This window comes from Paramormyrops kingsleyae, chromosome 1, assembly GCF_048594095.1.
Source record: "Paramormyrops kingsleyae isolate MSU_618 chromosome 1, PKINGS_0.4, whole genome shotgun sequence".
Classification (NCBI taxonomy): domain Eukaryota; kingdom Metazoa; phylum Chordata; class Actinopteri; order Osteoglossiformes; family Mormyridae; genus Paramormyrops; species Paramormyrops kingsleyae.
This window is the reverse complement of record NC_132797.1, coordinates 14,986,096-15,199,635: the sequence shown is the minus strand read 5'-3', so window position 1 is coordinate 15,199,635 and position 213,540 is coordinate 14,986,096. Positions and strand designations below refer to the sequence as shown.

Below are 213,540 nucleotides of genomic sequence, written 5' to 3'. Positions count from 1 at the left end.
GGGGGAGGGGGGCGCACTGGAATGCAGTCTTATGCTGCGAGATGGGTCTCCACTACACCAGGAATTTATCGTTAGAATAGGCATGCTATTGGTGCGTGTAAATTGTCGATGGTGTAATCTTGAATGTGAACATGTGTAGGAGTGTCCTGTTATGGACTGGCGTCCCGTCCGCGGTGTTCCACTGCCGGCGATCGGTTCTGGCCTGGCAGGGACCCACTGAGCATGCTCAGCTTCAGCCATATTGATATGGAGGTTCTTCGCTCTCCTGTAGGGGATATTAAGTCGAGACTTTTTAAACAACCAGCTTCACGTTCAGTTGACCTCAAATATCTTGCATAAACAAGCGGGTGAAAGTACGAACATCTTGAGATGGGGATAATTTTGGTTTATGTATTAGCTGCGATTCATTCTTAGACAGTAGATGACTAAACTTTGAGTTGAAGCTGATGCGAATGGTTTGAAGCATCCTGGAACCTGAGTGAAGCCATCCTGTATTCTGGCAGGTGTTTTATAACCTTACTGGAAACCACGTCACAGTTTGAGTTGCAAACCACACATTTCTGGCTAAAATATTGACAGTATTTCATGGTATGTAAATACTGTATGATCCTATAGTATATTCTGTAAATACGGGAGTCCAGCCCTTATTTCCATTGCAAATTGTTACCCTTTTGTTCAGTTATTAGGGTGTATTGATTATAGGTTTTAGGTTAGCAGATTATTGAACAGTGATGTTTAAAACAAGTCTCCTTTGTTTATATGATGACATGCTCTGGATTGTTCTGCATGCTGAGCTGTTCTCTTTTGAAGGATAAATTCAGACACTCTCTGACTGCAAGTCTACATTGCAGTACTTCTATATTTATCTTCCCAGTCTGCTTTTACTGATAGGTTCTTGGTCATTTTATTTATAACTATCATTGTCTGCTCATTTTATTTTCACTTCCTTTTTTATATCTTGTGGATCTCAAAATTCAAAAGGATGAGTGAAACAGATGGTCAGATAGCTTGTTATGTGTGTGGAGAAAAGATTGTTGCTATTTCATAGGCAGTAATGGAATAAAAATCTCACAATCCAGTTTTGATTTGTCAACTGTAATGTTTAGCAAAACGAAACACTTTAGTTCACATATACATCATTCTAATGGACTGTGTCTAGGTCTTTTTTTTAGTAACTTTTTCCATGTTTGACTTAGAGATACCTCAGTGTCGCTCTCCGTTCCCCAGTCACACAGTTGATAGACTGTCAGCTGAACATTCCGTGGCCAGGAATGGTGTGGAATGTAGTCTGAGGCTTCCTCCTGCGATGACCCCTGACCTTTGACCTCTGAACATCTGGTTGGGGGGGGGAAAAGGAGCAACCCATGAATTACGAGCTTTACTGGCACAGCTCAGCATGTGTGTCAGCAGACTGACATGCCCTTTGATATTTCCAAGAAACAGGCTGCGATCGCAAGGCTCCTCCAAGTAACGGCTGCCTACTGAGGTCTTAAGAAGAAAACGGCTGAAAGAGGAATACGCTTGTACCGCTGGGAATATTATTGTGTGCATATAACTATTGTCTTCATTTGATTTAATTGCTAGTTAAAGACTGACTTTCAGCAGCTTTTATTGTAAAGGGGTCTGGCAGGAATTCCTGTTTTCTTTGGAAAGACGTTACACACAGGTTACACACAGGATACACACAGGGCTATTAATGACTCGGACATTTTCACAGGTGTGCTTTTTTTTCTTTCTTTTTTTCTAATGTTGCCATTTGTAATTTTAAACATTCAGCGTACTGCGGATCAAGCCACATTTGTGTAACCTTTTCATTATACACGATCAGCCATAACATTAAAACTGCTGAAAGGTGAAGTAATTAACATTGCAACAACACCTTTTAAGGGTGCCATTACATATTAGGCAAGAGAAGAGTCAGTTCTTGAAACTGATGTGTTGGTAGCAGGAAAAATAGGCAAGTGTAAGGATCTGAGTGACTTCGACTAGGGCCAAATTGTGATGACTGGGTCACTGTCTCTTGTGGGGTTTGCCTGGTATGCAGTGGTCAGTACCTACCAAAAGTAGTCCAAGGAAGACCAAGCAGTGAACTGGTGATGGGGTCATGGGCGCCCAAAGCTCATTGATGCGAGTGGGGAGTGAAGGCTGGCCCATCTGGTCCTGTCTTACAGGAGAGTGATTGTAGCACAAATTGCTGAAAAAGGTTAATAATGGCTATGATAGAAAGGTGTCAGAACACACAGTACATTGCAGCTTGCTGTGTATGGGGCTGCATAGCTGCAGAGCGGTCAGACTGCCCATGCTGACCCCTGTCCACCACCAGAAACACCTACAATGGGTACATGAGTGTCGAAACTGGACCATGGAGCAATAGAAGAAGGTGGCCTGGTCTGATGAGTGATGTTTTCTGTTACGACATGTGAATGGCCAGGTGCGTGTGTCATTCACCTGGGGAAGAGATGGCACCAGGATGCACTATGGGAAGAAGGCAAGCCGGCGGAGGCAGTGTGATGTTCTGGGCAATGTTCTGCTGGGACACCATGGGTGCTGGCATTTATGTGGATGTTTCTGTGACATGTACCACCCGCCTAAATATTGTTGCAGACCAAGGACCCACCTTCATGGCAACGGTATTCCGTGATAGCAGTGGCCTCTTTCAGCAGGATAATATACTCAGCCACACCACAAACATTGCTGAGGAATGGTTTGAGGAACGTGAAATATAATATAGTGTTGATTTAGCCTCCAGATTCCCAGGATCTCAATCCAATTGAGCACCTGTGGGATGTGCTGGACAATCAAGTCCGATCCATAGAGGCCCTACCTCACGACTAACACAACTTAAAGGATCTGCTGCTAACGTCTTGGCGCCAGATACCACCTGACACCTCCGGAGGTCTTGTGGAGTCCAAGTCTCGATGGGCCAGAGCTGTTTTAGCAGCACGAGTGGGACCTACACAATATTACGCAGGTGGTTTTAATGCTATGGCTGATAGGTGTATGTATACAAAGAGTGGAAAGTCTGCAAAGATGGGAGGATGTTCTTCAAACATGGGGACAATGTCCATGCAAACTCACCTTGTTAACCATTGTGTCAATGTGGGTTTAAAAAAGGCTGGGAAAGTATGAAAAGATCAGTAATGACATCATAAACTCTGCCCTTTCTGGCTGACTGAAATGATACAGAGAATGGAACTACTTTATCTTCATATAGTGTGAGGTTGTTGTGGGCCTGAAGCCTCACTGTGGGCACACAGCAGGGGATGCCTGGGATGGGGGTGCCAATTCCACGCAGGGGCAGGCCGAGGCTAGAACACCCGCCCAGGCCCACAAACACAACCCTGGAGGTGTGAAGCACTGAGCCAGCATGCCCCCACCCCCCCATGACAGTTCAGGGTTCATGGTTCGATAAACTCACAGTATATTCAACAAAATAAGACTGAAAACAATGATCTCGCAGTTCTTATTTATTCTATTTTAGGCAGGTACTTTTACCAATAGATTTTCAAACCATTTTTTGCAGTTTTTTCCTTATTCTGTGGACTGTAGTGCAAAATAAAATTCAAAGCAAAACTGAGATCATGCCTATTGCGCCATCTTGCATTAATATGAATAAATGATTTCATGCCACGGTGCATTGTTGCTCCCCTAGTACATTTGCACACTCATGCAAACTTGTCGTTTCCACATGACTGAGACACACCTTCTACCATTACCTGTGTGTACATGTACAGATACTCTTGACGACCAGTTTAACGACCACGTGGACTTAGGACCAGCACTTAGTATTGTGCCCTTTACAGTATGCAAACCTCAGTATTGTATATTCTGATTTCCTCTATTCTGTTTATTACAGTATACAATACACTACTGTATAACCATTTATAAATAAACTAAAAATGTTATAAAGGGTGCAAAGGTGACATTAAAATGGTATCTAAAGATGGTTGACCCAAACCACTACCAGTACAGTATACTTGCAACAGCTCCTCGCTTATGGACCAGTTCGCTTAACGACCTGGTCATAGGAACGGATCTTGGTCGTTAAGTGATTAGTGACTCCATATAAACTACACACTCACATCTCCTTAAGAATGTTTTACAGGAAAGTGTTCTGCTGCTGGTCAGTGGTAATACTTTTGCTTTACTCCATTTGCTAATTTTCCTTCATCCGGACTTTTCTCCAAGGAAGTCATATTTACAGCAGGTTCCAGGGGGACATCTTACCATCAGACGTGTTCATCTGCTCGCGTCTCTGTAAATACTGCACACTGTTTTAGCTCAAGGTCACATGGATAATGAATGAGTGATTTATTCACAAGATGAGAATGTGGGTGGTTATCTTGAGTCTTTGCCAAAAAGACAGACAGTGTGTTGTAGGTGTGTGTCATTTCTGCCCCCCCCCCCCCCCCCCCCCCCCCCCCACCCATGCCACGGGCACAGTGATTCATGACTTTCCTTGTTCCTCTTCATAGAAAAAGAAATTCTACATAATTTAAAACCCGACTGAGCTGAACAAATTGTGGAATAAGAAGGATTTTTCATAAAATATTCAGGGTAGCTGTGCAGCAAATGAAATATGAAATAAAAATTAGGTTTTACAATTAGATTTAAAAGACATTATCTTAACATAATCTTATCTTTGTACTTTATGAGAATGTTGTCTCACGCCTAACTGTCACTGAAATCTCAAATGCATGGCTGTCTTGGACATATTTCACAGAGACTTTGAAAAACTCTTTGCTAGGTGTTAAGGCACTGGAGAGAGCAACTGAAAGAGTGGCAAACTCAGGGCCAGATTGACCTTTTTAGGGAGCCTCAGCAAAGCCTTTTTGGCATGTATGTATATATACAATACCAGTCAAAAGTTCGGACACACCAAGCTGCCTACAAATGAGAGTGAGAGTGATGGATCACATGACCTGGCCATCTGACCTAAACACAGTAGAAATGGTTTTGGAGGAGTTTGACCGGAGAGTGAAGGAAAAGTGGCCAATGAGAGCTCAGCATATATGTGGGACCTCAGGACAGCTGGAAAACCATCCCAGGAGGCCACCTCATGAAACTGGCATAGAGGAGACAGTAGAGTCAGCCAGTCTTGGGGTTTACTCAAGGGCCCAATGGTGGCATCACTCTACTGACCACAGGATTTGAACCAACAACCTTCTGAGTCCCAACCCACAGAGCTGTCCCCACTGGAACAAACTTTTTTTTTTTTAATCCTTTTTTTGCTCAGTATAATTCCATATATGTTATTTTATAATGCTCATGTCTTTATAATTATTCTACAATGTAGAGAATAGAACAAACAAACCTTTCTGTGGGTGGGCGTGTGACTGTATGGGTGCCTTTGTGCTGATTGGGCCCCAGACAGCTGCCCAGTTGGCCTGCGCCTGGACACAGCTCTGCACAAGCAGTGTGGGGGGCAGCATCAGTTACCCCAAAGATTTCAAAATTCCTCCACGGCATTTTCAGCTGTATTAATGGGCTACAGACGTATGTTGATTTGCAAACCAAGGATATAGCTCATTTTATTCAGCATTGCCATTTAAGCTTGAAGAAAGGTAAGAGAAATTTTAAAAATAATGCATTATGTATATATACACCACCAGCCAGCAGTTTTGCACACCACAGGTTTTTACCGTTTTTCCATTCATTTCATAAACTGTAGATTTTTCATTCTTGTTAAGCACTGGAAACTTGAGTGAACTACCATAAAATGAAAATATATGTCAAAAAAGTTTCCTTCATAACAGGACAGAATATGTAACAGTGCACATCTGACATCCTATTAACTGGTTGTGTGCTGATAGCATAGTCAAATTCTAGGCTGTCCTTTAACTTTAAATGCACTAGTTAACTGTTTCATCACATGAAGCAATTTAATGCCCCATGTAGAAAGAATGCCTTGAATTTTCTCTGTTGTTATAACTGCTAGAGCAGGTTACTTTGATGAATCAAAGATATGCATTGTTAATAAGATATGACTTTCTTGTTAATGAATGTACTCAAATGGTGAACATACTGTAAATTTATTTGTTAGCAAAGACTAATGAGTGCAATTTTAGTATGTTAAGTGAGTAACACGCAAATGTAGAAAATGTCAGTGTGCTCAAAAACTTTTGGCTGGTGGTGTATATTGTAATTATAAAATAATTTTAGTTTAGAACTGCCATGCTGTTTTTCCACTAGGTGGCAGTATAGTAACAGATTGTGCAAAAGCCTCTAATGAAACAAAGGAAATGAAATGCTGGTTTCTTATTAGTCGTAATTATTAAACCCAGCAGTCATAAATATTGTTGTTAGGGGAATGAAATATTATTTCCCTTACTCTGCCATCACCAGCATAATTGTGTCTAATAGCAAACCACATTTAAATGATGATACTATTAGTATGATTCACAATTGACAATCAAAAGAGGTTATATATGATATTTTCTCAGTAAAAGCTTTGTTTTTAATATTGATTGTGCAATGAGCATTCCTATTTTTCTATTTCATTAAAAATAATGAAGCAAAATCTGTGAATAATGAGAGTTTTGGGGTCTAAATATGTGTCAACTGATGGAAAAGCTGTTTGAGCCAAATATACTGACATTTAAGTGAAGGACTTTCAAACCTATTAATTAATAATTGCCATTCTGTACATCTAATACAAGAGAAGATGTGGGATTGACTTCCGGGACACTTTACTACAGTCAAATTAGGAGCAATTTTCCTTGTCTGCATGAAGAACAGAGCAGTTGATTGGGCTGTTGTATTCACCCATCTGCAGACTAACATAAGGAATCTTCTGGAAGGTTTCTATCATAGAAAATAAAGACATTAACCTTAAGATGAGATCTGCATGCAGTTTTATACTTTATGACCCAGGATATCCAAGAATTTTCGTGGCAGGTTTATGCCACAGACTTGGCTTATTCATTTTTAAATACTTGTTACCTCGATGCTGGAGTTCTAACCCACAGAAAAATGCGTCACTGACAGTGATAAGATGGTTCTGCGAAGGTCTTCCATGAAATGGGGGACTGTCTGAATTTCAGGTCTCACACAATGTGTAGATCGGAAACTGTACAATTACAATGCAATCAGAAAATGCAAGGCGGAATCATCAATATGAAATGTAATCTGGGACACCATTTAGGTCCTGAACGTGGGTCATTGCTTCTTGATCTAACAGTTTACTGTAGCCAATAAAATAGGAGGTAGCTGCAAAGGGTTGGTGGTCAGTAATGACCCACTGGCTGACATTGCACTGCAGATAGTGAGCGTGTCTACAGGACGTCAGATGCAGGGAATCTGGTCCTGCAGCACCTCCTGCTGGCTGTCACTCCCCAACAGCAGAGTCACTGTCCGGTATCTACTCTTTTTTATAATAATAATCGATCGATCCTTTATTCTTCTAAATTCATTTTTACGCCCCCCTCAACTTGCTCTTTGCAGAGTAAGTTGTCTGTGAAGGGCGACCACCCATAGCGGCGCCCACGGAGCTGGGGGTTAAGGAGCAAGGAGCAAGCAGACGTGCTGAGGCTGGGTTTGAACCGGCAACCTTGTGATTACTGAGCCACACGCTGCCCCATTTATACGTAAAGGACTTTTAATTTGGAAATCAGATGTAGTACAAAACTATGGTAAATCATTATCCTTTGTAAAACACCCCTGTCCTCTCGACTGTTTGTATCATTCTGTATATAAAAACACTTTGCTTTGATTTTTAAATTAAAGAAATAAATGGCTGCATGTTCTGTGGCCACCCTGGGGCGCTATTCCCTGTTAGCCTGATGAATTTCCACCGGCCTCTGAGGATGCTGCCGTGGCTGCCTGCCTTGCCTCATGGCTTTACAGACACTGTCTTTTAGTGCATTTTGGCAGAACTTTGGATTTGTACTCATCACGTTAGCGGCACGCTGTGCGCTGTGTCACTGGCGTTAACTGGAATCAGCACCACGTATTGCTCCACTGAGCGTAGAATCCAGCAACTGCTCTTTCCTGCAGTGGCATTACCACAGGGCAGGCCTGCTACACGACATGCCCACAGTGGGGACGTCTTTTGGTCTGTCAGTGTGGGCAGTCGAATCCTTCTGGAGGGAATCGTTTGCTCTGTGCTCTCCAGGTAAGTTTGCAATTGCTCTCATTGTGTATTTATAATTAACAATGTAATTCTGAATGATTTCGCTAATGCAAACTATGCACATGTTTGATGGTATTCTGTTGTGTGCGTGCCCTGTGATGGGTTGGCGCTCCATCTTGGGTTGTTCCCTGCCTTGTGCCCTGTGATGGGTTGGCGCTCCATCTTGGGTTGTTCCCTGCCTTGTGCCCTGTGATGGGTTGGCGCTCCATCTTGGGTTGTTCCCTGCCTTGTGCCCTGTGATGGGTTGGCGCTCCATCTTGGGTTGTTCCCTGCCTTGTGCCCTGTGATGGGTTGGCGCTCCATCTTGGGTTGTTCCCTGCCTTGTGCCCTGTGATGGGTTGGCGCTCCATCTTGGGTTGTTCCCTGCCTTGTGCCCTGTGATGGGTTGGCGCTCCATCTTGGGTTGTTCCCTGCCTTGTGCCCTGTGATGGGTTGGCGCTCCATCTTGGGTTGTTCCCTGCCTTGTGCCCTGTGATGGGTTGGCGCTCCATCTTGGGTTGTTCCCTGCCTTGTGCCCTGTGATGGGTTGGCGCTCCATCTTGGGTTGTTCCCTGCCTTGTGCCCTGTGATGGGTTGGCGCTCCATCTTGGGTTGTTCCCTGCCTTGCTCCTGTAGCTTTCAGGACGGGCACTGACCCTGCGATCCTGCATAGACTGTGGAAAATGCACGGATGGAGGGATCATTGCATTCACTGATTTTACCAGGACTCCTTTGGTAAATAAGTTACAGGTACTTATACGTTATAATCATTCCCTAGCAAAATCTACTGAACTCAACAATGCCTTAGATAATGTGTCAATGCAAACTTCCTATTTTTGGAACGCTTTTTTGTTTTTTTAGATAATTCATCAGCCAGCCATCTACTAACTTTGCCATTTACACTTACATGCACACTCACTAATTGACTCTGCCCCATTTGTCCCACTTGGTCCATGCTTACACATCACCAAACTTCTTGTGTGCATTCACGCACTTAGCGCAAGTATTCAAGGGTGTCCCATTCCTCAAATAAGCTAAGTGCAGCATGATTGATATGAACCTTATCCACACTTTTGCAAATACCACATGAAAGTTTCAACTGAAGTGTGCACTGTTGTATAATGAAAGTTTTCATAGCATGGGCTACAGAGAAGTACAACCTCAAACACAACCAACACAAATGACAGCATAGTTTTAGCATGTCACTTGTTTACCTCTTCAGATGTCAAGTGTGGCCCATTGGTTTCAAGAAATCCCTGCACTTGGGCTCTTTACATACACTTATGCACTTTATGACGCACATCAAAATATGTCAGCACAGTGTAAAGTATCTCAGTGCCTTTGGTCTTAAGTGTGCTGAATGAGATGCAGCCACTGACTCAAACACTGACTCACTCATTCAAACACTGACTCAAACACTCACCCACTCAGTCACACACTCACTGTCACACACAGTAAACAAACGGCTGTTTGAAGAGCCAAACCTGTCACCTCTCTCAGCCTCTGTCTCACTCACTTTCTCTCAGTCTTTTTCTAACCCTCTCTTTCTCTCAATGTTGCACGTGATTCATGAACATTCTGGACCAACGTCTTTTGGCAAAACGCCAGTTTTGTTCTTGGGTTGCGGGATACATTTCTCTTGTGGTTCACATGCAAACCCATGGCTGCTGTTAAGCATGGAAGCGATGGATCCTTAAGATAAAGCAGCAAGGTCATCCCTCATGTTTATGATTCAGTTCAGCCATAATTCATGGGATGAAATGTGTTACGAAATTTACTGTAACCATGTAGTAATAAGCCACTGGAATGCATTGTAGTGTGCATAATCTTGTGTAAAGTTACTGACCTTATTTAGAAGGATACTTTATGGTGAGATGGATCCATTTGCCTTATTCACTCAGGGGTCAGACTGCCCAACAATTAAACAGTCCATGTTCCACATTTTGCTCACTGGCAAAGACTTTCAGGACATAACCCCGTTTTCCTGCTTGATAAATTAACTCTACTTCATGCACAGTGATGCCTACTGGTTAAGTGCAATGGGTGACTTAAGTATTCAATGGGAGAATTGACCCCTAAGCCATCTATGTGATGACTGCGTACATCCCCAATGCTGGGTGGTGTTAGTGCCACGACTGCGGGGGGCTGACAGAACGTGTGACCTTCCATTCATCACTGCATGCATCAGAGAGTGACGTGGCAGCTGCTGCAGCTACCAAGACTGTTAAAAAATGGGCTTTAGGAAAAAGATGGTTTTTTTTTGCTGGAAGAAACAGCTTTTTTTCTGGATGTTGGCACTGATATTCATATATCCAACGCAGCCCTGTATACATCCACCCATCCATATGTTCCTTTATCTTCACCGGTGCTCTGCATACATTTACTGCTATAAGAAGTACTGATACCTCTAAAGCAAATTAAGTCTGATGGTTAAATGACAGTGTACCCATCTCTCGAAACGCAATGTTTATTTCATGCAGTGGACATCTGTTCCCGTAATCCACCGTCGTACCGTCTTTATTGTGCAGCTCAAATTTGTGCATGGAGTGGTTTGTATACGTTCAGTTTCCACATATTGCATTGGTTGTGGATATAGCATGTTTCATTTAAATTAAAAGATCACATTAAATGTTTAATTTTCATGCAGAGTAATTGTTCTGTTTTGGACAGAATCCCAGGTGGCACAGGGGCACAAGGCTGGTTGCACCTTAGGTGGGATGCCAATCCTTTCGGGTGCCTGGGCACAATCAGAGTCTACGGGCAATTTAGAGATGCTGACTGCATTTCTTTGCTCTCTGGGTGGAAACAGAAGTACCAGGAGGAAGCTGGTGACAAAGTGAAGGCATTACTCCTGCCACCTCCTTCCAGGTCGGGTTATAGACCTACAGAGGAGGCTCTGCATCCATCTAACATGCTCTGTGGGGACCTGCTCTGGCGTCCTTCCCGTTTCTTTGGTAAATGTACGTTTGGGAATTAATCAGACACTTCTAGTTTTGGAAGTCAAAGTAATTTGTGTGTCTGCCTTGGTGTTTCACCTCTGGCTTTTTTTAATGGTGCGGTATAGTTTTAGGAAGAGCTATTTAGAGAGTGAGACTTCTCCCTAAACCTGGTGGCTCTGGGGTCTCTTTTTTCATGAAGACAGCATTTTGGCCGGCCTTTGAGGGGCGTTTTACCGAAAGCCGCTGACAGCTAAGGCAGCGTTAGCGTTTCCTGTGCTGTGAGACCTGCACTTCATTTTAACAGGGCTTTTTCGTGCAGCCGGATGTTTACAGAGGCATTTCAGGCCAAGTATTTTTCTCAAGGTACCTCAGGCTGCTTTTTGTTCTTCTGCCCAGCATGCATGGTCGGCTTATCACGGTTGAGCTGCGGCAGTTATAATTGGCTGAGGCTGGCCCGGCCACTTTACAATATGCTGTGCACAAACTGCGTAGAGTGTACCTGATGGGTGTTTATTCATCAATCCCGTTGCTCACATTTCCTGCTGATGTTCAGCTTCCAAAAATGGCCAAACAAAACTCTCATGCTGTTTTAATTTCCTGGGGTGTTTATTACCATCTAAGTCTTGGGCGTGTTTAGTTGGTCCAGAATTCAACCACCACCTCAAAGATCTGATTCTGCCTGCTATGGATTAGTGTTTTGTAATTAAATCATAGGAGAAGATTTGGTTCTTCCAGCAGGATCAGCTCGCTACACATTTACAGGCCTCTTCCTTGCAGTCTTAACTACCGGGGAAGGATTTTTGGTAATCAATAAAAAAAAAGTTGCTACACTGGACCTGCCAGATTGTAGTTTATTTATGATGTCTGTCTGAGTATTACACTCATCTTTTTGCTCCAGGACTTTTTCCAGTGCTGACGTGCATCGTCGGCACCAGATGAAAACTTTTATTCTTTCTTCCATCTTAATTATTAGTGGGTAAAGCAGCCATAGCCCAGCAAACGCTGGATGTATCTCACAAGGACATTTTCAATATCAGCTTTCGGGATTAAAAACATGGGAAGTTCAGCACCGCTGAGCATTTGGACACGTCTTTGTGATAATTAGCGTGCCCTAGTCATCCAGTTATTGTACAAAATCGATGTCATTGAGTTTTTAAGTACTTTCAAATGATATTCCGTTAGTTGTTCCAGTCTTCTGGGGCCTCAGTTATTGATCTACCTACCCTGGTGTGGGACCCCTCACCTCTTAAAAAACCCCACAACCATAGGGCTTCAACTCAGTGGTGGAGAAGTCCCAGCTTTCTGTAGTCAGGTAAGAATACTTAAATCTAGCACCCACACAGTACAATAAAAGATTATTTTGAGCAAATGTGAAAGTCATTTGGATGATTACCCTGGTGTTTGGAAAAATGAGGAAAATTAGATAAATAAAGAGATCAGCATTTTCAAAAGTGGCAGCAGCATACTTGGGGGTCAAAGGTCATTTTGCTGATGATTCTCATTGGTTGGTGGGGTAAGAATTTTTTGGATTGGTTTCCTCCTGGGCTTATGCTCAAAAACTCCTCCAAAGCTTGACACTCTAGCACTTAGCACAAATTCCATTTTTTTTTAACCTTTTTTCGTTTCCTCTGCAACATCTGATCACACAAACCAAAAATAACACATTTTCTTAGGCTGGGAGGGGAAAAATGTAGCAAGAACAGATTACATTTTTGGCCCTGTCATAATTTGCAAAGTCCTGCATATTAGGAGGCATTAGTATGAGCTGAAAAATGTTAGACCATCTGCCGTTTGAGAGCCGGTCCAGAGCAGGCGTGTAGGTGAGAGGAGGCTGGTCTTCCTGTAATCCTGTGGCATCTGTGTCCCTCGGTGGGCTTCGGGAGGACATTATGGGGGCAGCACCTGGCTAATTGATCCCAGGGAAGACTAATTGCCTCAGAGTCTTTAGATGGAGTCAACTGCCGCACATCTGTACCACCATGTGTCCAGGACGCCCTGGATGCTGGGAATGTCAGATGGAGGCCAGCCTCTTTATCTGCGCGTTACACAGGATGCTTAGTTGGAAATGTTTCTGCCTTTTGTTAGGAAATGGCCGTAAAATCCTGTACTTGTACACTTACTACTTCCAGAATTCCTATTTTCTGGACCGATGCATTCTGTGCCGGAGTTCACCTGCTGTGAGATAAATCTCCAGCCTTCCTGTCAAGCTCAGTCAGCTGTTTATAGGCTCGACACATGACTGTGTGCCACCCAGGACCGGACATATTGCCGTTTGTCCTGAGGGGGAATCATTAGAAGTATGTGTGTGGGGATTTTATTTCTTAACAGTATTTTGTTCCCTGAGATGATGTGATCAGTCAGATGACAGTAGCAGAAGAACATGTAGATGCAATGGCTCTTATGGGTAGCAGAGAGGTTAGCAGGCTCCCTGCTTGGGTGCCCATAGCTTCCGGGGTAGGCTCCAGACCTATCGATAATGGATTGGTGGGTTCTTTTGGGTGGTGGCTCAGCAGTTAGTACTGTGGTCTTACACACGTAGGGGTTGTGGGTTCAGTTCCCACCACGGCACTGTGCATGGACTGTGTAAATTTCCCCTGCATTGACGTGAATTTCCTCCAAAAACGTGGGTCAGTGAATTATTGTCTATAAACCACTCCGTAGTGGCTCCCCTGTGCTTCCTGGGATGGGATCTAGGTGGTGCTGTTTATAGATACACAGGTACTCATTTTGGGTCCAAAATTAATTACACCTTTAAAGGATGTGGCACATGTGTTTTTTCTGTTTATAAACTCTGGTTAAATTAATCTTAACATTTTACCCTGTGCTTTCCTCCATTTTACCCTGTGCTTTCCTCCATTTTACCCTGTGCTGTCTTCCATTTTACTCTGTTCTGTCCTCCATTTTACCCTGTGCTGTCCCTGTCACAGGTCTGTCCAACCACACAGGTGAATGCAGTGTGCATTTCACTGCACACAGTGGTCCTGGCAGGCAGGGATGACACGTGCTGCTCTCTCAGTCTGTGGTCCCACCCTTGTCACACAACCCCACTGCCCCCATTCTGCATGCCAGCAGATTAGTGCAGTTTGGTAAATATGGTTTGATATGTGGTCTGTACACCTCAGTCAGACACAGCCTCTTAGGGAGCGTACTCAAAGGTCCGTGCAGCCAATGTGTGTATAAATCCCACCAGAATAACGGGCGTCTGTGTATGGTTACCACGCGCTGGGCAGCACGAGGGCTGCTGAGTTCTATTAGCAGAGGTCTGTGTGGCTATACATTATGTGGGTGTGATTTGGGCCTCCAGATATTTTCACAGGGGAAGAGTAGGCAGTCAAAATCTGGCTGGAGAACTGTATGCTGTCTTTTTAAATCATTAACAAAACCATGACGCATATATCTGGCTGAAAAATGCACAGCTTAGTTATATGCCTGTTTACTGCTGTATTAAAAATGTACAGCATGGGATGGGGTAAATGAAGAATAAAGCAATGCTGTTCATATCCAGTAGAGGGCACATCTGGACAGCAGTTGAATTGTGGGTTGCTTCTGATCCCAATATAAAGATTATCTTGAATCCAGCCTTTCCGGTGTGATTTAAAATGTATTGCATGCACATTATAGAAGATACAAAAATTATTCATCTCCAGCGGTATGAACGAAGTAGCGTAGCTGAATCACAGGTGCAGTGATACCTTGGTGAGGCTCACCAGAACACCGCATTAGTAATTAGAGCAGAAGTACAGATGCTCAGGCTGCCGATCGCCCCGGAGAGCCGGCCGCATTGTATCTTTGTTGCTGGCGTGAAGGGAGTCGTCTTTTTAGCCATTACAGGGTGAATCGAGGCTGTATTTCTGCGGGCAGGCATCGATAACTGGGGACGAGGCAGATGTGTGTTTCCGGGCGAAGACCGTAAGTGGTTTACAGGCCTTGTGGTGATACTATGTTTATCTGGGCGGGGGGAGGGGGGGTTAAATGCTCCTGGGTAATGATGCAGGGCTGATTTCCGAGCACCTGGGGAGCGGCGGCGAATCAGCATCCGTCTCACCGTCATCCTGCGCGGCCAACGGAGATTGAATGAATTCCTCTGGCACCCTTGGGGAGGTGGTTGGGTTTGTCCGGGTTGATATTGCCTGTCTGAGCGGGGTCCGGGTTGATATTGCCTGTCTGAGCGGGGTGGGTGGTTGTCTGTGTTGGGTTAGTTTCTGGGCCTAAATTAGCAGTGATAACCAGCAAGATCACATAACCACCAAGAGAATCAATCGGCAGCAGAGTAACATGTCGTCCGAGGCGTCCCCCATGATGCCCGACCACTCTGACCCTCCCCAGATAAATGCGTATCAAATTGGGGAGTTGTGCTCCTCACAGAATAATTTTTTTTTTTGTAATTTGCGACAACACCATATTTACCCCATCCTCTTTAGGTTAATTAGAGAGCAAAAGAATCCAAAAGTTGTACAAATATTAGTGTAACCTATCTCACTGCCACCTGTCCTGCTGGTCTTTTTCCCAGCTGGGAAATGCATCCTGTGTCTGTATGTCAGTGTGGCATTATCTGTATGCTAATGCCGGGGGGGGGGGCAGTGTCCTTTCCTCCACATAAATGACCCCCCCCCCCACCTCTCCTAGCCCACAGTTAGGGGAGGGATGTGAATATCCATAAGCTGCTGGCTTTTTGAAGCGGCACTGCTTTTTTCTGGAGCAAAATATTACAGCCGATTATTTCCCCCCTGGGCTCCCCCGAGCTCTTACTGCCCCGTCATCTCCAGCAGCAGATAGCGCTTATTAAAGTTCTTATCTGTCGCCGCCATAATGAAAGCCCCGGGATTAAGTGCCGGGTGGCATGGATCTCACCCGCTCTCGTAGTTGTTGGACATGGGCGGGGTATCTGATCACATCCCGCTCTTTTGCTGTGTCTCCGCGGCTCAGCGGCCATTAAAAAGCATCCTGTCGAAGTTATTAACCTTGGAGTCGGCATCAATCGCACGGGTAAATGGCACCGACCCGTCTCTGCTTCGGATGTGTGAGGTGTGCCGTAAACATCCTCCTTTTGATGATTCCGCAGCCCAGAAACTCCAGGAACTTTCTGTTGCAGAAACACAAGGTAATGAAATGCGTGAAGGGAACCGGCATAATGACTCAGAACATCTCAGGGTCCTCGTCGTTTCAGGCCGATTAGACTCAATTATGCGCTTATTGCTGGTGGCCGTTACGAATGCCGGACTAGGAGCACATTAAACACGGCCCACGGACAGCTAATTTAGTCAACTTTGCTGTAGATTAACTTAACCTGGGAGCAGTTAATGTAGCCGGGGAGCTGCTAATTTGAGTAAGTCAGGCATAGTTTTTTAATGAGTTAATTCAGCTACCTGTATTTGGGGTTGTTGTCAGCTTGACTTCAAGATTCAAGATCTTTATTGCAGACGAGCAACTGTTGCGTCAGAATGCTTAATCGCTCAGCCACACCGGTTACAAAGAGTCTGAAAACAGTTCAAATAATAGACAGTGGCAAGTGCAAAGCCACACAATATGTAGTCAATGGCTGATAAAGTGCAGTGACAATGTTAGGAAGTACACGTGCTATTTGTAACACTTGATTATATTTCATGGGAAATGCGATGGGTTTTGGGGAAAGAAGCTGTTTTTCTAGTAGTCAGTGTTCTGATTCTGCGAAACCTCCTACCAGCCTGTAGGGGGGTGAAGAGTTTGGGTCCTTTAAGGTTCTTGGTGAATAAAAGTGTCAGTAAAAGCCTGCAGTATGATGTGGTTTTGGAATAGGACAGCAGGGGGAGTAATCGCCAAGGGGGCCCCGCCCCCTGGCTTACATCCTCTGAATCTCATTGGCTTTCGCAGGAAGCCCTGGGATGGCATAGGGAAGAAGGAGGCCCAGTAAGGAGGCCCAATGGACCTTGTCCAGGAAGTGGGGAGAAAAGGGAATGAACAGGAGAGGTCTAGCCATCTCCCCCCCCCCACCACCAACACCATTTTCCCATGATGCCGCACTCCCTAAACTTACCTGAGATTCTTATATTTTCTTTCATTGTCTAAGTGAGCTTGTCCTGTTATTCTGAGACATTTTCTAATACAAGATAACATTTTGCCCCCCTCTCCCCCATTTTGATCATCGTTTTTGTCACAAACACCTGTACTGGTTGTCAGTGCAGATCTCTCAGGTGCACCTTTCAGCTTCTGATGTCTGTCTTCCTGGGCCCGCAGCGCCCAGCGTCGTGCCTCATGCTTTTCCTGCTTTTCCTGTCGTCTCCGTGCGGGTCTCCAAGCAACGACTCGTCTCTCATCATGAGCAGCCACAGTGAAACAATCTCTCCGTCTTCAAAACATGGCGTATGGCATGTTTCTTGGCGCAGAAGCCCTCCTTCTGCCTGACTGAGCTATTTAATGACCAAAGACAGTTGTTATCAAGTTAAGGGAAAGTTTGCAGGTGAATGGGGAGACCAACAGGCTGACTAGAATGGCATAAGCTGTTTAAAAGGGATTATGGGAGATGTTTTTTAAAAAGAAAATTCTGTCAGTGGATGATAAGGCTGTATTGTGCAGTTATCAGATTTGATCAGAATTTTTTTATGAGTAAGGATTTGTGTAGGCCAGACTGCTGTATAACAAATTCTTAACTCCGAATATCTGCACTGTTTTTAATCATGAGGATTCATGGTTCAATCAAAGCTTGGCCCTTTGCTAATTATAGATAAAAAAAGAACTTACTGTAAAATTACATTTACATTTTAGATGGGAAAGTTAGACTCCTAAACTACAAATCTTCACAAAACTATAGCAAATGAATGTGGCATTTTTTTTTCATTTTAAACAGGAAGTGATATCTCAAAATGTGTGTGTGCGATGACTCCTGGTGTCTATTAAGAATTCATATCCTAAAGCTTGTCGTAAAATTGGATTTAGTTAGTTGCTTGAATCTGTTATGGAGCAGCTTCTGCTCAGGCCTGCAGGTGTCCTCTAACTACAGACGCCATTTAGTAATGGACGAAGAGCAGGAGAAATTAATGGGCCTTGACTTCCTTATAACAAGGCTCTTCGGCCGACCTGCCGTGTTAGAGGTCAGTGCTTCCAGAATATTTTTTTTTAATAGGAGCAGAAATCCATCCGTGGAGATGGATGACCGTCCCGGGCACGCGGTGGAGAATGAGCGGAACGGGGAAGCAGACAGGTGTGGATGGGCTGACTTTGTAATACCGCCACATTCGCGAGGCTGAGCGATTTACTGCAACAGGGAGGCTCGATTCACTGGGGTGCGGATGAGCTGCGGTCAGACAGGGACACACTGGCTCTTCTCCCTTTGTGTGAACTCCCCCCTTCCCCACTTTTTTGTTTTAACTTCACTTTTGTAATATTAATATAATAGTTTTTTTCTTCTTTCAGGAGGCTTCTATTTTCATAGGTTTATATTTTTTATTTGCTTCCACAAAGACCTTAAAAGATGTGCAGAGACATGCAGGATAGCATGCCTCTGAACTTTTGTTGAACTTTGACCCCTAGTGTTGTGCCAGGCGACCTCTCCTAGGCCAAGAGGCCACACTTCCAATACTGTCTGTTGCCTGCAGGTTCCAGCACAGACGGCGCCCGGCGGACCAGATGGCCGACGTCCTGGGAGGCGTCTTCCTGGGACTCCAGATGAGCCAGAAGGTGCAGCGTGGGGCCAAGGTCATCGCCAGGGGTCAGAGTAAGGTGGACACTCCTGGGCAATGCCTGCATATCACGAATGCTTTTATTCAGTCCTATCTGCAGATTTACACAGCAGGATGACTCCGTCCAACCAGTTCGAACTTGCAACACATGGGTTCAAAGATTACATAACCTTAAACCCCATTCAGCTTGCTGCTTTGTTATAAATGCTCTGTCCTGGTTAAATATACATGGTGTCTTCATATATGCATGACAGCGTAACCCTACCCCTTCACCAAGATGTCTGGCTCAATACGTTAAAATGCTGTGCCTCTGATCAGAAGGTTGATTGCCAGATGTCACCACTGGGCCCCTGAGCGAGGCCCTCAACCCCCCCCCATTTGCTCCAGAGACTGGTTGACCCTGCTTTCTTGGCTCGTACCAAAAGTGGGCTCCATATTGCTCAAGCTGCTTTTGTGGAAGCTCCCCTTCCACAGGGGACAATACAAACTGCAAAATCTCTCATCATTAGGAACCAGCATGTGGAACCTTTCACCTGGAGAAGATGCGAGGTGCGGTGTAGCACAGCACTGTGGGGTCTGTTTGAAGGCAGGGTAGCCAATTAGGTTACATCTTCTGAGGGGATGCTGACATAACAATCCACCCCCCCCCCCACCATCCAAGGCAAAGGGGGCTAATGACAGTGAAGCCTGCCAGGGGTACATCACTGGCTTTGACCAGCACTGGGTCGAAGGGCAGCAGACCTTTGCTCTGTACCACCAGTTAGCCCTGCAATGTCTTTGCACTGCGATCCCACCTCAAACTATTAATCGTTAGCCGCTTTACCTATTAAGAGGCACACCAGGATCTCCCATTTACATTCCATTCAGTCGTTATTTCTAATTAAGCTGAGTGGCAACAAATATTGCCACCTAATTGTCCTGTTAAAGACCTGATCGTGAAGGATGGTGCATGAAAAATGGGGTAATTATGCATTTAATAGCAAGGTGCGCTACGTAAAGTTAATGTTTCAAAAATGTTGCATTTGTATGCAAATTGTACTGAAAATAATATCCAGCAACATCTGCTCAGAATCTATTCTGGGCCTGAAATTGGCAGGTCTGTGACAGAAGTCAAGGTGGGTGGGTGGCACCTTGGTTAATAAATGTCACTGTTTTAATTAGCTCTATTTAAGTTAACATTGCCAGCGTTTAGTTTTATTACGGTTACTGCAATTCCATCAATGAGCTGAATGGTATTTACATGTAGCAAAGGCACTGCTGGGTATTTAATCAAGTCGATATGTTGGTAGATAAGCAGCCCCAGATGAGATTTGTGCATTCGCTGTAGATTATTCCGTATGTTTAATCAGCGGTAGAGCGCCATCTGGGGGAACTCTTGTGCACTAAGATATTCACAAGCCTAACACCTCTCTCAGCAGGCAATGTTGTTGATATGTTCCCTCCCCCCGGAGGTGTTGGTGGGGTTGTTACATGCCGCATGTCTTGCAACGGCGCCGCCCTAGCTGCCTTCCTTGGCGCCGGACTATGGGGAATCCTTTGAGTAATTTATGCTTGTCTCCGTAAGCAGCGCTCCCCTGCATTCTCGTCCCCATGGAAACAGCCCCCTGCCCCAATTCTGGGCTCCAGGGTAGTGTTCCGGATTATGCAGGACATACATTCAATTGGGAGGCTCATGGGGGGGGGGGGGGGATGGAGACAACAGGGCCAAGAGAGGTATAATAAATAAATAAAAAGTGACCTTGGTTTGTAGGGACGGACAACGTGCACACAGGACTGCACGTACCGTGTGGCCACGCACGTCTGACCCCTCCTCACTGAAGACACACGTCACGCCAATGACAGGAGGTGCTGATGCAATCGCATGTGACCTATTCTTGGCCGTGAAAATCAAAACCCTTAAAAAGATGAATGTAGGCTGATGAATAGAATAGAGACCATCAGAGTTGGCATCTCCAAACCAGCAGCATTCGTGGAGGCAAGCTGTGGTTGATGTCATTGATGTCAACAGCGGTGCCATCCATCCATCCATCCATCCATCCATCCTCTAACCGATTATCCTGCTCAAGGTTACAGGTTGTTAAGAACATAATTATAGCATTATTATTGCGGTGTTTTATAATCTATTGGGGACTTTGTTCAGCAGTTGTCTCATGCTATATCTGAATTGTACATGTGTTTCAAGGCAAATCAGCTTCTAAATCTTCTGTGTGGTATCTGGTATTTTTCACTGATGCTCCTGAGCGTGGATAAGACAGAAAGGCCCCAGGAGGAAGGTCAGCTCATTTCTTAGTCTTCTTCACCTCTGCATACACATCCTAAGCTGGGGGATGGGTCACATCCGAGTTTCACACACAAGGTTTCCCAGAAGTGTCATAACCCTCCTGAGATCTTGCCTTTTGTTTGACTTCCACAGACTCTTCGCGTCCCTTCCTTCTTATGCTGGTATGTTCCGGACTTTCCCACCTTGGGAATGTGGCCGTTTATTGGCAGGACAGAAGCAGCACCGGAGGAGGCTGGGAATCCACTCGTCATGACCCCCCCTCATCATAACCCCCTTCGTCATGACCCTCCTCATCATAACCCCCCTCGTCATCACCCCCCTCATCATGACCCCCCTCATCATGACCCCCTTCGTCATAACCCCCCTCGTCATCACCCCCCTCATCATGATCCCCCCCATCATAACCCCCTTCGTCATGACCCCCCTCATCATAACCTCCTTCGTCATGACCCCCCTCATCATAACCTCCTTCGTCATGACCCCCCTCATCATAACCCCCTTCGTCATGACCCCCCTCATCATAACCTCCTTCGTCATGACCCCCCTCATCATAACCCCCTTCGTCATGACCCCCTTCGTCATGACCCCCCTCGTCATGACCCCCCTCATCATAACCCCCTTCGTCATGACCCTCCTCATCATAACCCCCCTCGTCATCACCCCCCTCATCATGACCCCCCTCATCATAACCTCCTTCGTCATGACCCCCCTCATCATGACCCCCTTCGTCATGACCCCCCTCATCATAACCCCCTTCGTCATGACCCCCTTCGTCATGACCCCACACACTGGCCCAAATTTAAATTGCATGCAGACATGCGTGAGTAATCATACCGAAACAATACAAATGAAAAGGTGAGCAAAAGCAGGACGTCAAGCCTGATTTATTCAACATGCTTATACTGCGGGCAGGAGCAGTACTCTGACACTGAACTCTTAATGGTCAAACTAAACAAGGCTGAAATGTGGAATGTGCCTTCTAAAGAAATGCATGCTGTGGTATCTCACTAAATTTGATCCTTTGTATACTGTTACTGAGCTTTTAATGTATTAATAACTATGTTCACTTTTGTAAAAGCTCTATATAATAATATCATCCAATACTTAACAGCATAAAAATGTGCTATCAGTCAGCTTGGCCCATCCAGGGATTGCCCCCCCCCCATAGTGTTCTGTTGTCATGGCAACCTCAGTGAGCCTGTTCTTTGGAATTTCTATGGTGACGTTACTCAATCTACAAAGAGGCATTATGTTGAATTCTCTCTAGCCTGAATTGGGATTAAACTAAAGTTCATTGCAAGTGACAGTAAACCTTGAAATCATTATAAAGGTTTGAATAAGACTCTGGTTTTGTCCTGCAGTCAAAATGCATGCAGTTAGGTGTGTTGTGCGTGTGTATACATTTATATTACATTGTGGGGACCAAATGTGTCGCACAACATGATAAAGACCTGTTACTTTGATGTTGTTGTGACCATTTTTGAGGTCCCCACAAAGATCTGTGAATGCAATAAAAAAAAAAAACTAAAAATGCCAAAAGTCTTGTATTTTGTTTGGGTACTTATGGGTAAGGTCAGGGCAGGGTAGGGGTTAAGGTTGTCATGTTAGGATTAGAGTTTTCCTCCAGAATTCAATGGTGGATCCCCACAAAGATTTAATTACAAACCTGTGTATGTGTGTGTGTGTTTGTGATCCAAGGTCACCACAACCCTGTACTAGATAAGTGGTTATGGATGGATGGTCTGACTAAGGATCCTGCTTTATTCCTCCCTACTTACTGATCTCAACAACACAACAAACAAATTTATTTTTGTATAGTGCATTATCACAACATTACATTGTCTCAAAGCGCTTTACAGCATCCCCTGAGTTATGCTGCCCTCTGCTAGGTCTGTACTTTCAATCCACGCTAAAATGAGCAAAAATGTACATGATGTAGCTATTAGCCCACATTGGGCATGCGTGCATCGACACATCCATCCATCCATCCATCCATCCATTTTCTCCCGCTTGATCTGAGGTTGGGTCGCAGGGGCAGCAGTCTCAGCAGGGAAACCCAGACTTCCCTCTCCCCGGCCACTTCATCCAGCTCCTCCGGGGGAATCCTGAGGCGTTCCCTGGCCAGCCAAGAGACATAGTCCCTCCAGCGTGTCCTGGGTCTTCCCCGGAGCCTCCTCCCAGTGGGACATGCCCGGAACACCTCACCAGGGAGGCGTCCAGGAGGCATCCTAAGCAGATGCCCGAGCCACCTCATCTGACTCCTCTCAATGCGGAGGAGCAGCGGCTCTACTCTGAGTCCCTCCCGAATGACCGAGCTCCTCACCCTATCTCTAAGGGAGAGCCCAGCCACCCTGCGGAGGAAACTCATTTCGGCCGCTTGCACTCGCGATCTCGTTCTTTCGGTCACTACCCACAGCTCGTGACCATAGGTAAGGGTAGGAACGTAGATCGACTGGTAAATCGAGAGCTTTGCCTTTTGGCTCAGCTCCTTCTTCACCACGACAGACCGATGCAGCGCCCGCATCACTGCGGACGCCAGGGGCGTGTCTAGGATTTTCATTTAAGGGGGGCTCAGCCCCCATAGATGTTTAACACATATTTGGCTTGTTCAGAATCAGTACTCAAATGAGTCTTCCTGATTCCTCATAAATAAGACAGTAGGTTCTATATTCAACCCCTTAAAACTTTATATCTACTACGCTATTTATTCTAATTCATTAATATAGACAAACATTGTTTTAATGTAATTAAACAAAACATCTTTTTTATATCATTCTTTTTTTGTTTCTATTCATTAAAAAAGTAACTTTTTCTAAATCAAAGTGACAAAAAACCCTACTCATATTTTTCTATCTCTGTAAATCACACTGCTATGCAGTTAAACGAGTGCATTGAATGCTGTCTGTCATTGTTTTTAATCATTTATGTGCATAACTCTATGGCAGTTAATGCCATGCACTGTGTAATGTTTTATATAGACAGTTAGGTTTTCCAATTAAAACAGCAACAGCATCATTGTTTTATAAAGTAGACTATAGGTTAATAGGGTTTGTATTAAGGGCTTCATTTTCGCTAGAGGAAACAGCTGGTCTGATGACGTAACACAGTGAAAATTTTGACATTTTTGTAAACTGTATTTATGAAAAAGGACTGCACTGATGCAGATATAACAATTTATCGAAAAACAGACACCTTGGCTTAATCCTCGCTCTGTGATGCCGCAGACTGTGATGCTTCAGTTGAAGACGGCGCTGAAAGACGGGGCGGAGCCGAAGTCTGCCGCCGTTTTCATATGAAATTTAAAGGGGACGTGGCCGATCACCAATTTGTGTAAAGTTTATGGAGAATTTTTAGGGGGGCTGAGTACAAATGTTAGTGGGGCTAAAGCCCCCCTAAAAATGGCCTAGCGACGCCCATGGCTGACGCCGCACTGATCTGCCTGTCGATCTCCCGTTCCATCGTTCCCTCACTCGTGAACAAGACGCCGAGATACTTAAACTCCTCCACTTGGGGGAGGACCCCATCCCCGACCCCGAGAGAGCATTTTACCCTTTTTCGGCTGAGGACCATGGTCTCGGATTTGGAGGTGCTGATTCTCATCCTAGCTGCTTCACACTCAGCTGAAAACTGTCCCAGTGAAAGCCGAAGGTCACGGTCCGATGAAGCCAACAGAACCACATCATCTACAAAAATCAGAGACCTAATCCTGAGGTCACCAAAATGGACACCTTCAACTGCCCTGGCTGCGCCTAGAAATTCAGTCCATAAAAACTATGAACAGAATCAGTGACAAAAGGCAGCCCTGACGGAGTCCAACCCTCACCGGAAACGAGTCCGACTTATTACCGCCCATGCGGACCAGACTCTGGCACCAGTCATACAGGGACTGAACCACCCTTAAAAGGAAGCCCGGCACCCCATACTCCCGGAGCACTCCCCGAGGGACAATGTCGAGTGCCTTCTCCAAGTCCACAAAACACATGTAGACTGGTTGGGCAAACTCCCACACACCCTCCAGGACCCTGCCGAGAGTATAGAGCTGGTCCACTGTTCCACGGCCAGGGCGAAAACCACACTGCTCCTCCTGAATCTGAGGTTCGACAATCCGGCAGACCCACCTCTCCAGAACCCCTGAATAGACTTTACCAGGGAGGCTGAGGAGTGTGATCCACCTATAGTTGAAGCACACCCTCTGGTCCCCTTTCTTAAAGAGGTGGACCACCACCCCGGTCTGCCAGTCCAGAGGCATTGCCCCCAATGTCCACGTGATGCTGCAGATGCATGTCAACCAGGACAGCCCCATAGCATTCAGAGTCTTAAGGAACTCCGGGCGAATCTCATCCACCCCTGGGGCCCGGTCACCGAGGAGCTCAGCGACCTCTGCCCCAGAGATAGGGGAGTCCACACCCAAGTGGACTCCAAGTGGAAGGCGTGTTGGTGGGATTGAGGAGGTCTTCGAAGTACTCCCCCTACCGACCTAAAACATCCCAAGTTGAGGTCAGCAGCACCCCATCCCCACCATAAACAGTGTTGATGTTGCACTGCTTTCTCGCCCTGAGTTGCCGGATGGTGGACCAGAATCTCCTCAAAGCCGTCCGGAAGTCGTTTTCCATGACCTCGCCAAACTCTTCCCACACCTGAGTTTTTGCCTCAGTAACCGCCGAAGCCACATCCCGCTTGGCCTGCCGGTAGCTGGCAGCTGCCTCTGGAGTCCCACAGGCTAAAAAGGCCTGATAGGACTCCTTCTTCAGCTTGACGGCATCCCTCACCACTGGTGTCCACCAGCGGGTTTGGGGATTGCCACCGTGACAGGCACCGACCACCTTACGGCCACAGCTCCGGTCAGCCGCCTCCACAAGAGGCGCAGAACATGGCCCATTCGGACTCAATGTCCCCCGCCTCCCCCGGGACATGGGAAAAGTTCTGCTGGAGGTAGTAGTTGAAGCTCCTTCTGACAGGGGATTCAGCCAGACGTTCCCAGCAGACCGTCACTATACGCTTGGGGCTGCTAGGCCTGGCCGGCTTCCTCCCCCACCAGCGGAGCCAACCCACCACCAGGTAGTGATCAGTTGACAGCTCTGCTCCTCTGTTTACCCGAGTGTCCAAGACATGCGGCCGCAAGGATCAGACCTCCAAGGTCCCCGCTTTTGGCCACTGCCCAACTCACATTGCACCCGTCCCCTATGGCCCCTCCTATAGCTGGTGAGCCCATAGGAGGGGGGCCCATGTGCCTTGTTCGGGCTGTGCCCAACCAGGCCCCATGGGTACAGGCCTGGCCACCAGGCGCTCGCCATCGAGCCCCACCCCCAGGCCTGGCTCCCCGGACCTGCGTCCGGGCAAGAGAAACCGTGGATCCAATATTTTTCTCTTCATTAGGGGTCTTGTGAGCCGCACTTCGTCTGGTTCCTCACCCAGGACCTGTTTGCCTTGGGTGACCCTATGATCCTGGGATCATTGGAACACGCAAACCCCTCCACCACCATAAGGTGTCGACTCCAGGAGAGCGCATCGACACAGTGACTGGTAAATAATTTTCTTTTTCTGGAAATTTGCAGCAGTCACACTGTGTAACACAATATTTTGCTGCATACAAGTCAGCAACAGAAAAAGTGTCATTGAAAGCAGCTCCATGTTGGAATGCAGTTTACTTTTGTGTAGGGTGACCAGGTGATGAATCAGACAATGAGAGAGCATCTCTGTTTTCACTCATCCACACTGCAACTCCCTGTGAGGAAGGAGACAAGAGAGATCCTCTGGTTCCTCACCTGGTACAGGAGATGGAAGGTGTGAGTAGGGCCAGCAAGCCTTTGGCCTCTTGCGTTGACACCAAGAGGATGGGTGCAGTTGACGAATGGCACAAATCATGTTCAGTCAAGTTCCTCACCTAAAGGCCTTGCTTTATTATTCCAAGAATGTCAACGGAGCCTTGGAGCCCTGCAGTGATGTGACGTTTGGCTTGGGTGTCGGCTGTGGGTGCGTCACAGATTCGGGCTGGGAGTTGTGTACCTGTATTCTTTATCCCTCGGTTTAAAAATGTGCACTTCTTCCACACCCTGCAAGTGATTGACTTTCTCTCCAGCTCCCCTCCCCTCCTATGTCCCCAAGAAATGGAAATACATCTTCTCTGTTGTGCCAAGAAACATGATAGGGAAGTCGAGCTGCCAAATAACTGCCTCTCGTCATCCTGAAATAACCAGCATGTGTATATCTGAAGGGTAACACTTCATTCTCCTCTGATGAAACCTTCATGGCCAAGGAAGGAGATTTAAGTTTAGACCATCCAAGCAGAGAATTATCACTCCATCACCAGCGTGGTTGTTAAATCAGAGCGAGGGTGAAGGTGAATTTGCACAAATCGTTAGAGCTTTATAAAGGAAATGGCTTAGCAGTAATAACGTCATAGGAAGTTCTTATTAAAACATTACTTAGTCATCACTGAAAATCGGTATTTGCTTCAGCGCAGTGGTGGGTTTTCTATAGGCTAACCTGGGCTATAGTCTGAGACCCTGACAAACCTCTGGGCTGCGCCCCGCCTTGAAAAAAAGGCCTCTTCTGCTGTTTACGATTTCCAGATTCGTGTGGCACCTACCCACTCATCGCTGTCGGATCACCCGAGAAGTCGAGATATTTATTTTACACATCACATCTAGACCTCCGACCTATCGCTCGGTCAGTGTTATCGGTTATGAATTTTCCGGCCACGTGCCTTCGTGCAGTCAGAGTGGGCAGGGTGCAGACAGCTAGGCAGCTGCTATCACGTCTGCATCCCTTTGCCGGGCTTCCATCTGCCACTACCTGCTTTCGTAGCTCAGCTGGTAGCATGAAGACCGTGGAAGTGTAACGATGGACTCCCTTAGGTTACTGGTTCACGACCAACTTGAGGAGTATCGATTTTCTTCTCTGACATCCTCTGCACTGTTTCTTATTCTCTTTTTACTCTCTGAATGTGAGTTGTGGTGCTACTGTAAACCTACAATTTCATTTGTGGTTAATGAATTATCCATCTGGTTGCCTTGCCTTTCTGTCTGCCTGTCCCTCTAATCTGGCATTTCATCCTCAACTTATAAACTTTTTTCTAGCTTAAAATGATCTGTTTATAATTTCCTCCTTCCTGTTTTAACCAAAAATGAAGGCTTCAGGGTGACGCTGCAGGGGAATGGGTCAGCGAGGAACTAGAGAGGAGAACTCACTTATTAAGAAGGGGAGACTCTTCTTCATAAAAACGCGCTACGGTTTATTACATTCAGCCATGTTATGAAAACAGGCATCGTTCCCCAGCAGGGCCTCACGGGCAGGTGCCGCCTGGCCGTGCCCATTCTGTACCAAAGAATTTAAAATCAATCTGCCTTCCATTGCGCCATCTTTTATTCATTTTATTCCCTTTTCTCCTGCTTTTGGCTGTGGGTCCGTCGGCCTCTAACAGGCCTATCGGCATACGGAGACGTGCGCCAATCAACACTCGGGCCAGGTCACCTGGTGTCAAGTAGCCTTGACATTTTCCTCTTTACATTGTGGACTGTGGAAATCCCCAGTCAAGCGTTATCGTAAGCTTTTTTTTCTGTCTGAAAATGCCACCAGACTAGAACAGAAGTATTGAATTTAGCTCTTTGATCGTTGTTATTTCCTGTGATATATAACAGTTTAAAATTAGTAGATCTTAAGTGCGGTACTAATAAGAGAATGTCCCCTCTCAGTATGTTTTGTTAATTTTTATGTGTGGTGTGGACATTCATATATGAATAACGGTTTAATTTGATATTTTCTAGTTTAAATTTTTAATGCTTTTGCAATTCATCATTAAAAGCCCCTTTCTTTTTAATTTTACAGAAAAAGACATCAGCTGAATGAACTGCACCAATAAGTTTTATGAAGTACCGGGAAATCCAAGCCTAATCCCGTTACATGGCATATTGATGGCATGCAGCATCTACAGCCAGGCGGTTACATGTTGAATTTATGATTTCGCTTGCTTTAATAAAAGATTATTAAACTATTAAACGGTGCTGTTCCTGTAATCAGTATTCCAATTAAAAATCAGATTATTATGCTTTATTCCCATAGAATGGTCCAACAAATTTTACGGTTACAATCAGCAGAAAAGTATAAATATTAATGATATTAAAATTATTAATATTAATTATTAAGCCGTGGGTTAAAATACATACAGATCCACACTTGATCCTCCATGCTTTGTGCCCTGTAGAAGTTAAATTAGCATCATCTGTGCTTTGTGTTCTACAGGAGTTATCTTAACATCACGTCTGGCTTGTGTTCTGCAGTGAATCATTTATGGGTTGCCACAACATTCACTGTGCTTTTATGTCCTTCCTGGGTTACCATAACATCACCAGCATATAAGGATATATATATATATATATATATATATATATATATATTCTACATGCACAGAATGAGTGATCTGCTTTTCCCTGTGCTGTACATGACGGAATAGGATGCTGGCACCTCCCGGCTCTCTGTGTCCTTCATGGGCCGAGAGGTAAAGGTTAGAACACTCATATTCCGTAGCCGGGGCTTTCAGAGGAGCATAGGCGTGCCATTTTCCGATAGATTGAGAGGCACTGTAGGTGCTCTGAAAATGGCATGAGTCTATGGGTTCCGCTCCGCCCACCCACTGGAGCAATAAGTCACCTCAGCAGCTGATGGTTGAAGCGTGGATCAGGGTGGCGTTTTCATCAGGGATTTTTTGGACATCCTGAAAAGCCTGTAGAAACATGCGTAAAAAATATATATAATTAAAAGAAACACTTTCAAAACATGCATTCGATAATTAGATTTTTTTTCCATGACATTGGGTTCTTTAGCTGCTTCATTTGTGCTTCATGTTTCACTGATGTCGCTCTGATTAAGTGTCCAGCTTAATAGCACCAACGCAGGGCTGTGTTGGGGACTTAAGTCAGTGATCTTTGGAGTATAAGTGCTTAATCACATACTCCAAAAATTGAGTTCTAATTTTGTTCATTATCGGCCATAACAGTCACGCCCCATTATTGTTCTGTGCAGAATGTTAGTGCTTCCTTTTTGCATGGACTTGAACTTTGAGGAACATGTGCGAGACGCGAAGCTATGAAGACCTCGCTGATCCAGCTGCACTGTCCTTACTCAGAGTGACCCCACCCACCACGCAACGGCGGGGACCGTTAAGTTCTAAATTATGAACTTTTCACCTTATTTACATAGCGAGGATGGCCTATCACACAAAGGGAGACCCAGCGAGGATGATGGGGAGACCATGCAAACATCACACGCATGACAATCCTCAACCCTGGTGGTGTGAGCGTACAGTGCTACCCACTGCAACACTGTGGCGTCCACTGTTTGGCTACAGCAGGTATCCATTTTTGCATCCAGGGTGTAAAAATGCTGCCTTTTGCCCTCTGCTCTCTGGGTCAGATCTAGACCCCTTTTCTGACCATGAAAAGCGGGAGGAAGTAGCTTATATTTGCATATTTACACCCGGTGGGCACTTTCTTAGGTACATCTGCTTGTTAGTGCAAACAGGCGGTTCCTTCAGACAGAGCTCCTGTGGCTGCAGCTGAATATAAACAGCATGCAAACTGCGTCAAGAGCTTCGCTTACAGTGTGGTTAAGCATTAGAACAGCGAAGATGCCTGATGCAAGTGATTTCGAAGCGTCGTGCCAGATGTGATGGTTCCATCCTGGAATTTTTATGTACTACGGTGCCTCGAGTTTACAAAGAATTGTGTGGTAAACAAAAAAACCATCCAGTCAGCAGCAGTGCTGTTTCTAAGAAACTTTAAAGACATTGTTAGAGGAGCATGTCCAGACTCGTTAGAACAGGAAGCAAGTACAAAAATAACAGCTCAAAATAGCGGCGGTGTGCAAGAGCGCTTCGCTGACACCCCCCCAAATGGTTCTGGAAACAAAAGGGGGTCCAACCTGCTACTGTGTAGAGTGCCCAATAAAAAGGTCACTGAGTGTTGTTAACAAAGATATATGATATTATGTAAATGAAGTTGTATTGTTTATGGTTCTGTAGAGATGTTTTTATATGAAAAGAGAAGGTAATGAACATAATTGTGATTTATGGTAGTAGTTGTCAGTGATAACAGACCTGTGTACTGAAGGTGCCTGAGTAGTACATTATCATACAGCTTTTAGTGACCTCTGCCATGCTTTCATTGTCAGATATGATTTTCCTGGTGGATGAAACTGCCATACTTTAAAAATGGTATTTATCAAAATTTCTGGAGGTCCTGACCTGACTAGTTAGTATTTTTGCTTCTCCCGTTACTTTTTGGCAGTGACGATGTGCTTATTGCCTTGTTTCGCCCTCTCGGGTGAGAATGCACTCGGTTTCGTTTCCCTGATGCCATGACCTCCTCTCGCATTTCGAAAGTCATCACCACGGCGCCCCCAGATTCCCAGGGCTCGGGTCACCTGCACTCCGGGGTCCGGTGGCTTTTGATTGGCTGAAAAAGCTCAGCTCCTTGTATGTGTTTGGCTCGTGGGAGAAGAGTGCCTTCATGCAATCAGCGAGCCCACATCTTTTCATGCCAAAACTGAACCACAGTAGAATGGTGGTTTCTCATTTGGGGGAGGGGGATAAATACTCTTTTTGTCAAATGTGGCCAGTTTGCTGAAGAGCTTGTAAATGCACTCTTCAGAATGCTGTGCTCTTTCTTCCCACGAGTTTGGAGACATTTCTTCATTCCTTGAGTATTTCTCCCAAAGCCCCAATTCTGTATATTTGCTCCTAAAGTCTTTCATGTTTCCCATTGATTTTGTCCTGCCATTGGTTGCTTTTCCTTTTTCCCATTGAACAGCACTTGTGAAAATAAAGAAGGTTACCCCCCCCATTTCAAGGCAAATATATATATATATATATATATATATATATTGAATGCAACTGAAGTACAATTTAATTACAGCTTGAGGAAACTGTTCCATTAATTAAAAATCTGAAGTGATCCATCAGCAAATCTGCTCCTCCTTTGGGTTTTACAGACCCGGTTGCTATTACAGAACTTTCTGGTGCTTTCTGTATAAGCAGAAAACCACAGATGACTACCACTGCGTTAACAGAGTCCAAATGAAAGCCATCCTGTCTGTGTCCGAGCCCCCTCCTTCAAAGTGTCTCCTCCTCATCCAATCGCAATTTTGTGCCATTTATTAACGAAATATCCTGGGGGGCCGGGGGGGTATGGTCTTCTGGTCTTTCTGAGATAATGGTCCTCAGAGGGATTAAGTTCAGATTCAACACTAACTGAAAGGCTAAGTTATTCCATTTCATTTTAAAAAAATGCAGTGTCACAGCAGCACAGAAGCCGTTCACGTACATTACAGTTTCTTTTGAAAATTTTCCACTCAACTTTCAAGTCCAGATAATTATTTGTGCTGAGGTTTTGGTTCAGTCACCATTGTTAATTACCGTAGCAGTGATAGAACATGAATTACGCTATTCATTTTAATGGCATTTTCATTTGACTAATTGACTTTTTCAAAAAAAAAACAAAAAAAAAACACTTACTTGGACTTCCAATGAAGCTGGGAATGGAAGAATTTTTCCATGAAATAGATACCGTTAGCATGCAGATTGAGAATCGCAGGTTAAAAGGGAAATGCCTCTTTCAGAAGTGCGCCACATTTCAATAGCAGCAGCACGTCATTATTCTGAATGATTTTGATTGACAAATGGCTCTTTTTCCTTTTTTCTACATCCTCTTAAGCTGTGACCCTCTGCTGTCCAATTCCATGCAGTCATCGAGATCCAGTCACAGGTGGGATGCAGCAGATGTAATCCCCAGCAACAGAAAAACATTTGGGTCACATGCTCCATGGTCTTAACAAATTAACCTCCTTGCCATAATGCAGTAAAGTCTCAAATGAACACTTTCATGATAAATATTACTGTCCTACATTTTAAAAGCAATAATTTATCGGCATTTTAATTGGGGGGCATCTTATATAACTTTTATCAGAGGGATTGTTTTGGTGTGTGATCATGCTCTTTCATTTAGAAATTTTATCATCTTTCTCATGAAGACTCGCAGTAATAGCATTGATTAACTCTATGTCCTTCAGATGTGTCAAATTGATGTGTAACATGTAGTTATTGAAATGACTGACAGAAGTGTGTGTGATTTCTTTTTTATGACAATGGATTGTTTTTGCTCAAAAATGGAAAGACTTTCCCATCCTTTCCTCATGGAACCCTTACCTTACATTGATGATTTATCACCCTCCTCTATTATCAGGTGAAGTCTGTTGTTTCTTCATCTGTGTGTAGAGCAGCAGTCCTCTGACTCAACTCTCACAGGTATCTACTGCGGATTGGTGAAAGTAAACAATATACAGTTATATAAATAAATAATCATATGAATAAACAAACAGTCTTTAGTGCATCTCTCGCTTGGCACCTCCTACTGCTTCAGTCAGAATAACCCAACCTGATGGTGCAATTTATTACGATCTGCACTGAGAAGCAATATTGCACTTTGGGGAAAAAAGTTGCCATGGAATCATATAGATCATAGACACGTAGACGAGGATCTAAAGTGTATAGACATGCTTAACCTCTTGTGAAAATTCCAGGGCAGTCACTGGAACAGCCTTGTGTTGTTATCACACTGTATCATTGGTTATTCAGTACATGCACAAATATGATGGAATTAGAATTATGGAACTCAAATTCTATACGCTCTGTTTACCTAACCCGGCACATAATATCTAGATATTCCGCAGGAACATGCGATTTTGCTGCATGATTTTTATTTTCACAAAGAAAATATTCCAAAAAATAACTTTAACAGTTTTTCATCATGCCGCTGTAAAGTTTATAAAACTGTTTAAGATGGATGCCAGTAAGCTGTTTTGGATTATATCAGTCTAAAGTTGCTCATATTGTTGTATTTTTTTCAGTGTAAGTTCTGCAGATCTGGCAGGTCAGTGTTCAGCACCTAAAAATCGCTGTATCGTCCCGGAGCCAAAAGTAAGTTCCGGAATGGAAAATGGGTCCTCTGCTGCTTCTGGCTGTAGTGACCACTCAACCCTACAAGTACTGAATTTCATACAAGCAGGCTTTGGGCTGTGTGTTTGCACTGAAGAGGTTCAGCTTAAGCACCTGCTTGAAGGAAGGAGAGAACTGCTCCAGGGAGTTGGGCAGGGGCCCCTCTTGTCTTTAACCCCCTGACTTACAGATTGTATCAGCTGAATGCATAATGCATTCAAATCAGCGACCAATGCTAATGCTAAGCGCTAATTATGCGCTGAGGCCCAATTTCCTCTGCTATGCAACCCAGCGGCCGCCACTGTTAAAGGACCCGTATAGGAGCCAGAAGACATTCCCCGAATCTCTATCTGCAGTGACAGCTTCTCTGCCTTCGCCAGAGGACACGCGGGGTCCTTGTAGCAGAGGAAGCCAACACGTTAGCTTGTTGACAAAAATATCTTTAATCTGTTCATAAGGTGACGTCACATTGGTAACAAAGCGTCGCCTTCTCGCTCGTGTCTCTGCCCTCTTTCATTTCCTGTCCTGCAGGAAATTGCCTCCCAGTTGGCTGATAGCTTTCTGCACAGACGCAACTTATCTCCCCCTTGTTTTATTAAAGGGAGGTTTGTTTTAGGGCGCAGTCATGTGGAATGTTATTTAGACAAATGTAAATCAGGTGTCAGTTTCATAGTAATATATCTGACTTATAAGTACAACTCAACAAGATTTCCACGAGCATGGTTACAATTAAAAACACTGGCACCGATCCTATGAAAATGTGAATGAATTGTACACTGATTCATTTTACAGGCTTGGAAATTAACAACATTATTGCCGGTGATGACTTCTTTGACTCTGGATGTACACAGAGAACCCCATCGTACAAAGATACACAATACCCACAAAAGTAATGGAATGTGTATATATCATCAGATTTATAACTAGCTATTTTAGTCTTTTATGTATGTTAAATGTAATATTGTCTTTGCCTTGTTGGAGGAGAAGGATAATACAGAAACAAATCTCAAAGGGAAGTAGATGGGCTGGAATTATGTAACGCTGCATTGGATGTCTATGCTAATTTTAAGGATTTCTTCACTGTGAAATGTAGGAATTGAAAGCATCTGTTTTTGAAAATTGTTAATATAACCAGAATCATGGTGACACAGAGGCTATCCCAGAAGTCATGTTGTGAAGCATAGAGTGTCGTCTGGGTGGGATGCCAGGCAGCAGGTGTCACTGGAGCGTGGTTGGGGGTGGGAACTGGAGCGCAGTGGGAATGTCAGCAGGAAATAACCAAGAGCAGGTAGGATGGGGGAGAACGGGGCCTGCAGTGGCTGCCGTAGCAGCTGCCTCCTAACACTTTGGTGACAGGTGTCCAGTCCCCCCCCCCGAGCTCCTCGAGCTGCTTAATTTCCAGCGGATCGATGTGGCCTCTCATCCACAGGAGGTGCCGTGGCTGCGAGGGTACGGCGGATTAACACGGTGGGGGGGGGGGGGTTATCTGAACGAGACGCGCACCATTCAAAAGAGGCGCGTCAGCCCTTATCTGCCTGTGTGCGTCTTTCAACGGGAGTATAATTGGCGGGGGGGGGGGGGGGTGGTTGTCGCCCTGGGCCTTATCAGCATCTGTGGGACGCTATATAAAACGAGTCTGCTCCTGACAGGCACGTGCAGAGGGAGCGGGGTCCTTCTCGCCGGATGATCAGATAGAACTTCATCCGAGCTTCATCAGAAGGAGCGCCTACACAGAGCAGCCAGCATGCAGCCGGCCATGATGATGTTTTCCAGTAAGTACTGGGCCAGGAGGGGGCTGTCGCTGGACTCGGCCATGTTTGACCAGCAGCACCTGCAAGAGCAAACCGTGAGTGTCTGCTTTTGCTGCCCGTTATTTCAAAGTCGCAGTTTGATTGGCTGTTTCTATCGCCCGGTGGACCAGTCATTAAGTGTGATGCTGTTCGAGACTTTTTTGAAGCAAGTATTCGATGTGAAATAAAGTCGTATTAATGACTTTTTCATGGAATAGCTGTTTTCACAATTTGTGCGGTATAGTAGAGTATTTTATTGTGGGCCACTGAGGGGGCAGGCCGCTGAGGGGGCAGGCCGCTGCGTTCGTGTCTAAGCAGGAGTCCCAGAGCAGAGATCCACATGTGATCTTTGCATAGTCTGGGCGGCTTCTTTAGGATGAGCTGCGGGGTTGACCATCTCAAAAATGCACAGATACTGAACATCTCCACGGGTCAATCTGACCCTAACCTGGAAGCAGTTTCCTGAAGAAATGCTATCCCTTTCAAAAAGTAGCTGACTATGACACTCTTGGGAGGGGGGGGGGGGAGTTAAATATGCAGAGGATGGGGTGGAACTTGAGATTCACTCAGATGTTTCAGGTGCGAGGACAGAGAGACTTGACTTGAAAACGCGGCATTTTCTTGGTCGGAAGCTGAGATGTACGAGCTCCGTAGCGGCAGTGACAGTTAGCGCTGCCTCTTTCTTTACAGTGTCAGTAAGAGTGCGGGGGGGTGGGGGGGGGGGTGGTCCCACCTGTGTGTGGGGTTTCTGAATTGCCTATAGTGCGCAACTGGATTCAAGGATTATTGTCATTCATACAGTACAAGTACAGTGAAATACTTTGCTTGTGTACCTCCCTGCAGTAAATGTATATTTGCTCAGCCAAAAAATAATACATGCAAATGAACAGTAACAATAAAAATAAGAATTTCTGTTCTCTGAAAAGTTATTGATATCATGTTGGATGGCTAGATGAACACCGCTTCAGTTCCCAAACCTCTCCTCAGGGGCACCCAAGCCAAATGTCACCACCTGCTCAATTAATTAAAGAACTTAATTAGTTAAATGACTCAATGAGATACTGATTAGCCAAACATGGGATAGTGTTTGAGTCAAAAAATACATGGATGTTTTGGATGGTAAGTCTATATACTGGGGTGACTTTAGGAGAGGTTTGGAAATGGCTAAGCTGACACCCTTTGGCAAGCAGAATATTGTAGTTTTACACCAACATCAGGATAATTTAAACCTCATTTTCTTTGACTGCCTAAGACTTGTGCACAGTACTTTATAATATGCTAAGAGTATACAATTACATACAAATAAAACAACAAGGTGCTGAGGTTTAAAGTGGCACTGCTTGCTCAACAGATGATTGCTGTTGGGAATGTGCGTGTGAGTGTGTGTGAGAGTGTGTGACCGCCGGCCCATCCAGGGTGCTGCCAGCATTGCAGCAGTGAGCTCTGGGATCTGGCACCGCTGCTGGAAGTCGCTGTGGTCTGCGTGTTTGTCCGGGGGCTCAGGCTGTCGTCTGTCGCTCAGACCCGCAGACCCTCCTTCTCCCGCATCGAGGAGAAGCCCAGTGGGGTGGGTGAGCCGCAGGCTGAAGACGCGGGCAAGACCGCCGTGGTGTTCGCCCTCAAGAACGAGGTGGGCTGCCTGGTGCGGGCCCTGCGGCTCTTTCAGGTGGGTGCCCCGTACAGGACGTGCGCATGGACACACGATCGGACTTGAGCGGCACACAGAAAGAGGAGCTACTTCACACTTGGGTCTTCATCATATTCTGGGAAAATGATAGACCAGTGTTTCTCCAACCAGTCCCTGGGGACCCCAAGATGGTCCATGTTTCTGCTTGAGAGGGGATCCCCAAGGACTGGTGTGAGAAACACTGTGATAGACAATATTACACATCCCTTTCTCAAGGAAATCTGTTCAGTTCTCCAGCAGGAGAACACAGAGTCCCTGCTGGACAGTTGGAGGGGGACAAGCTAAAACAGGGGGTCAGCCAGTTACATGAGACAGTCTATAGTTGTCAGCAACCTAAAATGTTATGCATATAATTACTATATTATGGGTGTGTATTTTAAAGCCTGTCTTGCCCTTGCCGAGCTGCCCTTATGTTTTAATTTACGTTTTATTTTGTTTTTCCACAGGGATTTTGATGGCACCTTTACATGGCAAGTTTATGTTACTGTGCCTTTAAAAAGGTACCTTAGTGGGGTTTAGTGACAACAGTTTGGGAGAAGCAACGCAAAAAGCAGCTCCCTTTCCCAAGTCCAGCTCCTTAACCATCGGGCCCCCTGATGCACGGGTTCATTATGACAAGAAGCGAAAAGCTTAAATCATTTGTGCAGCATGAGAACGAAAGTCCAATAACTGAACATTATCAACAGCGTGTTTTTGAAAGAAAACTCTGAGTGCTTCAATCATTGTGCCATTGTGCCCAGAAAACAGCCCCTTGAATTGAGGACAAGCTTTCTTCAGTGTCTTACTTCTGAAGTGCCTGTAAGGGGATGATTACGAGTGTGATTGTGTGTAATTTGCGAGAGCTATGGAAACACATAAGCCTCCTTCTGGAAAATCATAAAAATCTCATTGTCTCATCAGCTGAAATGCTTTTATACTTTGTGCGCACTTGAAATCAAATAGTGTTTGTTGTGAAGTAGCTATATATAATCACCGTGTTAGATTAGGGTATGAAGGCTATTTCTACAAGTGAAAGCTCGGTTCGGCATTAATGTGGGATAAAACCTCCTCTCTGGAGGGTTAAAAAACATTTACTAGATGCACATGTAGCAAACTCGAGCTTGCAGACAGCAGCAGATCGGCGAGATACCGGGGGGGGGGGGGGGTATATTACTGGCACATGTGGGGGCTGATGGGCAGGTAACCTGAGCAGCATACAAAATAGACACTTTCACTACAACCAAAAACGAACGAAACAGAAGCTGCAGTCTGTCGCTCTCACACGTATAATGAGCTCTAAACGATCACTAACTGTAAACTGAACCTGGAGCTGTAATTCTCTTGTGTGGTACCTTGATGGTTTCCCCTACAGGGGGACATGTGTGCCGTTTGCATGTCCTTACAATGTGCGTGTGAATGTCCTTCATGTTTCTCTGAACTTCCCGTAGTGTGCGATTGTATTTGTGAGTCTGTGTGGGTGTCTGCCCTGCGATGGATTGGTGTCTCCTGTCTTCCTGGGATAGACTCCACCCCCCCAATCCTGCACTGCATAAATGGTTATGAAAGATGGACAGATGTATGGATGGATGATACCTTCCTTCATAAATACCCAAAAAAAAAGATTATAATGTCTTTTAGTTTATCATCAACTTACTCAATTCTCAAAACTCAAGTTAGTCTCAGCTGAAATGTGAATTACGGTAGCTGTATGTGTTGGTTCCCACAAATCAATCTTGTTTTCTGCACTTCCTGTTTTTGAAACTGATGATAAAAATCCAGTTTAACAGTGCAATGAAAATAAATCACACAGCCTGTAAAATTGAGTTTCTGGATTGTTACAATGTTTGAAATGTTTCAGAGATAATGTTGCAGTTCACTAAGAAACCACAGGTGGCAGTGTAGTCCATGTCTTTGTGTCCTTAAGGTATTTGAAACACATAAGTCAAAGATTAAGCATAAAGATAATAATATTATTTAAAATTCATTTAAAACTTGTCTGTCCTGCGGCTTTGAGTGCTTTAAATAATGAACTTGCATAGGATTAGTTGTAACAGGATTGGCTAAGATGCCATGTTTTGTTGACTCCAGGAGAAGCATGTGAACCTGGTCCACATTGAGTCGCGCAGGTCCAAGCGCAGGCCATCCGAGGTGGAGATCTATGCTGACTGCAGCTGCAGCAGGCGTGAGTTTGGGGAGCTGGTGCAGCACCTGAAGCAGCACATCAGCATCATTTCTTTGGACCCCCCAGAGCAGATCTGGCTGGAGGAGGAAGGTGGGTCTTGGGGGCACCCCCCCCCCCCCCCACCATCACATAGAGACCTCGCTGCCATCGTAATGTTCTCTCTATATCTAGCTGTCATGTACAGACCTCACGCTGTCCTCACTGTCATGTACAGACCTCACATTGTCCTCACTGTCACCACACTGTCCTCATGATGTCCTCACTGTGACAGTGTCTTCCTCACATAGTCCTTGGGTCTGTAAAAGCTACACACAGCCTTCAGTCTGTCCCCACTGTCCTCAGTGTCACACACAGCCTTCAGTCTGTCCCCACTGTCCTCAGTGTCACACACAGCCTTCAGTCTGTCCCCACTGTCCTCAGTGTCACACACAGCCTTCAGTCTGTCCCCACTGTCCTCAGTGTCATACACAGCCTTCATTCTGTCCCCACTGTCCTCAATGTCACACAAAGTATTCATGCTATCCTTTGCCATTACAATCTGTCTACTGACCATATCACATTACACATCAGTGGGGCCTGTGAGATCCTCATCTGTTAATTTAATTATCTTTTATGAAATTAAAAGGCTACTTCAATATCTCACATAATTGACATGATGTTACTTTCCCAGGCATATTCCTCATAAGGAGGTTATTTTATGCACTTGGATTGCTAGCAGGATTCATTATAACACTGTCTTCCTTTTTACATCCTGGGGTCCGAATCACCTTGTGATCTCATCATCTCCATTGGAGTCGTGTGGTGTCTGGTTTAATTTGCTCTTTTATATGATTCCTGAAAGTGAGCAGGGAAAAAAGCAAACTTTGAACGGCGAGCTGGATGGGGGGGCCTTCTTCTGCATCTTGTGTTCAGCTACGGGGGTGTCTGGGAGGCTCATTGAATCAAGGAGGCTCATTTTTAAGCATTTGTTTTCAGTTTTTGGCATGATACAAAGGAGAAACAGACCCCTTTGGGTATAACGAAGAACCTTTAAGGTTAATCGACTTTGCACAAACAAATCCAGCACTTCCCGTTTCCTCTTCTCTCTCCTCCAGCTCAGCAGAGCTCTTCCAACGATCTCATGTTATTTCTGCAAGACATAAAGTAATTCATAATACAGCACTTTGTATATGCAAACGTATATAAAAATAAATAATTGTATGACCGATATAGAATCTACTTCCATTCCATCCAGAATTTCTTGTGTCTTGTGCCCTGTGTTTCCTGTATTAGATTCCAGGCTCAATGAGTCCTCTTACTGGATAACTGGTTATTAAGGAACATTGGTGGATGGATAGATGGATGGATGGATGGATGGGTGGCTGGATGGATACAACATATGCATAGTGCTAAACAGTGTTTCTACTAATAAACATAACCCACATTTTTGCCTTTATATACTGTTAAAATGTTTCATACAACTGTGTCCCATGAAGCAGGGAGGTTGGGGCTATGAAGATGCCTCACACACTGCGTCTTATCCTCTCGTGGCAGCAGAACTGGATGGAGTTCCGTGGTTCCCCAGGAAGATCTCCGAGCTGGACCAGTGCTCCCACAGGGTGCTAATGTACGGCTCGGAACTGGATGCTGACCACCCGGTAAGGGAGCATGGGGGCGTCTCCTTTGTCATTTTGTTGTTCTTCACAGCCAGTGTGAACCTCCAATACCCTGTTAGACTGCACATTACCTGAACTCATTCCCCTTGCACTGGGAGGGGCTGGATGTTGACTTTGTCAGACATGTTTCCTGATACACGTGTGCAAAATAATGGTAATCAAAGATGGAGAATTAGAGTGTCAATCTGTACGGTGATTGTAATGTGAAAAACTGAACCATTATTTAAAAACAAGTACAGTCATCCATCAACTTACGCCCAAGTCATGTTCGATTCTATGTCTCACAGGAGCCTTAATAAAATTTATCAAGAAACATTTGAAGCAGACATAGTGGACATGAGTCAACATATTATACCCGGCGTGCGGCATGTGGCAAGAACCGCAATAAACTGATTGCGCCGCCACTACAGAAGTTTAGATAAATGTATGTTACATTGTATCTTATGTCATGACCGCTCCCCTATAATGGTCAGCATACGTCCAGACTCACCTACATCCTCAGTTCCGGGCAAAACCGAGACAAAAGTCGATGGATACCTGTGTATAGCAATAACTGAACAATGTGGTCCAGGAAAACCTTATTACACTTATGCAGTGTTGTCAACTGAAATACCTTAAATGTGTCTTTGGACTGACTCTCAATGATCCTTGTGTTTTGTCTGTTTCCTGTCTTTAACACGAGAAACTTCATCACTCATCTGCTGTCTCCGATGAGCTCATTTGCTGAAAATAACGAAGTGCCGTTTACCTTTTGGGTAGCTAGAGAGATACTTAAACTCTGACAAAATGTGATGAGGCATGTCAAATAAATTATCTGACTATGGGTGAAAAATATCCTTTTTCTAGTTTTGCAGAAACCAAAAGCAAAACCAAAAAGAAAACAAAACTTGATGAATTTTTGCATTTGACATATAAAGAATAAACCATCTCTCTTATATATAATATTTTGCTGTTATATAATATATAATTTTTGGCTGGATACATGACGTTTTGAGGGAAATGTACCTTGTGAGGATTAATGAGGAGAGTCAGCTGAATAGGCCACTTTTTGTTGTGGTCTTTGGGGTGTGGAGGCTGTACACTCCTCACCCAGGTGCTAAAAGGAGTCGCGAGGCTTCAGTCTGTGTTTACAGGGCTCTCATGAAGAGCTGCGCTGAGAGCAGCCGATTATCCGCCTGGCGGTGGGCTGCCTTACATCACCCCTCGGCACACAGGTGAAAGCGAACCATCGCTGAAGGCGGAACGGGATTTCACACACTTGTGTGATCCGTAATCTGAATTGTGTTTGCATCGTGAGTGTGGAAAAGCAGAGGATTTTCTCGCCAAAGCGTGTACAGACATACGGATGCAGAAAGATCAGAATAAACAGTGTCTTGTGTCCTGAACATTGTTGTCTTCTCTAATTGATCAGTTGTGGACATTGGATAATGAATAATGTCCAGCTATGGCCTGGGACTGGTTGGCCACTCAGCCTGTAATTTGTCTCCAGCAAACCTGCACACCTCCTTTGGCCTGGATGAGACTCGGAACTCCGGGAGCTGTCTATGCTCATGCTGGGGCGCGTGACGACCCTCTTTCCTCTGTTTCAGGGCTTTAAGGACACTGTTTACCGCCAACGGAGGAAATATTTTGTGGAGGTGGCCATGAACTACAAGTTGTAAGTAGGACATCTGCTTCACTAAGCGTATGTTCCCGCTTTCTCCCGACACGACATGCCACTCACTGCAGGTCTTCACAAGATGCCTAAATTCGCCGTAGACTCTTTCGTCAAAACGCCAGGAGAGTCATGTCGGAAATGCAATAAACTCGAAAATGCTAGCATCTCCCGCTCGGTGCTTTACTCCAGCCCAGGTGTTGTACTCAGTGTGGGACTGTTTGGATGGATAAGGTTATCAGCAGAGTGTCGTCTCACACGGCTCCCCGTTCAGTATTCAGGATTCGGCCTAAGGCTGTTGGGCTGCCAAGATGGACGCCCACTGCAGTGTGGCAGGACACGGGCCCGACTTGTTAGCTTCATTGCTAACATGTGGTTATTTTTTGCTTCAGTGCCTCTCAACAGTTTTAAACAGTTGATAAGAAAGTTATAAACCTGCCCTAAATCTAGCCTTTAATCTTATATCCAGTGTCTTAAATCCAGTGCAGTTTAATAAAAAAAAGACATCCCTCAGTAGCCTGAATAACATGCAAAGAATATGAAAATGTAGAATACTCACTCAAAATCATTTCAGTAACTGCTTTTATATTAATTAGACATTTTTCCTGGGATAAATTTTATGAAATTGCAGAGAATGTTTCTATTGTTCAGATTTACTAAGCAATTAACATACTTTCAGCAACAAATTCCACTAATTATACAGTGCTAATTACTGGTCGATAACGGATCCAAAGACTGCTTTAACTCATATTGGGCAGCCACCTCCACTCCCATGACCCTGTCTTTGAAAAAGTGGAAAAAAATGCGTAACCACAGAGACCTGTTGCATCCATCTGAATCTTGGAAGCTTGTAGTTTTGCCTGTGTTGTTGTTGTTGTTGTTGTTGTTGTTGTTGTTGTTGTTGTGTGTGTGTGTGTGTGTGTGTGTTCCTGCCAGCTGGCCATAGCAAAGCACACACATTTGAAAGATGAACACATGAATATCTCTGCTAACACAGCAAATGGTTCTTCTCTTTCCCTCTACCATTATGTCTTTATTAATTCATTTATATAAGTACAATTTTTGAGAGATTTAGCAGGTCTCTTGAGTGTTTATGAAAGTTATCAATGAAGATTATGTTTTCACATTTTACATAAGGAATCCAGAAATGATATGCAAGTGTTAAATAAGGTAGTTAACTGGAGAGTCCATTTTCTAATTATCTAATTAAGTATAATTAAATTGTCATTTGGCTGGAGAGCGCATAATTAAAACCTCTTAGATCAGTGATTAAAAAGACCAAACTCATATAGCTTATGCAAAGATGTGATCCTACCGATATGTCTGCACTCCCATCATTGTAGAAGATTCAAAGTGGGGGAGGTTTCTGGGCTGAGAAGCATCCAGAGCCTCCAGAGGACATTTTCACACAGCCTAGATCATAGAAAATGAGCTCCGTTTTGGGCTTGCTTTGATTTGTGCATTGTAGGGATGGTGTAATTTAAAACACGGCAGTGAAGAGTGAAACTGATACGGTACCACGACTGCAAGCTGACTCTGTGTTGATGTGTGGTACTGTCACAATGTTCACTGACAAAGGGCCCTTAGGCTTTGAAAGTATTCAAACATTATTCACCGCAAGTGTGGCCTGCAATCGGAAGCAGGTCAGAGACGTGGAATGGTGCTCTAGGAAGAGAGTCTGCAGATGCTGCAGTTTCCTGGCTTTGTAATTAACGTTTAATGATGAATCCCTCTGGAAAGAAGAGCGAACAGGAAGATCCACACGCAGATACAAGTGGCGTGGTGGATGGTGGCTACGTTGTCACTCGATTCCGCTGCCGAGGCGAAATATCGCGCCTTGAATGAAGCATGTGTGCTGATTTTTGGATGCCCGCGGCACATACGATACCGAACAGAACAGACGTCAAACTCATTTAGTGGAATGTGGAGCTATATGCTTTGTAAACAGGAAATACTGTGTTTCAGCTAGTTATAGTGTAATAAGCCGTCAGCCTTCCTACACGACATCTTTGTAACGCTCTATGGTGACATGCAAGTATAACGATAAAATAATGATAAAGAGTGTTAATCTAAAAGATACTGAAAAAAATTTGTCATTTAAACACCAAAATGTCTGAATACTCATGAATGAAAATTGCATTTAAAAATATGTTGCCCTGCAATCAAAAGCATTTGTCTGTCTAGCTATTTTTATTTTACATGGTGGCCAGATGGTTTTGGTCTTGTAGACCAGTTGGTGTGTAGACATCAATGAGCAGATTTTTAGTTATATAGGCAAAGGGGGTAATCAATACCTATGATGAGTGTATACTTCATCTGGTGGTCCTGAGTGTTTATCACAGGGAGGGTTCTTGAGGCCCATGTTCTAGGTGTAACAGGCCTCCCACCATCTGGAAGAAATTACTTCTAGGCTCTGACTATGTCAGAGAAAAAAAAAGGAAAAGTGAACATGCCTTGAAGGAATTACAAAGAGCCTGCTTTGCAGAGCGATTTATTCATTGCTGTTTTCTGTTTTCCTTCGCAGTCATGAGATTAGGTTAGGGGCAGGAAAAGAAAAAAAAACCGCAGACCGAGGTGGCTCGAGGGGATAAAGCCAGCCAATGCCTTTGCTCCACAGGAGGGGAAAACATCTCGGTCTGTGGAGAATAAACTCCAGCAGGGAGCTGAACTCACAGGATGCGACGACTGGCCCCCCAGGGAGAGCGGAGTCAGTGGGCGCCTACTTGTGCGTGTCCCTTATGTTGTTGTCCCTCTCGTCTCCCCACGCAACAGCGGACAGCCGATTCCCCGTGTCGAATACTCGTCTGACGAGGTGAAGACGTGGGGGGTTGTGTTTCGTGAACTGACCAAGCTCTACCCCACCCACGCCTGCCGGGAGTACCTGAAGAACCTTCCACTTCTCACAAAGCATTGTGGGTATCGGGAGGACAATATCCCCCAGTTGGAGGACGTGTCACTCTTCCTTAGAGGTAAATTCCAACATGCTACCTGTGTCGTCCATGTCAACGTCAACCTCAGCTTCTGAATTTATGACATGCAGGGATTTCTTTGACTGATCTTAGGTCTCTTACCCTTACCTTATCTTCGGTGTCTAACCAAAGGTTTTGACAAGAGACAAGAGAAATGTCTCAAGATTACTTGAGTTCTTGTCCTTGTTGCTATTATATCCTGTGTGTATATTTCATGTAAAACTCGGCCTGTGTGAGTGAAATTTATGCCACAGTCTATCAGAGGAGAAACAGTCATCAAACGGTGCCTTAGATTTTAATAAACAGCATCCTCTTTTCTGTTCAAAGAGGAAACAGGGGTAGCCGTCAATGAGTGGGGGCCCATCAAAATGAAGCCACACCGTTGCTGAAAGACCCCCCCCCCCCCCCCCAGATCGGACCAGAGCAAAATCCCCAAATGTGGGTGCCATTCATTCAAGAGAAACCTTAGTGTTATCTGGCTATCCTCTGTGGGGGGCACCGTGGTTAATGAGGCCGATTCAGAGCCATCTGGGTCGGCAGAGAGACATTGCCGTCTACAGAATTCATTCTCATTTTTTTGCAGCATGTCTCAGGGTAGTACAGAGGACAATGGAGCCCTTAAAAACAATCTAGAAGGTAGAAGCTTCTGTCCCCATATCCCCCACAGACCGAGGGAACTCTTATTCTCCTAGTACCTCAGCTGCCAAATTTATCTGAATCAGTTAGGGTTCTATCAGTTCCTACTGACTGACGCAGCGGTTCACTTTGAGTTCTCGCTGGCAGCTTCTGGATTACGAGTCTGTATCCATAATCACTCTGCAGCACAGTGCCCCTAAAACACAGGGCTGTCCGAATGGAGTCTGAGCCTGGATTTAGAGCAGTAGGATAAAGCCCTGGAAATAGCAGCTGGGAAAATTACCACAAGCCTGGAATCCCCTGACGGGAAACCGGGGAAGTAACCAACCAGGAGTGGATTAAGCCTGTCAGTTACTGACAGCGTAGGATCCCGTAGAAGCCGGTCCTTTTCTGACCCCTAAGACTGCGAGTGTATAGCCTGGTCTGCTACTTTCTATACCCAGATGTCTTCTCATGATCCCAGTGTACCTTCCCTTTAATATTTATGAGAACCTTTTCTGTAGCAGTGAAGTGTGAGTCAAATAATGCAATTAAAAGCATCATAGCCACACATGTGCCACACCAGGAAGCTCCAGCACTGCCGTCCCCCCAAAGTTCACCGCCCAGTTTCACCCTGAATTAAGGGGGATAATGGTAAAAACCGTCAATCTAGGTGATGGTGGCCAGAAGATGCCACTTGACCTTGCCAGAATCCACCACTGATGGCTGAACGTTTAACAGAATTGCAGTTGATGCCAACAGCCTTTGGAAAAATAACTTGCTTCAGCAGAGTGGTGAGCATGTTCACAGCTGCGGCTGAGCAGAGAGAATGCTGCATGCTCCATGAATTGCTCTCTTTTGACCTCTGGATGTGCCTCCAGGATCCGCGGCTAAAAACACATCCTGCGGACTTCCGTCCATGGAATGTTGCCTTGGCGTTAAGCGTATCTATTACGGAATAATTAACCTAACGAGCCAGAGCCGCTCGTACAGGCAGCGTTGATGACGGCCACCTGGCACAGGATGAGACTCGATTGTTCCTGTGGGCTGCGGGAACAGACAGGGCAAGCTTGCTTTAGCCGTCGCGCTTAGATAAAGTCGTATTCCTGTCATGGGGCTGTGGTTATGCCGTGGAGCTTTTGTGCGGAGAATAAACTTGCATTTTTGAAGCTGTAATAAGCCTGGAAATGTAGAAAAACAACTTTTACACAAATGTGAGTTTAAAGTGGCTGCGTCTTTTTTAGTTCTTACAACATTTTAAGAACAAGCACTACAACTGCAGCTGATTGACATTTGATGGTTTCAGAGTCGCTTTCTGGGAAATTTGCAGAGCTAAACTGGTGGGCCATCGAAGCCTCCAGACTATCCACAGCAGCACTTATCAATTTGGCATCACGCCTCTGCTTTCGGTGACCGTCGGGTTACACAGAAGTGCTGTTTACATCCCCCGTAACAAAGAATGATTGTTTTGCAGTTCACAAAGAATATAGTATGTTGGCTGGGAGGGCAGCAGGGTGGTTCAGTGCGTGGTGTAGTGGCCTCTCTCCTCCTGGGTTACAGGTTTGATTGCAGCCCACAGTGTCGTGTGTGTGGGGCTCACGTCCTCCCTGTTGCGTGGGTTTCCTCCCACTGTCCAAAGACATGCAGTGAGGTGAAATGTTCTCTCTGAATCGCCTATAGTGAGTGTGTCCTGTGATGGACCCACAGCCCGTCCAGAGCGTGTCCTGTGATGGACCTGCATCCTGTCCAGAGTGTGTCCTGGGATGGACCCGCAGCCCGTCCAGAGTGTGTCCTGTGATGGACCTGCATCCCGTCCAGAGTGTGTCCTGTGATGGACCCGCAGCCCGTCTAGAGTGTGTCCTGTGATGGACCTGCATCCCGTCCAGAGTGTGTCCTGTGATGGACCTGCATCCTGTCCAGAGTGTGTCCTTTTTCATTAGTTCCTGGGGTATCTCCAGACTCTCCTAGACTGGAGACAGGTGTGTCCAAGGTAGTACATTTGGACATGCATGGTGGGGACGTGTCCTTACCAATATTTTGGAAGTACAGCGTGTGTTTTAGGGGGCAAACGGTTCAGGGGCGATTTGGTCCCAACCAAAGTATAACCAAAACTACGCCCTTGGGTATGCAAAGCGTAACCAAGACAAATATGACTGTGCAACGAGTTGATACATTTTGCTTAATGGAACCGGTGCTGGCGGCATGTGGTGAGGACGACTACAAATGCAGGAATAAGTGAGATGGCTGCCGGACCCAGTGGGGCTGGGAAGACAAGAGGAGCCAGATCGCTTCTGCCAATTGGGGGGGGGAAATCTGCAGGAGAAATGCCGATGGCGACCCGAATTCACAGGGCCATGCATTTGTGCAGTGGATGCACCTTTCCTGGTGTGGGGGAGGTGTGCACTGTGCAGTGGATGCACCTTTCCTGGTGTGGGGGAGGTGTGCACTGTGCAGTGGATGCACCTTTCCTGGTGTGGGGGAGGTGTGCACTGTGCAGTGGATGCACCTTTCCTGGTGTGGGGGAGGTGTGCACTGTGCAGTGGATGCACCTTTCCTGGTGTGGGGGAGGTGTGCACTGTGCAGTGGATGCACCTTTCCTGGTTTTGGGGAGGTGTGCACTGTGCAGTGGATGCACCTTTCCTGGTGTGGGGGAGGTGTGCACTGTGCAGTGGATGCACCTTTCCTGGTGTGGGGGAGGTGTGCACTGTGCAGTGAATGCACCTTTCCTGGTGTGGGGGAGGTGTGCACTGTGCAGTGGATGCACCTTTCCTGGTATGGGGGAGGTGTGCACTGTGCAGTGCTTTAATGTTACAGAACCTTGTGCTCCTGTGAGGCGTCACTCCCAGCTGCAGGCAGATGTGCAAACTGAGCATGAACATTTTGGCTCCACCCATTGGCAGACCTCGCCTCGCATGTCGAGAGCCTCCTCCGTCACTCTTCTGCATATTCAGGGGGGAGGGTTCCAGGTTGAGATTGGGGGGGTGGCCACAGTGCTTCCATTCATGACCTATAGTAAAATGGGGTGTGAGATCTCCCTGATATTAAAACAATATTTCATTGGAAGGATCCACATTTAGCAGGTCAGGAGGGGCTTTCTAATTAAGGCCGTGCAGCGAGTTCCGTCACGCCACATTCTGCACCGGTCCTCCTCCGGGGGATGAATTCAGCCGTTGTCGCGGTGGCAGGCGGGAGACGGACTCTTTAAGAGACTGATCAGCCGCCTTCCCTCTGATGAATTGAGCGGCGCCAAGAGAATCATTTAAATGAGACTGCTGGCACTCGAGGCACTCGCGGGTCCCTGTGAATCATCACGGGACGCGGGGAGCAGCTGTGCAGAGTCCGCTGCTCCTGTATTATCTTAACGACGTGATTTCCTTTTGTTCCACTGAGTTGACAACTTGGCCCAACTTCCTCTCCTCCTATTTAGTCTTTCCTACAATAGCCATTCCCCCCCACCACCAGGGGTGTATACAGGGGCAGGGTCACAGGGTTGCCAGCACCAGCTGAAAGCTGATTGGCCCCTGGAAAGCCCCTCCCCTGTCACTCAGTGATTCAAAGCATATCATTGGTTAATAATAAGGTTGGCCCTTTGTATGAACTATGGCTCATCTTATGCCCCCCACCTTAAAAAAATTGTAGAATTGCCCCTGCCCGTGGGTATAGTTCAGCATACATGTGGCTTACAGTCCCTCACTGAGGCACAAGGTCCCATCTGTGATCTGCCCCTGTCCCCCCCCCCCATGACTCACCATGCCTTCCCCCAGAGCTGGCTGCTGCCCCCCATGCCGTGTTTGCGGTGGCGCTCACTGGGAAACTCTCCTTTGCTTTACTCAAATGTGTTGTTTTTTTGAGAGATATTTGTGATGGAAACACCCAGATGAATACAAAACCCAGTTTGATCTGGATTGCTTACTGGTCATCACAAGTCCTGTTACCATCATTCATAACAAATTATATAACCACATTTATATAACTGCATTGAAATTTATGCATTATAATTAGTATCTTTGAATCTGGTTATCAAAATAAATGTATACTATTTGTTGGTTGAGTGATTCTGTGAATTGAACATGTAGAATTTGAATGTGAATGGCAATAAATATAGAATTCAGGTGGGTCAGATGAAAATTATTTAATCCTGGTCCGAACTCTTCTTGTTTTTTAAGGTTGGAAACAGACTCTTGTACTCAGACATGCCCTTCTATGGTAAAAGTCCATATGCAATTGGCTGGGCGTTATGACTAAAATGAAACGATTGGCTCATATATGAAGCATGCTGGGTTCCCATTGGCTGAGGCCCAAGGGCTGACCCTCACTTCTAAAGCCAAGCATAATTTTCCATTAAGAAAGCACTAAAGTTGTGCTGACTGGCGCCCCCTGCAGGTCAATTTCCTTGTTTCTATTGCAGAACGTTCGGGTTTCACCGTGCGGCCCGTGGCGGGGTACCTGTCGCCCCGGGACTTCTTGGCTGGCCTGGCGTACCGTGTCTTCAACTGCACCCAGTATGTGCGGCACAGCAAAGACCCTCTGTACACGCCTGAACCGTAAGTGCTGACTGCGGAGAGATGGGCCGCATTTCATCTTACCGCCGCTGTAACTAAGCCCAACCAGCCGACTGTGATAGCGGGAGGATTGTGTTTCTGCCTCACATACTCGTGTTTTAGTTTAAATCGTGGGTTTAATAGGGGTTTCCAGCTGCCCAACATTATCAGAACTATCTGTTATCTGAAGATTTTTATTCGCCAAGCGCGTATCTGAATGTCCAATGAATTCTCCCTGTAGGTGGTGTTACACATGAAAACCTAAATACATACAATTGTATATAAACATGGCATTTATCGTTCTGCAAACAAACAGAAAAATAGGAAGTGAACACAGAGACAAGGTAATTTCAGAAGGTTACATGAGGTTATGGAAACATCTGAGGGGGGAGTGTGGTATGGAGGAGAAGGTAAGCGGCCAGTACAGCAGGAGGCGTTGTTTGAGCAGTAATGTTAGGCAGGTCCTCGTGTGCGAAGCCTGTTATGTTAACACATAACTGGATGGACGCCTGGCTTATTTTCATCATGTTTACACTGCAAAACTCCAGAGGATCCCAAAGCCTGGTTTCTGAAACTGATTCTCGGGACCCTGCAGACAATCCACATTTTTGCTACTGGGAGTTGGCAGGGAGCAAACATGTGGACAGTCTGTCAGGGAGCTGGAAGGGAGCAAAAATGTGGACAGTCTGTCAGGAAGCTGGAAGGGAGCAAAAATGTGGACAGTCTGTCAGGGAGCTGGGAGGGAGCAAAAATGTGGACAGTCTGTCAGGGAGCTGGGAGGGAGCAGAAATGTGGACAGTCTGTCAGGAAGCTGGGAGGGAGCAAACATGTGGACTGGCCAAGGGACTGTGGTGGGCAACACTGTTCTAAAGGACAAACTGTCCCTGTCTCTGCACTGGAATCACAATGCTGTAGCAAAAATTCCGTAATTGCACACTCAGGATACGGTAACCAACATGTATTATTGCACATTTGCACAGCTCTGTGTGTGTGTATATATATTTTTAAGCTTTTTCTTTTTTTTTTTAACTTTTTTCTGTCTATGGTTCTTGTCCCTGTCTTAGTATATTGTTCACATTGTTATATTATCACTATTTAAATGTCTGTTATATTCATATTTATATTCTATTTATCACTGTTTCTTACACAATGACCAATGAGATCGAAATTTCATCTCAGTGTGTGACCCATGGATCTTACAGCTGAAGATGACAATAAAGATACTTTGACTTAATACTGACGTAATCAAACTGAGGTCACACCACCCAGCTCTGAAGGGCAGAAACGGAACCACACCGACCTGCATCTGGAGAGATACAATAATATTCTGAGGTAATATTTTGCATGGAACCAGGTCAGACGGCGGTATATGAATCCGGACTGCTCTGCGGGCTCTGAGATTTCACATTAGCTGTGGTGTGTGATGTAAATCAACAGGCAATGGGGAGTGACTGAAAACAGAAGCGTTTGGTTTCCATGGAGAAGCACATTTTTCAACAGAGATGGGAAATACATCTGGAAAACTGAATGACCATGGAGACTGAGGAATAATATAAATTCTATATGTGTACTACTGTACACCCAGGTCAAGCGCCTTGGGGTGACTCTGTTGTGAAAGGCGCTATATAAAAATAAATTGAAATGAATTCAATTTATGGGTTCACCATGACTCAGTAGGCTCACGCCTCCGGAGTTATGGGGTCAATTCCCTTCTGCGCTCTTTGTGCATGGAATTGTGTGTGTGTATGTTCTCTGCTACTCAGTCTAAGTCCTCTGCTCCAAAGACATACGATCAGGAGATTTGGCATCTATAAATCGCCCATCTTGTGTGGGTGTATGTCCCCTGCTCAGTTCTAGACTCCAGGCTCACTGAGACCCTGTACTGGATGAGCATTTATGGAATCTGGACAAGTAGTTAACTTTATACATAGAGTTAGCTGTCAGAAGCTGCTTTATGCATCATCAGTGTGGGACACGCAAAACAGCGATGCAGTGCTACATGTTTGCGATTAAATCTTCAGAGCTACAGCTACGTGTAAAATATCACCTCTCTGGGAAACTGAAAATGTTTATTTACGCAGGAGGCAGAGCAGTGTCAGGAATAATCGTTCCAAATAATGTTTGTCGACCCTGAATTTGTGTGCTTTGCTGCGTAGGTTTGGAGAATTTAGATGAAGTGAACTAGCTCTTACGCTGTTGACATTTCATACATAATTTATTCGATTAACAAGAGATCCAGAGGAGAAGACAATTTAATTTTAAGTTTGTCGCTCAGATGAGAGGTTTCAAAATGAAATTTAAAAGGAAGTGTTAGATGGGCTAGAAAGCACACAGTGTGGTGAAGCGCAGTGATAGTGCAGGAAGTGAGACACACAGTGGGGTGAAGCGCGGTGATAGTGCAGGAAGTGAGACACACAGTGGGGTGAAGCGCGGTGATAGTGGAGGAAGTGAGACACACAGTGGGGTGAAGTGCGGTGATAGTGGAGGAAGTGAGACACAGTGGGGTGAAGCGCGGTGATAGTGGAGGAAGTGAGACACACAGTGGGGTGAAGCGCAGTGATAGTGGCGGAAGTGAGACACACAGTGGGGTGAAGCGCGGTGATAGTGCAGGAAGTGAGACACACAGTGGAGTGAAGCGCGGTGATAGTGCAGGAAGTGAGACACAGTGGGGTGAAGCGCGGTGATAGTGGAGGAAGTGAGACATACAGTGGGGTGAAGCGCGGTGATAGTGCAGGAAGTGAGACACTCTCGATCACTGTGGTGAAAAGGAGCAGCTTGCTGAGCCGAGCAGACGGACGTCTCACTTGTCTCAGATTGCAGCCGTTTAATGCTGATTAATGAGAAATTAATCTCGCCATGACCCAGCTTTTACAATTACGTTCCCATTAAGCTCTGACAATTCGGGTTATTGATTTTTAAACAGTCATTTCGTCACTGGCGCAGACATATGGAATGGCGGCGGACGCGAGATGAGGCCTTGCTGGTCCATCAGCCATCCGTGGACGGCTCATCTTCAGCTCTGCTGCTCTTACGGATGCCCTCTCAATGCTCATGTTGCCTCCACTGCCTACTTACATTTAAAAAACCCATTTACTGAGTTTAAATCAGTTAGAAGCAGCCCTCAGGTTAACATGTGATCATTTTCCTTACATCTGTCATCCTGTGCATGTTCTGTGCAATGGGAAAAACCATCAGTATGCTTGTTCTTTATTATGTAAATAAAATCACATAAAATGGTAGGTACAAGTAATGGATTCTTCTCTAATGAATGCAGCCTGTGGCCTGAAAGCAGGACAGCACCTGTTAGGCTAATCTGATTAGTCCGTTATGGCACGTTCATCCCCAGAATGGCTTTCGTTATTATGTCTCTGTTCTCTCCATTTGCAAATCCCGTGGACGGCATCATTAATTGAGATAAATATCTATGCTCTGATTAAATTCGAAGCCTTGGAGCGGGGGGTGGGGGGGCATGCGTGTTCAGTAAATGGACGTGCTCCCCACGACGACTTTTCACGAGGCAATGGGATCGTTTTAAGAGAACAGACATCTCTCCAGGCTTGAATGTCAATGGAGTGTTTTGAATGGTTTCGGAATCCTGTAAAGAAGCAAAATCGCCAGCTGGCTGTAGGCTCTGTGTGGAGATAAAGTCCCTGTTCTGTCGTAACATAGAGGTGCTGTTTTATGAGGGCAGGAAGGCAAGTGGACAATTCCAGGTGACTTCATTTAAGGATCCATGCATTTCCAGCTCAGCAGGCACTGCCCATTGTGTGTGACGTGATGTGCATCCCCATCCCACACCGTCTTACGGCCCATCATGTGACACCCCCTGGTGGCTCTGTCTTCTTCCAGGGACACGTGCCACGAGCTACTGGGACACGTCCCTCTGCTGGCGGATCCCAAGTTCGCCCAGTTCTCCCAGGAGATCGGCCTGGCCTCGCTGGGGGCGTCGGACGAGGACGTACAGAAGCTGGCCACGGTGAGCCCCCCCACACGCCTTCACACCGGCCATTAAGTCACCAGCAGGGGGCATGGCACTTAAGGGCACTGAATGCTAACCACATTGCTGGCAATTCTGGATGTATGTATCCGCTGTTGTACCTTTGAACTAGGTATTTAATCTTCTACAAAGTTTTGCTGCTGGAAACATCTAATTGCTTACCTCAAATACCTAACATGATAAGTAATATCTGATATTTACGTGGCGGTAGCCATGATATCATCATAAGATCAGGGGTAAATTATATAAATGATTATACAGTTCAGTGTGAGCCAACGTTTGGAAAATAAAAATAGAAAAACATAAAAGCAATGTAAGACTTAAGTATTAGAATAATCATAGCCATATAGTAATACAATAAGATGTTAGTTGTGAGTGTAGTTGTTAATTAACAATAAATTCAGAATATCTTACCCACAGTCATGTCTTAAAAGCCATTCAATCCCCATTGCTGATCTCCCACATACACTCTATATAATGCCATCATGAACATATCGTCTGGCTGGAGATAGCGCCCAGTCATTGTGTACTATCTGCATTGCTGGACGCCGTGGCGATTTCACTGTGAGTCAGCCATAATTAGTGCACGTTAACTTCTCTCACAGTAATTACTATTAACAGGCCAGCGGCCGAGTTCAGGCACAATTTCATCTGGGGGTTTAATTAACAGCGCTTCAGTAAATCAATTTCCTCTAAATGTGTTTGTTTCCCGAGAGGATTTCATAGGGGCGGATGAGCCGGGCGTGAGATCAGCCGGTGCGTGTGAGGCGCGTGTGAGGCGCCGTGTGGCTTCCTGCGACGGAGGAGCCGTAACAGGCCGTGGTGCTGTCTGGGCCAGCCGACAGGGCGATTAGCACTGTGCAGGGGCGTCTAGTAGCCTTAAATAGGACACCTCATTTTCCTTAATGACTGCCGCGCTCACTGGTGCACAGGTGCGGCTGCCTCAGGTGTGTTGGGGGACGGGGAGGGGGGGCAGCGTGGTTCAGCTCAGCCTCCTGCCCTCAAGATCTTTCCGGCACAGAGCAGAATAATTGCATCTTCTCCCATGTTCCCGGCTGTTTGAAAGATTCCCGAATAAATCCGCAAGCATTAACGGAGCTCGCGGTGATGCGGACACAGCGTGGTGGATGTTTTGTCCGCCGCGTTGTTCTTCTTCGGTGTATTGATGGTGCAGGATTAATATTCGCCTCCTGAATGTCCACCTGTTTCCGGGCGAAGACGCTGCACCGCTGTGCATTTCACAGATGTTCTGAGGGGCTGTAAACAGACTCACACAACGGGAAGGTCGACAGGCACAGATTGTTCTTGTGGAGCCCCCCCCCCAATATCCAAATCCGGTTCAGCTGTGTGGATTCGGTTATGCACCGTGATAATTTCATTACGATTCAGGCTTAATCCCCTGTCTCTGAACAACACTTTCATCCTCTAGCTTGCGTTTAAACCCTTTGCCCCCCCACCCCCACATTAATGGAAATTAAGCAGACAGTGTCTCAGCGGCGGGTGTCACGGATTGAGTGACAAAGCTGACCGCGTGAGGCGAAGCAGCGGTAGAGGTCTCTGCGACTTCAGAGAGCGAGCTGGAAAGATTGGACAATCTACGGGTGAGCGAGACGTTATGGATTGGGGGTCCTGAGGCAGTGATTTGGCCACAGTGGGGCCCACCTGAGAGAGGCCAGCTCCAAAGGCTGCATGAGACAATGCTTTGCTTCCCTTAACTCGTATCAGAGTGCAGAGGAGCTACGCAGTGCTTAAGAACAGGCTGGCTGGGTGTGGGACGCAGTGTTGCCGTGGGTAAATAGATTTCACTGTCTACAGTGATGGCGTGCTGCACAGTGGGGGCTTTTTAGAGCGACAGAGCACTAAAAACACATCTATGCAATAGAACCTTCCTCTGCTTTTGCTGACTGCAAAAATTCGAGGGTCAAATTTTATGTTGCGATAAGCAGGATTTTTCCGTTGCCACTGCACCGAATTAGCAACGGATAACAGGGAAGCAGAATTGTGTGGAAGATGGGGCAATAGCACTGACCCCAAGTGAAGCTCTTCACGTCTGCTTTTTGACACGGCAGGCTGTTTGAACCTTTGTGCGGCTTCCAGTACAATTTGAAGCTGCGGAATTCGAAACCAATGTTTCTCAGCGCTGTCCTTGGCGACCCCGAGACAGTACATGGTTTTGCTCCTTCCCAGCTCCCAGCCAGTGAAGAACACCGAATACCTGATAAAAGTGTATTAGCAGCTGAGAGGGAGCAAAAATGTGGGCTGTCTCGGGGTCCCTGAGGAAGGGGTTGTGAAACTCTGGATTAGACAATTATACTTTATACTGATAATAAATAAATTAATTTAATTTTTTAATTTAAAAGAAGCAAATAACGAAGAAAGCATAATGATGCTATATTTATCTATCATCAGTTCATTATCCATGTAAAGCAGGTATACATAAACCTCAGCCATCGCAGACACAAATGTAACTCAGGAAAACGAGCTGGAGAAGCACATTAGCATGTCTGAAACTGCAGCAGAATGAAGTGCCCCACAGCTATGAGGGGGCCACCACCAGGGGGCAGCAGAGGGGCAGGTGGAGAAAGGGTTGCTTCATAGCTGGGGGAAATTAATTTAAGCCTGACAGGAGATGGGGGCTCTGCTCTCCCGCGGCACTCACGCTTCCGAGTTTCCACACGAGAACGTTGCCGGGAGCGGGCCACACGCTTGCCTTCCCTGCCTCTCTCTTCCCTGTCATTTTTGACGGTATTCCCGCGAGTGATGGTTGTGTTTTCTGCGTCTAAATACCCCCCCCCCCCCCCAAGAATAGCTTTGTGTATGGGGGAGGGGTACTCCTGGGTTCAATAGCCAAGTGCCAATTATTCCACTTTCTACGGGCACAGCTGTAGGAGCCAGATAAGGTTGCTGAGAGGTGCGATGCTTTTAAGGAACAGCAGTCATGTGACCACTGCACACTGCATCCCCATACTGGCAGCTCTTCAGGCCCTCAGTCGGCATGGACACCAGGGAAATATGGAATATTCCAGAACACATAAGTATGAATACTAAGGGCATAGCTAGCTATTCATGTTGCATATTTGTGTTGAATTTCTTAATTACTTGTCAGTGCTAATCAGACCTGCACAGCTTATCCTAATGCAGAGTAACCAGTCAGTGCTTGAGATAGACCCATGTCATAACGGAGCTGTTTCATGGTATGGTTTTGATGGGCAGGGTTATGATTTTTCATTACCGCCTGCCTGAGCCTGAATTTTACACCGTTTACACCGGTCTGCCAATTGAAAGGAAACTAGTTTGTGGTACTTTTTCTTCCTGTGCTTTATCATCTATACTATTTTAGCATTCATGACAGTTTGTAAGCATTTCAAACATAACTCTAGCTCTGACTATGTTAGTCCAAGTTATTTTGTGCCAAATCAGTGTGTTAACTGAATAGATAATGTGACATTGTGTTATTAACACCCTTTGTCAAATGGTGTTATTCTGCTACAAAATTATGTGAAAATTTTTTTTCCTACTGTGGTCATTCTTTTTACTTTACAAATTATTATCACCCAGTGTGTAGTATAATGAGAAACGGACTGACCCGAAATGTGTTTCGAAGATGCTGTAATAGTGTCGTACCTTAGGCGAGTTCCATGAATCTGGATATTACGGAACGACGAAGACACGAAAACATTACATGATAAGGGCCCCTTAATGGGGGGGGGAGGGAGGAAATGGACTCAACTTATAGGGGGGGAACCCAACTTATAGGGGGGGAACCCAACTTATAGGGGGGGAACCCAACTTATAGGTCCTCTTTGGTACATCTTGCTGAACGGGGACCAAACCCGTGATTTTACTACCTGGCTAATCGAGAGCAAATAAATTTTGTGGGTGGGATGGGTGAGTGAGGGGGTGTTTAAACTGTTTTACTACATGGCTACATGCCTGATATGATGGCTTTTTCAATGAGCAGCAGGGTGAAGCAGATGGGGGGGTTTAGTGGGTTGCCCCAATCTTTGATGACTGGCACGTAACGGCGTTAAAGTAAAATCCCAAACTCGCTCGGCAAGTACCTTGGGGACAGCGCCCTGGGTGACTGGGGCAAGGACGCGCGCAGGGCTGTAACTCAGGCTGCGCTCTCGGTGACTAATGCCGGCCTGTCAGACTGGGGTACGTTTAAGGAACACTGAAATATGGCCAGGAAGCCACCGTAAAGCAAAATACTTTATGCCTCCTGTTAAGTTCGGGGAAGCGTTGGAGACGAGAAGGCCTGAGGCCTTCTTTAATGAAGCCGTATTGCCTCTCGGAAAGCTGCCTGCCCTTGTCATGTGAGATATAGGATGCGAGAGTCAAGACATTTTAGCTATATGGTTTGAATTAAATCTTTAACCATCTGCAAATGAAAAATTTTAAATGAGCCCGGAATTGCACAAAAAATGATGCTCCATGTTATGGAGTAGGCACTGAGCAGTGGGCTGCAGGGTTTCCGGCTAAGACACAAAAGCGGGGATTAATGGAGCTTGAGGAAACGGTAAGGAAGCCGACCTCACGGGGCGCCGCGAAATCCGAACGGTACGGTTTGGATCACAGCTTCCCTCTACTCTGGCCACTCTGCTGTAGACTCACGACATTTATTCTGGGGAGAGAGACGGAGAAAGAAGGAGTAACTTGGGATCAGAGTGTCAAAAAGGCAAAACTGAGTGATTAAATCACCAAATGCATGCAATTCCAGAGACTGAAAGTACTCAAGTGGTGAGTGATCTGCTTATGCAACTAACACCGATTATAACTGAAGTATGTGACAAGGAGGTTAATAAGGATGAGCTGCTTTTCTTGTGTTTTTTTCTGTGATCAGACGTTTACAACACAGCTCTTATAGACCTGCACCCAAACGCATTTCCACAACATATTTTGTTTTTTGAAAGGCGTTGCGTCTGCCAGTTCTGGCATTTTAGCTGCATGACAATGGAATTGCTGATGCAAGAGCGTGCTGCTCTCCAATCCCTCTGGTGGGATACTTTAGGGTGGCAGGGGCTTGGGAAAGTGCTTCCAAATGTACTGTCACATCCCTGCAAGCCTCTGCCTGGAACAGAAGCATCGCTCACCTTCAGAAAATCACAGAACACCATCCTGTCACAATAATGATAGTCAACGCTAACAGGCAGTCGGCGACACATTCTGTTCACGCTATTTATATTTTAAATAGCGTAACTGAATATATAATTAAAGCCAACAGACAACACACATGAAATAATACAACGTTAAAGCTAAGCGTTAGAATATAATATTATATAAACCTAAACAATAAACCTTATGTCTTACACTTGCAGAAAAAGCATGCAGCCCTGGTACAGATTTGTTCCCCAAGATACAAAAAACAATAAAGTTTCCCCAATGGTACAACAATGTTCCTCAGGGTCCATTTCTGTACCTTAAAAGTTACATTTAACTACAGCTAGGGTACAATTGGCAGACCCTTGAGGGTACAGCCCCAGTGATAAGTAATTGTTACTTTTTTGTGTCCTAGTGCATTGGAGCTCCATTCTTATGGCTCTGTGGTTGGTTTAAACTAAAGGAGATACAGGGAAGAAGATGCAATATCAGTAGTTTCCTGTTGTACTTGTGTACTTGGCCAGAAGGTGAATGTGACTCAAAGCAGGGCGCTTAAGCGCTGATTCACGGAACCTTCTTCTATCTTTCCGGGCAGATCTGGTATGGAGGCTTCGAGGGAGGGACCCCAGACTGCTGATGGCTCGTTCACTAAGGGGCGGGTCTTACCTATCTCCCTCCTACAGGGATATGTCGGCCCCTGGGTGTTACGGATAAAGGCTATTAGCAGGATGGACTCGCTTTCTCGCGGCGGATGGGGCTTTTGTTTGGCAATGTCTGCAGGGAGCACCTTTCTTCCTGAATGAAAGTAACTGAGATGTTACATGAATCGCAGCTTCTCCTGTGGGAGCCGATACCGTGACGCGGAAGCTAAACTCAGGCTGGGGCTAATTGTTCTCTTTGCCTCCTGCCTGATAGCGAGGTCGTTCCTCGGAATTATTCTTTTCTATTGGCAGCAAACATACCTGGGTGGCATCCCAGTTCAGCTAGGAGGGAGAGGCTGACCTATGGAGGTGAGGGGATAAGCTTCCTGAGCTGGGTGATATTTCCCGCGTGTGATGTTCTGCATGTGCATGTCCACATGTCACATGACTGCGGGAAGGCAGTCAACGCCAAACGAAGGCTACGAGGCGCAGGGGGAGGAGTGACAACAATATGTCTCCCCCATCAGTAGACCGGATTCTCTCAGGCTGCGCAGGTGCTTGTAAAATCGTCTCAGAGAAATTCATGATTGAACCTTTGAGACTCGGCAGTTGTGCCAAAACTGATGTGCAAGATGGCGGCAAGATGGTCTCGCTAGTTCCTTTGTGGGATTTTTCAATGACGATCCATCTTGATCAGCAATGAACAAAAGTAAGATAATACATGCAAAAGCATGTTTTAATCATTCAGAGAATAAGACAGTAACTTAAACAGAGTTTAATTGTGAAACATCTACATGACAGAATTACATAATAAATATTAATGTTAATAATATTTATGGTAACTCCTGCCCTGGAGACGGCTGCAGTTTCATATGTACGCAACCTTTTGACCTTTGGAGTGACAGCAATTTAATGTCAGTTATGAGGTCAAGAGAAACAGTATGGATACTACAGTATGGATACTACAGTATGGATACTAGTTTTCCCAGCATCTGGGTAGCTTGGCAGCACATCTGCTGCCTTTGGTGATCCGTCTGTCACCGGAGGCCCATGTAGACCCCCCAGGTGGGGTCTGTTTCATTGGCATCTTGCTGGATTCACATACAGATGTGGTTGGACAGTTTTCCATGCTCAATAAGGATTCTCGAATCTCTGACTTGCCTTGTCGGAATTTAACGTTCCCTAAGCTTGCTGTCTTAAAGGCACATACACAGAAGGATGAATATCAGCTCTTAATTTTTTTAAATTCTGTTTGAGCCCTCTCCCTTCACCATTTGATCTCCTTTCACACAGTGTTACTTCTTCACCATCGAGTTTGGCCTGTGTAAGCAGGACGGACAGCTGAGAGCCTATGGGGCGGGACTACTGTCTTCTATTGGAGAATTGAAGGTACCGCCCCTCTCACTGACCTGGGTCACTCCCCTGTCTCCCTATTGGTCCGGCATGTGGCTCGGGGGAGGGCCCTGTCTCCCTGTTGATTCCCACTCTGTCTCCACAGCACGCGCTTTCAGACAAGGCTGCAGTAAAGCCATTTGACCCTAGGACCACATGCTTTCAAGAATGCCTCATTACCACCTTCCAGGATGTGTACTTTGTCTCTGAAAGCTTTGAAGAAGCCAAAGAAAAGATGAGGTACCACGGATAATATACATAATATAGCACTGACATGAGTAATGACCAGTGAGTAAGTTTCCCTTGCTTTAATGATGTAAGTGAAAAGCCTGTAGTGCTTCAGAATCTCATTGCTGTATTTATGTATTGAGTACAATGGAATCATTATCTAGTCATGCATGCATTCATGAGGTTTTTGCTATATGTAAGTAAATGTTTCTCCTGAACTGTTACCTTAGCAACCGCCATGCTAAATGAAACAGATTGACTTCTGGGAGCTCTTTAAGTGACGTTATAATTGGAAACTTGGGACATTAGTTATGCAGTGTGAGGACACTGTATATATTAGCAGTGCAAACACAACAGCAAGAACAATGAGTTTTTTTCCCTCCATATTTTCTCTGTATTGTTATGGAAACTGGTGTTGGTGGCACAAAATATCTTTCACTGTTTATAATGATAGGATGATAGAACTTTATTGATCCCGGGAGTGTGTGTGGGGGTAGTTTTCTGCTTGTTAAGCAAATGATTTGGTCATGGAAATACCATTCAAATTGGAGTGAATATGTCAGACTAATACCTGTGCTCTCCCTTCTACAGGGAATTTGCCAAAACGATTCAGCGACCCTTCTCAGTTTACTACAACCCATACACGCAGAGTGTCGACTTGCTTAAGGATACCAGGAGCATAGAGAACGTGGTGAACGACCTGCGGAGTGACCTGAACACGGTCTGCGATGCCCTGGGTAAAATGAACAGATACCTGGGGATTTAGGACCCAGCTAGCTTCGGGAACGTGTACCTTATAGCAGATCCGAAACGTCAACGCGCTATACCATCATCGCAAAAGTCACGGAATGTGTGGAGGCGTCAAGATGCACGAATGGCGCGATAGCCCCTGTTTAGCATTTAGCGAGCCCAACTGCTCGTGATGACTGTCTTTGCATCACCTGTGTTCTGCGTTTCCAGTTGATCCCAGAGTCGTCCTGTCAGGAGAGGATCTGGGTTTGCTGTCGGCTTAAATATATGCATATTCACCCGTGTTTTCTGGAAAATCAGTCCCATGATGTTCGGTATGATCATGTATGTAATGCTAATTCAACATATAGTATATATCACTTGATATGTAAGTATTAAAGTGTTACATAGATTTGCTACACGGGTCTGTAATAGATTGGAATTGCTTTGATCTTTTCCTTTCGAATGCTGTTTTAACTTTTCATTTTGGTCTCAGATTCATGCATTTTTCCTCAGGCAAAATATCATCACTGTCCAATGAGAAACACGTATCTCCAAAAATGCATTATTTCTGGAGTGTGAAACACATTTTCGCAGAAACCACTTTGTAAAAATAAACATAAAACAACACAATGAAACACCCTCAAGACCACAAATAGAACCTCATCACTACACAGCTGTCAGTGAGCAGTTTAATGTTTTAAATGGATTTATTGTTGTTAGCAAACGCAGACTTAAGTACTTTTCTCATCATGTGTTCCAATGACGCATTGTTAGTTCGAGCCTTGTCTCCTGTTCGCTATATTCCAAGAACTCAGCAGATTATTGACAGCCAGTCTAAATGTTTGGACATAATCAGTGCCCTATTGTACTGTATATTTGCCATCACACAAAGCTCTTCTAATGAGATAGATGGATGACTTCATAAAACATCTTTTTATTGGTCAAATAAATGGCAAACATCAGTAGACAGAGGCCGATGGGCATATTTAAGTATAAAATATCTATAGTAAAAAGTCACAATCATCAAAAAGTGGGACATATGCAGTTTTCATTGTTCAGCAACAATATATAACCAAAGTTTTATAACTATAATGTTAGTCCATGCGGGTGTTGAATTACTACTATACCACGAAAAAGATTTCATGAAGGTTCCCCTTATCCATGCGGCCTGGCTAACAGGAAGTGACATTCCGGCTTGCCCTCACTACTTCCTGTTTGTGTGGCACAGCACCGCCCTCACTATTTCCTGTTTGTGTGGCACAGCGCCGCCGTCGCTACTTCCTGTTTGTGTGGCACAGCGCTGCCCTCGCTACTTCCTGTTTGTGTGGCACAGCGCTGCCCTCGTTACTTCCTGTTTGTGTGGCACAGCACCGCCCCCGCTACTTCCTTTTTGTGTGGCACAGCGCTGCCCTCGTTACTTCCTGTTTGTGTGGCACAGCACCGCCCTCGCTATTTCCTGTTTGTGTGGCACAGCGCCGCCGTCGCTACTTCCTGTTTGTGTGGCACAGCGCTGCCCTCGCTACTTCCTGTTTGTGTGGCACAGCGCTGCCCTCGCTATTTCCTGTTTGTGTGGCACAGCGTTACCCTCGTTACTTCCTGTTTGTGTGGTACAGCACCGCCCCCGCTACTTCCTTTTTGTGTGGCACAGCACCGCCCTCGCTATTTCCTGTTTGTGTGGCACAGCGTTACCCTCGTTACTTCCTGTTTGTGTGGCACAGCGCTGCCCTCGCTACTTCCTGTTTGTGTGGCACAGCGTTACCCTCGTTACTTCCTGTTTGTGTGGCACAGCGTTACCCTCGTTACTTCCTGTTTGTGTGGCACAGCGCTGCCCTCACTACTTCCTGTTTGTGTGGCACAGCGCTGCCCTCGCACCGCATACTTGCTCGTATGCTTTGTTTGCTCTCGCGTCTCCTACACTCGCAGTGGCTGCATTCTGTTAGGGGGAGCGTGGCGGTCACCTTCCATGATGTTCCATGAAACACAACATCCACTCCGGGTCCTCGAGGCTGCCAGATTCCCAGGCTGCCAAACCTGATATCCCTGGAGCTGTAAAGTGAGGTGCATCTTCCATCGCAGCATAACAAAATAATCATTTAAAACCTGAAAGGTATTTATGAGTGTTTATGAAGAACAGCACTTGTCACCACTGAGACCTCATGGTGAACATCTCCCACTAAAACCCTGCTCTCCAGCAGACAGCCTGCACCTCTTACCTTGTTGTCCTATTTCATTTGCTGTTTGCGCTAAACAAACATTTCGCAAATGTTAGCTCTACAACCCATGTGTATGTAAAGCGATGTAATAAACATAGCCTATCCTGCTGTGTTGTTCCTCGTAACTCAAAATGAATTTGATTAATTTGGAGGTTGAGGTGACCTTAGAATGTTCTGGAAAGCACGTGAGGCTATAACATTAACAATGTTATCTTTACAGTGTACTGACCCTATATGACGTCTTAGACACATGTACATGTATACATGCATACATTAATTTTAGGAAGAATCTCACCACTGCGCTGTTCCAAGTTGCTGACTCACTGGAAAGAATTCTTGAGTTTTAGCCCATAAGGAAAGTCCATTTAAATTCAGAAGTGTCTGCCTGCTCTCCTCCCAAATTCTGTAATTCGGGGAGCTGTGCTTTGAGGCTATCCTGCGGGAAAATTATACAGCTCAGAGCTGCCTTTCCGTTTCCCGAGAGAAAGGCTGGATATCTCATTTTTCACTTAGCAAGGAATGTTGTCGTCTGAAATATTTCTCCGAGATTTGCTGTTGCAGAACACAGCATGAAAAGAGATTTAAAGAAGGAGATATCAGAGTCACGAGAGGAAGAAGTCAGATTTCAGACGGAGACATGCAATGAATGGTAAGCAGGAGAGGAAGCAAGTGGGATCTTCCAGTAAACTCATGACAAGACATCATGGAGTGCAGTAAAGATAACCTGCAACTCCTCCAAGTCCCTGCAGAGGTATATTATATTTTCCTATGCCTGCACTTTCCAGTCTGATTTCTCATTAGGAAGAAGTGAGATGAGTGAGTTGGAGACGTTTGGGCAGAGGAACAGAAAACCCTGAGATATCACTACAGATTTTCCTCTCTTCTGAACAGTGGCACTATGATCTCCAGCACAGTTGTCGTTGCTTCTCCTCAAGGGGCAGGAGGGAATTTTCATTTGCTAGATGTCTCATGTGGACGACATCATTGCATTATTAAGACCATGCAGGATTCTCAGCTGACTACAGTGTTAGCTATTCCCGTAGACCAATCAGGAGCCTTCAGTTATCTTGGTTGGCTGTAATGATAGTCATTATCATAAACTAATCAAGAGTCTGCAGATGTCTTAGCTGGCTATAGTGTTAACCGTTCCCATAGACCAATCAGACGCCTGCAGGTATCTTAGCTGGCTATAGTGTTAACCGTTCCCATAGACCAATCAGAAGCCTGCAGATATCTTAGCTGGCTACAGTGTTAACCGTTCCCATAGATCAATCAGACGCCTGCAGGTATCTTAGCTAGCTATACTGCTATCCCTTTCCATAGACTAATAAGGAGTTTGCAGGTATTCCCATAGACCAGTCAGAAGCCTGCAGATATCTTAGCTGGCTATAGTGTTAACCGTTCCCATAGACCAATCAGACGCCTGCAGGTATCTTAGCTGGCTATAGTGCTAGCCCTTTCCGCAGACTAATCAGGAGTTTGCAGGTATTCCCATAGACCAGTCAGAAACCTGCAGGTATCTTAGCTGGTTAAAATGTTAACCGTTCCCATAGACCAATCAGACGCTTGCAGGTATCTAAGCTGGCTATAGTGATAGCCCTTTCCACAGACTAATCAGGAGTTTGCTGGTTTTCCCATAGACCAGTCAGAAGCCTGCAGGTATCTTAGCTGGTTAAAGTGTTAACCGTTCCCATAGACCAATCAGACGCCTGCAGGTATCTTAGCTGGCTATAGTGCTAGCCCTTTCAACAGACTAATCAGGAGTTTGCAGGTATTCCCATAGACCAGTCAGAAGCCTGCAGGTATCTTAGCTGGCTATAGTGTTAACTGTTCCCATAGACCAATCAGACGCTTGCAGGTATCTTAGCTGGCTATAGTGATAGCCCTTTCCGCAGACTAATCAGGAGTTTGCAGGTATTCCCATAGACCAGTCAGAAGCCTGCAGGTATCTTAGCTGGCTATAGTGTTAACTGTTCCCATAGACCAATCAGACGCTTGCAGGTATCTTAGCTGGCTATAGTGCTAGCCCTTTCCACAGACTAATCAGGAGTTTGCTGGTATTCCCATAGACCAGTCAGAAGCCTGCAGGTATCTTAGCTGGCTAAAGTGTTAACCGTTCCCATAGACCAATCAGATGCTTGCAGGTACAGTATCTTAGCTGGTTATAGTGATAGCCCTTTCCACAGACTAATCAGGAGTTTGCTGGTATTCCCATAGACCAGTCAGAAGCCTGCAGGTATCTTAGCTGGCTATAGCGTTAACCGTTCCCATAGACCAATCAGACGCTTGCAGGTATCTTAGCTGGCTATAGTGATAGCCCTTTCCACAGACCAATCAGGAGCCTGTAGGTGCCTTAGGTGCCTGTCATCTTAACTGTTCCCATAGATCGATCAAAACCCTGCAGGTATCTCAGTTGCAAGTTTTTCCTGGGTAGTGCTAGACTGCTAGTAGGCAGTGCTTTGACACCCATAGTGTCCTGCAGCATTTCAGTTTAAATGAGTCAGTTACCAGCTGTTAGAATATTTTTGCTGCATTCTGGAGCGGAAACCAGTCCAGTGGCAACGGGAGACCCCACGGTGAGGCTCAGAGCTCAGTCTGTGTTACTGGAGATGTGTTCTGCCCTGCCGAAGGTGTACTCTGCTCAGTCATTGGAAAAACATTGTTCTGACATGCCGGATTCCCAAATCGTAACGGGCCATCTGGCATTCCTTTTGTGATGCCAGTGTGGGAAGGAAGCCAATTCAGAAACATTTCAATGTGAACTTTTTCCACATATCTCATATTTTATGCTGCGGAACTGAAAGGATTATGACAAATGCAGAATGGAGAGTCAAATGAACTTACTGTCTAATAAGACGCTGTATCAGACTGCGGGGAAAAGAATTGGATTCGCTGGGAGCAACTTGGCATTTTTTTATATTTCGAACCCAGCCAGTCAAACAATCCAGCTCGTCACTGCAGGGGCGTTGTGCTGGCTTTCAAAAGAATTGAAGGGGAAAAAAAACAGTAACACAGCACATGTAAAAGTGTCAATAGCCCAGAAACCGCAGCGCGCTCCAAATACACGCCTGCCGTGGGACTGCGGCAGTGAGTGTGGCACAAGAGACTGGGTCCATTTAAATCAGCACTAGCACTTCGGCACAAGCTCGGCCTTTTGTTGCAGGGAAACTAACATAATGGATGAATACAGCACATTTACCATAGAGGGGCAACGACAGAAAGCAAAGAAACAGACCAGCTGCTTTTTACAAGTACTTAGAAAAATTCCAGTCAGGTTCATTAGAGCGAGCACAGGGTGTAATAAGGGGCAGATCCTACAGGGGGTGCCAATCCAGTTTCGGGGCACTGCCACATGCAGACATACTGAAAGGAGACATTTAGATTCACTTATTCAGTCGAACAACTATTTCAAAATACTAATTTAATATTTTGCATGTAACAAAACATGCATGTTATACTGTACTGTATAGATCAAGCAAATTCACACTGAGCACCATATCAAAGTGGCAGGCTGCTTGGTGAGATATTAACTTAATTTGTCCATATATTTATTGATACTAATTAGTGTATTAATTAAACTTTAGGGCCTTCTGAAGTCTTGTTATAGGACATATTTCTTGTTATGTTATATATAGTTTCATTTCTAAAAGAACAACAGAGTGCTCTTTCCAGTGAAAGGCGAGGATATAGATACTCTGTATATTTCCCCGAAGTGCACTTTGCACAGGAAAGCTGGAGTGACCTGAAGCAGGCTTTATGAAAGCAAGGCTCGGACACTTTCGGAAAATAGCCGCAAAAGCAGAGGAGCCGTTTTTCTTTCCTTTATGAAAAAAACTGTGAGCTTCACCGCATGGATATTATCGTTAATGACCCCTTAACCCATGTCATGATCATTAGTATCAAAGAGCTACAATGTTAGCGATAACTGACGATGTTCCAGTAATTATATTTGGTAAAGTACATGCTCTTAAAGCCCTAAACAATCAGATTCAGTTTATTAGATTTTTGCTCACCGACATAATTAAAATGAAATGTAAATGTCCGACTCGGGTGACTGACTAGGGCTGGTACAGGAGGAATGTGTGTTGTGAGTCAACAATTGGTTATATAACTCTGAGAAGAAATTATTTATATGCTAATCAAAGAAGTTGGAGGCAGGGAAAAAAAAGTGTTATCTGATGTTTGTGAGAGAGCTGGCAGGAGAAGCCGACGCATTAATTACCTGAGGCGGATGCATCTGCCGCTTGACTACTGCTCAGTTTGCATGGGAGAAGGTCTACAGAGGGAGCAGCAGCAAGGCACGAGGAATTATGGGTAAATTGTTTGTGTGTGTTGGGGGGGGAGGGTCGGTTGTCACATGATCAAAGCGAGGGGGTGTCTAGGGTTTCGTCAAAGTGTTTAACCTGGCTTGTGTGAAGCTGGCAGTCTTGGTGGGGTTTTGTCATTTAACATCCAGACGATGATGACAAGCATCCTGGTTGGTGAGTTTTAGTCCATACACCAGACAAGGCTGGAAAAGTGCCATCAGTTATGGCAGCATGGTTATAAATGATCATATTATTCACCTAAGTAATGGATACTAACCTGGACATCAAATACCAACGTGGATTCCATCGATAACAACATGGACGACATCACAGAGGGTGTGAACAACACATGGAGTGCAGCAAATGCTGCGCGAATAGCCTCACGCTTCAGAAATGGGGCAGGAAATGAAGAATTAGGGAGCAGACATCCGAGGCGAAGCTGTCGGAACACCAGCTAACGGGAAGCAGCACGGCGGGCGGGGGCGGGGGCTAGTGATGAGGCGTGGCGGGGGTCCGTCGTCGTGCCAGATCATCCTGTGCCCACCCCGCCACGTCTGGCAGCTGCCTCCTCGACCGGCATGCAGCAGGGCAGATCTGCAAGGGACAGGGCGGTCGGAGGTGCCACTTCAAATTACACAAGCGTGTGGAATGAGAGTCCGGTGCCAATCAGGCATTCTCGCTGGCACACGCTGGCACGCCCTGCTACCGCTCTCCTCTGCCAGGCCGTGGTGGGAATCTGCCACCCCGTGACACTGAAACCGCATTTCACTTGTCCTTGCGCGGCGCTCATTTTCTCATTACGGCTTTCCATTAATGCGGAGCTCTGTCTCTATGCCAATCAGCAGCATCAGCTTCAACCTCGACGTGGGCAGCATGGTTTGAAGCAGGTGTGTTACGTCCGTATCAGGAGAACGCTTCCATGCTACCATCTTTATTGCAAGGGTGTATCATCACCCTGGTAACACGTATGCCAATGAGCAGAGGACAGTATTTGCTACTGCTTTCTCAGAATAACCAACGATTGCATTTATAAGGACCTTACAGTGGATTGTGTCATATGTTGAACTGTCTGGGTATGTCTAACCTTCATTTATTTTATTTAAGGCAGCATCGTTAGAAAAATATATGTAATATACCCCACCATATATCTGAGTGTGCATGGGGGATTTGGCGAGATAGCTGTCCTAAGATCCTGTTGAAGCCGCTTTCAATGAGGAATGGTGCAGGAACAGCTGGGTGAATCCAATCCAGCATCCCGGCTGGTCTTTAGCTGCAGTGAGATACATCCAGGGACAGACGTCTCCTTTCAGGAGGTAGATCGCACGGCCCTGATCTTACAGAACAAGCGCTCCTTGCATACCTGAGTTATCGCTCACCCCTGACCCGTACCATCTGGAGCCAGGAAGACGGTGACGACCATCGTGCTCAAAGCAGTCTGGCGAGGCCTTGGTTTCTCCTGACAGACTAATAGCTGCAGAAAGAAGCGGGATACGAACGAGAGTAATATGGGGGAGCGTTAATTTGCTGTCACGTACCAGATCCACTCTTTTACCCTGTCCTCCTCCGTTGGAATTCCCTTGTAATTGATTCTGGCGGCAGAGAGGGGCTGTGATTTCACCGCTGCATCGCCATGGCGACCTCGCCTCCGTTCTGTGAGGGCCACGGACCGTGGAACACATCTGAAGATAGGGGCGTAACCTCGTGTTCACTTGTCTGCTTTCGAAAAATTCGGATTTGGCCTTTTGTGCAAAAAAAACAAACAAAAAAAAACCAACGGATATAATTCAGACTTTTATTAAAGCTTTATCGGTTTGCGTTGCATTATTTATAGGTAGTTTTTCATGATTGATCATTACTGTAGCGCAGGGGCGTAGTTAGAGATGAATGGATAGGGGGGGTGAATCTTTACTTGGGGGGGACTGATGGCAAACTATTCATGACTTAAGCCAATAAATACATATTTATTTGGGGGAGCTGACAAACATTTATTTGGGGGAGGTAAAACAGGCCTAATGACACCCCTGCTGTAGGGCTGGCACAATGGTTCGTACCATTGCCTCATACGTCAGGAGACCAAAAACAGGCGAGGTTGCCAAACTGTCTATGTAGGTAAATGTATGGAAAATGAATGGATCTTCATCACTGCATTCCAAAGCGCTGTGGATCTTCATCACTGCATTCCAAAGCGCTGTGGATCTTCATCACTGCATTCCAAAGCGCTGTGGATCTTCATCACTGCATTCCAAAGTGCTGTGGATCTTCATCACTGCATTCCAAAGCGCTGTGGATCTTCATCACTGCCTTCCAAAGCGCTGTGGATCTTCATCACTGCATTCTTAATGATGCTCCAAAGCGCAGACCCAGGTGGCCCCACTGGTTTCATGACAAGGGCAATTATACCAGTATGACAGCACTGTGGAATTTGGCCCCTTCCTGCTTCCCTTTGAGCCTGTGTGAGTCACAGCTGGCGCTGTCCGCGGTCCTGAAGCGGCGCGTTTTACTTGATGAGGGTACGGTCCAGGGGAGGGTATCCAGGCCATCCTGCCCCGGAATTACCATCCATTAAGCGAGAGCAACAAGATGGATTAAAGCTTTCCCACGTAATCTAAATGTAAATGAATGTGTGAAAAGAAGCAGCCAGTCTGTCATCCCCAGGAACAAAGCAGGCATTGCACTGTAGTGTAGCAGCTGCTGGATTTGTTCACCAGGTCCTCGCGCACATATATCTGAGGATAGGGGGGCGGTTTCCGCAGAAGCGGCACGTTTGAAAGCCGTCCTGCATGACTGAGACGGCACGCGCTCGTCTGAATATTTCATGAATATCTGAAACAGACTCAGCTTATCGTTTATTTACCCGAGACCCTTGAAATTTACACAGTTTGAAAGAGGGTGGTGTGACTGCACAGAAAAGCATAAGGCTTGAAATGTCTGAGGTTAGAAATGATACATTTCAAATGTGCCAGAACTTCACGGCTTGCAGGGATTGTGTGTGTGTATCAATCACTCCTATAATGGAAAGGCAGCTTTTAAATCAAAGAAATGAAACAGTAATTTAACCTGTAGGTGGCTTAGTGGGTGGCACTGCATTCTTTGACTTATTATTATTTAGCTATTTATTGGTGATCAGTTCACTGTATTTATGCCACCCATTCATGAATTATTTACTGTTTACATACACATTGCACTATGTACGTAACCCTTGTGTCTAGCCCCCATTTCACACTGTCTTGTGTTTTTGCACTGTAAGTACAGTGAAACCTTTCCAGTCACTCGTTGTTTTTGTATGTCATACCATGTTTTTTTTTGGGGGGGTGGGATGTTATTCCATGCCACTGTGTACCTGAATATTGATGCTTTGACAGTAAAGCCCACTCGACTCGACTCGACTTGATACTTAACTCCAGGGTTGGGGGTTGAATTCCCGGCACTGGGCCGGATTTCCATGCTCTCCCTGTGTGTATGGATAAGATGGATAAACTGAACTGCTTTTTGAATGAATAAAAGTCAGTGTCACATCACGCGGTCCTCTGTAAGGATGTCATGTAAAGCCATAGAATGGGCAGAATGGTGAGTTTCCTGAAGGTGCAGATGTCTGTCTTGTGATGCCAGTGTTGCTATCATCATGGTACCACCCTAACCCTAAACCTAAACCTAACCCTAACCCTCACTGGACAAAGGAAACCCCACTACTTGTCATCAGTGCTCAGAGCCTTTGCTTTAGTGCTCATTAAAGTGTAGTAAACCCTGTGTCGGTCTTACACTCAGTGTTGCTGACATACTCTGCGCTCTTTATATCGCTTGTCTATTCCATATCAGTCACACATCCTCTGTTAATATAGCCCATGTCGAGGTTGCTTCCCGTTTTTAATGCACCCTTAATCGTTCATGCATCACATGTGGTCAACTTTTCCTCTCACATCTCCCTCTTTCTCCCTTGTGACTAAGGCGGACTCACATTTAACTCCGGTTAGCACGGTGCCCTTTCAGCAGGACCACCGGAGGAGGGGAGTGGGGGATTGAACAAACACCTCTCACAGGATGTTCCCTGGGGAACACAGGTACCTACAGCAGGAAAATGGCATCACCGATTCTCTGGGATCTGTTTGTGGTTCAACATAAATGATACATCCAAGTGCAAAGACAGTCACTGTATCGGCATGCTTTATGTTCTCTTTTATGATTTGTATAAATATGACAATAATTGACAGCATTCTTGCGCCAGCCCACTAATTATTAAACCGTTGGTGAGGTTAGGATGCTGCGCGCGTGAACGAACGGAAGGTCGCTGGTTCGAATAATCTGGTCGGCAGAATCCAGCCTGGATTCAGAGTATTAAGTGCCCCTGGGCAGCAGCACATGTGATATCATGTCAGGATGAACGCAGAGTTAATTGGGGGCTCATGAAATTCAGAAGAATTAGGTGATCAGTGGTCACTGTTGACACACCACAATAATATTGCATTCATTTTTATAATACATTAATGAATGGGCCCGGGGGGGTGGCTTATGCAGGGGTTGTTCTGCTTGGTGCCCCCCGAGGACATGAACCCAAATGCCCATGCGGTTAATCCGAGCCAGAGCAGAGTGATTTCACCGCTGAGCCTTTCAGAGAGACCCTAACCCTCAACTGCGCCTGGGGCACTGTCTGAGCCTGCTCTCTCCATACATCGCTTCGATTGACAATTTCTGATAAATAAAATGTATATGAGGCCTTATTCCTGGGGGAGGAAATGAACAGGCAGACGATGGATGATGGGAACTCGGTCCAGGGTCGTGTTTGCACTTTACTGAACAGGCAGTAATGAGTTTGACCTGGTGTGTCCCCGAGCTTCATTTAGAAGCTACAAGTGGGCTGGGCGGTTTGCCCTGGTGGGGGGGCAGCAGAATTCTGGAATGCCTGTCATCTCCACCACCTCGAATACCATCTCCAGACACATCCCAACAGAAGCTCTTAAAGCCCTCCCCTTTTTATCTCACCTCATCGGCTGCATGTTACGTTTCACCGTAAACCCCTGGGATTGTCACCGTGTCCCATAAAGGTGTGACCAACGCCGCCGACGACCTTTCCTGACGTTCGATGCAGCCCGAGACGGTCACTCCCCTTCCTTTTGTGACTAGCGGAAGCAAACTCTTCTTTTTCCAAATAGCGAGCTTCCCCCATCAGTCAAACGGTCTGATTGGCTGACATGAAAATGTAACAGCTTTGGGAGCTCACTTATCCCGAAGCCAGTCAGCCAATTATCAGCTTGGCAGCAGCTTTCTAAATGGATTTCTTGGGATTTCTAAAAGGGGAAGGGGTCTGAACAGCTGACTCATTGCCAGTAGACTGACTCCAGCCCCCGAAGGACAGATTCCTCTACAGTTAGAATTAACAGGCACCACTTAGGGTGTCGAGAGCAAGGAAACCTGCTGATTTTAAACTCAGCCATGAGCTTAGTAATTAAAGCACAGAAAAAAAAGCCCCCTTAGTTCCTTCAAATGCTTGCAACGAAAGCAAGTGAACAAAGAAAAGCTTCTAAATTTAGCTGAGCTGTCATATTTGTTGTGAACCAGCATGAAAGATGCTGACATGAAAGACGAGTTCCTTCTGTTAAGTGACCGCCCTTCTCAATGACACGACCCATGCTGGAAGTAAGAATCGCCCCATGATTCTTCCAGCAATGACATTCTTTCCCTCTTCTCCTGCGTAACAAACTCCCTCCTTGCCCCCCCCCCAAGTTATCCATCACAGTAAAAATACAGAACCAGCACATGTACAACCTGCTTCATTTATTTGAGTGGATTTACGGAAATCGGAATGCAGAAAACCATCGGGGTGCATCGGAGGGGGCTGCATCTCCAGACATAACAGATTGAACTCCATTAATCAGAGTGATGTTTGCCACGTTTGAAGAGGTGCCCGTCCTTGGGCTTGGGTTTGAAAATACGCTTAGCTCTACAAAATGGGATCTTGGCAGAGTTGGCCTACGTCACCCTGTCAGAAGCTAATCGATGAAGCGGTCATCGGCCTCTGTCCTGCTGATTGGCAGATAGCGGAGTCATTGCTTCTGTTGGCTAACGCCCAGCATTGCAGTATGTTAATAAAATGCTAATTCTTCTGTATGTTTATAGATGTCTTTAGTCTTTGGGGAGGTCTGCTGGGTGACAGTCTGGCCGTGACCTAAAAATTGTTAACTGGGGATGTGGGTGACAACAGTATTAGGTGTAAAATGGGGGGGGGGGGTTAATTCGAACACTGAAAAGCCTAGGAGAAAGATTGTACTCCACTGAGCTCAGGCCTTGCAGAGGCATCAGGGCGATATAAGCTGGTTGGTCCTGTCCTCGCTCCATCGCCGATGGACGCTCCATCGCCGAAGCCTGCTGCATGAGCTGCATTCCATTTCAATCCCACGCTGAGGAGGCGCCGTCACGCTAACATCTCACGGCCAATTGTTCGTGAAAACATCCCACCTTTGCCTGGCTGTCATGGATAAAGAGAGTAAATAAACTGCAGTCATAGAGCGGATCGATACGCTGAGAGGCTGATCAACACTGTAGTCAGAAGCTCAATTGAATAAATGTCTTTTTCTCGGCAGCTCGTTGCTGTCTCCTTAAATATCCATCCATCAATTTTGCTTTGACTGTTTGTACAGTATAGGGCTTCCGGGAAAACAGAGTGCAGGGGGTGTGCTTTAAACCACATGGGAACGCCACAAGAAAGACCCAAGATTTAGGCTAATGCTTATTGGTCCCACTCTATAACAAAAATAGTGTATTTAGATCATAAACTGTGCTGGCTGTTACAGTAATGTCAACTTGGAGCTGTGTTAGCAGGGAACTACTGCCCACGTACTTCACAGGGGTAAAGAAGACCTTTAAAGTCAGTAGCGAACTGCAGGAACGCCCACGAACAACAGAGAGCCACTTCCTCTGCCCCCAACATGCATGCCGTATCCAACTATAATTAGCAGCAGCTCGTTAGCGCGCAGATGGAGGAAGGCAGCTACACTGCAGATGCATCGCCGCTCGTCCTTCAACTTTCTCCTGGCGAGCTCAAGCTCTCCATTTTTTTTAAGGAATGTCTGGGCAACAAGTCTTGCTGCTTGCATCTGTGCGAAATGAGAGGGCCGACGGCTGTGCCGAGTAAACCATCGATTAACAGGCTTCATCATCCTGTCTTTCGATTTTTTTAAAAGACCTGTCGCTGAACAACCTCCACCTGCCCGCAGAAATACCTTCAGCATCGGCCTTTTGTTTTGTCTGTGTGTTTATGATATATCCATGTATTTTCTATACCTCTTATCTAGTATAGGGCTGTAGAGATCCTGGAACCTATCCCAGGGCAGAAGATTCTGGATGGGATGCCAGTCCACCACAGGGCACACACTCACATATTCTGCAATAGAGGCAATTTAGTGTCATGAATCAACTAAACCACGATCTTGGACCTTAGAAGGACACTCACAAGAACATGAGGAGAGCAAACAAAATCCACACTTAACCCACAACCTTAGATGGTATGAGGTTGCAGTGCTACCCATTGGTGCTCTCTGCAGCCTGTTTACGATCCACCGTGCACGTCATTGGCTGCTCTGTCCCATGTCATTGTGGCGAACAGCTCAGCAGTGGTTTCCTGTGGTCATAAACACACAACTGATGAAATGCACGGGAAGTGTGATACCCAAACGGATCCCACATTTGAGCAAATAAAAATGAATGGCAGGCCGTGAAGCCTACGGCAGGCACATGTAATTACTGCATATGTTTTCCTTGCAGTTATAGCACTAAATGCAATAGCCTATCTTAAATAAAATGCTTATTAATGGTATATAGTGTTCCAATATAAAAACTTCAGTTAAGCAAATTAACGACTATCAATGTATTTATCCTCCTGAGACCCAAGGAAAAAAGTGTCCTTCAACTTTAGGTTATTTATCTTTGGAGGAAATAAGACATCTTACAATTTAGATTTTTTCAAATTTATTTTTATTTTTAATTTCACAGCATGTTCTCTTTAGTGCACAACAGGAATAAATACGTTTCCTTACATGAGTGAAAAGATAGATGCAAAAACAAAATGTCCACTACAATGGGTGGGGTCTCAGGAGGTTAAAGTTCATTGTAAACCTAAGTAAGATGTCTTAGTAATGCTATTTGCTTGTGCATATTTTCTACATTATCTTTTATTTAATGCATATTTTCTACTTCTAATAGTTTTCTTGTGGTATGATAACGATTCAAGTATATGTCACCTGTAGAACCAACAGCCTCACTTGGTTCTTACTTCATGGTTAATTTTGTCGATCTTCAATAACCTTTACTTTAATTAAATCATTAGTACATTTAACAAGCTTGCCTGTTCAGAGGGTTCATCGACTGGGTAGTAATTTCCACGAAACGCCTGCTAATGTCAGATTAGGCCGACTGAAAATCAAAAAAAAAAAAAAAAAGTCTATTGAAATATCACTATATTTGCTCTTTTCTCGCTGAAAATCCGGCGTTTGTTTGCTGGAATTAGGCATTTACAGCTATTGTATTTAATGGTAATTAATGGCAGTCTACATTGTGGTTTGCATTTTAATTATCCTTGCTAGAAAGTGAGGGGTGTAGGGCTAAAAGTTTCAGGGGCAAGTTGTCACACAGAAATGTATGTGTGTTTATTACTGATGGAAAATACTATTACAGTAAATCACATCACACCCCTTTTGATATATTCAAGCAACTGGTTTTCACAATCAACCAACAGTCTGAGGTAACTGCTTGTTTTCACATTTTGACCAAATATATGAAGAAACTGTTAGTTTTTATGTTTTAAAAACCCTTCTGTTTGGTTAATTGTCAAACTGGTTCATATTTATAACAGAGAAAATTGTTTGGCTTTAATATGTAAATAACTCATCAAATTCATATAAATCATAATATCATGCAAGCATAAATACTAATGTGCAATTATTGTGTAATTAAATCTATATGAAATTAGGAATGAATATACAATGCATATTAAACTGTGCATTAAACCCTTGACTTTATTTTGGTATGATTGTAACTATTCAACAAGGCTGCTTTTTCTACTAATTTTGGGAAAACCTAGACAAAATTAAATGTGTGACAACATGCCCCAGTCTCCCCTACAGGATACTGATGTTGCATTACATAATGCATAACATAACAAAATACATTGTCATAATAAAAAGATACACTAAATGGCTTAACTGCAAAAGTGGTAAAGAAAGTGGTACTGATTCGCCAAACAAAAATGCAGTGAAAATTACAGAGAGGAGTCATTGCCAGCGATAACTGGTTATATTGACTGCACGGCTCTGCCTATTCGGGGGCCCAAGGCAAAGCTTTATTAGATGTACTACCCTGCCAAGATAAATGACGATCGTGCTACATCCTCTGCAATCCGCGTAATTCTGGGATCTAGGCAACTGCATGTTTGCCTGTGGCTAAAGCCGGCCCCGGCACGGTTCCACTATTTTAAAGTAGGCCTAATTAATTAATTCGTTAATTAGACGTGAAATCGTTTTTTCGCCTTTTTTAAATCTAAATCTCTTGACCGCTGCACAAAATCAACAGAAAAACAAACTGATAAGTAGCTGTTGTGGACAGATAGGAAATTCAGTGGGCATGAGGTCGTGGATGCATGATTTTACCAGCTATGGTGACAGATCTGGACAGTTTTCCTTTAGGCTCTTAATCCACCATACTGTACATTTGTCAAAACGTCAGTCAAAGTCAGTCAAACGTTCACATTAGAAAAAGGGGCCGGGTCAGTGTTACTGACTGTTATGTTCTATTCTGTAACATTCGCATATGATTTATTTGTATTGCTTTTTAATGAACACTGAAAGAATGATATGGATCTATACAGGTTATTATTTCCGTTTGCGCGTGCAATATATAAAAATAAAATTACGGACATCTTGCAACTGGCATGGGCTATGTTTAAAAATTAATTCCGAAAAAAAAAAAACAATCGCTCTTTTGATTATCGCAAACGCATAAAACCACCAGAAATATAATCGTCTCCACCAACCGAACAGGTGACCCATGTCTCCCTGCACGTGGAGTACTGGGGTTCAGAACAATTTATTCAAAATATTCATAATTACACCCTACGGACGTTTTAATCAGAGTCCCTGATCCGTTGTACAAGCCCCCCAATTAACACACCTATGTGTAACGCGTGTTAACATGTGCTACATCGCACGCTGATTTGAAATCAATAAAGCATGATGACCCGGGTTGCTGGAAATAACTTTCCATCGCATTCGATATACAATCTCATCATTGACGGCAAACTATTACATGGGGAATTTAATACCAGCTGCAAAAATACTAATTGCGTTGTTCATGGTATTAGCGTCATATTCTTTTTAGTCAGGAGAGACTGTGTAATGGAATTCTGAATTCGCGTCCCTTTATATGCTTTAGATTTTGCCAATTTTTCATCAGCAGTACCTAAATATTTCCGCGGGGTGGCGTAGTTCAGACTAACACGGTCAAATAGCAGTAGCCTAACACCTACTGTACATCTCCACTGCCCTAATTGAACACGTAAGTAATAAGCCGTTTGGGACAACTATTCTCTTTCGAAATATTAATACTCACATTCACTGGATATAATTCTCAAGAGAATTATTTTAATAGGTTGCACATTCTTTATATAATAATAAAACTGTGTGACAAATTGTACGTATCCTTCATTCTAAAACAACGTTTAAATCAGCAAACATCACGCTGTTCTTAGTTAACGCGCAATTTGGAAGGCGCCTGTCTTTTCATGCGATGCGTATCTCTATACGTGGCTTTAGCCGTATAAGAGGGGGCGTGACATCGGTATGTGCAGGTGCTCCCATCAATCTGAGATCATTGGTTGTAAGCCCACACAGCCCGTCAGTATGCTGCTTAAAGTGTATTTAGGCAGGGCAAACACAGACACGTTCACCGTAAGCAGTGCTTCGTGAGGATCCGTCTGAGGATATAAATGTTTCATTGTGGTCCGCAGCTAGAGAAAACCCCAGACCCGCTCGGCTGGGCATCACTACGCTCCTCATTCTACTCATCATCCGATCACGCAGCTGCAAAGTTCTCCTTCCGTTGTTTCTCGTGTTACAAAACATTCAAGGATATAGGAGTGGAAGAAGACGGCTAATATTTGTTGCTCCAGTGATTCATACATTGCTCACATCGGATCGGGCTGGGATTTCGCGAACCCCCGTATCTGGGAGCGCAGCTGTTGGCCGGGGCGAAGTTTGCTCAATATGCGGGAAGCGCGCGAGGACGCCGGGAGCCCAGCTGCATCAGCACCGGAGCCCAGGATAGATGGATGCACTTCCAGGAGCCCCCTTACCCTCCAAGGACCGGGACTGTGATACAGACATGATATGATACCGAATAATATGCACGCCGTCGTTTCTTCGCGCTGCCACTGACACGGATATATCCTGTCATTGAAGTTAAAGCAACACTTCAGTTGTTCCTTTTTTGTGCGCCCATCGCATCGAGCCACTTTTGAAGTGTTTGCAGGACTGCATGCATGACTGCTGTCGGCTGCTGACACCGGAGCTAGGACTCTGGTAACCGATTCACTTTCTCGCCGCCGTGCTGCAACTTAAGGTCATATTCAGTGGAGTATGGCTTTGGAAGACAAGCGTGGCAAAGGCTTATCTTTCACGCAGATGGGCATCGAAGACAACTCTATGAGCAACGGGAGAGGCCTCCCGGATCAATGGGCCGACACCGTTGTGGTGCGACCCAGGACGACCGAGCGACACATCACGGTGCACAAGAGGCTTGTGCTGGGGTTTGCCGTCTCCATCCTGACGCTGATAGCGGTAACGGCGGTCGCCGTGCTGCTCGGGGTGCGCTTTGATGAGTGTTCCACCGAGAGCGTCCACCGGGCTGCCAACGGCACCTCCACAAAGTCCAACCAGTCCCGGGATTCCCAGTCCAACCACAGGGAGGAGGACACTCAACCATGGAGGCACGTGCGACTGCCAGCATCCCTGCGACCGCGCCACTATGACCTGAAGCTGTCAGTCTACATGGATAACTTCACCTTCTCCGGGGAGGTAAACATCGAAGTGGAGTGCATCACCTCCACCAGGTTCATCGTCCTGCATGCCGACCGGCTGGAGCTGGAAAAGGCGGTGGTCTACTCGGACAGCAAGAAACCCGGCGTCATGCGAATCAATCGCCGCTTCAGTTATCCGGCCAACCAGGTTTATGTCATTGCTTTGCACAGGGAGCTAAAGCCCCTCCGGACATACAAAATAAATATCACGTTTGAAGCACAAATTGAAAACGAACTTCTGGGATTTTTTCGCAGCTCCTATGTTTTGAACGGAGAAAAAAGGTAATCCATATACCATCTGTGTTTATCTGTGTAAAACCGTAACACATGTTCTATAAAGTAATGTAGACTATATATATTCTATAACCACATAGTAATCGAAGATTTACTTCATAATTTGACTATCTATAATTTAATCGAATTTTGATATCCTCCGAATTAAATCGTAAAATTATAAAGAGAATTATAAAAATCCATTTTATAATTGTCGCGCAAGCTGGGGTTAAGTCATATTTTAAGCATTATGAGTAGCCTAAACACGTGGCTTTGTTTACTCCTCGCCATTCCCATCGATCGCATTTGCCATTAATCATTTACAATGAGAAAACATTTTTTTCGGTTCCTACCAACTGCATCCGTGCCTTAAACTATTATCTTATTTACAAATAAATCATTTGCACTTTAAAGTTGACTTTGCAGCTGTAGGTTTCATAAGGACTCAAGATATTAAATTGTGTCTTTTAAAATGTATCGTAAATGATGTACATCCATGTTAAGTCATAATTGGTCATTTATTGGCTTCTTGTGAACCTGCTTAAAGTTACCTAGAGCAGAGCATAACCTGATACAGGTCAGTTACGTGAACGGTTTTTTTGTGAATAATATCCTTGGCTTTAGGTTCCTATTTCCTTTCTTGCTCTTATATCTTCCTGTAGATTGGTTAGCTCTTAAGGGTCTAAGCTGTTTCAAAGTTCCTGCACATGTAACATGCCTGTGTCCCTTGGATCAAGTGACCCGCAAACATGCTGTCAGTCATACCACATGATACGCCGCTGTCCCAGCATGCATTGCTCAGTGTGTCCTGGTGGCTGTAGCTCCACTGGCTGGGCCAACGTGTTTGTCGCCATGGCATGGCACCTGCTGAAAAGAGACCCAGCCATCACAGATTTTCAGCCTCTGATCCAAATGCTGGCATATTTAAGATCCTGATTTTGCCTTGAGCTGACGTCAGCAATTATGGGCGGATACTGCTGACACTGCAGGTTCCTTATTTAAACAGACCTGTTATGTTTTAAAAGTTAATTTAATTAGCACTATAAAAATAAGTGGATTGATTTGTAATTTAAGTATACAATTTTGGAAGAGCTGCATTATTTATCAGGCGGCTAATAACAGAAACCACCTGGGTCCGCGACGGCTTGCTGAGTTTTTTTTTCTTTTCTTTTAACTTTGCGCAGCAAATTTATCAGTAGCGATTTGGGCGCAGTGCGATCGGGTACATCGATTTCCACTGCGGCAGCCGGTCTGGGAAGATGTATTTACTTTTTTAAAATTTAATTTTGACTATATAAAATATGCAAACTATACCAAAGTTGGACTAGGGAACGAAGCCAAAAACAAAGCAAAGTTGACACGTGTAGAGACGCAAGCATAACTGAAGGCGAGAAAAACTATCGCTATTGGTTACATTTAAGCTTTTTACGTTTGTGTGCAATTACCATATTACACTGATATTTAGAGGTTCCAGCTGCGTAGGACCCGTATTGTTTAATTATCATTAGTGTTGTTCTTGCGCATTATAGTAATTAAAGTAGCAGTAGAAGAAGAAGAAGAACACAATGTTTTTTTCATAGCTGAAAGTCTTGGATCTTGTATTCAGCATTAAGGGCGGTGTGTGACGTCACGCCCTTTGCCAGACAGACCCTCCTTGGAGCTCTAACGGTGACACTCCCGCTGCTGGCTGGTCTTTCAGCTTTCATTCACACCCATGAATGAGTTTCTGTCCTTCCTGTCAGGGGCGCCCTTCATCTTCCCTGTCCAATAGACGATCCCGATTCCAGCTGTGCCTTTTCTCCTTGCGCTCACTGCATGCGGCTGGCAGAGCTCAGCGCTACTAAATTTCCAGGCTCCGTATCTCACTCACCGTTTTCCTTGTGACGTGACGTCTGTTGTCGGGTCACTCTGCGCCAACATGTTACCTGTAATACAATGAGAAGACGGTCGGGTTTTAGGAAGAAGGCTAGAACCGTCAGATTCAAGAAATCATGACGTTATGAGGTGCTTAAGTCACGTGTCATAAAATGTGTTCTACGCAATATATGCGTACATTTTGACGATATAACCAGGTTTCACGCTTATAACCAGTAATTCACGCATCTCCCACAACTGCACACTTACATATTACAGGGGTGTGGTAAGCCTGTAGCTTATACTGGGAACTGCAGCATACAAAGCAGTGGTCACGCTGGATGGGATGCCAGTTCATAGGAGAGCACACGCAAACATTTTAGGCAGTTTAGAAAAAATAGTCCTTCAAACCTGGTTTTTGGCCGGGAGGAGGAAATTGCAGTAGCTCAAGGGAATTCACCTAAACACAGGGGGAATATGCAAGTAGAGCATAGAGTGAGGGGCAGGAACTGAATCCAAAACGCCCATGGTGTGAGGCAATACCCCAGTACTACCCACTGAGCCACTAAAGCCACAACATTGTGAGCAACTTTTATTAATATCACGGTTATTAAAATAGGCCTGATTATAAATTTAAACTATGCGCCGTAAACACACTAAGGTCTAGTTAAGTACGCGGTTCCCTCACAGTGTTGCAGGATCTGTGGTCCTTAAAAGCTGGCGTTTCTTCATAAACATTTCAAAATACTTTTTAACTTTTAATAACAGTCTCTTCTTTCACAAGCAGAGATTCATAAAGCGGTATACTCGCACTAAGCAGGAGTGTCGGGCTACGGGGACTGAGCTCATGAAGCGTGAAGCGGTAAACAGGCTCCGCGCAGCGCTGGTATCAAACACCGGAGCCCCCGTGCGCCGCGGCGGGTCACTCTCAAAGTATGTGTGCGGGCTCTCTTTCTTCCCAGCGAGTGAAAGTCACTTTTATGGCTGTTTGTCTAGCTGCAGGCGGATAAAGTGATACTGCTGTTCCCGAGATTATGTTTTTTTCTAAGGAGACCCGCTATTAGTGCCGTTCTTGCTGGATTTTGTTTTCCAGAAAATGCCCCCAGCTCCCAGCTTTGGGAAGAGAAAAACCCCTGAGCATTTTAATTTTAACATAAACAGTTTGTATTTATATTAACAAAAAGTGCAGTACAATAACAGCCTTTAGGGATGCTGCTGAGATTGGTAATTTGAGGAGAAAAACATCTTTAAAGAAGTGTAGTGAGGACGAATAGGGCGCAGGAACGGAGGGTGACGGGGGGGGGACGTGTACCCCCCTAAATTATCATTTATCTTCATTTTTACTACCTATAAATAGACCTTTGCCCTTATATTATTAAGCTGCCCCCTGTCCAATATCAAACTTTCTCCTACACCACTGGGACGAATGTAGCCTATTACATTTCTGGCTGACGATATGGTTACGTCCATTACTCATGTTTTTGGAGGGAAACTGGCATGAGATCAGCTGGATCGTGGATATCGATTTACAGCAAAATCATTTTATTGGCCTAGATATGTGAAGTAACGTGTTTATCATCTGAAAACCAATATAGTTAGTGTGTAAGTGTAAGTATGTCATAAAATCAACAGTGATTTAATTAAAATTATATTGGAGTATATCCAAAAATAGGGATTGAAATGTAACTTAGAAAAGCAATCTCTTAATTGGTTTGAAATGTATACATATCATTAAGTAGGCGATTAATGCAGGTTAATGAATCCAGACATTCAAGAAGAAAGTGGTACATTAAAAATGTAGAATATTACTAAAATGGCTGAAGAATTGAGGTGAAGTGATTTATTTCACCTATCCTTACACTTCAGCAATCAAAGCTAGCTATATAGCCAAGCTCCTGTAAGTGCTTCCTTCTGTAGCATAAACTGACCCCGTGACCTTCTCTCCCCGCTGGCAGGTTCCTTGCTGTAACGCAGTTCTCCCCCACACACGCCCGGAAAGCCTTCCCGTGCTTCGACGAGCCCATCTACAAAGCCACGTTTAAGATCAGCCTGAAGCACGACAGCACCTATCTGTCACTGTCCAACATGCCGGTGGAAACGTCCTTAATGGACGAAGACGGATGGGTGACCAACCACTTTGCCCGAACTCCACGCATGTCCACGTACTATCTAGCCTGGGCGGTGTGTAACTTCACGTACAAGGAGACCTTCACCGAGAGCGGCGTGGTGGTAGGTCATTTCACACTTCTCACCGATATCCCTCTTTATTGAGCGTCTCATATGCTAATACTGAAAGAATCTCATAAACTAACAAAAATTAAAAAAATATAAATGTTTTGTTGTACTGTGGAGAGCCTTGATGTTCTCAGCAAGAGTGTTGAAAAGTCTTGAGGTGAGAAACAGCCACACTTTTTAAAGGCATATTTTACCTGTCATTTTATTGATCTGTGGACCTCTGTTTTTTTACTGTCTTTATTTTATTACAATCTTCCATCTCGCTATAGTTACTTCCGGCTATTTGGGAAGTGTTGCACGATCTCAAACGATGTTAATTTTAATGGCGGTTATTTCTCACTGCATGAATGATTTAATCGCACCGCGTATCACGTTGACCAAAAACCCTTCCTGTTAAGAGCATCCAACAGCATTTCCCGCCTCCTCTCTCAAAGAGGGACAAATGAGGTCACAACCCAGGGTCCTATGTTAGGGTTAGGGACCCCAAAGGTCCTGTAATTACCAGATGTGGTGTCAGTCTGAGGTAATTATACCCGTGCAGCTTCTCCTCCCATAATCCCAGCAAACCTCATTGATCACAGTGGTGAGACCGTAGTGTCCATTAGCATTATTGGCAGCCCATGGGACCCTCCTGGTGCATAGCTTCTGGAGAAGGAATGAGAAAACCGAACTTGTGTTTCAGCTTCGTGGATATTTGTAACCTGCATGTAGTGATTAATTATGCTGCTGGTTTGTGCTTTTCAGCCTGAATTGCTTCTTTGCACTCTGAAATTCACCTGGAAAGGCGTTTGATTAATCTGTATATAGGGTTACCACCTAATCCATGTCAGGTGGGACACTATGAGCTGCAACAGGGTTTGTAAACTACCATTTCAACCATTTCAATTAAATGGGCCCGGATTTCACTTAAATTCTTGCTGTGTGGTGATTGGTCAGTCGCCTATAATCATGCATATATGTCACTAATGTTAATGTGAAACAGGAAATAAACCAGTAAAGGTACAAGACGAACTAAACAATTTATCTGAGCATGGGAGCCTTTCACTTTTAAATTAGTTTGTAAAAGCTGGAGTAGCTCACGGTGTCCTTCTCGACATGGATTAGGTGATAACCCTATATCTGTATACATGAAATGACACATGAATTCTAATGCTTCTGCTTTGGGTACTGGTAGCAAGCATGATCCAGCACTAAATTAGGTGTTTCCCTTCTTGCACTACATTTCCTTTTGTTTTGAAACAGAGCAGTGTGTATCAAGAAGCGAGGAAAGCAACACCCTCGTAAACCATCTAATTTGGTTCCAGACCAGGCTGGAAAAATAGTGGCTGGGAGTTGTTTTTCAGTTCCATTAAACGCTGGCTGAAAGGTCTCAGATCAACACACAATAGGCAGAATTAGAGCTACAGAGCTGAGCTGGCAGGGCATCTGGGGTGGGTTTATAGTGGCATTTGATAGCCTGCCTCGCTTATTCAAATGATCTTCCCCAATAGGCAATCTGCAGCTATTTTAAAAACCGCAGATGGAGATAAAAAAGTTGTCCAACACTGCAAGAGCAGCAAGGAATCTGGCTTAAACCTTGTGAGTCGGGATCCATCCCACAGTCTCATGAACACACAAAAAACTTTCTTCTTCCCCTGAACAATTACCTGGCTCTTTGAAGTAGCAGCTTCTCCCGCTATCTCTCTTCCTGAAAGCTTGGGGCAACTCTTGGCAGTGTTCTCTTATGTAAATTGCCTGGCAAAGTTGCTAAAACATTTACCTGTCACCACAAGTGTCCCAGTGGCACAGAAGCGGCAGACTCGCAAACTCACCTAGAGCCGAACGTGCATGTGGGAAATGAAACGCAATCGTCTGATAGCCCAAGTGGATCCATTCGTGTGGATCTGAAGAGGAATTGCAGCTCTGGTGCTGTTCTCATGCAGTTTAATATCTCTTTATTGATTGGTCAGTCAATCTTTTGCCTCTAGTGGTTGGTGCTCATCTTGTGCTGATGCATTTCGGACAGTGAGCTCCAGTGGTCAGCCGCTTTTAAATTCATTAGTTGTCATCCTTTCCTGGCCTGTTGCCGGTGTGTTTGCAGAGCTACACGTTATGACACCGGGGCTGAGTTAGAGAATATATAACTTTAATAACGAGGTCATGCCCCATGGCTGGCTATTCTGCCGGTCAATCCTTTCTTCCTTGGCAGGTGAATACTCAGAATTCAGTACAGCACTCGCCACTGACAGGACTGGGGATGCATCTGAGGTAGTGAAGCAGGACTCATGTCTGGTTGATAAGAGTATCACCAAAGACGACTCTGTGGAACTAAAAGATTGGGTGATCAGCAACAAGGGGCCACGACTCAGAGCAAAGCCAGAAAGCAGAGAATGAACCAAAAGTTAGAACCAATCAAAGAAACCCAAATCATACAATCAAACCAAACCAGATATTCAATCAAAAACAGATTCAAAAGCCCGAAAAGCCAGAACAACAGAACAGCCTGTAATAATGAGTAGGAAAACCAAACCTTGAGACTGATAAATGATACATTTACCCAGACTCCGTTTAAATACACTCAATGCGTTTGTGGATGATCATACATAAGGGTCATCTGGAGGTGTGTGCGGCCATGGAGAATGACCACGCTTGTGACAAGTAACTGGATTTTGGACTTGATGCTACACTACATATATGATGTTCCATTTGTGTCTTGTTGTTCTGTGAGTGCCTGTCCACTAAAAAGCTTTGATGTCATGCATACTTACCCTAGGCTACTACTTCTGCTTCAGGCGCACACGTGTTTTTCTCTACGGATATTCAGTGCCAGATTCTTCAGTGGGAACTTGGCACGAGTGCAGAAAACCTCACATCAGTGGAGAACACACAGGACATTGCCTCCTCTGGACATCACTAATGAGCATGTCTGTCAGTACAGACACCCAATTAAAGTTCTAAAAACCAAGAGACAGAAAATATCATTCACTGATCACTGCCATACACTCTGTTGTACTGTGCTTATAAAATGATCAAATTTGGATAATAATGTATTGACCTCCCGGGTTACATTGCACCCAAACAGGATGACAGTGTTGCTTCTGTATTCGTACCTGAGGTGAATATTCTACCCTGTGACCTTTTTGTGGCTGAAAACTTGTAATAGTTTCAACCATCAGCATAATCAGTACAGAAGAATTGGCAAAATAAGGGGATAGCAGAGACTTAAAGCTCAGTGGAGCCACAGTGTATTATTACTGTACAAGTGTCTCATCAAAATTGTGCATTTTTCAGCACTTCAGACTCCAACAGAGTTGTGTGAATCTTACGTGAAACTCGGAATGACAAACACTTTGAAGTATGTACACAGTTCCTACAAACACCTCAAGTCTATCATATGTCATTAAGAATCTAACGAGTTGACACGGCATCATATTTGCAGTATGATTTCATATCACCCAGGTACTTTGGCTTCAGAGTGTTGTCAGTGCAGTTCAGGATTTTTTGAAGCGCTTAATCTTATCACTGGTTTTCGAAACATTTCAGTGACCTTGAGTAAGTGAAAATCCCCACGTTGTTCTGTTAAGGATAAGGAGTCTTTTTCATGTTGGTGCTTTGCATATACTGTCATTAAGTGCCTGATATTTTCCGGGGAACCCATTCAAATTAGATTAGCAGAGTTTAAAATTCCAGTCAGGCTTTGTTAAGATACCACGAGTACTTAAAATATCCCCTTTCACTCTCAATAGCTCTTAAATGTTGTTGATATCCATATCATAGTGCGTGTTTCTCTTTGACTGATTAACATGCATTAACGTGGGCAAACTGTTAATTTACTCCCCTTAGTAAAACAATTCTATCTTTTAATTTAGCACATATTTTTTGTGCCGAGGCAGCAAATGGAGGGAAAATGATAACTCGTGACTTAATGCGCGTGGCTTGTGTGTTGAGATGCACTTCAAACTATGGAACAGGGCTGCCTTAAGGGAGTTCAGATCAACCTTGGTGGGAACACGTCTCACTTACCACTCACTGCATTATAGTTATACAAAATTATGTACATTTTAGTGACTATAGGTAATGAATGTGGCAAGCAGCGATACTTCAAGGTACTTAATAAACAGTAACATATTTATTGCGCCCTCTTTCTTTCCCCATTTTGTCTTTGAAGATACGACTCTATGGCAGACCCAATGCCATCCAGAGAGGATCAGGAGACTACGCACTTCAGATCACCAAGAGGCTGCTGCAGTTTTATGAAGAGTACTTCAAAGTAAAATACTCACTCCCCAAATTAGGTAAGAGTCAACAGGACCATACCTTCATACACAGAGGTGTTTGAAGGTTCTTGGCGGCTGGGGGAATTTGGGGACTGGAATTGTCTACTCTGAGGGTGGTCAGCTTCCAGTAGGTACTTAGTACCGTTGCCTGCTGAGATGACCTACACTGCTTCTGGCCTTTCAGGTTGAGGGTTTCATGAGCCTTGGGATCACCTGTAACTCCGTCTTGTCAAAAGTCTACCATGGAGATGAGGAGGTTTTGCATGCTCAGGGAGATTGTTCCCCATTGTTTTTCAAATGGCTTGTGGCCAATTCCTGGCCAACTGCCGTCTAGTCCATGCCTTTCTTGGTCCATTAATGCATGAAGCCATGAGCCCCCCTGACACCGCCCTCCCCCCAGTTACTCATGCTTTATTCATGCCATCAGAAGAGGGATGTACCAGTCAGGGAATCTCTTGGTACTGACAGTAGGCCTCATGCTCGGGTCAAGACTTGCTCACTCTGAGAAGACAAAACACAGTCTGTCAGTAGGAGCTTCCTCCACCTTGTGGCAGACCTTGTTTGTGGACTGACAGAGCTCTGCTGGCCTGCAGTTTTTGACTACTGTGGGAGTCCCAGGAGCATGGCGATGGTTTGCTGTATTGTACCTCGGCATCAGTGAAGGCAGAGAGCTGGGGAACAGAGGGAGGTTAACCCAGGGCCGGGATTTTGTTGGATTAACTTGAGCTGGCCTGGTGCTGTGGCTAATCCCTCGACAAGCACGTTTGATTTAACTGAACCTGTACTTCAAACCATGCAGTTCTGGCTCCTCTCTTTTCCTTCCGTTTTTCTATCCTACCAAGCACACGGCATGCATGTGAACCTTTGGCATGTCATATCCACTTAATGCCGCTCTAAGATGTCCAATAGCGGTATAAAAAACCCACAGCAGCAAGCTACCTCATGCTAGCGAGTCAACACTAAGTTGCTTGCACTAGCTTTTGTTGTCTACGGCCTCTCCAGACCTAGCTTCAGTGTGCTCGATGAAGTCAATAAGTCTGGTTGATTGATACAAGTTGGACCACAGTAAAGTCAGTGAAGTTTTGTTGAACCCAGCCGACATCACAGAGGACTGTGAAGCCGACGAGGTTACTTTGGAGGGAAAAGAAATGATGAGGAGGTGAGATCCTGAGAAGAGGAAGTTCAAGTAAGTAAAAAAAGATCATTCCTCGAATGAATGAAAACTGGCCACGCCTGGGAGCCGGCTGTGCATAGATGCTTTTAACTTTAACAGAAGGCCGAGCCTCATCCAGCGATGTCACAGGGGGTCTATGATCATTTGGAGTCATTTTCAGTTCTTATGGAAAAATAAATTTGTGCTCTATTGTGGTTCCCGACAAGACGAGGCAACCACATGGCGGGTGGCAGTACCACGTGAGGCACCATTTGCACAGAGGGCAGAGGCAACGGTCTCTTGGCCCAAAGGCTCATTACAGTGCCCCCCTGCCCTGCCATCCTGATTGAGGAAAATTAAATGTAAATATGGCACCGTGTTCCAGCAGCAACACCTAATGGATACATAGCCTGCCGACCGCGTCCTTGAAGAGAGCAGGGCTGTTTCATCTGCTGTTCCTCTCCTTCCACCTCTAAAAAAGTGTTGGCTGGTTTATGCCTCTTTATCTTCTGGTGTCCACCAATGCACCTCTGCTAAAAGGTGTTACCGTCTTATTTCGTGCCATTATGCTGTAGAGGAGGACACTTATGGCACTCTGCTTCGGACTTTCACGCTGCCACCTTCATAGGTGACTGTCCTTCGTAATTTTTACTTTCACCTGCTGTTAGCTGGAGCATCTTCACTGACTTTATTCAGTTTGTTACCGAGTTTCTCCGAACTTTCTACTGGGAGCAGGAAGTTAGTCGAAGGATCTGTTTCGTCTTTTTTTTTGGTCCTCTTGTGGTGACGTGAGCAAGGTTTCCCCAATTTGAAATGATGCGGAACAGGCCGCTGTGCTTGTTAGTCAGCACATTCCCTTCTCTGAAGTGGTTTTCTTCTGAATCAATGCCCCAGGAAAGACTCAGATGCAAATACACGTGTGGAAGGCAATACAATGTGGTGTCTTCAAAATTATATACAGCAGTGTTTCCCAATCTGATCCTCGGGGGCCCACAGACGGTCCACGTTTTTGCTCCCAAATGTGGACTGTCTGGCAGGGAGCTAAGAGGGAGCAAAAATGTGGAGCAGTTGTGGGTCCTCGAGAACTGGATTGGGAAACACTGATATGCAGAGCTTAAGGTTTTCATTGTAGTTATTATTATGCATACAATTTCCTTAAATACAGTGCTGTGGTTAGTCTGGAGCCTCTTCCAGGAAGCACTGGGTACAGGGTAGCAGAAACTCTGGATGCCGATCTGTTGTAGGACTCACACAAAAGTACTTACTACAAAAACCAAACCACATGACTTTGGACTGCAGGAGAAAGCTGCAGTGACTGGAGGCTCCCCAAGCAAACACACAGAGAACATAAAATCAACTACATGCAACTGGGATCTGGAATCAAACCTGCAGCCTTAGTGGGGCAAGGCCACCGTACTGACCACTGAGCCATCATTCATTGGTGCTGCTACTGCATAGATGCCTTTAATGATATCGCATTTTCCATCATCGTTCCTTGATCACAAACACCCTTGTCAGGGGCAATGGAATGCCCCTCCCCCCCCCGGTTTAACCCCCCTGAGGAATGTCTTTCCAAAAACTGCACGACTTTGTTTGCCTCTCCTGAATCACCCGGTCCGGGGTGTATGAAGCTCCCCACGCCTGTCACTTTATTTTGTCAAGGATGCACATTTGTCGCTTGCGAGATGGCGGCAGAGGCCGCAAAAATAACATCAATGAAGAGAGAGCGAGGAAAAGAGAGAGAGGAGGAGATGGGGGGGGGGCAGCGGGAAAAGACTGAATTAGATTGCAGTGGCTGTCCCGTTAGACCCCCAGGTGATTGCTGTTGCTTCTGATGTGCATCCCACCGCCTCTCGCATGCCTCCTCTGAGCAGCCACCCCGAACTTCAACATGTCAAGATCCTACCACCCGGGACCGCACCCTCAGAAAAAAAAGCTCTCCGCCGACCACGCTACGCGCAAAGGCTTGTCTCCCACGTCCGATTCATCCCCCGCTTCGCTATGCCGATGAAGAACGGGAGGCGTAGAGAGAGAGAGAGAGAGAGTGCACCGATCTACTGTTTTAATCCACAACGCCCTGCATTAAGGTGTTGTTTGTAATTATATTCAGGCTGGGCTCTCCTGGACTGCCAGTAATGGAAGTCATTCAGGTATTAAAACCCATTTCATGTGGGCGAAAGAATATGAATCACTTTGACAGATGTAATGTATCTGCGAGGAAATATTATATCTTGTCTATTGATTCGTGCTAAATGCTGAGAGAGAGATAGATGGACAGTCGCAGAGACCTGACCTGCCACTGACTGCGGCTCTTAGAGGGAACAGTAGGAGGTGTTGGATTAAAGTAGTGCATGGAAAGATGTAGATGAAGGAGATGGACGTGGCTGAGGGTGTTCAGTGCAAGAAAGTTGGGCCCACCGCAAAAAAATGAAAAAGGGACAGTGAGGTTTTGTGTTGCTAGAAAGCTGATTGCTTGGGAAGTATAATTGCTCCAGATTAGACTATCTTCTGGTGACATTGATTTGATGCGATGACACTTTCACCTTTCATCATCACCTTTCATCATGGATTTTTTTAAAAATGTGTGATATTTAATATGTAAATTTAGCTCCTTAATGATTAGATCACAGGTGTTTAACTAGCCAACCACCTGCAGGTTGCCAGAACAACAAATTTACACCAAAGGTCAGAATTAATTCAACTCCGGGGATCAGCAGTGGCTCAGATGTCGGCGTTGAGTATCTGTTAGACAGCGAGGAAACAGAAACCAGACCTAGAAAAACTCCACTTTTCTGCAGACTGGCTGAAACTCTCTTGTTGGTATTGGATCTGCATCTTTGGGGCTGTGGGTTTGGCTCTGCTCATCATGGCAGCCGCAGACTCAAAACATGAGCTATCGACTGTAACGCGGAGCGAGAAGCACCGTCCTAGCGGGACGGGCGCCGTGGTGGGGAGTGGCGCCGCGGCTGCCTAGCTGGAGCCCCAGGGAGAGACCCCGAATTCCAAAAGTGGGGGCCAAAGCCACAAATCCTTTAGCCCTGGTTGATGTGCAGTGCAGGCTGAAGCAGCATTAGCTGCATATTGATTAGCTTGGTGGAGCTTGTAGACCCATGGATCAAGCAACAAAGGTAGGATGAGGTAATTGGGGAGAAATGGAAGGGGGGGGGTTTAGTGAGGTCGGGGGGCATTAAGGGGATAAAAGCTGAGAAGGTGGTCTCAGTGATGGCAGACATGTTGGGAATAAGATCAGGCTAAGAGGGGCCATGTGCAGAGATTTACTATACCAGTGTTTCTCATCCCAGTCCTCAGGGATCCAAAGACAGTCCCATTTGGCTCCCTCCCAGCTCCCAGTAGGAATGAGAAAAAATGTGGAGTGTCTGGCAGGGTACCAAAGGACTGGGTTGGGAAATGCTGCTCTATACGATGCGTTATAGTCAATATCCTCCTGAGACCCAAGGAAAAAAGTGTCCTTCAATTATAGGTTATTTGTGTTTGGAGGAAATAAGACATCTTACAATTTATTTTTATTTTTAATTTCACAGCATGTCCTCTTTAGTGTACAACAAGAATAAATATGTTTCCTTACATCAGTGAAAAGATAGATGCAAAAACAAAATGTCCACTACAATGGACATAAATGAATGGGTCGGGTCTCAGGAGGATATAGATTGGAAAAAAATACAGCAGAAATTGTTGAGGTCATAGGGGTTAAAGGGAGGTAGAGGAGGCCTCAGTGAGGGACCCTGCCTCGGATTTCTACAAACACATGGCATCAGAAAGCAGACAGGTCCCATATGAGGGGTGGGGAGGGGGGGGCATACCACTTGTAACTCCTGAATCTGCCATGCAGTGACATCGTACATGGCAGATTGGGAAAGAGAGCTGGATAAGGGACATAAAATGACATTGTGGCCATTTGGAAGAAAATAGCACGGTGGATAGGCTGATCAGCCAGTGGGAGGACATTAGGATTTGACTGAAAAGAGCTTACTAATAAATCCCACACACAAAACAGAGTCTGGGCCCCTTTAAAGCTGACTCTCAACGTCACATGTCAGCTCAGGGCTTCAGAACACTCATGCACAGCCCCCTTTGGCTGGGGGGCGAGCCTTCCACTCCGCAGCAGCCTCCTGAATCCACCAAGCTGGCCATATTTACCCTAAATGAGCTAATGAAGGCCAGATGGGTTTCATTAGCGCAAAGGTGTGTCTTGGCACGGGCCAGGAGTGGGCCGGTCTGCAGCTCTGCAGCTCTGCAGCGTATGCGCAGGCCATGTCATCCAGTGGTCAGCTGAGTGATGTCACCACTGGGCCCCTGAGCAAGGCCCTTAACCCCAATTGGCCCCGGGTTTGGCTAACCCTACTTTCTTATATTCATCTGCTAAATAAATAAATATAAGCATGAAAGAGCTCAGATGGTGTGGGAAGGTTGTTCCACATCCACCCCCCCTCCGTGTGCGCCGACAGGGGGTACAGTAAGCAGACAGTGTGCTTGCGTGTCAATGTAATGCACTTAAAGCTTCTTCTCCAAGAAAAGATAAAGTGCATTTTTCTCAGGGTCCATTTCGTTGATTTCATCCACATTAGCAGCATGGTATCAGATACAGTGTTCGGAATGGAAGGTTTGTAAGAACACAGCTACAATTTGGCTAATCAGGTGACGCTGAATTTAATGTTATGGATTTTGTTGTGGATTGTTATAAGCAACATATATGGATTGATTCAAAGTTTGATTCGTGAGATGGGAGGTCCAAGGAGCAATTACTGGTAATTTCTATGCATAAAAATTTACACCATGGTTTATGCCTAGAACCTGATATTAAAATTCGATATGCACTCAGAAACTGCTGTTTTTGCTTTTGCTGAGGGCTTGTGGTACCTCTCCTGAGTGGTGTTTATGCAGCAAGGTGTTATTGTGCAATAGTAAGTGCAGAAATATAGAAAGAATGATGTCATGGCTTAAAAATGTGCGTAATTACAATTGACCTGTGGCTGTACATGATAGAAAAGCAGGCATATGGTGAGACTCATGAATTCATTTTAGCTTTAAAATGCCATTATCCACTAGATAATGTTTCGCCGGTTGTTTCCAGCACGTCCTCCAATGTCGAGCGTTGCTGAAAACCCGAGTGTTTGATTTAAGCTTTGGAGTCGCAGAAAACCTGAAACTGCTGTTAAAATTTAACAGCGCGAGCCGTCAGCGATCGAGAGCTGATTTCCTGCCGCTACAGGACACGTGTTGAACTGCAGTTGTGAATGTGCGGCGCTTTGGGGGAGAATGGCAGTGAGCCCCCCGCTGTGAATTCACGCTAAGCTAGTATGACTGACATCATGCTGACTGGCACGCGAAGCCTCTCCCGTTTCATGGGTCCCTGTTGGCCTCTGTCCTCTCGTCCCAGTCCTTAGCCATGACGTGTTCCCGGCCGCGGCACCGCACCAGCCCAGCCTCCCATGGGGGGCCCGCTGCAGACGGTCTCTCTGCTTTTGGCCATCATTTGGGTTATACTGTTTCACCCCCCCGATGCCTTGCATGTCGCCGGCACCCGGCCTACCATCACCCACCAGCGATCGTAATCTCCCTCTGGTTCCGGGGTTCGCATCCCGTCTCCATGACCCCGCCTCAGGGGAGCCGCGAGAGAGGTTCAGCCGGGGCGTTTCAAGGTTGGCCGAGTGGTTAGAAAGCAGCCCGGATGCGTGACCTATGTGGCAGCCAAACAATCCCTTCATGAAATTATTGATTGGCTGGATAAACAGCCGGTGGTCAAAGGAAGGCTGAGACGCCGGCCGCGTTATTAGTGCTGAATTAGGCTGGAATGAACTTTGGCCCAGTCCTGTGTGGTGTTTGCATGTTCTCCCCATGTTTTCAAAGGTTTTCCCTCTTTACTGGGCTAATTGGCATTGTTAAAGGCCCGAGTTTCCGGTGATGGACTGGCATCTTGGCCTGGGTATCCTCTGTGTAATGCCCTGTGCTCCCTTGTATAGGCTGCAGGCTCCCTCCAACCCTGTGTGGCCATGTCCCAGTCCGTTCCTCTGGGGTCCACAGACAGTCCACATTTTTGCTCCTTGCAAGCTCCCTGCCGGGGTCATAATTCAGGATGCATGGACTGTGTGGCAACTAAACAATCCCTTCATTCATTTATTGCTTGGAGGGAGCAAAAAGATGGACCGACTGTGGGTCCTCGAGGACCGGGTTGGGGAACACCGCTGTATGGGATAAGTGAATGGAAGATGGATGGATGAACTGAGGCTGTGATTGAGAAGCTTTTATTGCGTCAGAAAGTTCCTGCATAGAGTTTTCTCTTACTGAACACGGAACATGAGCCGAATGCATAAAGGTCCTGTAGTAAAACACACATTACATTTATATGTCATAAACCTCTACCGCAGGGGTGTATGCAGAAGGCGAGGCCACAGAAGCTGATTGGCCCCAAGAATACCCCCTCCCCTGTCACTCAACGATTCAAAACATACCATTGGCTGCTGACTAGGTTGGCTCCTTTATGTGACTTACGGCTCCTCTCATGCCTCCTAATCTAAAAGCACACCTCCCCTACTGCATGTTAATGGACGGCTGGCAGCCGTCACTCTCACTCTCATTTGCCGCCTCATCCTTGTGGGAGGTAAAAGCAGAGTAGCATCTGATTGTTTCTGACGTTTACATTTCCTGTGGCCAGATCTGCGGCAGGCTGCCTGAACTGATCGGCGAGCAGAAGGCAGACCTTCTCTCCAGCAGGGGCGGCTACAGATTGTAGTCAGGGGGGGTGCACAAGGGGGTGAAACAGCAAAATAGGGGTAAAAATGAAGGCTGCCTTTGACTTTTTTCAATTAACTGAGAAAAAACACATTCTTTAAATGACATAATCCTTATGGCTAGGGCTGGGCGATATGGCCTATTAATAATACCTCAATATTTTTAGGCTGTAACTCGATACATGATATGTATCTCGATATTTCGAAATTTCCTCTAAATTCATAAATGCTTTGATTCATAATATTTATTCCCAAAAACAGTATTTATTCAAGGCTATGTAGTTGCACACATAGGTATTTAACGGCTGTTAAATGAAAATAATGGGCAGGCAAGTCCGTGTGACATATATATGTGGATTCTTTTTATATCTGTGAAGGAGGAACTGAAAAGCCAAAGCGACTTTGCTGGCGTGTTTTTTTTAAATAAGCAACAACTTGTACCATATTCAATCTGCACAATACAATAATTGACTATATCTTGTATAGAATAGGCCGCGATACATGAAATATATTCAATATATCCCCCAGCCCTACTTATGGCTATCATGTCTTGTTATTTAAGTGGTTATCCAAGTAAGTTATAGGAAAGTATAGTTTTCTAATTTATTCTAGTCTTTGACTAAAACAAAACATCTATGCCCTCTTTATTTTGTTTTACTTTCTAACACACTCTGCACTCTTTTATTAATATGCATGCAGCACAATGGTCAAGACTTCAAAACAGCTTCTAAAGAGCCTAATGATCCCCTCTATATCTAAGGCATTATGAGTCATCATCATTGTTCAAAACTTCACACTAAGTCTTAGTTGAAGTTGATCTCTGAGCAGTACTAAAATTCTAGAGACCAGAACAATGAAAAGATTATCAGGATAGAATACCACAGACACAATGAAAATCCAGCAATTATATAGCTTAGAGTTATTAATATTAATTCAGGTCACAAGGTAAGTACTTTTTAGATGTGTTTTTATGCCAGAAAGACATAAGTTTTACATAATGGAGACAATAGTATAAAACAAAAAGTAGCAAATTTCAATGCATTGGCATCGCTAGTAAAAGTCCTCATTGTAGGGTGTGTCTGTGCTCTCTTTGGAGGGTTTGCCTGTGTAAGCTGTCTTTGGAGGGTTTGCCTTTGAAAGCTGTCTTTGGAGGGTTTGCCTGTGAAAGCTGTCTTTGGAGGGTTTGCCTTTGAAAGCTGTCTTCGGAGGGTTGGCCTGTGAAAGCCCTCATTATAGGGTTTGCCTGTGAAAGCTGTCTTTGGAGGGTTTGTCTTTGAAAGCTGTCTTCGGAGGGTTTGCCTGTGAAAGCTGTCTTTGGAGGGTTTGCCTTTGAAAGCTGTCTTTGGAGGGTTTGTCTTTGAAAGCTGTCTTCGGAGGGTTGGCCTGTGAAAGCCCTCATTATAGGGTTTGCCTGTGAAAGCTGTCTTTGGAGGGTTTGTCTTTGAAAGCTGTCTTCGGAGGGTTTGCCTGTGAAAGCTGTCTTTGGAGGGTTTGCCTTTGAAAGCTGTCTTTGGAGGGTTTGTCTTTGAAAGCTGTCTTCGGAGGGTTTGCCTGTGAAAGCTGTCTTCGGAGGGTTTGCCTGTGAAAGCTGTCTTCGGAGGGTTTGCCTGTGAAAGCTGTCTTTGGAGGGTTTGCCTTTGAAAGCTGTCTTCGGAGGGTTGGCCTGTGAAAGCTGTCTTTGGATGGTTGGCCTGTGAAAGCCCTCATTAGAGGGTTTGCCTGTGAAAGCTGTCTTTGGAGGGTTTGCCTGTGAAAGCCCTCACTCGAGGGTTTCCCTGTGAAAGCTCTCTTTGGAGGTCTGCCACTGAGTTCCCAGCTAGCTACCTCTCAGGGCACTAATCCTGAGCCATTCCTAAGATCACGTTTAGCCCACTGTTTACAGTTACAGTTTTTCCTGGGTCGCCCCCCCCCCCCCCCAGAAAAATTGGTGGTATATTTTCAGCTTTCTTTGAAGGATCCAGCTTGCCAGAATAGAGCTTACAGTGACATTCTGAGTGACCTTGCTTAGCAAAGTGCCACCATGTCTTGAAAAGCAAGTTTGCCGTGCTGACTGTAGGTGTCGACGGCTGTGGGTCACTGAATGGGGCAGTCTGTTACCGGTGTATGAAGGCAGGTCATATGAAGCGTCAAATACAGAGATGTGACTGGCTAAAGGCCTCCTCCCTTTGATATAAGCAAAGAGCAGCTCTTTCAGAGTGATGGTCTAGAATGAACGTCACCCTGTAACCAGCCTAATAGAGAGACGGTGGGTGAGGCAGGTCGAGGTGGATCAGCGTGGGTCCCGGATGCCGCTTGCCAATGATTGGCACACGCCGGGGCTCGTAGAGCCCGCGCCAGGTGAGAGTGCCCACTGCTTTCACACCTGCACCACAGGGAACGGAGCTGTCAGGGAGAGACCGAAATTAGTGACGGGTCCGTCACCGACGTCAGCTGCGAACGTGGCAGCGAGCCGGGGAGCGTGGGCTAATCAAATGCACCGTGAAACCTGGTAAGTTTGCCACAGCGACGGGACGAGCTGATACTTCTATGGAGCAGCATGTCGGCCTTGTGAGTGTGGGGGGGTGGTGGGTGATGGTGTGTCACGGCGTCAAGAAACACGCTCTGCGGGGGTATCGTTCACATCACCCTGCGTTGCCTGTCTGTCTCCCTCTGCCGTATTTGAAGCTGCTGTTTCTCTTACTGTATCACAGCTCTCTGAGGGTCATATTCCTCATGGGAAGAGTGAATGGTCTGTTACCTGTGATGGTAGGCAGACCTCAATAACAGGGAATGTCCTTAATGTCTGTAAGATGCTTGAAGGAGGGTGTGGACCTTCCAGGGCAGGTCTATATCAGGTGAGGTGTCTTTTATACAGTAGGTTAGTAGACTTGTTGATGTCTTTCAGCCTCGTCCACAGGTGCAGAGCCTGTTGCTCCATTTGTATACAGCCATCTTTTTTCCCCTTTCATTACTTTTTCAGCCATGTTTTTTGTACTATTTTCTCTCCTCTTGTTTATTGAAAAGACAATTCGGAGTCCCCCGGTCCCGGTTTCACAAGATTGATCCTCGCAGGCTCCTCATACTTTGCACAGCTGTGACGTTTGGCCAACAAGGTGGATGGGAAGTCACCCCTGAAGTGTGACCCCAGAGAGTGGAAGCAGGGGCTCGATACGGCGTCATAGGGAAGCACCACGACACCGGCTGCCGGCAGCTGGCAAATCCTGGGGAGGCTGTAGCAGGGATTAGTTGTGAACAAAGGGAACTCGGGAGAAAGAGCCATTGATCCGCAATGTAATCCTGTAATTGGACTGATCATGACGAAAAAATAGGGAGAAGGTAGGAGTGGAGGACCGGTGTGTGAACTCCACATGGGGCCCCCACCTGAGCCTGCTGCTGAGATACTGTGCCTTGGGGGGGTGGCGTTCTATGACCCCCCCCCCCCCCAGATTTCTGTGTTCTCTTCTGCGGGAGAACTAATCACCAAGCAGCAATGCAGCAGTAAACAGTCAGTGAACTCCGCTCCGCTCTGTTTGCGACAGCAAACGCAGCACTTTCGAGAGTCTTTGCTCTGAAGTGCACAGAGGGAATCGGGCGCAGCACTTTTGGTGAGATTGTAACTACGTGGATCTGTCACATTTCATTCGTTGTAATGTAATACATCTATATTGAGTTTTTTTTTCATTAATATGCGTAAAACAATCTAGAAATATCCCATTTAGATATTTATAAACATTCACAAACACTGTCATTTGTCAAATCCTAGAATCGACCTTGTCCACCCTAGCCTAGTTCCCATTGCCCGCCGGGTGTTGATGACACTGTCACACCGAACGGGCTTTTAGCACACCGAAAATCCTGCCATTTCCTGTCGTAAATCAATACTCTGAGAGAGAAAGCGAGGCCTGCCATCGCTTCCTAGCCAGTCGCCCTGTCACATTACGCTGTCTCTCTCTCTCTGGAGCTGCTGACGTTGAGAGAGACAGGAAGCGAGGCGGCATGGCAGCCTTTGGAAAGTCGGCTCCCGCCTGAGCTCCTCTCTGCCCCGGATAGCCCCTCTGTGTGTTTCGAGCCACTCTGTACTGAATGAGTGCAGTGTGAACTCCGTAATTGATGTTTACTTGGAAGTAAGCCAGGGCATCCAATAAAACGGATGAACCTAAAATCCCAACAATGCAGTTTAGCACATGCTGCCTGCCTAATTTTACATAAACACAGTTTTACATTTATCTTCCTTTATAGCTTTTACTCCCAGAGTCAGACTCCAATTTCCTCCCACAATCCAACTCACAGTTAGGAGAACTGCTGTGTGTGTGTGTATGTGAGTGAGTGAGTGAGTGAGTGTATGTGTGTGTGTGTGTGTGTGTGTGTGTGTGCCTGGAGCCTGATTAGTGTCCTGTCCAAGGTGCTCCCTGTCTCCTACCCTGTGCTTCCTGGTATCGGCTCCAGGAAGACAGTGACCCTGTATCCAGATAAGATGTATGGAGAAAGATGGATGGCTGATTTAAATAAACAGGGCACAAAGTAATCAGTGAGTATGAGGAAACTTAAGCAATTATAAAGTAAACTTTAACGCTCCAATCTCATTACTGCACCTGTACTCTTACTTTGATTGATTTATTGTGGGTCTTTCCTGATAATTTTCTATATTTTTGGGTTTCCCCATGGAATTTTTGTTGAGTAAAATTCTTCATTAGAAATTGAGATTAGAAAATAATTCCACCTTGATGAAACCACACTACACTCTCTGGTACTGAAGAAAATACCTGTTGATCAAGGGACAGAGTTTGATACTGGGAGGGAAACAACTTCATCATTTAAATATCAATGCTTTTTTGGGAGGAGGGTGGGGTGAAGCCAAATTAAACATTGGGGGTACATGTCCCACCCTCATCCTCCCTGGTTCTTATGTCCCAGCTGTTGACCTGCACTTTGGTTCCTGTGCGTAGAATCCTGATATTAGAATGGAGGAGATATACTATAAGGTGAAGTACTGTGTTATTTTGCTCTGTGAACTTGGGAGATAGAGGAACTCAAAAAGCCTTCACAATGTCATATGATATGTAGAGGAAAACGTCCAAAATGAGTCTTGTGCAGAGGTTGAGTGATGATGCCATTCCACTTGCTGCTTGATGGTCCCGCTAATGGGAAAGAGGTGGTGGGGGGGGGGGGGGGGGGGGCACGTGGCCACATGAAGACAGGACAGGGGGCTTCAGTGCCGCCACATCTGTCACTCTCCAATGAATCATGGGAGGACAGGCCACTGGGAGCTGGGCTTTCCCAAAGAGGTCACATGATGGGATAATCTGGAGCAGGTTCTGGGGGGTGTAGCAGAGTTGGGGGGGGGGGGCTGAGGAGCATGTATTTTCAGTCTTTGGTAAGAAAACAGGCAGCATCACGCTGGGAGGTGAAGTGGCTTTCCGAGGTGCAGAGCGTAACAGGAAATTCACAGAATGGTGCTAAAAAAAGATGGCAGACTGGCGCTTGGGTTGGCACTGCCAGCGTCGCCCATCTGTCGGGAGCCAGGCAGGCTGCAGCAGACGCTTTCTGCCAGCCCAGAGGCCGAGATCCCCCCCCAGCACGCTGCCATCGTGCTCTGAATGCCCACAGTCAGTCACTGGATATAGGGGCTAAATCGAGAGCAATGAATGTCGTTTTCCAATCTGCGTGGAGAACCAATGACTGTGGGACCTGTTCAGAAGCAGAAAAGCAGCCTTCTTTACCTCTATCGCAGTGGGGAAACCAGGTGAGGAGTCCGACAGAGTCGGGCAGTGCAGGCATCTCAGGGGACACGTCCTCACATCATGTGATCCAGCTTCTGGCTATTCCTCATGGAGTCGGCTGATAGTGACACAAACAAGCACGACCTGACCATGCCTTGTCCTTTATAGCTGTCCAAAAGAGGTGGAAAGTTCAGGTCCAGAAAGTACAAATCCAGACCAAGGTTTTGTTTCAACCATTCAGTTAAGTACTCTGTGACTGTGACTCTTTATACTCAACTGATTGGTTGGAACAAAACCTTGGTCTGGATTTGTACTTTCTGGACCTGACTTTCTGAACCTGAACGTTCCACCTAAGCTGTCCAATACATTCTCCTCTTGTTGACACATTTTCACAGGTCAATTTAGATATACAGCTTCCTGGTATCCCGCCCAGGGCGTATCTAAGTGCCGCCTGGGATAGGCTCCAGGCCCCTATGAGTGCCTGACCTTTATTGCAGATTTCAAATGGAATCATTTGACATGGGGAGGGTAGGTAGGAATAGGGCCTTTGTTTTTGATAAAGGAGTTGAGATTGATTGCCGAAAATGGAAATGAGGAAAGAGAACAGAATGCCATCCATCCATTTTCACTACCTGCTTGTCCTGTGCAGGGTAATGGGGGTCTGGAGCCTACCCTGGAAACTACAAGCACAAGGCAGGGAATTACCCAGGATGCATCTGGTAACTCCAATTCACCTTAGCATGCTTTTGGACTGTGGGGGGACACTGGAGAAACCTCCATGATGACACAAGGAGAACATGCAAATTCCTCACACATGGAGTCATGGCGGAGGCAGATCTTATATAACTGGTAATATTGAATGAATGTACTCATTACTAGACCTCACCCTGCCTTGGGACATACAACCTCCATATAGTGTTGTTATGAAATTGAACTTGACCGTGATCAATAGCTGTATGCAATAATCTCTGTCAGTCCAAACGAATCAAATGCCCATTTATTGTCAGTATGATTAAGGGGACTTAATAGCATCTGAAGGAGCGATTCCAAAACCTCATCACTATTATGTAAAGCACAGGCTGATATCTATTACTGATAAAATTGAGCAGAATGATGATGCCAAATTAATAACTGAAAAGATGAATATGAATCCCCTGAAAAGATAAACAAAGGCAAATAGGAAAGACATGAGCACTGCTTGTGTGACGGGAGATCAGATTGTAGCTGCAGATTACTTGTAAGAACCGCGGCATCGATATAACAGTCAAGCCGCTGCCTGTCATCGGAGTGACACTGTTTTAATTAGGTTCCTCAGGCAGAGTCCTCACCTTTGAACTCTGATCTCCGAACTGATTCTGCGCCAAGTCTGGATGAGGGGCTGCTGATGTAAAGTGATGTGAAGCGAGGCGATAGAAGATTTTAATTGGACATGTCGCAAGCCAATGGATTTGCTGTCATGTCAATGAGAGCACACAATCACTGATTAATGTCGGCGTTTGCTGCGGTGCATTTCGCATGTAACTTCTTTTCTTCTGGCTACGGTTTGTTTGGGGGGCTCATTGCTTCATAATTAAATGCTGTCGCTGCGGCCAAACAAAACAGTTTTGTCACTTCTGAAGTCCAACTTTCCAAGTTTCCGCCCTTGGGACCGTTTCCAGTCCAACGAGACGGTGTCTCTTGCCCTTACGAGATTCTGATTAAATATCCAAGACGTCGTCTTGGCGGCGAGGACAGAATGCTGATATTTTGAGGATTTGTGAGTGGAGCTGATGTGAATGTACCTGTTACCCATGTGTCACCTGGGGCTTAATTAAAATCTGGAGTCCCAGACCCAAACGCACTGTGCGGCTCTCCTCACAGAGCCAGGACTCCACACTGCTGTCTGGTCAGCCTCATGTCAATGTCTATAGCTTTGGTTTCGTAATCTCTCTCTGTCCTGGTTTTCATTTCCCCTCGGTTTCACCGACCATTCACACTTGAATCCTCCTGCATCACACCTTGTTCTGGAACCTTCTGTTCAGTCAGCATCTCCTGGGTCCCGCCGGTTACCTGTGGCGTCCTGTCTGTCAGGTAGAGAACCTGACAGTATATGTCTGGTTCTGGGTATTTTGTGTCTGGGTCTGGTCTCGTCTTACAACAGTAAAGTTAGTTTTGGAGTCTGCATCATGGCCTCTGAAACTGTGACCAGGGTTGAGCTCTAATTGAGGATATTCAGCTCGGGACACAATGTGGAGGATGCAGAAAGGTTTAATGATGTCAGGGGTCTTCAGCTGCCCTGCTATGTGTGGTCTTTGTGTGGCTGGTGTTGTGAGCTGGGAGATTGAAAACAGCAGGTAGCCATGCAAATAAACCTACAGTGCGATATCCCATAGAAACACATTCTCAGTCAAAGAGCACATAAAACATAAGCTGTTAGCGTGTAGCACGGTGTAGTTACATTGGCAGGATGTGATGTTCCCAGGAGAAATCCCTATGGTGCTCAGTGTAGAGACCCCTCCACATCTTGATGTGTTACAGGAGTAACATTCATGACCTAAACACTGATTAATCATACCTTGGAGTGGCCCTAATGAGGAAGTCACGGTAGGTATGAGCTAGGATGTGATATGAGACATGCTTTATATATTCATCATATTTTTTTACACTGACATTTATAATAATTGTGTAAAGTAGTTTTCTAGCTGTAAATGAACTTATCTTGAGCAGGATGGGTGGGGGATGCATTCAAACCATTGCATGTTTATAATGTGTAATTATTTCTAATATTAAACTTCCGCTCTTGTGATATTTACTATTGCTTGTGTGTTGTCCGGAAGTCAAACACCTGCTGCAGAATTCCGGGTGTGCCGGAATCTTCTGGTTAGTTCTCCGGACAGTCAGGTTTCAGTCTGACAAATATCAGTGTCGTAAATGTTAGCTGCATTTCGGATGAAACACACATCAAGGGTGTGACTTACGAACCATTCAGCAGAAAATTCCCCCGCAGACGAGACTCTGTGTGCACGGACTTCTAGTCTGGTCCTCTCACCAAAACAAGACAATTTGATTCTGTGGAGCGTCTCACTCCCACAGGCTTTCAGAGGGGCCCACAGCCAGTGCTGCAATCGCAGAGATAAATTTGATGCTAGGAAAAAAAGAGACAATGCTCATTTTTTCTGACAATGAATAAGAAAGAAGGAAAATCTACAGTTTAGTTCAGAGGTGGCCTTAATCGTTGGAGCCCTGGATAATGAGTCCTTTTATAGTGTGAGGTTACGGTCTATGGATTGTTCTGGAATAAACTGCATTGCTGCTCTGTTTCTGCTTAAGCATCAGATCAAGATGTTGCATTTCAGTTATCAGTTATATGTTTTAACTCTTTTTACAGACAGACTGGTTAGTGAAAGATCTCCTAGACCATGAATTTCTCACAGCGTTTGCAGAGAAATGTCCCTGTAAACAAAATGTGTCATCATGCTTCTCTGGTTTATTTGTCCATCCTGTCATCTCGTCATATTCTCTGCCGTTATCTAACTGCCCTCCTGCTGGTTATTCTGCTGATGTCCCTGAGGGCGTAGGTGCTGCAGGAAGCACATCTCACTTACCGTTACCGTGCAACTGATTTGAAGGACTGTCCCACGAGAGTCAGATGGGGTACATCAGACTTTACTTTTTTAATCTGGAAAACGACTCGCTAGTTTTCCATTGAGTGCAGTGCGAATTTTGTGAAGGAACAGTCTGGCCAGGTCTGTCTGGGTGGGAGTGGCAAGCGATTTCCATCCCACGTTAACACTTCCGGAAAATTCTGAGAGGATCAAACAAGTCGACAGAAAGCGTGGAGAGTCGCACAGCTATGATCTTTGTGGGGGGGGGAGGTGTTTGCCTAGTTTGATTGGACACTTGATCCTGTGGCCCTGACGTGACTGAATGCAGGTGACGACCGGCATGTGACCCTGTTGGTTGTTTGGGATGAGGAGGCGCTTTCTACGTTTGAGGTGCTGAATTAGCGGTTTTCTCACGGGAGCCGGTGTGGTGCTGACATCCACGAGGCCGTGCCGTTAGATGACATACAGAAGCGGTACTTCGTTAAGATTAAAACAAGTTCCATCTGGACAGTTACAGAAACAAGCAGCTTAGCCACATGTGCATTTTTGATTGTGACAAATTGAAACAAAACAGCTGTGAAAACAGAAATGAAACAGCTGAAAATGTTCTTTAGCTCTTACAAGAATTGATGGCCTTCTCCATTGCAGAAGGGTCATAAAAGAAGGTTTCGTCCAGCTATGGCTCAAGAGTTGGGTACGGGGGGGGTGAGGGTGGGGGTTTTGGGCTATCTTAGGAAGCACAGGGTACAGAGCTGGGGTGGTACAGTATGTGAGGGTAGTGAATTACAGGACACATACTGTATGTGAGCTGCGTATCTTCAGACTGTGAAAGGAAACCAGGGAACCCAGAGGGGACCCACTGGACAGGGGTATGACATGCAGACTAGGGGTGTAACAATACATCGATTTGTATTGATATATCGATTCAACAGCAAACAATCCGATGCATCGATGTGACAGCATAAATATCGATACATGCATTTTTATTTTCTCGCCTGTTCCAGTATTGTTTTCATGATCCACTCCGACGTATACATGGTCTACGCCCAATACGTCGGTCGCAATCTACTGGTTGATTGCAAAAGGTAGTGTGTGTAGATCGTATGGCATAAAAAATAGAGGATGGATGACGCGTTCAACCGCACCAGCTACTGCAAGCTACCGAGTCGCCTAGTTACCCTCCAGTTTATTTCTACTAAACTTAAGAAAGGGTATAAAAATGAATGGGGGAGCTGGACCAAGTAAGAAGCCAAAAACCTGCCACTTCCATACGGAATGGGAGGAGGACTGTTTTTTTCCACAATGTCATATTTGAAGTGTGTTTGGCTCATCTGTCAGTCTTCCAAATTAGGTAGATCATTTTGACTTGGTCATTTATAAGTAGCTCGCAAGCTAGCGTACCTTCAGAGCGTGTGTTTAGTACAGCAGGTGAAATAGGACGCTACGCTCAGAGCACACAATCTCCTGAACACGTTGACCATTTAATTTTTCTTTTAAAAAAACCTCTCAAAGAAGAATACTGACATACTTCTTTCACCACAGAAGTCAGTCATGTTGATCTTCCACATTCTACATGTCTGTCCATGCAATTTTATTTGACTTTATTGCACTTTATTTTACTGGTTATCATTGTAACCCAGCATAGGGCGAGCGAGCAGGGAACGAGGAATCAGGGTCAGGCAGACGGAAATCCAAAAAACGGGGAACACGGGGAAAACTTCAATGACAGATCTGGGCGACAGACTCTGATGTGGACTTAAATACACAGGACTAGACGAAACAATAAGAAACAGCTGGGAACAATAGGGACTGCACGCGAAGTTAATGAGGGGTGTAGCACACGAGCAGGTCATGGCGGTTATGGACATACTTTTTGTTACACTTTTGTATTTGTCTGGAGAAGACTTGATAAAAAAAAAATTAGTCACCATGTTAATCTACATCCATCCAAAGTTTTTATTTTTACCTTATTGCATTTTATTTTGCTTGATTTATGGGACATATTTCACTACACTAGATTTTGTTTGCAGTTCCCAATAAAATATGATAAAATGCTAATTATATTTGCCTTTTTTAATTCATTGAAATGTAAAGGATTGTGTGAAATTTCATCATTTCGACTACTATCCCCAGTATCAAACTGAATTGTTTCGCATCGTATCGTATCGTGGGAATTTCTGAGGTATCAAAAAAAATCGAACCGATGGCTTAAGGAATCGATATTGTATCGTATCGCGAGGAAAGCTGTGATTTACACCCCTACTGCAGACTCCACACACACAGAATGGAGGCAAGATTCAAAGCCCCAAGCCTGCAAGTGGGAGGAACTGCAGTTTTGATAAGTGGCCTACAGGTTTCTGGCTGAGTTAAGTTCTGCATCTGTTGTTCATGTCAGGTTCTCAGTCGAATTTGAATAATGAGCGAGTTTTGTAAAGGGAAACACACTTTAGAATAAATAAGCACAATTTTTTCACATGACAAAGTAATATGTCAGAATGACACAGGCTGCAAATTAAACTTAACTACTTGTTATCATAAATAATTCACTGGCTTTGATTGTATGCCTGGAAGTTTATTTTGAGTACTAGGATATGTAGGTTTCTGTCACGTCCTGCCTGTCTGCCACATCCACCTCACCCTCCTATCTCCTCCCTAGTGTGACCCTGTCTTACCTCTCATTCCTAACACTCCCATTCCAGCACTGTAACCACTTAATACCAACTGGGGTTGTGGGGGGATCAGAGCCTATACTGGGAAGAAGGGGTGCAGATGGGAACAAGGGGTGCAGGTGGGAACCAGGGTGCGCGTGCACGCACACACACACACATACACACACACACGCACATGTAGGGTATACATATCCTTATGGGGACCGCTCATTCATTTCAATGGGAAAAATGCTAACGCTAACTATGACAACCTTAATCCCCACCCTGCCCTAACCATAACCATAAGTAACCTAACAAAATACAAGAGTTTTTGCATTTTTAGTTTTTTCATAGCAGTCACCGATTTTTATAAAATAGAGTTTTCCCTTATGGGGACCAGGAAATCAGTCCCCATAAGGGAAAAAAAATGGATATTTATCACGTTATGGGGACATTATGCCCCCAGGATAGGTAAACCCGCTCGCACACACACACACACACACACACACACACACATGTAGGGTATACATATCCTTATGGGGACCGCTCATTCATTTCAATGGGAAAAATGCTAACGCTAACTATGACAACCTTAACCCCTACCCTGCCCTAACCATAACCATAAGTAACCTAACAAAATACAAGAGTTTTTGCATTTTTAGTTTTTTCATACAGTAGCAGTCACCGATTTTTATAAAATAGAGTTTTCCCTTATGGGGACCAAGAAATCAGTCCCCATAAGGGACAAAAACAGATATTTATCACGTTATGGGGACATTATGTCCCCATAAGGATAGGTAAACCCGCTCGCACACACACACACACACCAACCTGCTCTGCATGCTTTTGGACCATGGGAGGACACTGGAGCCCCTGGCAGAAACCTACAAGAACATGTAGAGAGCGTGCAAACTCCACACAGAAAGCCAGACCTACGCTGCACCCAAAGCCAGACCTACGCTCACGGCGCCACCATGCTGCCCCACTCTCCCACTCCCCAATCCTAATTCCTAATCACTCCCACCTGCCACTTGTTAGCTTTCCTGTTGGTCTTGTATATATGTGCTTTCCAGGCTTCTGTTCCTCAGTCTGGTCATTAATGTCGCTCCACCTGTCAGCCAGTCCATCCCCATTCCAGCCTTCTTGTTTTGATCCTTCACAATCTTGTTAATTTCCAGTCCTTGTTTGTTTAAGTCCAATAAAACTTCTTTCGCTTCACGAAATGCCAGCCCTCAAGTCATTCGTCCTGCATGTCGTGACAGTTCGTGTGACAGGTTTTAAGATCTGGTTTGGGTTTGATTGAGATTCTTAGGTATAAAATTCTGCCATTTTTTATGGTTTTACATTTTGCAAAGCAATTGTGGGATTTGGTGCATCCAATACCCAAAAAACTTTCCATAAATACTGCACTAGAAGAGAAGTATCAGTTAAACCTCCAGGCCAGACCCGATCTCTTCTTCCATGGTCGCAGATTCTACTTGGTTTTTATGGATGCCTAGATGTTCCTAAGCCAGCTGGGAGATTTAATCCCTCCTGAGTCCACACTGGGGCCTGTGCCCAGTAGGATGTGCCTGAAGCAGCTCCATTGGAAGTCGACCAGGTGGCATCATTAGAAGATGCCCAAACTACCTCAGCTGTCTCTGATCTGAAGGAGCTACCACTCTGTTTCCCTACAGAACCACAAATTTCTCACCCTATGAAGGGGAGAGACTCCAGCAACCATGTGGAGAAACTTCAGTTTGGCTACTTGTACTTGTGACCTTGTTCTTTCGGTTATTACCCACAGCGGATGACCACAGGATGTACACTGAATGGTAAACCATGAGCTTCGTCTTACAACTTAACTGCTGAGGTATTTTATCTCCTTCACTAAGGTCAGACTCCCTACCCCATCTGAAAGGAGCAATCCACACGTTTCCAGGGAATACCATGGCCTTGGATTTGGAGGTTCTAATTTATCCCTGCAGAGACAAGACACACCTTTGATGGAAGCTGAGTCCCACTCTAATCGGCGCTGATTTTGTGCCAAGGAGGCAGAGACAACTCTTACTAGGAAATGTAGTCATTCGCCTTCTCCAAGGCACAAAGCACATGTTGACTGTTTTAGCATCTTCCCACAAACCCACACATAACTGTGCGAAGGAGTTGGAGAGGTTCTACCTCTTATCCAGAGGTCTGGTTCCAGACCCCACACTTTTTGTTGCAGGGGTACCCATCTAGTTGATTATTTACTAGACTGAGCTCCTTGCTGAGCAAAGTCAGTGTCAGCTGGCAAGGTCTGATCCACCTGAGTCCATCCTGATCATTCCTGTTGTCCAAATGGCACTGTACGCGATCACCACCTTTCACCTTGAAGGTGTGGTGACCCCACAGGATGGTCCACATAGCCGTTTTGGTCTGGGCCATTGAACACTACCTGCTGGTTCATTTTGGTCCCTGGACTCTCTATGGGTCTTGGGGGTCTTCTTTGGTTCGTAGTTATCTGGCCCCTATCTTTAGACCTGTTCTCCAGGGGAGGCTCTATCATGATCACAAGGTCCAGACCAGGCACAAAAACACTACCCCAGACTAATAATATGACTAAAGTATGCCAGCTCATTGTAATAATGAATAAAATAACAATGGAGCAACTATCCTCAACGCCCATCAGAGAGGAACAGATCGAACAGTGTTTGGCTCAGTACTCTTAATAATGGCGTGACCTTTATTTTAATGACTTTGGTGATAAAACGGCACAGCTTTTTACTAGAGACTAGTGATACTTTTATACCTAAAGATACTTACTCTTCATTTTCCTGTCCAGATCTCACAGCAGGTGTTGAATGTTTTTAATATGCTGTTAAAGTACAGAATTGATTTTGTTGCGAGGTATTCGCTCAGGGCATTTGAGTTTCAGGATAGCTGCTCTGTTATTATTTTTTTCATTAATAAAACGAGCTGCCATACCTGTAATACCACAAACGGGCCTCGTGGTTTCAAACTGCTGTCGTCCCAGCATGACACTTGAGTAGCTTTCCATCCATCCATCTTCCATGCAGCGAATGCACTGCAGGGGCAGATTAGTGCCGTCGGGAAGCAGGGGTGGTCCTCCGTGTGCGTATCTGCCAAGCGTCACATGACGCTGTCAGGGTGATGTATGTGTGTTTGGTTGCCCGTTGATACCCGTTTCCATGGCGCCTCCTGTCATATAGGACGCGTGCTCCGTGACTCGTTAATTGACTTGTTTCTGCATTAGAAGTAGAGAAGAGTTGCAGGGGGAGGAAACAGAGATTGTCTACAGCAGAAGCTCTGGTGAATGTGGGCTGGGTGGGTGAGTTTGAAAGCTGTTCAGGAAAGCGTGTAGGGTAACACTACAGCCTCACGCCTCATGGGTTGTGGGTTCAGGGTCTGCCTCCGCTCTGTGCGTGGAGCCTGCATGTTCACCCCATGTTAGTGCAGGACACAAAGACATGTGGTTTTCTGACTGGTGTCTTTAAATTGCCCTCAGCTTGTGTGCTCTGTGATGAACTGGCATGCCATCCTTGATCTCTCGTACATCCTGGTATATGTTCACCACAACTATGAAGTGGCTACAGAAAATCCTTGGATGGATGAAAATATATGAGGGCGCACAGCCTAGAAATTGAGGATTTGAGCATTTTTATTTTTATTTTTTTGCCAAACAGCTCTTTCTGTGATCTTCAGAGTGTTCTGAGTCACGCTGTGTTCTATTTGTTGTTTCATAAAATGAACAAACAGAGATGTTCACCATTCTCATTCTGTGGTGGGCGTGTCTCGGTATTCCTGGATCCGTAAGCTCCTGTGGCTGCCAAACTGCCACCCCCCCCCCCCCCCCAACCCAAACCCCCGAAGCTGTGCCTCTGGAGATGTGGCACACCTCTGCTGAAAAAGTCCCTTTCAGCTTGGAAGAGGGAATCCGGGGAATCTGTTTGCTGCTGGCAGTGGAGCCGAATCCTTGATGCCCATTAGAGAGAGACCGCAAATCGAAGAGCGCTTGGCTCAGTACTCGCAGTAAGGTGTGACCTTTATTTTAATGACTTTGGTGATAAAATGGATGCGCTTTGTCCTCCGTCGTTTCACAGGCCTGCTCCTCATGATCGTCCTCAAAGATGAAGCTGGTCTATGACAAAAAGACGGGTACGATGTATGTTTTGTTGATGGAGATCCCTGCTGGACATACATGTTGGCTTCCGCTATGCAAATATATTTTGTTGCCCTGCCAGATAGCATTTTTTTAATTCTAGTGCTGTCATACTGGCACCTAGCAACCACTTCGGATGTGTGCATTTTACCTGATTAACTGGGGCATGCCTTTCACAGTAGCTAAATAAAGTATGTGCACAGTAATTATTGGAGGTAGCGGAATTAAATTTCCATGACTTATCAGGATCTGGGGTTTGTTTGGTAGTTTGGGAGTTTATAAAATAAATACAGTGGCCACTGGACCTTCGTAAACAGCATTCATAAGTCTTCTTGTGCTGAATTTAAATCTGTATCTCAGAAATCATTTGTGATTTTCAGTGCTTTTGGAATGAAACAGGATGTGTTCCTGAGGCTGGATTTGATATGATGGTTTTGCTCCATATCTGGGCAGACGTCTTTTTTTTTCAGGGAGATGTGAGACCCACGCAAAGCCCCTTGTTCAGGATTACCTCTGACAAATAAAAACAGCCTGAGAAGATAAGGACTGACACATGCCCACATGCATCTGAACCAAAACTCTCCCTCTCTTCTGCTCCTCACCGCTTGTCAGATGACTCGGCGAAGTTTTCCAGCTACTTCAGATGTTAGATTTTTCCTTTTACTTGCCTGTTCCCGAGCTTTTCCACTAGAGCAGCCTTGCTGGAGAAGACCAGAGCTATCATCCTTGTAGGGTGACTCGGTTGGGTCAGCAGGTCGAGTGGTTTGTCCTTGGGCATGTCTTCTCAGGAAATGTGTGCGGGGGAACGCAGAGACAGGGATCGGCATGTGGTACAATTATTTCCTTCACCATCTCCATGCCAGTAGGGTGAGAGAGACAGAGGGTAAAGTATGGCACCCTCTAGTGGACTGCCAAAATACCATACACTACAAAGTTAGCAGGCAACAACCCATAGGAAAACTTCTGTGATTCATTTCACGTGTCATATTATGTGAATGTGAGGAAAGCAGGGAAGAGGCAACTTTACAAAGTTATATAAAACATCTTGAAAAGAATGATGTTTGTCAGGTACGGGTGAGAGAACCCAAAGTAGAAGCAATTCTGCTGGCGAGGTTACCTCATGGAACAAACAAACAAACAAATGAACTGAGAAAAGCGGCTGGGATGGTACAGAGCATTCTGCCAAGGTGAAGTAGATTCATGTCACACTGGTGCTTGTTGCCTCATGGGCATCATTTGAAATGAGGTCGTACTCTAAGATGATGAGTCATGTGACGAGGGTGATGAGTGGCACATTCAGATCAGTCCATTCCCAAAGTGCCCTAAAGCTCCGCTGTATAGAGACTGTTTTGCTAGCAATTATTACGATCAAGTTTCAAAATGTGATTATTTTGAGTACATAGTTCAAAACATTCTGACTTGTGCATCCTTCATATTAGTGTCACTAAATATAGAATCAGAACAGCAAATAATAACAATAAATGATAAATAATATCACCTTAGACAACAGTCTATGATCACCTTTATATCTAGATCAATGAGATATTCAATACATTTTTCTTGGATGAAAAATGTTTTCTTTGAGGATCTCCCGCAAGTGGTCTTTGGGATTTCTCATTAACGAAGCTCTTATAGCAGGTTGTCTGACGCAGCCCCCTGCTGCAGACGTAAGTAATGGTATTCAGTTGTAAAATTATGCTTAGGCCTCAAAACAGTTCCACATAGACACTACAATAGAAGTCATAGTTTTGACCTTTGACCTTTCTCTTGGGGAGTCATGCCCCGCGTGGGAAAAGCTGATGTGGATCTGAGGGCGTCTGTCCGAGTCTAGCCTGGCCGAGAAGTCTGGAGGTGGATGAGCTCACGCATATGGGGGAGTGTGGACAGATGGGGAATCCAGTGACTTGGAAAGGATGGTCCAGCTGGGGTGAGCATGGCCCAAGACCCAGGTGGAGACCAGAGAACAGGAAACAGGCCACATCCCCCACAAACATGTTCCTGTAGCCATACCGGTAGAGTCCTTCACCAATGACCCTGATTTTAATGAAATAATACATCTCCAACCCCAAATGAATGCAACTGCAAGCAAAATCACGTGAATATCTGTGACTGTTTGTCTAGCGGGGGGCTGTGCAGCCAGTCTAAGTGTACAGGTGTGCATGTGAGGGGTGTCTGTCATTTTAATGCTGCACTGTGCTGTATTTTCACTGTGCTGTGCTGGTTTTTAGCATGCTTTGCTGTGCTTATGCAGGATTCACATGCAGGATGGGATACCAGGGTGCACTGTTAGTTCCAAAACTGTATGCGTGAAGCTTCTTCCAGACTTACACATACAGTACACGATTTTAACTGGAGGGAATAAAGAAGAGCTCGTAGCTGAAGAACACTGTTCCTTTAGCTACTAGGAGATCATTACTAACGTAAGGAAATTGGGAGGCTCGTAGCTATGTGTGTGTGCAGCCCTGTGCGATGCAAGCTTCCCGTGGCTCTAAAGGGCGAAATGCAGTCAGCCAGTTTCACTCAAGCGCTTACAATCTTGATTTATTTCACTGGCACGAAGTCAGAAAAAACACTTACATTTTCGCATGTTGTTTCCCTCTGGAAAACCTGTTCAGAACTTCCAAGTAAAGTAGTTTGTTCAAACGGCACAAGCAAAATGTGACTGATTAACTGATAGTTTGCCTGTCCTAGCTACCCGCTGACCTCATTGCAGCACTCATTAGCATGATTAGGCTGTAAGTGCATATCAATGATCTGGTGCTGTGGTCCTGTGAATAAGGTACTGCTGCACACACACAGACTCGTGGCACATTCAGACAACATAGGCATAGAAAGAAGAGTCAACAAGACTGACTCTGACTCCACTGGGTGGAGTCTGATGGGTATGTCATCATCACAGACTCTGGTATGTCATCATCACAGACTCTGATGGGTATGTCATCATCACAGACACTGGTATGTTATCATCACAGACTCTGATGGGTATGTCATCATCACAGACTCTGGTATGTCATCATCACAGACTCTGGTATGTCATCATCACAGACTCTGGTATGTTATCATCACAGACTCTGATAAGTATGTCATCATCACAAAGTCTGATGGGTATGCCATCATCACAGACTCTGGTATGTTATCATCACAGACTCTGATGGGTATGTCATCATCACAGACTCTGGTATGTTATCATCACAGACTCTGATGGGTATGTCATCATCACAGACTCTGGTATGTCATCATCACAGACTCTGGTATGTCATCATCACAGACTCTGGTATGTTATCATCACAGACTCTGATAAGTATGTCATCATCACAAAGTCTGATGGGTATGCCATCATCACAGACTCTGATTGGTATGTCATCATCACTGACTCTGATTGGTATGTCATCATCACAGACTCAGATCATCAGCAAGTACAGCAGCATAGATCATCTCCTTGGAAATTATGCTCTGTCTTCAATATTCCAGTTTTCCCATCTGTGCTCTTAAGTCGACGTTAACGGCCTTGGTACAAAACATATGAGCTGAGTTGTGCAGCATTTGTTCACAAAGCACAGGCCGGATGGTCTGGTCACCCACAGAAAAATACAAAGACCACAGAGGACATATTGCTGCTCATTGGTTGTGTTCAAGGTTCTTCAGCAAAACTGTACTTTAAATGTACTTATGTTCCCTATTCCCCATGGTAATGACAGCTTTAAGATGGCTGTCAGTAATCACAGGAGAGACCGGTGTCTTCGCTCAAGGGAAAGGGTCATCAAAACTGTTTATTCAATACACACGCAGTGCGATATAGCTCTCACTATGATGTACGAGTCTGTATCACCCCCAACCAGAAACTATGCCTTAAGGCATTTAAGAACTAGGCACTAAAGAAACTGAGGCTTTGATGTTGTTCGTAATTAGTGCCCATAATTTGCAAATATTACTCAGTCCGTGGCCCGTTGTGGGGGGGGGGGGGCAGAGATGTGACGAGCGTAAAGTCTGTCTGCTTATGTGTGACCAGATGGGTCATCTTCATGGGGACAATTCCATTTTGTCACAGGAGAGCAGCGGCGTGCTCTACAGAAAATCAATTGGCAATGTGACATTCAGCCCCCCCGCCCTCCCCCCCGTGGGCTATTTCTGTCTTTCACCGAAGCGCATTTCATTTTTGAGGGTGGGGGGAAAAGTCACTGCTTGGAGGCGGTCGTCACATGGGGGGTGCTTTTATTTCAGGCGGTTAAGGCCCTCCATCTGTTTGTTTTGCTGTTTCATATGCTGCAAATGGCAAATGAAAACTGAGAGACCCCCGGACGAGCCCCCCCCCCACACACACACACATGTGCATGGTCACAGATGGGGGACCACAGAGGGGGAATTGACCCCATAAATGTGCACCCCTTTGCTCCACCCGTCACCAGCTGAGCAAATGAAACCCTGCAGCCCGTAACTGCACAACCTTCGCCCCGCTTGTTAAGGACACCAGTGGGGGTGACGAGGACGTTCGGAGTAACTGTCCAGGGCCGCCTGTAGAGTCCTGTGCGTGGTGGGTCGCTGTCCGAGGCGCTTAGAAGACAAAATGCCCCCCCCCCCCATGTGTTTTTCTCTGATTGGGCACGCCATGCGCTCCTCAGTTGAAGTTTTTATGATGACAAGACCTGGGGGAGAGAGTGGGTGTGATTATCTGTAGGAGTAATAGGCAGGTAATTAAAGAGGCTGCTCATGGCGATTGATAAAGCCCATGACTGCGCCGCAGACCCTCTTCATGACTCTCGTGCTCCGTTCAGGCTCGGTGGACTTCATCGCGCTGATAACTCATTTATTTTCAGGGCCCCTGAGATTCGGCCTGACGAGGGCTCACTGTGAGAAAGCAGATCAGATCATCTTAAAGGGTCTCACAGTCTCAGAGTGACACCAGCTCGGTGTGTGTGTGTCTGTGTGTGTGTTTGTAGGTTATGCATATAACAAATGTCCCCACAATGTGATATAAACCTATCATTTTGACCTTGGGGGGACCTTTTCCTCCCCTCAATCAAAAAACTTCAGATGTAACCAAAAGTCTCATATTTCATTTGGTTACTTATTGGTTAAAGTTAGGGCTGGGTAGGGGTTAAGGGTATCGTGAGTGGGATTAGAGTTTTACCCATAGAAATGAATGGTGAGTCCCCACAAAGATATATAAAGGCTTAAGAAAATATAAGGGAGATGCTGGGTGTTTGATGCGTGGGGGGGGGGGGCAGCCTGGGATATGACCCAGGCAGCCAATCAGAGCACCAGCTTCAGCTACTCAAAAGCCTTTACCTAACTGGGCTGTGGTGTGCGGCTCAGCAGGTTTGAAAGCTGCATCTCCAGTCAGAAAGGTGTTGGTTTGAATCCCAGGGATGGCAGATTGGGTCCCCTTTTGGGCTCCTGAGCAAGGCGTGTAACCATCTGACCATGCTTTCGCGAAAACGTTTATACTGCTTCAGATAAAAGAACCTGCTAGAATAAATAAAATGCAAATGCCTTCATCCCCATTCAGGTAGCTCTCATCACTCCTTCCAGGCCCTGAGATGCTCGCTGATCCTTTGCTGGCTACCTCATCCATAGCTTTGGGTCTTTCTCAGGCAGACACAGGCAGGCACCCACAGAGGCACAGCCCAAATGACGTCCGGAGTCTCGAATTCATTCAAGCAGCACGTCCCTGAATTAGTACGACTGGAATACCTGGAGGAAACCCACTTAAACTCGGGATAAATACTCAAACTCTGCACAGAGGGTTTCCGGAAGGTGTACATTTTTAGACTGAAGTTTAAATAATAAGATGTAACAATATGCCTGTATTTTTTAAATACAGACTCAGCCATTTGCTCCTCTGGATATGTATTCACCCGTTAAATGGTTTCTAGCCAAGCACGGCCTCCCTGGCAGCTGGATGCACGTTTGATGGAAGTTTTCTTCTGTCAGACTCAGCCGGTCATTAGGGTGGCCCTGTGTTGTCCTTCCACTGCGGACCGTTTGGCACATAGCACTTTCGGGAATAACCTCGCAAAGTCAAACTCAAAACAAACCATTAGCAGTACTGAGGGCTGCGATGTCGTGACTTCCGAGATGTCTAGCTCGAACAAATGGCACATAATGAGATAAATTAGTATCGGACGACACTCTTGTGTCCTTGTTCTGCTGTAGTTTTTTTCTGCCTTGTGCTCATTGTCCATAAAGAAGGTCTAACATATATATGCCTCCTGTCTACTATTAACTTGCCCTACTGGGTATATGCAATCCTTCACAAAAATGCCCCTATTTCTCTAACAGAGTGGCTTTGAAAGTGTCATTCCTGCATTAACAGAAACAGAACATTTGGGAGCAGGGAACTGTAGAGGTTGTTTGTTATTAGGTTGACTGTCAACCTTGTACTTAATCTTGGGGAAAAAAAAATCCCTAACATCTTTATTATGCATGTTTGTACAGTCCCTGTTTAACTGTCACCCTTGGCTCAAACTCTATTGTCCTCTTTGTTACTGCAGACCTCCTCGCTGTGCCAAAGCACCCCTATGCCGCCATGGAAAACTGGGGCCTCAGTGTCTTTGTGGAGCAGAAGATCCTTCTGGAGCCTGAGGTGTCCTCGTTCTCCTACCTGATGGAGCTTACCATGGTGGTGGTCCACGAGATCTGTCATCAGGTAGGAATGTATCATATTTCTCCCTTTCTCAAGTTTGCACTTTCGTTTTGGACCTTAGGTGATCCCATATTAAAATCCAATGCTAGAGAGCGTTTAAGCACCGCATGGGAGATTTTGGGATAGTTTCTTTAGAACTCAATGTTTGCTCTGTGTTACTCAAGGCTTCCATCATTAGCTCTGAAGTTACTCCACATTTTTTCTCCCTTCTGCTCAAGGGCGTAACTTTGGATTGAACATTGGGGTGGTTGAGGCCCCCACCCACTGACCATGACAGTATGATTACTTGGGGAGGTTATATTGGCCGGTTTTGATTACTGGGGGGGGTAATAACCCCCCTCTCATCTCCCCTGTAATTTACAGCCTTGCTTCTGCTGATCAGTGACTGATGTCATCTTTTGAACTCATCTTACTTACCCAACTCGAGCTTTCCTCTCCGTTTAAAATGCCTTTTGGAGTTGTTTCGTGGACAAGAAGGTGCTATTGCGATGGCCTCTTGACGCGGGGGTGTCTCTGACAGCTTAAGCCGACGGATCTGTTTTTCTTTGGCGGCCGGTGTAGAAATGAGTGGGTTTCATCTCCTGTGTGGGGAAGAGATGGGACCCGTAATGCCGGTAATGGCAAACGTTTGAGAGGAAAACAGGGCCAGACATCGCAGCGCTTCTGAGATGTTCCTTTCACCATCTCCTGAGTCAATGTCTATTTTTATCCACCCCCTTGTGTAAAGTAACCTACTTCTGGCACCTGCTGTTTTTTTCCAATATAGATCATTACCAATGGATCAAACACATCCACCAAGGCTGGTATTTTTAGTATGAGTTTGCTTAAAAATTGTGATTAGCTGGCGAATCTATCTGACTGTTTGAAATACATGTTTATGGCCGTTCTTGCTTTGTAGGAACTTATTATAAGCCTCGAACCTGATGATGACCATCGGTCCTATAAACACGGTATGCCAGAAACTTCCGCGGCTGATTATGTGCTTCTCAGGGGACTGGCGTTTTCACTGACGGGGGGGGACCACACAGCCAGCTGTCATGTTAATGAGCAGAAATAACAGCTTTTCTTATTTATTGACAAGCAGCCTTTCCTAATGTGACCAGCGCCAGGGGATCTGCATTGGGAAACAGTCCCCAGCTGGGTCACCCATCCCGGCTGCCGCAGACTGACCTGCTTGACAGCAGCGCACGTCCCGGAAGATCTGTCATGCGGCACGTCTTTCCTTGCCGTCTCAGGGAGGCTTTCCTGCTGAACTCCACTGCCCTTGTTGAAAGGCTGCTGCCTGAGACCTTCTCTGATGGATACATGCTGTAATTGAATGTGATGCATAGTCAATGTTTTTAAAAGCTTCAGCTGGCCTGTTTTAAAGGATTACAGTTAGGTATGTTAGGTAATGTTGGCCTCCCCTCATTTGTGAATGTCTTATGCTCTTATGGATGGATGGGTGGATGGATGGATGGAGGGATGGATGGATGGAGTATCCTTGAGCTGGACCCCATGTTGTGCTCTCTCCCAGCTTCTTCCTGTCCTCCATTGCCCCCGCTTCTCCTCCTTCTCTCAGCCTCCAGACACCCCCCCCCCCCCCACCATCTGCAGCCCAACTTTCCCCCTCCCACTGCCACACACACACTCCCAGGAGATCCTGGTTTTATCGAGTTTGACGTGTCCCTGGGTTGAGGGGCTTGCATTTCACTTCTTTAACCAATCAATGTCTTTATCGTGTGACATCACCGTATCAGTCCGTTTTCTTCCTATTTTCAAGCACAAGGCTTCCAGCCTTTCAGCAGCAGAATGCAGCTTTAGCAGGTTAAAGCTTGGTATTTAGGATCAGAAAGTTGCTGGTTTAAGCCCTTTTATTATTGTTTTTGATGTTATTGCTATTATATTGCTATTATCATCAGCATGAAGACGCACTTCTGTATAGCTCTGCACAGCCTTTGCAAGTAAACATGTTCCTATGTTTTGTCTGTTTATCTATGACATGCTCCTTAACACAAGGCAGACACAATAAAACAGGCACTTCAGAAATCTGTGCACTTGCCGCTTAACAGAAAGCGCTGATGTTAAATAATGCAGTGATGTCATACAATGAAGACGTTGATTGGCGCCACACTCCCACACCCCATAAAGTCACGCAGGAATTCTAGGACTCTTCCTGACCCCCACGTGTTCTCATCTCCTCTGGGCTTACAGGCCAGAGCCACATTCATCCAGGTAGCATTTCACCATGACATTATGTCTGTTGGGTTCAGAGCCCCTGCTGTATTCGTCACCCCCACATCGTTGGATTCCTCCCGTGTTCAGCTTATGTGACTATTTCCCAAAAAATATGTCCAGGATAATTCCCTGAACTGCATATGTCGCTTATGATTGATCAAAGCTCTTGTGAGTGGGAATTTCCTGCATTTTTATCCAAGAGGAGGCTCTCAGCAGAATCAGACCTAAATTTATTATAATTTTTTTAAAGTACGGTCTGCTGTCTGAGGATTATTTTATTTATGTTACTGAAAGCTACAGAAATGTTGGAATCCAGGAGTAGCGCTTTAGATGTCAGTTATTAATTTATGAAACGCAGGCCTGATTTGCCTCATTATATGTTTTTTAATTAAAAAATATATTCTGTTCATTGTGTGTTCTGTGGCATATATTGTATTACACTACCCTGCAGAACACCATACTACATTGCTATACCATACTACACTCCTGGACCACAAGCTTAATGTTGTGCAGTTTGGGGTTGGCCGTTTTTCTGGCCCAGGAATGTATACTACACTATTGCGTGCTATGCTGTACTATACTATATCAATCTTCAGTCAGTTTTTATTTATATAGGACCACAGGGTTGACAAAGTGCATTACAGACATTGTAATAGAAAATAGAATAATAAAAATAAACAAACAAATAAATAAACAAATAAATTAATAATAATAATAATAAAATGCCACTAAAAACACAGGACTTTAACCACCCATGTTCTCGGTAGGGGACTTTAACCCTTACCTCACAGGTATATACTATACTATGCTCTGCTTCACTAAGTTACATCACTCCACACTATACCATAACATACCATACCATACCATGGCATGCGATGCTATGCTATGTCATACTATGTTGTACTGAAATGTACAGTATAATGCTATGTTGTGCCATGCTATGCTAAACTATCCATCCCATCTCATGCATATTAATCTCAGGGTGTCATATAAAGGACTGTGGGAGGAAGCGGTGCTGGATAGGCTTGGGCACGAGTGTCAGGGAACTTTTGTCAGTTTACTGTACTATACTATACTATACTATACTATACTATATCTATTGTCCAACCTTGCCCTTTCATCTGGCCCCCCGCCCATGTGCCACCCTGCTAACACATAAGCCCCATTTCCCGGGGCACATGTAGTGCTTCAATTGCTCCCTCTTAAAGGCTCGTTAAGCCGTTAAATGTGCGACTAATGAGCAGGTGCCTTTACTCAGCCTTGACGAAACCCCCTTTACGATTCTGCCATTAATGCTATAATGAGTGATCAGGCCTTTTGCAAAGTGCCAGGTTTGATATTCAGCATTGTACTGGAGCGAATGTTACAAGGAGACGGGGCAAATGTTAGCCAATCGTGTCGGGTCTGAATAGCTGTGCTAAAGAGTGTCCAAATAGGATTTGCGCGCTGGCTACCTTTTGAGATCATAGCTACATGAGACCAGTAAAGGGAGCCGCCTTCAGCTTCAGTTCCGTGAAACATTCTTTTGGCCAATAATGAATACTTCCATTAATATTGTAAAAAAAATAAATCAAACCCCATTCAGCCGGCGTTAATTTTCTCTTCGTACATTAATCACCATGCTGTTGGGAAATGGGTTATAATAAGTTAATCATTCTTGTTGGTTACCTGCGACAGCATGCGAAGGAGGGAGACTGGCTTACTGGTTTTTGGGACTAGCAGCATGTGACGTCAATATTTCAAGCGGAGACTAAGGTGCTCATGAGGGAAAAGGGTTTGGTGACCTGTGGGATGTCAGCTTATTTGTTTAAAGTGAGAGATGTCCGTAGAGTGTCCTTTCTTTGGCATTCTCAGATGAATGCCCTCAAAAAACCATCTCAAAAATCCTGGGAGGTGGGGCGGGGTGGGGGGGGGGGGGGGTTGTGGGCGTCTCCAGCCCCCCAATTATCTTCTCAGCCGCTGAGGCTGTGGAGGCGGATAATGGCACCTCTGCTGCCATGGGGGGCCTGGCTCCGGCAGGGGTCCATCCTGCTCGTCAGCAGGGCAGTAATTAATCCTGCACTTTGGTTCTGACGCAGCAGGTGCCTGCTCAGCCTGGCTGGACCTGCCCCTCCCCAGCTCTCATACCTTGAAGACTGCACTGTGGATGTCATCTGCAGTGCCAAATGAAGGCGCCATTGTCCTGTTGATGCTGTAAATGCTTAGAATATGGCAATAAGATGGACAAAATCAATTTTATGTAGTTTGATATTTGCAGCACCCGTGACTGAATTGTTTACAACTTCATTACTGTGTTTTCCAGCCTTGCCGATTTATAAGTAAAATTCAGGCGAAAATTTTGAAATACATGTACTCGTTTATATTCATCATTCTGTCTGCAGTCAAAATAGTCCAAAAATCATCAGCAATCAGCAAAAAAGCTGCATCACTTCTGACAGAAGTGTCAGACTCGCCACCTTCGCCGTTGTTGGAAATTAATTAGAACTGTGTTGCGTTACGCAACCTGTCTGCCGTTTAATTAGCGTCCCCCGATTAATCAGATGCTCTGAATTGTTAAGGGTGTCACATGATCATTGCTGAAGCAGAGTGTGGGTGTTTATTGACGCCCCGCCTGGGTGTAGTATCACCGTGGGGGGGTGCCTCTCGCGGACACCGTGCTGGCGGTTAAGGCGGCGGGGTTAAAATAGAGCAGCAGCGCGTCCTTTGCCTCTTGCCAGTCACGCGGGACCTCAGGAGCAGTTCAAAGCGGGCGGATCAAAGCCGTGCCGTTCTCCTGCGGCACACGTGAAGAGACCTCACTTTGATTACCAAACCCGGTGCGCAGACATTGCCGCACGATTCCTATTTTACGGATTCATCATTTATTTATTTATTTGTTTTGTTCCCCAGCCAAGAACATTTTATTACAGCACTACGGCAGCATGTGCTTTTTATCCGTCCAGGGGGGGGGGGGTGTCTGGAGCCTATTCCAGGCAGCTCAGGGCACAAAGGTTTGGGCACATTCTGGATGGGATGCTAGTCCGTCATTATCAAATTAGTATTAACAGATTGAATAAAATATTTACCTCATGCCTATTGATTGTCTGTCTGCAATGAGTAGCTGATAACCATTAGCTACCTTATTGATAGCTCAGTACTGCTAAATGGAGAGTCCAGTCTGAGAATGGAGGGATGTGGATGGAAGTGGGGGAAAAAGAGAGTGAGGGCGAGAGCAAGCGAGGCCCAGACAAAGTGATGCTGAGACTGTGGGGGAGGGAGAGGAAGAAGGTGTGAAAGAGGAGTGTGTGATGGAAATTGGGGCCGTCGCAATTAGTCGACGTAGTCAATGACGTCAACGTGGAAAATGCATGGATATCGATATTTCAAATTGACGCATCATTTTAAAATTTTATTGAAATTATCGTTATGATTTCTAAAACGCCTCAATTCATTAAAATTCTATTCTATTCTAGACCAGCAAATCGCCATGTTCTCTATTCATGTTGATTAAATTACCATCACTACGGAGAGCTTTTTAATATGTTTTGCCCTTGTAGCTACTAAAAACACTCACTATTAAAGCCATAAAGTTGTCCGCCTGCTACATTAGAATCTCCACTGAATAAGTGTTAGTGAAAATGTTTAGGCTAAAATCTGGGCTTATTCTATGTTGACTGTCCTTATTGTAAACTAAAACTGAAACAAAAATGGACACTAAATAAAAGGAAATAATTTGTGAACGTAAATAAAAATGAAAACCATATTTACAAAAAACGTGTCGGACTTTAATCCGCAAAAGTACCGCCACACCACCAACATATTTTTTACCTTGTTTAACCACAGTACTGTATGTCCTCTTTTAAAAGATGTTGTGGCTGCTTACATTATTATTGCTTATGTCGCATGTGGCATGCTTTGCTAAGCGAATTTATTAAGCATGAGGATACGGCAGATTTATACAGATTACTAACTTTTGGGTGTCACGATATGCATCTCATTAATATTTTAGGCATAGATCTACTACTAATCTGCTTATTGTACTGTGGGTGAAAATAATGTTCATATAGTGCCGAATAGCCTGCGTACATTATCTAAAGCTCAGTAACGGCATGCAGTTTGTTGTCATCAAAATAAAATTTACCTAAATTAAACCATCATGTTGATTTTCTGGTGGAAAATTAATCATTTAGATTAATCGGCCAATCGATACAATAGTCGATAGATTAATCAATGGAAATATAGTCGTTAGCGGCAACCCTAACGGAAATGGAGTGAGAGACAATGAGGCTGAGAGGCAATGAGTGAGCATTAGAGAGTGAGGGTGATAGGTAAAGAGTGAGCGTGAGAGGGACCGAGGGAGTGAGAGAAAGAATGAGGTTGAGAGAGACAGTGAGGGTGAGAGAGAGAGAGAGTGAGTGAGTGAGGGAGTGAGAGAGCAGGCAAGGGTAAGAGAGAGCTCTGACGTCATGCTTTTTGACTCTCATATTTCCATGGCCTGTTGACCCTTTGCTGAATCCAAAAGGGTGTGCATGTGTTCCACTAGAGTCCTAATCAAGTCCCCCACACCATCCCGTGTCTACGGTAACCTAAAGCCACAGCAGAAACCCTGTGTCTGTGGTAACCTAAAGCTCCAAACAGAAACCAGGGCATGTTGGGATTCTGTGAGCCCACGGGCTTCTCTGGGATCCCCTGTCCTGCTATACCTGGAAATAAATGCTAATGAAATGTTTTTGAAAGCGGATCCTCTTTAGATGTGTCTGACTTTAAGTTCAGAGGTCCTGCCCAATCTCTGATGAGCACTGATGAGCATTTAATTGTACAGAGACTGACAGGGAATTGATACCCTACCGCTTTCCACTCCCCTCCTCGCTGAATTGGGAGGAAGCATTAACATGTGTTACTTCCCAATGCCTGTGACAGTCTCAGATGGTAACATGAATACATTGTTTATCGTGTTCTCCAAAAGGAATTTGTGGCAACGCATGAAATCCTTCATTGCAACAGGATCTCACCGAAATGGACGGCAAACTGTGTAATACAGGAAGGGCCCTTTTCTTCACATGCCTTATCTGTAAATTCAGATGCTGATTGTGCTGCAAGATAACTGCTAGTATCAAAGACTGGCTCACTATCTTGCAGCATTCATGAAGAAAAAGTACAAAGTCGATACCTTGGGTTTTAATACTCACTTTTATTTCATTTTATGTTGTGAGTGAGAATAATATTGTTGCCCTCAGACCCAAATAAATATGAACTTCTGTATAAATGAAAGTGCTGTCCTTGAATACTAATGGTTGTGATGTGAATGGGTGAACCCAGTCTAGCTGGGTGTAGATCATGAGAGGTTGCAGTAAAACTCTTTGTGTTGTTCCCCTGCAGTGGTTTGGCGACCTCGTGACCCCTGTTTGGTGGGAGGACGTCTGGCTGAAGGAGGGTTTTGCTCACTTCTTTGAGTATGTGGGCACTGACTTCCTCTTCCCCAAGTGGAACATGGTAAGGTTGCATCCCACAGCTGCTAGCTTCAGATGTTCTGCGGAGCTCATTTGTAGTATAGCGTAAATGCTAATCTGCTATGACTCATGTCATTCAATTTCTCTGTTTTCCGCTCGCTAATCACAATTAAGCCTCGTAATTATCACTCTTCTCATTGCCACCCGTGACAAAGAGTACCCAGTTGTTGAGCTGTTTGCAGATGGCGCTGTGCGGGACCCTCATTTCCCGTGTACATTTCCGCTCCCCAACTCAACAGAGAGTAACAGCTGGCAGTCCCATTGCTCATCAGATGTGTCAAGACACCTTCTTCTTTGGAGATCTCCTGGGCGTGGGTGGGATTTTGCATTGCAAATCGCTGTCCTCCATTGGTCAGACAACGCCAACTCATGTCCTAAGGACTATGGCAAAGCCCAAGAGAACTACACTTCATCCATATGTTACAACCACACGACTGCACCCTGCTCACCTCCAGGTGCCCTGTCTGTGCCCTGCTCGCCTCCAGGTGCCCTGTCTGTGCCCTGCTCGCCTCCAGGTGCCCTGTCTGTGCCCTGCTCGCCTCCAGGTGCCCTGTCTACGCACTGCTCACCTCCTGCCTCGTCTCTTGGTGTCCCATTGATGCCCGTCTCACCTCCTGCCTCGTCTCCTGTCCTGTTGACTCCCGCCTCGCCTTCTGCCTCGCCTCCTGCTGTCCTATCAGCTCCTGCCTCAACTCCTGGTATCCCGTCAGTGCCTGCCTTATGTCCTGGCATCACCCTGACACACTCCTTGCAGACGGGGAACCACGGTGCCCTCTTGCTTCTGCCCTGCAATCCCCTCGGTGCCCTCTTGCTCCGGCCCTGGAGCGCCCTCACCACTTTTTGATGCAGCTATCCTCTTGGCGAACTCTGCTGGCCCCCCGGTGTCCTCCAACCCTGCTGGCCCTCTGAAGCTCTTAGACCCTACGGTCTGGATGGGTTCCACCTTGCGAGGGAGCAGGCCCAAGAGGGTTCACATCCCAGGTTCGCCGCCCAGCTCCTGAGGGTCTGGAAAACTTCCTGTTCCATGTTCACTCCAGTCCCACCTTAGTCCCTCTCCCGCTACCCAGTGTTGCCTCCGTTTTGACTTGGCCTATGTCCCCTATTGCCTTCTCCAGTGTTTCCTTCCCTGTCTCTGTTGTTGCCCTCCTCATTTGCCCTGATCTGTTCTGCCATCTCTGTCTCTGCTGCTCCTCAGTCTCCTTTGATGCCTGGTGTTTGTCCCTTGGGTCCGGTGTCCCTGGTGCCTGGTCCCATCCTGTGTTTGGTCTGTTTCATCAGTGTGCTTCTGTTCAGTGTTGGTCTTTCCTGTTGCCCACTTAGTGCCTGGTCCCGCCCCTGCCTGTCCCATGTGTCCTGTTGCTCCTGCCATGCCTTGTTCTGCCTGGCGCCTTGTCTGCCCCTCGCTTGGTGGTGGTGGTGCTGCGGGGGGTTCTGTCACGTCCTGACCATCATGTCTCCTGCCTAACACGGCCCTGATGAGCCACATCTGTTGTATATAAGTACCTGTTTGTCTCGCCAGCCCCAGTCCGGTCATTAACATCTGCCTTCCTGTTGCCTCTGCCCTTCCCTTTAACCAATCATCGCTTTTTGATTCCTCACAGTCCTGTTTGTTTCCCAGTCTCTGTTTAGTTTGGATTTAATAAAGCCCCTTTCATTCTCCCAATGTCTGCTTTCAAGTGTGTCAGTTTCGAGGCACAACACCTGCATGGAACGTTTAATCTGATTTATTCCTGTGGAACATATAGCTTTGAAGAGACTTTTTGCTCTACAGCCTGCTCATAGTTCTTTTGCTCTGGTCTTAATCCTTGGGGTGGCACATTGTCAGATGGTTCATTTATATCTATTTTGCCCCGACACTGACATCAGCTCGGATTCCGCAGCCCTTCTGAGGCTATTCTCCACACGTCATAAAGCAGTGATAAGTATTAGCCGTGTCCCTGTCACAGAGTTGTTCTCTCTCCCTTTGAAGAGATATAGTCAATAAGAGGATTGGACTAGTCCTGTCAGGCTGCCTCCGGCTGGCCCTGGAGGTCTGGAATGGCTGCTTGAGTCCACTTTTCTCAGAGTGGGGCAGAGCTACAGCAGACCTGTCTGTGAGGGCTCCCCCTGCTGGATGTTTCTCGAAGACAAGGTGGGGTCTGAACAGACAGGAGCTTCATCAGACCACATGAGTACTCTGAGTCCCTCCTTTCTTTTGTAATCATGACAGGGCCTTGGAGAGACAACTGCGTTGGACCCTTTCATATTGCTGCCCATGAAGATGAAGATAAGAGCTTTCACTGGTTTTTGTCGAGATGCCAATCTTGTCCACCAGTGCTCCCTCCACTTGAAATGGCAGCAGCACGTAAAAGAGGATCCATTAGGCTTTAAAGTAAACCTGCTCGCATTACAGCAAAGCACTTTGGGTTTTTTAATGGAAAGCAGGGGAGCCAAGGCGCAGGAGCAACAACAAGCGGGAACGCTGAGAGAGGACAAGCAAGAGGGGAGCAGGAATGGAAAATCACACAGGAAGCCAATTAGGCTCTACATCCCCGGCATTCCGAGTCCCTGGCGTTCTTTGGCTCCTGGATGCGATCCACCGTCATATCGCGTCAAACCTGCTTTGGGATCCGGCCTCAGTGAATTAGCAGCGCTGACTCGGGCTACTGTCTTTGAAAATATGGACCTTTGCAGACTCTTCTGAATGTGACTCACACTCCATCAACTAAAATAAATCGATGAATGTACACAAAACTTTTGACTGTTTCACCTCCACTGGGCGTTTATGTATGTGTAGATTCCCAGTGTCCCCTTGAGTGTCACAGGCCATCTCTCTCATTACAAAATTGAATGCAATTATAAAATGGTACATCAATCGGTCTTTCATAAGCACTCATCCAGTACAGGATGGCAGTAAGGCTGGAGCCAGTCAAAGGAACATAAGAACATAAGAACTATACAAACGAGAGGAGGCCATTCGGCCCATCAAGCTCGCTTGGGAAGGACAGGGCGCAAGACAGGTTTCACCCTAGATGGGACCCAAGTCTATTACAGTCTCTCTCTCTCTCACACACACACACACACATTTGTATTCATATGTTTGTGGGGACCTTTCATTCACTTCTATTGGGAAAACCCTAATCCCAACAATGCCAACCTTAACCGCAGCGTAACATGCCAGCTCTGCAGGATGGAAGTCGTGGATGTGTGAGGCCAGGGTGCGGCCCACTGAGCCGCTGTGTACAGTGGCATGTAGAGGGGCACTGGACACCTGAGATAACTGCATACCTGCAGTGTGCTGGATGTTCATGCTGGTCTTCATAGATGTATAAAGACTGAGTGGAGAATGGAGGCCCCTGCTGCCGCTTTGCCTTCCTTCAGACAAGCTTTTCATGGACAGGTGTGGATTCTGTGAGACCCAGAGGTCACCTGTCCATGAACAAAGTGTGGATGCACAGCCAGTCCTTCACCCCTGGGTCCAGCGTCCGTGAGATGCTGGGATGCAGTGGCGATGAAGTGTGCAGCGACACTGTGCACCTGCACACGTGGGTGTGTGACGCTCTCATTCCAGCCTAGGTGTCTCTGCTGAGCCCCCCCCCTCAGAGGTTTTTAAAGCAGGCAGATGGAGAAGAGAGCCCTCAGAAGATTGGCGAGTCATATTCACCCTCAGGGCAGCCCGGGACACTGTCGCAGTGCTCAGAAAGCAGAGGAACCGGGTGCAATTCTAGTGTGTGTATGTGCGTGAGTGTCTGTGTGTGCGTGCGTGATGTAGAATTTGGCAGCCAGGTGTGTCGGTGACACAGTCTGTCTCTGGGACGTTACACTGACTCATGACAGGCTGTTTGAAGAATGATTTTCAAAGGGAAATTCGGCCCCCTGAAGCTATAGAGAACGTGACTGGCAGATGTGGGGACTCACTGACCTCCAGCTGAGAGGCTGCCCATGTGCTCCGTCTGTAGCATTAGCGTTAGCCATAAAGCGATTGCATTAATCGGTGTGGAGGCTGGAGGTCTATGGTCCTTACCACCTGATTTCAGTCACAAGGCCTGACAGACCGAGCTCATGGCAGCTACCTCCAGCAAAGCAATCAATTAAAAACATCAGGACTGGGGTACCTCATACTCAGGCCACGGGAGGGGGGTCAGAGCAGCACAAACGCCCGAAAATGGAATATCAGCATATTCTGGTATCCTTGCGGATATGCAACAAGGGTTTCCTAGAGGCTGAATGTTCACCTGGCTCGCTGTATCCCTCAGAAAGATTAATGAGGGAGAGTCGGTGCACCTGCTTGCGTCTACACTGTCCTTAGGCATCTGTGGAGTCTGATTTGTTTTGTAGGGTGTGTGTGGGGGGGGAGGGGCATAGCATGGTGGTGTAACATCTGTGCTGTAGTTTTCACCCTGTGCAGCTTCTTAAAGGAGCCTCACATGTACAAACGAAAGCCTATTTGCTGCCCGTACAGGTGGCTGATAGCCCATCTCCAGCTGTGGCTGCAGGTGTAACCGTGGTTACGGAACAGGCCTGAGGACTAAAGACTTGCCGGTTCAAACCCTGGAAAGTGGGTTTCTGGGAATGGCTCGTGACCCGAATCACTTCTGTAGCTATCCAGTCTATTAATAAAGTGTAAAGGCACTATAAATCAGTAGGAGGAGATGTGACTAAAATGAGTAACATAGTTTTCTTTTTTTTTTTTTTTTTTTTAGTGAGCACTTTTAGCCAAAACCCACAATTGTTGGAGATGACCTAGAATGAAAGCTTATGGGAAGAAAGAGGCCAGCTATGACTGCATGTGTCTGTGTGGAGTCAGGGTTTGAGGTCCTGGCCTTACAAGCCGTGGATCTGACATGGCTTTGAGCGTCATGTACCTGCCAATGTCACGTGTGCCACCATGTCCTCCTGCTGCCCTTTATAACCAACTACCATGTCATTTTTTTGGGTATATGTTTGCTTGTGTGGCGGCAATTGTTTTTTTATTGCTTGTGCCCATTTCAAAAATTGAATGTATATTGACACCATGACCTCGTACTGAAAAAAATGTTTCAATGATGGATGGATGGATCTCTGTTTCCCTCCTGTAGTTCAAGAACATGCAGTTAGGTGAATTGGTCTCTCTAAATCTATGGGTAGATACTCAATATTGATGTATGATCCGGCCTCTCATTTTTGTGTCTGGTACTGTATGTGTTATTGGAATACACAGTGTTTGTCTGTCTGTGTGTGTGTGTGTGTGTGTGTGTTCTGTCCTTCATGACAGCACGGTTGTTCTGAGGCCGTTATGATGATTCATTCTCAACAAGAATGCAGTCTGCATCCTCATCCATTTATTTTGAATGATATGGAGGAAGTAATTCAGGACAAATTACTCAGCACTTATCTTTAAAGCACACAAGAGTGTTTGTCATTCACATGGCCTGGGTGCATGACGGACCCCGAAGTTGGTCTGCTCCACTGGTGTTTGATCGCTGTCCTACTGCCATTCATGCAGCATTCAGCCAATAAACCGTTCATAACATGGATTATCTTCTTATGTTATTAAGTGTCGTTGTTTTTTTTTTTAACTTCCTGTCTCTAAACACAAATCATTAAGTCAAAGGATATTCAGTGAAAAGTCCATTAATTGAAAGTATAGATGACATATCCAGATGTATCCTGAAATTAGGCTCAGAAACGAGATAATGCGGTTTAACCCAGAGTTGGAAAGGATACACAGAGTTGGCCTTATGACATTCCTGCCCGCCATTTTGAATCTCCCTGTGTGATTTCTTTGGGAATACCCATTTCCTCACTTTTTGTTTTGTCTTGTATCCATTTGCCAGTTGACTAGCTGTGATTTCCATCAAGCTGTTGTAACTGAATATTATTTTTTTCCCCACAAACCTAATGCTTGCATTTGCTGGAAGGTTCCAGTACACCAGGCACTTTCACACTTATCCCAATCACACTTATTCCATTCACATTTTCTGCCTGAATATGTATATATACTTCAGACATCTGCTGCCTTATTAGAGTAAGTGCTAATCCGGCTAGCAGGCTAAGTGTGGCATTTTTTTGGCTATGTGAAATTGGGGTCTGAGGAAAAGAAGCATAATAGGTCTGCTTAGAGCTGATAACTGACTGACACATGTAAAAAACAGTAATTATCGGGTGATAAATGTGCTCAGCAGGTAACAGCTTCAGCCAAGGACAGGTGGAGAAGGCAAGATGCTTTAAAAGTAGCTTGAAAATGGGACCAGGGCTTTTATGGTGATAAAATGAAGTTTCAGATGATAATTTATACTTTATAACTGAATGGTTGCGTCCTACTTAATTATAGCCCGTACAGAGCTGGCATGGTGGCTCGTGGGTGGCACTGTGCTCGCACACCTCCCAGGGTGTGGGTTTGAGTCCCATCTGCATCCCCTTCCTGAATCCTTTGGCTGTATTGGTGCCCTTAAATTGCCTACAGTGCATGAATATGTGCACTGCAATGCCATCTGACCCAGGGTGTCCTGTGTCTTGGGATTAGGTTTGTTGTGGCTCAACAACTGATAAATAATTTTTAAAGTAAATAAATAAAGCATATCTAATGCCGATGCTTTATGTTCCATTTGCACAGTACAATCGAAATGCTTGTTTTTGCATATCCCATCATGCATTGAGGCATACACACACATACAGCTGAGAGTGAAGCTTGGGGTTAGAGTGCAAGGTCAGCAATTTATGCATTTCTACGGAGGTTGAAGGTTTTGCTCTTGGGCCCCAGGATCTGAACCAGTAAACTTCTGGTACAGAGTCATAGCCTGCGGAACCACACACAGTGTGCCCCAAAAGCTATGCTCCAAATGCAAGGTTTGTGGGCCTCAGGCTCCAATTCACAACCCTGGGTTTACAAGGTCAGTGCTCTAACCACTGAGCTATGGAGCCTATCAGTATTGCACATGGATATTATCCAATACAAGCAGTTAATCTGAAGTCTATTCCATGATGAATAGGGAATGTGGCAGTCAGCCACTTGGATGGAGTGTCAGGGTATACAGTCACACACTCACAGCGGGTCAGACCTACACTGCATGTCTCTGGACTGCAGGAGGAGGAAGATAACATGCATCAAAAATATCAAAAAGTATTAGGCAACATCTTTTATGTAGCAGCTGTCATTGAACTCCATTGCCATTTGTGTGTAAGGCTTGGGTCTCAGGTGCAGTTGGATAGAAAGTGAAAGAGTTGCAAATAATTAATTAGAACTGAAATTATTTGAAAAGAGTGAAAGCAGCACACAGATAGAGATATTCCACAGAAGCAGAAGGATGGTAAACAGTGATAAATCTAAATCTGACATATTACAACACAAGCAGTATTTTTCTATGACTGTACATTGTGTATTCTCTTAAATATCTAGAAATGGGAAAAGGAGGGGCTTAGATGACATTTAAGAATCTAATCTGACATTTAGGAATCAGGGAATTATCATTTTAGCAGACGTGTAATTTCTGCTCTGCTGAATACCATCCTGTGGAGAGGTCTGTCTGTCGTTATTAGCTGACTGGCATGCAGGAGCAGATGACGAGGGAAATGGGCTCCTTGCAGATTGATTTTTTGATTTTTAAATGTAATTTCACCTCAGATTGCTTTGAGAAGAGTAGCAGATGTTTATTTTCTGGTTACGGGTGGTGGGGATGTGGTAATTCGTCCTGCGTACGCGGTGTGCCCAAAACTTGTGGCCATCCGAAGCCAGAGACCCAGACAGTGATATGCCTGCTCACCTGATCCAAATCCCCCCCCCCCCCCCCCCACGCAGCTTCCAGTGAGTCAGATTAATTCTTATTAGCAGCAAATGAGGCGTGTGGCTTACTGTGGCTTCTGGGGATGAAATCGGACTGGCTGCTCCAAGGGGTATGGATGACCCCGAGTTGAAAATGGAAACAAATCCTTGATTCTCATAGCAGAATAGCAGATGGTGTACCGAGAGCGTATGCAATGGGGCTCTCCCAGGGATGAAGTGCTCGGCAACAGTGTGTACAGGGGCGGGACCACAGGGGCGCTGGCCTGAACTGAAAGCTGATTGGCCACTGGAGTGTCCCCTCCCCTGTCACTCTCCAATTCAAAACATATCATTGGCTAATGATAAAATTGGCCCCTCTGCATGAATTATGGTTCCTCATATGCCCCCCACTTTAAAATAACCCTAGAATCACCCCTGTCACTCCCAGTTTAACCAGCAGTATCATTGGGGCCTGTATTTGCTCTGCAGGAATGTCTTATTCTCTGTGCTGTGAAAATGTTCCGCATCCTCACCTCTCAACTTTAGCAATCCAACACGTGGCACCATGAAGCCGGTCCAGCAGGGGATGACTCTATTCTCAGCCCAGCCTTCTGTCCCCCATGCCCAGGAAAAGCAGCGCTTCCTGACAGACGTCCTGCACGAGGTGATGCTGCTGGACGGCCTTGCCAGCTCGCACCCCATCTCCCAAGAGGTCTTCCAGGCCGCTGACATCGACAGGGTGTTCGACTGGATCGCCTACAAGAAGGCAAGGCTTCTGTTAAACCCTAGGGGTCTGCTGGAGGGGTGATGTTCTACAATCTTACATTAAAATTCATTGGCGGTCCACACACTTAATATTTATAAATAAAGGACAAACAGAACAAAAATAAAGCAAGGCACAAGGAGGGTAAAGCTAAACAGGGACACAAGGATAAACCATAACAGACACAAACAGCAGCCTGAAGAGCTACAAGATGGGTGGAGCAGGATGTCCAGCGACGCCTGCTGGCCAAATGGGGACAATGCACACAGGAGAGGGTCAGATGGCACCAACCCTGACAGTGGGGATGCTCAGTCATACCTAACAACCGTTCATATGGAAACTGGTCCGTTTTTACCAACAACGCTGCTGGGGAAGAGTTGGGGGAGGAGTGTGGACCTGCTGAGCAGGTACCAACCAGGTGACAGGTGTTTTTGCCCTTGTCTCTTTACTCCAGGGTGCCGCCCTCATCCGGATGCTGGCAAACGTCATGGGGCAGTCTGTGTTCCAGAGGGGCTTAAATGTAGGTAAAGAGCCTCGCTGTCCCGCAGCTATGTGTAATTAAGCAGTCCTGTTCACCTCTGAGTTAAATGTAGTAAAAGGGTCCCGTTCCTCACACCGTATAGTTAATGGGTCCTGTTCCCCTCTCTCTGTTAAATGTAGTTAAAGAGTCCTGTTCCCACTCTGTTAAATGTCTTTAAAGGATCCTGTTGTTTCTCTGTTAAATGCTTTTACATTGTCCCATTCCCCTCTCTGTTAAATATAAGGAAATGGCCCACTTCCCCCACACTGTTAAACGTAGCTGAAGGGTCCTGTACCTGCTCATTTTTGTGGTAGGCTTAAGGTCAGAATTCTTCAGATCGATGTATCGATGTACACCAGTGCAGGGCTCCGCTTTTGGGTGTAAAATAGGCAGGAGCTGAGATCTGGCTTGACCAGCCAGCTGAGGTGTGCTGCTCTCCACTCTGGCCTTTAGCAATTTCACTCTGGTCTAGCTGGACTTCCTGTCACTCTCTATTGTGGTCATTACTGAAAGTAATTACATTGAATGCACATGCACATGCACAAGCACATGCACATGCACACACATGCACCCCCCCCCCCCACACACACACATACACACACATACAGACACACGCACACACTCATCCACCTTCATTCCCACTTAATCTGGTGCTTTTCTCCCTCATTAGTTCCTTTGAACCGTCTGGTCAGCTGTGGAAGTTCACTCAGGCAGTCATCTTGGTTCTCAGTGAAATGTGCATTTACTTGTTTTCTTAGGTTTTAGCGCTGATGAGTTTCTTACTTCCTACTCGGTTTAATCTCTCTCTGTATGGCGACGGCTCCTCATCTGCACTGCGGAATTTAAGATTTCAGCTATGAAAACAGACTTCACTGGGCAGGATTAACAAATCAAACAGACGATCCTTCCCAAACATCACCGCACACTGCTTTGACGAGAGGAGAATGGGGATTGGGGGGTAGATTCTGGCTCATTGCGCTAAATGAACCTGACGGTAAAGAGAGTCCAGGCCAGGGCAATAGGAATTGTGTCACTTGAGATGAACTTCACCCCCACAACTGTGTAAACACATGCCGATCGACCTGGCAGTTTCATTTGGACCGGGAGATGGGCCCAATTCCTTGGGTGTGAGATGGGACCTTTCCGGAGTGGGACATTGCGCTAACCTAATGGATCACGGTGTTAAATAACACATATAACTAAAACATACTAGTATTAAAAGTTTTGCTATTTTATACTGCCAAAGCTTTCTTGAGTTTGCGGCTCTATTTTCTTGCGAATTTGCCAGCTTTTCTGCGGCTCGGTCTGATGCGTGTAACGCAGGAACGCGGGGATCTTGAAAAGGCTTCAGCACTTTGGGGAGATCAAGGCAAATTCAGCCATTCAGAAAAAAGCCCGTCAGATGACGCAAAATAAAGCAGCATTTTGGTTTTGTGTTTTGGGGAATAAGTTGCTGACTAACCATTAGTAACATCATCAGTGAGTGCTGTTTAGCGTGTTGCATAACAGTTACCATATTACTTATTCATAAAGTGAAGCATATTTCTTGGAATCCAGCGTGATCATGCACCGCTCCACACGAAAGAGCATGAAGACAGAATTCTTGCCTTAAACCACTACATGAGGTCATTGTTTTGCTGTTTGTTTTTTTGTTGCTGTTTGTTTTTTTGTTGAGTCTTTCGACAGAGTAATGCAAAACAAGGATACCAAACAGACACCAATCTCACTGCAGCCAGATGCTGCAGAGCTAGCTAGACCCAGGTGGGGGCTGATCTAGAATGTTTGTTCCCCCTGAAAGAGTATGTTGTGTACACGTGAGTGTAAACAGTCCCCACAGCAGCCAATGCTGCCGGGACAGTTACGTTTAGCATTTAGCCGTAATGGGGGTAATCTGTACTGCTTAATCTTGGTTGGATGGCTAAAAATATTTGCTGCAATTTAAGGTAAGATTATTAATCCATCTGTCTTCTAATCTCTTACGCAGGTTCAGCACATACATGCACACGCTATAGGAAAATTAGAGATGCTAGGTAGCCTTAGCATATGCATGTGGACTGGGAGATGAAGCAGATTCCATGAGGGAGACCCACACAACACGGAGAGGAGAACATGCAAGCTCCATATGTATAGCGTAGGTAGAAGCTTGCCTTGGGGGTGTGATGCAACAGCGCCGCCCTGAAGGTACGAGGCAGCAGTGCCACCGTGGGACTGGAAAATAACGTTAATGATGTTAATAACATGGAAAATAATGCTTGTTGATGCTACTGACATTTCCCCTGTTTTGCATGAGAACTCAGTCTCTAAACGTCGCTTCATTTTCTATCATGTGCCACTCAGGCACCCAAACCCCCCCACCCCCCCGGCAATGGCTGGTCATTTGGGGCCACTGGAATTGCCCGCATGCACGGAAGATGTTTATATTCCAGCGGGAGAGGTGCGTCGCACTACCGCTGACACCGTGACCTCAATTATCGCAATCCAGAATAAACGATTCTGCCGCAGCAGCCACATGCCATATTCGGGAGGGAGCACGAGCACTGACCTGCATGGGCCCCCTTCCTCTGGCTGGAATAACCGGACGAATAGGTGGAGAGGGGATTGCCCTCGTAACAAAATGTTCTAATCGCTTATCAAATCAGGCCAAAAGAGACCTATTGCCAAGCTCAGAACTGGAAAGTGAAATAAGCAATAAACTATAAATCATAAATATAGCCCCTAATATACCTTGATATGCCTCTGTTTTGCTTATAAACTGCAGTATAGATCTGCATTAAGCTTGGCAATGTGTTATGAAGGTTGCCCACGGATGCAGAATTTGCACTTACCAAGTATCTTAATAAGAATTTATACTCACCTGCAAGCTAATTATGGAGAGAGCAGAATCCAATCTAAACGTCTGTTATTTGAGTAATTTGTCTGGAGCTCGACTGATATTTTGATGCAAAAACTGACCAAATTAACTCAGTAAACCATCAAATCAATGTAAAAAGAAAACAGAACACTGCAGTGGCGAAGACAGAAAATGAAAGAGGCATGCAGATGACGCTTCTGGAGTGAGAGATGGGGTCTGACTAGTGTGTGGAGATGGTGTGATCATGTTTAATCCTCTAAGGTTTTGAAAGTGCACCATCATGCACCACCTGACTTTTATGTGCAGTTTCGGCCCACTGAACGAAGTCCCGTGCTAAGTTTGTCGTTAATCCGAACAGGGAGTACAGCGTAAATGGGTCACATTCACAGTCATCCCTGCAGAAAGTTAAAAGCTAAATTTGTCTCTGTACTGAGAATATCTTTGTGCTTTCATTTTCTGAGGTGGAAAATGTTCTCGTCCTACTGGGGTTGAACTCTAGGAAGGTGGAGGAAGTTGAGCAGGTCGCTGGGGTGATGGTCTTCTGGAGTGTGCCGCATGCTCTCCCCAGACAGGCACCGTGAGTGGAGAGCAGCCAGTGGAGTCTGGGAAGTCACAAGCGCACGTCAATCCCGCCTTTTTGAGGCAGCGCGCGTTTTGGAATTCCGGAGCATTCCTGGAGTGACTCTGGCTTTCTTGGATGGGGTTGGGGGGGTTGGGAGCTGCCCGTGGGGCCGGAAAAGCGCTGGTGCTCTCCCCTGCCGTGTGGGAAACCCTCAGACCTGCATGCCAGCTTCCTGCAGCCGGACTCCGGCACTGTGAGGATTTCATGTACCGAGCCGCAGTTTATTTTGGTCAGCGGGGATGCTGGCATGTGGGGGGGCGACGGGCATGTGAGACGGAGCTGCATGTTAGCGCTCCCGTTTTCCCCCATGCTGCGATGGCCGCCGGGATTTGGGCGGTGTTGACGCTGTGGGAAAAGGCAGTGACAGGCAGCTCCCGAGAGAGGCCCCCCACCCCTGCCAGTGCTGCCAGAGGGCAGCCGGTGGCTGACGGGGAAAAGTCAAAGTGTATGGGAGTGGGAGGGGGGTCTTAAAATAAGAGGTAGAAAGACAGCAGCGTGTGTGGCCTCCACCCTGATCTACCCCCCACAAGGGGGGGGGGGCTGTCTCTCAGCTGTTCCATGCAGAGCGCAGTGCTGCCTTTACGGCGTGATTCTCTCAGGCGTGGATGATTCCAGAAGCTCCCTGAATCTTTGTGGATGTGCCGATTGCAGAGTGAGGGGGGTGTCTCTGGTGGCCTTGTGCCAGTCCCTCGCTGCAGGGTGCTAGGTTCCTGTCACTGGTGGGGGGGGGGAGTGTTATGTGCAGTGCAGAGTCTAGCGAGTCCCGTGGGTTTCCTTTAACACTGGGGGGCGTTCAGCTGAAAGCGCAGCTGAAGGGAGCCCCGCCAGCGCTTCTGCGTCTCTGCTTCTGTCACAGCCCCCCCCCCCCACCCAAACGCTGTTTTTCGGTGGTTAAATATCTTAATTTCTGTGCTGTGTGACACACTGTGACACTTTGTTCCGGGAGAATAGCACTGGAATGAAATATTTTCACTAGGATACAAATAATGCCGAAATCTGCAGGGTTTCCCTTAACTGGGATGGTGAGCAGATCTGTGATACACAGGGCTTTTGCTTGTGAGACTGGGGGGGGCAGTGAAGGCGAGGCAGACGGGGAAAACAGGGCTGACAGAGGACAGGGAGGGGTAATAACATGCAGGCTGGCAGGCAATACTGGGGTTGGGGGTTAGGGCAGTGCAAGTTTAAATGATTGAGGGTGAAACGGGGCGTGTCATCTGTCTTTGCCCCACCCCCTAGCAAATCCACATCCTACCCCTGACAGCAACATCCGTTTATGTGACAAGGTTACAGGTTACAGGTACAAATCAAGGTAATTTTATAACATAATAGAATAAAATGCCTTTATTGCACAAGTACAACAAAATTCTTCCCACATCCCAGCTTGCTTTCCTATGAGACACACGGACATGTGCAGGTGAGCGTGAAGCTCGGGGTCAGAGTGCTGGGAGAGCCATTTATCTGGAGCCCCTGGAGTAACTTTCAGGGTAAAAGGTCTTTCGGGGTGAAAGGGTGACGGGCCTGATGGTGATATGGTTATTCTGACAGCCACGGGATTTGAACCCCTGACCTTCTGGTTATAAGCATGAAGAGCGAATTTGGTCAGCTCCATGGAGGAATGATATTGCTCAGTATCTAGTGTATTATATAACAACAGCAGCACAGCTCTGGAAATGACTGATTTGTTTACTGTTTCCTTCAACATATGTATATTTTACATTTACATTTCATATTGTTACATTTATATTGTTACATTTATATTGTTACATTTATATTGTTACATTTTATATTGTTACATGTAATGTTTTTATCTGTTTATGCTTTCCTGCTCTTTGCTCCCTGTGAAATGCCCTGAGTCCCTCTAGCAGAAAAGCACAGAAATATGAAACTCATCCATATGGGATATGAAGTGTGGCATTAGTGTGCTTAATGGCAGCGGGGATAGCGGGGGTCCGCCCCCAATGTGACAGAGAGGGGCGCTGGGGCGGTTTAAGCGTGCCGCTGCGGCTGCTACTTTAATCCGCTGTGTGTAAGCTGGCTTCCTCGTGGCTGCGGCCTCGCACCCGTCTTCGCTCCCCCAGAAGATTCCTGTAAATCTCCCGCAAACAGCTGGCCACAATTTGCATAAATCACACAGATGCTGTGCCGCGGATTAGCCGCGCCGGGTCGGGACGTCCCGAGAAGGGTGCTGGCAGCTGACGCCCGGTCCCTGTACATGTGATAAAGAGAGTCGCCGATTTATAATGTGAACGGCTCTTTTCTTCGTTGCAGGATTATCTGATGACACACATGTACGGCAACGCGGCGAGGGACGATCTGTGGAACAAGTTTTCCGAGGTAATGCGTCCAAGATTGTGTTAGTGAAACATGAGCGCGCTTTATGGAGAGCTCAGCCTTACAACGAGGTCTGCTTTGCACCCTGGACAGCAACATCTATAAGGTGGGCCAGTAATAACCAGAACACCAATCAGAAGAAGGAAAACAATGAGAGAATGTAAACAATAAGAATTGTGGTAACTGTGATGTCATAATGAAGGTGATTGAGTGGCTCAGTGGGGGGGCACTGAGGTTTCTCCATGGGTTTCCTCCAACAGTCCCAGGACATGCTCTGCGTTCCCCACAGTGTGTGCCCTGCATTGGGCTGGAACCCCATCAGGGACTCCCCCAGCATGTTATTGGGTCCAGGCACACCCCAATCCTATAAGTGCACAATCGGTTACAATAATACAGTAATAATAATAATAATAATAATAATAATAATAATAATATACTATTCATTTATATAGCACCTTTCATACATGAAATGCACTTCAAAGTGCTTTACATGTTGGGTAATAGTCAAGAAGGAAAAAGAGAAGAGGCATTAAGAATAACCAATTAGTGATATGGGTAACAGACACTGCAGAAAGGTCATGTAAAATGATCAAATAAAGCACACAACAGTCATACAGGATTAATGCAATAAAAGGTGAAATGAAAATTAAAAAAGGGATAAACAGATTAAAGAGTTAAATTAAAGTCCAATAAAAGACATTAAGGTATAAGATTAGAAAGGGACAAAATGTGAGATTTAAAAAAACATTACATAGATAGATAGATAGATAGATATAGATATAGAACCTCAGAACTGGAAGATCTTACATTCCTAGGGGGCGTGTAGATGGTTAAACGTGAGGTTCTGGGCCGTAAGAAGGTGTGAAGATGCGTTTGCTTTTGTGAGTTTTCTAGCTGCTGCGTTTTGAACAATCTGTGATTTGTTAGTGGTGTTACTGGGTAAGCTGGCAAAAATGGTGTTGCAATAATCAAGGAGACTAGTAATGGAAGCGTGCATTAACTTTATGTCCCTCCAATGGTAGAAAGCATCTTGGTAACAAATTGAATATGGCTTTTAAAATTCAAATCACAATCCACGATTACACCGAGATTTCTGACATGTGATTTAGACTGGGTCACTAGGCTATCCAGCTTTGATGTTACCTTCTCCCTCATTGCCTGGGGGTCTATAATTATCATCTCTGTTTTTTCTTCATTGACTTTTAGAAAGTTATTGCACATCCTCTCATTTGTAGTTGTTAAAGGAGCTAGTACTGTAAACGCTATAGTGGATAATGATCAGTGCTTTTAGTTCACATCCTTAGTGTGGTGTAAACTTTTAGCCAGTTCACAAATCCGCTGACATCAGTTGCCCGCGACAACCAGTCATTTGCCGGCTGCTGGAATCCAGGTCCGTCATTGGCTGTTAAAGGGATGTGGTTTGCCGCAGCAGCCTGACACGCCCCAAAGGCGGCGCTCAGCCACATTGTCGCACCCCAGTTCTCCTTGGCTCCCCTCCCCGTGTAACGATCTTATCCTGCAGCCCGTCGGTGCCCCAGGGAGCCGGGAGCAAGCTAGGCAGGCGGGCCTAAGTCTGTGTTCCTGCGTGCCGCTTCTGTGGGGTGTGTAATTTACTCACACCCTCATTTATCCACTCCATTTATTCACCCGTGAGGGCAGGGCCCGCGGAGGCGACAGTGCGTCACGGTGATTAAGAGGCCGGGCGCGCCATGGAACAGATAAATATTTATGGCCGTTTGTTTGTCGGTAAATATTTAAACACGGAGCCCTCTGCGGACGACACCGTGGGGCGACTAAGTGTTTCGGAACGTGGAGGGAGCCTGACATTTATTGACAAAAGAATTAATCAGTCGTCGTCCCGATGAAATAAAAACGAAGCAAAGCCTCCGTGAAGGAGCCCGACTCGCCCCCGAAAAAACCAGCAAATGAGACAAATTCGTTCATTATTTATTCATTATGCGAATGCATTGTTTTTTCTCTGTTTTCACTTTGCTGAATTATAGATAATCCTGCCCACGTGTTCAGTCTAATGCAGTGGCTACACAGAGCTGATGATTACAAACACCTGATAATTTATTTGCACCTATAAGCATCCATCCGTTCATCTTCCATAACAGCTTATTTATTAGAGAGTCGTGTTTGTGCCTATAATAATCATATTTAAATGAGACTGGTGGAGGATGGAGGCTTATGAAATGTTTGAATCCCATCATTTAATGTGGATAAACAGTCTTTATGCCTCTAATTAACTTGCAGTCTAAAGCACCTGAAACATGGTTCCATTATAGAGCCGGAAGTGGGACGCAAACCCCAACCGTAGAGGTGTGAGGTGACAGTGCTGCCCACTGAGTCACCCTCACATGTTTTGTAACGAGATGTTTGAAGTGAGTGTGGGTTTATAGTCATTCTCTGTTCCGCTGCACCCTGATATACTCATAGAATTACTTTTGACAGGGTTAAGCAGGCAGTTTTTTTGTTTAATTTTGTTGTTGGTAAACATCTGGCTGCTTGTCCCTCCAGGCCCTGCAGAGGGAGGGGAAGGAAATCAATATCAAGGAGGTGATGGATTGCTGGACATTACAGATGGGCTACCCCGTGGTCACCATCAGCAAGAACGACTCCCTGGACAACAGCGTCATCATCAGCCAAGAGCACTTCGTCTACGACGCGGACGCTAAGACCAGGAACCCGGGCGTCTTCAAGGCGAGGTATTGCCCCTAGGTGCCTTCAAGCACTGCCCGGCTCCTTCCCCAGGCACCAAGGCCCTTGTGGTGCTGTTGGTGCATCATTAATACTTCCGTTGAAGTATTTCTCAGTTTTTTCTGTGTTTTTCTTTGACTTTGTGAAACAGTGGTTTTTGGCATTTGAGAACGGGCCGGGTGGTACCGTAGCGCTACAGTCAGCAGGTTTGATGTTGTTTGCGTGGGCAGGAGCGAAAGTCAGTGAGAGAGAGAGGGAGGAGAGGCACTCATGGGAAGAGTGGATCTGGAAGAATATGGACCATAAGGATAAGCCAACACCGATCTGCTCTCCAAGTGGTTGAGGCAACATGTTTGTATCAGTCAGGCTTGATGTATCCATTCAGCTATGTTCTTCTGTCAGATTAAGCCACAGCGTGGAAATAACCTTAATTTGAAGGAATTAGTTTAATATTTCATTATGTCTAGGTGAATTATTGAGCATCATTTCTGGACCAGTTTAGGAATGGCTTGTTCGGGTCCTGGCTGAAGCGAAACAATGTAGAAATTGGAATCTCCTTCACTTACAGCACAGGCCCTTAAAAACACAGATATTTTAGGAAGCCTAACCGTCCACCTGACGGCATGTGAGATTCGGGTAAATCTCCATCCGTCGTGTTTCGGTTGGTCTGCTACTGTCACCCATCCGCATGTATAGACGTGATTGCTTGGAGATATTTCCGTGCTCGGGGGATGTTCACATCTGGGTGTCTTTCTTCTGGATTTCGCCTCCAGTTCTACCACCAGAGAATACTGCTGCTCCATAAACTGTCACCACCTCACTGGAGCAAAACCCTGATCAGTCACAGAGGATGCTGGGAATATTTGTTTATGTGGATTTTCACCTTCTTATTGGCTGGTTGATGGCTGATGCTCTAACTTTTTGCGAATCAAGGTGCCTATTTTATTCAGGATGAGGAAGTCTGGCTCTGCCAGAAGCAACTCAGATCTACACCTGACACGTTCTCCCCACGTCTCGTTTATCTGGATCCGCCGGGCAGCACGTGGTGGAGCCTCCTGCAGGTCCGCAAGCAGCGAGATGCGCCGCCCACAGTTCCGCTCTCCACGCTCCTGTCAGCCGCCACAGCGTGGATGCACACTTCCGCGGCGTCGGCCCCTATCCCCCCCGCAGTGTTCCCGGTCAGGGCCAGCAGTTAAGAATGAAAGGCTGTTTGGAAATCGATATGAAGTGGGCCCTCTCCGGCAAGCCTCCGGCATCGAGTGAGCATGATCTCCGTCAGCCAGGCCGGCAGGACGCAGGGAGGAGCCGCAGGAGTGGAGGGTGGGGGGTGGAGGTGAAGTAACTGTTACACCACCCCCAGGAAGGAGGGGAGGCAGCTAAAAATGAGTAGGAGGAGGGGGGTGGGCACTTGGAATCATCAGATTTTAGACAAAAAGGTTGGCTGCCATTTTCTTTGGCGTCTGCTGAGCTCAGCTCATCAGATCCGTCTGTTCTGCCGTGGAGATGCAGGTCGGCTTAATTATTACCTATAAAATATAAAATGAATAAATAAGCACAGTGTTCGGCCTAAGGCCTTTTATCAAAAGGATGCCTGCTATCGGTACGACATTGTAAGGTGGTGCATATCATATCGGTTTGTTGTGCGAGAGAAAGTCGGGTCTCACCTGCCTGAAACCAGGCCCTGATGTGTAAGATACATACGGCCATTTCTGGGGAAAATATAATGGACCTTAGATCTAATCCTGAAATGGCGTTAATTTAAAATGGTGAGGTATCATGTTCATACTGTATATACGCTATACACTGTGTATTACATTATACACAGTACTGTGCAAAAGTCTCAGGAAGCCAAAGAAAATGTTTAGAGCTGTTTATCTGCATAGTGAGTGTATATTTGCTCAGAAAAAAAGCAAATCACAATATAACATCAAAACATACATAAATTAACAGTAATAAAATAAAGAAATAACAAGTATTTCTTCATCCTTCTTCAATTCAAAATCTCTACTCAGGGGCAGCTGAGTCACCATCAGCTCAGGTAATTAATTAACCAAATTAGTTAAATAACTTAATGAGGTATTGATTTGCCAGACAAGGTTTACTGGTGGTGAAATCACAAAATGCATGGGTGTATTGGATGGTTGCTGCCAATACTGGGGTGATGTTTGAAATGCGTAACACACTTTGACAGACTAAAAATCATATTTTTACACCGACATGAAGATCATTTAAACATCATTTTCTTTGACTGCCTGAGACCTTTGCATCGTTCTGTATGTATAATGCACCTCCTGGATGCGTGGGAGGCATCTCATCTGGGCTGTAGCACAAGAAAGCATTAACTATCCTTTAAATTCCTCCTCAAAGCCCAAAGCCAGCAGTACACCTGGTTACTCAACTACAGGCATTGACAATAGATTGATTCTGTGACATGTCGCCTTGTTCTGACCCAAGAGGACTGATCCATTAACAAACAGAACTTCCATATTGGTTGCAGAACTTACTTATTTCCATATGTCTCTGTGGGAATGGTAATATTTCAGGTTCAGTAAATGTTCATGTGTCCAGTCTCCCATCTAGTCAATTTTTCAATTTTTCCATTTCTGTGTTTCACTATTCATCTGTCCCCCTAGCAAAGTATGCCTGTAAATCTAATTCCACTAGCCTTCGACACAATAGTAAAAACATTCTATAATGTGGACGTGTAGACTGTGGTTCAGTCTTACTGAATGTTACTTTTCATAATAGACACACCGGTACCTTTCCACTACACACCTCACCTGCTGGCTTCAAATTGGACATTAAGGCGTAGAGCAGATATCAATAAGAGCATATGTAAGAAAGCAAGCAGGTGGAACCAGCTGCATCTTCACATGTGGAGATGCTAGGCTCTTACCAGGTAAATTGTGTAATTTCACTTAAGGTGCCAGCATTTATCCATCCATCCATCCATCCATCCATCCATCCATCCATCCAGTGCAGGATGTTGGTGAACCTGCAGCCTATCCCAGAAAGCATGGAGCACAAGGAACGAGCATATTGCATGGGATGCCAGTGCATCTTAGCAGTGCGAGTAAACAACAATGATGATTCAAGGTTATCGAGTAATGGTGCGTAAATAGCCCCGGTTTATGGGGCCCATATGCCACGAGTTACATGCCAGCAGCTGTGGAATTTCTGCACACACAGGGAGCAGAGCAGCGATTTCCTAAACTCCAGAGGATTCCCTGCTGGTGTGCCGCCCAGCGAGGGTGATGATCGATCCATCCGTCTGTCTTTATTTCGCTGTGATGTCCTCTGAGAGGCGCTGCAGATGGGACGCGTTGTCCAGTTGCGGACAACAGCTGAGGGTGGAGGTTGGGTAAGGGTGGAAGAGTTGCGGCATGCCATATGAAGAGGTGACACGTTGTAACAACGGCCGTCAGAAGAACGACATTCTCTTATGGACCAAGGTCATGGGCTGAGCTTCCTCGTTAGTTTTGCATAAGTCCCTGCAAAGGTGCCAGCTGAACGGCCTTCTGGGAAATCTCATTGGACTGGTGCCAGGCCAGCGATAATAATAATTATTCAAACTAATTTATGTTTGAAAGAAAAATAATAATCAGAAAAAAATCTTTATAATTAATAATTAATAATTACTTTGTTACCTTGTTACCCTAGAGACACTGTAAAGGAACCAGCAGAAAAAGCCTGCAAGGCCGTGTAGTTCGTTACCAGCAGGGCCCACGTGAAACAGGACTGCATTTGAGCTACCAAGAGGAAGGAAGATTACTATTAAACTTGTGTGATGCTTAGCGACCTGCTTTCTGAGATTTCCGCCCACGCTCATGCCCACACCCACCCACCGAGTGAAAGATTAAAATGGAGTTAAAGCTGGACATCGTGGGCAGGGCTGTCTTGAGATTCCTGCACCTGAAGCCAACTCACTTTATTCAGGGTCTCCCAGAAATCAACAGAGAAGCCCCTGAAGTCTGGGCTTAATAAAGTAGAGGGCAGAAGAAGAAGGAGGTGGATGTACCAGTGTTACACGGCTTAAGGTCTACAGTAACTCTGCTGCGGCTATAAATGAACAGAGAGATAAGCACATGTGCACTGTATTTACCGACTATGCCGGAGCTGATTAGTAGAACCTACCTTGAGCAGGTACTGCTCTCCTGGAAGCATCTCAGACACTTAAGCAGAATATCATCCGTGTGATTTCCAGTGCGACATTAGAGCATGTATAAGACCCATACCATGTCCATCTGGGTTGCTATGATCAAGATCATCCAGGTCTCCAGAGATCTCCAGATGTGAAGACTAAGGGTTGCCTGCATCCAGAAAGAAACATTTTGCTCGGGAAATATGGATGTTTTTCAACCGATCTTAATCTCATTAGGTCAATTGATCTTCATTGATCTTCAGAGTGGCTGGTAATTGAGTGATTTTGACCTGGAACGGGATGGATTTTGGAACAACCAAAATCTTGATAGGACAATCAATTAGACAATATCTGTAACTTTCTTAGATAACTTTGTAGTAGCACATTGAGCTTTAGCATTTCTTACTGTGTTTGCGTGGTTTTTCTTTCATTACTCCAGGTTCCCCCACAGATCAGAGGTGCTGGTGTCCTTGGTGTGTCCTTGCATGTCTCCTGCCTTGTTCTTCCTCCAATATGCTGTAGGCTCACAGACACCCAGTGCTGGATATGCAGTTATGAAAGATTGATGGGTGATTTTTTAATATTAGATGAATTTATAGCATGCTTTAAAATATATACGGTATTTTTGTGTAAATAAAATTGTTCCAAGAATGATGGCGGTGGCAGGATTTGTTCTGCTGAAGCCACGGCATCAATCACACACGTCAGCTGGGCTTGATGAATCCATCTCCGCTGGGCGCACGAGTTGCGTACCGTTTCCTTTCTCAGCGGTTTGTGCACAGCAGCGGCCTGGTCGATTCCGGAGCCTTCTAATGGGTTCCCAAAGAGGCGGCTGGTGCCACAGCAGGTGGGGCTGTCAGCTTATAGCTCTGGGCTTGTTTGTGATGCCTTCCCACACTTGGGCTTGTACTCCGCTTCTTTATTTTCCCCTGAAGTCCGAAGAGGTAAGCTGGCGACTAAATTGTTTTTATTGTCCGTGTGGGAAGTGTGTGAAATCGCCCTTAAACTACGTGCTACCAAGGTTTGTTCCCACATCATCGGCTAACAGTCTGCATAACTAGCTACAGATCAGAGCTGGAAGTGGATCGGTCAGGAGATGAAGCATTGATGAGCAGCTTCTAATGGTTAATCGTAAGACTTACTGCTGTTTCCCACTCCAGCAAAGAACGTAGCACCATCTGACACACGAAAGCCATTTTCTTTTGACTTCTATGTCAAGGCCTAATGGCTCGTTATGTGCAGGGTGTGCACACCGATATTCCTCATCATTTCACCAGCAGAAAGCAACGTGACGGCTGGTGGAAAGGCGGAAGTTTCTGTCAGTTAGCTTAGCCCCTTCGTTTAGTACGCCTGAAGCAGAGATACAGCCAGAGTGGAGAGACAGGTGTCAGACGGCTCCGGAACAGTGCATAGCTTTCAGTTATTGAGCTTAATGTGAAACCCAACCATTTGGACGGCATTATAAACCGCTGGTTTTCTCACACGCAGACTGCTCAGTGGGAGAGGAGGATCCAGCATTCGGTCTGTGACGTTATAACACTTTTGTTCCTCTCCAGTTTTCAGTGGCAGATTCCCCTCTCATTCTCCATCGGAAATTCAACTCACATATCCCCGGAATCGATCATCTGGATCTCCAACAGAACAGGTAAATGTACATAAACAGGCATCCACGTTGGCCAGGTCCTCCCTCTGCTGCAACCAGGCACACCGTGAACAAGCCCAAGGAGAGCGTGTGGGTGGCACTGGGTTTTGTCGTCCCCCCAACCCCCCCTCCCATCTTCCTGACCAGCCAGTCGTGCAGCGGATAGTGAAAAGCTAACGGCTAGCCCTTTTAGCTGAGCATGCACCACAAATAAGTGAAGCCAATGCCTCTTGTCTCCTATTGATTTTTTTTTCTCCTAACATGGTCAGAAAAATTTACACTCCGATTACGATTATAACGTCGGGCCTGAGCAGCAGGGCAATTATACAGCCAAGCATGCATTGCAGGAAAGGCTGCAGTTAAATTAAGGGCCCTTAAATTACTGTGTCACTCGGAGCCGCATGTTCTCAATCACTCGGCTTAATTAGGATTTTGTCCTTACAATGGTAAGGTGACAAACCACTTACGGGGTGCGAAGTCCTGCATGGTCCGTAATCCACACAAGGTCTTTGGTTTAGAGTGGATTTTTGTACCTAGCTTGTTAAGTGTTTCCCAGCAGAAAAGCACCCTGGGAAGATCCAGATGTCGAAATGTCCACCTCTGTAATTACTTATTGTAGCACTTAGCATGAATTCATGGAGGGCTTGCCTCCGTAGCAGCGCGAGCTAAGACGACCCATACCGATGTTTAATCAGACCCCCAAAGAGGCAGAGTCACACGTGGAATATGTGTGGCTGCCTTTGGCTAAATTTTTGTTTAAAATTGGCTGCGGCTGACTTGAGCGGGCACATCAAACTGCCGTCAGCAGATCCACTTAGTGATTCCACCAGGACTTGGCTAGAAGATGTACACACATGTGTGGCAGGAGGCCGCGGCCATAATGAAGCTGTGCGCACGTGGGCTGCCTGAAATATTAACTAGAAGATTTCCTCTCCGGATCCCTTTAATCCTCTGAAAATCATTGTTTCTTATTCTTCTTCCTCACTCAGTCCACACACCAAAATGGGTTTTGTTAAAGGAATTGTAACACACATTCTTACAATTATTAATGCGTCATACATTAGCATAATGCACTATTCTCTTTTTTGTCACTGGGTGATGGGAAATCATTTTTTGGCCCCGTTATTTATGAATGTGCGATAGTGTTCAGGCTCCCAGTGTCTTCCTTTCCTGTCATTCGCTCTGTGGTTCCGTTTTGAACTGTCTTGAACCTGGACAAATAATGAGCGTATAGTGGGGCGGGGCCAAAGAGACACTGGCTGCAGTTGAAAGCTAATTGGCCCCCGGAATATCCTATTCCCTGTCACTCACCAATTCAAAACATATCATTGGCTAATGATAAGGTTGACATCTGTCTATGAGTTATGGTCTCTCTTATGCACCCACCTTGCATAACCCAAAACCTCTGATAAACAAGCTCCTATTTTTAAGCCTTGCTCCCGTGACGATGCTGGTCTTTGGCACCAATAACCCTCTGAATGTGATAATCAGAAACGGCTGTTGTCTGTATTTTTTTTTATTATTATTATTATTATTATTTAGAGTCACACAAAATCAGCCTGATGGATGAGAGCATGTGGCTGCTTGGAAACATCAATCAGACTGGTTACTTTCGAGTCAACTACGATCTCCAGAACTGGAAGCTTCTCATTAAGCAGCTCCTGAAGAATCCCACGGTAATGTGGTCCTCCATCTCCAGCCGCCACTCAGCTGTACACAGTCTCTGCTGGGTATTACCATACTGTCGATATTAAATACCCCCCCCCCCCCTTTTTTCTTTGTCAGGTTATATCTGTGGGGAACAGAGCTGGGCTTATTGATGACGTCTTTAACCTCGCAAGGTGGGTTACCAATGCGTGCATTGCCTTCCAGGATTATTGAGGAATGTTTAAGAAAAAGCATATTTACATTTCTAGCTAGACTTTAACAGATGTGGTGAATAGTGTATGTAAGTATTTAACATTCGGTACCTTTTTGAAATGCATGATGTTTGAAATTGTGTTTATAAAGTGCTGGACTCATTAGCTACATAACTTCAATTAAAAGTATCACTGAAGTTGGCACAAACTTTCACTGGAAATAAAAAGAAAAATTACTGATCTAAGTTACCTCTTCTGCTGTTGCCGGTTAGTAATGTGTGGCAATCCATCTCAAAACACAGTATAAACAGTGTTGGGCATTTCAGATCCATAAGCTACAAATCCAGACCAAGATTTTGGTTTGAATTTGTAGCATCAGGACCTGAAATGCCCAAAACTGAGTAAAAAATCCTCTAGCTTGATAAGGTATCAGTGGGAGACATGGGTAGCTCTACCCACCAAGCAGGTCTGAAGACCCAAATCATCAGAACCTTCCAGTGAAATGACTAGGTTGTGCAATTGGTTAAACTCTTGTTAGACAGCTATTTTTACCTCAGTAATCAATTGATGACTGTTATTAGGTGCCATCAATTCAATTTCCATTGCTGCTGAGTATACAGAGGGCATTATTCCGGAATGTCCTGCGTCTGATGATTGCATTCATCAAATAAATGTCAGTTGTCTGGCTAAACAGTGTCTATGACAGCTGGCCAGGTTGGGGGAGGGGGGAATCACAGCCTTTAGTACTTTTCCAATATTAGCAAAACAAAAGTAAACTTAATCAAAGGAAGGAAAAAACATCCACACAAGCTGAGTGCCTTTAGATAAAATGCAGCCGCATAACTGAGCGGCAGATTGTATAAGATATGAAACTTTTATCCAGCTGTTAGGTGTCTGCCTGTGATGTGAGGAGATGAATGGGGCTTTGAAACCCTTTGTGGGTGGAACCAGCGCTCTCTGTCACTCCCTGACTTATTTACCCTAGGTCCCATTAGCTTAAGCCAGGCCATGAGTGACAGCAGGCGGTAAATCTTACCTATTGGGTGTTTTCAAGCCTCATTTCCCATAAATATGGAAAAAGATGGAAGCGAATCACATTTTTATTGGAAAAACTATGATTGTGGCTGTAAACTAGCAGTAATGAGTGTCAAGGTTACTGTTCTGATCCTCTTGTGACTGTTAACATGCTTCTTAATGTAATGAACCATCATGCGTTGATAAAATCATGAGCCTGCGGTATTCCATTACCCAAGACTTCCCTGAATTAATGAATTGATACAGTGTGGAATCCCGGAACATTCATTATAAAGATTTTTTTCTGATTATTATTTTTCTTTCAAACATAAATTAGTGGAGAGCCTCTAGAATAATTTTTGGTTTCAGATAAACAATTGCAGGTTCAGGCTGCATCTAGAACAACAGCCAATGGTATTACTCAAATTAATTTCAGCCTTTACATCCATCCATCTTCTGTAGCTGCTTGTCTGGTTCAGGGTTGGGAGTGGGGGGGGGGGGGGGGGGGTCTGGAGCCTAAGGGTGCAGGGCAGGGAGCAACCCAGGATGGAGTGCCAACCCATTGCAGGGGAGACTCACACACCATTCACTCACACATGCACACACAAGCGCCAATTCACGTTGGCATACTTTTGGGCTGTAAAAAATACAGACACTCCTCAACTTTCTTACAGACATTGAGGCGATATATCATAATGTACAGCATCTGACTTAAGTAAAAAAAAAAAACAAGTCAAGGACTAATGCAGATGCCACAAAAACAAAATGCACCATGGATGCGCTGCAAACTGGCATATGGCGCATGCACAGCGCACGTGAAACATAGTGCACATGCGGCCACAGATCAGGCAGTGACAGTGGTGTCAATAAACAGGGCGTGATCTTTTTAATTCTTCAGCAAGGACTTGTCTCCTCGTTACCCTAGCGCTCAGCTTCCACACTGATGAGCCCGTTTAGCTTGTCTGTGATTCCGGAGTTTACAGTAGCCTACATGATTTATGTTTTTTTTTTTTTTTTTTTTAATACGGTCTTAATCCATATACCGGATGAAATATCTAGAAGGTATGAAAAAATAAACACTGCCCAAGCCTACTCCACACACGTAGAGCCATGGTGGGGCCTTGAGCTCTAGTCCCAGGGATGTGAAGTGACAATGCTAACCACTGCTCCGTTTTACGCTTAAATTTGTAGTCTGTTAAGTGCATTACATTATAAACATGACGGCACTGTTTAATCCCAGGGAGCACACATCAGATCGTCATCCTACCATCTACTGTAAGTCATTTTGAATAAGATTGACGAAAAATGTAAACTTTTACATAGGCATCTCATGGGGACTCGTAAGCATTTCTGTTATGGGATGCACTACAGGAAGTTCCTTGTTTACCTTTTATTGATGAAGGAGGTGACTTCAGCCTGCTATGAGGAAAACTGAGGGTGACTCAACACCCAACCATGAAATAATCGTCAAAATGATGTCGTGTTAGAAGTTCAGGCTAATCGGGGGTCTTGTGGAAGGAGGTTGTGCTTGGACTGTGGCCACATGCTTTCCCGTACAGACCTGCGATGATAATCTGTGTGTCTGACAGGCTCTAAGCGCTGGAGGCCATGGATCGTCCCTGGTCACTACTGGAAAATGTGGAATTACTGTTATTTTGCTGTGTAACTGTTAACTGTTAATATATATATATATATATATATATATATATATATATACGGCATATATATATATATATATATATATATATATATATATATATATATATATATATATATATATATATATATATATCACCAAGCAATTTAATTATGAGAAAAAGCACTGCCAGGAGCAGTTCAGGTTAAGTACCTCAGTGAAAGGATCCCCTGGGAAGGTGAGCCTTCAGATTACGGACTCGTGCTCCAAAGCGTCCGGCCCATGATTTATGCATGAGGGTCGGTCTGGGGAGTGTGGGAAAATAACAGCAACGTGGCAAGACCCCCTCCGCCAACTTAAAGCAGCACATTCCGCATCCATGTCCGAGCCGTGTATCGATCCCCTGTGCACTAAGGAATTACCACATTAGCCTGCGTGGCTCAGTTGACACAGTGCTTGTCGGTTGTTTACCCAGAAATGTCATGAGATAATTGCAAATACACATACGGCCACACATTCATGACTGTAGACTGGATTCACATTAAATATAAAAGATCTGCAATCAACAGCACAACTGAAAGCAATTTTCCCACTAAAGTTCAGCAGTCAGCAGTCTTGAACACTAGAAAATTTAATTTTTCTACAGTAAATGATAATTACCTTAATGGCACCGTATTGTAATGCTTTACTTGAATAATCTGTGCTCAGCTCACATTTAAAAGCTGGTCATTTCAAGAGTTAAATTCGTTTAAAGAGCTGTTTATTTATCTTTTAGTCTAGCAGGAACGCTGGCCCTTTGGAGGTAGTTAGCATTCCTGTATGGTCGACTGCAGAAGCATCTACAGAGACCAAGTAAATCCTCCTTTAATTGGAAAACAATTAACAAGCTATCAAGATGTAAATGGCAGTTTCCATGAGGTGAAACTCTCTTCAACTAATTGGGGTCAGCTAGCTTTAAAAGCATCTGGAGATTAAACGGTGAGTCATTCTTTAATGAGGAGACAGGAAATGTCTCAATATACATATTTATAGGGTGATTTCTTTACATGCATAATACAGTTTTGGTTTAAATAGCTTTTATACTGCCTTTAATGCTATAGGAAACATATTACTCTTTTAAGTGTAGCATGTCACAGTTTATTTTGCTTTATATCATATAATAATGAACTATAATTATGAATCTTATCTATCATTTTCTATACCTGCATGTCCTATCATTTTAAGTCATAAAATTCCTGATTTTACTTCTGTACATAGTTTCATAATGAAGGGAAGCACGTTTGTAGTATTTAATAGTGTCAGTCTGATTCTGATATTGACAATTGATTTGTCTGATTTAGATTAGGTAGACGATGCGTCAAACGCCAAAACATGAATCAGTGGTGACAGGGGCCTGTATCACGAAGCGGGATTTGTTGCATAGCTGGATAACTTCTCGGACTTAAGGTACCCAAGTTTAAATGGACTTTGGGCCCTATCTTAACGAGTTAAAATGCACAGTCTGAGGTTCAAGTTCTTTTAGGGCGGGGCCAACACATTTTTGCTAGTTTAACAGTGGAAACATAGTCACAGCGGAAGGCACATGGTCTTAAAAGGTTGTACTAAGTTTCGTAATTAGTCATGGGTGTGTTTGGGGCATGACCTGTCACAAACCAATCAGAGTGTCACCTCCCATTCCCTTTAAGAGCCAGGTGCGCTTGCACCTACATACATTGTACATACATATCGTAAATAAATAAATTACATATATTACCTGTCACGTCTGACTCGTACGATCCTCTTGTGTGCCACGTCCCCTCATTACCTCGTGTCAATTCCTGATTGTATTCAGCTGCTTGATGTTATTTCCGGCTTGTCCTGTGTATATCAGTCCACGTCTCAGTCCGATTCCCAGATCTATCATTGACGTATGTATGGTGTTGTTGCCCGTCTGCCCCAAATAAACCCCGTCCTTTGGATCTTTGTTTATCTGATTCATTATTCTCCCTGTCCTACCTGCTCGCTGAACACCGATCCTAACATTACCAAGACATTACCAATATTAAATACAATAATTATATATTGTACATCAGTAAACAATATTGTTCTCTCTTGAATGTAAGGGATTCTGACATCTAATTCTCAAGAGATGATATAATGAATAATGAAAGAATATAATTTATCAAGGAATGACGGAGCAATGAAATTCATGCTTTTTGTACAAAAGCCGAAAGAACAATGAAAAAACACAGGCTACTGTTACACATTTTACAATGAAAAATATTGTATCATGATCCTGTACATAACCTTTAATGAGAGCATTTAATTTGTTTAAAAATATCTCAGGCTTTTGTTGTAGTAGGGCACATGGTTTGAAACTTATGAACTGTTGCTGGAATTCTTAAACTTTTTTTTCGGACTGTGGTAAACCTCGGATACGCATAGCCTCACTGTAATAACCAATTTCATTCGTCATTACTGCGATTAGCTCATTCTGATGAATTTGACTAATCATTATGACATATATTTCTTAAAATATTTTGATGTGCACATGATGATCTTTGACATCATGATCTTATTATTTTGAGTCTTTTGCATGTTTGAGCTATGTTACGTGTCCCTATGTGTGCGACAAGCAGTGCACACGCATAAGTAAGTAATCTTGATGAGGCATCCCTTAATTAACAGTGAAATACTGTTACCGACATTTATTCAGCAATGTACCAACAATTGACCTGACTCCGCCTCATTTTAAGACCGTCACGCCCACGGGCGCTCAGATGGGAGCAAGCATATTCGCTATTTATACGATGTGGGTGCTGGACGGGGAAAGGACAACTGCTCGGGCTCATGCTAGCAAAGACACTTGCGTTTTTGTTGTAGTAGGGCACATGGTTTGAAACTTATGAACTGTTGCTGGAATTCTTAAACTTTTTTTTCGGACTGTGGTAAACCTCGGATACGCATAGCCTCACTGTAATAACCAATTTCATTCGTCATTACTGCGATTAGCTCATTCTGATGAATTTGACTAATCATTATGACATATATTTTTTAAAATATTTTGATGTGCACATGATGATCTTTGACATCATGATCTTATTATTTTGAGTCTTTTGCATGTTTGAGCTATGTTACGTGTCCCTATGTGTGCGACAAGCAGTGCACACGCATAAGTAAGTAATCTTGATGAGGCATCCCTTAATTAACAGTGAAATACTGTTACCGACATTTATTCAGCAATGTACCAACAATTGACCTGACTCCGCCTCATTTTAAGACCGTCACGCCCACGGGCGCTCAGATGGGAGCAAGCATATTCGCTATTTATACGATGTGGGTGCTGGACGGGGAAAGGACAACTGCTCGGGCTCATGCTAGCAAAGACACTTGCGTTGCCTGCTAAGTTGACTTGCTAACCCAAAAATCCAGCTTTGTGATACAGACCAAAGATAAATTCATGCAAAGGATTACCATATGTCCGGTTTCCCCGGACTCGAATTTTCGCTTACATTTTCGTTAGGAAAACACATTAATATTCATGAGAGAAGTGCTACCTGATTGGTCGGTGAACGTTAATATTCTGACCCCCAGACATGTCCTCTTTTTCAGCTCACCAAATAAGGTAACCCTATTCACGCATTAACTTTCCTTGAACAAATACCTTCTTCTGAACACCCTTCATGCTTCGGAGGATCGCCATGTCGCCTTCAGCAGATTAAAACTGGATGTGGGAACAATGACAACGATCAGTTCTTAACAGTTTCAGAGGATCACTGTATCCAGACCTTTTAGTCAAACCAAATGGTTCAATACATTAAATACACAGTCACAGGCGGCAAAACAGAGATGCCAATTCAATTCTTGAATTGCATTGAGAGGAGCCAGATGAGGTGGCTCGGGCATCTGCTTAGCATGCCTCCTGGACGCCTCCCTGGTGAGGTGTTCCGGGCATGTCCCACTGGGAGGAGGCCCCGGGGAAGACCCAGGACACGCTGGAGGGACTATGTCTCTCAGCTGGCCTGGGAACACCTCGGGATTCCCCCGGAGGAGCTGGGTGAAGTGGCCGGGGAGAGGGAAGTCTGGGTTTCCCTGCTGAGACTGCTGCCCCCGCGACCCGACCTCGGATAAGCGGAAGATGATGGATGGATGGATGGATGGATGGCACTATATGTCCCTAATTACTGCCCTGTTGTTTTAAAGGGTTTGATGTTTTATACTTTTCAATGTTAAAATCTCATACATTTTCCTTAAAGCTCATATGACATCAAATGCATATGGAAAATTAAAGCTATTTCAGTTTGATGCAGCCATAAAGTCAATCTTTCTGAGATACCAGAGTGATTCAGAGCAACATGAAGGCATTTTTCAAAAAGAATTTTAAACGTTTTGCGTGCTGTAGACAGTAGTCATTAGTAGCAGTAAATGCCAGTTTCCTGTGACAACGAGCCCTCGCTGGTTCCGTGTTCCCCCCAGAGCCGGATATCTGCCCCAGAACATCCCCTTGGAGATCATCCACTACCTGCCACAGGAGAAGGAGTTCCTGCCCTGGCATGCGGCCAGCCGCTCCCTCTACCAGCTGGACAAGCTCCTGGACCGGACCGAAGAGTACAGCCTCTTCAGTGTATGTGAGCGCCCCATTACAGCCTGCCACTGAGAGAGTCTCCGGCACTGTATAGGGGCAGCCAGTACTGCACAGTACCTGTGAGGTTAAACTGCATGTTCTGCCTATACAGGACAGCCAGTACTGCACAGTACGTGTTAAGTTAAATTCCATGCGGTAACTATGCAGGACACCCATAAGATGGAAATTAAAACATGGAAACTAATCCACCTTGACATTCATCTCAAAAGGCCAAAATGCAAAGGAACAGCAGAGCAGGTTAACAGATTATTTCTTAGCCATGTGGACAGTCCTGATGGCTCAGGCTACATTAAATGACTGAGCTGCATGTCAGAGCTTCATCCTGTCTCCACAAAACAGCCATGAACTGAGGTTGGTTCCACAGTGACATTTTGGTTTAATAAGCCTAAGGACAAACAATGCAGTCTCTAGGTGCTCATGATAACAGGACAGCCTTTATGTGTATGATATTAAGCTCCGCCTACAGCTGTAGGCGCTTGATCCGAAGGCTTCGTCACCTTTGAGTGACACAGGCAGCCCTGTTGCTGAACGTCTGCAGATACATTGCAGGACCTTTCCAGCCCTTTATAAAACGGCAAAGGGACCCCTGAGATTCAGCCGTTTGTGTTACATGCCCCGGCAGATGGTCTGAAGGCTGGAAGTGGCGAGGGTAGTATCCTGGGTGCTGAATATTCAAAGGATTCAGACAGAAGGCCTGTTTCTCTTCATGTTGGGGAGGGGGGGGGGGGAGCAAGTTTCAGAAATGTTAAAAGCTTGTTTCCTAGGCATCGGTTTCCCCCATTAAATGAGAGAGGTGCGAGCCTTCATTTGGAACCGGGTTCAATCGACATTCCGGCGTTCTGAAAAGCCTGCAAATGTCCCACATACCATCGGCGCTCTAATTTGTCCGAACAAGGGAGGGTCGCTTCTGAGGCTCATTAGAACCGGATCCAGCTTGGTATGGCGACAGCTGCGAGGGAGCATTTTTAAGGAAGACAGCCGATCATTTCACCTTGAGATTGTTCCAGCTTTAGTGCTTTGCGTAGTTTTTCTGTAAAAGATGTGTTAGTATGATGTGCTTAACGAACTATGCCTGCCTCTTATCTAGATCCCTCTAACCCTCATTGGATAATTATGGAGGTTACTTAATTGGATAAGGTAGGAAGATTGCCAAAAAAAGAGGTATAGAGGGATTACAGAATAGGCAGCACTGTATAATACTCAGTCTAAGAATTTATCTGTAAAATGTTTTTTAAAGTACAGGAAATTAAGGTAGAGTTTGATAATGAACTTTTTTGTGCTTCAGTTGTCATTCAGTGTTCTGGGTCATGTAAAAATATTAAGTCTTTATCCTGAAAAATAAAGCTCAGAATCAGATGGCCTTGTGATTGGCTTCTCAAGGTCTGACGTGGATGAGGCTCATTGTCGGCTCAGTTGTGACGTCCTCTGCCCTCCCTGTGTCTGCTCGTCTCCAGGACTACGTGCTAAAGCAGGTGGCCTCCATGTACCACCGGCTGGGCTGGCCGAACAGCTCCTCCGACAGCTCTGTCATGCAGGCGGTCTACCAGACCGAGTAAGGCTCCACGCACCGTATGAACCTCCGCCTCGCTGTCTCTGTCTGCAAAGCAGCTGCGATTCCTTAGTTATCGTGGCTAATTATTGTGTTCGAATCACTCAGACAGCTACAGAGGGAAGTTCTCATGCTGGCCTGCAGTTTCGGGAACAAGCACTGTCATCGGCAAGCCATCGCCCTCATCTCCGATTGGATATCCAGCAACAAGAACCGGTAACATTCGCCCAAACCCACACAGAGCTTTTATTTACATCCAGAGACAGGCAGCACACACAGCCCAAATGGTCCTTCTGGCATTTCGAGGTTCCGTCCTCTGTGTTTATCTCTGCTTTCTGACAAGGATAAAGTTAAGGCATTAACTAAAGGGCATAGTTTACAAACATTATCTCCAGTAATTCTTCCCAGAGGGTTACTGCTAATTATAAAAGGAGAACAGCTGTTGTTAGTGCGTACTTTCTCTGTCTGAAATATTCATCACAGGTGCTGGGCTTCGGAAACATACCGTAACATTTACATCACATTATCACGCATAGAACAAATAATTTATACAGCAGAACTTCTGCACGATATACTGTAATGCAGCCATGGCTACGGGCCAGTAAACATAGTTTGTATTTGGGATTCAATCCTTCAGTCCATCTTCTGGACTGTTTATCTGGTACACGGTTCTGCTATTAGCCTGGAGACCACCCCAAGAAGCACATGGGCCCTGGACGAAATTCCAGTCCATGGCAGGGCACACACTCACATGTATGCTTGCAAACTCCACACACACAAACAGAGAGATTCAAACCCCTTTCAGGGGTGGTTCTGCCCACTGAGCCGTTCCTGTGTTTATGAGTATCTGCTCATTGCTCAGCTTCAATACCACGCATCCTCTACCACGTTTTTCGCTGGTGAGCTTGTCTGGTGGTGCTTCAAGGTGAATCATCGCCGGTTCCATGTTGCCCTGATACCATATTCTGTGGGTGATGCTGCTGGAGTATACGGTCCGGTATAAGGTCGACGTATGGGGTCGCTTAATCCCTCGCATGTTAAATCGGGTCGGGATAAACTCTTAAGCTGCATACTAAAGGTTTCTCATCTTCTGCAGTCGTCTCGTCCACAAATGGGAGCTTGAGGTACCAGGTAAACTGTGGCGGCAAATGTAAAATACAGCAGTGAGGGGAAATACTCCAGTGGTCACATGACCTTGGATCAGCAGAAGAGGCTTGATGCAGACCTGCTGCATATTACTTTCAAGCCCGGGACAAAATTACTTCAACCAAGCCCCCATGACAAGTTCACCCCAAGCCAGTGGGCCTATTTGATGTTCTGAGTAGCGGTGAAGGAGAGAACTGCGGTTTGCTAAATGCAGGCAGGGTGTTGCATTCAGTAAGACTGCACCTCGTTGGGCATGCTCAATGCAACCCAACAGCAAACATTGCCACGGTGCCAGGTGTCCATGGCAACAAAAACCGTGCAGGATTAGATTAGTTTTATTTCTGTTTCTCATTTCTTTTATCTGCAGCTCTCAAAAAAAAAGAGCAGCGTCACTCTCCAAATAGCGGCGTTCGTGTTCTGCACCAACAATTCATCAAGTTCATCAAAGTTGTGAGGCGGCCTTGAACCAGGAGCAAGTTTTCCCGGCAAGCAGAATCACGGTGGCTCCCTCACTGGCTACCTCACTGGCTCCCTCACTGGCTACCTGCGGGGGCTCCTCAGCCCCAGGCATCATCACCTGTCTTTAAAACAAATAGCAGTAAATTACAACTGACTGCGATCTGATCTGGACAATTGTAATTAGTGCTCAGTAGACCTGATAAATGTGAGACCCATAGTACGCCTCAGAAAGGTATCCATAATAAATTAAATTCCACTGCGGTTATGCCATTGATATAAATATGAATCATTCAGTAATTACTTACTATAGTGTCAAGAGTCTTGGGGAGCCCGTAGGGGGCAGTTCTTGACTGGGGGGGGGGGGGTAAGTTGGCAGGTTATGATGATAAAATTTGCCAGCCAGGGGGTGGGGGGCATGGCAATGGTTGAATGACTCCCACCATGCCCTACCCACAAGGAGTCACTGTTCTTAAAGGTACAGCCCCCTCTTCATGTATCCCCTGACTCCCACCATGCCCTACCCACAAAGAGTCACTGTTCTTAAAGGTACAGCCCCCTCTTCATGTATCCCCTGACTCCCACCATGCCCTACCCACAAGGAGTCACTGTTCTTAAAGGTACAGCCCCCTCTTCATGTATCTCCTTACTCTCACCATGCCCTACCCACAAGGAGTCACTGTTCTTAAAGGTACAGCCCCCTCTTCATGTATCCCCTGACTCCCAACATGCCCTACCCACAAGGAGTCACTGTTCTTAAAGGTACAGCCCCCTCTTCATGTATCTCCTTACTCTCACCATGCCCTACCCACAAGGAGTCACTGTTCTTAAAGGTACAGCCCCTTCTTCATGTATCTCCTGACTCTCACCATGCCCTACCCACAAGGAGTCACTGTTCTTAAAGGTACAGCCCCCTCTTCATGTATCCCCTGACTCCCACCATGCCCTACCCACAAGGAGTCACTGTTCTTAAAGGTACAGCCCCCTCTTCATGTATCCCCTGACTCCCACCATGCCCTACCCACAAGGAGTCACTGTTCTTAAAGGTACAGCCCCCTCTTCATGTATCTCCTTACTCTCACCATGCCCTACCCACAAGGAGTCACTGTTCTTAAAGGTACAGCCCCCTCTTCATGTATCCCCTGACTCCCAACATGCCCTACCCACAAGGAGTCACTGTTCTTAAAGGTACAGCCCCCTCTTCATGTATCTCCTTACTCTCACCATGCCCTACCCACAAGGAGTCACTGTTCTTAAAGGTACAGCCCCCTCTTCATGTATCCCCTGACTCCCAACATGCCCTACCCACAAGGAGTCACTGTTCTTAAAGGTACAGCCCCCTCTTCATGTATCTCCTTACTCTCACCATGCCCTACCCACAAGGAGTCACTGTTCTTAAAGGTACAGCCCCTTCTTCATGTATCTCCTGACTCTCACCATGCCCTACCCACAAGGAGTCACTGTTCTTAAAGGTACAGCCCCCTCTTCATGTATCCCCTGACTCCCACCATGCCCTACCCACAAGGAGTCACTGTTCTTAAAGGTACAGCCCCCTCTTCATGTATCCCCTGACTCCCACCATGCCCTACCCACAAAGAGTCACTGTTCTTAAAGGTACAGCCCCCTCTTCATGTATCCCCTGACTCCCACCATGCCCTACCCACAAGGAGTCACTGTTCTTAAAGGTACAGCCCCCTCTTCATGTATCTCCTTACTCTCACCATGCCCTACCCACAAGGAGTCACTGTTCTTAAAGGTACAGCCCCCTCTTCATGTATCCCCTGACTCCCAACATGCCCTACCCACAAGGAGTCACTGTTCTTAAAGGTACAGCCCCCTCTTCATGTATCTCCTTACTCTCACCATGCCCTACCCACAAGGAGTCACTGTTCTTAAAGGTACAGCCCCTTCTTCATGTATCTCCTGACTCTCACCATGCCCTACCCACAAGGAGTCACTGTTCTTAAAGGTACAGCCCCCTCTTCATGTATCCCCTGACTCCCACCATGCCCTACCCACAAGGAGTCACTGTTCTTAAAGGTACAGCCCCCTCTTCATGTATCCCCTGACTCCCACCATGCCCTACCCACAAGGAGTCACTGTTCTTAAAGGTACAGCCCCCTCTTCATGTATCTCCTTACTCTCACCATGCCCTACCCACAAGGAGTCACTGTTCTTAAAGGTACAGCCCCCTCTTCATGTATCCCCTGACTCCCAACATGCCCTACCCACAAGGAGTCACTGTTCTTAAAGGTACAGCCCCCTCTTCATGTATCTCCTTACTCTCACCATGCCCTACCCACAAGGAGTCACTGTTCTTAAAGGTACAGCCCCTTCTTTATGTATCTCCTGACTCTCACCATGCCCTACCCACAAGGAGTCACTGTTCTTAAAGGTACAGCCCCCTCTTCATGTATCCCCTGACTCCCACGTTCACAGGCTGCACACCGCTTGCTCGGACAGGAAGCCTGCTTGTTGCTCTCTCTCAGATCGCCCCCCCCCCCCTCCCCAGCCATGCCCCAGAGGATCCTGCATTATTTACCGCTCCCTCCTCTGCCCTATCATGAAGGACAAGGCAGGAGGCGTGCAGATATACAGAGACGCCTCGCCCTTCTTTACCAGCTGCTCCTCCAGCCATCTTAAGACTCAGTTTAGGGTTTCTAAGTGTGACACCCTGCTTTGCATTTTCTGAATCTCAGGGGGTTTGACTTTTAGAGTCAGGTGGTGAGTATGAGGTCAGTAACGTCAAAAACACATATATAAATGGTGCGTGTACATATTCTGCGGCCTGACATTCAACTTTGTGTTTAATTGTATTTAATTTAGATAAACAACCATAATGAGAGCTGTTCATAGTTTATTTTTTTTTTGAATGCCTTTAATTTTGAGAAATTACAGGTCTGGCCAGAGCTGAGGACACTTGAGTCCATAAACACAGGTCTGAAAGACCTCTAGCCTCCAGAGCACACCTGCCGTTCTGGGTAATTGCCCCCGTAAAAAACACAGACTACTCCACCCTCAACCCCCCACCTCCGAACCAGCGGTCCATGAAATCTCCAACCGGCTGCACCGTTCCCGTGCCATGTGGTCGTGATTAGCGGCACATTTCGCCATTTTCTTGAAATCAAATCAGGTGTGAATCATTTGAAATAATAACTGCAGAGAAGAGTGCTGGTTTCTTTCATGGTTTCCCCAAAGGTTATTGCCCTCTGTTGTAACACAAAACATTTCATCCATCAAACAGAAATTAAACTACTATATTCTAGATGGAATTACGTTGGATGAATGGGTGAATGGCACTGTGGGGAGTGGCCCTGCCTCATGTCCTGTGCTCCCTGGGATGAGCCCTAAGCTCACTGTGATGCTACACTGCAGAAGCTGCAATTCAGGACCCCCGAAAGATGCTTTTCCCCACTGCTTATCAAACCTTAATTTTTTTTTTTTTATTGCATCTGATGTTTTTTATCGCATGTGAGTTTGCCGGAAGTTTAGGAGGTACTCCGAAGGGGGCAGGGTGGTGGATGGGTGTGATGCCTCTCCGTCAGTCACTCTTATGCACATTTAATGAGGTCACTAGTTCGGTAAACACTCTCCCCCAATAGAATGTGTACTTCTGCTAATGACTAGCCAATGGATTCAATGATTTATCGGTTGCCTCGAAACCCAAAGCGGTGCTGACAGAGGGAAGGGAATCAAAGTTGGTTACGAACCAGGATAGTTAGCATTAAACGTTGCCCAGGGGAAGATTACGGAGAGGAATACCTCATTATTCGGCCTGTGTGTCCTTTTTGTACTCAAAACTATTAAGGAGGGAGATGAACGTGTGTAATTATGTATTCTCTCACCTGGCTGTTAATGTGAATTCTCATTCGGCGGCTCACAAAGCTGACCTATAATGGAGTGTGGCAGATCAGGCCTTTTATTTTTTTTGGATATGATCATTCAGGTTGAACGTTGAGCTTACTGGGAATGACGTGAGCTTGTCCTCATGCCAGTTCGCTGTCTAGCAGAAACTGGAAGCAGCTGTCTGGTAAAGGTCGCCACAGAGCAGCCGAGCTATTGACGCGCCGTCGATATGTTACTAAGAAACAGCCTCTGTTGACGCAGAGCTGAAATGTAACGATTTTGTTTTTCTCTTCAAAAACTCGAACATGAGCGCCATAGTAATTATTTTTCGTGGGATACAAGATAATTACTATGATTATTTCACATGTTTTGCAGGTAATTGGTTTCGTAGGGTATTTTAATTACATGAGATGATTTCCCACACATTTTGCAAAAGCAGATATTCTTGTCCAAAGAGAGCAGAGCTTGCGGTCAGAGAGCAGGTTAGCCAGTGTTCCTGAAGCAGGGGGTGGGCGGCGTTAAGGGCCCATGCTTAATATGTTTATTCTTCCAGGCTTAGCATTTGAACCTTCTAGGCACCGAAACCAAACCAAGCACACACTGCAACACTCATTTTAATGCAGGAATCTCAGGTCTCTTCAGCTACTTTAGGAAATGTCCTTGTGTTTAAAAAAATGCATAGTGTAACAGAGGGAACTGTGGGTATTTTTTCAGCGTCAAACTGCAGTTCAGGTCCTTGTCTAACTGCTGTCCACGTCTGCAGGATCCCACCAAACGTGAGGGACATCGTCTACTGCACGGGCGTGTCCCTCATGGACGAAGACGTGTGGGAGTTCATCTGGATGAAGTTCCACTCCACGTCGGCCGTCTCGGAGAAGAAGGTGCTCCTGGAGGCCCTGACCTGCAGTGACAATACATACCTGCTGAACCGGTGAGAGGCCCCTCCTGGATGGTGGCTGATTGGCCGCTCGCGTGTGGGTTTCTGCGCCCCCTCATGGCTGCCAGGGTGTCAGCGGCTCAGGCGCAAGGTTACACCTGGATGTGCTAACAGCACTTTGAAAGTAGCTTTTCTGTGAATATGGTACAAATGGCAACAATATGATGGAGGAGTGGTCTGTGTGGGTTCAGCATCAGTGGCATAATTTCCAACTATCATTTTAATATTCCTGTTGTTGGAAAATCAGCCATGTTGATTGTTCAGGCTTCTCCACGTCAACTTCTCAGCGGGAATCCGTTTCTCCATCAGGGTTTTCCTCGACTGATCCATAGATTGAGAAGATTGAGTCCAGGGAACATGGAGGATAAAGTCCCCCTGATTCCTTGTTTGGGAGTCTTCATTGTTTTGTGGGGGTAGGGGAGGGGGGGCATGACTTATTGTCATGACTTACTTGATTTTGTTCAGTTTCATCATCCATCCAGCTGCCATGAAGAGTTAACAGTGGAACTTAGCCAATCAGCTGTCATCAGGAATTAACCGCATGCTGTCAGTTCAGGCCCAAATTACCATCAGAGAGTCTGTCCACAGACACACTTTGGTGAAGAGAAAGGTCTGTATGTTCAGTGAGCAGTCAGTGATGTGTGACCTTAGGGATTATACCAGCATTTAATTTATTCATTGATGATGGGGTTGCCAGGTGAGGGACAGAATGCAGAAGCTGTCAATGTTGAGCACCGTGGTGTCAATCTCAGAGAATGACTCTCTGGAAGTGGCAACCGGCTGCTCAGCCTTTGCCAGCCTCTACACCGGGGGTTTCAAACTCCAGTCCTGGGGGGCCGGAGCCCTGCACAGTTTTTGGTTTACTCTTATTTAACACACCTTATTCTACTCCTTGTGCTAATTACCACACAGCTCTTGAGGTGAATCATTTGTGGTGGAACATGGAAAGAACTAAGTTACACAGGGCTCTGGGCCACCTGGACTGCAGTTTGACACCCCTGCTCTACACTGTCTGCTCACAGACAATTTGACAGATAATATTAATGTCTAAAGAGGTCAATTATAAGACTAAGAGTCTTATTATTGTTTTGTTATTATACTTCTTATACATCAGCTAGGGTATTACTACTGAAATATGGAACTAGATGTAAATCACTCTTTTTTATAAATTGTTGTATAGTTGTAGCTTTTCAGTGTTTCAATGTTGGCATTACCTAGTAAAAGATAATGTAAAATGCCCACAAAACCCCACTGTTTCCTATTGTATGCTGCCTTGTCTTACTAAATTAGTGTGTTGCATATTTTCCTTATACAGTATGAGTTCATTTCCTTCAATTGCGATGGAATATTAAGTCCCATCTGTTCGTGTGGTTGTTCAACTTAAAATAATCTTGCACGTAAAATTAATCTATGGTAAATGACATGGAATAATAAGTAATTCTGAATTCACCTTGACAGTTTTTTACACATTAATTGGCTTATGCTTCAGCTAAATGAGTGTAACAGTCATGATTATTCAGAGTATGACAATTACAGGTGTGTTAAGCAAATTCTCTGTGAATTACAGAATGACACATGCTTTTCCCCAGGCAGCATCGTTATAACTGTACAGTATGACATTGTGATATATGTATTCTAGGACTACTGTTAACTGCTCAAATTGACACAGCACAGATACACACAGATATGCTGCTTTTCCGCTTTACTTACAGTTGCTTGTAAGACTAGTCCGTATCAGACCACTGAATATGTCATGTGACATGGGGATGGTTCAGTTGAATGAGGATGTTTTGGGGAATGTCTCACTGGAGGAGAGCAATGAACACATCAAAAGCTGAAAGCTCGGCCCACAGGAGAGCTGAGAGAGGTGGGGGTTTGCGGCTCGCGGTTCCAGTTCATTACAGATTCCTGTTGGAACTGTCGCATGCTCAAGGTCAGCCTTCTGACTGACCCCTCCCCACCCAAGAGAGCTGAAGTGCAGTGCTATAAGTAGCAGTCAATTACTGGCTGAACTTTTGACAGCAAGCCGCTGTTGTTGGTGTTTATGCATGGCTGAGGTGTGGTGGAGTTCACCTTGTGGTGGCATCATACCTAGCACATTGTCCCACCCCCTTCCAGGTCATTTTGGGGGTCTCCTAGACATTCCCAAGCCTGCTGGGTGTTTCCTGGGGTGTCCACCCAGTGGGACGTGCCTGGAACACTGGAACAAATGGGTGTCGAACTGGTTGCATTATATACAGTAAGATACCCAAACCATCACAGCTGGTTCCTTTCGATCTGACGGAGCGTTCTATATCGAGGTTTTTCCAAATCTCTGAATTCCTCACCCTGTTGTGGAGAGTGAGCTGCTTTACTTGCGACCTTGTTCTTTTGGTCATGACTCACAGGTCATCACCATACATGAAGATAGAGACATAGACTGACTGGGAAACCAGGACCTAAGTCCAATGACAGAGCTTCCCCATCATCACAGATCCTTTCAGTGCTCTGAAAACTGTAGTGACTGAAACTATCCGACTGTCAATCTCATACTGTCTGTTACCATCACTTATGAACAAGATCCCATGGCCTTTAAACTCCTTCACTAAAGGGTTGAATTTCTGCTCCTCATCTGACAGGAGCAATTGGCTCTTTTCCAAGTGTGTACATGGCCTTTTGATTTAGAGGTTCTGATTCTCATCCCCGCAGCTTCACATTTAGCATCAAACCACTGGAGATATGTACAGGAGGTCCTGGCTGGGTGAAGCCAAAAGCACAGTGTCATCAGCAAATAGCAGGGACGTCACCTCTAAACCCCTCAGTACCAGATGCCCTTCCAGCCCCGGCTGCTCGTTGACATCCTGTCCATGAAAATCACATACAGGGGTAGACATGACCTTGTCGGTGGTTAACATCTGCGCTAAATGGCTTCGGTTTTGTGCCAAGTATGCGGACACAGGTTTCCTGCATTTATACAGTGGCTGAATAGCATGCAGCAGTGACCTCAGCACCCATAAATTTCTGCACCACCCCGCTATCCCAACCCACAGGCACTGTACCTGCCTTCCATGCAGCATTGAAGAATGTATCACAAACGTCATCTCAATAACATCTCTGGCCCTCAACATCTCTGGATGGATTTCATTTATCCCCACAATCTTTCCACTATGGAGTCCTCAGACCACCATAGTGTCTTAGGTGCAGTGATAGACTCTGATCCGCCAGAAGTTTCCATTTCCGCTTCCTGATGAGACATTATATCCGCTAGGTTGAGGAGTTTCTCAGACTATTCATTCCACTTTCCCCTCTTGAGGCTTTGAATTGTCTGCCGCCCAGTAGTTTTGGCCACCCAACCGTCTCTCCCCATAGACTCTCACAGCTCCTTCCACTCCCAGGCTCCTGCCTACGCAACGGGCCTCACTGCAGCCTTTGTAGCCTGTCAGTACCTTTTCAAAGTTCTTATGTTAATATATCCAAACTTCTTGAGACATTTTGCTTCCGTTTTGTTTTTCTCCTGAGGCTCCTGAACCTCTCCCTGACTTCAGACCTGGTTCCAGATCAGGATGTTATAGACGTCATCATACACGTGGGTCGGAATCCACATGGAAGGCAGCTGGCCTGGAGGTATTTCAGGGAGAAGTGGGACATTTTAAATTCCAGGTAAAGAATTTGTTGTAATCTATGAAGAAATATGTGTATTTGTATAGTTCTTAAGATGTTTTCCAACAATGAATGAATAACTTCATAATAATAACTGCATTCATTCTCAGAGTCGTAAAGTATTGATTACTGTGTGTAAATGTAGATTTAAATACAAAATCTAACATAAAATTAAATTATGGTTTTATTGGTGTTGCGCTCTGTTTTGTATCCTGTTATGGATAGTGTAGAATCTTATCATCAATAATATATAAGTTTTGATAATATTCTTCCTATAGTTACTGTATATAGTAAATGCAAGCAGTACTAAATTTGCTGGTTAATTACAAACTTACACAATACAATTTGTATATTAGGAAATGATGTACTTGACAGCATCTTACAGTTGTTCCAAGAAGAAAATCTACATTATTATGTATTATTTTTAAATACAGAACAGTGGAAATATAATGAAGGAGATTGCAGTGCTGAACAAACAGGTTTACTGATTCACAATTAAGAATTACAGGCTCCAAAATATATTTCAGCAATCAGGGTCAAAGTTCAAGCTAAGCTCAGTAATCTGTGCTGGGCAAGACACAAATCAAGTATGGGTCACATCCAACGAAATGGTTCAGAAAATCAGGCAGCAGAAGTTCAGGAAGTAAAGCCAGACTCAAAACCTCACAAAGGTGCTCATTCAAAGCAATGAAAAAGAGGTGTGTCCTGCATTCAGGTAAGGTGGCGCGTGATCTTGCTGCTGGTTTTTCCGCCAACCATCAGTAAGAAATGTCTGCACGTTGTTCTTTACAGATATGGCGAGGCCTTATTTATGAATTCCAAACTAATCAACGGAGTGACCGAATTTCTAAACACGGAGACAGAACTCAGTGAGGTGAGTTACAATACTAGACGTGTTGCGGTCCAGTGTCCTGGAGAGCCAAACAATGATGAATTCTATCTGATAAACAGGTGAAAGCATAGGACTAGAGGATAAAGGACGGAGAATACGATCTATTCATTAATCAAGGCCTTAGCATACAGTCCATTTTGGCCCAGACATTATGCAATTGTTTGTTAATTGTCATATTCATACATAATACAAATCCCATTAGGATTGCTTTAAATTCATGTTTCCTCATTATGAATGCAGGGCTCTATTTCTGTCTCTAATTGGCTACTGAGGTTCGCAAAGCTTTTTGAAGTTTGAAATGCTAAATAGACAGAAATTTGCCGAAAACGTGAAGGTGTCAAGGCGTCCGAGAGAAATAAGTTCTACCTCAGACTTTAATCACTTGTGACTTGCGCTTCATAGCCATTAGTACTTTCATTATTAACCAAATGATATGCGAGTCATTTGCATGCAAAAACACTCTCCTTGATTTAATTAGAGTTTTGCTGAGTGGAGAAATAAAGGGGTAAAAATGTGTCTTGTATCAATTTTAATGCCGACCCCTGAGAACATCCTTGATTACATGAGCTAAACTTTATTTTTAAATTGATGATTTGGATAAAATGATTTTTATCGATGCTTTTGGTGCAGGAGTTAGGGGCTTTTACACCAGGAGACCCCTTGAATATTTTTTTCAACAGGACTATCAGTTGTTTAAAGAATTATAAAGATGCACCGGGACGCTGTGATGGATGTAGGGGTCGCCTACCTTGTTCCCTATGCTTCTTGGGATAGGCTCCATGCTTAGTGTGAAACTCTACTGGATAAGCAGTTACAGCAGATGGGTGAATGGATGGCTGTTCCAAGGAAATTCATCTAAAATTTTCAAATGTCCTCTCCTGGAGCCGATGTCTTATTGTGGTGGAGGGGCTTGCATGTTCCAATGATCCCAGGAGGTAAGGGGCTTTATGCCCCTGGTAGGGTCTTCCAAGGCAAACAGGTCCAGGGTGAGGAACCAGAAGAAGTGTGGCTCATTAGACCCTTTAAGATGAGAAACAACATGGATACATGTTTTATCTCGCCCTGACGTGGGTCACCAGGGCTCCCCCTGGGGGTGAGGCTCGATGGCGAGCGCCTGGTGCCCAGGCCTGCACCCATGGGGCCTGGTCGGGCACAGCCCAAAGAAGGCACATGGGTCCCCCCTCTAATGGGCTCACCACCTGTAGGAGGGGCCAAAGGGGTCGGGTGCAATGCGAGTTGGGCAGTGGCCAAAGGCGGGGACCGATCTTCAGGTGCAGTAGCTAGTTCTAGGGACATGGATTGTCACCTCTCTGGCAGGGAAGGAGCCAGAGCTGGTATACAAGGTTGTGAGGTTCCAATATAGTCAGGCTCACCTCAACACACGGCTTGGGCTCTGGAACCAGTCTCCTCGAGGGGGGTTGGACCCTCTTCCACTCTGGAGTTGCTCGCGGGGAGAGGCACCAAGTAGGGGTGGGCATACTTATAATAATAATAATAATAATAATAAATTTAATTTATAATGCACTTTACATTTTACAAAGAAGATCTCAGAGTGCATACAGACAGTGAGAGAATATCACAATAAAAACAACAGTGAAAGAGTAAAAAAAAAAAAAAACATTTAGTTAAGTAGTCATTAAAAACATTGGTTAAAAAGAAATGTTTTCAGGTTTTTTTTAAAACATGTAACAGTCTGTGGAGCGCTCAGATGTAGAGGAAGGGCATTCCACAGCCGTGGGGCAGCACTGGAAAAGGCCCTATCTCCAGTGTTACGGGAACGAGTCCTGGGAGGTACTTATTGCCCCCTAGCTGGGCGCCTGTGCATTGAGGTTTTCTGTGGTGGACGAGAGGGTAGCCTCCCTTCGCCTTCGGGTAGGGGGACGGGTCCTGACTGTTGTTTGCGATTATGCGCCGAGCGGCAGTGCAGAATACCCACCCTTTTTGGAGTCCTTGGAAGGGGTGTTGGAGAGCACTCCTCCTGGGGACTCTCTTATTCTGCTGGAGGACTTCAATGCTCACGTGGGCAATGACAGTGAGACCTGGAGGGGCGTGATTGGGATGAATGCTCCCCCCCCCCCCCCCGATCTGAACCCAAGTGGTGTTTTGTTATTGGACTTCTGTGCTCGTCACGGATTGTCCATAATGAACACCATGTTCAAACATAAGGGTGTCCATATGTGTACTTGGCACCAGGACACCCTAGGCCGCAGTTCGATGATCGACTTTGTGGTCATGTCATCGGACTTGCGGCAACATGTACTGTATTGGACACTCGTTTGAGAAGAGGGGCGGAGCTGTCAACTGATCACAACCTGGTGGTGGGTTGGCTCTGCTGGTGGGGGAGGAAGCCGGTCAGGCCTGGCAGGCCCAAGTGTATAGTGAGGGTCTGCTGGGAACGTCCTGTTTGGTGACCTCAGGATTAGGTCTCTGCTTTTTGCAGATGATGTAGTTCTGTTGGCTTCATAGGACCGTGACCTTCATCTCTCACTGGAGCAGTTCACAGCCGAGTGTGAAGCGGCTGGGATGAAAATCAGCACCTTCAAATCCGAGACCATGGTCCTCAGCCGGAAAAGGGTGGAGTGCTCTCTCTGGGTCGGGGAGGGAGTCCTTCCCCAAGTGGGGAGTTTTAGTGTCTCGGGATCTTGTTCACGAGTGAGGGAAGGATGGAACGGAAGATCGACAGGTGAATCGGTGTGGCATCAGCAGTGATGCGGGCGCTGCCTCGGTCTGTCATGGTGAAGAAGGAGCTGAACCAAAAGGCAAAGTTCTTGATTTACCAGGCAATCTACGTTCCTACCCTCACCTATGGTCATGAACTGTGGGTAGTGACCAAAAGAACAAGTTTGCTAATACAAGCGGCCGAAATGAGTTTCCTCCGCAGGGTGGCTGGGCTCTCCCTTAGAGATAGGGTGAGGAGCTCGGTCATTCGGGAGGGACTCAGAGTAGAACCGCTGCTCCTCCGCATTGTGAGGAACCAGATGAGGTGGCTCAGGCATCTGGTCAGGATGCCTCTTGTACGCCTCCCTGGTGAGGTATTTTGGTCATGTCCCACTGGGAGGAGGCCCCGGACATGCTGGAGAGACTATGTCTCTCGGCTGGCCTGGGAACACCTCGGGATTACCCCGGAGGAGCTGGACGATGTGGCCGGGGAGAGGGAAGTCTGGGTTTCCCTGCTTAGACTGCTGCCCCCGCGACCCGACCCGGAAAAGTGGTAGGAGATGGATGGATGGATTGATTTTCAAATGTGTCACATGGCACAGTGTTGGGGCGGGGGGTTGGGGGGGTACTATTTATGCTTATGAGGTTTATTCTTATGCTGCCATGTGCCTGTTAACGGACTTGAGTGTGTAGGATTAGTGTATATTTCTCACTGTGAGCAGTGCACGTTTATCTGCGAAGAGGCGCAGCCTTGGGTTCAGCTTGGAGGTGGAGGACAGGAGGGTAACGATGCAGGTCGGCACAGTCGTTCCACACCTGCAGCAGGGTGGAGTTTTGCATGGAGCTCCAGAGGCGCACGACATTCCTGGCGTTTTCGTCTTCCCTAGGATCTCACAGCGTACCCCCCACCTTCCCAGGCCGACCCATTTGTAAGTTTGTCCCACTTACCCTCCCCCACCGTTTGTGTTTGTCCCAGCTGAAGGAGTTCATCCGCAGCAGCGGAGGAGTGGCGGCCGCCTTCGCCCGGGCCGTGGAGATCGTAGGCGCCAATGTCAGGTGGCACCGGCTCTACGAGCAGCAGTTCTACCAGTGGCTGAGGAAATCTCCCAATCTCTGATGGTGATAAATATTTATAGCATGGGATCTCTTTGGAACATTTGTACTCTGGTAAAAAAAAGGGGGAAAACGTTTTATTTATTTGATTTTTTTTGAAGACTTGCAAATTAAATCGCTCGTGATCTTTATTTTCATTTTTTCGCTTCATGAAAAGAAAGGTGGATAAGACAAGGAAAGGGGGAGATGCAGAAAGGAATGTGTGGGACTGATTACGGTCCCGAATCGCGTGAAGGGTTGCGTTTTCGCAGGGGTTGCATGTCATTCATCTTCGCTCAGCGTTTTCTTTTCATGCATGGTTGTTCACTCCCTCGCTGCTTCCAGCATGATGACCCATTTTTCCTAGTCACAGGAACCCCAGACTGCTTTTAATGTGCCGTAAGAAAAAGTAACAAATTAAGGCACTTGCAACAACCGCAAGCATAGAATGGCTACCGCGAGAATCCGTCTTATTGATGCTGAGTTGTGTAGGGGGAACCGAATATAACAGGTGGCAGAAGACAAGTTTAGTCAGGAACTTTGTCTCTTCTAGTAGCCATAGTGACGTGCGGCACAAAGGAAGCTATGCCAGCCATTGTTAGGACTGGTCCACGTAGGAGATGGTGTTCAGTGTCGTGTGTAATCTGTAGGAAGATTGATCTTGTAGGTCCTCGCACTGCCCTGTAAGCAATTCAAGCTTAATAATTGGCCATGGAAGGTGAGCCAGTGTGAAGTGGGCAGCTCTGATTGGTCCGACGCTATCTCAGATGACAACTTTTTTAATGCTGGGTGGTCTTCAGATTTCGGTGTTGAGAAAATGTCAGTGTGATTTATATTGTATGTAAAATAGTCCATATCTGTGGATTCATTGGTATGTACGGATGGCCTGTTGATATCGTACTGTATAAGCACAAGTCTAGATCGATTTACTTTGGTATATTTATTTGCTGGAGTATGATAGGCTACCAAATAAAATCTGTTTATTATTGTTTCATTCTAAGTTCTTTCGATGACTGGAATTTAGCTGTATCCCACGTATCATTACTATGAATAGCACCCTACAATCGTTCTGTCCCCGAGGCACTCCGCCTCAGATTTTCATTCCAGTTTTCAGCCGTTTCCAAATCACTGTCAGGCTTGGCGGTTCACGACGTATCCTTGCTTGTCAGAAAGCCGGAAGCCGTAGATGTGTGTTCCTCTGATTCACATCCCCGCCAGTCCACGCTCGTTTTCACGTGTGGAAGAGCACGGTGTGAAGGTAGAACTGTTTAAGCCAAGCTCTGAAGCGTGAATCACAGATGTCGGTCACATTGCTCTTGTTCCTTTGTCTTTAATTGTTAACATAACAGCATTTTTTCTTTTCTAAATGAGAAACAATATCTTCTGTATTTTAAGCAGAACATCTATTGAATTTTAACTTGGACAATAAAGTCTTTTGTACAGTACTGCATTATTGTCTGACTCTTTGACTCTTTGATCTGACTCTGTGACAGTGTGTTTATGGAAACAATGAAGGGGTGGTAATTACATTTCTGTTTTATCTTGATGGGCAAATTTTATTAATGTCTTTGAAAAACAAGATAATTGTAAGAAATTATTCGCAATTTTTGACTTGCTGACAAAAGCTATTCATCACAACTGACATTTTAAATGGGATTTTTAATTTTAAACACCCCCTGGTGATAGCATGTTATCTGTTGAACTTGAAGTAAATCTTTTTGCTGCAATTTTCCATGCAGGACATTTTTTTTTTATCTGTATTTTTTTTGCCTAAAACACATTTGTGTCTGATTTTGTAATTCTGCTTCAATGATCAGAGAACAGTGAGTAAAATCAAAGACTAGTTGAAGTTTCTAGTTTTATTGTCCCATTTGTTCTGAGGAACGCAGTGAAATTCTTGTGCTACAGTAGCAGGGCAGGGCATCGGGGGACAGGATGAACAGCACTGCAATATAAAACAAGACAGAGCAAGACAAAGCAGTGCAGCACAGGAATAAGTTGACCATTACTGACTACTTGCAGTATACAGTATGTGTTTGTTTGGTAACGCTATACATTAACTGCAACCTCATCATGCAGTCATTATGCATTCATATGAAATTCATAAGCAGTATGTTACTGGCAGGTATAAGAGTAGCGTGTGGCTCAGTGGGTAAAGCATCCATGCCTGTAATTGGAAAGTTGCCGGTTCAAGCCTTGGCAGAACAGTTATGTCTGTGGGCCCTTGAGCAAAGCCCTTAACCCCCCCATGGGTGATGCTGCAGGCAGCTGCCCTTTGCTGCTAAGCTTACTCTCACCTAAATGTGTGTCATGGAGAGCAAGCAGGGGTAGGTGGAAAAAGAATTTCCCCCAAGGGATCGATAAAATCTCACTATCAGACAATGTTTGCTATTAAGGTATAGATACATGTTCTTTATGAATGCATTATGACGAGATCGCAGCCTCGTTACTGAGGGCTTAACCATGAAGGCGCAAATAAAACTGTTTTGGAGTAAAGAAACAAACCAAAGTGCTGTTTCGGCAGGTAGAGAAGAAAAATGAATACTGCATACATAAGCATGTTGTTACTCTGGGACTCCAAGCAGGCAGACAAATGAGGCTGTACTCCAGGTTACTCCGAATACTCCCCCACCCAGATGTTACTATTGCAGCACTATTAAGCAGAAGTGATGAACAATCCTAAGGAAACACCTGCAAATAATTGAATGTGAACTGTTAAAACTTTATTATTAAAAGCCTGAATTATATCTATGTATATGTGTTTTTGAAAAGCAATCCGTCAGCTGACTTCATAGGAAGAGTCACCAGACACATGAATGTCATTGCCGAGGAAGGGGAACCTCTCAATGAAGTTGACATTCTCACATCAGAATCGACTGGGAAGAACCCAGAGATTCTGCACAGCACTCATGGTACCGGTATACAGGTTGGCCATGACGTCCAGCAATTATGGGGGAATTCGGGGATGGCTCAGGATGTCCCGCAGGGCAGCTTGGTCAACTGAGTGGAACACTTGACGAAAATGGACAAAGGCCTGGGTGTAACATTAAACTGAATGACATTAAACTTAAACTTGCAGGGAAAAAATTGGGGCTTCGTGCCGGGATTGGCACTCCAGCCACCATTAATAAAAATAAAAATACTTCACACAGCTCCGACAAAGCAGACAGGACTCCTTTCTGCTCTCTGTGGGAGTAGCTGTGCTGCAGTTGCCCACAGGAAGGCCGTACGCATCATGAAGGGGACGGGGGAAAGCCCTCGGGAGCCTCATCCCTGGAAGAGTCTAAACTGTCAGGGAGCCAATGGGGTCAGGCCTGTTGGGGATTGGAGCTGGCGCCCTGCTGAGGTGTCGCCTGCCACACGGCAGCACTTGGGTCCTAATCTGAGACAGCTCATCTGGGTAGGTGCGTGGAACACCCTGCCATATAAACAGTTAAAAAAATAAATAAATGGCTCTAATTTTTGGGTACCTTTCTTCAAATGAACTGAATGAATTTCTGCTAATAACAGCAAAAGGGTAAAATGCTAATTACTCTGGAATCAGCAGTGAGAGAAATGCTTGCATGTGGAAAAAAACAGCAAAGCTTGGTTTTTTTTCCAGGTACAACTCATTAACCTTTCTGAATATATTTGCATTTGGATTTTTGGAAACATATTTGATGCCTACTCTCTTGATGCCTTCAAAATAACTTAGATTTATAGTTATAAATACCATAACACTATTGTGATGCTTTATGACAGATATAAGGAGACCAATCATTCAATTCCTCACTGTCCTAATGTGGAGCATCACAAAGGATATATAAAGGATAGTATGGCATGTGAATAGACTGTTACACCGTCAGTACTATACAATGTCCTTTGTCACCTGCAGAGACATATGCTATTTCACTCAATGTGACATACAGTAATGTTGTGATACTAATGCCCCCATTGTGATATGCTGAAGAGCCCAATGAAAACAATTCTAAGCTCATTTCCATTATGTAAAGAGCTTATTGATTGTTTTCTTGCCTTTTCCCTGTTGCGTCAGAGTCCTCGCCATTCTTTCGCCGTCTAACTTAAACTTTGAATCTACTTTTTATACGGCTTAATTTTCCCCATTCACAATTGTAAGTGGTTTTAAACATTAAGTTTCAGAAGTGTTGTGTCTTGAACCAAAAATCTGCATGATTATTAAATGTTCAGATTTTTATGTAAGACAATACAAAACATGAGGATTCTGAAAGGAGACATCATAAAAGTATATTTGTTAAAGCTGTGTTCATGTTTGTGCAGTGTTGTGTGGACTGATCGTCTCTACAGCAATATAACTTGTACACTGACTGTATTATTGAAATTGACAATTTGTTTATGACAATGTTATGAAGGGATTGTGGCAGGAGATCTGAAGTGAATCTGATTCCAGCTTTATTTTAGATAAGGCAAAATAACCCACAAGATTTATTTTAATTTAATACACTAAACTGAATTATTTTGTTCATGAAGTGGAACACTTACATTGCCAAAAGTTAGAACAGGCAGTCAAGTGTTAAAAAAAATATTATCCCATTTTTTTGGATGGAGAGAAGGTTTTGTTTGACAGGAAGATGAGAGCAAAATATGGGAAAAAGTCATTTAAAAAGTGTTTACTTGCTGACTGTCTCCTCCGAAATGACTACCATCCATCAAGTCTGGAGAGTGTGTCCTCCTTTATACGGTAACTAAGGTAATGTACATTTCCTATCATATTAAAAATCTGTCCTAGAGACATATACAAAGGACCAGGCACGCATTTGCATCCTAAGTGAGTGAGTCCTGGCAGACAAAGGGAAGATAACATTTTGACTTGGAAGACTTCGCAGTTGCTGGTGTGACGACAAGAGCACTCTGAATTATATCGTTCAGTTAGACCAGACAATAAGCCACACAGCATGAGATGATCTGGTCTTCATTAGCGAAATTGTGAATCAGTCTAGATCTGACTGATTTGAGAAAAAACTAATTTACATCATTCATTTATTCAACCATCTAACCTGGATTAGAATCCATTTACACCAATTCAATTTAAATATCTAGGATTTAAAGTAAACAGATAGCTTTTATGGCATTTAACTTGACAACTAACTTTAGTTGAGTTCATTGTGTCTACAGTGGACCACTTCAAAGCAACAAATAGTTTGCCTATGAATAATGAGAAAATGTCGCTTGTGGTACACACACAAATTATTTAAACCCAAGACTGTTCCTGGAGAAGACTTTGAATTGATCAAGACAAACCAGACTGTTTGAATACAACTGTCTCCCATGAGACGCTGTGGCACACAAAGAAGAAAATCAAAGTAGCTGCAATCTGCCACAAGCTACAGAATCATCGTTAAGTTTGTCGGGAACCTCAAAGACAATATTTAAATTAAAAAGAACTACAAACATTCAAAATGTATTTTAATTATGCCTTCTGGTCAAATTATCCTGCTTCCTTGAGCACAGGATTGCTGACTGTGGTCATATGTTCTACTAAATACCAAAACTGCAGCATATTGGCTGTGGACCGAATACATGTATGTTCACACTCGAACCCGTGCCGGAAGTAGCTAGTCTAATCACGTCAGAATGAGGCCAAGGCCCTTTAGGGAAGCTCATGGGATCGCTTCACCATTCACTCCGCCACAGAGCCAACACCTACCTCTCACTGCGCTGAGAGGCTTGTCATACGTGAGCTTTTAATTCTACCTCTAATATCAGCACAAAAGTCCCCGTGGGGACAATCTTCAGGCAGGCTGCAATCCCGGTCACCTACACTGAAAGCCAAACATCTAACTATGACCAATGAGACTTTTAGGTACTTCTGACAATTGCCTATATACTGTATTACTATTGCATTCCACGTCATGAGCCACTTGCCTCTATGGAATTGTGCTAAAGGGTTTTAAACTTTAAAGTGGGAAACAACAAAATAACCAACACAATAAATGGAGGTTGCAGCTGTAATACTAATTAAATACAGTAATTGAATATACTGAGTTGACTAGATGCACAAACTGCCATTGAGATTTTAGCATACATAAAAGTTCTGTGTTCATTTTTGTATGGATCTAAAATGTGCGTCTGGGTATGTATACTTGTGTCGTTCTACCCTAACCCCCGTTCTTCAGCATTATACCTTTAAATAGATTTAGGTCATTTACAAGTCATTTGTTATTTCAGTACTAATGCTTCCATTGTTTAAGTGTTGACAAAATGCCAGAGACTGACAGCAAACGTGTAGAAAATAAAGTGATTTATAAGCATAAATATGACAGCGAGCCTGTTAAAGCTGGCGGACTCCTCTAGGGGAAAGTGTCTGTGCTTTACTCACATGGGACCAGAGCATCAATGGCTTTTGGGCTCATTTTACTATCATCTGAGGCATTCGAGGGGTAGAAATCAGATGAAGAGAGTTATGGTGGAACTTCTATTAAATGGTTACACCTAAGCTCAGAGTTATGTTTAGTCTGTTTATACTGAAATAATAAAAGATCAGGCTGATAGAGTTGCTGAGGTAACTACCCAATTTAAATATGTATATATTTCATCAATATTTTGGGTCTAGGAGTGAATAAAATAATTTCACCACTCTTCTGACACTTAAAATGTAAACTGACCTCCCGTAGATCACAGCCTATTGATACTGCTTGTGTATTCATTTTCTTATTGTAGGCTAAAATCACATTGCTAACATTGATCTCATTCGGTATGAGAGATTGAATTCTAATGAAATACCGAAGAGTTCTTCACCGGCAGGAAGGAATGTGTTGGAGATCAAGAAAAGGCTGCTGCTGTATGGCACACTGCTCAGAGCGATATGGTACCTTTGGCCCAGCAACCGTAGAGGTCAAAAGGCACAGAGCACATTACTTTTTAACATTCATTCTCCATGCGATATAAAATCCTTCTCTCACCAGCCAGTTTAAAGCTTCATTGCAGATTTTTGGAGTTTATTTCATGTATTCCATTTTGGGCTCTATTTTGCAAGCAGAAGTGTATGTTACTTTTGTGCACTTTTGTATTTTGTGTTACATATCAGTACTAATTTTAGATATGGGCTGGAAACACGGTGAGGAAAAAACCAATCCTCTTATCTCTGGCCAGGCGTCTTTTTTTCCAGAAGCTAACAAGTGTATATCCTGTATTTAACGAAAAATCGGAGCAAGGGAAATGCAGACAGACAGCTGGCTATTCATACAGGATAGCATTTTGTGTACCAAGGAAGTAACACAAGACAGAGCTTCATTTTTGTTTCTAAGCATTTATCATTTACATCAGTTGCAGTTAAAAATGAGAAATTTAAGTTACATTATGGTGGCACAGTGGCCTAAAGTTCAGGGTTGGGGGTTTAAATCCACATACGCCAATCTCAGGGCTGCCAGCTCTCACGCATCTGGTACTGTATGACACTCAGGCTTTCAGACTCTCACGCTCACGCAAGGAATCTTACGGTAAATCTATATTGTTCCATTCTAAACCTAAAATTAGATACGTGAAAAGCGCTGGGGCAGTTTGCAAACCCAACAGGTTATTTACAAGGTAATAAAACTATTACATTCATGTGCATGTGTGTGCAGACTGGTCCTGAATTGAAAATCTCACACCAGCCAGCTGACTAAAGTTGGCAACCCTGCAATCTGTGCATCTTCTTCCAGACTGTGTATATTTCCTCTTCAGTACACAGTCCAAAAACAAATATCAAGGTTAGCTAGCATATCTAACCTGCCCATAGTGGGTGAGTGTAAGTGTGTGCGAGTATATGTGTGAGTGTGTGTGTGTGTGAGTGTGTATTTATGTGTTTGAGTGTGTATGCGTGTGTGTGAGAGAGTGAGTGTGTGTGTGTGTGAGTGTGTGTGTATGTGTGCCCTGTGATGGACCTGCATCCCCTGCATTGTGTCATTTACTTCCTGTCATTGTCTCCAGGCTACCTGTGACCTTGTACTTAAGTAGTTAGAAGATGGATGGGCACCATACATTAATTTCATTGCAGATTTTAATATTGTAATATATTCACCCATATTATTATAGCTGTTGCTGAAATGTATGGCTCTTCTCAGTATTTTATCACACTTTATTAAAACTTAATTGAAGACCATAACATCCTTAATTAAAATCCGAATCATAAACAGCTGGGCTGAGGTCTTCAGACATTTGACAAGACGGCAGATGATTCACTCCTCCAAACTGCTAATTGATTCCTTCCGCTGCGTGGCTCTCAGCTTCGCCGACTGGATCCTTGATGCAATCAATATTCAATTACATTTATTAAAAGCATTGTGTATAGAGAGCAAACACTGTAGACCTGAACCCAAACAAGTCTCACCACACATTTTATCCCCCCACGCTCAATATATTAGCTTTTCCATTTGGCAGAAAATTCTTCTCAAGGTGGAGGTGTCCCACGCCAAAGAGCCGGAGAACCCTGGCCGAAGCAGGCGTGAAATCAGAAGCCGGAAAGAACAAATCAGTTCAAAGCGGAGGTAAACGTGAATAATTTAGGCTGTGATAGATATTGTGTGACGATTGTCAGTCAGCCTCTAGATTAAAGGCGGGGGGATGTTTAAAGAAGAATCTGAACCACAGATTGAGAGTAAGCAGGGAACAGTACCTTAATGATGCCTTACTGTAAGCAGGCTGATCCAGTCATATTATGGCATCTAGAGAACATACTAGGCGAACAGCAAGGAACAGCCCTTTCTGCTGTAACCTCTTAACAAAGGTAACCATAGTTCCAGAATCCAAAAGTACAAACGAATAAAATCCTTCTGAATGCCGAATGATTTGACTAGTGGCCCATCTAGATTGGGATGTTCTTCCTGTCAACGACTGTAGGTTCACTGCAGTTCTGTACTGGATAAGGAATAGGAAAACAAATGGATAACCATTCCCAGTAAAACCTAAGGTCATCAGATGTTTCTTCAGGCCATATACATACATGTAATGTGGTTAAAGTCAGAGTTTGTATCTCTATATTATTTAATAGGAAATTCAAGTAAGAGAATAAGCATAGCAGCTAATTTCCTTGTCTTTCGTGACTGGAAATATTCAGAGAGAGGAGCAGATTATCCACAATGCAGGTTTTATAAAGCACAGCAAAGGGCATGACATCCACTCTTTGTTCGAAAAATGAATACAGCATTGTCTGATTTGCAGCATGACACAAACGAGGGTGCTTGCTGTTCACTGTCTTGTCATAAGTCGTTTCCTAAGTAATTATGGAGCTGATATGGTGGCAAAGTGCAAAGCTCTGGAACCTTCTGGTGTAACACGCGAGCTCTGTGTTCGTGAACAGCAGTAATCAGGTCGAGACACCCAAGGAGGAAGTAGAAACAAGTCTGACTGAGGCATTGTGGGTAAACAACATGAGTGTGGGTGAGAGCTAAGAAAAGCAAAGCATGCCTAACTATATCCTAACCATATTCCTAATACGTTCTCGGCTTTGGAATGAGAAAATCTGTCTAATAAAACCTGCCCCCCCTAGCTTTGCATCCCCCTTTATTTAATTTTTTTTTTGGGGGGGTTGTCGGGGCATATTGTGGCTTGTCTTTTCTTCAAATCCCAGATCCCTTGTCCTTTTATCGATGGTTTTAAACGGGATCCTCACCAGCGGCTCCTTGCAATCAACCAGTGAAGCTGGCAGCTGCAGGTGAGTTACCGCTCTGGGGCTCAGGGCTGCGTTATTTCAGCTTTCAGTCTTCCATTCCCCTGGGCTTTTAATATGAAGACACAGAATTATTAAACTAGTCCTTAAATCCTGCAAGCATTTCACCCGTATTATTTTATATCTTAATATCTTCTTAGTAAAAAGCCATGCACTTCCAATACATCCTAGTGTAAAAAGGCAGCATATTACTATATACAATAAGTTGTATTATAGGATTACACCATATATATGAATTTCAATTCATTATAGGATTATGTTACATATGTACACATAGTACAGCTAGCATTTAAATGAGGAACTGATCAATGCAGGAACCACCTGGTGACTTACCATTGCCACAGTAATGACTCCGATACAGTGTTGCTGCCTGAGGATTAGCGCAGCAGAGCCATAACAGCTACTTGATATATGACTGTATCCCGTAGCTATCGCGGCGTACACTAACACAGCTCTCATTGTGAGTCCCTGCTCCGGCCTGTTTACGCACTTCAGTCTCACGCAGGTGCTGCCCACGTGGAGCGCTGACCATGAGCTCCCGCCGTACGTCGGCAGTTTTTCCCGCCCTGCGGCCTGCCTACCTCTGCGCTACTCATTGGTTGTTATTCTGCGCTAGCTGGCCATTTCACATCCCCCTACTTTCTTGACATTTTAAAGTTTGTGTATTTAACTACCATGCTATTTGTTTATGGCACTTTCAGACAGTGCTGCGTCAGAACTGGTTCTTTTAAAACCAATTTAGTATATGCCTCTATTTTACCATCATTTTATTTTAATCATTGATTCCCCTAATTTCAACCTTCATGAATGTTGTGCTAAAATGATATATTTCATGCTATGCTAAATGCTTAAGCTGTTCTAATCATATACATTACGGGTCAACAGTCTGCTGTGAAGTGCAGCTGTTTATCTGAGCAGTACGTGTATTTTGGCTCAGAAAAAGGGGAAAAACAATAAAAATAGATAATTTAATAAAATTCAGTCAAACAAGGTGTGCTAGCACTTGAGTTCAACAAATGTACAGATGTACTCAATGGTAAAAGCAAATACTGGGGTTTTGAAATAGCTAAGCTAACAACTTTTTACACCAACATATTTAAGCATTAACTTCTATGGCAGCCTAAGACTTTGGCACAGTACTGTATACATGAACTAAATGCTAAAACAAAATGTTTTAATTATTTGATACATAATTAGACCCAATTTTTTATCCATAATATACATTCATGATATAAAAGACAGAAATTGACTTTATCCTGCTAAGCTAAAGTAAAATATTACATCGTGAAAAAGGATGACTTAGATGACTTACTGCAGACTTAGACTGATATTTCATTCAAATTTCAACCACTGACTACAGTCAAATCTAAAGACCTAGACCTCAATACACAAGGACTTCTCTATTTAGCAGAAAACATTCTCTACTTATTTTTACTGCAAGTATTGGTTATTCTGTTCTCTCTCAGCTGTCTGTTTGCTGCAAGGGTGAACAAGATTTGTTCTTTGAAGTCCATGTTTGGCACCAACAGGAGTGACATGCTGTTAACAGGGAGTGATGTTTGACTGAATCTAGAAATCTGAAATATCTTGCTTGAATTTTCATTTTAAGGTGAGAAAACATAATCCTTTTCCGTTCATGTTGTTGGGTGATTTTATTTTTTTTCTCCCATAACAGAAAGCTCCCTTTTGTATAAGACTCTGCATCTGATAGTTGGAGATTCCCATCTGGGATGCAGACTCAAGTAAATGTAACAAGTTCTCTCTTTATAGATACAGCACAACATTTCCCGAGAAGTTATTTGCAAAGAAATAAAAAACAGATCTGATTTCTGTGGTTTTCCCATCACCAGATTTCTATTTGTGGAGGGATAACAGAAAAAAAACACGTGGAACAGATCCCCTCAGGAAGCAACTGGATGAAGAGGAAAGCAGAAGAAAGCAGACATATTGAAGGACTGGATGCTAAATTGACCATGTGTTAAAACAGAAGAGGCAGTAAGTTTTGGGTCCACTTCCTCAAATTTTTTTAATTCATTGTAATTTTCCAGGGTAAACTAAGTGCCACTTTACCTCTCAGATAGCCTCCAAATAACAGAAGTCTACCTCAAGTGGAACACAGCTAAAGTAACCTTTAAAAAATAAGTGCCTGAAGCAAAACGAGGCTTGGTCTCCACCCTTAAATACTGTATTTAAATATGTGCTTGGTTAGTAATTGGCTCTCAAATCTAATCGGCCATATAATTACACATTCATTAGCTGCTGGGGAATGCGACAAGAGGGTACAAAAAAATGGGCGGCTGTATGGCTGCCTGAGGACCAGACTGAATATCTCCTTTCAGGGTCAGCATTATGCTTATTTAAATTCAAGAAGAAAATGTGGGAAGTGTCTTAGCAGGCTTACTGTACATTATTTTGAGAAAGTAATTTCAAACAACTAGGACTTGAACTGACAACCTTCTGATAACAGGCACAGCACTTGAACTTGCTGAGCCGCCCCATAGATGAATATTAGTGTCGGCCTTTCTGGATCGGGCTCCCCGCGATCGGGAAATTCTGTGCAAAATGTCGAGGTCCCTTTAGCGAGTGAAGCGAAAAGATACGAAGAACATGAGATACAAAGATCACGCCGAGATACCATGTGAGAGGCTATCTTTGGCGTCCTCCAAACCAACACTGTAAGTATGTTTTATGCATTTATGATTTTTTAAACTTCTTGTGTCGTCTGCAGCTTTCATAAACTTCCCATGAACTCCCAAAAAAATTCCCATTTATGAGGAAAGTTGCGATGCGGAAGGGTCCACTGTATTCCTACAAGTATGTTCTTACAATATCGTAACACTGTAACAATTAGTAATCATTCAACCTATTTGGCTTGTGTAATTCATGAATGAGTTGTTCTTTTGGCCTTAATCATTTAAATGAAAGACATACTGATACATTCCTTTGGTTCAGACTCTTCAATAACTTATTGGTTATTCATTTTGTTTATCTTTTCAGTTCATTTGATTAGTTATTGTTCATTTCATTCAAGATCAGTGAACCACGTCATGCTGTCGATGATGATACCTGGCTCTCACCACCCACCCATTAGTGCAACATTGTACAGAGTGCTGAAACAGTACAAATATCATTTAACAGAGTGTAATGCACACACACACACACACACACACACACACACACATATTTATTTATTTACAAAATAAAACAATGGCTAAGTATAAATACATTAAAAAAATATATATATTGCATTAGACATAAAATGGACAAACCTCTTAAAGAAAAACATACCAAAAGAGGTCATATAGGAAGCGAATGGATCTTTAAATGAATCCCAAATAATCTTTGAGTTGAACAAACTCAAAAAAATCAATTCACCAAATAGATTAACTAACGCTGGGGAGGGGGGAACATGCCCCCCTGTCCCCCCCAGTTCCTACATCCCTGCCACCTGTATTACCCAGACTACCCGTGTATTAATCAGATTTTGTTTCCCCTGCCTCACCCCTGCACTGCGTCACTGTATTGTTATTAAGCCAGCTAGCTTATGTAGCAGATTTTTTTTCTTTTAGAAAAAAAGAACCAGTTAAAGATTTTCACTGGCATACTACACTTTTGCAAACAAGAAAGGCATTTCCTCCATCCATCCATGCATCCATCCATCCATCCATGCATCCATCTATCCATCCATGCATCCATTTTGTAATCATTCACATGGTACTGGTTGTGGGAAGCCAGAGTTTATCACATGCAGCACAAGCACAAAAGTGCCCCAAATGAGATATTTATGAAATTTTTTATAAAATTGAGTTTCCCCTTGTGGGGACCAAAAAATGTCCCCACAATGTAATATTTACATAATCCACACACACACATTCAGCAAGGGAGGGAACCATTTCCTTTTTCAGTACTTTCTTTTAAAACACTTGTTTGTTTAAGCAACAGACATTCTCGTTGTGTGACATCAGGGGTGGAAAAAAAAGACAATTAAAAAATATACCAGCTGTCAAGTAACCCGTCATGATTAATGTGCTGCTGTTCATTGTCCGGAAAGATGGATTTACTGTGTATTCAACCACTGAACACTGAAACGACAATAGTCAGCAATTAGTACAAAACAAATTTATAACGGTATGCATTTAGTTAATTAGCAGGCGCCTTTACCCAAAACGATACACAAGTGAGAAAGCTGGGTCAGACAGTTCCTAGAGCAATAAGGATTGAGAAATCACTTTAGCGCAAGCGGGATTTGAACTGAACCCAACCAATCACAAGTCCTGCCCTGCAAAGCCATGTAGCACCAGTATGTACAAAGAAGACTCTCTGTGTAACAAATATAAAATTATGAGAGCAGGGGTGCTGCTAGAGATTTTGGGTCCCCAACCCTAACAATCCAGTTCTCTTCCTAATTTTTTGGTTCTCTGTTACTCAGGGGGCCCTAGGAATCATCCTAACTTTTCTTCTAAAACTGCCAAAGCTGATAGCCCAGCTTTAACCCCACGTGCAGCTTGCGCCCGCCCCCCCCCCCCCACCCCAACCCCCCCCCCCCTCTGTGACAGTAAGCCACAGTGCTCCATCTATTATTTTTTTACTGCCTGAAGAGCTCAAGTAAAACAGAGAAGCGAAGAAAAGGTAATCAAACAGGACAGAGTCTCATGAACTGGTCACAGCACCTGCTGGCTCTGGAGTCAGTGGGACAGCAGTCAGTACTGGCAGTGACGAGGTGTATTACAGCAGGGGCCAGTATCCAAACCAGCAACCAGTACGCTTCGCCTGCAGGAGAGGAAGCCTGCCACTGACATCCACAATCCGGCAGTAAAGCCCCTGCTGCAGTGCCAAAAGAAAGAAACTTTATAAATATTTAGAGAATTGCTGCATCTCCAATTATTTCTCATTTTATAGAGCTTACCCAAATTATAATATGTGCAAACATATTTTTTTAATATATATTTATATAATCTATTTTACCATTCAAAGTTGCCTCCATTATTACATTACTGCAAAATGCAAACCGTGTCACGAAAGTAATGAATTGAAATGATGAAAAAGTACGACGAAGTACAATATAAATATTTAAAGCATTGTTACACCTGCTGCAGCTGCTCCTGTCATTCGGCGTTTTATACGCCTTACAGGGGCATGTAAATACCTGACAGGAAGCCATAGAATCGCTGCTGTCAAGATAACTTATTGGAGTGATAAAACCGGTGGAGGTTCCAATAAGTTGAAATCCAAGTAATGTGCATCAATATTGGGTGAAATATCCACCTGTCACTGACGCCAGGCTGGTTGGAGAGCCTGAAATTGGACGGTCACCAGTGCAGAAGAGCCCATTGACCAGCCTCAGTGCCGACCAGGGAGAAGATCACATCCCAATACCCAGACTGCAATCGACAAAGGTAACTGTTAAATAATATTTTCAGCATATATTAGAAAGTATACGTTTGTGTGAAGCATTTGAGAGGAAAGTCTTATTTATAATTAGCGTGTCTGTGTAGCAGCAAAGGTCTGCAATGGTCGAGTGACATTTCCCCTCATCGGCCATGACCACGAAGTCGACCGCGACCCCAAATGCGTGCCTCCACACGCTGGCGTCAGCAGGAACTCGTGTGCGTCTGTCACAGAGACTGTGGAGGCTTTCGACTAAAAGTTACGTGAAGGGATCCGCCGCTATCCACATTTATACGATACGTACTTAAAAGAGCACAAGGACGCCTAGATGTATGCAAATCACCTAATTGTTAGGAACAGAAATGGAAATCCCAGGGAGCAGACATAAATTAACCCTTTGGTGTACTGTAAGTGGCTTTGAATAAACGCTTCAGATAAATGAACAAAATGTAAAACGTAAATATAAGTATTTGCACGAGGAATAATACTGTGGAAATGTGAGGCAGGCATCTGCGTTTGTTCACCTGTATTTGCAATATAAACAGAACTGGTTGCGCGCCTACTGTCCATGATCCCATGTCCACAGCTGGGAGCACCCACTTAGTTTCAAAGTATGAAGGAGCCTTAAGCACTACACTATGCCTGGTGTCTGGGCTTCACTCAAAAATCAAGTTTTCTGTTAGAAGACTGCGAGAGAATGATATGGTGGTTATAAACCACAGGATCCACAGTCAGTGATGCGGATTCCAGGCCAATTAGTATCTTTTGGGTTCAGAAGAGGAATCCATTTGTCAACATTCACAACATGGCTGGCAAGCTGCCGTCTCCTAGATTTGAAGCAGGGCACTGCTCAGTGAGCTTTTCATGTAGGTTTGCAAACACACACCAAGGCTTTGCAGGGCATTTCTCTAATCCTCATAAAAAAAGTTAATAATCACATGGCACACGTATAATTTTATCCATCCATAGACAACTAATTAAAGGACGCTGTGATCGCTGGTTCAAATCCCAGGGTCGACAAAGTGATATCACCACTGGGTCCCTGAGCAAGGCCCCTAACCCCCAGCTGCTCCAGAAACTGGCTGAACCTGCTTCCTAAAAAGGGTGTCTCTGGATAAACACACCTGCGAAATAAATAAAACTTAATGGACACTGACATACCGTGGGTCATTACGATAGTTCACAATCAAATAGTCTTGGTTCTCTGGCAGCTCCACAAGTTTCAGGAAACCTTTTAATGAGAGTCTGTTTTACTCATGGAGAATCAGGAGAAGTGACATATTACTAATAGTTTTCAGGTAATTTCCATTCATTATGACCATTACATTGATTACAGCTTCTTCCAATACTACACTGTTTAGCTATTTAGCATTAAAAATAGCTAAAAGTAACTGGTGGCATGGGATTGCTGGTGGTGCAGTGGTTATCACTGTTACCTCACGCCTCCGAGACAGGGGTTTGAGTCTCCGCCATGGCTCCATGTGTCTGGAGTGAGTTTGCATGATCTCCACATGAGACTGCTTGGTTTCCTTTGGGTTCCTTGGTTTCTCGCCAAGGCCCAAAAATATGCTGAGGTTATTTAGAATGAACAAATTGTTCTTAAGTGTGCATCTTGGGTTGCTCCCTGTCCATAGCTTCCAGGATAGTCTCGAGTGGTGGCGACAAAAAAGTGACTCAGACTTTGATGTGAAATGTAAACAGCTAAGAACAGTGACCAAACATCTCGATGACGTCAAGGATATGCAGAGCAACAGTCCTGCTGACGAAAAATGGTCATGCATGGAAAAAGGTGTGAAACTTCACAAAGATGATATATGGAGATATGGAGACGGACCCAGAACAGTGGCCATGTCATCGCTACTTCCCTACCTAGCGCACCAAATTCATTGAGTAGGTCACCTTGGTTTGGAGAAAATGGTGCATCGATTCAGTAAACACTGGTGGAACCCACAGTTCTGATCACAAGCACAGCAGGTGATGAGACAGTGTCTGACCTGTCAAAAGAATAATGCAGGTCCAGGAACGCCGACACCGACTCTAGTGGCGCCTGCTCCGCCTGGTCCCTTTCTCCATCTCCAACTGGACTACATCACTCAGATGTGCTTGTCATTGTGGACAAATTCTCAAGGTGGGTGGAAGCAGTTCCCTGCCGAAAAGCCACAGCCACTCACACCACAAAGACACTGGTTAAAGACTACATTCCACGCTGGGGCCTACCATGCCAGATCCACTCGGACCAAGGAACGCATTTCACTGGAGCAGTCTGTCAAGAGATCAGCCGACTCATGGGCATTGAATGGTCATTCCACTGCCCTCATCACCCACAGTCATCGGGACAAGTGGAGAGGATGAACGGAGTCATCAAAAACAGGCTGTCCAAGTATCATCAGGAAGGAGTGCCATGGCCTCAGGCACTGCTAATCGTTCTCTGCAGCATCAGAGCGACGACCAACAAACAGACTGGTTTGAGCCCATTTGAGATAATCACAGGGCGTCCGACGCATTGCACCTTGCTAGAGGTTGATTATTGCATTAAGCTCACCAATGCCATTCAGTCTGCCTTTCAACAGGTTTCCGACGTGTGGGAAGATCCCGTCGACGGAGGTCACACTCTGGTACCTGGTGAGAGGGTACTGATCAGGAAACCCCAGAAAGAACCGCTTGGGGCTGAGTGGGAGGGCCCATATCAGGTACTGTTAACAACAAACACAGCAGTTAGAGTGTGTGGTAACAGCAGATGGATTCCTGCTAGCCACTGCAAAAGAGTAGACTGTGTTCCTGAGCTCTAACGCGCTAAGGTGATGTGCTAGTAACCCCCCAACCCTGCATATATGACAATCAGGTACAGAAAATGAATGGATAGAACTGCAAACAAATTGCCAGTGTGACTCTTCAGTAGCATTGAAATATACTGTACTCTTTTAAAGGCTAGAGAATCTGCCATGTGTATTTGGGTTTGGTGCTTGTTGGTTGTCTGTCCTTCTATTTACAATTGCACGTGGGGCATGCTGGGACATGCGGGGCATGCTGGGACATGCGCCCCGCCGGTGCTACACTAGTATAAAAAAAGGAACCTGGTCGAGGAATCTGTGCATTTTTTTCCACAAAATTTTTGCCCGCAAACCAAATTGTTCATAGATCACAGTGTTTATGAACCGCAGGCACCACTGTAGTACTAAACTATGGAAGTTATTTTTCCAGAACTTTGTGGAATTCACGAAACATTATTACACACATTTTTGCAAATATCAGAATACCTTAAAAGGTGTCACAGATTGCATTTTTTCCTCAAATTGTTCCCTCATGTCTATACAGGAGTTGTGTGAACTTGGCTTGGTCAAAAAATGTCCAGAAGTGGTTTTACAAGCCAATTTATAACCCTAAAATTCGGCCCTAGATTGAAACAGGCCATTTTCCCTTATTTGGTGGGCTCATTAATGTGTTCATAAACTCTGCTCTGATTGGCTGGTTTACAATGAGGTACTGCAATGACTCACTACAGGTGGGATGAAACATGGAGCGTTTAGGCATCCAACCATATTTGTTTGATCCTGTATCAGAGGAGGAATAGGAATCGGATGTTAAGGAACAGCCAGTTGCTCGGAGATTGCAAATGAACGCTTCTGAGTGGTACGTTTTGTAATTTAATGTTTCCTGTAACACTTTGCATCATTTAATTTTAGTAGTCCCATTTCAGCCTAAACACAATAATAACGTAATCATAACTTTGTTTTCAGCATTGACAAGAACATAACAAGAATGTAAAAATTATTTTTCATCTCACTTAACAAATGAATTTACGATGCTACCTTCATCATCCAAGTTTTATCAAGAACTCCTAACAGTAAGCTGAGCAGCTTGTAAATGTGTTGTTTGTAAAGAATTTGGACTTCATTTTTTGCTTTGATTAGATTGCTTTAGCTAAGCAAAATTAGGCTACTGGAAGTACAGAAGCCCTTTGTCAAAATCAGTATCACAGACTTCACGACACCTGTCCGAATGCGCATACCCATTGAGCTTGAAAGTGGGCTGGCATGTTACTTTTGGGGGCGTGGCTAAGACTGTTATGCAACTAGGAATTTCAGAACAGCCTGTATCACTTCATTCTTTTACATATTCAGGAATTAGCTCCTGTATTTGAAAGAGGGAACAACACTGTTTGAAATTCACGTTATGTCATTTCGATGTACTGAACTCTCTTTTGCCTATGTCGAGGTAAAGTCAGATTTTCATGCTATGGCACAATTAATTCCATGCACAATACCTGTTTATAATCAGAATCATAAACACAGACTACTTCTGTTTCCTGTCAGGGAAAAAACATTTTAAAAATGAATTCTTACATAAGGCAAGAAATCCTTTGCTAAAAGAAGCAGGCCTGTAATCAGAAAGCAAACTGTAAACTGTGATATTGGGTTTAATTTTAATTCCTGCCTATTGATCCTCCTTAGAGACAGTATGGCTCCACAGTCTATGGCAGGGTATACGTGAGCTTATTATCAATGTGCCCATTCATCCTGGATCCTCCTTAATTTCATTTAGTGGCCGTATATTAGATTCCCTCACATTGCATTTCATTTAGCTGCTATTCATACGTATCCTCAATGCCCAGATCAAATTGCGGCAATAACAGGGTGACCTTTGGACACAGCATTGAATAATAGCGCGGATTAAATCGAAATACTGTTAGCCGCCTAGTATAATCCTCTATTACGGATAACTACGCTGCAAAGGTTCATGGAACGACTTGACTGTAAAAGTGCACAGACAGTTGCTTTCTGTACGAAATGTCATTGCCAGCATGACACCTTTTACAAGGCGTGCAGCTTCCAGACTCTTCTTAGTGGATTTGATGACCAAACTTTTGGTTTGTGTGATTCATCAGCGAGTAGAAGATGTGTCGGTAAGACTTTACTTAAGACCACGGTTTTAGTAATTTATAAACACATTCATAACAATAATGCATTCATGAAGCATTATAAACATGGCTATAAATATTTATCAAAAGGCATAACACATTTTAGCCATATATATTATGCATTATGAATGCTTTATGAAACTCTTATATATAATGCACTATACATACCTCCATAGTGCATTGTACAGTAATGGTAGGTATAAGCATTTAAGGATGCTTTATACTGCATTATAAAGGATGAGAGATGCATACGACAGTCATACTGCACAATACACATGGCTATAATGTGCTATGCCTTTTTTTACAGCCATGTTTATAATGCTTTATGAATGCATTCTAATGCATTATGAATGTGTTGATAAAATATATCACAAGAATGTTTACATCAATCTACCTACCAGCTTCAGTAGTCATATATTTTTGTTGGTTCTGAAAATGTTACAGCAGACTGCCTGCCCTTAGTTGCACTTGTAAATTCGTTATTGTTACTGGGTTTAAATTCTCAGCAGGTCAAAAAAGAGAAAAATCACATTTCTGCATGGTTGTTCATTCTACCATGGTTCATTCCTCTAAGCCCTTTTGCAATATTGTTGAGTTTAATTTGAAGTACAGGTACGTGGCACGATCCCCTCTGAGACTGTCCTTTGATGTATTTGTCAAAATAGCGTAACGAAAATTTTATAGCTGTAGGAATAAACTCCCTGTATTTAGTGTGCGGGGAACTAACCTGTAGAATGTTTGCTGAAAATGTCATTTATCTCATTTGGTATAATTGCTCTTGATTATAGATATTTAACATACCTACATTGTAAATAAAAAGATCACTTTACTCAGGCAAGATCAGACACTGTGCAGAGCTCAAAGGACATTTCTGAAGATGTGGGTGTCGGTATCATACCTGTCACGGGTGATTTATGGACGGCTTGAAATCTTTCACTCAAACATTCAAATTGTTTCTGCATCTTCGTCCAAGTATCATAAATCATAAATCACCAGACTGCCATAAGCATGACTTTTAGGTGAGGAACATAACAGACTCGTGGGCCTGGTTTGGAGTCACTTGACGGTCGCTTGAGCGGCGAAGTGGCCTGAGGTAAAAGAGAAGCCAAGATGCTGCTCAAGCTGAGTAATCATGGACTGGGAATAGAAGCTTGGGGCTTCAAACCACTGACACATGCAAAAATATGAAAATTACCCATAATCCATCATGCTCTTAATAATGTAGACTCTGTGAGCACTGCAGCGTGCATCATATCTATTGGCACTTATGATGCATCATGTATGAGGTACGTTTGGCAAAATCGTATTCAGAATCAAACATGCAAATTGCTAGAAAGAAAACACAAGCTTTCCATAGTCCGAGGGTCTCCCTATGTACCCATCGTGATTCCTGTACACGTGAGACGACTTCATTTCCATATGCTGTCGCCGTGGGCACACAACGCTCTCTCCTTAGTGCATCACGAGTGCTGGAGTCTGTTCACCTAGCGTTCTTTTGTTTTCCCGAATTATGGGTTGTGAGAATGGAGCATGGAAAACCAACGAAGCAACTAATTGAGATCCTTACCAAAATAGCCTGTAAGCGCTTAGGGGACTGATGTGCCAAATGTTCGACATGCTATAGTTCATTTCACTGGGAGGCTCTGAGGCTTCTCCCCTGACATATGTGTCATGTGAATGCCTTCATACATAAAATCAATCAGATGATTTATGCAACAATTACTGTTCTCCTCTTTGAATATGCGAATCGATGGAAATGAATAAATTACATCAAATATCTAACTCACCATTCAAGGCAACTTAGTCAGCGAATATCTATGTGTGTGTGTGTGTCTCGTGTATATATTATATTGTCGGGACCAAATGTCCCCACAATGTCATAAAAAAAACCTCTTATTCTGAGTGTTATTCTGAAACTCAGTTTCATAAAAATCTGTGACTTCAGTCAAAAAACAAAATTGCCATAAGTCTTGCATTTTGTTTAGTTACTTATGGTTACGGTTAGGGCTGGGTAGGGGTTAAGGTTGTCATTGTTGAGATTAGGGTTTTTCCCATAGAAATGGACAGTCCCCACAAAAGATATAAAAACAAACCTCTGTGTGTGTGGGGGGGGGGGGGGGGGGAGGCATATTGAACACAGGGCTTTCTCAGGATCCTACCTGAACATGCACAAATTCTGCTATTCATGCATCTAAAATGAATAACGTACCTAATGCAGGATATGTGGAGACATACACACTTTTCAATTATAATTCAATTTGGTGTGAGTCGTATTGCCAGTCAGGCACGCTAACTGAAAATGCAAACTAAGTATAAACTTTAATTTGCATGCGCTGTCTGCATGACACGCGAATTGAAAGTGCATTCAGTGTGAGAGGAGAGGTGTTCTGTGGGATTTGACTTTGCTGCCGGGACCCATGTGTTCACTCCCAGTTCTGAGCCCAGGGGTCTGGGGCACCAGACACCATTACTACACGAAGACACAGATATCTGACCTGAAAGTTGCCTGTTCAAGTCCTGGAAGGAGGGAGACATTTGTCCAGAGTGCTGTGCTTGCTGGGATAGGCTCCAGGCTGTACTGTACAGGTAGGTATAGAAAATAGATGGATAAAATGATTTTTAAATGATTAATCAAGGTGGAACAGGGTTATGCACCTTTATACCTCCGTGATTGTTAGTTACATTCCTACCCTTCGCTCTGCTTGCACAGAGGAGAGTTTCCCAGTTGGGGAGGGAGCAAAAACATGGACTGTCCCTGAGGACTGGTTTGGGAAACATTGGCATGGAATACTCCAGTTTGTTCCCACAGTCCAAAAACATGGGATTATGAGAATTACTGACCCTAAATTGGCTATAGTGTGTGAGATTGTTCCCTGAAATGGACTGATGTCCCCCCCTGCCTGGTTCCTTTTCATTCCTATGATAGATTTCATGCTCACCCCTCCCTGTGCTAGCAACTAGTTAAGGAAAGTAGATAGATGAATGGACGATGTTATTTCTCCCATAGGTAGAGATCACTGGCTGTCCTCTATTAGCCTGTAACTCCCGCTCCCAGGCCCTTTCCCTCATTGCCCTGCCCCATGAATTTTGGATAGGTTCCTTCACTCTGCATGGCCACAAAACTCCAAGCGTGATCAAGTCTTAGAAAAACTCTACCATTATCTTCCAAGCATGTGTACCGACGGACCCGTGCTCTGCAGTCTCTGGAAGACACTACAGCAACACCATACATCTCCTCCAAACTTTTATATCGATCAAACGCAGAAAAAATAATGGCTCCCAGCTCCTACTTAATAGTGTCCACATATTACTCTATTAGTCATATGGGTGCTGATCCTTCCTCATTCCCACTGCTATAGTGTGCATCAGTTTGCATTGTCAGCATGTTCTGAAGGGATTTGAAATCTATGGTACTTCTGGTAGTGAAAAATGCCTTATATGGGGTTGTAGCAGAGTAACTCATAGTTTATTAGTCATACTTCTCCTCTTTTAGTCAGGGCCTTTAAATCTCTTAAGGGGTCCTGAGAATGAAAGAATGTATTTTCCAGTTGTCTTCCATCCGATTATGGCGGCCTGGGATTATGACTCAATGTTATGGGCAAAATATTTTCCAGAAGGTTCATCTCTCTGCTCGGCAAAACGGCTGCTTCTGCTTCTCACAGTTTACTGGGCTGCCCAAGTCTCCTTCACCTCTTCCATTTGTCCAAGGATCCTTCGGGAAACATTTGTTTGCATGTGTCTAATTAATTTTACGTTAAATTAATCTCTGTGACATGAATTTGTGACTTGTTTTTGTGCTGTGTAATGGTTACGAGAATTCCTGCTAAAGCACTAATAGTGCAGGATAATAACCACCATAACTACAGTTCTACAGTAATACTGTAAGTGCAGTTTCCTTTAGTGATTTTTAACAAGTCATGCCATGGTATAAAACACAGCATCTGGTTATAATTTTACAGGTAAAATTCTAATGTGTTTACCGTTGTTTGTTTTACTGATGTTGAAGTCTAAGGAACAAAAGGCATCTGCATTATCATTTTTTATTTTTTTTTTATTTACCTTTATTTAACCAGGCAAGACAGATTAAGAACGGGTTTTTTATTTGCAACTGTGGCAGTGGGGTGATTTAGATTAAGCTTCTTTTTTTTTCCAGGATAAAACATTTGGGAAGATTTTAACTCTGGTCTTTGTTTTGTCTTGCTTCTTAACATCCTGATTTGGTTTCCAACCCATTCTTCTGACTGATGGTCGAAGATTTGCTCCGATTATTAGGGACACATTTTGTAGCAGAATTATGTCCCAGTGCAAAATGGTTGCCATTTACCAAACAGCCCTGCAAAAGTTCCACTGGAAAAAAAGTTCAAAGAAATTGAACCAGGGATGTCTTTTCCTCCTTCAGTATTTGGCATTTCTCTATTTATATGCCTGCCTGCCGGCACTTTCATTTGCTGTCTGTTGCAATCTTCAGCACTAAAGTGTCCTGAAAAGAGGAATCATCTGTGCTCTCCAGCACACGCTCGGCACCAAAGAGAGTTACGTCGTCTTGCGGAGCCGATGTGATGAGACGGGAGAGTGATGCGCAAATGTGTGGATCTGACACCTTCTCAATGGTCGGTGCCCTGCTCTTCACAGCAGAGTCGTTTAACCTCCCTGATATTTAACAGACCCCCACCGTTCTCCTGAAATCTACTAAGCCTTCTGGCATGCTAAAGCTGCACTCATCTTGTCTCTAATATTCTTGATGTCTTGGGTGTTGAGTGAACATGACATGTAGCTATTTCTAGAAAAAAACTGACAAAAAAAATCTTTTGGGCGTCCAAATGCTCAGATTATTCCAGCCCTGAGTTCTGGCCCACGTACAGAATAACAGTTATTGGAATTACACAAATTCCTCCACAATATAAATATTTAAGGGTTAAGATGCTTGCTTGCCATACAGAAAAAAACAGTGGTTCTTTCTTAGCTGACTTTGTCCACTTGTTGTCCTGTATCTTTTGGTATGTTGACTTCCTGTATGCAGGGTCATAGGTTTCATATTAAAGGTGCATTCGCTATACATCTCGGAACAAACATGGCTGCCTCCACAAACACGCTGTTGTTGTGTGCTTTTGCTTTATAATATTTCAGTATATTCGCAGCGACATTCTTTTTTTTTTTCCAAGAGACAAACAAACAAGAAACACTAACTAGTCAAACCTCATTAAAAACTTAAAAATATTTTAGTAGATCCATAGCGATATTCTTCACAACTTGCATAAAACAGCGACTAGAAGATCTTCTGCTAGAGATCCATAGAAGTAAATATAGATTTACTGAAGCTCTTCCTTGTAATAAATGGGCCTTTCTGCCAGCACTATTTCTGCCCGAACACAGTGGGATGAGAATCATGTCTGACAAACGCTATACCTGTATGTACCGCTGCATTATCAGTGTCGCTGTTTATTTTGTGCTCTTAACTAGCCAAGCTAGTTGTAGTTTGCTCAATCAAATATGATAATCTTTATGAAACTTAATCGACATGAGATGATTAAATTCCACCATTTCACACACTTTTTACTGATTAACTGTTGGTTATGATACAAGGTCTTCAATCAGTTAAGTTTACATATAAAGCCTGACCGCGCTTCTGCGCTCACTGCTCTCCGTTGTCTGGAAATGAGCGTCTGCCAGCCGGAGCAGGAGAATAAACCGTGTTAACGGACGGTAGGGATTCTCCAAATAAAAACTGTAAGAAAAAAAGTTCAATTATGTAATGAGATGTTAATCGTATGTGGTTTTGTAAACAAGACATCATATGTGATATTATTGAGGGGCAAGATCCCCGTCTCAAATCGACACCTATGCCTGTATGTAAATCAACATATGAAACGGCATGGAGTTTAATATCCAAAACAAAGAATGTTAAGTTTCTCTCCTCTGCTTATACCATAGCCAACTTCCTAGCTGACATGTGTCTTCAGATGAACTGCACGGGTCACGCAGCAAAGTGTATCCTTCTTTTAAAATATGGATATTGATGAATCTAAATGAATAAAATCCACCGCAGACCCTGCTGTTCTCAGTGTCTGCTTCATTAGAGCTTGTTATAATTGCACTGTGAGTTCGGTCAGGGACAGAAAATCTCATTAAATGCTTTTCTTTGCAGGTGTGTTATTTCAGCACGTTAGCGATGTGCGCTGCCCCGAGACCCAAGCACCGTCTCATCTGACATGTAATGATGCTTATTCTGAAGTACAATACTGTGCTCAAATAATCAAAAACAGAATCTAACACAAAACAATCATTTGTAAAAGCAGGCACCTCTTGCCACACATAAAAATACATAATTTACTTACACAATAATTCTTCTATTTATTAAAATATTCTGGCAACAACATTCAGATTCAAAAAACTTGATTAAAAACACCAGAAAATAATATGATTTTAATATATCACTAAAATTATATGTATATTTGTATATATATATATATATGTATATTTCAGCCTATCTGACAGTAGATGCCACAAAATATCATTTAAAATATAATTTTGTGGCATCTATTGTCAGATAGGCTGAAATATACATATAATTCAAGTTATTGTGCAATATTGCACACTACAAACTAACAGCAGTAATTTTCATCCCTTAATAAATGAATTAATGAATGTTACTGTGAAGGAATCGGCACATGGTACAGGTAGGAAAGTAAGGTGACGATGCACTTGTGGCTCCACAAAAACAGGGGGTTTATTACAGGAACGGAATACACTGAAAACAATACAAAACAAAAAGACCACGAGGGGTCAAAACTAAACAGGGGAACGATGTAACTAACAACAAAAAATGATCTACTGAAGAAAAGCTGGTAACACAGAGAACAGGCAGGAAAGCAAACATAGCTAAACAGAATAACCAACATCACAGTCAATCAAAAACACAGCCAACGACTCCACAGAGAACAGAGCAGGATCAGGTACTTAAATACACAGGACTAACAAGGAAACACAGGACAGGTGAAAACGATCAACAAGGACTGGCACAAGAAAATGGGAAACAGGTGGAACTAATATTAAATAAAGGAACTGAGAAACGAGGAAAAAGAATCCAAACGCTAGGGAAATAAAGGCAGGTAAAACAGAACCAAGTGCACAAAGCAAAAAAAAGAAAAAAAGAAAGCAAAACCACAAAACTCAGGAACTAAAAAAAACTAAATCAAATGAAACACTAGGGAACAAATCTACTAAATACAAAAACAGAGGTGGTTGGACTTTAATACACAACTGACCAGCCACACACTGAACCCTTAGCCCCACACAGCAATCCAGGGAGCTGGGGAAACACACAAAGGACTTGGGCACAGGGAGAACAGGATGGCCAGCGACACCTGCTGGCCAAAAGGGGAGGAGACGTGTAAGGTTAGGGCAGACGGGTGCTGCCCCTGACAGTTACATTTATATAGTGCTATTCAAGACAGCAAAAGCGCTTTACAGAGCCAATGGGGAGCCACTTCAACTACCACTACCACTCTAGTACCATAAAATGCATAATATACTTTACTGCAGTAATAATCTCCTTTTGCAAATAAAGTAAATTAGTAGATTTAGCAAATAGTTTAACATTAGACATGGAATTTATGGATTGGTGTTTGTACCATTCAAACTTACCATCAGGTATCATTTGTAGATTGTCTCTCCCTTACAGGATGAAAGTTTAGTAATTTGGCAGTAGGAAGTTCCTGCACTATCACCACAATTTTGCAAAGATAAATTTAAACATGAACAGCCAATATCACAGGACGTTTACAATGTCGATATGGAGCCATGTTATGAGAGCATTCTTGGGGACTGTGATGGTGACGTGGTGACGGTGACGGTGCATGAAAGCTTCCATTTATCTTACATTTAAGACATTAAATGAAGCAAATTTAGGCGAAATAATGGAATCCTGAAAACAATGGAAAACAATTTGTAATCATTTTATGTTATTTAAAAAATGCTATACCCCTGCAAATACAGTATTTTGAACCCTGGAATCCATAAATGGATTAACTGTTAGTTGGTCCAAATCCCAAAAGTAAATGTATTTTTATTTAGTTGCTGCTTTGTATATATTACTAATGCTGTTCATGTATATAGCTGCAAATGACTGCAATTCATAGAGCTTATTTATACATGCGATTTAGGATCCTGGCACTGTGTCAGGGTGAGGGAAAGGACTTGAGAAAAGCCAATTATCAGCACCCTTAGTGTTCGTTTTCTGCAATCATACAATTACCTCTCTCTGACATTTTCCCTTCTGGAAAAAGGAGGAAATGCAAGCTACTGGAGCAGGTACAGTAAATAACTGGACCTAGAAAACAAGTTCATTAATAACCTATTTAACTGGCTTCAGAGCGCGATGAGGTTTATGATCAAATTCAGTTATTGCAGAGTGAAGTGCAATAAGAATGTATAACTAATCTTGATAGGCTGTTCTCTTTTTTCTGTGTGTATTAGAAAATAAAAGCCCAGAATCTTTGCATTTTTCCCTGTGGATAAATAGGCTTTGTAGTAGCACCTTGGGATTTCAGTGCAGTCATTAGCGTCTATGCGAGTACAGCAGCACTAATTGTGTGTAGGCCTATCTATGTTTACAGTTTTATTGCCATTTTTGTATTTTGTTGAATATTTTGCTAATCTGTTGTTCTAACTCATAGAATAGTGGATAAAACCTCATCTAAACCCAGGCAGTTTAAATTTCATGTATTTTTGTGGTCCTGTGGGGTCCTGTGACGTTTTCTGGCTGGTCCTGCTGCTCTCCACTCCCTTTGAAAGTCGGCTCCTTTGCTGAGTGTCTGGGCCCTTTCTTCTCTCTCCTCACTTATGGGTGGCTCTGCCCGCTAATAGCTCATAACATGAACAATTTAATTACCAGGTAAAAATAGATACTTTTACATTAGAAGTGATTTTCAAAATGAAACCATTCAGACTGAAAGAATCGTAATTTCAGTATCGATATGCACATCCCTACTTAACTGTATTTTGCAATAAACTGAAAAGTACGGAAAAAGGTGGTGCTGAGAAGGAAATGATAGACTGAAAGGAGGATGAAGGAGGATGGAGGAGGATGCAGTGAAATGCACGGATACTTCAGCTTTATTTAGAACAGGTCAGAATAGTTGTAAGTCTGTTAACTTTACGAAACAGCCTTAGATCACGCCTTCAGTAGTGGTAGGGGGGAGCAAAATAGCCAGCTAGCTAACACATGTGAATGGCCCAGTAAGTCATAGCCTAAAACACTTTATTGTGCTATTAACATGCTATTCCTAATTCCATCAATCCATCACAGGGCACACACACACGCACAGGGCCAATTTACACTCACCAACCAACCTGTCCTGCACGCTTTTGGATTGTGCGATTAACACTACACACGTACCTCATTGCAAAGATGACATTAATGCATAATCATGCATACAAACAAAGACATTCTTATGTCTTTAATAAGATAGACGAGACCAGGGGTGTGTTACTGAGACTACTGTTGCTTAAGGTAGGTATACTATTTGTCTGATATTCTTAAACTTTCAAATGGCACAAAACCACTACTGATTGTTGTTTTAGTAAGCAGAGTAAAGATTCAGTTAGAATTTAGAAATTCTATGATTAGTGTTGGATTCTATTGCTGAAGGTGTCGCTTAACAGTTTGCAACCAAAAGGAATCATTTGTCCGATCTAAAATTTTGCCATTTTCTGAAGCTAGAATAAATTTCTAGTTTATGTAGGGGTGCCTTTTCTTGTATTGAAGGACACCCCCCCCGCCCGCCCCAGGATGGTCTGTGTCATGTCACTCCAAGGCTGAAAGCCAGCCCCACTCCACCCCTGTTTGCAGTATAAAAGCATGACACAGTTTACTTACTAAAAATATTTGTACAGAACAGGTCACTAAATGGGGTCTTTCTACTGTGATTCCTTATATATAAAATAGATCATAGATATTTTTTTATGAAATAATATATTTCATGATTTATTTTTTTAAATAAATCAATGACATTCTAAATAGTATTAGATTATTGGTGCTGAGTTTGTACTGAATTAAAGCATATGTAACACTTTGGGATAAATGTTTTTTTTTTGATAGGTAAAATATATTGCAATGTCAAGTTGTGTAAGACCGCTTCAAAAGAGGTAGACCTCAGCCTCCAGAGGGTTAACAAGGTGCGAAACACTGCCTAAAACTTTCATTTAAGTGTGGAAAATCTGTATGCATGAAAAGACATTTAATTTGGGAAATACAAACTGTACCGACCCGATGTCACATACAGATTTCCCATAGTTAAGTATATATATATAAAAATATGATTTTGTATTCAAAAAAGGTATTGAAATTAATTCAATGTCGGTAATAGAGGAATGTGCTTCAGATATAAAGTGGTCATCAGAGGCAGACCTGGCAAATATTATGGTAATATATACAATATATCAATTGCCAAGAATAGCTATTTTAGTGGAGGTCCTTAAAATGTCCTTGTTCATGTATTTGCCTCACGGACACGATTCGACTTTTCCGCTCCAATATACCAACCTTTAGACAAATGTTCATTGCTGTCACTCAAACTTTTTTCAATCATCCATCCATCCATCCATCCATTTCTTGTTCCTTCCTGGGACTATACAGCAAGGGTTAATTCCCGTTAAATAAATAAAGATCGTTCTATATTACATGTTCATAAATATTTACAAGAGAACAAAATGCAACACAAACCGAAAACTGCAATAAAACACTAATGATGACTGAGTTTTATTAATAACTATACCTACAGTATAGCCCTTATAGCATGTTTACACCAATCAAATATAGTTTACCTTTCCACATCACAGGGGGCATAGGTGCAGGGTGTCACGCCCTGCTTGCTCCGTCTGGCTGATCGCCCCCTTTCCCCTCGGCATGGTCCTAACTAGCCACGCCTGGGGCTTTTTAGCCTTGCCTTTTATTCCTGCTCTCTTGTTAATCACTCACAGCTGCCTTGTGTTTGCTCCCTTGTTAGTCATGTATATAAGTGTTCTCCGGTCTCATGCTCCCTAGTTCAGCCATTGTTTCCTGCTCATGTCTCTGTACCTGTGCCAGTCAGCCAATAAAATTCCCTGCGAGGGATTTTCAGCATAACAGCTCGCATTTGGGTCATGCTAGTGACGTGACACAGGGCTCCTGTGATCTGGAAAAAAAAATCAGTACCCTTAAAATTTTTGTTCCCCTTGGCGAGCGAAGCAAAAAGATTCAAGAAATACGAGATACAAAGAACACTGCGATCACTGCAAGATATCATGTGAGAGGCTGCCATAAACTCACTTGGCGTCCTCCAAACCAGCACTGTATGTATATTTTATGGATTTATGAGTTACTAAACTTTTTCGAATCATCTGCAGCCTTTGCAAAACTCCCCAAAAAATTCCTATTTAATTTCTTATGCTAACTCTGTGATAACGAAACCACGATGGGGAAAGTTGCGATGTGGAAGGGTTGGCTGTACATATATTTGAATGAAACACATCTTTGTGCCCTATTTGTAAAAAAAATAGGTTAGGACAGCAGGTAGCTGGTTACGATCCCTGGGTCGGCAGAGTGGTTTCAGCATTGGGCTCCTGAACCGGGCCCTTATCCTCCAATTTCTCCTGGGACTGACTGACCCTGCCTCCTAAAAGCATTAAAAAGCATCCACTAAAAGCAAATGCTAAACTTGGACACCCCTAAAAGCATAAAAATAAAGTGTCCACCCCTAACTTATCGATTATAATGCTACAGAAAGGTGCAGCCAGATACGACCCAGAGAACGTTGAATTTTCAAAAGGCTAATATTGTGATGCTAATGTGTAGCGTGTGCAGTTCACAGAATGATCCTACTGTGTAGTCTCAGCCAGCTCCTCAGGGGCCTCGCTGAGCTCACAGGGCTGCTGTCTTACTCTTGGTCCTTTCTGTTAAACGTCAGGCGTGTCCTGTGTGTGGTACAGCGAGCGGTTTGATCCTCGCGACGTTAGATCCTCAAGTTCATACTGAGTTCTTGCCGAGCTCACTTACAGGTGATAGACGCCTATGGCTAGAATTTAGGCGCAAAAAGCCCAAGAGACTAGGATGAGTACAAAACACACATAAAATGAGTCTTTATGATATTAAAGAAAATACAAAAGTGAAAGGAATAAGTTTAACTGGAAATATATATAGAAGGACAATAATGTCCTTAGAGTATGCCTACAACAGGAATGGGCAGTCTTATCTAGAAAAGGCCGTTGTATATGCAAGTTTTTGCTGCAATTACCTAATTAGATTACTAATTAGTGGACAAATTGGCTGAAGAGTCCTCACACCTGGGTTTGGACACCTGACCTATAGGTTATCCCAAAAACCTACATATACACTAGCCCTTTGCGGATAAGATTGCTCACCCCTGGGCTACAACAACTTAATCACTAGTTTAATGTTGCAATAACCGTAGGTAAGGAAGTGGTACATACATTTATTGAGGGCAACTTAAGTTCACTTCAGTGAAAAACACACATGCATATCCACCCAAAGTAACCCAAAGTAAAAAACGATCATTATTTCCAGGAAAAAAAAGTTCAACATGTGCAGCATGGATCACGTGCTCAAGCATGAATTGTGCGACAGTGTTATAGTTTCTTGGCACACATTGGTTGTAGACACTCTAGGGAATTACACTCCCATCCATTTTCCTGAGCCAGAGTATTGCTGTGATCTTGAGCCTATGCTGGGAAGTGTGCAGCACATTTCTATTTGCATAAAATGTCTTTTACAGTACCACCCTTACCTGGATGATGGAAGGACGGATTGATGAATGATGGATGGATATATTTCCACATTTAAATTGATTTTAGGTTTGTTGTTCTATACTGTTACAACTCATTACGTTGCTAGCTTAAGTTCACCTGGAGTAAATTGCGCTTGTTGTTCTCGGGGTGGTTAATCAGAAGCACCATGTTAAATCTGTGCGCGAGAATATTTCTCTAAACGGCCCGCTGAAAAGCTGGCACTGTCAGCAAATCTAGGAGTCACATTTTCCACAAAAACGAGAGCGATCTGCATCCCTGTGCACAGAGATTCCCGCAGGGTGGATAGGCATCTGATGGTTGTGAGGGCCTCCGCAAACTCAATCCGGCAGCCTCCCTCCACATCTCCGTTAGCACCCCTGCATCAGCATGCTAGCCTGCTAACCTGCATGTGTCACCTGTGTGCCGGGAGATTGGGGGAAACCCCTTTTTAGCACCTTTTAAATGATGCATATTTACAGCCATAAAATGCATTGCCTTGCCTTGTCCGCATTTCTTACATTGTCTGGGTATAGGTTTACCATAAACATCTATGAATGGGTAAATCTCCAAATATGTCCAATATGTCAGTAATATATGTCCTCAAAAAAATCCTCATGTGGTTCCTCTTATCTGTTTATACTTTCCTCCCACGCGTCCTGATCCTGCCTTTTTACAAACAACAGCTCAGGGTATGTCCGAACAGCACAAGCACCAATCCATAAACTCCACATTTTGCGTTCCATTCACAAAAAGACCAGGCCACCCCCATTGAGAAGTGAGGACAGGCCGGGGGCTGAAGCGAGTGACCAGAAGACAGTGGCTGTCAAGCTGTCGGTGGCCCCCGCGGCCATTGTTGCATAAACCTTAATTGGTCTGCAGGATTTGTGCTTCGAATTCAGGAGCCCTTTCAAAGTGGATGTGCTGAAGACACTGAGCATTTCCTGTCAAACTGTATTCCCGCTACAGCTCCAAGCCAAAGTTGCTATCAACTATGCCCCAAGGCCGAATAGAAAGACATTAATATTCTTGTCAATCAGCTACCATAAATAGGCTGACAGAATTAAATGTTTAATGCTTTAGAAGCCAGCCAGCCAGCTAGTCAGAGTGAACGTGACGCTGGATACCAGGGATTTCAGGGCATCTGCCATGTGACCAGGCTGCATAAACATCATACTCACAATTCAAGTGTAATATATTTTACTGTAAATGCAGTTTCCTCCTGCCATTTCCATCCAATAAAATAAATCATGCCACAGTAAAATGCAGCCCATCCATCCGTCCATCTATTTTCTTTAACCACTTGTCCTATTCAGGGTTGCAGGGGGTCCGGAGCCTATCCCGGAGGCTACAGGTGCAGTAATATACAGCTTCAGGTAATACATTTTCAGGGCAAAATGCATCTTAGCCCCTCATATTTTTTAAATGTTCTACAAATTGATACAGAAATATGAAACCTTTTCTATTCTGTTTTGTGTAAAAAGAGCCATCTGGCCGCCTATCCTCTACAGCAGTGTTTCCCAATCCGGTCCTCGGGGGCCCCCAGGCAGTCTAGGTATTTTAAAAAAAAGCGGAAACATGCACTGTCTGGTGGGGAGCTCAGAGGGTGCGGGGGCAAAATGCCCATTTATTTTCTGTACCCGCTCATCCTGTACAGGGTCACAGGGGTTTGGAGGTAGGCAGGGAGTAACCCAGGATGGGGTGCCAACCCATCACAGGGCACACGCATTCATACCCATGGATGGTTTGGTAACTCCAATTCACCGTAGCATGTTTTTGGGCTGTGGGGAGAAGCCACAGTACCCAGAAGAAATCCCACGACGACACAGGGAGAACGTGCAAACTCCACACACATGGAGCCACGGCACAGAATCAATCCCTGGTCCTCGAGGGTATGAGGCAAAAGTGCTAATCACTGCACCACCATGCTGCCCCAAGTTGTTCCGTAACAGTCATAATTTTATCCATGCTTTTTTTTCAGAAAGGTTCAAATAGCCATTCAATTAAATCTTGCCCAGTTTATTAATGTACCGCAACATCAGTACTTCGTCATTCTTACTGCCGCTTTGGTTTATTTGCCTTTTATTTGCTCTGCCTTTAATCACTTTTCCGTTTCATCTACCCTCCCTCCTCACAGTGTGAATTGCCATGGAAAGCAAAGTGAGCGTGAGATGCTGAAACAGACGAGCTGGTCTGTGGCTCTGTGGAGACACGTCTAGGAGCCGTGATCCATTCCCTGGCAGATAGAGAGACGTCCCTTCGCAGGTAAACACACAAAGCAATCTGTTGGCTGCCAGTCAGCCTCCTTACACTCAAACTCCTTCTGGAAGCTCAGGGACCAAAGCTCTTCTCATGTCCAGAGGTCATCTCCACACGCTATCCAGCCAAGCAAATCGTATACTGACACCAAGGTACTGTTTAGTTCCACAGGTTTGGCGCCCCGTAAGCGTTTGCGGGCGTGAAAGAGCTTCGGCGCATTAGCAGGCATCCTGCAGATGTCTGAAGTGAAATGGAGAAGGTCACGGCAGATTACAGAGTGAATTTCATATCGAAGGAGTGCGGGAAACTGGAGGTACAGTCCGCGGAATGACATTTTCCTACATACTGATTGCACAGCTGTCGTGCATGATGTGGGTGTGCGAGGCATATCACCATTAAACTCTCACCTTCACACACAGAAATACATGCATCCTTCTCTCGGATTACTGCAATATTGTCATGCCCAGCATGTCACCACTTGACCTTAAGCCTTCAGAGATTTTGTTGTTTTTCCTACAAATTCCACAGGAGGTTTTGTTTATCCTCCTCTTCTGCATCCTTTGTTTATTTTTCTTTTATTCTCTTAGACTTTCAGGGGCCTGTGTTATGAAGCCTGATATCTTGCTTAGCCGGATAACTTGTTGGATTTAATGTGCCCCAGTTTAAATGGGCGTTATCATCTTTCACTTTCATTTAACCCAGACTACCTTTAGTCTGACAACCTCTCTGGCCACTTATGAAATCATGCTTCATGATACAGGCCCCCGGTTAAACAAACCTGCATACAGGCAACATAAGCGATCGCTTAGAGTAGTGTTCCCCAACCCAGTCCTCTTGAGAACCCGGACATTCCACGTTTTTGCTCCCTCCAAACTCCCAGCCAATCAGGAACACCGAATACCTGGTACAGGTGTGCTGGGAGCTGAGAGGAAGCAAAAACGTGGACTGTTTGGGGTTCCCTGAGGACTGGGTTGGGAAACACTGGCCTAGAGCACTATTTGATTAGGGGGTGCAAAATTGCAAGCAAAAAAAAAAAAAAAAAGATATTCCTCTGGTTGCATTCCGTAACATTAGTTATTTACACTAGTTTTAATGTTTCACTACCTTTCTTGTGAAACAGACGTGATCTAGCTAGTTAGTCGCCGGATACCTTGTTCCACAGAAATGTTTTTAATATTAATGAATTGACCCAGCAGAATTTCATCTAGGGAACCTGAACACCCTCTGCCGGGCCTG

The 213,540-nt window shown here is 44.7% G+C and overlaps 2 protein-coding genes and 1 long non-coding RNA gene across 6 annotated transcripts; 2 read left to right on the top strand and 1 right to left on the bottom strand.

Annotated features, from left to right (window-relative positions):
• The first annotated feature begins 35,644 nt into the window (after window positions 1-35,644).
• tph2 (tryptophan hydroxylase 2 (tryptophan 5-monooxygenase)) lies at window positions 35,645-65,433 on the top strand. Of its 2 annotated transcripts, XM_023826399.2 has the most exons (11): window positions 35,645-35,819; window positions 37,286-37,429; window positions 39,518-39,701; window positions 41,148-41,248; window positions 42,856-42,923; window positions 45,693-45,889; window positions 50,913-51,048; window positions 54,895-55,021; window positions 62,077-62,172; window positions 62,282-62,415; window positions 62,995-65,433. In XM_023826399.2, exons 1-11 carry the CDS (start codon window positions 35,718-35,720, stop codon window positions 63,167-63,169), a joined length of 1,464 nt encoding a protein of 487 aa, XP_023682167.1. In that variant the 5' UTR covers window positions 35,645-35,717; the 3' UTR covers window positions 63,170-65,433. The 2 variants fall into 2 exon arrangements, with proteins under 2 accessions (XP_023682167.1, XP_072566333.1); XM_072710232.1 differs by lacking the exon at window positions 37,286-37,429.
• Window positions 65,434-75,409: 9,976 nt separating this feature from the next.
• LOC111851711 (uncharacterized) lies at window positions 75,410-84,379 on the bottom strand. Of its 3 annotated transcripts, none has more exons than XR_011989648.1 (4): window positions 84,252-84,379; window positions 83,857-83,911; window positions 82,752-82,853; window positions 75,410-76,115 (listed from the first exon to the last, which is right to left on the bottom strand). It is a non-coding gene; the product is annotated as an uncharacterized lncRNA (long non-coding RNA). The 3 variants fall into 3 exon arrangements; XR_011989646.1 differs by lacking the exon at window positions 84,252-84,379 and adding an exon at window positions 84,111-84,193; XR_011989647.1 differs by lacking the exons at window positions 82,752-82,853; window positions 84,252-84,379 and adding exons at window positions 76,931-77,267; window positions 84,111-84,193.
• Window positions 80,175-178,737, top strand: LOC111851702 (thyrotropin-releasing hormone-degrading ectoenzyme). Its single transcript, XM_023826857.2, has 19 exons — window positions 80,175-81,995; window positions 85,796-86,069; window positions 90,223-90,349; window positions 120,797-120,951; window positions 128,524-128,637; window positions 137,003-137,140; window positions 137,592-137,657; window positions 143,399-143,464; window positions 145,982-146,169; window positions 151,859-151,947; window positions 153,487-153,620; window positions 153,730-153,785; window positions 160,909-161,056; window positions 162,532-162,629; window positions 162,735-162,842; window positions 168,838-169,005; window positions 172,510-172,650; window positions 173,443-173,524; window positions 177,177-178,737. Exons 1-19 carry the CDS (start codon window positions 81,274-81,276, stop codon window positions 177,315-177,317), a joined length of 3,015 nt encoding a protein of 1,004 aa, XP_023682625.1. The 5' UTR covers window positions 80,175-81,273; the 3' UTR covers window positions 177,318-178,737.
• The last annotated feature ends 34,803 nt before the right edge of the window (window positions 178,738-213,540 follow it).

Coding starts and splice junctions, on each gene's coding strand:
- tph2 (XM_023826399.2), top strand. CDS start 35,718: ATGCAGCCGGCCATGATGATGTTTTCCAGTAAGTACTGGGCCAGGAGG. Junction 39,702..41,147: donor GATCTGGCTGGAGGAGGAAG/GTGGGTCTTGGG, acceptor TCGTGGCAGCAG/AACTGGATGGAGTTCCGTGG. Junction 51,049..54,894: donor CCTCTGTACACGCCTGAACC/GTAAGTGCTGAC, acceptor GTCTTCTTCCAG/GGACACGTGCCACGAGCTAC.
- LOC111851702 (XM_023826857.2), top strand. CDS start 81,274: ATGGCTTTGGAAGACAAGCGTGGCAAAGGCTTATCTTTCACGCAGATG. Junction 86,070..90,222: donor TCACCGAGAGCGGCGTGGTG/GTAGGTCATTTC, acceptor TTGTCTTTGAAG/ATACGACTCTATGGCAGACC. Junction 146,170..151,858: donor CCGGGCGTCTTCAAGGCGAG/GTATTGCCCCTA, acceptor GTTCCTCTCCAG/TTTTCAGTGGCAGATTCCCC.